Source organism: Mobula hypostoma, chromosome 9, assembly GCF_963921235.1.
Source record: "Mobula hypostoma chromosome 9, sMobHyp1.1, whole genome shotgun sequence".
Classification (NCBI taxonomy): Eukaryota; Metazoa; Chordata; class Chondrichthyes; order Myliobatiformes; family Myliobatidae; genus Mobula; species Mobula hypostoma.
Genome location: NC_086105.1, coordinates 112,774,663 through 113,063,020, shown reverse-complemented (window position 1 = coordinate 113,063,020; position 288,358 = coordinate 112,774,663). Strand labels below are relative to the sequence as shown.

Here is a 288,358-nt window from a genome sequence, read left to right as displayed (position 1 = left end):
AGGCAGACACAGTTTAGAACTCTTATTTTTTAAACACAGTGAATGTTGCTTTGCTTTGTGTGCAACCCAACATCAGCCTTGGCAACATTTTGGGTGGGACCCAACCTGGACCATCGCAATCTCGTGCAGAACTCAACTCAGCCCATGGCAACCTTATGCAGGACTCAACCTAGACAATGGAAAATCCAAGTGGCACACAATGCAGATCTTGGTAAATCTATCAGAACACGACACAACCCGGACCACGGCAGATCCATGCTCGACATGACGTGACCCCAGACCATGGCAAATCTGTGCTGGGCCAAACCCGGACCCTGCCAGCCTTTTCTTTTAAAGCTGCCACCCTCCTCTGTCAACAACTAAGATGTTGAAATAGCTTGACGACTGCTCACAGGAGGGAATTTGCACTCGAGCAGTAGACTCAGTCCTTTGCTACTGGGGCTGAATCCCTTTCTCCCATATAACAAGGTCAAATGTTAGCCATCTCAATACAGTCTCCATGTAACTGTCATTGCCAATAATCAAGTAACTAAAATAATTGTGCCCAGAACGTGTACACACACACACACACACACACACACACACACACACACACAAAAACACACACACTTACAACTCAACCATTCTTTTTTATTTTACTTGTGCACAATGTGAAGAGCATGGTCCCCTGTCACCCACACTGTTCTGAACTCTGAACAGAAAACTGCTATTTTATACAGTATTGGCTTATCAGTTATGGATATTGATCGTTTGGTAAATTGTATATATTTGAATTCCTACTTGCAAGATCAATCGCCATTCACAGCAGAGGTGATAAAAATCATTCAAAATTTCAAGCTGACAATTAAAGATATTTTCAAATTAGTAAAGCATTGTCCCTTTGTTGTTGGGTGCATTTCACATTCTTCCGCTAACCCAATCTCGTCTGTCTCCAGTACACTCTATTGTGTAAAGGGATGCTATGTTTTATAAAGACCGTTCTAAAGAACTCTATCAACAGAGGCCTAACTTGTCAGTCTTGAGTACAACTGCTACAATTACATCCCACCTATCTGTAGCAAGCAGAGATGTCTCCAGAGGTCTCGCTTGGCCACAACAGCAACAGGCTATTCTTGCTTGTACATTGTCTTTAACCCTTACCATGCATAATAGTTGGTAAGAGCATCAATGGTCTCAAGGAGAAGGTAGCAGAATGGAGTGAGAGGAATAAAAAATCAGCAATAATCGACTGACAGAGGCAACCTGATGGGCTTCTGCTCCTATGTCCTATGGTCTTGTGACTTATGTTTTTTTTTGACATTTGTTTGACATTTAGTTTTTTTCAATGGATTTCTTTATTGAGTAATAAGTAATTGCAAAACATCGGCAGAAAAATCCCCAGAATATATCTCAGTTTATTGCCAGAAGCAAGAGAAGAGATGACTCTGACTTTAGCAAAGGTCTTTTTTATTAATCTGCACTAGCAACAGGCAAAGTCCGGGTGGTCAGCAGAATTCCTGTCCTTTGTTCATTGAGGAAAATATGAATACACCAGGAAATTATAGGCAAGTGAGCTTTATTTCAGCAGCAGGGAAATGACTGTAAAGGATAGGAGTTAGAAAAACGTAACTAACAACTGCTAGGTAACTTTGTTTAGGGCAGATCCTTTCTTGAAAAGTTGATTAAGTTTATTCAGGAGTTGACAAAGATATCTTATGCAGGCAGGGCAGTAGATGATCTGTATACAGATATTTATAAGCTATTTGGAAAAGTCCTTCATGGTAGACTGACCCAGAAAGTTAATATATATCATATCAACAGTGATCCAATAGTTTGCATTCAGAATCCTTCAGGATCCTGATTCAGGACCCCAAATATCACTGACATACAGAGGGATTTTAGGTTCCAAATCAATAGCCTACTGAAAGTGGCCATAGAAGTAGACAGAGGAGCAAAATTAGGTCAATTGTCCCAACAAGTCTGCTACCACATTTCATCATGGCTAATCAATTCTTCCTTTCAATCCCATTTTAATGTATTTTCCCTGTAACCTTTCATGCCCTGACTAATCAAGGTTCTATCAACCTCTGTCTTAAATACACCCAATGACATGGCTTCCACTGCCACCAATGTCAACGAATTCCACAGATTTACCACCCTCTGGCTAATGATATTCCTCCTCATCTCTGTTCTAAGTAGTCATCCTTGTATTCTGAGGATGTTCCCTCTGATCCTAGACTCCCCAACTATAGGAAATATCCTCTCCACATCCACTTTATTCAGGCTTTCAAACTTTTGATAGGTTCCAATCAGATCCTCCTCCCCGCCGCCCCCCAGCAAGGCCACTCCTCCGCCTCTGCCTACCTGTTTGTCCTTTCGATAGATTGTGTATCCTTGGATATTAAGCTCCCAACTACAATGATCTTTCAGGCATGGCTCTGTGAGATCCACAAGGTCATACCTGCCAATTTCTAACTATGCTACAATATCATCTACTTTATTTTGTATACCACATGTATTCAAATATAACACCTTCAGTTCCATATTGTCACCTTTTTCCAGTGTTGTGCGTTTTACACTGCAACCCATTCCACTGACTGCAATCTTGCCCTATCATCTGCTGTCCTTCTTGACTCACTATACACTACCGCTGCTTGTACATCAACATCCCTATCCTCAGCCCTTTCACTCCAGTTCCCATTCTCCTACCAAATTAGTTTAAACCCTCTCCAACAGCTCTAGGAAACCTGCCTGCAGGGGTACTGGTTCCCCTCAGGATGAGGTGTAACCTGTCTCTTCTGTATGGGTCATAACTTCCCCAGAAGAGATCTCAGTGATTGATAAATCTGAAACCCTGTCATCTGCACCAATTCCTCAGCCACGCATTCATCTGCTAAATCATCCTATTCTTACCTTCACTGGTGTGTGGCACAGGCAGCAATCCAGAGGTTGTTACCCTAGCGGTCCTGTTTTTCAGCTGTCTACCTAACTGTCTAAATTCTGTCTTCAGGACAACCACTCTTTACCTTCCTATGTCATTGGCACCAATATGTACCAAGGCATCTGGCTGCCCATCTTCCCCCTTTAGAATGTCGTGGACACGAGTTGAGATGTCCCTGACCCTGGAATCTAGGAGGCAACATACCATCTGGGTCTCTTTATCATGTCCACAGACTCTCCTATTTACTCCTCTAACCAAGGAAACTCCTATCACCACTGCATTCACCCTCTGCCTTCTTGCTTTCCGAGCCACAGCGACAGACTGCCCCTGGTAGGTCAACCCTCCGCCACCAAACAGTATCCAAAATGGTACACTTGTTATTGAGGTGAAAGGTCACAGGGGTACTCCATACAGCTTCCTGCTTCCCTTCCCTGTCCTGACAGACATTCATTCATCTGCCTCCTGCAACCTTCCTGTAGCTCCTATTTATCATCTCCTCATTTTCCTTATGAGCCAAAGTTGCCACTCCAGTTCTTTAACACTTCCTCTGAAGAGCTGCAGCTTTGTGCACCTAGTACAGATGCGGTTTTCCAGGAGTCCGTAGTTCTCCCAGGATTCCCAAATCCCATACACAGAACAAAACACAGTCCCAGGAGCCATTCATGTTGCTCTATACACTAGCAGATGAAGAATGAGCAAGAAAAGCTTACCTGATACGTATATTGCCCAAGCCTGTTATCATTCAAGCTTCTGGAGCCAAAACCAGAAGTCTCCCCACTCTAACACTGTCCCACTCACACAATGGCCACTCTGCTTGCCCCCGGAACTCCGATTGGCTGCTCTTCAAGCTCTGAACAAATGGCTACAAAGCACTGATTTTTAAAATTCCTTCCTTGACCTAGGTGAAAACAACCACTTTGGGGCCAACTTTGGTTGGCTGCTTCTGTCACACTTCAGCCACAATGAAGCTGAAATAGGTGTATTATCATGAAATGCAATTTTGTGATTTGGTGTGAGGCTGACTGCTCTTTTAAAGTCCATAAAAAGCAGAATTTGTGGTTCCATTTCAATTGTAAAATCTAGCATTGCAAAACACTTAAGCCACTGTTCATTGGAAGCCTTTTCCACAATTGCCATATTCATGTAACAAATGAGACGTAACCATTTTTTTTCAGGGACACTATTGGTCAACATTGCCAGTTGGTGGTGTAGTGGCATTGGCGCCGGGCTTTGGAGCGAAGGCTTCCAAGTTCAAATCCAGCCGGCTCCCTTGTGCACTTTCCATCCGTGCTGGGTTGAGCATCGAGCTAGCAACTCAGCCTCATGAAAATAAGAAAGCCTGCTAAAAAAAAAAACCGTCATGACGGCATCCCGATGATTCCACTCAGAGTTAAGGGCTTTCTTCTTCATTGGTTAACATTGGTGTACTGGTGGCCATGTCATGCATAAAGAACATAAGTATATATGGTCGTTCAGCCCCCATGCCTCTTCAACTATTAGAAATGATTGTAGCTAATCTTTTCCCATAGTGTGACTTTCCTGCACTAGCATAATATTCCTTGACTTCTTAATATTGAAATATCTTCTTTGAGGATATTCAGCAATGAAGCCTCTGCATTCCTTTTGCTTTGTTTTGATATGGACCTAATTTGATTGAAATATTAACCTTTCTGCAAACTTAGCTTGGCAAGTTTCCTCACACTACAGAATTTCAAGCTATAGATACGGGAGATGACCCAAATTTTTTCAGACACTTACTGCACATATGGCGGCTTGAAACATGCCAGCTCTCTTCCATCAGAACATCCACTTCCTTACTAAAATAGCAGTTCTGCATAAGACTTTACCAAAGTACTCCATATTTGGAGCAATAGTTCACATAGAAAACAAGGTAACTGTTATATTTTTAATTTATATTACAGTACTAAGGTTAGCTTCCCAGCTATTACTGGGTATGCATTAATTCTGGCCTGACTTTTCCATAATGGAATAATTAGGCTTTATTCCAGAGAAACAGAAATATAAACACCAAAGTTTAATACTTACTGAAAAAATCCTTCTTGGCCAGACTGCGTACAACACTGAAAATCAAAAATATAAGATTTGTTGTCACATATTTTTCCTTGCATTCATTCATCTTTCTCAAACTATGTCCCACAAACACTGGCAACCTTATATTCCTTTTCAGGAAACAGGAGCATTAATACATGTTTATCTCACTGATAGTGGGAACACATGTATGTGGGGCGGTAAAGTAGGCATATGACATATTTCTCTTCTTCGGTCAGTGAATTGAGTATAAAAGTCGAGAAGTCATGTTACAGCTGTATCAGACTTTGATTAGGCCACATTTGGAGTATAGAGTGCAGTTCACATTGCTACATTTCAGGAGGACTTGGAGACTTTGTGAGGGTGCAGAAGAAGTTCACCAGCACGTTACTGATGAAAGTATGACCCAGGGTAGAAATTTCAAATACTAGAGGGCGTGGCTTTAAGGTGAAACAAAAGACTAACATGGCAAGTTTTTTTTCCCTCAGAGAGTAGTAGATGCCTGAAACATACTCTCAGGAAGTGGTGGAAGTGGATAGAGTAATTTAGACAGACACATAAACAGGCAGTGAATTACATTCAGGCAAAGATGCAGTGTAAATTAGCAACATGATTGCCACAGACATAATGGGTCAAAGGGCCTGTTCCTGAGCTATACTGATTTAACGCAACAATTATACCAGTGCCAAAGAAGAATAATGTGGGCTGCCTTAATGGCTATCGCCCGGTAGCACTCACATCGACAATAATGAAATGCTTTGAGAGGCTGATTATGACTAGACTGAACTCCTGCCTCAGCAAGGATCTGGATCCACTGCAGTTTGCCTATCATCACAATAGGTCAACGGCAGACGCAATCTCCATAGCTCTTCACACAGCTTTAGACCACCTAGACCCGGGGTCCCCAACCTTTTTTGCACTGCCGTCCAGTTTAATATCGACAATATTCTTGCGGACCCGCCGACTGGGGTGGGGGGAGGGGTTAATCGCGACCGGAATATAGCTGATAAGTCAACTGTAAGTCACTTATCAGTGGCTAATACACTCAATTTCGTTTCTAAAAGGGTTTATCTAATGAATTTTTTATTAAACACACAGCACATATTTTCCTCGGGTGAGTATTGTGATAAGTCAATTATAAGTCATAAGAGGGTTCCTTATATCCAGTCTATTCCGCAATTTAGTTTTCGTTGCATTCATTGCAGAAAACTCTGCTTCGCAGCGATATGATGTTGGAAATGGAAGCAACGTTTTCAGTGCTTTCGTGGCTATCTCAGGATATTCAGCCTTGACTTTGATCCAGAATGCCGGCAGAGATGTTATGTCAAACAAACTTTCCAGCCCGCCGTCATTTGCAAGCTCGAGGAGTTGATCTTCTTCCCGCGCTGACATGGATGATTCACCAGGGACATTCACAAATGGGTCACGGATCCATTCCTTTGCACGTCTTCGGTCATTTGCGGTTGGGAAATAACGCTCGAATTCTGTAGACAGCGAAGACAGGTGTTCGTGCACCAGCTGTGAGAAGAACAGTGCAGCCTCAGTCTCTCCCAAATTCCCAGCTAATGTTGGGAACATGTCAGATATGCCCCCTGTCCACTCGCCATCCCCACAGTTCCAGTTTGGCTGTGAAAGCAGACACTTTATCTGCCAACTTGAAGACAGTTGTCATTCTCCCCTGAAGTGACAAATTGAGTTCATTGAGCAGCTTGAAGATGTCACACAGATAAGCGAGTTTTGCTATCTACTCCTCGTCACTGAAGTGTACTGCCAGTGGTGACTTTTTTAAACATAGAACATAGAATAGTACAGCACAGTACAGGCCCTTCGGCCCACAATGTTGTGCTGACACTCAAACCCTGCCTCCCATATAAGCCCCCAACTTAAATTCCTCCATAAATCTGTCTAGTAGTCTCTTAAACTTCACTAGTGTATCTGCCTCCACCACTGACTCAGGCAGTGCATTCCACGCACCAACCACTCTGAGTAAAAAAACCTTCTTCTAATATCCCCCTTGAACATCCCACCCCTTACCTTAAAGCCATGTCCTCTTGTATTGAGCAGTGGTGTCCTGGGGAAGAGGCGCTGGCTATCCACTCTATCTATTCCTCTTATTATCTTGTACACCTCTATCATGTCTCCTCTCATCCTCCTTCTCTCCAAAGAGTAAAGCCCTAGCTCCCTTAATCTCTGATCATAATGCATACTCTCGAAACCAGGCAGCATCCTGGTAAATCTCCTCTGGACCCTTTCCAATGCTTCCACATCCTTCCTATAGTGAGGCGACCAGAACTGGACACAGTACTCCAAGTGTGGCCTAACCAGAGTTTTATAGAGCTGCATCATTACATCGCGACTCTTAAACTCTATCCCTCAACTTAGGAAAGCTAACACCCCATAAGCTTTCTTAACTACCCTATCCACCTGTGAGGCAACTTTCAGGGATCTGTAGACATGTACCCCAAGTCCCTCTGCTCCTCCACACTACCAAGTATCCTGCCATTTACTTTGTACTCTGCCTTGGAGTTTGTCCTTCCAAAGTGTACCACCTCACACTTCTCCAGGTTGAAATCCATCTGCCACTTCTCAGCCTACTTCTGCATCCTATCAATGTCTCTCTGCAATCTTTGACAATCCTCTACACTATCTACAACACCATCAACCTTTGTGTCATCTGCAAACTTGCCAACCCACCCTTCTACCCCAACATCCAGGTCGTTAATAAAAATCACGAAAAGTAGAGGTCCCAAAACAGATCCTTGTGGGACACCACTAGTCACAATCCTCCAATCTGAATGTACTCCCTCCACCATGACCCTCTGCCTTCTGCAGGCAAGCCAATTCTGAATCCACCTGGCTAAACTTCCCTGGATCCCATGCCTTCTGATTTTCTGAATAAGCCTACCGTGTGGAACCTTGTCAAATGCCTTACTAAAATCCATATAGATCACATCCACTGCACTACCCTCATCTATATGCCTGGTCACCTCCTCAAAGAACTCTATCAGGCTTGTTAGACACGATCTGCCCTTCACAAAGCCATGCTGACTGTCCCTGATCAGACCATGATTCTCTAAATGCCCATAGATCCTATCTCTAAGAATCTTTTCCAAGAGCTTTCCCACCACAGACGTAAAGCTCACTGGTCTATAATTACCTGGACTATTCCTACTACCTTTTTTGAACAAGGGGACAACATTCACCTCCCTCCAGTCTTCTGGTACCATTCCCGTGGACAATGAGGACATAAAGATCCTAGCCAGAGTCTCAGCAATCTCTTCCCCCGCCTCATGGAGTAGCCTGGGGAATATTCCGTCAGGCCCCAGGGACTTATCCTACTAATGTGTTTTAACAACTCCAACACCTCCTCTCCTTTAATATCAACATGCTCCAGAACATCAGCCTCACTCATATTGTCCTCACCATCATCAAGTTCCCTCTCATTGGTGAATACCGAAGAGAAGTATTCATTGAGGACCTCGCTCACTTCTGCAGCCTACAGGCACATCTTCCCACCTTTATCTCTAATCGGTCCTGCCTTCACTCCTGTCATCCTTTTTTTCTTTACATAATTGAAGAATGCCTTGGGGTTTTCCTTTACCCTACTTGCCAAGGCCTTCTCATGCCCCCTTCTTGCTCTTATCAGCCCCTTCTTAAGCTCCTTTCTTGCTTCCCTATATTCCTCAATAGACCCATCTGATCCTTGCTTCCTAAACCTCATGTATGCTGCCTTCTTCCACCTGACTAGATTTTCCACCTCACTTGTCACCCATGGTTCCTTCACCCTACCGTTCTTTATCTTCCTCACCGGGACAAATTTATCCCTAGCATTCTGCAAGAGATCTCTAAACATCGACCACATGTCCATAGTAAATTTCCCTGCAAAAACATCATCCCAATTCACACCCGCAAGTTCTAGCCTTATAGCCTCATAATTTGCCCTTCCCCAATTAAACATTTTCCTGTCCTCTCTGATTCTATCCTTTTCCATGATGATGCTAAAGGCCAGGGAGCGGTGGACACTGTCCCCCGGATGCTCACCCACTGAGAGATCTGTGACCTGACCCGGTTTATTACCTAGTACTACATCCTGTATGGCATTCCCCCTGGTCGGCCTGTCCACATACAGTGACAGGAATCTGTCCTGGACACACTTAACAAACTCTGCCCCATCTAAACCCTGGGAACTAATCAGGTACCAATCAATATTAGGGAAGTTAAAGTCACCCATGATAACAACCCTGTTATTTTTGCACCTTTCCAAAATCTGCCTCCCAATCTGCTCCTCTGTATCTCTGCTGCTACCAGGGGACCTATAGAATACCCCCAATTGAGTAACTGCTCCCTTCCTGTTCCTGACTTCCACCCATATTGACTCAAAAGAGGATCCTCCTACATTACCCACCCTTTCTGTAGCTGTAATAGTATCCCTGACCAGTAATGCCACCCCTCCTCCCCTTCCGCCCCCGCCCTCTATCCATTTTAAAGCACTGAAATCCAGGAATATTGAGAATCCATTCCTGCCCTGGTGCCAGCCATGTCTCTGTAATGGCCACTACATCATAATTCCATGTATGTATCCAAGCTCTCAGTTCATCACCTTTGTTCCTGATGCTTCTTGCATTGAGGTACACACATTTCAGCCCTTCTACCTTACTGTCTTTACTCCCTTTATTCTGCTTCTCTTTCCTCAAAGCCTCTCTGTATGTTAGATCTGGCTTTACTCCATGCACTTCTTTCACTGCTCTATCACTTTGGGTCCCATCCCCCTTGCAAATTAGTTTAAACCCTCCCAAACCATGCTAGCAAACCTACCCGCAAGGATATTCGAACAAATTTTTTCTTGAACAAATCTCTGTAGCTGCTCTCTTGTCTCAAAAACCCTGGCCAGGTTTCTCCCCCTTGATAGCCACCTGACTTCAGTGTGTAAGAGAAGGCGTTTGCGCTCTGCATCCATTTCCTCGCAAAGCTGCTCAAACAGACGTGAGTTATGGGCTTTTGCTTTGATGTGATTGATAACTTCAACAGCGCACTCAATACGCTGTTAAGATCAGGTGACATTTTTCGGCTAGCCAGCATTTCCCAGTGTGTGACACAGTGTGTAGACTGGCATTCAGGAGCAACCTCTTTGACTCGGGGAGTGAAACCAGACTCGTTAAGCCATTCCAACAGCTGTGCTTCGATGTCCTCTGCTATGTCATCGACTCTCCTTGAAACTGTGGTAGCTGAAAGAGAAACCTGTGCCATCGTTAGCTGCAGCTTCTCCCAACAGTTCACGGCACATGTCCTTGGCAGCAGGCAGAATCAATTCTTCGCCAGCAGTGGAAGACTCCTTAGCCTTAGCAATACGGCTAGCCACTCAGGACGATGCTCTCAGAGCAGCAGCATTTGTGGAGATGGTGGATCTCAGCACTTGTTTCTGTCCCGCTTGCTCACGTTTTTTCCGCTCAAAAAACTAACGGGTTTTTCTTTAAGTGCAGGGTGCTTGGACTCAAGGTTCTGAAGCAGTTTTCATTGCCTCATTAGACAGCTTGTCTCCACATATCACACAAAGGGGGCTTGGAGCGTGCGAGTCACCGGTCGCAATAAAGCCATATTTTATGCACGACTTGTATTTTCTGTTGTAGGAAGCTTTCTCTTTTTTTGCAGTCTCGGCCTCAGCTTTCTCTGCGTTATCATCATCGTTAGGCCTTTTATGTCCCCTACCGTATCTTCCAAAGAAACTCTCAAGCGATGTTTGTTTTTTACTCATCGAGTAGTTGCAGGTTAATGACCGACTGATGACCTCGCTTGCGTTCAAGTTCAACAGTGGGTGTGACAGGAATGAGGAAAGGTGCAGTTGACTCATATCATTTCCTTGCACATCCTTGGGGACCACTGATTTAAAGCATTCCAAATAAAAAGAAATAAAATAAACCTTTTAAACTGATATATGCAAATGAAACTGGCTATGTATATATAAGAATGGGTCACTTCAACAAATCAAAATAATAAGATGGTTCAGCTATTATGTAGCTATCTAATACCGAATACTATAAAAAGTCATTGTTTTCTGGGGGTGGCAGATGAAAATGGAATACACACTTATCAATTTAGCTCAAGGCTATACTGCTAATCTAAATGTAATATTGTGAATAAATCACAGAGCCATTTGAAATAAGACTTGTATTTTCCAGGTTCTGTCAACTAGAATCAATAAAATGTAACTTGTCACATGTTTTCTATATTCCAACACTGGGAGAGTCAAATAGTGTTTAGCATGACATTATTACAGGTCACACCATCAAAGTGTAGAGTTCAAGTCCACCATCTTTCGTAAGAAAGTTTGTACATCCTTCCCACATCCATGTGGGTTTCCTCTGCCCATTGGTTTCCTCCCCCAATCCAAAGATTTGTTAACCAGTTAGGAGGTTAATTGGTCATTGTATATTGTCCTGTGATTAGGCCAGGGTTAAATTAGTGGGTTGCTGCGCAGCACGGTTTGGTGGGCCAGAACAGCCTATTCCACGCTGTACCTCTAAATAAAATAATCAACAAAAATCTCCTAGTTGTAAAGCAGTTTCAGACATCCAAAAGTCATGAAACACAGAGCGAATACTTATTGTACTTGTTCATTAAATTCAATCCTCACATTGTATTTTTTAAAAGAAAGCTATCAATACCACATTGCAATGTAGGCATTAAAATATGAAATTTTACAATAAATCTGTATGTGATTCCATGTAGTGATGTTAAACGTATATTTAGGCATCCAGTGAATACAGGATTTCACTTCTGATTTCTTCTCTTGTAAGCACATTTCTAAAATTTAGTAGAAAGATGTGACATAGGATTGGAAGATGTTGAATCTTTGTGGGTTGAGTTAAGAAACTGCAAGGGTAAAAGGACGTTGATGGCAGTTATAGATCAGCCTCCCAACAGTGGCTGAGAGGTGGACCACAGGCTACAACAGAAAATAGAAAAAGCAAGTCAAAGGGACAATGTTCTGCTAGTCATGGGAGATTTTAACATGCAGGTCAACTGGGAAAATCAGGTTGATAATGGATCTCAAGAGAATGAGTTTGTTAGATGCTTAAGAGATAGCTTTTTAGAGAAGTTTGTCGTTAAGCCTAGTAGGGGATCAGCTATACTGAGTTGTGTGTTATGTAATGAACTGAAGGCGATTAGGGAGCTTAAGGTAAAAGAACCCTTAGGAGGCAGTGATCACAATATGATTGTGTTCAACTTGAAATTTGATAGAGAAAAAGTAAAGTCTGATGTAATAATATTTCAGTGGAGTAAGGAAAATTACAGCGGTATAAGAATGTGTTATTTCATTGGGCGCTGAGAAAGCTTTTGATAGAGTTGAATGGACATATTTATTTAACACCCTTGAGAAACTTAATTTTAGTTCGATATTTACATCTTGGAGTAAACTGATATATCTCACCCCTTTGGCTTCGGTATTTACTAATAATCAAAGATCCCCTCTTTTTCATCTATTCCGTGGTACTAGGCAGGGTTGTCCTCTTAGTCCACTACTATTTGATATTGCTTTGGAACCACTAGCTATTGCTATTCGTGACTCCCCTAATATATTTGGCATTACCCGTGGAAATGAGACTCATAAATTATCACTATATGCAGATGATTTACTATTATATATTTCTAACCCAGGAAAATCTATTCCGGCAGTATTAACTTTGCTTGCTCAGTTTAGTAGTTTTTCTGGTTATAAACTGAACCTAGGTAAGAGTGAACTTGTTCCATTAAATATGCAGGTGCCCATTTATAGAAATTCTCCATTTAGAGTGACTACTGACTATTTTACCTATTTAGAAGGTAAAATTACTAAGAGACATAAGGATCTATTCAATTTCAACCTTTTACCATTAATCAATCAGGTTAAACAACTGATTACTAAGTGGTCCCCGTTGTCTCTATCATTGATTGTCTGAATCAATGCTATTAAAATAATTATTTTACCTAAATTTTTGTATTTATTTCAAACAATACCAATTTTTATTCCTAAATCCTTTTTTGATACTATTGATTCTAAAATTTCCTCTTATATATGGCAAAACAAAAATCCCAGATTAAGTAAAAAATATTTACAGAAATCCAAGAAAGATGGTGGTTTGGCATTGCCTAATCTAAGATTTTATTATTGGGCAATTAATATTCGATATTTAATGTTTTGGACACAAGATTGGAATATAACTCCAAGCCCACATTGGGTAAACCTTGAAGGCCACTCTGTACAGAGGTTTTCCTTAGCTTCCATTTTAGGAATTTCACTTCCTTTTGTACTATCTGAATTGAATAAATAAATGTTTAACCCTCTAGTTAAACATACATTGCGAATATGGTTTCAATTTCGTAAATTTTTTGGTCTGAATGAATTTATGTTATCAAGTCCTATTATACAGTACCAAATTTCCTTTTTCACCCGCGGTTATGGACCAAGCCTTTTTGGTATAGAAAACAAAAGGTATAATATGTTTTTATGACTTATTTCTGGATAACTGTTTTATGGCTTTTGAGCAGTTATCTAAGAAATTTGATTTGCCATTATCCCATTTTTTTTAGATACTTACAAATAAGAAGTTTTTTGAATACTACTTTGCCTACCTTTCCGACTTCATATCCTACTGATATTATTGATAAAATTTTAGGTTTAAATCCTTTTCAGAAGGGATTAATAGCAATTATCCATGATATAATTACGAAATTACAGCCAGGTATATCTGATAAACTTAAAAATGAATGGGAAAGGGAACTTCAACTTTGTCTACCTATAGAGAAATGGGGTAAAAATTTTTCTATTAGTTAGTACTTCTTCTATATGTGCTAAACATACATTAATACAATTTAAAGTAGTGCATAGAGCCCATATGTCCAAAGATAAATTAGCCCATTTTTATTCCCATATCAACCCTATTTGTGACAGATGTCACTCTGAGGTGGCTTCTTTAACTCATATGTTTTGGTCCTGTCCTCTTTTGGAAAAATATTGGAAAGATATTTTTGATGTTATCTCAACAGTTCTATGTTTTGATTTACAACCTCATCCTATTACGGCAATTTTTGGATTGCCAATGGTAGAACGTAGATCTTTGTCTTCTTCAGCCTGTCGAATGATAGCATTTGTTACTTCAATGGCCAGAAGATCTATTTTATTGAACTGGAAGGAAACCAATCCTCCTACTACATTCCAATGGTTTTCTCAAACTATATTAAGTTTAATTTTAGAAAAAATTAGAAGTAATATTTTCGATCCTTCAGTTAAATTTGAAGAAACTTGGAAACCTTTCATGCAACATTTTCATATGATGTAATTTGACCTTTCCGAATCTTCTTTATTAACTTAAAATATACGAATAGAAGAGCGGAGTTGACAACATTACTGAATGTGTCTGGTTCAAGATATTGGTCTAGCCCTGTTTTGTTCTGTTTTTTTTGGGGGGTTTAGTATTCTGTTTTTTTCTTTTTCTTTTGGGCGTTTTGCTTTGTTTATATATATATATATATATATATTCTTTTTATTTCTTTTTTCTCTTTATGACTAATTTCATTATGAGTTTGGAAGTCTATTATACCTATGTTACTTAAAATTTTTTTGTATATGTTTTGTTAAGATTATTCCAATCTCTTTGTATCAACATTGTTACTGTGTTTATAATTTTGAAAATTAATCATAAGATTTAAAAAGGAAAGGAAAGAGAGGAGTTGGCCAAAGTAAATTGGAAGGAGCTGCTGGCAGGGATGTTGGCAGAGTAGCAATGGTGTGCGTTTCTAGGAGAAATGAGGAACCTGCAAGACATGTGTATTCCAAAAATGAAGATGTACTCAAATGGTAAAATAGTACAATTGTGGCTGACAAGGGAAGTCAAAGCTATTCTAAAAGCAAAAGAAAGGGCATACAACAAAGCAAAAATTAGTGGGAAGATAGAAGATTGGGAAGTTTTAAAAAAACCCACAGAGAGCAACTAAAAAAATCAAAGAAGGGAAAAGATGAAATATGAAAGCAAGCTAGTAAACAATATCAAAGTGGATAGTAAAAGTCTTTTCAAGTATGTTAAAAATAAAAGAGAAATGAGAGTGGATATAGGACTGCTAGAAAATGAAGCAGGAGAAATAATAACGGGAGACAAAGAGATGGCTGATGAACTGAATGAATATTTTGCATCAGTCTTCACTGTGGAAGACACTAGCAGTATGCCTGATGTTGTAGTGTGTGAAGGAAGAGAAGTGGGTGCAGTTACTATTACAGACATCCCACATCTCCCGGAAGTACCAGGAATCTCCAGCATATTGATGGCAGCTCCCTGACGCCCGGAAATTATATGCAATATCCCGGAAATTGATTTGTTTTGAGAGGGAGAGGGAGAGGGAGAGGGAGAGGGAGAGGGAGAGCGAGCATCCTGACTGGTCTCCCTTCATGCTAAGAGTGGTCCCCAACCACCGGGCTGCGAGGAGACGATATGATTTAGTGATATGAAATGATATGAGTCAGCTGCACCTTTCCTCATTCCCTGTCATGCACTGTTGAACTTGAATGCACGCAAGGTCATTACCCACGCATCACCCATGTCAGCGCAGGAAGAAGATCAACTCCCCGAGCTTGCAAATGACGGTGGGCTGAAAAGTATGTTTGACATAACATCTCTGCCGGCATTCTGGATCAAAGTCAAGGCTAAATATCCTGAGGTAGCCATGAAAGCACTGAAAACGTTGCTTCCATTTCCAACATATCTCTGTGAAGCGGGGTTTTCTGCAATGAATGCAACGAAAACAAAATTGCGGAATAGACTGGACATAAGGAACCCCTTTCGAATATTGCTGTCTCCCATCACCCCTTGATAGGACCGTCTTGTTGCAGGGAAACAAGCCCAGGGCTCCCACTGATTCAGCGATGTTGGTGTGTTGCAATGATTTCATATGTTCATATGAGGAAAATATGCGCTGTATGTTTAATATCCAAACGTTACTTAAAATGTTATGATGCTATTGACTTATAGTTGACTTATCACTATATTCTTGTGAGGAAAATATGCGCTGTGTGTTTAATATTAAATTCGTTAGATAAACCCTTTTAGAAATGAAATTGAGTGTATTAGCCACTCATAAGTGACTTATAGTTGACTTATCACCTATATTCCGGTTGTGATTAACACCACCACCCAACCCCCTCCCCGGTCGGCCGGTCCGCAAGAATATTGTCAATATTAAACGGTCTGCGGTGCAAAAAAGGTTGGGGACCCCTGCTAAGTAGACCTATCAGTTCTCTCTGTGGGCAGGCTTTACAGTCGACCTCAAAAATAATGACAGTGTTGCTCACTGCACTGTTTGCAACAGTGACTTTTCTATTGCCCATGGTGGATTAAAATGTAAAAGACATGTTGAGGTGAGTTTAACAGGTGTCATTCGTTCATTAGAATAGCTAAACTTATTTAAACTAGCTGGCCAGCTGCTAAGGAGCTACGCTATTGATGTCCTATGTGATGAGGCCAAACTCCCTGTAGACTTGCTTAAAGTTGTAATAGAATAAACATGATAATATAAGTACACATTTTAATGTCACATTTTCTGCATATACCCAACTTGGTTTACAGATTAGACAAAATCACTAAGCAAAGTACTTACATACACCCTTGGAGGTCGACCGGGGGGGGGGGGGATATGGGGCTGCAGGGGGTGAGGGTGCTACCTCCCTGAAATGGTGGTGCTACTTCCCTGAAAGGAGTTTTTGCAGGGTGGGATGTCTGCTATTACAAGAGAGGATAGCATGCCTACAACTTGCATTTGAGAAAATAATTTTTAAGACTACAGGAAAAGGGAATGAGAATATGAATGCAACTATGATTCCCTAGATAGCTCCAAGAAGCCTAAAAGCCAAAGCTACTCAATCTTTCTCACCCTCTGCATGCCACCTTGGTTGAACAGAGAAGCACCTTTAGTAATAGACTAAGACAACTGCACTGCTCCAAAGGTGTTATTTGAGGTCATTCCTATCCTTGGCTATTAGAGTCTATAATGAGTCAACCTATAACTGGGGAAGTGATGACCCCCTCCTGTTGGACTGTTATTAACCTCTGTTTACCAGAGCTCTGTTCAAGCTCTGTTTAACACACCCTGCTGTCGTGGACACCCTGTGCAACACTACCATCACTTCCTATCTGGACGGTGTGAATGTTCACCCCTTACTGTATAATATTATGGTAATTCTTGCACTACCTTCTTATCACTGTGAACTTGAAAATGTTGCAAATCCTGTAATCTTTGACTTGTAGATCTCGTACATCTTATTTTTAAGGTAACTTATTTTTATGCTTTCTTACTTGTCTTCTAATATTTTTATATCTGTGCACTTGTAATGCTACTGTGACACTGTAATTTCCTCTGGAATCAATAAAGTATCTATCTATCTATCTCTTGTTTGCTTTTGTGCTGCTTTGTCCAGCCATGTATGTCTTATTCTCTCCTTAGAATGCTTCTTCTTTGGGATGAACTGATCCCGTGAATTCCAAATTGCTCGCAGAAACTCCAGCCATTGCTGTTCGTTCATCATTCCTGATAATATCCTTTTCTAATCAACTTTGGCTGGATTGGCCCACGTGCCTTTGTAGTCATTACTTTTACTCAACTGTGATATCAATACTTTTGATTTTAGCTTCTTTTTCCTCAAACTGCAGGGTGAATTCTATCACATTATGACCACTACATCCTAAGGGTTCCTTTATCTTAGGCTCCCTAATAACTGGGAGCTTAAGCTCCATAATCAATCCCTGATTTTTGCACAACACCAAATCCAGAACTGGCTTTTCTTTAATTGGCTCGACCACAAGCTGTTCTAAAAATCCATCTCAGAGGTGCTCTACAAATATCTTCTGTTGATAACCAGCGCTAGCTGATTTTTCCATAATACCTACATAATGAAATCCCCCATAAATTGGCGTAACATTGCCCTTTTTGCACATATTTTCTATCTCTCATATAATTTGTACCACTCAAATAGCTACTATTTGGAGATGTGTGTGTAACTCCCATCAGTCTTTTTAACCCTCTGATTTCTGAACTATGCCCATGAGAATCCTACATCACTTCTTTCCCAGGATATGATTTCATTCTTTACCAGTGGAGCAACACCACCCTTTAGCCCACCTGGCTGTTCTTTCGATGGGATGTGTATCATGGATGTTAGCTAGCAGCTATGACCTTCTTTCAGCCACAACTCTGTGATGCCCACAATATCTTACCTGTCAAATTCCAGCTGTGCTGTAAGCTCATCTACTTTATTTTGTATACATCGGGCATTAAATATAACACCTTCAGTCCTGTAATCACCACCCTTCCTCACAATTTTATCTCCATATTGCCTGAAGTTAAACTCTTATTCTAAACTTGGTGTTTTATTATTTATTCTGGAGATTTCAGTAACATCCTCTGCATTCGCCAACCCTTTTACTTTACCAATATTGTTCCACTCTGTTGAACTGACTCCCTACCATTTCATTTACAGTCCTAACCACAGCCCTCTGTGACTGACAATGAAAATCTGCCTCATCAACAACGTTCAAATGTTGAGAATGGGAACGAAAGAAAAATCCACTATAACTGAAGTTAAAATAAAGTTGTTAAAATTATTAGCCTGGGACTGGAGAGAGTAAATGGAACCTGAAAACTCTGGCTTTCGATAAGTTCCGTACCATGAGAATACAAGAATCAGAATCAGGTTTAATATCATCAGCACTTGTTGTAAAATTTGTTAACTCAGCAGCAGCAGTACCATGCAATGGATGATAAATATAGAAATAAAATATAAATGAATTACAGTAAGTATACATAGGAATATTAAATAGTTAAACTTTAAAATAGAAATGCAAAAACAGAAATAATTTTTAAAAAGTGAGGTAGTGTTCATGTGTTCAATGTCTATTTAGAAATCAGATGGCAGAGGGGAAGAAGCTGTTCTTTGATCATAGAGTGTGTGCCTTCAGACTTCTGTACCTCCTTCCTGATGGTAACAATGAAAAGAGGTCATGTTCTGGATAATGGGGTCCTTTATAATGGACCCATATTTCTGAGGCATCGATCCATGTAGATGTCTTGAATATTACAGAGACTAATTTTACGACTTTCAGTAACTTCTTTTGATCTTGTGCAGTAGCCCCCACTCATACTAGATGGTGATGCAGCCTGGCAGACTCTCCGTGGTATATCTATAGAAGTATTCGAGTATTTTGGGTGACAAACCAAATCTCCTCAAGCTCCTAATAAAGTATAGCCTCTGTCTTGCCTTCTTTATAGCTGCATTGATATGTTGGGACCAGGTTAGATCCTCAGAGATATTGACACTCAGGAACTTGAAACTGCTCACTCTCTCTACTTCTTCTCCTCCAAGAGGATTGGTTCGTTTTGCCTTGTCTTACCCTTCCTGGTCCACAGTCAGTTCTCTGGTCTTACTGATGCTGAATGCAAGGTAGTTGCTGCGATACCACTCATCCAACTGGTATATCTCACTCCTGTATGCCTTCTCATCTCCATCTGAGATGCTGCCAACAGTGGTTGTATCATCAGCAAATTTATAGCTGACATTTGAACTATGCCAATAGCTCAAATTATCTATGTAGTAGAGATTGTCAATGCTCCAAACAGTTTTTAAAAAATTACCATTCTCTCTGTAATTTGTGAGGGTTTTTTTGGGCAAATTTACATGGTTTTAACTATATGACTGTATTGATAGCTTTCAAATTAATAAAGAAATGTGATTTGGTTTATTTGATAATATGCCAAGGACAGCATGTTCATTGGGTATATTTAAAGCAGTGGTTGATAGATTTTGATTAGTCAGGATATCAGAGATTACAGGGAGAAGACAAGAGAATGGGTTTAAGAAAGAACGTAACCATAAGACCATAAATCATAGGAGAAGAATTAGGCCATTTTCCTCATCAGGTTTGCTCAGCCATTCAATCATGGCAGATCTATTTTTTCCCCTCCTCAGCCCCAGTCGCTGGCCTTCTTCCTGTAACCTTTGATGCCATGTCCAATCAAGAACCTATCAAGTTCTGCTATAAACACACCCAACAACCTGGCCTCCACAGTTGCCTGTGGTAATAAATTCCACAAGTTCTCCACCCTATGGCTAAAGAAATTTCTCTGCATCTCTGTTTTAAATAGACGCTCCTCTATCCTGAGGCTGTGCTCTCTTGTCCTAAACTCCCTCACCATGGGAAACAACCTTTCCACATCTACCATGTCCAGGCCTTTCAACATTCGAAAAATTTCAATGGGGCACCTCTCATGCTTCTAAATTCCAGTGAGTGTAGAACCAGAACTATCAAACTTTCCTTGTATAATAGCCTTTCACTCCCAGAATCATCCTTGCGAACCTCCTTTGAACCCTCTCCAATGCCAGCACATCTTTTCTTAGATTAGGAGCCCAGAATTGTTCACAATACTCAAGGTGAGGCCTCACCAGTGCCTTATAAAGCCTCAGCATTACATCCCTGCTCATTTATTTTAGACCTCTTATAATGAATGCTAACATTGTATTTGCCTTCCTCACCACCGACTCAACCTGCAAGTTAACCTTTAAGTTGTTCTGCACAAGGACTCCCAATGTCCCTTTGCACCTCAGATTTTTGGATTTTCTTCTCATTTAGAAAATAGCCTGCCCATTTATTTCTTCTATCAAAGTGCATGACCATGCATTTTCCAACATTACATTTAACTTGCCACTTTCTTGTTCATTCTCCTAAGCTGTCTAGGTTCTTCTGCAGCCTACCTGTTTCAACACTACCTGCCCCTCCACCTTCGTATCATATCAGTAAGCTTGGCAACAAACCCATGTGTTCCACCATCTAAATAATTAACATACCCAACACCGACCCCTGCAGAACATCACGAGTCACTGGCAGCCAACCAGACAGGGTTCCTTCTGTTCCCACTCGCTGCCCCTACCAATCAGCTATTGCCAGTAACTTTCCTGTAATATCATGGGCTCTTAACTTGGTAGCAAGCCTCATGTATAGCACCCTGTCAAAGGCCTCCTGAAAATCCAAATATACAACATCCACTACATCTCCTTTATCTATCCTACTTGTAATCTCCTCAAACAATTCCAACAGGTTTATCAGGCAAGATTTTCCCTTAAGGAAACCATGCTCACTTTGTCCTATCTAGTCCTGTGTCACCAAGAACCCCATAAGCTCATCCTTAATAATTGACTCCAACATCTTCCCAACCACTGAGGTCAGGCTAACTAGTCAATGATTTCCTTTCTAAAGACTGGAGTGGCATTTGCAATTTTCTAGTCCTCTGGCCCCTTGCCAGAGTCCAATAATTTTTGAAAGATCATTTCTAAAGCCTCCACAATCTCTACTGCTACCTCTTCCAGAAACTTAGGGTGCAGTTCATCTGGACTGGATGACTTATGTACCCTTAGGTCTTTCAGATTTTTGAGTACGTTTTCCCTTGTAATAGTAACTGTATTTCCCTCATGCCCTTCAACATCTGGCACACTGCTAGTGTCTTCCATTGTGAAGACTGGTGCAAAGTACCCACTTAGTTCATCTGCTATCTTCTTGTCCCCGTTATTTTTTCTCTGGCCTCATTTACTAGCAGTCCTATATCCACTCTCATCTTCCTTTTATTTTTTACATACTTGAAAAAGCTTTTACTAACCATTTTGATATTGTTTGCTAGCTTGCTTGCATATTTCATCTTTTCCCTCCTAATGATTCTTTTAGTTGTTCTCTGTAGGTTCTAAAAGCTTCCTGATTCTCTGTCTTCCCACTATTTCTTGCTTTGCTGTATGCACTCTCTTTTGCTTTTACATGAGCTTTGACTTCTCTTGTCAGCCATGGTTGTACTATTTTGCCATTTGATTTTTTTTTTCATTTTGGGATTACATCTATCCTGCACCTTCCTCATTTTCCCCAGAAACTCACGCCATTGCTGCTCTGCTGTCATCCCTGCCAGCATCTCCTTCCAATTTACTTTGGCCAACTCCTCTCTCATACCACTGTAATTTCCCTTACTCCACTGAAATACTGCTACGTCAGACTTTACTTTCTCATTATCAAATTTCAAGTTGAACTCAATCATATTGTGGTTACTGTCTCCTAAGTGTTCTTTTGCCTTAAGCTCCCTAATCATCTCCAGTTTACTACATAATGTCCAATTCAGTATAGCTGGTTCCCTAGTGGGCTCGTCAACAAACTGCTCTAAAAAGCCATCCTGTAAGCATTCAACAAACTCACTCTCTTGAGATCCATTTCCAACCTGACTTTCCCAATCACCATGCATGTTGAAATCTCCTATGACTACCGTAACATTGCCTATTTGACATGCCTTTTCTATTTTGGTATCATCTTTGATATTGTTGACTAGCTTACCTTCATATATCATCTCCCCTTATGGCTTTTTTTTGAGTTATCTCCTGCTGGCTTTTAAAAGCTTCCCAATTCCCTAACTTTCTGCTAATTTTTTCTCTATTATATGCCTGCTCTTTTGTTTTTATTTCAGCTTTGACTTTCCTTGTCAGCTATAGTACCATTATCCTGTGTTCAGGGTACTTCTTCTTCAAGGTGTATCTATCCTTTGTCTTCTGAATTGCTCCCATAAACTCCGGCCACTGCTATCATCCCTGCTGGTCTCCCCTAGCAATCAACTTTGGCCAGCTCCTCTTTCATGCCTCAGTAATTCTCTTTGCTCCACTGTAATATTGATACATTTGACTTTAGCTGCTCCCTTTCAAGCTGCAGAGTGAATTCATTCATATTATGATCATCGTCTCATTAGGATTCCATACCTTAAGCTCTCTAATCAAATCTGGTTGATTATACAACAACTAATCCAGAATAGCTGATCCCCTTGTGGGCTCAACCACAAACTGCTCTAGAAAGCCATTGTGTGGGCATACTACAAGTTCTCTGTCCTGGGATCCAACACCAACTTGATTTTTCCAATCTACCTACATATTGAAATCCCCCGTGGCTTTCATAACATTGCCCTCTTTATAAGGCTTTTCTATCCCCCATTGTAACTTGTTGCCCACATCCTGGTTACTGAATGGAGGTTCAGCTCCCAACATAATCTTCTTTCAGCCATGACTGAGTGATTGGCAGCATCATACCTGTCAACGTCTAGCTGCACTACAAGATCATTTTCTTTATTCCGTATACAGCAAGCATTCAAATATGAAACCTTCAGTTCTGTATCCAGAAACCTTTTCCATTTTTGTCCCCCCCTTTACGCTGCAACTCATCCCAATGACTGTAATTTTGCCCTACATCTACCATTACTTCCTTGACCATCATACTACACAGTACCTCTGCTTGTAAACCAACAGCCCTATCGCTCCAGTTCCATTTCTCCTGCCAAATTAGTTCAAACTCTACCCAACAGCTCTAGCAAATCTGCCCCCAAGGAAATTGGTCCCCCTTGGGTTCAAATGTAACATGTCCCTTTTGAAAATGTTATACCTTCCCCAAAAGTGATCCCAATGATCCAGAAACCTAAAGCCCTGCCACCTGCCCCCCTGCACCAGCTTCTTAACCAGGCATTCATCTGTCACATCTTCTTTTCCTTACCCTCACTGGCACGTGGCAGCAATCCAAAGATTGCTACTGTGGAGGTCCTTGCTTATCAGCTTTCTACGAAGCCCCCTGAATTCTTTCTTCAGGATCTCCTTGCGTTTCCTACCTATGTTATTGGTGCCAATATGTAGCAAGACTTTTGGCTGCTCATGCCCCCCACCCCTTCAGAATGTTATAAACCTGATCGGAGGAATCCTTGATGCTGGCACCTGGGAGGTAACATAATTGGGAAGCATATCTGCAACCCTAAATTCTTTATGAATTTGTAAATTTTGTAAAATGTAATGACAAAATGGAACTTGTGTGATCCCAGAGTGCTTCGCTGGTGTGTGGCTTGTTTTGATGGAGGCTTACAAGGAGTGTCTGTGTGTGTTTTATCGAGGTGGGGGGAGGGATGCTTAGGCAACAGAGGAAAAGAGGACCCAACTGTCATGGGAGAAGAAGCCACTAAAGACAAATAGACTGATTGAGGAACAAATGTCTGGAACTAGAGATAGATGCAGATAACGTAACGGAACAGCCTCATTACATATCTCTGTAAAAGTATAAAATTGGTTTGTTTGAGCTATAAGGTTGAAGCTATTTTCCAGACGATAACGAGGAGGTAGCTTCCTTGCAAGTAAATAATAAAATGGACATATAATTTGACTTACTCTGAATTTGTTGTAGTTTGTTACTGGATATGAGAAGACCTTCCTGAATGGTGCAATGCAGAATCTGGATGTCACACTGAGATTTGCTTTTCTAAGTGCAATAGCAACTCAAGGAATTCTGAGTGCAGGGTTTGCCTGGGGGAAACTCTTTGCAAGTAGTAATTGTGGGAAAAAGTAAGTTTCTTTTGCTTCTGTAGATTTTTCTTCTTGGCAGTCAGACCTTGGGGTTGCCTTGCTTTCGTCCTGTACACTGTGATCAATGCTATGGTCTTGAGTGGAACTGTTTTTTCATCATGATGCTGATACATTCGGCATTATGATGGAAACAATGAATAGTAAAAGAGGTTAACACTTCAGGCCGACCTAGCATCTGAGATGCATGAACCAGGTGCACAAACATATTAGATGGTTCAGTTGTCAGGGACACTTGCACAGGTCAACCTTGCATTGGGGAAGCGTCAGATTTTTCTTAGGTAATACGAGAAAGGAAATTAGGAAACCATCCAGTAACGAAGGGGTGCGGAACTAAATACTGAAATTGATTAGACCCTACAGGACGATGTAGTAAAAACTGGTAGAATATTGGTAAATATAAATAGAACAAAATAAAGATCAAGTAAAAGTTGGGGCAGAGTGTGTCCTACCCTGATGCAGAAAAAGGAAAGTAACACTGTAGATCATACAAAGTTTTTAAAGCAGATAGAAAAGCTGCAGAACCAGCTTGCTGCAGAGAGTAATAATATGTGCTTTTGGATCTGAACGCTGTGAATGATTTGCTCAAAGATCTTCACCAATTTCTCTGCAAAGTTAGTGCTGGACAACTCCATTCTTCTTGTCATTGTGGATACGACTGCGATTCGCCCTGACCCATTACTCAAGACACTTTTACATTTACATCAATGGAAGTCTTGAAAGGAAATTCTAGCTAGAAGAGAAGTTCATGCATTGCTAAGGTACAAAGGACAAACTCACTCTGTACTCTGTAAAAGGACTCCCAAGCCCCTTTGCATCTCTACATTTTGAATTCTCTCCCCATCTAAATAATAGTCTGCCCATTTATTTCTTCCACTAAAGTGCATGACATTACACTTTCTTTCCAACATTGTATTTCATTTGCCACTTCTTTGCCCATCCCCTAAACTATCTAAGTCCCTCTGTAGGCTCTCCGTTTCCTCAACACTACCTACTCCTCCACCTATTTTTCTATCATCAGCAAATTTAGCCACAAATCCATTAATACCATAGTCCAAATCATTGCCATACTTTTTATGATGTATAAAAGCCAAACCCTGTGGAACTCCACTGGCAACTGGCAGCCAGCCAGAATAGGATCCCTTTATTCCCACTCTGTTTTCTGCCAATCAGCCAATGCTCCACCCACGCTAGTAACTTCCCTGTAATTCCATGGGCTCTTATCTTGTTAAGCAGCTTCATGCGTGGCATCCTGTCAAAGACCTTCTGAAAATTCAAGTACACCAGGTCTACTGCATCTCCTTTGTCTACCCTCCTTGTAATTTTCTCAAAGAATTGCAGTAGATTTGTCAGGCAGGATTTTCCTTTCAGGAAACCATGCTAGCTTTGACCTATCTTGTCATGTGCCTCCAGGTACTCCATAATTTCATCCCTAACAATTGATTCCACCAACTTCCCAATCACTGATGTCAGGCTAACAGGTCTATATTTTCCTTTCTGTTACCTCCCACCATTCTTTAATAGCGGAGTAACATTTGCAATTTTCCAGTCATCCGGTACAATGCCAGAATCTATTGATTCTTGAAAGATTATCGTTAATGCCCCTGCAATCTCTCCAACTACTTCCTTCAGAACCCAAGGGTGCATTCCACCATGTCCAGGAGATTTATCCACCCTCAGACCATTAAGTTTCTTGAGCACCTTCTCAGTCGTAATTTTCACTGCACAAACTTCACTTCACTGACACTCTTGAATGTCCGCTATACTGCAGATGTCTTCCACTGTGAAGACTGATGCAAAATATGCATTCAGTTCCTCTGCCATCTCTGTGTCTCTCATTACAATATCTCCAGTGTCATTTTCTATTGGTCCTATATCTACCCGCGATTTTCTTTTACCCTTTTTTTCTTTTTTATATACTTAACAAAGCTTTTGGTATCTTCTTTGATATTCGTCACCAGTTTCCTTCCATAATTCATCTTTTCCTTCTTAATAACCTTCTTAGGATCCTTCTGCAAGCTTTTAAAAGATTCCCAATCCTCTATCTTCCCACTAGCTTTGGCTTCCTTGTATGCCCTCTGTTTTGCTTTTACTTTGGCTCTGACTTCACTTGTCGGCCACTTGTCCTTCTTCTCGTTGAAAGTTTCGTCTTATTTGGAATATATCTGTCTTGCACTTCCCTCATTTTTTGCAGAATCTTCAGCCATTGCTGCTCTGCTGTCCTTCCTGCAAATGTCCCTTTCCAGTCAACTTCGGCCAGTTCACCTCTCCTGCTACTGTAATTTCCTTTATTCCACTGAAATACTGACATATTGTATTTTATTTTTCTCTTTCAAATTTCAATGTGAACTTGATCATATTGTGATCACTATTCCCTCAGGGTTCCTTAACCTTAAGCTCTCCTATCACCTCTGGATCATTCCACAACACCCAATCCAGCACAGCCCCTAGTGGGCTCAACAACAAGCTGTCCTAAAAAGCCATTCCTTAGACATTCAACAAATTCTCTCTTGAGATCCAGTACTGGCATGGTTTTCTCAATCCAGTTTCTTGTTAAGATCCCCAATGATTACCATGACACTGCCCTTCTGACATGCCTTTTCTATCTTCTGCTGTAATTTGTAGTTCACGTCCTGGCTGCTGTTTGGTGGCCTGTATACAACTGCCATTAGGGTCCTTTTACCCTTGCCATTTCTTAACTCAACCCATAGAGACTCTACACCTTCCCATCCTATATCATGCCTTTTGAATGATTTAATATTATTCATATACACAGGGCCACACCACCCCCTCTGCCTACTAACCTATCTTTCCGATACACCATATATCCTTAGATGTTCAGCTCCCAATGGCAGCCATCCTTTAGCCAAGTTTCAGAGATGGCCACAGAGTCATACTTGCTAATCTGTAGCTGAATTTCAAGATCATCCATTTATTTCTTATGCTGTGTGCATTCAAATATAAAATTTTCTGTCTAGTATTTGTTACTTTCTGTTTTAACTGCACCATGCCTCTATTGCCTTGTAACACATCCCACTGGCTGTGATTATGCCTCATTTTCTGCCTGTCCTTTCTATCATCTTTGTTGCAAGCTATCTTTGATTTATTTCTGTTTTCCCCTCCTTAGCCCTATCACTCGGATACACATCCCCCTGCCAAATTAGTTTGAACCCTCCCGAACAGTTCTATTAAACCTGCCTGCTAGGATATTGGACCCTTTTGGGTTCAGGTGTCACCTGTCCTTTTGGTACATGTCATACCTCCCCCAGAAGAGGCCCCAATAATCCAGGAACCCGAAGCCCTGCCTCCCTACACCAGTCTCTCAGCCACACATTAATACGCCTGATCATGCTGTTCTTGCGCTTGTTAGCACATGACACAGACAGCAATCCTGAGATCGCTATCCCAGAGGTCCTGCTTTTCTGCATTCTACCCAATTCCCTGAATTCTCTCTTCAGGATCTCCTCCCTTTTTCTACATATGTCATTGGTACCAATGTGTACCAAGACTTCTGGCTGTTCACCCTCTCCCTTCAGACTACTCTGCACCCGATCTGAAACATCCCGTACCCTGGCACCTGGGGGCAACGCACCATGCAGGTATAGTAGCATTACAAAACTGAATTGCTTTGGACTTTGTTTTATCCAAGAAAGGAGGCATGTGTGCCCTGATTGGATAAGAATGAGTATTTACATGCAGATGAACCTAAAGACATAACTCATTTTACGGATCATATTCAAGAGGCCACCAAAAAATTAAGAAAGTGGGAATTTCACAATAATAACACTCTGGGAAGAGGATGGTTGGCAACTATCTTACATTATTGGTTTCAAAATAATAGGTGTTCTTCTTTTGCAATTTTTGTATGGTGCAGCAGAACTAAGAAGGAGAGGATATTGAAAATGGATACTTGTTGGTCTGGACCAGGAAAGGGGGATTTTGTTTAACTGAAGTTCTGAGAATGTTACATTAAATGAATATTTAAAATATCCTTGATTGCTGTACTCATGCCTTAATGATTGTGTTTTGAAGATAACGGCGTCACGAAATGACAAGAAAGAGGGAATGTGGAAATATACCTGTAACCCTGAATTCTTCATAAACTTATAACTTTTGTAAAATGTAATGTGACAAAATGGAACCTGTGTGCTGATTTGTTGGTTTCTTTTGACAGAGGCTAACAAGGAGTCTGTGGGAGTGTTTTATCGATGTGTGTTTCATGGCAGTGAGATGCTTTGACAACAGAGGAAAACCAGACACATTTGTCATGGGGGAAGAAGCCTCTAAAGACAAATAGACTGAATGAAGAACAAAAGTCGGGAACTGGAGGTGGATGCAGATAATGGAGAATGTCATTATGGAATGGAACAACCTAATTACTTATCTCTGTAAAAGTATAAAAGTGATTTATTTGAGCTGTAACATTGAAGCTATTGTCCAGATGATAACGAGTAGAGGTAGCTTCCCTTGAAAGTAAATAATAAAATACACCAATAACTTGATCTAGTCTGATTTTGTTGTAGTTTCTTACTGTACATTGGAAGACCTAGCTAAATGGTACAGAACAATACCATCCAGGTGTCTGTCACATTCTATTCTCATGTCCACTCTTCTAACAATGGAATCCATGGAGCCATTGCACCTATCCCCGGGTGATGTCTCAGGTTATGATGAAGTAGATGTGGTGATACCCACAGCCATGATGGGACAAGTGCCAGGTTGCAAAACCACTTGTGCATTTCCACCCAGACCATCGATGTTATTATTGAGTTAAAATGGGCAGGTTTTGCAGATGCACCTGATTAGAGCAGACCTCCATTCTATATTGTGAGTGATTGGCTCAAAGATCTTCACCAATTTCTCTACAAAGTTGGTACTGGACAGCTCCGTTCTTCTTGTCATTGTGGATACGACTGCAGGTTGCCCTGACCAATTACTCAAGACACTTTTATATTTACATCAATGGAAGTCTTGTAAAGAAATTCTAGCTCGCTAAGTTGCTTCATACATAAAAATTTAGTTTTTTTTTGCAGAGGGGTAGAAACATTCCATGTCACTGCAGCTCCATTGGGAATGTGTGTGTTCATTTTTTTAATTTGACACAACATATACTGAGAAGTTAGCAACATCAGGAAATTTTTTCCGGACGATTCACTTTCCAATTGACTTTACAGCTTCTTTGCACCTGCGACCCTCTGGTGCAAAGAAGTTCATGCATTGCCAAGGTACAAAGGACAAACTCACTATGTACATAAATTAACTATTAATTACAAAATAAATAAGGGCAATTGTGAGACACAATATAAGATCTACGGAGCAGAATGTTAAGTCCATCTGGGTAGAGATTAAGAATAGCAAAGGGAAAAAAAATCACTGGTGGGTGTTGTCTGTAGGCCACCTAATAAAAATATTGCAGTGGCAGAGGTGATTAGCAAAGAAATAACTGAGGCTTGTAAGAACGGAGTGGCAGTTGTCATGGGGGATTTTAACTTCCACATAGATTGGGTGAATCAGGTTGGTCAAGGAAGTCTTGAGGAGGACTTCATAGAATGCATCTGCGTTGGCTTTCTTGAGCAGCATGTTAGTGAACCTACAAGAGAAAATACTATCTTAGATCTAGTCATGTGCAGCAAGACAGGTAAGATAATGATCTTGTAGTCAGGGATCCTCTCGGAAAGAGTGATCATAGTACGATTGAATTCTGCATACAGATGGAGGATGAAATAGTTAGATCTAAGACGAGTGTATTATGCTTGAACAAGGGAGACGACAATGGGATGAGGGAGGAGTTGGCTAATGTGGATTGGGAGCACAGGCTATTTGGTAGGACAGTTGAAGAACAGTGGAATACTTTCAAAGAGATTTTTCACAGTGCTCAACAAAAGTACATTCCAGTCAAAAGTAAGGACAGTAAGTGTGGGGAGAGCCAACCTTGGATAACTAAGGAAATAAAAGATTGTATCACATTAAAAGCTCATGTGTACAAAGTTGCAAAGAGAAGTGGGAGACTGGAGGATTGGAAAAATTTTAAAAAGCAACAAAGAACACGAAGGAAAGGGAAGATAGAGTATGAAGGTAAATTAGCACAAAATATAAAAACAGATAACAAAAGTTTTTATAAATATATAAAGTGGAAGAGGGTGGCTAAATTCAACGTAGGTCCCTTGGAAGATGAGAAGGTGAAATTGATATTTGGTGATAAGGAAATGGCTGAGGCATTGAACAACTATTTTGTGTTCACGGTGGAGAACGCGTTTAATATGCCAAAGAATGATGTTATGGATGAAATGGGAGGTGAGGACCTTGGTAAAATCACTGTCACTAAAGAGATAGTGATGAGCAAACTAGAGGGCCTGAAGATAGATAAGTCCCCTGGTCCTGATGGGATGCGTCCCAGGGTGCTGAAGGAATTGGCAGAAGTGATAGTGGACGCATTGGTAATTATTTACCAAAATTCTCTAGACTCTGGGCAGGTCCCGGCAGATTGGAAAACAGCAAATGTCACGCCACCTTTTAAAAAAGGATGTAGGCAAAAGACGGTCAACTATAAGCCAGTTAGCTTAACATCTGTAGTCGGGAAAATGCTTCAAGCTGTCATTAAGGAGGAAATAGCAAAACATTTAGGAAGGAGTAGAAACATAGAAAATAGGTGCAGGAGTAGGCCATTCGGCCCTTCAAGCCTGCACCGCCATTCGGCTGATCATCCAACTCAGAACCCTGTACCAGCCTTCCCTCCATAGCCCCTGACCCCTACCTAACTCCATATCTAACTCCCTCTTAAATATAGCCAATGAACTGGCCTCAACTGTTTCCTGTGGCAGAGAATTCCACAGATTCACCACTCTCTGTGTGAAGAAGTTTTTCCTAATCTCCGTCCTAAAAGGCTTCCCCTTTATCCTCAAACTGTGACCCCTCGTTCTGGACTTCCCCAACATCAGGAACAATCTTCCTGCATCTAGCCTGTCCAATCCCTTTAGGATTTTATATGTTTCAATAAGATCCCCCTTCAATCTTCTAAATTCCAGAGAGTATAACCCTAGTCAATCCAGTCTTTCATCGTATGAAAGTCCTGCCATCCCAGGAATCAATCTGGTGAACCTTCTTTGTACTTGCTCTATGGCAAGAATGTCTTTCCACAGATTAGGGGACCAAAACTGCACACAATACTCCAGGTGTGGTCTCACCAAGGCCTTGTACAACTGCAGTAGTACCTCCCTGCTCCTGTACTCGAATCCTCTTGCTATGAATGCCAGCATACCATTCGCCTTTTTCACCGCCTGCTGTACCTGCATGCCCACTTTCAATGACTGGTGTATAATGACACCCAGGTCTCGTTGCACCTCCCCTTTTCCTAATCGGCCACCATTCAGATAATTATCTGTTTTCCTGTTTTTGCCACCACAGTGGATAACCTTACATTTATCCACATTAAATTGCATCTGCCCTGAATTTGCCCACTCACCTAACCTATCCAAGTCACCCTGCATCCTCTTAGCATCTTCCTCACTGCTAACACTGCCGCCCAGCTTCGTGTCATCCGCAAACTTGGAGATGCTGCATTTAATTTCCTCATCTAAGTCATTAATATATATTGTAAACAACTGGGGTCCCAGCACTAAGCCTTGCGGTACCCCACTAGTCACTGCCTGCCATTCTGAAAAGGTCCCGTTTTTTCCCACTCTTTGCTTCCTGTCTGCCAACCAATTCTCTATCCACATCAATACCTTGCCCCCAATACCGTGTGCTTTATGTTTGCACATTAATCTCCTCTGTGGGACCTTGTCAAAAGCCTTTTGAAAATCCAAATATACCACATCCACTGGTTCTCCCCTATCCACTCTACTAGTTACATCCTCAAAAAATTCTAAGAGATTCGTCAGACAGGATTTTCCTTTCACAGATCCATGCTGACTTTGTCCGATGATTTCACCGCTTTCCAAATGTGATGTTATCACATCTTTGATAACTGACTCTAGCATTTTCCCCACCACCGATGTTAGGCTAACAGGTCTATAATTCCCCGGTTTCTCTCTCCCTCCTTTTTTAAAAGGCAGGGTTACATTAGCCACCCTCCAATCCTCAGGAACTAGTCCAGAATCTAAAGAGTTTTGAAAAATTATCACTAATGCATCCACTATTTCTTGGGCTACTTCCGTAAGCACTCTGGGATGCAGACCATCTGGCCATGGGGATTTATTGGCCTTTAATCCCTTCAATTTACCTAACACCACTTCCCTACTAACATGTATTTCCCTCAGTTCCTCCACCTCACTAGACCCTCTGTCCCCTACTATTTCCGGAAGATTATTTATGTCCTCCTTAGTGAAGACAGAACCAAAGTAGTTATTCAATTGGTCTGCCATGTCCTTGTTCCCCATAATCAATTCACCTGCTGTCTGTAGGGGACCTGCATTTGTCTGAACCAATCTTTTTCTTTTCACATATCTATAAAAGCTTTTACAGTCAGATTTTATGTTCCCTGCCAGTTTTCTCTCATAATCTTTTTTCCCTTTCCTAATTAAGTCCTTTGTCCTCCTCTGCTGGACTCTGAATTTCTCCCAGTCCTCAGATGAGCCGCTTTTTCTGGCTAATTTGTATGCTTCTTCTTTGGAATTGATACTATCCCTAATTTCTCTTGTCAGCCACGGGTGCACAACCTTCCCTGAGTTATTCTTTTGCCAAACTGGGATGAACAATTGTTGTAGTTCATCCATGCGATCTTTAAATGCTTGCCATTGCATATCCACCGTCAACCCTTTAAGTATCATTTGCCAGTCTATCTTAGCTAATTCACGTCTCATACCTTCAAAGTTACCCTTCTTTAAGTTCAGAACCTTTGTTTATGAATTAACTATGTCACTCTCCATCTTAGTGAAGAATTCCACCATATTATGGTCACTCTTACCCAAGGGGCCTCTCACAACAAGATTGCTAATTAACCCTTCCTCATTGCTCAATACCCAGTCTAGAATAGCCTGCTCTCTAGCTGGTTCCTCGACATGTTGGTTCAAAAAACCATCCCGCATACATTCCAAGAAATCCTCTTCCTCAGCACCCTTACCAATTTGCTTCACCCAATCTATATGTAGATTGAAGTCACCCATTATAACTGCTGTTCCTTTATTGCACGCATTTCTAATTTCCTTTTTAATGCCATCTCCAACCTCACTACTACTGTTAGGTGGCCTGTACACAATTCCCACGAGCGTTTTCTGCCCCTTAGTGTTATGCAGCTCTACCCATATCGATTCCACATCCTCCCAGCTAATGTCCTTGCTTTCTATTGCGTTAATCTCCTCTCTAACCAGCAATGCTTTCACAAATGGGGTGGTAGGTGAATGCACCCACTAGCCTCCGGATCCAACACATTATCCTCCGCAACTTCCGCTACCTTCAACAGGACCCCACCACTAAGCACATCTTTCCCTCTCCACCCCTCTCTGCCTTCCGCAGGGATCGGTCCCTCTGCGAATCCCTGGTCCACACGTCCCTCCCCACGGATCTCCCACCTGGCACTTATCCCTGTAAGCGCAAGTGCTACACCTGTCCCTACACCTCCTCTCTTGTCACCATTCAGGGCCGCAAACAGTACTTCCAAGTGAGGCAACACTTCACTTGTGAATCTGTTGGGGTCATCTATTGCATCCGGTGCTCCTGGTGCGGCTTCCTCTACATCAGTGAAACCCGACGCAGATTGGGGGACCGCTTCGTCGAGAACCTCCGCTCCGTCCGCCAAAACAGACAGGAGCTCCCAGTAGCCACCCACTTCAACTCTGCTTCCCATTCCCATTCAGATATGTCCATACATGGCCTCATTTACTGCCATGATGAGGCCAAACTCAGGTTGGAGGAGCAACACTTCGTATACAGTCTAGGTAGTCTCCAGCCCCTTGGTATGAACATAGAATTCTCCAACTTCTGGTAATTCCCTCCCCCTCCTTTCCCCTATCCCAGTTTCACTCTGCTCCCTCCCCCAGCTGCCTACTACCTCCCTCATGGTTCCGCCTCCTTCTACTACCCATTGTGTTTTCCCCTATTCCTTCTTCACCTTTCCTGCCTATCACCTCCCTGCCTCCCTTACCCCACCCCTTTATCTTTCCCCTTACTGGTTTTTCACCTGGAACCTACCAGCCTTCTCCTTCCCATCCTCCCCCCACCTTCTTTATAGGGCCTCTGCCCCTTTCCTCTACAGTCCTGACGAAGGGTTCTGGCCCGAAAGGTCGGTTCATCATTTCCATGGATGCTGCCTGACATGCTGAGTTCCTCCAGCGTGTTGTGAGTGTTGGTAGCTTACTCAGCTGTATCTATATATGGTTTGAATGATAATTAAAATTGTTTTGATTAGATAGAGAGTTAGAATGCTACTCCCACTGGAGGACCGTCATTGAAGATGACAAGGAGGAATTTTAAACTAGATGTGCAAGTTTATTTAAAGAGATGTAGGTGCCTGGAACAGACTGCTAGGCAGAATTGGTGGAGGCAGATATATCAGAATCAGAATCAGGTTTATTATCACCGGCATGTGACATGAAATTTGTTAACTTAGCAGCAGCAGTTCAATGCAATCCATAATCTAGCAGAGAGAAAAAAAATTAAAATAAATAAACAAGTAAATCAATTACATATATTAAATAGATTATTTTAAAATGTGCAAAAACAGAGATACTGCTTATTTAAAAAAAAGTGAGGTAGTGTCCAAAGCTTCAATGTCCACTTAGGAATTGGATGGCAGAGGGGAAGAAGCTATTCCTGAATCGCTGAGTGTGTGCCTTCAGGCTTCTGTATCTCGAACCTGATGGTAACAAGTGAGAAAAGGGCATGCCCTGTGTGCTGGAGGTCTTTAATAATGGACGCTGCCTTTCTGAGACACTGCTTCCTAAAGATGTCCAGGGCACTTTGTAGGGTAGTGCCCAAGATGGAGCTGACTAGATATTAGTAGTGATTAAGAGGCCGTTAGAAACATGAATATGCAGGGAATGGAAAGGTATGGATCATGTACAGGTAGGAGAGAATTAGCATACTTTAGAGCAGAGGTTATCTGTCGAAGGCCCTTTTCTTGTACTGTGTCATTCTATGTACTCTGATTTTGTGTATAAATATGATGTAATAGACATATTCTTAATGATAAAGCAAAGTGAAATAAAAAGCTGGGCAAATGAAAATAACACATTCCTTTGCTGGATGAATCAGCAGTAACTAAGAAGCTAAGAAAGGCCAGGGATGGGTTTACTTACAGAGAGGAGTCGGTGACTGAAACAGACTGCCAAGCAGGACTGTGCATTTAAGGGGCTGTTAGGCACACAAATATGCAGGGATGTAATGACGTGGATCACATACGGGCAGAAGAGAATGTGTTCAGCACAGACATGGTCAGCCAAAGAGCCTCTTCTTCTGCTATACCATTTTATGGACTCTGATTAAATGTACACATCACACACAATGAGCATATTCTTAATGATAAAGCAAAGTGATTAAAATGTTAAGCAAATGAAAATGTACATCTTCCTTGACTCAGAAAAGGAATGATTGTCAGCATTTTCCATTTTTTTCTTTTATTGCCAATGGTACAACAATGAATGTCAGAGATTGTCAATTTCATAGCCCTCTAAGAATAAGAGCAAACAGAGGATCACAAAGAATTTCAAAAGTGCTTTGCTCTCCATCACATCATAGCAGGTGTGAGGGTCACCAGCAAACTCAAGTTCAGGAATGCCAGAGACTTCAGCAATTCAAACAAAATTAAAGTTTTATTTCAAAAATTAACTAGAAAAACTAGCAAGAGATCAGGGAAACTATACCGAATCTTGACAAGCTGAAATCACTCACAATATACAGAAGAACTTGTTCTGTCTTTCTCATGACAAGGAACCGCAATGATGCAGCAAAGATGGGTCCGCTGAAATACACCCTGGGGCACATAGGAATTCAGGACCAATCTGACAACATTGGTGTGCAGAGAAGCAATAATTCCCAAAGGCAACAAACTACACGACAAGACATTGCAAATATCGTGCTAATTAATGCATCACAAATTGAATAAAAGCAATAAATACAAAGAGAGCTTAAAAATCTCCATGATCCCAAATGAGACACCTGCAACCCAGAGCTAGTCCAAAGCCAAACAATTAGAAATAAAAGGTAAACAATTCAAGGAACAATGCATACCGATGAGGTGATATTGACAAAGTACCGACATTTCTAAACGACCCCTGCTTGTGACAACAGGTGTCTACACGCGTCTCCAGTTACTTAAAACCAACTCTCGCGATATTTTCTGAATGATAAAAGTCGATAAAGTTCAATTTTGAAATTTCCACGTTTTTATTTCTCTCGTTCTCTCTCAGGAAAGCTTCTTCATGAAAGAATAGCTTGAACAGGGGTCTGGTCGAGACGAGTTCAAATGATAATTGAATTCTCTATATACCTCAGCTACCGCCACGCTTTGCCATAGAAAATCAAACACTATTAGCAGTGAGATAAAATTCCATCTAATTTCTTTCTTAAACATCTATTTTAACTCAGTGAACATCAGTACTCGATTCTCCTAGAGGAGTAATTGTCCTCTCCATGTCCACCTAGAAAGACCTATCAGCATTTTAATCACGACACCTTTCACTCTTCTAAACTTCCGCATGTGCAAACTAGTCTCTCCTGCCTTGCTTCTTAAGACATACCACCATGCTACTGCAGTTCTTATATTACAAATATCTAGATCAGAACAGAGTTCATTACTCCATGGGTGGCATCAGCTGCACCTTATCTAACATGCAGAACTTTCTAAATTTTAATTTAATTTCCCTAGTCGTGAACACTAACATGTGGATTAGATTCAGGTTGGTAGCCTAATACTTAGAGAATATCAGCAATTAATAAACTGATTGAATGAGAAATAATTTTTATGTTTACTGACAATCAGAAGGGTAGAAGGGAAGCAAGATGGAGTAAAGAAACAAAGACTTTACCAATGGGATCTATGCACATTAAATAAGTAGGGAAAAGTTGATCGATGAAACAAAACGTTGGGGAATAAGATATTGTTCAATTTGGCAATAAGAGTAGCTAAATAGTATTGCTGCTAAGCGAGATTTAGTTATCCTTGCAGGTGCGGTTGTATTTGGCTATTGATATCAGGGAATATGTTCTGCAGCATTGCAAAAGGAGATTTCGAAAATGAACGAACTCTCATTCATTCTCCAACTCCCTGCAGTTAGTCCCTTTTCCTCTTCCTCCCCGGGCACAACTTGACAAGTAAAATTTTAAGTAATTTAATTACGAGATAAAAGAAAAGCCCCATGAAAGCCACAATAATGGTGAACACATCCAGCAAGTAGTACTGATAGAATGGAAGATCATTACCCGCGGCTCTAAAATGAGCAGCCCCTCCGTGCCTTACTGTGTATTCAATCCAGAAAGCAGCCAGCTCCATTGGCTGCACTGGAACGTCCCGGTGTAAGGCAGATAATCGTTTCGTGTTCTCTGCATAGGAAGGGTTTTCGATGAATGTCTTCACTGCATGGAAAATATCATCGCTTTTCATGCGAGCCAAGTCTAACATAACCGCTGCTTCTCGGGTTTTGAGACGCAGAAGGTTATCATATTGATCAAAAAAATTGGAATACCGACCACGGGGACCCCATGGAAAATGGCCTCATAAAGCCCATTCTCCCCGCCGTGAGTGATGAACGCTCTTGTCTTCGGATGACTCAGCATGTCATTTTGAGGACGCCAGCTCAAGATTTTGGTGTTGTTTCCTAAATTCGGGGGTAGTGCTCCAGTATACCGCCAGATGACTCTCTGTGGGAGTCTGGCCAGTCCCGCCGCCACTTCACTCGCAACTTCTGGGGGAATGGTGCCTACTATACTTCCTAAGGAGAAGATCACCACACCATCCTCGCCAGAAATGTCCATAAGTCGCTGCAGATCAGCGGGGAGCGGTCGACACGGACGGCACTGGAAACCTGCGATGTAAACCAGGTTTGGCATGGTCGGCCGGGGATACTCAAAAATAAAGTCAACCTTCATTAAGACGATATCAACTTTTCGATAAAGTTCTTCCACGGTAATGTCATCATTGAGGTAAAGCTGACAGAGCCGATTGTAAGCTGGGTAAATGTAGAAGTTGTTTATGAATTTAGTTATTCCGTATATCAACACGTTCTTCAATCTGCCCAAAAGCGACATCCTGTCGATCAAACGTGAATTTACCATGGGCGCAAAGGAACGACGCGACTGGACGAAGTCAAAGTGGATGTCCCCGGATATCATCCACCTGCCAAAAAACACCAGCGAAGTGTTAAGTACATGGGACAGCATGGCACGGGCTGCATGGAAAGGGTCGGCCAAAATCACGTCAAACCCCCCAGCTTTCAGTCGATCCATCAAAGCGCGATCCTCGAACATTCCCTGAATGAACGGAAAAGTCACTTCAATATTGACGGAGGACGTTGCGATCATAGTTCGGGCAGCGGAGATGCTGGAGAGGAAACCATCTTCTTCCCCGTATAAGAATTTGAAGATAATATCATAAACTTTGTCTTCGGTAAGAGCCTCATGTGGCCGTTCCCCCGAAATACGGACAGTTTCCATGGTGAAATCTTTGTTCTTTGCCTCAATCCTTAGTGAAGTGTCGCCCCTCAGCACCGTCACCTCGTGCCCCCTCTGCACCAGTTCCAGGAGCAGGGATTTCATGATGATCCAGTGGCTCCAGTCTGTGGGCATGGCAAGGATCCTGGCAGCTTCTGGGCTGGGACTCCTTGCGGAAAAGAACATCAGAAAAAACAGCAGAAGCGTCTGAAAACCCGCTCGGCTTTTGTTTGACATTTTCGGCTGTGAATCTCAAACAGAAATGGTTGTTTTCTTGTGCTGAAACATGTACTGCAAATTCGAAGTGCCTTTCTTGATCAGTTATTCACGTTGGCTGCCAGTTAACACTGCACCCTGAGCCAGCAATCACATCACCTTTGTATTTACGTCCAGACGCGGTCTGAAAGGAAACTCTAGCCGAGTTGCATTGTTACGGCGTATTGTGCAGTTCAGGGGTATAGCCAATATTAATTTCACCGGCAACCAATCCTCAGACATGGATGTGGATTGTAGATTGAATTTGAAATGCAGCCCTGACCAATAATTTTCCTGCAGCCATAACCAGGGATTGATTGCAAACCAGACAATATTGATTAACATTCAATTTGGGTGTCTGGAGTGTGGGTGCGTAGAAGCAGGTTTGTGAAAGCTATATGTAATTCAAGGGAAGCACTGTAGGTACATTGTAAATATGGATTTCTCCTGCAGTTACTTTTGATCTCTGGCATATAAAGATGTCATGTAATATTGGGTCTGAATTCCTCTTCTTCCAAGTGTCTCAATATGAAATCTGCTGCTCGCTTTTATTGAATAAAACACCTCTATATCTACCAGCTTTATTGGCTCCATGGTGAAGTTACAACACTGGGTGGGGGTGGGGTGGGTCACTTGTCCGAGATTCGCTCGTGACCCATCGTTTGGCCTGAGATCTCAGCAGTCTGAGTGGGTGAGTGTTTTCAAAATTTGCATCGCACTTGATTCTGTTCAGTCGGTGACCACGGGAAGATGAAGTATGACAAACACGGTAGAGAGCTGAACTGATAGATATGAAAGTAGTGTGGTGTGTGTAAGTGCATGTGTGTTCATGTAGGAAACTAGATGTTGCTGTGTTAATTTGGTGAGACAGGGCTACTTATTGCGAAGGGTGGCTACTAACCGTTCGAGATGCGTATACACATTCAGGGAAATGCATGACAGCAGACTTGTTTGGAAGTGTGTTTGTGTGTCTTAAGAATAATCCTGTAACTCAGGGCCCCAGACAGTCCTTCCATGTGAGGCGACACTTCACCTGTGAGTCGGCTGGGCTGATATACTGCGTCCGGTGCTCCCGATGTGGCCTTCTATGTATTGGTGAGACCCGACGCAGACTGGGAGACCGTTTTGCTGAACACCCACGCTCTGTACACCAGAGAAAGCAGGATCTCCCAGTGGCCACACATTTTAATTCCACATCCCATTCCCATTCTGACATGTCTATCCACGGCCTCCTCTACTGTAAAGATGAAGCCACACTCAGGTTGGAGGAACAACACCTTATATTCTGTCTGGGTAGCCTCCAACCTGATGGCATGAACATTGACTTCTCTAACTTCCGCTAATGCCCCACCTCCCCCTCGTACCCCATTGTTATTTATTTATATACACACATTCTTTCTCTCACTCTCCTTTTGCTCCCTCAGTCCCTCTGACTATACCCCTTGCCCATCCTCTGGGTCCCCCCCGCCACACACCCTTTTCCTTCTCCCTGGGCCTCCTGTCCCATGATCCTCTCGTATCCCCTTTGCCAATCACCTGTCCAGCTCTTGGCTCCATCCCTCCCCCTCCTGTCTTCTCCTATCATTTCGGATCTCCCCCTCCCCCTCCCACTTTCAAATCTCTTACTAACTCTTCCTTCAATTAGTCCTGACGAAGGGTCTCGGCCTTAAACGTTGACTGTACCTCTTCCAAGAGATGCTGCCTGGCCTGCTGCGTTCACCAGCAACTTTGATGTGTGCACCTTGGTGCAACTGCTTTTAAATTCGAAGGAATTCAACAGGCACGATGATTTCAAGCGCATATAAATAGCAGACAGTAAAGTACGTAAACTGTAGTTTACGTTATGTTCTGTTTAATTTTCACCCATTATTTATCTTTTGTTTAGTGTGAAAATTTGCGTGAATATATTGGAGGGAGAGGTTATACCCAAATATATCTGTCGGGATGGCACCGATTGAGGTTAGGCGACATCACGTCGAGAACTATGACGACCCAAGCCAGCCGTTGTTCTTGATTACGACCATCCATAACCCTTCACCCCCAAGAATAAGAGCCTTTGGTCAAAGAAGTAGATCTCTCCCCCCCCCCCCGACTCCCTCTCCTTTTCCCTCTCCCTCCACTTCTCCCTCACCCTTCCTTCTCCCTCTCTCCCCCTCCCCCTCTCCCTCCCCCTCATCCCCTCCCCTCCCTCACCCCCTCTCCTCTCCCTCTCCCTCTCCCCTCCCTTTCCCTCGCCCTATCCCTCCCCCTCCCTCTCACTCTCCCGTCCCCTTCTCCCTCACCCCTCCCCTCTCCCTCTCCCTCCCCTCTCCCTCCTGCTCCTCCTCCCTCTCCCTCTCCTCCCACTCCCCCTCCCTCTCTCCCTCCCCTCCCGCTCACCCTCCCCTCCCTCCTTTTCTCCCTCCCCTTCTCCCTCCCCTCTTCTCCTCCCTCTCCCTCTCTGTCTCCCTCTCTCTTCCCCTCCCCTCCCTCTCCCCATCCCCTCCCTCTCCCCTTTCCTTCTCCCCCTCTGACTCCCTCTCCCTCTTCCTCTCTCCCTCTCCCTCCTCTCTCTCTCTCTCTTTCTCTCTCTCCCTTTCTCTCTTCCCTCTCTGTCTCGTGTCCTGGATTACAGTTAGCTTCTTCATGAAAGAATACTTTAAATATTTTCCAGTTTGTTCATTGGAATTTTATAATCATGATCCCTTGTTCACGATGCCCACCTCAGGGAGCAATTTTGTCTTCCACTCTCAAGTCCTTTCATCTTTTGCGGTCTTCACAGTTTCTGATTACACACGGCACAGGGTCAGCAACCCATTTCATTGGTTTAGAGAGGAATAGGTGCAAGGGAGTAAATTCAGTTCCAGGTTTGTTAACATCAGTAGTTGTTTTAAGTCTATTAAATTACCTTAAGATTTTTTCTCTTCTTGTTCTTTGATTCCTGACAGCATTGCTGTGAGTAATGTTCCATCAGATTGCACTTGGTAAGCCTGGCGCAGAAGTGGAGGGCGGGGGAGGTGGTGCGGCTTCGTCAAACCCATGGTAGATTGTGGGACTGCTTCGTCGAGAACTTTCTGTCTGTAGCAGGAGTCAGGATCTCCTTGTGGATACGTACCAGTTTCAAATCGACTTCCAATTCCCATACTGACATGTCTGTCCATGGCATAATCTACTGCTGCGATGAGGCCAAAGTTAGTCTGGGGGAGAAAACGCCTTTTGTTCCCTATGGATAGCTTCCAACCTGATGGCGTGGACACCAGTTTCTCTAACTTTAAGTAATTACTCCCCCTCTGCGCTTCTCTCATTTTGTACTCCCTATTCTTGTTACCTTCTCACTCATTTCCTTCCCTCACCTGAGCATCACCTCATTCTGGTTCCCCTCTTTCTTCCCTTTATTCCACGGCACACTGTCCTCTCTTCGTTGATTCCTTCTTCTTCAATCCTTTACCGCTACCCATCACCTCCTGACTTCTTGCTTCATCCCTAATCCCCAACCCACCCACCTTCTCCCTCGCTTGTTCTCACCTATTACCTGCCAAAGGTACCACTCGCCCTCTGTCGCTTTCTTATTCAGACCTCAGCATAGGCAGAGCGTAACATTTCCGCTTGTTTAATTTATTTATGTTTTATTCACTTTCCATCGCTCCATCTTTCTTAGGAAGAGTGATAAATACTGTTTTTTTCATGTCTTCTGGTGTTATTCCAGTCTCATAAATGTCATTGATTAAATCAATGAATGTGAATTACATAGGACCATAAGTTTAATGAGTCATATCACCAAGATACTTCTAAGAATTTTGATGACAAGAGCTAAATGTAAGGTACAACCTGAAACAGGCAAAGAACAATGTGGTTTTATGAAAGACAAAGGTACAAGAAACGCAATATTGATGTTAAGGATACTATCAGAACGAGCTATTCAAGTGCAAAAAGATTTGTTTGTTTGTTTTATCAACCTCACAATAGCATTTGATCACGTGAAGCACAATAAGTTATTTGAAATATGACAGAAAGCTCCAGATCTAGATTCTTTTCTTTCTTTCTTTTTAAATCTTTTTATTAATTTTTCAAAATTACAAACTCAATAACAAAGTTGGTACAAAGAGATTGGAAAAATGTTCATCAACATATATAAAATGAATTTTAAGTAACGTAGATATAAAAGACTTCCAAACTCATAATGAGATTAAACATTAAAAAAAGAAGTAAAAAGAAAAAAAATATATAAACGAAAAAAAACCCCAAAAGAAAAAAAAACCCCAAGAAAAAAAAACAGGGCTAGACCAACAGCTTATATCGGACTTGTTCAATAATGTCGTTAACTCCGTTCCTCTCATCATATAATTTAAAGTTAGAAAAAAGATTCGGAAAGGTCAGATTACATCATATGAAAATGTTGCATAAAAGGTTTCCAAGTTTCTTCAAATTTAACCGAAGGGTCAAAATATCACTTTTAATTTTTACTAAATTTAAACTTAATATGGTTTGAAAAAACCATCGGAATGTAGTTGGAGGATTAGTTTCCTTCCAGTTCAACAAAATAGATCTTCTCGCCAGTAAAGTAACAAAAGCTATCATTCGACAGGCTGAAGAAGACAAAGATCTATGTTCTACCATTGGCAATCCAAAGATTGCCGTAATAGGATGGGGTTTTAAATCAAAACATAGAACTGTTGAAATAATATCAAAAATGTCTTTCCAATATTTTTCCAAAAGAGGACAGGACCAAAACATATGAGTTAAAGAAGCCACTTCAGAGTGACAGCTATCACAAGTAGGGTTTATATGGGAATAAAAACGAGCTAGTTTATTTTTGGACATATGAGCTCTGTGTACTACTTTAAATTGTATTACAGTATGTTCAGCACATATAGAAGAAGTACTAACTAACTGAAAAATTTTATCCCACTTCTCTGTAGGTAGGGAAAGTTGAAGTTCCCTTTCCCATTCATTTCTAATTTTGTCAGATATATCTGGCTGTAATTCCATAATTATATCATAAATTATTGCTATTAATCCCTTCTGCAAAGGATTAAAGCCTAAAATTTTATCAAGAGTGCCAGAAGGATTGGAAGTCGGAAAGGTAGGCAACGTAATATTTTAAAAATTTCTTATTTGTAAGTATCTAAAAAAATGGGATCTAGGCAAATCAAATTTCTCAGATAACTGCTCAAAAGACATAAAGCAGTTATCCAAGAATAAATCACGAAAACATATTATGCCTTTCGTTTTCCACATCAGAAAGGCTTGGTCCATTACCGAAGGTTGGAAAAAAAAATTAGGTATAATAGGACTTGATAACGTAAATTCATTCAGGCCAAAAAATTTATGAAATTGAAACCATATTCGCAATGTATGTTTAACTATAGGGTTGAAAATTTGTTTATTCAATTTAGATAGTGCAAAAGGCAATGAAGTTCCTAAAATAGAGGCTAAAGAAAACCCTTGTACAGAATATCCTTCAAGGTTTACCCAATGTGGGCTTGGAGTTATATTCCAATCTTGTGTCTAAAATATTAAGTATCGGATATTAATTGCCCAGTAGTAAAATCTTAGGACAGGTAATGCCAAACCACCTTCTTTCTTAGATTTCTGTAAGTATTTTTTATTTAATCTGGGATTTCTATTTTGCCATATATAAGAATAAATTTTAGAGTCAATAATATCAAAAAAAGATTTCAGAATAAAAATCGGTATCGCTTGAAATAAATATGAAAATTTGGGTAAAATAATCATTTTAAAAGCATTAATATGGCCAATCAATGATAGAGACAAAGGGGACCATTTAGTAATCAGTTGTTTAACCTGATTAATTAATGATAAAAGGTTGAAATTGAATAGATCCTTATGTCTCTTAGTAGTTTTAACTCCCAAATAAGTAAAATAATCAGTAATCAATCTAAATGGAGAATTTCTATAAATAGGAACCTGCATATTTAATGGAAAGAGTTCACTCTTACTTAGGTTCAGTTTATAACCAGAAAAGCTACTCAACAGAGCAAGCAAAGTTAATACTGCCGAAATAGATTTTCCTGGGTTAGAGATATATAATAGTACATCATCTGCATATAGTGATAATTTATGAGTCTCATTTCCACGAGTAATACCAAATATATTAGGGGACTCACGAATGGCAATAGCTAGCGGTTCCAAGGCAGTATCAAATAGTAATGGACTAAGAGGGCAACCCTGCCTAGTACCACAGAATAAATGAAAGAAAGGGATCTTTGGTTGTTAGTAAATACCGAGGCCAAAGGGGTAAAATATATCAGTTTAATCAAGGAAATGAATATCAGACTAAAATTAAATTTCTCAAGGGTATTAAATAAATATACCCATTCAACTCTATCAAAAGCTTTTTCAGCATCCAATGAGACGACACATTCTGGAATTTTGGATGAAGCGTATAAACGATATTCATTAATCGCCTAATATTAAAAAAAGAGTAATGATTTTTAATAAATCCAGTTTGATCAGCAGAAATAATTTTGGGTAATACATTCTCCAATCTCGTTGCCAATATTTTAGAAAAAATCTTAGAATCAACATTCAACAGAGATATAGGCCTATAAGATGCACATTCAGTAGGATCCTTATCTTTTTTAAGAATTAGGGAAATAGAAGCTTGATAGAAAGATTGTGGTAATTTACTTATTGAAACTGCATCCCTAAAAACGCTACATAGCCAAGGAGTTAGTGTAGTTGAGAAAAATTTTAAAAATTCTACTGTAAATCCATCTGGACCAGGTGCTTTACCTGAATTCATTGAAAAAATAGCATTCTTTATTTCCTCTACAGTAATAGGTACATCTAGTTTTGAACGTTCATTAGATGATAATTTTGGAATATTCAATTTCTTTAAAAATTCATACATTATAGTGGAGTCATCAGGAAATTCTGATTGATAAAGAGAGGTATAAAATTCTTGAAAGGATTTATTAATCTCGTCATGGTCAACTGTCAAAGTGCCACCTTGTTTACGAATTTTAAGAATCTGTTGTTTAACCGAGGCCGATTTCAATTGATTAGCTAAAAGTTTCCCAGTTTTATCACCATGTATATAAAATTGACTCTTAGTTTTGATTAATTGACTTTCAATTGAAGATGATAATAAAAGGTTATGTTCCATTTGAAGTTCAACTCTCTGTTTATAAAGTTCTTGATTAGGAGCTATAGAATATTTCTTATCAACTTCTTTAATCTTGTCAACCAGTTTAAGTATTTCCTTATTAGTTTGCTTTTTTAGTCCAGCAGTGTATGAAATAATTTGTCCACGAATGTATGCTTTAAAAATATCCCAGAGGATCCCACTGGAAATATCATCCGTGGAATTCGTTGTAAAGAAAAACTTAATCTGTTTATCAATAAACCAGATCTAGATTCGAAAGACCTCCGCCGAATCAGAAATCTGTACTGGGAACAAACTGCCGCTGTAAGAATAGGTGGAGAAGTGAGTCAGTTTACAAAAATCAAGAGAGGCGTTAGACAAGGGTGTGTTTTCTCCCCGATTTATTTAACCCGTACAGCGAAACAATATTACAAAAATTAAGAGGCATCTTGGGAATCAAAGTTGGCGGTTAAACATCAATAATTTCAGATATGCAGATGACACTGTGTTAATTGTAAGTACGGAGGAAGAACTACAAAACTTAATTGATATAATTGTTGAAGAAAGTGCAAAAATGGGTCTATCTACCAATTGCAAAAAGACAGAATGTATAGTGATAGCCAAAAAGAAGGAGAATCCTATCTGCAGACTGAGAATAAATGGGGAAGATATAAAACAGGTTCAGAACTTTTGCTACTTAGGAAGCTGGGTGACATCAGATGGCAGGTGCGACATGGTCATCAAAAGAAGAATGGGGATGGCAAAAGACACCTTTAGAGAGAATGAAGAGTATGCTGACCAATACTAAACTAGACATGACAACCCACCTCAGAGTACTGAAATGTTACGTTCATCCAGTTATGTTATATGACTCAGAATGTTGGACAATATCTAGTAAAATGAGGAACGAATTGTAGCAGCAGAGATGTAGTTTTTGAGGAGGATGCAAAGAATATCATGGACGAAACAAATATCTAATGAGGATGTCATGAACAGAGAAAACACAAAAAGAGAACTAATGTATGAGATCATGAAAAGGCAACGTGACTTCATTGGACATGTGATTAGGAAAGAGGAGTTAGAATGCACAGTAATTATGGGAAAGATTGAAGGGAAGAAAGCAAGAGGAAGACAAAGACAAATGATGATGGAGACAGCAGCCAAAGAATTGGAAATGAATACCAATGAATTGATCAACCTGACCCGAAACATGAGTGTGTGGGCCATGGCAGTCAAAGCTCAGACTGGGCATGGCACCTGATGATGATGATGATTTATTCACTCCACAGTTCTTTATAAATTAGCAGTTTGGCCAATCGACCTTACACTTCAATTTCTTGGCACCTGCCGCTTTGGTTACTCTGAGTACATTGAAGTACAGTCTGCCTGAGTGGTATTCATGCCTCCAGCTGGTGCAACCATGTTCAGGCGTCGCTATTCGCCCGGTATGTGCGGAGACCGACGCCAAAACGTACGTTTGAACAGGGGTCTGGTCGAAACTAGTTCAAATCAGATTGAATTCTCTATATACCTCAGCTACAGCCACGCTGTGTCGTAGAAAATCAGTCACTATTGGCAGTGAGTTAAAATTCCACCTGTTCTCTTTCCTAAAACATTTATTTTAACTCAATGGCCAGCAGTACTCGATTGTCCTTGATGAGTACTCGCCCTTTCCATGTCCACTCAGAAAGACCTATCAGGATTTTGCATTTTAATCACGACGCATTTCACTCTTCTAAACTTCCGCATGTGCAAAGTAGTCTCTCCTGCCTTGCTTCTTAAGACACACCACCCATGCTACTGCAGTTCTTATATTACAAATATCTAGATCAGAACAGAGTTCATTACTCCATGGGCGGCATCTAACATGCAGAACCTTTCTAAATTTTAATTTAATTTCCCTAGTCGTGACACTAACATGTGGATTATATTCGGGCTGGTAGCCTAATACTTAGAGAATATCAGCAATTAATAAACTGATTGAATGAGAAATAATTTTCATGTTTACTGACAATCAGAAAGGTAGAAGGGAAGCAAGTTGGAGGGGAGAAACAAAAACTTTACCAGTAGGATCTATGCACATCAATTAAGTAGGGAAAAGTTGATCGATGAAACAAAAATTTGAGGAATAAGATATTCTTTAATATGGCGATAAGAATAGCGAAACAGTATTGCTGCTAAGTGCGATTTAGTTATCCTTGCAGGAGAGGTTGTATCTGGCTATTGATATCAGAGAAAATGTTGTGCGGCATTGCAAAAGGAGATTTCGAAAATGAACGAAATCTTATTCCTCCTGTAATTCGTTTCATTTAGTCCCTTTTCCTCTTCCTCCACAAGCACAATCTGACAAGTAGAGCTTTAAGCAATTTAAATACAAGATAAAGGAAAAGCCCCATGAAAACCACAATAATGGTAAACACATCCAGTAAGTGGTACTGATAGAATGGAAGATCATTACCCGAGGCTCTAAAATGAGCAGCCCCCCGGTGCCTTACTGTGTATTCAATCCAGAAAGCTGCCAACTCCATTGGCTGCACTGGAACGTCCCGGTGTAAGGCAGATAATCGTTTCATGTTCTCTGCATAGGAAGGGTTCTCAATGACTGTCTTCACTGCATGGAAAATATCATCACTTTTAATGTGAGCCAGATCTAACATGACCGCTGCTCCTCGGGTTTTGAGACGCAGAAGGTTATCATACTGATCCCCAAATATTGGAATACCGACCACGGGGACCCCATGGAAAATAGCCTCATAAAGTCCATTCTCCCCGCCGTGAGTGATGAACGCTCTTGTCTTCGGATGACTCAGCATGTCATTTTGAGGAAACCAGCTCAAGATTTTGGTGTTGTTTCCTAAATTCGGGGGTAGTGCTCCAGTATACCGCCAGATGACTCTCTGTGGGAGTCTGGCCAGTCCCGCCGCCACTTCACTCGCAACTTCTGGGGGAATGGTGCCTACTATACTTCCTAAGGAGAAGATCACCACGCCATCCTCGCCAGAAATGTCCATAAGTCGCTGCAGATCAGCGGGGAGCGGTCGACCCGGACGGCACTGGAAACCTCCGATGTAAACCAGGTTTGGCATGGTCGGCCGGGGATACTCAAAAACAAAGTCAACCTTCATTAAGACGATATCAACTTTTCGATAAAGTTCTTCCACGGTAATGTCATCATTGAGGTAAAGCTGACAGAGCCGATTGTAAGCGGGGTAAATGTAGAAGTTGCTTATGCATTTATTTATTCCGTATATCAACACGTTCTTCAATCTGCCCAAAAGCGACATCCTGTCGCTCAAACGTGAATTTATCATGGGCACAAAGGAAAGTGGCGACGGGGCGAAGTTAAAGTGGATGTCCCCGGATATCATCCACCTGCCAAAAAACACCAGCGAAGTGTTAAGTACATGGGACAGCATGGCACCGGCTGCATGGAAAGGGTCGGCCAAAATCACGTCAAACCCCCCAGCTTTCAGTCGATCCATCAAAGCGCGATCCTCGAACATTCCCTGAATGAACGGAAAAGTCACTTCAATATTGAGGGAGGACAATGCGATGAAGGTGCTGGCAGCGGAGATGCTGGAGAGGAAACCGTCTTCCACGTAGAAGAATTTGAAGATAATATCAGGAAATTTGTCTTCGGTAAGAGCCTCATGTGGCCGTTCCCCCGAAATACGGATAGTTTCCATGGTGAAATCTTTGTTCGTTGCCTCAATCCTTAGCGAAGTGTCGCCCCTCAGCACGGTCACATCGTGCCCCCTCTGCACCAGTTCCAGGAGCAGGGATTTCATGATGATCCAGTGGCTCCAGTCTGTGGGCATGGCAAGGATCCTGGCAGCCTCTGGGCTGGGACTCCTTGCGGAAAAAAACATCAGAAAAAACAGCAGAAGCGTCTGAAAACCCGCTCGGCTTTTGTTTGACATTTTCGGCTGTGAATGTCAAACAGAAATGGTTGTTTTCTTGTGCTGAAACATGTACTGCAAATTCAAAGTGCCTTTCTTGATCAGTTATTCACGCTGGCTGCCAGTTAACACTGCACCCTGAGCCAGCAATCACATCACTTTTGTATTTACGTCCAGACGCGGTCTGAAAGGAAACTCTAGCCGAGTTGCATTGTTACGGCGTATTGTGGAGTTAAGGGGTATAGCCAATATTAATTTCACCGGCAACCAATCCTCAGACACAGACGTGGATTGTAGATTGAATTTGAAATGCAGCCCTGACCAATTATTTTCCTGCAGCCATAGCCAGGAGTTGATTGCAAACCAGACAATATTGATTAACATTTAATTTGGGTGTCTGGAGTGTGGGTGCGAAGAAGTAGGTTTGTGAAAGCCAGATGTAATTCAAGGGAAGCACCTTAGATACATTGTAAATATGAACTTCTCCTTCAGTTACTTTTGATCTCCGGCATATAAAGATGTCATGTAATATTGGGTCTGAACTCCTCTTCTTTAAAGTGTCTCAATATGAAATCTGTTGCTCGCTTTTATTAAATAAAACACCTCTGTATCCACCAGCTTTATTGGCTCCATGGTGAAGTTACAACCCTGGGTGGGGTGGGGTGGGGTGGGGTGGGGTGGGGTGGGGGGGGGGGTTCGCTCGTCCGAGATTCGCTCGTGACCCATCGTTTGGCCTGAGATCTCAGCAGTCTGAGTGGGTGAGTGTTTTCAAAATTTGCATCGCACTTGATTCTGTTCAGGTCGGTGACCACGGGAAGATGAAGTATGACAAACACGGCAGAGAGCTGAACTGATAGATATGAAAGTAGTGTGCTGTGTGTAAGTGCATGTGTGTTCATGTAGGAAACTAGATGTTGCTGTGTAAATTTGGTGAGACGGGGGGCACTTGTTGTGAAGGGTGGTTACTAATTTGAACCTTCATTTTCTGAATTTAATCCCAGTTCAACAAATAGTTGTATGCTTTTTTTTTGTTTACTGAAATGCATGACCATACACTTTCCTATACTATATTCCATTTATCACTTCTTTGCCCATTCTCCAAATCTATCTAATCCCTTCTGCAGTTTCCCTGCTTCCTCAATACTGCCTGTCCCACTGTGTGTCTTTGTATGATTCACAAACTTAGTCACATATTATTGAAATCACTGACCCATAAAGTCAAAATAAGTTACCCAATACTGACTTCTGTAAAAAAAAAACCATCACCAGCAGCCAACCAGAAAATGCCCCCTTTATTTCCCGTTAAAGAAGCCATGTTGACTTTGGCCTGTTTTATCATATATCTCCAAGCACCCCAAAACCTCATCCTTCATAATGAACTCTAACATCTTACAAGCTGCTGAAGACAGACTAACTGGCCTGTAATTTACTCTTTTTCCATTCTCCCATCTTAAAGTGTGGGGTGACATTTGCAATTTTCAGTCCACCACACCAATTTCAGAATCTAATAATTCTTGAGTGATCACCATTTATGCCTCCATAATCTCTTCAGCGACCTATTTCAGGACCCTCCAACTGGTCCAGGTGACTTTTCAGCTGCCCAAGCATCTTCTCCTTAGTAATAGCAATTATACTCACTTCAACCCCCTGATATTTTTGAATTTCTGGCACACTGCTAATGTCTTTCACAGTGATGCAAAGTACTTATCACATTTGTCTGCCATTATTTTGCCCACCATTACTACCTCTGCAGCATTATTTTCCAGTGATCTGATATCCACTCTTGCCTCCCTCTTTTAAATTATCGGTTAACTTACCTGCATATTTTGTCCTTTCCCTCCTAAGATCTTTTCAGTTGCCTTCTGCTGGTTCTTAAAAGCTTTCCAATTCTCTAAATTACAACTAATTTTTGCTATTTTATATGTTTTCTCTTTTGCTCTTCTGCTGTCTTTGACTTCCCTTGTCATCCTCCCATTAGAATATTTATTTATCTTTATATTGGAGCTATCCTGCACCTTCCAAATTGCACCCAGAAACTCCACCCATTGTTGTTCTGCCACCATCATGTTAGTGTCCCCTTCCAATCAACTTTGGCCAGCTTCTCTCTCATGCCTCTATAATTCCCTTTATTCCACTGTAATACTGATATATCTAACTTTAGCTTCTCCCCCTCAAGTTGCAAGGTGAATTCGGTTATGGTATGATCACTGTCTCCTAAGGGTTCCTTTACCTTAATATCCCTAATCAAATCCAGTTCATTTCACAACACCCAATCCATAATAATCTTTCCCCTAGCGCGCTCAAGCACAAACTGCTCTAAAATGTCATCTCATAGGCATTCTACAATTTTCCTCTCTTGTGATCCAGTACCAATCTGATTTCCCCAATCTACCTGCATATTGAAATTTCCCCATTAGTATCGTAACATTGCCCTTTTGACATGCCTTATCAATCTCTTGTTATAATCTGTAACCCACATCCTGGCTACAGTTTGGAGGCCTGTATATGACTCCCATCAGGGTCAATTTACCTTTGCAGCTTCTTAACTCTACCCACAAGAACTCCATATCTTCTGATCCAATGTCACTTTTTAAGGGTTTTATGCTTATCTTTGGAAGTTAAACTTCCAGCTGTGATCTTCTTTCAGCCACAATTCAGTGATGCTCATGATTCATACCTGCCAATTTCTAACTGCACTGCAAGATTATTTACCTTCTTTTGTATGCTGTGTGCATTCAAATATCACACCTTCAGACCTATATGTAAGAAAATGAATGCAAGTAGCTGGAGTAAGTGTGAGCCATCCCAATAATGATTCCAAACCACTTCTCATAAATCTCATAGCTGATGTTCTGTGCTGTGACTACTTTTCCATATTCTTTAATTTCCTTTCAGTTCAGACATGCAAGATGTTGTATATTCTCAATGCCTGAACATCCCATGCCCTCCGTGATTCACACCTTCTCAGTAAATACGTTTCTTACTCTGTTGTACTCCTTAGCTCTTTATCCTCAGCCTTTATGCTGTGAAGCCTTCATGTGGTTTGATGAGTTTCGTTACGATTACCTGTTCCTTTAAACTCCAACAAGTATTGGCTTATCTTACCAATTTCTCTTACACTGGTTCCAAGGTAACTATAAATTTTCATTGGCACAAATAATGCAGCTGAGGTTACAATTAAAATTTCTTCAAGCTTTCTTAACTCAGACATTAATCTCCATGCATTAAAGGCCAATTATAATGTACTTTCTTTAGTATAATGTAATAGTATAACATATTATTAGGATAATTTGCTTACCATACAATATAATCGGCTTCCTTAACATGAATGTTTGTTTTGCTGTTCTTCCTGCCAAAATGAATAGTATCCTATTCCCTAACCTTATACTTGCATTTGTCAACTTTTCCTGGCTTATTTCATTTGCCTAGAGTCCATTGCAAACTTTTTGTTTCCCTCATCCATATTAGATTCTTCTAATCTTTTCATTGTCAGTAAACATGAATACAATCTGTAATCAAAGCAGACTGTTGATACCTGATATTCTGTCATTAACAGACTACCAACCTGGATATGATGCATGTATTGTTGTTCATTGCTAGGAGAAGTGAATACAAAAGCAGGAAGGTTATGCTTGTTAGATAAGGTATGGGGGAAGGTCACATATGGAGTAATGTCCACATTTCTGGTCTGCTTATTTGTAATGGAAGTATTTTAGTGACATAGACTGCTTGTCTCAAGAAAGGTTGAACAGGCTAGATGTTACATGTGCTGATGTTCAGAAGAATAAAAGTGTTCATGATTGAAATGTAAAGTTCTGAAAGGTCTCTCTTGGTGCAAGGCAGAAAGCATCTTTCCTCTTCTGTGAGAATGTAGCACTAGGGGCCATTCAGCAAAAATAAAGCTTTGCCCATGAAAGATAGAGATGAGTTGGAATCTTATCTCTCTGGGGATTATGACTCCTTGGAATTCTCTTCCTTAAAGCATGGTGGAATCAGAGGTGTATAGATTTTGGTAAGTTGATGAAATTTAACTGCAGTAGAAGAATCTGACTTACCATCAAATTTTCCATTCTCCTCTGTATATAAACTCTGTTCCTAATTGATATGTTTTCCTGCTGTTTACTATTCGTTAACCATTCTTCATGTATATTGGAACATTGCTCCAAGTCCACTCTTTGAACTAGCAAGTGAAAGAGTGGCATCATCGTAAAGCGGGAGCCATTTGAAAAGAACATGTCTTGTCGGGTGTGAGTCAATCTTTGCAATGATGCCTTGTTGACTCACTATTTCAATGTGGGAGCCATTTGAAAAGAACAAATCTCATTGGGAGTGACTTTTATTTGAGCCAATAAAAAGAAACAAAGTGCAAGCAGAGCAGCCATTGTGTGACTGGGTGTTAGAGTGGTCAGGATTTGACTCAGACTTAGGCTAGAACAAGCGTAGGCTAGAACAGGCGGAGGCTAGAAATTAAGCTTGAGAAGTTAGAGGTACAAGATAACAAGTGTAAGCAGGATGGTAGTTAAGGCAGTAGAATGCTGCTCCTATAAAATGTGGGACTGCAGGGAACTTAATGATCTCCCTGATGGCTACATTTGTGGTAAGTGCATCCAACTTCAGCTCCAGACTGACAAATTCAAGGATCTGGAGCTGGAGCAGGATGTACTCAGGACCACCTGGGATGCTGAAAACGTCATAAGTGAAACATTTACTAAGGAAGTCACTCCCAGAGTAGGTGGTGACCATTAGGAGATTTAAGGAGAGTAAGCAGTTAATGCAGGATTCCCCTGTGGCTATTACTCTCAGCAACAAGTATACTATTTTGGATACTGCAGGGGTGAGATGAACTATCAGGGCACAACAGCAGCTGGCAGGAGGACAGGAAGCAGAGCATCAGATCAGAAAGCAGGAATGGAGAAGAAGGGTCAGTAAAAATAGGCAGGAGCAAAGTAATAGATACGATAGGATAGATCATTTCAAGTGTGTGTATTTGAATGCTTGGAGTTTAGTGGGTAAAGGTGATGAACTTGGAGCACAGGTCTGTATATGGAACTATAATGTTGTGGCCATTACAGAGACTTGGTTTAAAGAGATACAGGAATGGTGCTTAGTGTCCCAGAGTTTCAATGTTTCAACGTTTTAGAAACATAGAAAACTGACAGAACAATACAGGCCCTTCGGCCCACAAAGCTGTGCCAAACATGTCCTTACCTGAGAAATTACCTATGGTTACCCATAGCCCTCAATTTTTCTGAGCTCCATATACCCGTCCAGGAGTCTCTTAAAAGACCCTATCGTATCCGCCTCCACCTCCATCGCCAGCAGCCCATCCCACGCACTCACCACTCTGTAAAAACTTTCCCCGACATCTCTTTTGTACCTATTTCCAAGCACATTAAAACTGTGCCCTCTCATACTAGCTATTTCAGCCCTGGGAAAAAGCCTCTGACTATCCACATGATCAATGCCTCTCATCATCTTATACACCTCTATCAGATCACCACTCATCCTCAGTTGCTCCAAGGAAAAAAGGCTGAGTTCACTGAACCTACTCTCATATGGCATACTCCCAAATCCAGACAACATCCTTGTAAATCTCCTCTGCACCTTTTCTATTGTTTCCACATCCTTCCTCTAGTGAGGCGACCAGAACTGAGCACAGTACTTCAAGTGGGGTCTGACCAGGGTCCTATATAGCTACAACATTACCTCTTGGCTCCTAAACTCAGTCCCCCGATTGATGAAGGCCAATGCCAATGCTCTGCATGCCTTCTTAACCATAGAGTCAACCTGCATGGCAGCTTTGAGTGTCCAATAGACTCGGACCCCAAGATCCCTCTGATCCTCCACACTGCCAAGAGTCTTGCCATTAATACTATATTCTGCCATCATATTTGACCTACCAAAATGAACTACCTCACACTTATCTGAGTTAACTCTGTCTGCAACTTCACAGCCCAGTTTTGCATCCTATCAATGTCCTGCTGTAACCTCTGATAGCCCTGACAGGTTTGTTTTAGAAATGATAGAGAGGAAGGTAAAGTGAGGGTGGGGGTGGGGAGTTGCACTGCTAATCAGGGACAATATCAGAGCTGCACTCAGAGGGGACATAATGGAGGGCTTGTCCACAGTCTCTATGGGTAGAACGCAAAAATAGGAAGGGTGCAATCACTGTGTTTAGATTTTACTGCAGATCCCACCCCCCGGCAATAGCCTCTGGGGCACAGATATGCAAGGAGATTAAGGAAAGGGTTGTTGTCATGGGAGACTTCAACTTCCCTAAAATAAACTGGGGCCTTCTTAGTACAAGAGATTTAGATGGGGCAGAATTTGTTAAGTGCATCCAGGAGGGTTTCTTAAACGAGCATGTAGATAGTCCAACAAGAGGAGAGGCTGTAGTGGATCTGGTGTTGGGTTATGAGCCTGGCCAGGTGACCAACCCTTCAGTGGATGAACATTGAGAGAACAGTGGCCACAACTCCCAGGTTTTAAGACAGCTATGGATAAGGATAATTATGGACCTTGTGGGAGAGTATTACATTGGAGCAGAGCAAATTACAAAAGCATTAGGCAGGAATTAGGGAGAGTTAATTGGGAACAGCTGTTTGTGGGCAAGTCCATATCTGTCATGTGCAGGTGTTTAAAGACCAACAGCACAGAGTACCAGACAGGTTTGTTCCAGTCAGATGGTAGGACAAAGAAAGCAAAGTAGGAGAACCTTGGATGTCAACAAAGTTAATGAATTTAGTTAAGAAGAAAATGGTGTCAGGTTTTGGTGGGACTCAAGCGCAGACCAATGAATACTTTTTCCACCAGGATTTATTAGGGAGCACAAAGGCAACAGTCTTTCAAAAGCAGAAGACAGGCACGAATCCAAAATGGCAGGCAGAGGTCTTAACCAGGAAAGGCAGTCAGGCGAGGGCAGACAATCCAGAGCGCACAGGCAAAATCAGGTCCAAGAATGGGCAAAATCCAAAACACAGAATCAGGCAAAATCGGTTGGCAGAAGTCGCAATGACAGTCTAGAATGACACAGGTCAGAACTGGGACGAACTGGCAGAGAATGCTAGTCAAGGCGGGGTTTAAGTGGACAGGGTAATGAGTGAAAATTAGAAACAGGTGGGTGCAAATGAGGAGACAAGCAGGTAATTGGAGGAAGTCCAAAAAGGAAAAGGGCTGGGCCAAAACCCACATGGCCAGGTGAAAGAAAACAGAAATTAAAGACTGTTGTGATCCAGAGCTACCAGCAGAGGCCCTTCGACCCAGTGTTCAGGCCGGATCCTTAACAAATGGAAAAGGATGTAAAACTTAGGAAGCTAGAATCAAACAAATCCCTTGAGGTTCTATAAAGAAGCCAGAAAGGAACTCAAGAAGGGAATCAGGAAAGCTCGGAGGGACCATGAAAAGTCCTTGGCAAGAGAATCACAAGGCATTCTATGCATACATTAAGAGCAAGAAGATAACTAGAGTGAGGGTAGGACCACTCAAGGATAGGGTGAGGAACATTTGCCTGAATGCTGCAGATGTAAGTGAAGTCCTTAATGAGTACTTAACATCACTACTTACCAAGCTGAAGGACAAGGTGTATAGGGAGATCAGTGCTGAGCATACTGATATCCTAGGGTATTTCATGGTAAAGGAAGAGGTAGTACTGGGTCTCTTAAAGAGCATTAAGGTGGATAAATGTCTAGGACCTGATGGAATATACTCCAGGTTACTGGGAGAGGCAAAAGAAGAAATTGCTTGAGCCTTGACAAATATCTTCATGTCCTCACTTGCCACAGGTGAGGTCCGGGAGGACTGGTGAGTAGCTAATGTTACTCCACTATTCAAGAAGGTAACCAGGGATAATCCTGGAAACTAGAGACTAGTGTGTCTTGCATCAGTAATAGGGAGTTAATTCTTAGAGATAATATTTATGAACATTTGGAAAACCATGGCTTAATTAGGGAGAGCCAGCATGGCTTTGTGCAGGGCAAGTTATGTTTTTTAACTTTATTGAGGTTTTTGATGAGGTGACAAGGGTGAATGATGAACGTAGAGCTATGAATGTTGTCTACGTGGATTTTAGTAAGGTACCTGACAAGGTGCCTCATGGGAGGCTCATCCGAAATATTCCATGGTGAATTGGCCATTTGGATTTAGAACAGGTTTGTCGTAGAAAACAGTGGGGAGTGGTTGAAGGGGCTTATCCTAGCTGGACGTTTGTGATTAGTGGTGTTCCACAGGGATCTCTACTGGGACCTCTGCTGTTTGTGATGTACTTCAGTGACCTGAGTGAAAATGGGTTGGTTAGTAAGTTTTCAGATGATACAAAGATGGTGGTATTGTATATAGCATAGAAGACTGGCAAAGAATACATTGGGATATAAGTCAGTTGCAGATATAGGCAGATAAATGGCAGATGGAGTTTAACCTGGCCAAATGTGAAGTGTTGCACCTTGGCAAAGGGACAGCCCTCTGCTAAGGACAAGACCCTTGGCACTGTTGATGAGCAGAGGGATCTTTGGGTCTAAGTTCATAGCTCCCCGAAAGTAGCTTGCAGGTTGACAGGGTGGTTAAGAAGTCACATGACATGCTTGTCTATGTTAGTTGAGGTATTGAGTTCAAAGGTCAGGGAGTTATGTTGCAGCTTGAAAAAACTCTAGTTAGGCCTCATGTGCCTCATTGCATACAGTTCTGGTCACCCCATTACTGAAAGGATGTCGAGGCTTTGGAGAGTGTGCAGAAGAGCTTTACCAGGATGTTGCCTGGATTAGAGGGCCTGTGCTGTAATGAGAAGCTGGACAAAATTAGGTTGTTTTCTCTGGAGTGGTGGAGGCTTAGGGGAGATCTGATAGAGGTTTATAAGATTATGAGAGGCATAGATGGAGTAGACAGACAGTATCTTTTTCCAAAGGTTGAAATGCCTAATTCCAGAGGGCAAGCATTTACAGTGAAAGGGAGTAATTTCAAATGTGAGGGGCAAGTTGTTTGACACAGAGTGGTGGATACCTGGAATACACTGCCTGAGGTGGTAGGAGAGGCAGAAGCATTAAAGGCTTTTAAGAGACGTTAAGATAGACACATGAATGTAATCTATATGGAAGGATATTGACATTGTGTAGGCAGAAGACATTAGTTTAGTTAGCCATTTGATTACTAATTTAATTGGTCTGGCACAATATTATGAGCTGAAGGGCCTGTTCCTGTGCTGTTCTATGTTCTAAGTCAATAAACCCTTAATTTATGTAATCTAACACATTTGAAAGTAAGGATAAAATTAAATTAGAGTAGATTAGGAGCTGGTGGTAGACCTGAGGAGAGCTAAGGTACCGGTGACCCCTGTTTCCATCCAGGGGGTCAGTGTGGACATGGTGGAGGATTACAAATACCTGGGGATACGAATTGACAATAAACTGGACTGGTCTAAGAACACTGAGGCTGTCTACAAGAAGGGTCAGAGCCGTCTCTATTTCCTGAGGAGACTGAGGTCCTTTAACATCTGCCGGACGATGCTGAGGATGTTCTATGAGTCCGTGGTGGCCAGTGCTATCATGTTTGCTGTTGTGTGCTGGGGCAGCAGGCTGAGGGTAGCAGACACCAACAGAATCAACAAACTCATTCGTAAGGCCAGTGATGTTGTGGAGATGGAACTGGACTCTCTGATGGTGATGTCTGAAAAGAGGATGTTAACTAAGTTGCATGCCATCTTGGTCAATGTCTCCCATCCACTACATAATGTACTGGGTGGGCACAGGAGTACATTCAGCCAGAGACTCATCCCACCGAGATGCAGCACTGAGCGTCATAGGAAGTCATTCCTGCCTGTGGCCATCAAACTTCACAACTCCTCCCTTGGAGGGTCAGACACTCTGAGCCGATAGGCTGGCCTTGGACTTATTTCATAATTTACTGGCATAATTTACATATTACTATTTAACTATTTATTACTATTTTTCTATTACTATTCTATTACTATATTATTTCCAAGACTATTACTATTTACTATTTACTAATAGTAGTATTACTATTACTATTTCTATTACTATTTATTATTTATGGTGCAACTGTAACGAAAACCAATTTCCCCCGGTATCAATAAAGTATGACTATGATTAGATTATGAGGACACAGTCCTCCTTTATTATCATTTAGTAATGCATGCATTAAGAAATGATACAATGTTCCTCCAGAATGATATCACAGAAATACAAGACAAACCAAGACTAAAAAAACTGACAAAACCACATAATTATAACATATAGTTACAACAGTGCAAAGCAATACCATAATTTGATAAGAACAGACCATGGGCATGGTAAAAAAAAGTCTCAAAGTCTCTCGAAAGTCCCATCATCTCACGCAGACATTAGAAGGAAGAGAAACTCTCTTCCTGCCATGAACCTCGAATGCCGCAAACTTGCCGATGCAGCATCCTGGAAGCACTTGACCACAGCCGACTCTTGAGTCTGACCGAAAACTTCGAGCCTCCAACCAGCCCTCCAACACCGAGCACCATCTCTGCCGAGCGCTTCAATCCTGGTCCCGGGAATAGGCAAAGCCGAGGATTTGGGGCCTTCCCCTCCAGAGATTCTCGATCGCACAGTAGCAACGGCAGTGAAGCAGGCATTTCAGAAGTTTCTCCAGATGTTCCTCCATGCTTCTCACATCTGTCTCCATCAAATCAGGATTGTGCACGGTACCTACTTAACAAATACAATATCATTTTGGAGTGGCCACGCGCGCTGTGTTGCACGGCCATCTTCTCCACTCCTCCGCGTACATATAGTACATTCTTGGGCACCTGTTCAACAACCCTATTTGTTCCATCCTCAGAAATGTCTTAAAATATTTGCCTTGAATACCTTCCCTTTTATAAAACCAGGCTGACTCAGCCTGATAATATAATATAATGATTTTCTGAATGCATGTTGTCCTTCTTCAGCAATCAGTACTAGAAACATACTGATATTTGAGTTCATAAAACTTACTCCCAGTTCCATATTTTTCTCTGACTTCTGCAAGGTCACTAATAATGCATTTCAGACATTGGAGCTTCTGGATTGTTAATATGAAGTCCAAATATCATGGTGCTATAATTGATTTAGTTTACCCAACACATTTTACTTACTGCTAATAATATAGTTCTTCCCTTATATTTCAAATTATGGCTCCTAATTTGTCTTCTGATGTGAAAACTTACAAAAAAGGTTTGACTTGTTTTTCACTTTGTTCCTTTTCCCCCATTGTTATCCTAATATTCAGTAATTTTTGCCGATTGATCTAAATCACTCTCTTCAAAGTTCAGAAGTTCAAAGTTCAAAGTAAATTTATTATCAAAGTACATATATGTCACCATATACAACCCAGAGATTCATTTTCTTGAGGGCATTCACAGTACATTCAAGAAAGACAATAAAGTTATTGAAGAACTGCACCTGACGGGACACCCATGTGCAAAGACAACAAACTGCGCAAATACACAATAAAATAAAGAAATAAAAGAAAACAAAGCGAAAAATAGACTTCATATTGCAATCAATGGATCCCAGACTTAGTTTGAATCTCTGTGACGTTGGAGCATTGTTCCATGCTCCTTGATACTTTCAATTGACTTTCAAGGACAATTAAGAATTTGAATGCTTAGCACTGTCTACTTTCCATTACACAGTGGCCAGCCAAACTCCTCATTCGCTTCACTCTGACCTTGGTCAGACTCCACTTGGAGTACTGTGTTCATTTTTGGTCACCTCACTACAGGAAGGATGTGGATACTATATAGAGAGTGAAGATGAGATTTACAAGGATATTGCCTGGATTGGCGGGCATACCTTATGAGAATAGATTGAGTGAACTTGGCCTTTTCTCCTTGGAGCGATGGAGGATGAAAGGTGACCTGATAGAGGTGTATAAGATGACGAGGGGCATTGATCGTGTGGATAGCCAGAGTCAGAGGCTTTTTCCCAAGGCTGAAATGGCTAGCACGAGGGAGCATAGTTTTAAGGTGCTTGGAAATAGTTACCAAGGGGATGTCAGGGGTAAGGTTTTCACGCAGAGAGTGGTGGATGTATGGAATGCACTACCGGCCTTGGTGGTGGAAGCGGATACAATAGAGTCTTTTAAGAGACTCTTAGATAGGTACATGGAGCTTAGAAAAATAGAGGGCTATGCACTAGGGAAATTCTAGACAGTCTCTAGGGTAGGTTACATGTTTGGCACAACACTGTGGGCCAAGGAGCCTGTGATGTGCTGTAAATTTGTACTGAAGACATTAAAATTTGTATAGACGTGCCATGGAACCATTCTGACTGGTTGCATCACAGTCTGGTAGGGAGGCTCCAGTACACAAAATCGCAAGAAGGGTTGTAGACTTCGTCAGGTCTCGGCCCGAATCGTCGACTGTACCTCTTCCTGGAGATGCTGCTTGGCCTGCTGCATTCACCAGCAACTTTAATGTGTGTTGCTTGAAATTCCAGCATCTGCAGATTTCCCCTTGTTTACTACCAGTTTCAGCTTACTGAAGACAAAGTCCATGACATTACCTTCAACTTTCTGTATGCTACATTAAATTAATAGTTAATTTAAACCTTTTGAATGTATCAGATTGTTTATATGATGATGATTATTATCTATTATTAGTTTTATGTAAATCTGCTTCACATATTTGATGAATAGTGAAGCCTGAGGTGTGGCTTAACTGGCAAAGTACACTGGTATCTCACTTACATCACAGCCTTATGGGCAGGAACTGCGAGTACTAATGAAATCAACATTAAACGGGGATATCCTAGCGTTAAATAAAAAGAGATACGTTACTGGCAGTGATGCTGTGTCATTAATCCCCTGTGCCTTCTGGGAATGAATGGGTGAACACTTGAGGAGCATTTAACAGCTTTGGGCCTGTACTCACTTGAATTTAGAAGAATGGGGGTTGGGGGTGCTCTCATTGAAACCTCCGGTATGTTGAAAGCACTAGATAGGGTGAACATGGAGAGGATGTTTCCTGTGGTGGTGGTCTCCAGAACTAGAGGGCATCAACCTCAAAACTGAGGGGCGACTGTTCAGAACGAAGGTAAGGAGGATTTTTTTTCAGCCGGAGAGTAGTGAATCTGTGGAATGCTGTGCTACAGACTGTGGTGGGGGCCAAGTCCATGGGTATATTTAAGGTGGAAATTGATTGTTTGCTGATCGGTCAGGGCATCAAAGGATATGGCCAGAGGCAGGTGTATGGGGTTGAGTGTGACCCTGGATCAGCCATAGTGGAATGGCGGAGCAGACTTGATGGGCTGAATGGCCTAATTCTGCTCCTGTGTCTTATGGTATCATATCTGCTCCTGTGTCAAAAACATGCATCCTGTTATGAAAAAGAAGCTCAGTCTGGGGGGAGCTGTGCAGTAAAACCGTGGAGGAGACAGCGGTTTCCATCTCATCCTGCAGAAAGTGATGACGGAGCACCAGAAGGAATTTGCTCTGGCTCAACACCTACAAATGTGCAGCCTGAACAAATGACTGTTAAAAACTATGTGGTGGGCGTAACTGGGGTGGAGATTATGTAATAGTGTTTGGATTGGAAGACGTTGAGCGCTACAATGAATTGACCCTTTGTTGGGAATCTCTGGTTAGAATAGCGGTGTATTTCTATTGGATCACATGCTGCGTAGCGTCCAGGTGCTCACATCTGACCCAGTTTTTCTTAAGAAGTTATCTTAAGAAAATATGGGGTTTGCTCAAACAAGGGCGGGATTATTAGGTAAAGAAAAGGAAGCAAAGAGTGGGAATAAACAGGACCTTTTTAGAATGGCAGGCAGTGACTAGTGGGGTGCCGCAAGGCTCAGTGCTGGGACCCCAGTTGCTTACATATATTAATGACTTGGATGAGGGAATTAAATGCAGCATCTCCAAGTTTGCGGATGACACGAAGCTGGGCGGCAGTGTTAGCTGTGAGGAGGATGCTAAGAGGATGCAGGGTGACTTGGATAGGTTGGGTGAGTGGGCAAATTCATGGCGGATGCAATTTAATGTGGATAAATGTGAAGTTATCCACTTTGGTGGCAAAAATAGGAAAACAGATTATTATCTGAATGGTGGCTGTTTAGGAAAAGGGGAGGTGCAACGAGACCTGGGTGTCATTATACACCAGTCATTGAAAGTGGGCATGCAGGTACAGCAGGCGGTGAAAAAGGTGAATGGTATGCTGGCATTTATAGCAAGAGGATTCGAGTACAGGAGCAGGGAGGTAGTACTGCAGTTGTACAAGGCCTTGGTGAGACCACACCTGGAATATTGTGTGCAGTTTTGGTCCCCTAATCTGAGGAAAGACATCCTTGCCATAGAGGGAGTACAAAGAAGGTTCACCAGATTGATTCCTGGGATGGCAGGACTTTCATATGAAGAAAGACTGGATGAACTCGGCTTGTACTCGTTGGAATTTAGAAGATTGAGGGGGGATCTGATTGAAACGTATAAAATCCTAAAGGGATTGGACAGGCTAGATGCAGGAAGATTGTTCCCGATGTTGGGGAAGTCCAGAACGAGGAGTCACAGTTTGAGGATAAGGGGGAAGCCTTTTAGGACTGAGATTAGGAAAAACTTCTTCACACAGAGAGTGGTGAATCTGTGGAATTCTCTGCCACAGGAAACAGTTGAGGCCAGTTCATTGGCTATATTTAAGAGGGAGTTAGATATGGCCCTTGTGGCTACGGGGATCAGTGGGTATGGAGGGAAGGCTGGTGCAGGGTTCTGAGTTGGATGATCAGCCATGATCATAATAAATGGCGGTGCAGGCTCGAAGGGCCGAATGGCCTACTCCTGCACCTATTTTCTATGTTTCTATGTTTCTATTAGGTAAATGTGTGGAATGGTAGGGACCTGCTCACAACTATTAATTTTGATTTCACAAAGCTCAGAATCGCTATTTCTAATGACAATTTAAGGAAAATCTTAAACCTGTTGAGAGAACTGGATTTGATCGAAAAGTTTTCAAAAATATTTGCATTATTGCCACGAAGAGAAAGCATTTCAGGATATATATTGCATATATTTCTCTGACATTAAATTGAACCTTTGAAAGCAGGATTACGACTCCTGAAGTGAATGGGAGAGGTTGACGATTGATCTGCATTTGTCTGTAAGAGAGAACAAAGTCTGGTGCACTGCGAAAGGGGAAGCCGATAATGAACTAACTTTTATTCTTACCGCAGCTCATTCGTTCATTTAGTCCCTTTTCCTCTTCCTCGCCAAGCACACTTTGACAAATAATGCTTTTAGCAATTTAAATGCAAGATAAAGGAAAAACCCCATGAGAACCACAATAATGGTGAACACATCCAGTAAGTGGTACTGATAGAATGGAAGATCATTACCCGCGGCTCTAAAATGAGCAGCCCCTCGGTGCCTTACTGTGTATTCAATCCAGAAAGCAGCCAGCTCCATTGGCTGCACTGGAACGTCCCGGTGTAAGGCAGATAATCGTTTCATGTTCTCTGCATAGGAAGGGTTTTCGATGACTGTCTTCACTGCATGAAAAATATAATCGCTTTTCATGTGAGCCAAGTCTAACATGACCGCTGCTTCTCGGGTTTTGAGACGCAGAAGGTTATCATATTGATCAAATAAAATTGGAATACCGACCACGGGGACTCCATGGAAAATGGCCTCATAAAGCCCATTCTCCCCGCCGTGAGTGATGAACGCTCTTGTCTTCGGATGACTCAGCAGGTCATTTTGAGGAAGCCAGCTCAAGATTTTGGTGTTGTTTCCTAATGTTGAGGGTAGTGCTCCAGTATACCGCCAGATCGCCCTCTGAGGGAGCTTGGCCAGTCCTGCCGCGAATTCACTCGCCACTTGTGGGGGAAGAGTACCCACCGCACTCCCCAAGGAGAAGACCACCACGCCATCCTCGCCAGAATTGTCCATGAATCGCTGCAGATCAGCAGGGAGCGCTCGACCCGGGCCGCACTGGATACCTCCGATGTAAACCAGGTTTGGCGTGGTCGGCCGGGGATACTCAAAAACAAAGTCAACCTTCATTAGGACGATATCCGCTTTTTGATAAAGTTCTTCCACCGTAATATCTCCATTGAGGTAAAGCTGACACAGTTGATTGTAAGCTGGGTAAATGTAGAAGTTGCTCAGGAATTTTGACATTCCATATATCAGCACATTCTTCAATCTGCCCAAAAGCGACATCCTGTCGCTTAAACGTGAATTTACCATGGGCACAAAAGAAAGTGGCGACGGGGCTAAGTTAAAGTGGATGTCCCCGGATATCATCCACCTGCCAAAAAACACCAACGGTGTGTTAAGTACATGGGACAGCATGGCACCGGCTGCATGGTAAGGGTCGGCCAAAATCACATTGAAACCTCCAGCTTTCAGTCGTTCCATGAGTGCGTGATCCTCGAACAAAGCCTGAATGGCCGGAATAGTTACTTCAACGTTGATGAAGAACAGGGCGTATAAACTGCGGACAGAGGAGATGCTGGAGAGGAAACCGTCTTCCACGTAGATGAAGTTGAAGATAATATCACGGATTTCGCTTTCACTGAGGGCTTTGCGTGCCTTGCCCGCGGGAATGCGGATAGTTTCGACAGCGAAATCTTCGGACGTTGCCTCAATCCTTAGTGAATTGTCGCTCCGGAGCACCGTCACCTCGTGCCCCCTCTCCACCAGCTGCAGCAGCAGGGATTTCATGATGATCCAGTGGCTCCAGTCCGTGGGGACGACAAGGATCCTGGCAGCTTCTGGGTTGGGATTCCTTGCGGAAAAGAACATCACGGAATACAGCAAAAATATCGGAAATGCCGCTCTGCTTTCGGTTGACATGGTCACTGAGTGGGACGGTGGCACCGTAGCACTGCTCCGTTTGCAGATGGCGCTCTGGAAGATGTCTTTGATGTTGAGATTTTCCTTGCACAAGTTCTCTAGCTATGTATGCGGCTGCTTGGCCCATCAGCTTTCTGAAGCAGCTCCTAGCACATTCAAACTGCGTGGTCACCCAGGCAAGATATACGATTATACTGACGACTATGTTACTTTGTCAATTATTTTAATATATCGTTACAATAACTTACTATTCATTGTATCAATGTACTTTTTTATGAGCACTTTCTGTTTCGGTGATATATGTCGGAGGATGTAACATCCTGTTAAATGTTTGCGTTGTATTTTAACTTTTTTGACGTCCAGATGACAGATTGCTCCGCTTACAATTCCCGCGCCTGGACCGACTGAAAGGCGTTTTCTTTTTCTCTCTGATGTTGTCTGACCTGCTAAGAGCTTCCGGCATTTTATGCTTCTGTTCCAGTTTTCAAACTATTGCATTGGCTTAGAAGAACAGTACAACTTTCAAAAATTATGACACACTGCTCGAATAATTGTAACATTTTGCTGTAATTACAGCCGAAAATGTTATTTTCACATAACGCATACACCACCAGCAATATCTGTAGCTGAACTGACTATAATGTATCAAATAATATATCCACTTTATTTTAAAAAATGTAACTGCGGGACAGAATGTCAGTGAAATGTGATATTGCAACCTGCATAGCCATATCACTCCAAACGGACATATGTCCACAGTTAGCAGAGTTTGACACATTTCCATTGGCGATCTTAGTTTTGTTAGAGGTTTTTGAAATAGAAAGGTTTTATCTGTTAATTATTCCAGTTGTCGACAGATCGCACAGTTAAAGAGGAACTTCTCACATGCGTAGTAAATTAGGAAAAGAGCTTTAAACAAACATTAATTAAACCTTGATGAAAGTAAAGGATAACAGGGATGCAGCCGGTGAACTACAGCTGGTTTATTAACATTTATGTGAAACTACTACGCAGATGTAGAAATTCAGTTTCTCGTTTCTTCCCGTTGTAATTTTATGAATTCCAAAGAGAAGCACTCTAGACTTCCGATGTTCATTGTAATTGGGTGCGTGAAACTTAGAATCTTTTTCATGGAAAGGGAAATAATAAAAATATTCTGATTTACAACAAGTCTGCTTGTCTTGACATTTCACAGCTACCCTGTGTGAAAAGACTACAGTGGAAAGAATCGACACACTGCTGCTGATAGGAATGCACAAGGTAAGGCAGATACCTCAAAGAGTTGCTAGGTTCATAGTAACAGATGACACGTAAGCCAATTTCTTCATTTTCTTCCGTTGCTAAATCAAAAATTACTTCTGGGCACACAATGGTAATTAATTCAGCTAATTAAGTGCCGTTAGTTAACATGATCAAGATAGACGATAAGAATCATGTGGGGGTCCTATGTATAGTTTGACTAAGAACAGCTGACCAACTAGTTAAAGAATTGTTCATTTACAGTATTATGTTTACTACCCTCCACTGTACAGTATATCTACACCTAAAGGACAAGGAACACTGCTTTGATGATAACAACTGAATATTTTGGACAGGGGACACAGGTGATTTGAAAAAGGGGTTAAATGAGCCATCTTTGTCAAACTGGAAAACCCACCCCTGAACCGAGGGGGTAGGGTACGACACCACCTATCAGCTACTTGCAACAAAGTCCTAACATCTCTGCCCCAGGGTCTCCACAACAGTTCACAACTCGATTCCTGAAAAGGTAAGCCTAATGATCCTCTCATTTCCTCTACGACTCTTAATGACCCTCACGTGATTGCTATATCTTTAAACAGCTCAGAGTTTATAAACCAGAAAACTACCCACCATGGATCAGAACTGAAGCCGCCTCTTGAATGAGTGGCAAATCATCTTCCGGACAACACAGAAAGTCCAGTTGCCTTGATTTACTAGTGCTTGATATACAATGACCTGGATGACTGTGAACCTTCAGAGACAGATCACAGATCTGAGTTACTACAGCTATGGAAAACTCAACCCTGTGACCAAATTGTTCCTTGGACAGGACACACAATGATGCGTCTCGAAGGAACTCTTGGGGCACAAAGTTTTTGCACTTGACTCTTGGTCCCTCTAGTCTCCCTGTCACCTGCAATACCCAGATTAATAATCAAATGCTGTCAGCAGTCTGACCACTGGGCACCCAGTGAATAGATTTCTCAGCAACGAAATCTTGCAACAAGATAGAAGGACAACACTCTGAGGTCCACAGGAAGTGTTCAGCAGGGAACAGTCTGCTCTGGAGCTTTATTATAAAGTGTTGCAGTGTTAGCATTGTGGGCCCTTGACATCGCCATGCAGCACATCGTGTTCCTTGCTTTCCCACTACTGTTCAAAGATGGTCATGTTCTGGTGTCAGTTACATCCCATCCCTGAAAGGATGGAGAGTTTACTTTGAAACATTGTTATAAAACGTCTACACTATTTAAAATCTGAAAGAAGTATCATTTCAGCACTTGCAACATTTTAAAGCATATGTTGGAGCAAGTATGCTTATATACAATATTTGAATCCAACTCTTATTTGGACAGATTAATATTTCTGAGCATTATGTGTTTGTTGGCAATTGTAGGTAATCTCCTGGTGGTAATGAGGTTTATTGCATCTATATATGCCTATAAAAATTAACTTGTCTTTAGCCAACCTCCTTTATCTCACGGCCTTTCTCTCTGCAGTGTGCATCCACTTTATGAAGGACGAGTACTTTGAAGAACCTGGCTGTAGGTTCCTCCTCAACATGGTCTTTCTGACCATGCATGCCAGCATCTTCATGTTGACTGCTATGAGGAATGGTACCTAGCAGTGGAGAAACTCCTCCTGACAACCTTTAGAAACAACATGGTTACAGGAGGGTCATGATTACTGTAGTTTGAGATCTATCATTATCATGTAGGAAGGTCCAGGGGAAAGGAAATCAGCCAGAGAATTCGACAGTGATGGGATAAAAGAAAACATATGTTCCACTCTACATTGCCACCACACACACACACAAAGGATCTATCTAACTCTGCTTTTAAATACCAGTATATTGACTTCAAGGAAAGTAACTGGATTCCAGTACATAAAGTTAGCCTGTACTTTCTGGATACTCCAGAGCAGAAATTTTGACAGCAACAAAGAAAGAATGCTCCCAAACAGAAGATCCTCTATTTGACTTTTGGTATTCCATACTTTTTTGGGTATGGAAATTGTTCATTCTGCATTTCAATGAATCCATAAACCTTTCTTCCAAAACCTTTGCCTTTATTAATTTGTTTGCTGCATCAGAAGCATCAACCCTGTCCTCTATGCTTACTGACAAACAATTACAAAGAATATCTGAAAACTAAAAGCCAAACCCCACAAAGTCTTCAAAAAAGATATACAACAGGAATTAATCCAAAGAATACAGTCTTCTGGGAATGAGCAGTGCACTGAGAAACCATTTCACAATTAAAAAGAGTTGCAGAGAAGGATAATAATATTTAATAAACAAGTATACAGATGTGGAGTTTATCTTTTAAATTATTTCATTTGTCTATCAACCATATTTTTCAGACCACAACCATTGGCAAATCTTTTATTCCCATTTGCACCTTTCCCAACGACACCCTTTTGTGCTCTTACTGTCCCATTGAGATCATTTGCACAGATGAAAGCTCTCAACCCAAAATGGCAAACAACAGGAATTCTGCAGATGCTGGAAATTCAAGCAACACACATCCAAGTTGCTGGTGAACCCAAAATGGCGACTGTTTATTTCTTCCACAGATGATACCCAACCTACTGTACTCCCCAACAGTTAATCACCTATTTACACAGATCATCTTGCTGTTTTGTATACTTAATAACATTAGGTTTTCAAGTTCTGATCCATTTATTAATCGCATGTACATCAAAATATACAGTGAAATGTTTGGATTAACAATCAACACAACCTAATGTTGTGCTGGGACAGTCCACAAGTGTCTCCACACATTCTGGACCAACATAGTATGCCTACATTGTTCAGCAGAACAACACAAGCAATAACAGTAGCAACAAAACAATTACAAAAAAACAAGCCCCTTTCTTCCCTCCCACCGACAGACCCACCTACTCACACAAACATACAGTCTTCCAGACCCAGGACAGACTGCCTCCAGTTTCCAGTGCACTCTTGAGCTCATGGACATCAGGCCTCAGAGACTTGCAGACTTATGGCTTCAGCCATCGGTTGTTGACTTTCGGATTCCTCGACTTTTCCATGGGTAGCTGCAGTCATCTGGTGTCACAAGTGGGCATTTCTTATGCGCATGTCCAAACTATAGTATTTCAAGCTATTCTCAACTGTAATGAGCATCACAGTTAATATGATTTGGTTTTGAATCAAACTCTGCAGACATTTTTCACCATCACCCAGTACCGACGTAAATCAGAAATCCTGTTTTTTTTGGTTTTTGTCCTTAGAGATGCAAAGCAGAGTCCAACTAAAATAATATAACGAACTCAGTGTGTTGTCTCAGAAAATGATCTCACTACCTTGACCAACAGGGAGACTCAAGGACTTGTGATTTACTACGAAAAGATCACAGACTAATTTTAAGCAAATACTCTTTTAATGAACTATCATTGTTTTCAATTTAGGTGAAAGTTTAAAATGGGAGAAGTATACAAGATGTGGCTGAATTGATGTCTCCCCTTTTACATTATTGTCAAAGTCAAAATTGCACATCCGTTTTTTTACATTTTCTTTCCACTTAATGGCCACTTAATTAGGTACACTTGTACACATGCTCATGAGTGTAAATTTCTGATCAGTCAATCATGGAGCAGTAACTCAAGGCATGAAGCATGCAGACATGGTTAAAAGGACCAGTTGTTCGACCAAACATCAGAATGGGGAAGACATATGGTCTAAGTGTCTTTGACCATGGAATGATTATTGTTGCCATACTGGGGAGGTTTAGTTATTTCAGAAAATTCTGACCCCTTGGGATTTTCATGCAGAGTTTACAGAGAATGGTGCAAAACAACTATAGTGAGCAGCAGTTCTGTGGGCAGAGAAACCTTGTTAATGAGGGAGGTCAGGGGAGAATGATCAGATTGGTCCAAGCTAACAGGAAGGCAGCGGTGAGTCAAATAACCATGTGTTATAACAATGGTGCACGGAGCATCGCTGAATGCACAATACATTGAACCTTGAAGTGGTTTCAATAGGTACATTTAATGTCATAGAAATGTATACAATATACATCCTGAAATTCTTTTCAGTGTGGGCCACAGTAGCAGATGACCACATTGGGTTCCACCCATCTACCTAATGAAGTGCCCACTGAATGTATATTAAATTCCTGAGTAATATTTGATGCTGAATCAATGTTGAGTTTTGTAGACAAGCAAGTAAACTGAAACATGGAAAACCTACAGCACAATACAGGCCCTTCGGCCCACAGAGTTGTGCCAAACATGTCCCTACCTTAGAAATTACTCGGCTTACCTATAGCCCTCTATTTTACTAAACTCCATGTAAAAGTCTCTTAAAAGACCCTATCGTATCTGCCTCCACCACCGTCGCCGGCAGCCCATTCCACGCACTCACCACTCTCTGAGTAAAAAACTTACCCCTGACATCTCCTATGTACCTACTCCCCAGCACCTTAAACCCGTGTCCTCTTGTGGCAACCATTTCAGCCCTGGGAAAAAGCCTTTGACTATCCACACAATCAATGCCTCTCATCATCTTATACACCTCTATCAGGTCACCTCTCATCCTCCGTCGCTCCAAGGAGAAAAGGCTGAGTTCACTCAACTTATTCTCATAATGCATGCTCCCCAATCCAGGCAACATCCTTGTAAATCTCCTCTGCACCCTTTCTATGGCTTCCACATCCTTCCTATAGTAAGGCGACCAGCACTGAGCACAGTACTCCAAGTGAGGTCTGACCAGGGTCCTATATAGCTGCAACATTACCTCTCGGCTCCTAAATTCAATTCCATGATTGATGAAGGCCAATACACCATACACCTTCTTAACCACAGTGTCAACCTGCGGAGCTGCTTTGAGTGTCCTATGGACTCGGACCCCAACATCCCTCTGATCCTCCACACGGCCAAGAGTCTTACCATTAATACTATATTCTGTCATCATATTTGACCTACCAAAATGAACCACACTTATCTGGGTTGAACTCCATCTGCTACTTCTCAGCCCAGTTTCGCATCCTATCAATGTCCCACTGTAATTTCTGACAGCCCTCCACACTATCCACAACACCTCCAACCTTTGTGTCATCAGCAAACTTACTAACCCATCCCTCCACTTCCTCATCCAGGTCGTTTATAAGAATCACGAAGAGTGAGGGTCCCAGAACAAATGCCTGAGGCACTCTACTGGTGACCGACCTCCATAGAACATAGAACATAGAATAATACAGCACAGTACAGGCCCTTCGGCCCACAATGTTGTGCCAACCCTCAAACCCTGCCTCCCATATAAGCCCCCACCTTAGATTCCTCCATATACCTGTCTAGTAGTCTCTTAAACCTCACTAGTGTATCTGCCTCCACCACTGACACAGGCAGTGCATTCCACGCACCAACCACTCTCTGAGTAAAGAACCTTCTTCTAATATCCCCCTTGAACTTCCCATCCCTTACCTTAAAGCCATGTCCTCTTGTATTGAGCAGTGGTGCCCTGGGGAACAGGCACTGGCTACCCACTCTATCTATTCCTCTTATTATCTTGTACACCTCTATCATGTCTCCTCGCATCCTCCTTCTCTCCAAAGAGTAAAGCCCTAGCTCCCTTAATCTCTGATCATAATGCATACTTTCTAAACCAGGCAGCATCCTGGTAAATCTTCTCTGTACCCTTTCCAATGCTTCCACATCCGTCCTATAGTGAGGTGACCAGAACTGGACACAATACTCCAAGTGAGGCCTAACCAGAGTTTTATAGAGCTGCATTATTACATCGCGACTCTTAAACTCTATCCCTCGATTTATGAAAGCTAACACCCCATAAGCTTTCTTAACTACCCTGTTTACCTGTGAGGCAACTTTCAGGGATCTGTGGACATGTACCCCGAGATCCCTCTGCTCCTCCACACTACCAAGTATCCTGCCATTTACTTTGTACTCTGCCTTGGAGTTTGTCCTTCCAAAGTGTACCACCTCACACTTCTCCAGGTTGAACTCCATCTGCCACTTCTCAGCCCACTTCTGCATCCTATCAATGTCTCTCTCTGCAATCTTTGACAATTCTCTACACTATCTACAACACCACCAGCCTTTGTGTCGTCTGCAAACTTGCCAACCCACCCTTCTACCCCCACATCCAGGTCGTTAATAAAAATCACAAAAAGTAGAGGTCCCAGAACAGATCCTTGTGGGACACCACTAGTCACAATCCTCCAATCCGAATGTACTCCCTCCACCACTACCCTCTGCCTTCTGCAGGCAAGCCAATTCTGAATCCACCTAGCCAAACTTCCCTGGATCCCATGCCTTCTAACTTTCTGAATAAGCCTACCGTGTGGAACCTTGTCAAATGCCATACTAAAATCCATATAGATCACATCCACTGCACTACCCTTATCTATATGCCTGGTCACCTCCTCAAAGAACTCTATCAGGCTTGTTAGACACGATCTGCCCTTCACAAAGCCATGCTGACTGTCCCTGATCAGACCATGATTCTCTAAATGCCTATAGATCCTATCTCTAAGAATCTTTTCCAACAGCTTTCCCACAACAGACGTAAGGCTCACTGGTCTATAATTACCCGGACTATCCCTACTACCTTTTTTGAACAAGGGAACAACATTCGCCTCCCTCCAATCCTCCGGTACCATTCCAGTGGACAACGAGGGCATAAAGATCCTAGCCAGAGGCTCAGCAATCTCTTCTCTCTTGAGACTGGGTAAAATACATTTACAGAAAGCTAAGAGAGATGGAGGTTTAGCATTACCTAACTTTAGATTTTATTATTGGGCTATTAATATTCGACATATGAAATTTTGGTTACTTGACCGGGACATACTATCTATTCCTAAATGGGTAGCATTGGAATTACAATCTGTTCAGGGTTATACACTTGGTTCTATTTTAGGTTCCTCTCTTCCTTTTGATTCGAAATGCCTTAAGCAGGTCTCTAACCCGATCGTTAAATATGCTTTGCGTATTTGGTTTCAATTCAGAAAATTTTTTGATCTTAATCAATTCGGGTTAGCGATTCCTATTTTAGGTAACATATTTTTTCCTCCCTCTTTTACGGATCGCGCTTTTCAAACTTGGAAGACTAAGGGTATTTTACAGTTTTTGGATTTATTTTTAGATGGTTCCCTTATGTCTTTTGAACAATTATCTAATAAATATAACTTATCAAGAATACATTTTTTTAGATATTTACAAGTTAGAAATTTCCTAAGTACTATACTTTCTTCCTTTCCAATGCTTCCTCCTATATATATTTTAGATTCGATAATTAACCTTAATCCATGTCAGAAAGGTGCATCGGCTATGATTTATAATATTATTATGAAACTTAGGAAAGCTCCATTTGATAAGATTAGGGTAGATTGGGAACAGGAATTGGGGCTTACCATTTCTGTGGATGATTGGGGGCAGATTTTACAATTAGTTAATACTTCCTCTATTTGTGCTAAACATTCCCTAATTCAATTTAAAGTGGTTCATAGAGCACATATGTCCAAAGATAAGTTAGCGCGTTTTTACTCGCATATTAATCCTTTCTGTGATAGATGTTCGGGGCAGATAGCCTCTTTAACTCATATGTTTTGGTCTTGCCCTACTTTGGAAACTTTTTGGAGAGATATTTTCAATATTATTTCTAAGGTATTAAATATAGATATCTCTCCTCACCCTATTACTGCTATCTTTGGACTACCTAAAATTTCTAGTAATCTTTCCCCTTCAGCCCGTAGAATGATTGCATTTCTTACTTTAATGGCGAAAAGATGTATTTTACAACATTGGAAAGAGCTTAATGCTCCAACTACCTTTTTTTGGTTTTCTCAGACGATTTTATGTTTGAATTTGGAGAAAATTAGAAGTAACCTTTATGATTCTTCATTTAAATTTGAACAGATTTGGGGACCTTTTATTCGATATTTTCATTTAATGTAATATTTACCCTTCTTGTTTTTTTTTCACTGTTTTAATGGAGGTCGGGATTGAGGACGTGATCTTAAGTTTAACTCTGTTTGGTTTCAAGTTAGCCCATTGCTTTGCTTTGCTTTTAGTTAGCTGCACGGTGGGTTTTTTTTTGGGGGTTTTTTTTTCTTTTTTTCCATTGATATATATAAAATCTAGTATACTATTATGTTATCTTGGTTTCTTATGCTTAAATTACATTGTTTGTAGTATTTTCTTTTTGGTATTGTTATCTTTTGGAATTTTATTATACTTTAACATTGTATTAATGTTTATATGGCTTACCTTTTTTGTATACTTACTCAATAAAAAGATTTAAAAAGAAAGAAAGAAAAGCAATCTCTTCTCTCGCCTCGTGGAGCAGCCTGGGGAATATTCCGTCAGGCCCCGGGGACTTATCTGTCCTAATGTATTTTAACAACTCCAACACCTCCTCTCCCTTAATATCAGCATGCTCCAGAACATCAACTTCACTCATATTGTCCTCACCATCATCAAGTTCCCTCTCATTGGTGAATACCGAAGAGAAGTATTCATTGAGGACCTCGCTCACTTCCACAGCCTCCAGGCACATCTTCCCACCTTTATCTCTAATTGGTCCTACCTTCACTCCTGTCATCCTTTTTTCCTTCACATATTTGAAGAATGCCTTGGGGTTTTCCTTTACCCTACTCACCAAGGCCTTCTCATGCCCCCTTCTTGCTCTTTTCAGCCCCTTCTTAAGCTCCTTTCTTGCTTCCCTGTATTCCTCAATAGACCCAGCTGATCCTTGCTTCCTAAACCTCATGTATGCTGCCTTTTTCTTCCTGACTAGATTTTCCACCTCACTTGTCACCCATGGTTCCTTCACCCTACCATTCTTTATCTTCCTCACCGGGACAAATTTATCCCTTACATCCTGCAAGAGATCTCTAAACATCGACCACATGTCCATAGTACATTTCCCTGCAAAAACATCATCCCAATTCACACCCACAAGTTCTAGCCTTATAGCCTCAAAATTTGCCTTTCCCCAATTAAAAATTTTCTTGTCCTCTTTAATTCTATCCTTTTCCATGATAATTATAAAGGCCAGGGAACAGTGGTCACTGTCCCCCAGATGCTCACCCACTGAGAGATCTGTGACCTGACCCGGTTCATTACCTAGTACTAGATCTAGTATGGCATTCCCCCTGGTCGGCCTGTCCACATACTGTGACAGGAATCCATCCTGGAAACACTTAACAAATTCTGCCCCATCTAAACCCTTGGAACTAATCAGGTGCCAATCAATTTTAGGGAAGTTAAAGTCACCCATGACAACAACCCTGTTATTTTTGCACCTTTCCACAATCTGCTTCCCAATCTGCTCCTCTGTATCTCTGCTGCTACCAGGGGGCCTATAGAATACCCCCAGTAGAGTAACTGCTCCCTTCCTGTTCCTGACTTCCACCCATATTGACTCAAAAGAGGATCCTGCTACATTACCCACCCTTTCTGTAGCTGTAATAGTATCCCTGACCAGTATTGCCACCCCCCTCCCCTTTTTCCGCCCTCTCTATCCCTTTTAAAGCACTGAGATCCAGGAATATTGAGAATCCATTCCTGCCCTGGTGCCAGCCATGTCTCTGTAATGGCCACTACATCATAATTCCATGTATGTATCCAAGCTCTCAGTTCATCACCTTTGTTCCTGGTGCTTCTTGCATTGAGGTACACACATTTCAGCCCTTCTGCCTTACTGTCTTTACACCGTTTATTCTGCTTCTCTTTCCTCAAAGCCTCTCTGTATGTTAGATCTGGCTTTACTCCATACACTTCTTTCACTGCTCTATCGCTCTGGGTCCCATCCCCCTTGCAAATTAGTTTAAACCCTCCCGAACCATGCTAGCAAACCTACCTGCAAGGATATTGCTCCCCCTCGAGTTCAGATGCAACCCATCCAATCTGTACAGGTCCCACCTTCCCCAGAAGAGATCTCAATGATCTAAAAATCTAAAACCCTGCTCCCTGCACCAACTCCTCAGCCACGCATTCAACTGCCATCTCCTCCAATTCTTACCATCTCTGTCACGTAGCACTGGCAGCAATCCTGAGAACGTCACCCTTGAGGTCCTGTTCTTCAGCCTTCTGCCTAATTCCCGAAACTCACACTTCAGGACCTCATCCCTCTTCCTGCCTATGTCGTTGGTCCCAACATGTATCACGACTTCTAGTTGCTTTCCCTCTCGTACCAGGACGTCGTGCACCCGGTCAGAGACATCCCAGACCCTGGCACCCGGGAGGCAACAAACCAGGTGGGTGTCCTTCTCACGTCCACAAAATCTCCTGTCTGCTTCCCTGACTATAGAGTCTCCAATGATGACAGCTCTCCTCTTCTCCGTCTCACCCTTCTGCACCACAGGGTCAGACTCAATGCCGGAGGCCCTGCCACCGTGGCTCAGACCTGGTCGGTCCATGCAGAATATGACCCGTCCACAACACTCTTTGCCCTCTGTGGGCAAGCCAGTTCTGGATCTACAAAGCAATGTCCCCTTGGATTCCATGCCTCCTTATTTTCTCAATAAGCCTTGCATGTGGTACCTTGTCAAATGCCTTGCTGAAATCCATATACACTACATCTACTGCTCTTCCTTCGTCAATGTGTTTAGTCACATCCTCAGAAAATGCAATCAGGCTTGTAAGGCATGACCTGCCCTTGACAAAGCCATGCTGACTATTCCTAATCATATTATACCTCTCCAAATGTTCATAAACCCTGCCTCTCAGGATCTTCTCCAACAACTTACCAACCACTGAAGTAAGACTCACTGGTCTATAATTTCCTGGGCTATCTCTACTCCCTTTCTTAAATAAAGGAACAACATCCGCAACCCTCCAAACCTCCGGAACCTCTCCCATCCCCATTGATGGTGCAAAGATCATCGCCAGAAGCTCAGCAATCTCCTCCCTCACCTCCCACAGTAGCCTGGGGTACATCTCATCTAGTCCCGGCGACTTATCCAACTTTATGCTTTCCAAAAGTTCCAGCACATCCTCTTTCTTAACATCTACATGCTCAAGCTTTTCATTCTGCTGCAAGTCATCACTACAATCACCAAGATCCTTTTCCATAGTGAATACTGAAGTAAAGTATTCATTAAGTACCTCTGCTATTTCCTCCAGTTCCATACATACTTTCCCACTGTCACACTTGGTAGGTCTTATTTTTTCACGTCTTATCCTCTTGCTCTTCAAATACTTGAAGATGCCTTTGGGTTTTCCTTAATCCTGCCCGCCAACACCTTCTCATGGCCCATTCTGACTCTCCGAATTTCCTTCTTAAGCTCCTTCCTATTAGCCTTATAATCTTCTAGATCTCTAACATTACCTAGCTCTCTGAACCTTTTGTAAGCTTTTCTTTTCTTCTTGACTAGATTTATTACAGCCTTTGTACACCACAGTTCCTGTACCCTACCATAACTTCCCTGTCTCATTGGAAAGTACCTATGCAGAACTCCACACAAATATCCCCTGAATAATTGCCACATTTCTAACGTACTTTTCCCTGAGAACATGTTTCCAATTTAAACCTCGTTTCCTGATAGCTTCATAATTCCCCTTACTCCAATTAAATGCTTTTCTAACTTGTCTAGTCCTATCTCTCTCCAATGCTATGGCAAGAGAGATAGAATTATGATCACCATCTCCAAAATGCTCTCCCACTGAGAGATCTGACACCTGACTAAGTTCATTTCCCAATACCAAATCAAGTACAGCCTCTCCTCTCATAGGCTTATCTACATATTGTGTCAAGAAACCTTCCTGAACACACCTAACAAACTCCACCCCATCTACACCCCCTGCTCTAGGGAGATTTGCTTGCTATTCAAACAATCACGAAAAATGCATCAGACCACCGTCATGACATATTTTAGCTACAAGGCATTAAATTAATACTGTTTTTGTGTACTGATCCTTTAAAAATATCAAAATATCTAAAAAATGAACGGACGTAATACTTAAGCTTTCGTCACATACTATCAATACTGAGTTAGCATATAAACCAATTCCTTAAAGTCAAACACAGACAAAATCAAGGCATCCTTCTTTTACCACCATGTGTCTGCTGCTCCAATTAATTACCCTCGAAGTCTCACTCATCCTTTTTTATATTTTCTAATATTTACATTTCTGAATAAAATATGATTTTAATCAGTTGTTGACTTTTGCAAGTAAACTGAAATTCACATATTTGTGGTACAGAAGATTAAGTGCCCTTTGTATTTACTTGAACACTATCTTTTGTCAGTTACCAACACTGTACTTGTTGACTCTTGCTATATTTCCCACCTATACCAGTATCTCATTGCTTCACTTACATAAACTCTTACCATAGAAACTGCAGCACAGAAACAGGCCTTTCGGCCCTTCTTGGCTGTGCCAAACCATTTTCTGCCTAGTCCCACTGACCTGCACACGGACCATATCCCTCCATACACCTCCCATCCATGTATCTGTCCAATTTATTCTTAAATGTTAAAAAGAACCCGCATTTACCACCTCGTCTGGCAGCTCATTCCATACTCCCACCACTCTCTGGTGTGAAGAAGCCCCCTCCTAATGTTCCCTTTAAACTTTTCCCCCCTCACCCTTAACCCATGTCCTCTGGTTTTTTTCTCCCCTTGCCTCAGTGGAAAAAGCCTGCTTGCATTCACTCTATCTATACCCTTCATAATTTTATATACCTCTATCAAATCTCCCCTCATTCTTCTACGCTCCAGGGAATAAAGTCCTAACCTATTCAACCTTTCTCTGTAACTGAGTTTCTCAAGTCCCGGCAACATCCTTGTAAACCTTCTCTGCACTCTTTCAACCTTATTTATATCCTTCCTGTAATTTGGTGACCAAAAACTGAACACAATACTCCAGATTCGGCCTCACCAATGCCTTATACAACCTCATCATAACATTCCAGCTCTTATACTCAATACTACAATTAATAAAGGCCAATGTACCAAAAGCTCTCTTTACAACCCTATCTACCTGTGACACCACTTTTAGGGAATTTTGTATCTGTATTCCCAGATCCCTCTGTTCCACTGCACTCCTCAGTGCCTTACCATTAACCCTGTATGTTCTACCTTGGTTTGTCCTTCCAACGTGCAATACCTCACACTTGTCTGTATTAAACTCCATCTGCCATTTTTCAGCCCATTTTTCCAGCTGGTCCAAGTCCCTCTGCAGGCTCTGAAAACCTTCCTCACTGTCTACTACACCTTCAATCTTTGTATCATCAGCAAATTTGCTGATTCAATTTACATTATCATCCAGATCATTGATATAGATGACAAATAACAATGGACCCAGCACTGATCCCTGTGGCACACCACTAGTCACAGGCCTCCACTCAGAGAAGCAATTCTGTACTACCACTCTTTGGCTTCTTCCATTGATCCAATGTCTAATCCAATTTACCACCTCTCCATGTATATCTAGTGACTGAATTTTCCTAACTAACCTCCCATGCGGGACCTTGTCAAAGGCCTTACTGAAGTCCATGTAGACAATATCCACTGCCTTCCCTTCATCCACTTTCCTGGTAACCTCCTCGAAAAACTCCAATAGATTGGTCAAACATGACCTACCATGCACAAAGCAATGTTGACTCTCCCTAATAAGTCCCTGTCTATCCAAATGCTTGTAGATTCTGTCTCTTAGTACTCCCTCCAACAACTTACCCACTACCGACGTTAAACTTACTGGCCTATAATTTCCCGGATTACTTTTCGATCCTTTTTTAAACAACCGAACAACATGAGCCACTCTCCAATCCTCTGGCACCTCACCTGTAGACAGCGACATTTTAAATATTTCTGCCAGGCCCCCTGCAATTTTATCAATTTCTTATTCATTTCTTTTTAATGGTTAGAATTCATTGTCCTGTCTTCCTCATCTGTAATTTTCAAAATCCCCAGTTGGTTTAGCTTCATCTGGCTAAAGACATTTTACAGATCACAACACAATTATTAATGCTGCTCTTATGAATGATCGTGTCCCCAGACCATCTCTCCTTTAACTCTCACTTTTCATCTATTAACATGTCCACTCTGTCTAATTGATTTGTCTCCATCTGAAGATCCCAGTCCTTGTCCAAGATAGTCCAACTTAGTATTATTGTCTGTATCTCATTCTGTCAATTAGAGGCTTGTGGAAACTTTTGGAACTTTCTCAAAATCACGTCTTCTTTTTTCTTTCTACTTAAATAATATTCTTGTGACTCTGCATTTAGTTGCTTCTCTAAAGACTGAAGACCCCCTTCCGGTAACATTAATTTTCTGTGATTGTGTACACTGAAGTCAGTAGAAATCAAAAGGAATGCTCTCCACCGGCTAGGGCTGTACTTCTGAAAATGGGAATATAGCTGTGATTGTTAGAGGTCAATCATGCAAGCTGAGGGCACCATCGCAGAAGTTCTACTGGGTTGTTCATTAGTCAAGCATGTTCAGCTCCTTCACCTTCCTTCCATCATATGGCAAAACTGAGGATATCTCCTGACACAAATTCCTTTTGCAGCATTGCAAAATGAAACTATTAAAATTTGAATGCAGTAAGACTGGATAATTTTCAGGCCTGAGTTGATGTCAAGAGTAGGAAATATTGTGAGGAGCAGACACAGATTAACAAGAGACTTGCCAGGTTAGCAAAAGACATCTTGCAAGAGTTTGTAACATAAACTACTCAAATCCTGGTATAACAGCCAAATCAGTTCTTAAATTCACCAAAGTTCAAATTCAAAGTAAACTCATCATCAGAGTACATGTTACCCTATACAACCCCGAGATTCATCTTCTTCCAGGCATACTCAATAAATCCATAATAGAAATAACCATGATAGAATCAATGAAAGACCACACCAAATTGGGCATTCAACCAGTGTGCAAAAGAAAACAAACTATGCAAATACAAAAGGAAAGAAATAATAATAATTAAGCAATCAATATCGAGAAAATGAGGCTGAGAGTCCTTGAATGTGAGTCCTTAAGTGTGGGAACATTTCACTGATGGGGTAAGTGAAGCTGAGTAATCTCCTTTGGTTCAAGAGCCTGATGGTTGAAGGGTAAATAACTGTTTCTGAACCTGGTGGTGTGAGTTCTTAGGTTCCTGTACCTTCTTCCTGATGGCAGCAGTGAGAACCGAGCATGAACTGGGTGGTAGGAGTCCGTGATAATGAATGCTGCTTTCCTGTGACAACAATTTGTGTAGATGTGCTCAATAGTGAGGAGGGCTTTACCCATGATGCACTATGCACTATTCTTTATATAGGATTTTCCATTCAAGGGCATTGGGTGTTTCCATACCAGGCTGTAATGCTGTTAGTAAAACTAGACCTCAACTATTATGCCCTGAGGCAACAGAGGTGCCACATGCAGCCCCCAGTAGAGCTTTTGTCTAACATTTTACTTTAGGAGTTTTTCCCCCTTGTGCTATCTGCAAATCTGATCACTATTTATAAGAGTTTGTCTTAGGCTCCTTCAGCCTATTATCACAGCTTTAGATTCTCATTCCATCATGTACTTGTTCTGTCTGTGTCACCTAATTATTGATATAATTAGGCCTAATGCTGGTCAAGACACTTAACTGGATTCATAAATAGCGATTCTCTGAATTACTAGATAATTACTGTTTAGAGTTCATGCATTAAAGTTAAAAGTTCACAAGAGTTATACTTAGAAATTTTGAATGTAATACACAGAATATTGCTGTGGTTCACTGGCGCCATCTGGCTACACAACAAAGAACAAATTCTCTCTCCTTGTCCAACAAAAGCTCTGTTGGGGGCTGCATAAATAGTGATCAGATTGGCAGAAAGGACAAGGGGAAAAAACTCCTAAAGTAAATCAACTTGTGTACCATTATGTGGAAAAGTACATTCTAATTCCACATATGTTAAAATGACAATAGCCTTCCAAATCTATATTTATTGATTTGCAATATTAAATTTGTCAGAACTTAGTTGTAAATAAAATTAATCAGATTTTTCAATTTGTTTACTTCATTCTGAGACATGCTTTATTCAGGTATGTTGACTTAAAAGCATTAAGATCAAGCAAAAAGTTCAAATCAGCACAGATATTTAAAGTTCAAATTTTATTGCATGTAACAAAAATGAACGTGGCTTTGAGTCCAACATCCTACTCAATTACTAGCCATCAAATTCACTCCATACCTCATTCAATACCATCAATAATAAAAAATACCCCAATTCACAGTTAAAACAAAAAATTTATACACTGTTCACGACAAAACTGATGCTAAAGGACTTTAGCAGCAACAATGAAAAAGTTAATACAGCAATAATTTTCCTCAGATTAATTACTAATTAATAAATATTCATCAAAACAATTCAATTTGCAAAAGTAAGCTTATTACAGAAAATAAAAAGGACAGATCTCTTACATAAAAGACAGATGTGTTTCAAGATAGGAGAAAAGCAGCTCTGAACCTTTTGACTATTACAGCGCTTTTACCTTCAGGAGTGTTATCTTCAATCTTTTAAAAAAATAATTCCAAAAAAGCCCACAAAAGTCAGTGTAGAACCTCTAACTCATGTAGGTAATTTCTGCAGTTACCAGACGACCTCGGTGTATATATAATATTATAACAAATGGCAAAAGAGCTACACAACTGCAGGTTATATAGGAAATGGCACTTATTGTTTTCAATATTACAAGAAGGGAAAAGTGAAATAAGGGCCGGGTAAAACTGCATCATCGAGTAATTATTAAGCTATGATTATTGCAGTAATATTTCTGTCACAATACAAATTTAGGAGACACATTAGAAAACTTGAGGGTTATTACACATTACACAGCCATTTTCCTTAATCCTGAATTATGAAAGCAAGATCTCCAGATCAGTACAGTGAGATATCGTATTTTGCAATGCTACTGTAATATATTGGACAACCAAAGGATTAAAAGTAGCTTTAAAATAATTATCTTCAATGGGCTTTCACCATGGCTACTTATGCATATCACACCACTCTGCCAGTCAGTTTCAGTAGTAAACAATCTACCAGCATAGATCCGAACTACGTGGTAAGGTATTGACTTCAGCAATTTAAATCGCACAAAAAAATGAACTGAATTGATTAAGTGATATAAAGAACCTGTTAGTGGAAATGAACGTCCTATTTCCTCAACTTAGCAATCTCTTACATTAAGTCCAGAATCAGCTTTTCCCTTCATTTCTCCTTACTGCTCCAACTATGCCATAATTTCACAGAAATAACCATATAAATATAGTCAGGCCACTACTACTCTGAGGGATAAAAAAGTAAGCCAGTTACTTCAAATTGTGGCACAATATTTACACGTTCAGATCTTGCTCCATTCTTCCCTGCTTATCATTTGCATGTCATTATAATTTACAATAACCAATACACAGCCGAAATTTTACAGCGTTGATAAGGGAAGAAAATGCCTAGTTGCAATTAATGGCAGCACTGCTAAGAGCTATTTTAGTGGGTCAACAGATCTTTCCCCAAACAAGTTATTTCTTCACATCAATGCAGGAATGAATAGAGAATGAATAGAGAGGAATATATCTCATGTCTTCCTATAGCACTTCAATAATGTTAATGGCAGAAAAATTACAGCTGAGGCACATGAATTCTCTGTTTTGGTTCCGGTGATCCACTTCATCATTAAAACTGGGACATCATATTATCATTGGGACAGAAGTATGTATATGCAAGAAATGCCCAAAAATACTGTATGTTCATGAAGCTTGCAAATGTCACAAAAGATACATATTCTATCCTCAGAGTAATCTAATTTTGTTGACAAGTGGAATTATTATCTAACCATATCAGTTTCAATTAATAAAATGTCAAGTTTAGATGCATCATGGAGAATACAGAAAGCAGTAAGAGTTAAGATTACTTATCTCTAGCCAGGTTTTACCACATCTAATTTATTTCTTTGACTCACCCCATTCCACTAAATACAATTTACAGGGAGGAACATAAGAAAATAAAACACGATTGTTTCTCTTACCCAAACATGGAGAATAATACCAGTGTTAAAATACAATAACTTCTGTATTATTATAATAAAAACATTAAATTTTGTGTCTCAATGTTTGAGGAGAAAGCACGTCCAAAATAAATTTCCACACAAGCCTTTTAAAAATAATTGAAGATTAGCAAGTAATAACATTGTGTGCTGAAAAATCAATTTTAAAAGCAAGTAATGGCAACATTGCCATAGTCAGATGAAAACATTCATCCAAAACAAAAAGTTCAATCAGCATGACATTTTTATTTTAAGAGAGCAATATTTAGCACCAACAACTGGGAAAATTATCTCCTCTCCTCTTCTATTACCACCAATTCAATTCTGACAATGCTTTCTTTTGTGCAAATTTTGGGTTTTGATAATAAATGTGAAAAATCTCTACAATGAAGGTTTGGAGATAATTATTCATTATAATTGACAAGTTGTGTTTGCACTGCATCAACTACATGAAAAAATGTCTGTTTTTTTTTAGATCTGGTCCATTGTTGTCCCATATGCAACAATAAATTAAAAAGAGAAATCGGATCAGGTCTCACAATGTACTCATTCCATATTCAAGAAAAATTACTGCTTAGATAAACCGATCTGATGTGTGTGACTGTTACAGTTCAGGTAACCTCAAACTTCTCCATAAATGCTGCCTGATCTGCTCCATATTTCCAGCATTACAAAATATTATCTGTACATATTTTTTCTATTTTGTTTCAGGAGCAAACTGACTTTTATTTCCTACAATTGTTGTGACAAGTTAGATTGCTTACTGGCTAAAATACACGTTCTCGGCATCTGGTGTCATGAAAGGCGCCACAGAATTATAGGTTTGGGCTAAATATTTTGTAATATTACACTAAAGGATTTCCAATTTTAAATATTTTGGAAGGCCAGTGTTATTTTGCCATGGGCTGGAGATAAACAAATTTAGAAAAAAAACGAAATTTGTCTGTCTTGAAATATGTTCTCCAATTTCTCTCCCATTCCTAACAGAATGATGGCTGTGTAAGTTGCATTTATTCCATATCCTCACCAAAATACTGTGTTCTGTAATGCATGCAATTCAAATGGAAACACATTATCTATTCTATAAAAAAACATATTAAAAGGGCATTTGCTTTTATGGTCTTGCTGCCTTTATATTTATCATGTAGTTAACTAGAATACTATGTCCAAATATTTCTTTGTAGTTGATTACTATTTAGTTGAAGAATTCCATAATAATTTCCCCTTCTCTGCTAAGTAAGTATACATGGAATTCTGTATATAACTGCTAATTTGAAGTACTGCAGTCATAGCTTACATTTAGGAGCACTGGATAATTAGTTTTCAATTTAAAGTGCAATGTTAAATGTTCAAATCATTTACATCATTGTGGATCCTGTAAATGGCTTGCCCAAATGGCTATGGTTGACCGAACAAAGTAGCATAATCCTAGATTTAACTTCAACTCCAGAACTAAAATCTTACTTTTTAAAAGTAAAGGCTGTTTCAATATTTGTATTAGGATTTAATAAATATTTCAGAAAAATAAGCTGCGAATTCTGCTAACTTTTGTTTTCTTGCAAAGCTTACTATAGAAAACTTTTTGCAAATCGCACCTTATTTTAAAATTTGCAAAGAAGTCATTCTGTGGTATTTATGATGCAATTGCATTCATATGGAAGAATAAATGGATGTATTTTATATTTTTGTAAGGAATTCTCTATCTCACTGCAGAATAAACAGAACAAAAATACTTGCGCATATGAAAACAATTACGCTGTTGATATTAGGGTATTTGCAACATGCAATATTCTAATTCTACAAAGAAATGCATGGACCTACATTTCTACACAACAAAGGTGGCAATATAATTGAAACTTTACAAAGAAATCCCAGCTCCTGGACTGAAGTTGCATAAAGTAGTGTTTAGTCTTACTAATCCCATAGATTTAGCATGTTTTCCTAAGGTAGTGGTAAAAGTAAAAGAATATTCTTTGCAGCACAATTTTTAAAATAGGGAAATCCATTTTCAGATCACTCATATATTTCTGAAGTAATAGATCAAATATTGAGTTTAAAGTTGACAGAAAAATTGTTATATCCTAACATTTAGTATCAATTTACATGTTTTATAAACTATGATGTTTCCTCAGATTTCTGAGTATTTGTATTCTTTTTGAACTTCATACTAGAGGAACTTACTGGTAATGTGCAATTCAGCATGCTTAATTTGGAAAATTAACTTGAGTACCCAGTGATTAACTTTATATTAAACAATTACCCGTTTCCCAAATTAAAAAGTTACCTAAAGGAAATTCATAAATTTGAAAAGAACATAGTAATCATTCACATGGCATTATTTTCTAGTGTTGCTAATTCAAGCCAAAAAAGAAAATTGTTCTATTTGTCTCCATAATTTACCAGAATTAGCAAGAAAAGAAACCTACTATGCCTACTACAAAGATTAAATTTAGTATGAGAAAATGTTGTTTCAACAGCTATAAAAAAAATTAAAAGTTAAAATATTTTTGTTTGGAAACCACATTAAATTATATAAATTAGGGCAAATTATAGATGTAATAGTTGCTTAAGCACTATATACTAATAAAGATAGAAGGAAACCTTTCTTAAGTCTAACGGTATGAGAAATAACATTGTTGACAAGCTCTCATAATTATATATCACTTTTACATTCAAAATAGGTTCTGAAATCTGTGCTGAAATATTGGCATCTGCATTTTTTTGTCCTATCAGTGGAAATTAAATCCTTATTCCAGGCTACCAAATGTAAGTGTACTGATGTTTTTTCCCCATACAGTTTGTCCAACTTTAGTACCCGAGACTTCAGTTTTGCTCCAGAAATACAGAAAACAAAACCAATATTTCAGACAAGGATATTGATTTCAATGCTGCTTTGATTAATGATTCCAGTTAGTTCTTCACTGTATAAAATCAATAAGTGTAATATGATTTTTAAGTCTAGCTGAATTTATGCCACACTTATTCAACTCATCAGTCTCACTAAATTAAAGACTGAATGTTGGAAAATGCAGAAATTTTGCTTACATCTAAATCATAAAGCAAACCAAAATTCTGCTTCTTCAAAATGAATCTTCAGAGCAAATGTGTAACATTTTCAGGAGAGGTCAAGGGGCACATAGGAATTGTAAACTTGATGTTGCTCAAAACTGTAACTATATACTACTGGTATTAAAACAGACAGGATATTGGGTCAGAGTTACCAAACACCTAAAAAGTTCACCTCCATGAGTGTTTGCAGCATTGAACATCAAATGAAACAAAAGGAATACTGGCTCTTCAAAATGGGCTGAAGAAAATAGCTTCTAAAAGTTATAGAAGCAATGAATGTTTTCAAAGTTCCAGATTTGTTTTTTAAAGTTTAAGGCAGTAAAACAGTCTAAATAATGCCCTTTCTTTCTTATTCAGATTTCCAAAAGGGTTCACAATATTAATTAAAAATAACTTTAATCCAACATCCAGAAACAAATAGAAAAACTACTTCAAAAACTGTTAAAATATGGATACAGTGTTGTGATAGTAAAACCTCAACACTTACATTTGTTCATTTATCTGCTTAACCTATTGGTAAATTCTTGTTAGTAAGCTGTCATCACAGTTAATCTTTCATGAGTGTCTGCTATTGTAAATTCTGAGCCAAGGACAAAATAGTGAGGTGCCAGAAGAATTACAAGAAAATTTAAAGACTAACCAGATGTAAAGCAAAAAAAAATAAATCTGGGAAACAATCAACTCTGCTACAAACGAAGTTTGTCAATTTTCCTTTGTTAGCTGTTTCAATGCTGGACTTTTCCGAACATTACTGGACCAATCCTTTGAGTAATGTAAGATATTTTCAGGTTTCATAAATTCAGCTCTCATTTTAAATTAATTTTGTAAAAGGTGATATTTTATGCACATTATGAAATTGAATTCAAAGTATAACATAGGATACCTTACCTCAAGCTATTTGTAAAACAAACATTCCAACATGACTACAATTTTAATTTTGAAGCCAAAACATGATTGCAGTATTAAAGGGTTCATCACATTAGAACAGATGTTCAGGTTTTCTTTGTAAATATATTAGTAAATATTCCTAAAAACAGTTATTCATTGTGGAGGATTACAATTCTTTTAACAAAATATAGATAAAAATAATCTGATTTGATTAAAACGCACCGTATAGTTACTGTCTGTGATGAGAGTTAATAAAAAAAATACTCAAGCTAGAAAAAGAACTATTTCTAGTTTAGCATCCAGTATTTTTAAACATCAGTTTCAGATTTTGGAAGAATGAAAAATTTCTGTTGGACCACATCTTTGAGACTCATGGCTGGGTAATTGGTTAAAGGAATAAGGAAAGAAGTGAAATGTGCAAGGATCTGTCTTTGTTTACTGTGCAAAGTTTTTGAAATAAAGTTTCAAGCATACAACTTAAAATGTATGATACAACTGAAACAGGTCCATTTTTCTGTTAAACAGATTCAGTTTCTTCTTCATTTGTGAGCTTCCTAGTTTCCTCTTTAAGAAATCTTACTGCCTTTCTGTTTTTGAGTGATCAGCGTCATTATATCATTTGTAAGTTAAAGCTATCATGTGAGTAAATTGTTAGTTCTCTGTTACATAGTGCGTTGCTCATCATGATGCTTGCAGAACTTCGTTTCTGTAGTGTTCCTATCAACTTCAAAAGCACTCACGTATTTCACTCAACTGCAAAGCCACATGTCTCTTCAACAGCTGTCAACAATTTCTCATAAAGCTTTTCATAAGACTCATAAGGGGGGATGTCTATACGATTAAAACTGAGGAGAGAAAGAAAAAATAAGTAAACACATAAATAAATAAGTAGGTCACATATGATTATAGCCATCACTGATCCATGACATACACTCAGTAGCTACTTTATTACATATCTCCACATCTAATCAGCCACATAATTAGATATTTGCATTAATGAGCAGGTGAACAGATGTACCCAATAAAGGGGCTACTGGCTGCAAATAAGGTAGGCAATCTGGATGTTGAAAGCAATGTTCTAATTTGTAATGACCAGTATGTGCAAAAAACTTGTGCTGTGCATTTTTTTGTCCAGTGATAACAACATGTGCACACTGAATTTTATTTATAAAGGTATTAATTTTAACAGCTAGCAAAACACTATCAATAAGAACTTTGATCTCCTCTAGGTTTGATTGTTTTCACTCTCTTTCATCTATACTCTCACAAACATATGTAGCAGACCTGTAGTGGGTAATGCAGGATTTTCTCGCTGGAGCTTTTGCACACCATCCATAAGTGACTTGCTTGCTAAATGATGCTTTGAAAATTCAAGTTTCCTAATACCACTCCACTTCTTCCCATTTGCAAATTTGCCAACAACTTTGCAACGCGACAATACACACAGTTAACACCATTTTCTATATTTTACATAAATATTTCTCATAGCTGCTCACTCCTGACTTAATGAGCTTTTGGTTAGCAGTTTCTACAGTTTCATTAAGCCATTCTGTTTTAAATGAACTTGCAGTGTTTTTGCGCTTCATGTTCTTTACTTCTTTGAAATTCAACATAGTGAATCATTCATTTTCTCAATAACAACAGTGTAAATAATCCACTTCTAGAATCTGCAGACAAATCATTGCAAACTCTATGTTGTCAACACTATCCACATCAGAAATTGGAACAGGAAATGTGATTATGTACATTCGTGTAATATACTTAACATGCCTACAAGGTACAAGGTGACAACCTTTTGTGCGCAGTTTAAATACCTTTGTGTGCTAGTAGCAAAAGATGAATGCGCACGCTCATGCGCACACCTTAGAGGGAACATTGGTTGAAAGGTAATTTAAATATGGCACACAGTGAATTCTATAGAAGTGTGGGGCTGGAGAGCTACTGCTAATTTGTTTTGTGAGACACAGTTTAAAAAAAACAAATCCATTGAATTAACATTCTAGAGCAGTGGTCCCCAACCACCGGGCAGCGGACTGGTACCAAAGCATGCCGCAAAGCATGCGCTACAGGGCCGCGACGAAACGATATGATTTGGCGATATGAGTCAGCTGCACCTTTCCTCATTCCCCGTCACGCCCACTGTTGAGCTTGAACGCACGCGAGGTCATTGCCCACGCATCATCCATGTCAGTGCAGGAAGAAGATCAACTCCTCGAGCTTGCAAATGATGGTGGACTGAAAAGTATATTTGATATAACATCTCTGCCGGCATTCTGGATCAAAGTCAAGGCTAAATATCCTGAGATAGCCATGAAAGCACTGAAAACGTTGCTTCCATTTCCAACACATCTCTGCAATGAATATAATGAAAACTAAATTGTGGAATAGACGGGATTTAAGGAACCCCCTTCGAGTATCGCTGTCTCCCATCACCCCTCGATGGCACCGTCTTGTTGCACGAAAACGAGCCCAGGGCTCCCACTGATTCAGCGATATTGGTGTGTTGCAAAGATTTTATATGTTCATATGGGGAAAATATGTGCTGTGTGTTTAATATCCAAACGTTACTTAAAATGTTATAGAACATAGAATAGTACAGCACAGTATAGGCCCTTCGGCCCACAATGTTGTGCCAACACTCAAACCCTGCCTCCCATATAAGCCCCCACCTTAAATTCCTCCATATACCTGTCTAGTAGTCTCTTAAACTTCACTAGTGTATCTGCCTCCACCATTGACTCAGGCAGTGCATTCCATGCACCAAACACTCTCTGAGTAAAAAAACCTTCCTCTAATATCCCCCTTGAACTTCCCACCCCTTACCTTAAAGCCATGTCCTCTTGTATTGAGCAGTGGTGCCCTGGGGAAGAGGCGCTGGCTATCCACTCTATTCCTCTTATTATCTTGTATACCTCGATCATGTCTCCTCTCATCCTCCTTCTCTCCAAAGAGTAAAGCCCTAGCTCCCTTAATCTCTGATCATAATGTATATTCTCTAAACCAGGCAGCATCCTGGTAAATCTCCTCTGTACCCTTTCCAATGCTTCCACATCCTTCCGATAGTGAGGCGAACAGAACTGGACACAGTACTCCAAGTGTGGCCTAACCAGAGTTTTATAGAGCTGCATCATTACATCGTGACTGTTAAACTCTATCCCTCAACTTATGAAAGCTAACACCCCATAAGCTTTCTTAACTACCCTATCCACCTGTGAGGCAAGTTTCAGGGATCTGTGGACATGTACCCCGAGATCCCTCTGCTCCTTCACACTACCAAGATTCCTGCCATTTATTTTGTACTCTGCCTTGGAGTTTGTCCTTCCAAAGTGTACCACCTCACATTTCTCCGGGTTGAACTCCATCTGCCACTTCTCAGCCCACTTCTGCATCCTATCAATGTCTCTCTACAATCTTTGACAATCCTCTGCACTATCTACAACACCATCAACCTTTCTGTCATCTGCAAACTTGCCAACCCACCCTTCTACCCCCACATCTAGGTTGTTAATAAAAATCACAAAAAGTAGAGGTCCCAGAACAGATCCTTGTGGGACACCACTAGTCACAATCCTCCAATCTGAATGTACTCCCTCCATCACGACCCTCTGCCTACTGCAGGCAAGCCAATTCTGAATCCACCTGGCCAAACTTCCCTGGATCCCATGCCTTCTGACTTTCTGAATAAGTCTACCGTGTGGAACCTTGTCAAATGCCTTACTAAAATCCATATAGATCACATCCACTGCACTACCCTCATCTATATGCCTGGTCACCTCCTCAAAGAACTCTATCAAGCTTGTTAGACATGATCTGCCCTTCATAAAGCCATGCTGACTGTCCCTGATCAGACCATGATTCTCTAAAAGCCCATAGATCCTATCTCCAAGAATCTTTTCCAAGAGCTTTCCCACCACAGACGTAAGGTTCACTGGTCTATAATTACCTGGACTACCCTATTACCTTTTTTGAACAAGGGGACAACATTCGCCTTCCTCCAATCCTCCGGTACCATTCCCATGGACAACGAGGACATAAAGATCCTAGCCAGAGGCTCAGCAATCGCTTCCCTCGCCTCGTGGAGCAGCCTGGGGAATATTCCGTCAGGCCCCGGGGACTTATCCGTCCTAATGTATTTTAACAACTCCAACACCTCCTCTCCCTTAATATCAACATGCTCCAGAACATCAACCTCACTCATATTGTCCTCACCATCAAGTTCCCTCTCATTGGTGAATACCGAAGAGTAGTATTCATTGAGGACCTCGCTCACTTCCACAGCCTCCAGGCACATCTTCCTACCTTTATCTCTAATTGGTCCTACCTTCACTCCTGTCACCCTTTTTTTCTTCACATAATTGAAGAATGCCTTGGGGTTTTCCTTTACCCTACTCGCCAAGGCCTTCTCATGCCCCCTTCTTGCTCTTCTCAGCCCCTTCTTAAGCTCCTTTCTTGCTTCCCTATATTCCTCAATAGATCCATCTGATCCTTGCTTCCTAAATCTCATGTATGCTGCCTTCTTCCACCTGACTAGATTTTCCACCTCACTTGTCACCTATGGTACCTTCACCCTACCATTCTTTATCTTTCTCACTGGGACAAATTTATCCCTAACATCCTGCAAGAAATCTCTAAAGATCGACCACATGTCCATAGTACATTTCCTTGCAAAAACATCATCCCAATTCACACCCGCAAGTTCTAGCCTTATAGCCTCATAATTTGCCCTTCCCCAATTAAAAATTTTCCTGTCCTCTCTGTTTCTGTCCTTTTCCATGATAATGCTAAAGGCCAGGGAACAGTGGTCACTGTCTCCCAGATGCTCACCCACTGAGAGATCTGTGACCTGACCCAGTTCATTACTTAGTACTAGATCTAGTATGGCATTCCCCCTGGTCGGCCTGTCCACATACTGTGACAGGAATCCGTCCTGGACACACTTAACAAACTCTGCCCCATCTAAACCCTTGGAACTAATCAGGTGCCAATCAATATTAGGGAAGTTAAAGTCACCCATGATAACAACCCTGTTATTTTTGCACCTTTCCAAAATCTGCCTCCCAATCTGCTCCTCTGTATCTCTGCTGCTACCAAGGGGCCTACAGAACACCCTCAATAGAGTAACTGCTCCCTTCCTGTTCCTGACTTCCACCCATACTGACTCAAAAGAGGATCCTGCTACATTACCTACCCTTTCAGTAGCTGTAATAGTATCCTTGACCAGTAATGCCACCCCTCCTCCCCTTTTTCCACCCTCTCTATCCCTTTTAAAGCACTGAAGTCCAGGAATATTGAGAATCCATTCCTGCCCTGGTGCCAGCCAAGTCTCTGTAATGGCCACTACATCATAATTCCATGTATGTATCCAAGCTCTCAGTTCATCACCTTTGTTCCTGATGCTTCTTGCATTGAGGTACACACACTTCAGCCCTTCTACCTTACTGTCTTTACACTGTTTATTCTGCTTCTCTTTCCTCAAAGCCTCTCTATATGTTAGATCTGGCTTTACTCCACGCACTTCTTTCACTGCTCTATCGCTCCGGGTCCCATCCCCCTTGCAAATTAGTTTAAACCTTCCTGAACCATGCTAGCAAACCTACCTGCAAGGATATTGCTCCCCCTCAAGTTCAGGCGCAACCCATCCAATCTGTACAGGTCCCACCTTCCCCAGAAGAGATCCCAATGATCCAAAAATCTAAAACCCTGCTCTCTGCACCAACTCCTCAGCCACGCATTCAACTGCCATCTCCTCCAATTCCTACCATCACTGTGACGTAGCACTGGCAGCAATCCTGAGAACGCCACCCTTGAGATCCTGTTCTTCAGCCTTCTGCCTAGTTCCCGAAACTCACACTTCAGGACCTCATCCCTCTTCCTGCCTATGTCATTGGTCCCTACAAGTATCATGACTTCTGGTTGCTTTCCCTCTCATACCAGGATGTCGTGCACCCAGTCAGAGACATCCCGGACCCTGGTACCTGGGAGGCAACAAACCATGCGGGTGTCCTTCTCACGTCCACAAAATCTCCTGTCTGCTCCCCTGACTATAGTCTCCAATGACGACAGCTCTCCACTTCTCCGTCCCACCCTTCTGCACCAGGTCAGACTCAGTGCCGGAGGCCCTGCCACTGTGGCTCACACCTAGTCGGTCATCCCCGCCAACAGTATCCAGGACGATAAACTTATTATTCAGGGGAATGGCTACAGGGGTGCTCTGCACTACCTGTCTGCTCACCTTCGCTTTCCCCCCTGACTGTCACCGAATGACCTGCTTCCGACAGCCTAGGTGTGACTACCTCCCTGTAGCTTTCATCTGTGACTGCCTCATTCTCCCTTATGAGTCGAAGGTCATCCAGCTGCTGCTCCAGATTCCTTACACGGTCTTTCAGATTGCCCAGCCGTATGCACTTCTGGCAGATGTGACTCTGCGGGAGAGGGGCGTTCCTCCAAGACTGCCACATCGCACAGGAGAGGCACATCACCGTCTCAGGAGGCATTGCAAAGACCAACTGCGAGCAAGTTTGTCCTCTGCCTCTTCGAGTCAAAGCCTCAAAGCTCCACTCTTTCAGTGGCCCACTCACTCACTGGCCGCTTTGCTTGAGTTATCCCTCTATTTATCTGTTTGAGCTTTTCAAAATGCTTGGTCACCTGACCTCAATTGCCCAATCAGCTGCTTTCTGCTGACCTATTCAAATCTTGATTGACTTGATTGCACAGACCAACTGCCAAAACTGCCAGAACCTCTCGAGTCAAAGCCTCAAAGCTCCACTCCTTCACTGGCCGCTTTCCACTGCCCGCTTCGCTTGAGCTATTCCTCTATTTACCTGTTTGAGCTTTTCAAAATGCTTGGTCACCTGACCTCGATTGCCCAATCAGCTGCTTTCTGCTGAGTCTGAGCTATTCAAATCTTGATTGTCTAATCAATGGCTTTCTGCCGATCTAGTCAAATCTTGATTGACTTGATTGCACAGACCAACAGCCAGAATCTCTTGAGTCAAAGCCTCAAAGCTCCACTCCTTCACTGGCCCACTCACTAACTGGCTGCTTTTTTTAATGATGCTATTGACTTAATAGTGACTTATAGAGTAATTGACTTATCACTATATTCATGCAAGGAAAATATGCGCTGTGTGTTTAATATTAAATTCGTTAGATAAACCCTTTTAGAAATGAAATTGAGTGTATTAGCCACTAAAAAGTGACTTATTTTTGACTGATCTTCTATATTCTGGTCGTGATTAACAACCCCCATCCCAAACAGAAACGCCAAAGACAATTTGTAGAAAAAAAATCAGAACGTACATGCATATGCAAGTCATGCATGTGCACACAGGTGCCCGCACAAGGCTTGATGGTAATTGTAGTCTTCTTGGGGTAAACACAACCTATTTGACTGCTACTCTTGTCCGCTGGCAACCCTACCACCCCTGGGTCGGCCGGTCCACAAGAATATTGTCAATATTAAACCGGTCCGTGGTGCAAAAAAGGTTGGGGACCACTGTTCTAGAGTAATTTGACAAAAATAATGCTATGAACTAAATTGGGAAAACAAGATTAACTAAGGCTAAGGCATATAGGTACCAGGTCAAACCAAGTACTTGGATGTTAAACAATTCATTAGACAGTAATATACACTTATCTGCATACAAGAGATGTCTACTAATTACAACCAAAAGGATCTTTGAAAAGGTTACCATTATGGATTTCCAATACATCCTATTACTAACATGTTGAGTATGTTGGTAAAGCAGGCAAGACACTTTATACAGTTAATCATGACTGATGGTTATAACTTGTAAGCTACCAACTTGAAGGTTACCAATGTAAGGCAATAATGCAAATACTTAACATTTTCTAAAAAATAAAACTCACCATGTATGTGCTTTGGGAAGGTTTTCTGTGTTGGCATCAATCAAATGGATGGTAAAAAGTCTTGGACCTGCAGCACCTGTAGAGCCTTACAAATACAAAATCTAGTTAAACCATACATCAGTAGCAAAACAGCTCTATTTTTTTAACTTCTAATATACTTCAATGGGATATGAAAAGTGATAAGAGATTGATTCATTTGAGAAATTTTCCATTCTGCATCTAGGGAAACGATCACTCTGAAGAGAAGCAAATATATAATATGCAAGCATTTTATGAATAACATAAAGATAATTTTATGTAATCACAAATATTATAAAAAGTTAATAAGGATAAGGAACATGGTAATGAGAACCAATGCAAACACAGATGCTGCAGAATATATTTTTGTCAAATAGCTATCAATAGTACAAAATGCCCAGTGCTAGACTGCATCTCTGCAGTCCTGCCACATCCATCGTTAAATTGAACAACTATATAACTAACAGCAGGTAGCAATTCCCATTCTCAAACAGCCTAGTGAGTGTGGAATATGAAGCTTAATTGCTTCCAACCAAATTCAACCAGAAATAGAGCCGGTGGACTAACTCAACAGTCTTCCTGAGGACCCTCCTTATAAATACTACTCTTTAGCCAAAGGGAGACACTTTGTGATAGCAAGAAATGCTCACACTGGGCACATAAAAAGCTATGCACCCCAAAGTAAAATCAGACATTCTGTGAATATTCAATAGGTGAGGCAGCAGCTGTGGAAAGGAGAAACGGAGATAACATTTCAAGTTGAATACTCTTCATCAGGAAACACTAGATATCAATCAAATATCTGTGATAAGGTGGGGAATAAAAGGCAGACTGAGAGATAGTGAGTGAGATCAGTTGAGAGAAAATATTTAAAATATTAAAAACAACTCATGTTGGAGGAGATGCAAATAGAAGGAAATGAATGAGGGCAGGCAAGAGAAAACAAAAACAATACTGGAATTGTGAATACAAAACATTATTGTTGCTGGAAACTAAGAGGGAATAACAGAAATATTGAACAAGCCAGGTAGCAAATGTGAAGAAAGAAAAATTGAATTAATTATCTTTATGTTTTTCTTGAAACAACATGTACGTAGTCCAATTAGGGATGGGACCATACTAAAACTTGTATTGGGAAGTGAGCCAAAGTGAACCAAATTTCTGTGGGGGGAGCAATTTTGGGAGCAGCGATCATAATTCTGTATGTATAAGTTAGTTATGGATAAGGATAAGGCTGGTCCTTCGGTGAAAGTACTAAATCTGGTGAAGGCTAATCACAACAGTACTAGTCAGGAACTGGAGAGAAGTAGATTGAGAGGCACACTTTCTGGGTAAATCTACATCTGACATATGGGACTCTTTCTGGAGGCCAGTTGGTTAGAGTTCAGGACCAACATGTTCTGTTGAGAATGAAAGATAAGATGCTAAGTTTTGGAAATCCTGGATGACAAGAGATATTATAGGTTTCATGAAAATGAAAAAGGAAGCATTTGTAAGATTTGAGGCTGAAAACAGGCAATGCCCTTGAGGAGTATAGAGGAAGCAGGAAAGACCTTAAAAAGGAATTTAGAAGGCTAAAAGGGCACATGAAATGTATGTGCCAAGTAGGACTAAAGAAAATCTTAAATCATTTTATATGTATATTAGGAGCAAGGCAGTGGCCAGGAAAGATAGGTCCACTCAAGGACAATGCAGGGGAGTTATGTGAACCGCCACAGAAAGAACACGAGGCATTTGAGTACATTACATCAGTATTCACCAAGAAGAAGTACATGGATATAAGATTAGGGAAAGTGTATTGGTATTCTAGGGCATGTTGATATTAATGAAATTCAGTGTACACATGTTGTTATCACTGGAAAAAAAAAATTGCATAACACAAGTTTTTTTTGCACACACTGGTCATTACAAATTAGAAGGATACTGATGGATGCAAGGGAGCTTTGACAAAGATTATAGCATCCTACTTAGCCACAGGCAAAGTCCCAAAGGACCATAGAATTGCCATTTTTTTCATTTAAGAAGAGCAACAAGAATGAAATCAAGAAATTATAGGCCAGAGAGTTTTACATCAGTGGCAGGAAAATTACTGGGTAAGATTCTAAGGGACAGGATTTACTTGCATTTAGAAAAGCATAGAATTATTTGGAAAAAGTCAGTATGTCTTTGTACGGTGAAGTTCTGTTTTACAAATTTGATCTGAACATGCTTTTTGAGGAAGTGATGAAGATGATAATGAGGGTAGTGGTTAGTGTCCAGAAGAACTTCAGTGAAGCATTTGACAAGATCCTATCCCTCATGATAGGCCGGTCCAGAAGATTAAGTTATATGGGATACGTGGTGAGCTGGTGAATTGTATACAAAGTTGACTTTGTCCTAGAACGCAGAGGGGTGTTTCTGGAGGTCTGTGACCAGCCATGTTTCACAGAGATCAGCAGTGGAACATCTGTTTTGGCTATATAAATGTTCTGGATGAAAACAAAGGTGGTCCACTTAGTGAGTTTGCAAATGACATGCTAATTGTCGATAGTGAGCAAGGTATAGAAGGATATTGATCAGTTGGAAATTTGGGTGGAGAAATAATAGATGGAGTTTATTTCAAGCAAGTGTGAGATGTGCATTTTGGAAAGTCAAATGTAAAAGGTCTCTTAGGAGAACTGACATACAGAGGGATACTGGGGTGCAAGCTCAGAGCTCCTTGGGAGTAGTAAGTGGTTAGGGTGGTAAAAAAGGCATATGGCAAACTTGCCTTTATGGATTGGGACACTACGTATAAAAGTCGAGAAGTCATGTGAGTATGGAATGAGTTCATGGTCAGTGCAGATATGGTAGGTTGAAGAACTTATTCCTGCACTGTACTGTTCTGTATTCTATAACATGGAGTTCTAAGAGATGCAATATGCATGGAAGATGAGATGTTACTTCTTCAGCTTATATTAGGCTTTGTTGGCATAGGGACAAACAAAGAGAGGTTAGAGTGGGAGAAGAGTGGAGAAATTAAGGGTCTACAAGTGTGACCTGAGCTTCTAGCCACTTGATATTTGTAACCAAGTCAGGCTAAGCCTGAGTATTAGCCAATGGTTGCTACACCTGGGCATAAATTACATTATTATGAGGGAACACATTCTAATTTTACAAAGACAGTTGGGTCTTGAACTCTGAGCTCCTACAGTGAAATCCTGTTCCGTCCAACAACTAAGCCCATCTTTGTGTAAGATACAATGCCCACCATTGGAGAGCTTTTTCCTTGATCCCCATTGACTTCAATTTTAGCAGGCCTCATTAACTTGATAGTAACATCAAATACTCACACCTTTGTAATTCAAATCTTTTCTGCAAATTTAGTACCAAGTAATCCCAAAAGGCTGCCACACTATAGATTAATGAACTGATTACTATTTTTGGATAAGTGGTATCTGAATGTACTGTAGATAAAATCTTGTATCACATTTCTGTGATTAAGAGGGGCATGAGAATAAATCTCACAATTTTTTACATCCTTTGTCATTTCTTACTTTCAACCAAACTGATTTAACTTTTCTGACCTAATATCTTTCCTCTCTACTGTTTTTAATAATTCTTTAATGTCAAGACTACCCTGCCTTGTTTTCTATTATGTGATGTTTCTGAAAATATGCAATATCCTGGAATATTTTATTCCTAGACTTGGTTACCTTGCAAGCATATCTCTGTAATTCACTCATCTTAGAAACGCAAATATGCCTTCAGATAAAGAGCCTTCATTTTAGCTTTTGCACCTTTACCCCTGTTTATTGGTTTATACCTATATTTATATGTGCCATCTTTACCCTGAGAACTTCTGGTTATCATTGTCTTGTGTGTTATCTTGAATTATGACTTGTTCTTTCCTATTAGCTTTCGAAATCTCTATTCATCAGAATCTGCTATCCCTGATTTAGCCTTAGTTATTCAATTTGCTAGCCCAATTGAAGATAAGCTTGTAGCAAAGAATTTCCTTTCTTTCTCCAGTACTGAGGCTGGTGTTGCATAAATTGGAACACATTTCTTTTACCTCTATCTTTGAACAACACGTTCAATTATCTTCCTTTTAATCCACGCCAATCTGCACATGATTTAGGCAGTAATCACCTTTGTAGGTTTGCAGTTTAACTTGGACCTCACTGCTCAGCAGACTTCCTTTGTCCTTTCTACATAAATGGTTTCCACATGGACTACTATAGTTGGACTTTTCTCTGTTACTCCAAATTCTTCTTCAGTTAGTAAAAACATCCTTCACCCTAGAACAAGGCAGGCAGCAGAGACTGTGGCTATCAAGAACATAATCTACCCCTAATCATATGGTTTCCTATTACCACCACATTCTTTTCACTTCTTCATCTTCAATAGCCTGCAGTATCATTGTGCCATAATCAGCTTGCAAGTCCTGGAGAGTATCTTAGTCAGCCATTTCTTTTCATGATTTTGTGGGTCATGATGTGTTACTAGTTTTACTGCTGAATGAGACAAATTCTAAGGAAGTGTGGAAAAATATTCTAATAATCTAGATCAGTGATGAATGCCGTTAATCTGCTGCTGACTGCTAGAACAAATAACGGTTTCATTTGATCTACAGTAATTTATTTTTGTTTTCCTGGCTTTATCTGGTTAGTAACTTTGTGTGTAGATGTACTGCACGTGAATTCCTCAAAAATGCCATCCTTATAGCTTAGAGGTTATAGTGAAGATGTATTATATCTAGCAATATAAAATCAACAAAATTTAGTAAAGTATGATTCATCTGACAGCCACCTTGTAATGCCTTGAATCCCTGCAGAGGTACCCTGGAAGAACCGGTTACAAACTGAAGCAGTCGAGCTCTTCTTTCCTCATCAAACATCTCCACTGTTTGCCAGAACCATTTCACAATGTTGCTGTCAGATGTACAATGCTTTAGACGTGTGTTAGCTTTCCAGTCCTTTATGTCAATCTTTCCCAACCCACCAATAATAAGCTGCAGGAATAAAAAAATCAGATGCAAAGAATCTATGAACATCGTCTACATTGTACTTGTGCATACATGTACTTGAATATGACAATAAACTTGACTTTGATTTTATACAAAGGTATATGTAAAATTGTTAACAAATCAAAAGCTAATAAAAATATCAGCTGTGTGTTTTACATAACTATTTCTAATTATGTAAATAAAATTAAAAAGCAAATGCTAGAAATCTAAAACAAAAAAAAAAGAGTATGTAAGAAATACTCAGAACATGAGAAAATAGGGCAGCAGTATACCAACAAGCCTGTCAAATGATCATGGCTGGTCTATGCTGACTCTTCTATGCTATTGCTCCAACCCACTCTGTTCCTCAATCTACCCACTTCCACATTAAACACATCTACTGATTCAGCTTCCACCAAGGCAGAGAATGCCAGAAGTTCACCACTCCCTGCAAGAAGAAAATTCTATATATCTCATTTCTAGATGACTGGCTCCTAATCGTGTAGTTATGTCTATTTCTTCAAGATTCTTTCACTAGTGAAAACATCCCAAATCTACCCTTTAAAGCCTTTTTGGCATTTTATAGAACAGCAGGTCAAGCAACATCTGTGGCAGGAGAAAGTTAATGATTCAGGTTCAGGATCCTTTGTTACAACTGCAAAAGGAAGAAATACAAGTTAGTTTTCAGTAACAGAAGGAAAAAAAGAACCTTCTCACCTATTGTAAACAAATTTTTCCCCCAGTTCTGGCAAAGAGTCCAAGACTCAAAACATTAATTGCTTTTCCTTTTACGGATGTTGCTTGACCTACTGAGTGTTTCCAGCGATTAAGCTTCAAATTACGTTAACCAGTAGCGGAACTTAAACATTGTCAGTGCCTTGTACATCTCCTTCATGGATGAATCTAAACAAATTTGTAATGTGTGATGTTAGGGATTATACTCTACATATAGCTGAAATTAACATTTTAAAGGATTGCCAAGAAACTGTCAAGCAGAAAGAAGTGAGGAAGAACTTTAAACTTCTGTAAGGCAGGTCCACAATATTCAGCTGTGCAAATTAGTTTAACAGATTAGTTTTCTTAGTTACTACGCCTCCGCTGCATCTGTTCCCAGGATGCAGCTTTCTGTTCCAGTACATCAGTGGTATCCTCCATCTTTAAAGAACGGAATTTCCTTCCCTCTACTATTGATGCTGTCCTCACCCGCATCTTCTCCATTTCCCAAACATCTGTGCTCACCCCACCTTCCTGCCACCGAACAGTGATAGAGTTCCTCTTGACCTAAGCTAACACCCAATCAGACTCCACATCAAACACATTATCCTCCGCAACATCTGCCATCTTCAAAGGGATCCTACCACTAAACATATCTTTACCTTCCCGCCCCCTCCGCTTTCCACATGGATCGCTCCCTCCACGATTCCCTCGTCCATTTGTCCCCAGGTGAGGCAGCACTTCACCTGCGAATCTGCTGGGTTCATCTATTGTGACCCATGCTCCTGGTGTGGCCTCCTCTACATTGTTGAGACCCGTCATAAATTGGGAAGCACCTCCGCTCCATCCGCCACAAGTGGGATTTCCCGGTGGCCTAACATTTCAATTCTGATTCCCATTCCTGTTCTGACATGTCGGTTCATAGCCTCCTCTTGTGCCAAAAGATGAGGCCATCCTCAGGATGGAGAGGAAACAACTTATATTCCGTCTGGGTACCCTCCAACCTGATGACATGAATGTTGATTTCTCCTTCTGGTAAACAAAGCTCCCCCCCCCCTTCCTCTATTCCCCACTCTAACCTTTTACCTATTCTCACCCACCTGCTACTTCCCTGGGTCCCCTCCTCCTTCCCTTTCTCCTATGGTCCAATCCCCTCCCCTATCAGGTTTTTTTTCCTCCAGCCTTTGACATTTCCCAGCTACCTGGCTTCAACTATCACCTTCCAGCTAGCCTCCTTTCCTTCTCCCCACCTAGCATCTTCCCCCTTCCTTCTCAGTCCTGAAAAAGGTTCTTGGCCCGAAACGTTAACTGTTTATTCTTTTCCGTAGATGCTGCTTGACCTGCTGATTTCCTCCAGCATTTTGTGTTTGTTGCTTAGAAATCAGAACCCTCCTGATGTCCAGAGATTTTGCCAGTTGATTGTATTCATTGTATCTGTACTTCAATGGTTTCCAGGCTTGTATCTTCTCAAATTGTACCAGAATATTCCAACCTCACACAAATTTACTGTATTTTCTGGCAGAAAAACCATGCAGATTTTACAAAGGAAATGGAGATTTCCTGATCTCTACAGCCTTAACCACGAATAGAAAATCCTGCACATTTCAGGCAGCAGGCTGATTGAGAAGGGAACTGGGAAGTGAGTTGGAAACAATCAGTTTAAATATTGAGTAAACTAAGTCACATTTTAACTAAATGTGAAAAGCTTGTTACCTCAATTTCTTTTTGATCAAAAGGTTTAAGGAGATGTTGTGGAATAAGCTCATTAAATCCCTTCTGTAGAGCCAGAAACTGCGCCTCAATTCCTCTCATAAACCTCCAGTTCACATAAAGCCTAAAACACAAGGTATGATGGACTAATGGGATAAAAATGATATAACAAATTCAAAAATAACATTCAAAATTTAAACTTGTAAAAATTCCAGATCAATTGAAACACTCCGGTCTGAAATTATAAAATATAAAAATATACAGCAAATTTTAATGCTATGAACTCTTATGTACTAATTAGAAAAAGCATTGTGAAGGATGACTAATGTGACGGTAGGACCGCTCAAGGATAAAGGGGGAATTTGCCTAGAGGCAGAGGAGGTTTGGGAATACTGGGGTACTGTTGTTGTAGGTCACAACAGGCCATAGACAGAGTTTGGCAGAGAAGTGACAGATGGAGTTCAATCCAGAAAAGTGTGAAGTGACAGACTTTGGAAGATTGATTGAACTTGAAAGCAGAGTACAAGGTCAAAGGCATGATTCTTAGCAGTGTGGTGGATGGAACAGAGGAACCTTGGGGTCGAGATCCACAGTTGTTTCAAAGTTGCTGTACAAGTTGATTGGGTGGTTAAGAAGGTGTATGGTGTGCTAACTTTCATTGCTAGTGGGACTGAGTTCAAGAGCACCAGGGCAATATTGCAGCTCTGTAAAACTCTGGTTATACCATACTTGGGAGTTTAGTGTTCAGTTCTGGTCAGAGCATTATATGAAAGATGTGGAAGCTTTACAGAAGGTGCAGATATTTACCAAGATGCTGTTTGAATTGGAGAACATGCTTAATGAGGAAAGGTTGCGCAAGTTTTCTCTTTGGAATGAAGGAGGATGAGAGGTGATTTTATAAAGACGTATAAGATCACAAGAGGCATAGATAGAGTAGACAGCCAGCACCTTTTAACCAGGGCAGTGAAGGCCAATACTGAGGATATCCCTTTAAGGTGAATGGAGGGAAGTTTAATGGAGATGTCGAAGGTAGATTTTTGTTTACACAAAATTGTGGGTGCCTGGAATGCACTGCCCAGGCTGGTGGTAGAGGCTTATATAAGAGAGACATTTAAAAGATTCTTAGATAGGCATATGGGTGCAAGAAAAATGGAGAAATTTGGGCTGCACAGGAGGGAAAGACTTACTGTTTTATATAGATCAGCAACACATTATGGGATGAAGGGCACATAACTGTGCTGTACTGCTCTATAACACTTAATACAACTTGTACACTTACCTTAAATGTTGGCTTTCCATGAACGTATTTTGCTTCTTATTACAATCAAGTTTTACAATTACTAAACTAGTAAAACTATATATGTACTGTAAATGTTGACCTGTGTTAGTCCAGCTGCATCTAAGACAAAAATTATTGTTTGATCACAGGCAAATAGTTTGAGTTGCAAATATTCCTTGATAATGTATCCTAGAACTGATAGCCAAGAAAGCTAATGTGCAAACAATAATTAGTATTGTTTGATAAAGGAAAACATTTTTCCAGAGAAAATATTACAAAATATATTATTTTAATAAGTGATTAAAAGGTCAGAATGTGCAGGCAGGAGCAGAGAGCATATGTCAAAATACTTTGCATTAAAGAGTTGTGGAAAAACGTTTAACTTCAGGCAGTATCATGAAATGAAATCTTTTACCTCACATATTCTCGCTTATTCTCTTCTGTTACAGGAACATTTCTGCCATTTGGTTTCAGCTCTTGTTGAATAATCCGACCAAAACAGTTATGTTCGACACAAAATGTATGATCAAGGACAGGTGTAATATCATTTTCACTGTTACAGAAAAAAAAACATAATTAAATCAGTTCACTGGATATTGTTCTGTTTATTATCTGAAATACAAAGTGCAGTTTTATACAAACATTTAAAACAGTAAATCAATTTATTTTTCATGTTCAAATGTTGTCATTCTACACACTATAGATAATTGACATATGTACCTTCTGTAACAACACAATTAACACTGCATATAAATCAGAGAACTTTACACAATATTTCATTAAAATAAATATTGAAAATCTGTAATCTAAATTATCATCTGTATTTCAAGAGCCATGAATATTGCTATGGTTTCAATAGTATAGCCTTTTAGTATATGATATTAGTCTAGCAGAAAAATTCAAGGGTTAATTCTATGGTAACGTAATTCTATTAGTTCAACTCACAGGATCCAAACCAGGCTTTTGTGCAATTCTGGGTCCACAGTTTCCAAGTCTGATAACTGGATAGGCTTTCCTAACAGCTGCTTGTAGAACGGCAATGTGAAACCACCATTAATGTAGTGTCCATGAAATACAGCCAGTCCCATTATCCGACCCACAAAATGGAAGTAGGACAAGTGCTCCTGTAGAAGAAACAGTCATTTGCTTCAGTAAAAAGTATAATACTGCCATCCTGTGGCTGATAAACAGCATCAGAAACAATTGTACAATCAATCTTCCCTAAATCATGCACATTTTTATGTCTCAAAATTATGTAATATTAACACAAAATAATATTACATCAAAAGCAGGGAGTACATTAATCTACTGCAGCCAAATAAAAAATATTCTTTATAGTGTAAAATATATTTACTTTGCAACTGTCACCAAGTAGGATCTTGTCTTGAATGGTAAAGTAAAACAAAGGTTTTCATTATTATGGAAATGAACCATTTCATTTACTTGACAGCATTACTAATGATAGTGACTTTGAATAGTGAATGAAGTTATATGTTATCTTTTGAGATACCAGAATTTCATTCACTATCGTGAGTAATACTGTATCTTCTGGCTTAACAGCTGATGCAAACTTCTTCTAAATTCTAGCTTCTACTTTTGACTTGGAATCCAGAAAGTTATAAGTTCAAGTCTTTCCACTACAAGAAGTCAACATAACGACAAGGTTCACTTTAGTTCAGACTTTATATTCAAAAATTGGGCAACAGTTACCATATTAAATAAAAGTACCAAGTCTAAGGACCGTTACTACCAGTAGCAACATAAGTCACTGTTTGTTGATAAGTCAAAATTTAAACGGCTATTGATGTACCAATGCAGGTCAATAATAAAGCTTTATTTGATAATATGAACATCCTTAGTTAGCCACTTTACGCGGCAAGTCAACATGAAATAAAATTATTGATTTCATTTCTAACTATATTTGACTACAGGCAGTGACAAAATAGGTTTTCTAAAAGAGGCCTCAGAATAAGAAAGTAACTATTAATAAGGACAGTATTAGATGAGAAACATGAATCTATTTCATCAGCAAGTTTTATTTATTGTTAAAGGTGTCTAAATGAATTTGCTCAAAACTCAGCTTGAAATATAGCAAAAGGAGAAGAAGCTTTGATTATCATATGTAGTGTACCTCAACTGAACTATGTACATTTACTTTATAACCCATTTGATACAGCAGGTGAAGAAGATTCTCTCCAATTTAGTTTAATCAATGCTGCAATATGTATGTGTACATCACAAATGTACTTGCCTTCATCCCAAAGAGAAAGATAAAAAATTAAGTTTACAGATTTGGACACCTTACAGCTGTACGGAAAGCTTGAACGTTGCACTTGCTGAATCATTAAAATCAAATAATAAAAAGTAATTGAACCGAATATACAAATTCATTGTCAAATTAAGTCAAATTTATACAATATTAATACTTTATAAATACTCTGTTAGAAACATGAAGCCGATCCTTAACCTCAGTAAGAAAAAGCAATTACATAAATTAATAAAATATCAAAACCAAGGATATTATAGTATGGAAGTGAAGAAATAAAAGCCAATATTTGCAGAAGATATGCATTTCTTTACTTGGAATTATATACCTCTTAAAATAAAAAGCTTATAGACTATAATTAAAGATAAATATCAAATATCCTTAACTGGGTGGTGGTTAAAATACTTGCATGGTTCCCCGCAGGAAGTATTTTAGAATTAAAAAATCTATGTCCAGAAACCAATAAGGTTAAAATAAATTACTATAAGCATTATTAGTCTACCTCTTCTAACATGCAAATTTAATTTCGCAATGAAGCAAGGTGGTCATAGATCAAGTAGCAACAACTCTTAATGCATATTGATATGTACAAAAATCTCTCACGGGATGGAGAGGGAGGAGAAGGAAGCTACTGGTGCAAAGACATGATTTTTTTCATAATAGGAACAGTGACAAAACAAATTCCTATTTAGTTATGATTATTCCAAATCTCACTATGACTTTGAATACTCACAGGGTTGACAGCAGAATCTGGATTGATCTGTAGTGTGTAGATATTATCAGTTGAATATTGAAACAACCCATAGTAAGGATTCAACATTTCATGACAGAGCAAATACAACCACTCCCTACAGAACAAGCAAATGCATTTGATTAATATTTATTAACAACCAGCACAATGAAGTGAACAAGTAGGGCACTTTTGTCTTTAGATTGGCCTTTCTGATTAATTTCAATGGCAGTTCTATTACTTTAATGTCAATTTCTGCATATCAGATTCACACCCAATTTATGAATTAAGGCTCATCTTCCTTTTAAATACCACCATTAACTTTGGTCAGTACTACCCACGGCCAGAATGATTCCTTTGTGGTTAACTAAGCAAGGAAAGCATTCTTTCAAAGGGCCTTAAAATATTAAACATGTAGTTGAGTGGAGTTCAAGGATGGCAGCAATAATCCAAGTTATTTGCCAAAGGGATGAGACCAGAATAATCACATGTAAAATGTTAAGACGACAGTGAAAGCAAACGTGATTGCTTAAGAGTCTGAGACACAAGAAATTACACTCAGTGGCCACTTTATTAAGGTACCTTCTGTACCTAATAAAGTGGCCACAGGAATGGAACCCAGTGTGATCTTCTGCTGCTGTAGCTCATTCACTTCAAGGTTCGTCATGTTGTGCACTCAGAGATGCTCTTTTGCACCCACCGTTATAAAGCATGGTTACATGAGGTACTGTCGCCTTCCTGACAGCTTAAACCAGTCTGGCCATTTTTCTCTGACCTCTCTCCTTTGCAAGGCATTTTCACCAACTGCCAGTCACTAGATTTTTTTTTGTTTTTCACACCATTCATTGTAAACTCTAGAGAATGCTGTGCATGAAAATCACAGAAGATCAGCAATCTCTGAAATACTTAATCACTCTGGCACCAACAGTCATTCCAGTGTCAGTCACTTAGATCACATTTCTTCCCCATTCTGATGTTTGGTCTTAACAACTGAACCTTTTGACCATGTCTGCATACTTATATACATTGAGTTGCCACCACATGATTGGCTGATTAGATATTTGCATTAACAAGCAGGTGCAGAGGTGTACACTAATAAAGCGGCCACTGAGTATATATTGGAAAAACTGTGTGTTAGAGAAATAGTGGATTCACTGGTAGAGAATTTCCAAAACTTCTTCAGCTAGCTAGAAGATAGTAAATATCCATGTCTACTTCAGTACAGAAAAAAAGTTCAGGACTGCCAGTTAGCCTAACACTACATGTAGGAAGTGTCACTGCAGTACTTAAGCAATTCATAACTTGATTATGTAGAGTTATAATGGTTTTGTGAAAAAGAAAGCAAATTTGGCAAAATTGAGCTTTTATGAGGATACAACTACTAAGTATGTAGGCTAACAAACAAAGATAGTAAAACTGGATTTTGGAAATATACCACATAAAAATCCAAGCTAATTACTAATTTTATATGCCATACTTCATCTTTAACTGTATCTGCTGGCTTAACAGCTGATGCAAACTTCTTCCAAATTCTGATTTCTACTTTTATTGACTTGGAATCCAGAAAGTTAAAAGTTCAAGTCTTTCCACCGCATGTAGTCAACATAATTGTACGAAGTTCACTTTAGTTCAGCTTTTATATTCAAAAATTGGGCAACAGTTATCATATTAAATAAAAATACACTCTAAAACATAATTAAAATTGTCAATCAAGTTAATCAACAGAAAAATTAAGGACAAACAAAACTTTCATGTTTTTCTCCAATTTACATTCATTTCAACTTTTAAAATGTACTTCAGCATGTGCTATTTAATAACTACTTGATCTGGTGCTTTACGGAAGTATTTTGCTGCCAAAGTGTTTGAATTGCAGCCACAGGCTTAGCTCAGTTTACCCAGGCTGCACCTTCTCTATGCATGCTCAGAAGTAATTAAGATCTTGCTAAAATATGGTTCACACTTCAAGAGCTTAATTTATATTGTTTTTATAACTGGATATTCTGGTATTGTTGCAATGAATTTTGATGGATGTATTGATTTTAACAACATGAATCAACTATACCGATACATTCTTACATGTTAAATGAATATCGTTAAAAGTTTGCCACTGAAAACAATGCAGTGTTGCAAATATATTCAATACTCCCTCAGAGTCGTGACTGACCTCCACTGTAAAAAATCTCACCTGGCTACTCCACCATAATCCAAGCCTTCTTCACTTCTAAATTTTACCATTAACCGCTTCTTCAGGTCCTTTGGTCTCATTTTCATCACCTGTCGGTATGATTCCTATATGATACAAACTGTAGGTGAACTTACTCGTAAAAAATGTAATTTACTCTAAAATAAAGTTTATCAAATGCAATGTAGAATTCTGTCACTAATGAGGAGCACTTGGAACTCTCACAATTCAAGGTTACCTCGAAGATTTCATCCCGAGAAACTTCAATACGGCAGTGCCCTGCTTGTGGTTGCTGCAAAGCAAGCTCGTGCCTTAGGACTTTCAACTTCTGTACAAGATCTCGTTCACATCGTGGGACAGACCATTCACCTTCTCCTTCTTCCACTGGTACCTCAGCTGGCACTGGCAATGTCTGATTGGATTCCTTCAGCTGGGTTGGATTGCTGAGAACATCAACCGTATTTATTAATGGTTTGAATAATGATAGCCAGAGATCAATGGTATGTAGGTTAGTGGCATTTATTTGGTGCATAAAAAGACAAGACATAGATGAATTAAGTGAGTTAAACTGTAAAAGGTGAAGTCATTCATCTTGAACTGATAAAGATTATTATAAAATTGCAAAAAAAAAAATTAGGTCCAATGCTAGTAAAATGAGATATCCACGCATGCAAACTACAAAAAAGTATTTGGATGCAAAAAAATCAAAACGGATGAAATGTTTTCCTTTATAACTAGAGTGCTGAAATAAAAAAAAGAATGTTGCATTTCAGTTATACAAAGACAAAGTAGCACCACATTTGGAATACTCTGCAGAGTAATGTCATCAGTACTTCAGAAAGAATTTATTGATTGCAAAGTAATGCAGTACAGTTTCATCAAAACTTTACCACTGATTAGATTATGAGTAGAATTCATATAAATTAAATTTATATTCCCAGAGAAAAACAGATAAATTTGATTTAGATTTTAAGGACATTGGAAGGAATTAATAGGGTAGTTTGAGGGAGTTCTTTCCTAAAGAACTGGGACAAAGATCACAAATCTAACATTGTGAATGGCAATGATGCTTCACTCCCAGATGAGCACAATGCCTTTTATGCAACACACATCAAAGTTGCTGGTGAACGCAGCAGGCCAGGCAGCATCTGTAGGAAGAGGTGCAGTCGACGTTTCAGGCCGAGACCCTTCGTCAGGACTAACTGAAGGAAGAGTGAGTAAGGGATTTGAAAGTTGAAGGGGGAGGGGGAGATCCAAAATGATAGGAGAAGACAGGAGGGGGAGGGATAGAGCCAAGAGCTGGACAGGTGATAGGCAAAAGGGGATACGAGAGGATCATGGGACAGGAGGTCCGGGAAGAAAGACTGGGGTGGGGGGGGGACCCAGAGGATGGGCAAGAGGTATATTCAGAGGGACAGAGGGAGAAAAAGGAGAGTGAGAGAAAGAATGTGTGTATAAAAATAAATAACGGATGGGGTACGAGGGGGAGGTGGGGCCTTAGCGGAAGTTAGAGAAGTCCATGTTCATGCCATCAGGTTGGAGGCTACCCAGATGGAATATAAGGTGTTGTTCCTCCAACCTGAGTGTGGCTTCATCTTTACAGTAGAGGAGGCCGTGGATAGACATGTCAGAATGGGAATGGGATGTGGAATTAAAATGTGTGGCCACTGGGAGATCCTGCTTTCTCTGGCGGACAGAGCGTAGATGTTCAGCAAAGCAGTCTCCCAGTCTGCATCGGGTCTCGCCAATATATAAAAGGCCACATTGGGAGCACCGGACGCAGTATATCACCCCAGTCGACTCACAGGTGAAGTGCTGCCTCACCTGGAAGGACTGTTTGGGGCCCTGAATGGTGGTAAGGGAGGAAGTGTAAGGGCATGTGTAGCACTTGTTCCGCTTACACGGATAAGTGCCACGGCCTCCTCTACTGTAAAGATGAAGCCACACTCAGGTTGGAGGAACAACACCTTATATTCCGTCTGGGTAGCCTCCAACCTGATGGCATGAACATCGACTTCTCTAACTTCCGCTCAGGCCCCACCTCCCCCTCGTACCCCACCTGTTACTTATTCTTATGCACACATTCTTTCTCTCACTCTCCTTTTTCTCCCTCTGTCCCTCTGAATATACCTCTTGCCCATCCTCTGGGTCCCCCCCCACCCCAGTCTTTCTTCCCGGACCTCCTGTCCCATGATCCTCTCGTATCCCCTTTTGCCTATCACCTGTCCAGCTCTTGGCTCTATCCCTCCCCCTCCTGTCTTCTCCTATCATTTTGGATCTCCCCCTCCCCCTCCAACTTTCAAATCCCTTACTCACTCTTCCTTCAGTTAGCCCTGATGAAGGGTCTCGGCCTGAAACGTCGACTGCACCTCTTCCCACAGATGCTGCCTGGCCTGCTGCGTTCACCAGCAACTTTGATGTGTGTTACAATGCCTTTATGCAAGCTTTGAGAGGAAGAATAAAACTACTGCTATAAAAATCCCTGCAGCATCCAGTGACCCTGTGATTTCTGTCTTGGAGATGTTGTCAGAATGACTTTGAAGAGGGAGAACACTCGCAAGGCAACAGGCCCCGATGCTGTACCTGGTAGTACTCTGAAAGCCTGTGCCAACAAACTGGCAAGTGTGTTCAAAGCCATTTTCAATCTCCCAATGCCATAGTCGGAAGTTCCTACCAGCTTCAAAAGGGCAACAGTCATACCCAAGAAGAGCAGGATGAGCTGACTGAACAACTGTTGTTCAGTAGCATTCACATCTATGGTGATGAAGTGCTTTGACAGGTTGGTTATGGCTAGAATCAACTCCTGCCTAAGCAAACCCACTGCAGTGTCTGCCTATCACCACAACAGATCTACAGTGGATGTGATCTCACTGGCTCTTCACGAGGCTTTGGATCACCTGGACAACACTAATACTTAGGTCAGGTTCCTGTTAACTGACTACAGTTCAGCGCTTAACATAATCATTCTTATAGCTCTGATCAAAAAGCTTCAAAACCTGGGTGTCTATACCACCCTCTGCAAATGAACCCTCAATTTCCTCAACGGAAAACCAAAGTCTGTGTGGATCAGAAATAACAACGCCACCTCGCTGATAATTAATACTGGTGCAGTCAAGGATGTGTGCTTAGCCCACTGCTCTACTCTCTCTATACCAATGACTGTGTGGTTAGCTCAAATGCCATATACTATTGTTGGCTGAATTTCAGATGGTGACGAGAAGACATACGGGAGACAGACCAGTAGGTTGAGTGATCACAGCAACAACCTTGCAGTCAACACCAGTAAGACCAAAGAATTGATTGTGGAATTTAGAAACGGTGAGACGAGGAATACACACCAGTTCTCATTGAGGAATCAGAAGTGGAAAGGGTGAGCAATTTCAAGTTTCTGGGTGTCAACATCCCAGTGGATCTATCTTGGGCCAAACATATCGAAGTTACAAAGAAGGCACGACAGCAGCTATATTTCATTAGAGGTTTGAGGAAATTTAGTATGTCACCAATGATACTCGCAAATTTCTATAGGTGTACGGTGAAGAGTATTCTAACTTGCTGCATCACCATCTGGTATGGTGGGGGTTGGGGAGGGTCACTGCACAGGATCGAAATAAGCTACAGAAAGTTGTAAACTCAGTCTGCTCCATCATGGGCTGTAGTTTCCCCAGCATCCAGGATATTATCAAGGAGCAATGTCTCAAAAACGTGGCATCTATTATTAAGGACCCCCATCACCCAGGACATGTCCTCTTCTCATTGCCACCATAAGGGAGGACATACAGGAGCCTGAAGGCACACACTCAATGATTCAAAAATAGTTTCTTCCCCTCTGCCATCAGGTATCTGAATGGACACTGAACCCATGAATACTACCTCACGACTATTTTTTCTCTTTTTGCACTATTTAGTGCACACATCCTTCTTACTGTAATTTAGAATTTTATTATTATGTACTGCTGCACCATAACAAATTTCACGACATGTGCCAGTGATATTAAACCTGATTCTGAGTCTGAAATCATGCAGAGTGAATCCATAAAGGGAAGAACAAGAAACATTTTTTCACAATAAATTCGGAAATTTCTCTAATGAAAAACAGTACATGAAATCTCAATTCATTTTAAATATGTAATTGACATACTTTTGGTAGTTGGGTGCATGAAGGGATATGAACCAAACGAGTAAGATAATAAAGGATATAGAGTTGGCATTTTACTAAGTGCAAAAGGGATTCATGGTATTGAACTGCCTGTATCTACTCCTAACTATGAATTACTTATAACAATAACAGGAATCTTTAGTCAATATTAACAGATTTTCATATGCTAAGCCCCTCCCCCAAAGCACTCTATTCATTATCAACTTCAACTAAACTGGTGAGTACTAGGAATTAGTAAAAACCTCCAAATATAGCAAAACAAAACTAAAGCAAACTATAAATGGAAATAAGCATGCTACCATAGTGTTACGGTGGGCTGAAGCAACCAAAGCCTAATGGTCAGTTGACAATCAATTCCAGGCTGACTTCCAAAGATTGGTCATTGCTTCTACCTCCTGACTTTGGGTTTCATCAGCAGTTACAGGTGAGAAAACTCAACAAATTGACAATGAGGTGCTGTATTATATCAACACGGTGATTTTAGCAGAAGATTTACTTGCAATTCAACAAAAGCAGCAAGCTGTTGTTCTAGTAGGATGGTGAGACAGGTGAAGTATTGCCACCAGGCACTTAACCCAGCAAGCCAGCCTAAGTGCTACACCTGCCATACATCTCATCCCTCAATTCCACTCAGGGCCCCAAACAGTCCTTTCAGGTGAGGCAACACCACCTGCGAATATGCTGGGGTTGACTATTGTGCCTGGTGCTCCTGATGCAGCCTCTTCTACATTAGTGAGACCCATTATAAACTGGGGGACTGCTTCATCGAGCACCTCCTCTCCATCCGCCACAAACGGGACTTCCCGGTGGCCGAGCATTTTAATTCCAATTCTCAGTCCTGTTCCAAAGTGTCGATCCATGGCCTCTACTTTTGTCAAGACGAGGCCACCCTCAGGGTGGAAGAGCAATACCTTATGTTCCATCTGGGTACCATCCAATCTGATGGTATGAATATCAATTTCTCCTTAGCGTTATTTCAGCTTCATTCTGCCTAAGAACCCGCATGATCCATTGTTTGACAAAACTGCCAGGCAGCTAAAAGCACTCTTATGGAGCAGTCATCTCTCTTCAGTGTTTGATACCATTGCCTAAAACTCATTAAGCATGACATGAATGACTTAATGACATATGCCAATGTCATCAATCTTGAATGTGAAAAGTTCAAGCTGGGTAACATGACTGAATCACAGTTCAAATGTCTTATTTTTATTTGCGGACTTCAGGCAACAGGTGATGCAGACATTTGTGAACGGCTCCTGGCCAGACTGGAGCAAGACCCTGATATGACGATATGCTACTAGACTACACACCGCCTTCACACACTGACTCCTCTCTGTCACAGGCAGCAGTACAGTCTGCATCAAGTCCAGCGCCTTCAGTATCTTTGTCAACAAGCAACTTGCTAATGGGAGAAACCTGCAGTGCTTAATGTCCTGCAGGATGTTGCGATTATAAAAAAAAATACATTTAAAAAAGACAATAGCAATAACGATATGAGTTCAACCCAGATAAGTGTGAGATGGTTCATTTTGGTAGGTCAAATATGATAACAGAATATAGTATTAATGGTAAGACTCTTGGCAGTGTGGGGGGTCAGAGGGATCTTGGGGTCTGAGTCCATAGGACACTCAAGGCTGTTGCGCAGGTCGACTCTGTGGTTAAGAAAGCATACGGTGCATTGGCCTTCATCAATCGTGAGATTGAGTCTTGAAAAATATTGGAAGGAAGTATTCCAAACTTTTTCTGTACTTTTCAAAGTAAATTTTAAACCTAACCCTTTGACTGCCTTATTCGATATTGTTGGAGGAAAAGATATTACCTTGGAGACACCTGATTTGCAAATTTTGGCTTTTATTTCTCTTAAAGCTAGGAGGGCATTGTTGCTTAAGTGAAAGGATGTTGTTCTGCCTACTCATGCTCAATGGTTAAGCGATGTTATGTCATGCTTAAATTTAGAGAAAATTCGTTGTTCAATTTCTGAATCTAGACAAGACTTTCTACCATTGTGGGGACCATTTTTGAATTATTTCCAAAATCTTTAATTTGTTATTATGTACAGATGTTGGCTAATAATATGTTTTATGAAAAGGATTTTTTCCTTTTTTCTTTCTTTATCAAACAGCTTTTCTTGGTAATGGGTTTAGATGTTTTTTGTACAATAAAGTTATTACTTTTCAATATTATGATTGCATTTTATTTACATGAATATGGGGTAATGAGACTATAAGTGTGACTTAAATATATTGTAATTGATATATAATATATATCCTCCTGTACTCTGTATTCTTTTATGTAAGAAATCAATAACAATATTGAAAAAGAAAAGAGTTTAGGAGCCAAGAGGTAATGTTGCAGCTGGTCAGACCCCACTTGGAGTACTGTGTTCAGCTCTGGTTGCCTCACTATAGGAAGGATGTGGAAACCATAGAAAGGGTGCAGAGGAGATTTACAAGGATGTTGCCTGGATTGGGGAGAACGCTTTATGAGAATAGGTTGAGTGAACTCAGCCTTTTTTCCTTGGAGCGACAGAGGATGAGAGGTGACCTGATAAGAGATATATAAGATGATGAGAGAGGCATTGATTGTGTGAATAGTCAGAGGCTTTTTTCCCAGGGCGGAAAAGGCTAGCATGAGAGGGCACAGTTTTAAGGTGCTTGGAAGTAGGTACAGAGGAGATATCAGGGGTAAATTTTTTTACAGAGAGAATGGCAAGTGTATGGAATGGGCTACCGGCGACGGTGGTGGAGGCAGATACGATAGGATTTTTTAAGAGACTCCTGGACAGGTATATGGAGCTCAGAAAAATAGTGGTTAACCCTAGGTAGTTTCTCAGGCAAGGACATGTTCGGCACAGCTTTGTGGGCTGAATGGCCTGTATTGTGCTGTAGGTTTTCTATGTTTCTATGAATCTACAAGCTGTCACTCCAGAATATTTGATCAGCCTGAAATACGATTCCAACCTGGTCGAAAAAAACAACATCAATGCAGTTTCTAATGGCCCACACATTATTACTCAGTAGGTCTCCAAGCGGCCAAATACAGCTTGCTGTAACTGTGGTGCGTTGCATTATGCAAGAAACTGCCAATACAAGAAACACATTTGCAATAAATGCCAATACTGTAGTCACAAAGAAGGCTTTTGCCATCCTTCACTGTCTTCTTGGCCAGTGAAACACAAAGGCAAGAAATTTCACAAGCAATTAAAATCTACAAAAGTTTAATGATCACATTCAAAGTTGACTTCGGTCCCAGAAGATGGTACATTTATCAACAATCAGGTACTCAAGCTACAACTTGATATCAACTCATTGGTCTGTCTGCAGTGCATGGGGTTGAACCTTTAGCTGATTGGGGAACTGCACTGCATGGTAAGGCTGAACTGTAACCAAACCAATGGTGTGTGGTTGCCTAACAACCAGCCAGATTTCAGTGTTCTTGGCATTGACAAGATGGATAAATCTGATCTCTGGAGCATCCCTCTAGAAGAAATCTGTAAGAAGACATTGGCCATTCAAATCATGTTAGTCAATGCCATACTACCATCAGTAAATGAGACCATACACCAAACTGTTGGCGGAATTCCACCTCCGTCAGACGCAAAGTCAGCCTACTATCCCAAAAGACCGGTACCGTAAGCAACCTTACCCATCATGGAATAAAAGCTAGATTGCTGTGATCAAAGCTGTCAACTTTTCACGTTGGACAGCTCCAGTAATAGTCATTATCAAGAAAGCCAACAGTACAGTGAGATTGTGTGTAGACTTCTCAACTGGTCTCAATGCAGCTCTGGAGACACCAGTACCCATTACCGGTCGCAGCAGATCTTTTAGCAAAATTGAACGGTAGACTCTACTTTGCAAAAATTAGATTTAGCTGAAGCCCACCTCCAGGTAGAAGTGGCAGAAAATTTCCAGGGTCCTCTTACTATTACAACACATAAGGGGTTGTTTTCCTTTCTCCATCTGCCTTTATTAAGGCAGCTCCTTCAATTTTCCAACAGCTTATGGATACCACACTAACTGCTTACCTCGATAACATCATTGTGATGGGCATAGATCACAGAACTATGCCAACGCCTGGATTGCATTTTGAACAAATTACAAAATTTTGGATTTGCAGAAAATGTAGTCTCCTGATGCCTTTAATCAAGTATCTGGCATTCATCATAGTTGAGCGCAGTTGTCGCCCAGATCCCGAAAACATCACTACTATCAGATGTCAGCACTTTATGATCATCTTTAGGCATCATCACTCATTTCTCCCAGCAATGCACTGGATGAGGGAGCTACTCAATGCCCCACAAGGGTGCACATGGAAATGCTCCAAACAATGCCAACAGGCTTTTCATCAGGTGTAGAATATGCTGTCGTCTGACTTTCTCTTGATATGTTTCAATCCAGAGTTGCCAACTGTCATCACAAGGGATACATCCAACTACTGGGTGGGAGCCATCATATCACATCTCTATCAACCCTCATGGTTCTGAGAAAGCTGTCATGCATACAGCCAGAACACTGACTACAGCAGAAAAGATTTAAGGACAAATCGAGAAGGAAGCTCTGCCGTGAAAAAAAATTCCACAAGATGCTTTACGGCACACAATTCACTCTCCTTACTGATTCACCGCTGCTGCTCTTCAAGTCTAAGTAAGGCATCCCAGTGTATACAGCGGTGGGCAATAATGTTATTAGCCTACAATTTTGAAATCAAGTACACATCAACCCACGAACTTGGTCAAACAGATGTCCACTCCACACTTATGAATCGGCAGGTTACTAAAAATGAAGATGCAGTTGTGACTGCGATCTCAACTGATTGCGAAGTCCATCAGGTTGTATCAGATTCTGTTGAAGGTCTTCTAGTCACAGGCAACAAGATCAGAGCAGAAATAGCTGCAGATCCTCTTTTTCAGCGTGTCTCCAGGTAGCTCGTTGACAAATGGCCAGTCAAAGTTGATGAAGATGTCATACCCCTCTATCGACTTTAGCCAACCAACTAGTGTACCTACCTTGTCTTGGTTGACGCCTATTCCAAATGGCTAGAAGTATTATCTGTGAAGTCACCAATGACAGAGGCTACCATTCAAAGTGGCTGAAGATCAATTCAGTTCACAACAGTCTGTTGCATTCTGCCAGAACAGCAGAATTATCCATATCTGCTCACCCATATCATCCACATCCAACGACCAAGCAGAAAGGTTTGTGGATATCTTCCAACGGTTGTTTCTAAAATCAAGAGAGGAAAGGAATCACCAAGGCTCTGAACATACTTCTGCTGACATATCAAATTACACCATATCCAGGCCTCAGAGGGTAGTCTCCAGCTAAAGTGCTTTAGGGAAGAAACCGAGCAGTGTCCAACACTTGAGATAGTGGTTAGTCAGGTGCATAAAGGCAGCCACACAGTCTTGGTTGATAGGTGAAGTCATTTGAGCCCAGAACTGCAGTGTGAGCCAGACTGCATCGCATTGGGAAAGACCCCTGGTTACCAGATCAGACAGTCATAGAAATAGGAAAATACTCTACGAAGTTGTCATAGATAGATATCACTGGCTTCACCACATCAACTAGTTGCAGCCACATGCTCCCGAAGGCTAACAAGTTTGTCCGGTATATTATTAAACAAAGAACTAAATCTTCATCTCCTCTTGGAAGGGTTCGACTTACCCTGACTGAACCAACCACCTGTGCCAGCACAACCATAAGCAGCATTGCAACAAGAAAGTAACAGCCTGCAACCACAAGGAAGGACTGTTTGCCAGCATAAGCTGGTTGTTCCAATCCACATCAAATGACAACACTTGCAGGCTGCCCTCGACATATCATTGGGTGTATTGGTTGTTAACATAAATGACTCATTTCACTGTATCTTCCAATGTACACTTGATAAATAAATGAAACTGAATCTGAATTAGTTCAAGTTGAATTAATTAGTCCTGCATCCTATACGTCCAAGCATTAATAAAATGTGACATCTGTTTTCCACACAAAGAATATGAAGACCAGTAAACCGTAGCAAGCTAAACATTCTAACAATAAATCTGTGTACCACAAGTAAGGAATGAAATTATGAATTTCCACCAAGGTATTGGGGTATCTGTCAAAGCAAGGGCAGAGAAGTTGGAAAACTTAAAAGGCTTTACCAACAATCTATTTTCACTTGCTATTAAAATCTATTCCAAAGAAGCCTAAATAAATCAAAAAGGTACAGTTTATACAGATATCCAAATGTTTGGTGTTTTGTAAGCACTCAAAATTTCCAGATACTATGCAGATAATAATCTTGCCCAGAGTTTTACTTTATCAGACAGTATGTTGAATTGGTATTCCTTTTAGTGATTTATCTGTCATTGCATAACTACTTATATCTTGAAGAGTTAGTGGTGAAGAAATTAGCCAAAGAAAAAGTTCTTCAATTCCATTTTTTCATGGTCATAAGAGTGCCTTTGCTGTCAATTTCCAAGTCAGAACCTTCAGGTTAAAGTGGTTAACTATCAGACTAGTTTATCTTTATAATTGTGGCTATTACCCCTAATAATAAATAAGACTTGGAGAGGAATGGAGTCTTGAGAAATAAGACATCCACAACTATGAAAATTATGCATAAAGAAGAGTTTCCAACTCATAATTCAGTTGAAAACTACTTTATTAGTAAACATAAATTTAGTAAGTTTGTTATTGCATAATTAAACTGCATTTGCTATCATCTTCCTTTTGTTGACTTTTTTGTAATTTTTTTGGTAATTTACTCTTCTCAGGGCTCCTACTCTCTTGCTTTATAACTTTATAACTTTCTTCGTTTGCATACTGCTGCGGCATCTTGAAAGGAAATAAACTAAAAGATGAAGCAAACTGCAATGAAGAGATGAAGGCATGCAAAATTTAAAAAAACATAATTGTTAATTCTTTGCTTTGAGAACTCTGTTCCAAAATGATCTTCTCTCAACTTTCAGACACGCACTATTGATGGATGATTCTCATACTGGAAGAGTCATGCCCTTCGGTACACCAAATCCATGCTGAACATCAGCCATCTTTTCCTCCATTGATCACATTCTATATTCTACTTATTGTCTACACACCAAGGACAATTTATAGTGCCAATTAACCAACCTACCATGAATTTTCAGAATATGGAAAGAAACTTCAGCAATAAACTCATGTTGTCACAAGGAAAATGTGCAAACTTCACACAAATAGAGCACAGAATCAGGACTGAACTCAGGTCTCTAAGGTGATGCAGCTGCTCTATTAGCTACACCACCGTGCCAAGCTATTGAAGTATTTAACTTTCCTATCCTAATATTTTACAGTACAATTACTTCATTAAGTCATATTCAGTGGTATCCTGTTAAGTGGTTTCCTGGTATGGACACACCAATGCCTTTGAATGGAAAATCTTAAAAGTTAGCAGATTTGGCCAGGTACAACACGGGTAAAGCCCTTCTAACCACTGTGCATATCTACATGAAATGCTGTTATAGGAAAGCAGCATCCATCATCAGATATCACCATCACCCAGGCCATGCTTTTTTCTGGCTGCTGCCATCAGGTAGAAGGAACAAGAGCCTCTGGATTCACACCACCAGCTTCAAGAGCAGTTACTACCCCTTAACTATCAGACTACCCCACAACACTCACTTGTCTATCCATTGAGATGTTCCCACAGCCAACGATCCCACATTAAGGAAGCTTTATCTTGTTATCTCATGGTCTCGTTATTTGTTTCTATTGATTTATATTTGCATTTGCACTTCCATCACCTCCCATGGAAAAAAAGCACCAATATAACAGGATGCACAGCTTTTGTGGTGTGGAGATTTCCTCAAGTGCTAATGTCCACAAGTGGTTCATGAAGCGATAGGGCTCTTACTATCAACTCTAACGCCTTCATAAAGATTATAGGCTTGCACTCAGATAACATGAAACTATAAATTTATCATCACTTCTGTCAGTGGCCATCATTTGGGAAGTGTTGCTGCTGATGCCAACCTAGTGAAATCTCAAGCATTAGAGGCTGACTTAGCCTTACTTCCACTTTCATGAAAACTGAAAAGAAATATATATATATTTAAAAAATCACCAGCTTCAAGTGAAGCTGCCAAGAGATGTGGTAGTACCTGTGTAATGGATCATAGGCCCTGGAAGAAATGTTTGTGGAACTGAACAACAACCTCATCATTTGCTTGTTCCTGAAACAAATCATATTTTACATCACTTATGGATAGGTCTAAGGGGTTGGGCAACCACATTAACTTGGTCATTGACTTAACTCCTTGCAACTTTTCCATGACGAGATGGAAGCTACCAAGCTCAAATGTGGCCATCTTCAAATAGAAAATCCAGTACTGCAAGCTCTAGTTCTTCAAATCAAAGAAACATATTTTTTTTCATGTAATTACAATGTTATTAACTTAACTGAAAATCAATATGACTATTCCCACAGTGAGTTGATCCACAAGTACTCTAAAATTTTGTGGAAACATTAGCATTGACAATAATGTTTTTAGATAATGTGATAAAGACAAGACAAGCTCATTTCAAGCATATTTTCCAAAGTTTAAGAGACCATAACAATCCAGTGGCACTGCATTTGACCATAGACATTGTTCTTTTTAGGAAGGCTATATGACATATAAAAGACAGTTACATAAAATCATGAAGATCACCACACAAACATACGAGAAAAAAAAATTGAAGTTGGGAACAGAGGCCACACACAATATTAGAACTTCTTTATATATTTATGTGCTACCATAACTGGTCTTTCTTAGGGCTTGTATTTTTATTTTAATAGGTGACAAGTCAAAACACCAACTTAAAAAAATATATTAACTTTTCGTAAACACAAAATAATCTGCAGATGCTGGGGTCAAAGCAACACTCACAACATGCTGGAGGAACTCAGCAGGTCAGGCAGTATCCGTGGAAATGATCAGTCTACATTTCCGGCCAGAACCCTTTGTCAGGACTGAAGAGGGAAGGGGCAGAGGCCCTAGGCCCTATATTAACTTTTCTCCACTAATAAATTTCTTTTTGATGATAAATGATAGCCATTCAAATTCTACATTTTGTTCTTGAAATGTACCATGTGAATTTCAAAACCCATCTAGAATACTCAAAAATTCCATTTGGTTATGGGAGATTGTGATCAGTGATGCACTGAAAACCAAGAAAGAGTGAAAATTAGGTTGAAAATGAAAAGTATGTGATTATGTAAAAGAAAATGTTCCAAAGTTATTCAGTCAGAGGAATTTCACTCCAAAGGTTGTGTTGCTTAGCAAATATTTTATGAATGGTTCCAGTATTTAATCAAGTAGGCAACACTATCTATTAAACAAAACTAATGAAATATTGTGACTGAAACGAATCAGTTCTGCCGCTAAACCAATTTCATGGGAGAATTGAAAGTAAGATTACTTCAACTTCCATGTTTGGATAAAGCAGCAATATGAAGCAGCATAAACTCTCCTGCATTAAAAGCATTAAAGTCAGTCTTTGTCACATTGTCTAACACCCCCATTCCACTTATATCAAGGTAGATTCCAAATCTCAGAATTACTTTATCATGTAACTTGTGCAAACAAGGCAAAGCACATTGCATCAACCCATGATCTGGGTATTACTTTGATCTAGCTGTGTTTAGAGACCAAAAGTTGATGCAGCTTAATGACCGAAAAGTTTTAATACTTAAAATGAACTTCCTTTACCAAACACTAAAGAAAACTGGAAATAAGCACCAAATTAAAATAAAATAAAATTTGAAAATAGGCTTATTTATTCCTAACAAAGATGAATAGTGACTTGAACAACTTACCTCATTATATGATGTAGTCTGGGGTCTGTAAACTGTGTAGTTCGATTGTTGTGATCTACAAAATATATTCTTCCTGACACTGTACTTCTGACTTCCCACCCTGAAGGCAAAGGACCAAGCTCATCATAGTTAAAATTTGTTAAATCTCTGCAAAAACAAATAAATCAAATTAGAATCAGTGGAATTATCTACACAGCAAAAATTTTTCTTTAGTTCTATTAGATTTTGTCAATAACCTTGGTATTCGAGGATCATGCCAAGTGCTGACTCCAGTCTGTGTATGCAGAAAATAAATTTGTCCCTGTACCGTTGTTCGCTGCTCTGAAAACAAGTACAGAATGATTTAGGATGAAATTTTAATCTCTTTTTATGGAAGCTGTTTCTCAATGAACGAATGCATCCTGCTCAGATACATAGTTCAAATGCACAAAACATGAATATTTCTTGCTACTCCATTTGTACAATTGTAATTAAAGTTACCTAATTTGCTGAAAGGGGAAGGTGAGTAGATAGTATTATACCTAACTAGCTGATTAAAATTGAGTGTGAAGTTGGTCTCTTTTCCTTTCTTAATATAGGTCTATATAGGAAACCGTGCATTATGATTAATTTCAAAATGAAACTTAAGGAACAAAGAAAGGTTGTTTGGTTTAAAATCATAACCAGAAACATCTGTACTCTTAAGTTGTGATTTACTCAAACTAGAAAACATGCACTATATGTAAAGGTGTATTGCAACTTGTGCATCTGCAACAATTAAAACATGTAATTAAGTTTCAAACAAATATGATGTGCAAAAAATGTTATAAACATAATTACTCTGTGCCAAAATTTCCTTTGCAGTTTTAAACTTGTCTCTTTGAATTAAGGCTACTTCCCCAATTTAATAGTTAAACAAAGTATTTCTTACAATTATATTGATACAAAATTTTAAGCACAGAAATGTCATTTTATTAATTTTATTGCTACTTTAAACAATGTATCATTAATGAAACCAACAACATATGTGGTATTTGAAGATTTTTTAAAGAATTAGCATGTTACAGTGAGTGAAAGGTTTCCAAGTGAGTCTATTCATTAACATGCTTCACCTATTGAGCATAAATGAAAGTACAAGGTAAGTTTCATACTTAAAAGTAATCTAGGTGGATTTAGCTTCATTAGCACTGATTTCTGCTTTTCGAGACATATTTTTACATTACAGCAAATATACAAAGACTGGTGGGAAATTGGGTTTTGGCAAAATGGGAAAAATTCCTGGTGATGTTTCTAAACTGAGATCCCATAGGAAATTCCAACTCTTACGCTCCCAAGTATTAAAAAAAGTTCAGACTCCAAGGGTAGTCAAAATGTCAGAGTACATATAAATGTTATCAATGGAGCATATTTAAAATAGTTGAATATTTGCCATAAATGTTTAATACAACTTCAGCAGCACAAAGGTGAGAAAGAGGGGAAGATAAAAATTGATCCTTGGGAAACACCCGTGATAACCATTTTGGAAGAAGAGTCATTGTTGCATTCCCTGGCTATGACTGAGCAATGATAAATGAGAATGGATTAGAACTATTTTGCTACTAAGTCAAAGGTGGAAAATGGGCTGGAGAAATTCAAGCAAATACTTCTGGACATAAAAAGAAAAAGTGGAACTACTGGTTGAATTGTCTGGTCCTCACACTTTCCTCAGGCATCGTCAATGCCTAGAATTCACTATCTAAGATTAACTGACATTGGTCTTTATTGGGCTATGGAGAGAAAAGAAATTGTAAATATTGGATGATTTGAAATCAGCCTAGAAAACTGGAATTATACACAATTACCTAATTGTGGAAAAGAGCAGCACAATATTTTGGGAATCATATTCAGTGAAGACTGTAAGTTCAATTTAGAAATACTGCTGTAACAAGACTGCCAATGGAATTGAGGTTAAAGAATGTGTTTGAATTACAAATCTAGAAGCCATGGGGCTTCATGAACCCTGAAATGGACTTGAGGAAGTGGGATGTGGACATGGTTACATAGGAAGTGCAAGGTGTAATCTCCTCCTTATCTTAAGATGAATATCATTTATGCAAATAAACTACAAACAGTGATTTTAACCAAGCACTCACCTCAGATAAATGTCTTTTAAGCAAAATTAAATAACTCAGTACAAAATAAATCTTTTGTCTGCTTGAAGTCCAAAAATAGAAACTATGCATTTTTCTTTAGGAATGAGAAAGAAAGATCAATCTGTACCACACTAACACATTTCTAAGGGACAATTAAATATTGACAATCACAGGGATAGCCATCTGGTACTTAGTATTATTTTCTATATACTACTTAAAAAGAATACAACTGAATCCACACTTTACCATATCCCTCTGGTAGTACAGGAGATTGATGGCTATGAGGCCGGCTCTGTGGCGTGTTCATTTGAACTCGGACACCAAAATTTCGGATTCGCTGTGTTTGCAGTCTCTGATCCTGGTTTTGAGTCTCTATCAATTGGCAAGTTCCTCCACCAGCAGCACCAGTCATGTCTGTAAACGGCACAGTGTCTTCCATTATACAGCTTAGTGGCCTTCCTGGTCCAGAATCCTCAAAAAGTGGTCTGAAATAAAATTATGTACTCTCATTAAAAGCTTAGCATTTAAAATACATCCTTTGCAATATAGTTTATCTTCAAAATGATGAGCATGGCACAATTGCTGACCTAATAAATTACCGTCGATTGCCATTAAGTTGCTTAGTTGCTGAAAGAGTTGAATTAGGAGAAAAAGTGACCAAATATATACTGAATCAATATTTGCATAAGATTCATTGGAGCCACTTTAGAATTTTATTCGGAAACCTTGTTGTAAATAGTTTTAACATAGGTGAACACTACAATAACAGAAGTTTAGTCTCAAAAACAATATTGAAGTTTAGTCACAGAAAAACTCAAAATTTAGTGGAAAGCTTTACTTATAAACAGTTCACGTTTAGAAGCATGTTCGGTAATATGCAAGAAATGCTTGCATAAATCTTACTTGTTGAAATACCAGCTAAAATATCAGTGAGCAAGAACTCTGCAAATAAATGCAGTCTTAATAATCATTGCATCCAATGATTATGAATTTCAACTCATAAATAGAAGTTTTTTTTTGTTGATATTATAAACCAGTATTGAGCTTTGAGAAAAGGACATAATACTAAGAGCAATGAGTATTTAATATCATATTAAATAGTAATAATATTCTCTGTTATTCCAATTATGTTTACAAAAGTTAATACAAAAATAACAAAACAAACCATGAACTCAATATATCAGGATCTTGTCTCATTTTTATTCAAATTAAACAGACTAAATGGAAATAAAGTTCGACTGGTGCTCATGGTCTGCCTGTTTTACCCTATATAATAACAATTGTATTGAGTTACAATATCTCATTTTTTAATAAGTAGTCAGTTTAAAATAATTTCTAAGCTTCCGTTTGGTTTTCTTTCTGAAGGTGCTGATTACTTTTTACTTTGTGCCAAATGAATAGTGGCATAAATGCCATAATAATTTACGGACCATTAAGAACAATTTGGCAGTTGAGTACCTGGAGCTCCAACTACAAGAGTCAAAGCACCAGGTTAACTATAAGAAATAAGGTAGATCAAATCACTAAACATAAAACCCACTATGAATGAATGTACATAGATATCTGACATATGTTTGTGTACGAAAATTAAAGGAACCATAGTTTTAGTTTCAAATCCAAGTAATCTCCATCCCCTAGCCAAAAGACGCAAGGCTTGACCATTTGTGACAAATTGCTTTAATATAACTATTAATTTGGTGTCCATTGTACCATAGTCTTCCAAGCCAAAATCCTTGTTGCACCACAGAAACCCAGGTATGCCGGAATCAGTAGTTAAAAACTTGCAGCATTTTGAGATCTCTATTCTGCTGAGTAATCAAAAATGAAAAAGAAGTGTTTTTCCTTTAGTCCACTGTTCAACTGTTCACTTTACATTTGCTGCAACATACAAAAAAAATACTATATAAAGACCTTATTGAATATTTCTCTGGATTACCATTAGATGTGATGCATCCAAATAAAAACTAATTTAGAATCTTTTCAAGCATTTTTCAGTTTGGTTACTTTATTTGAGAAATACTGAAAGTTGAACTTAGCTAGCTGTTTCAAAGAACTGTGTGTAAACAACTTATAGGCTGGGAACCTATAAATATTGAATATTGTATAAACCATGAATATTGTACCATTTACTGGAAAGGCATATTTTTCAAGTAGAAATGCTTTGAGCACACCATATGAAGTTTTAATATGATTAGCCTATGCTGGTCCAAATACATCTTGACATTCAAATTCTTAGTAAAATTTGTTCCAAACGGCAGTTCAAAGAAGGAGAGTCATTAACTCACCCCTCTGGAAGATCATTATCCAATATTCCTCTGCAATCGACAACAGGACCACCCATTCCTATTCGATCTCGAGTTTGTAAACTTACTGAAAACAAAATCACAAAACCCATGTTTATCCATGTTATTCGAAGTTATACAATTAGAAGTTTGCACATATTCTTAAAGCATCAAAATACATTGTATATCGCAAATAATATACTTTCACTGGGGATGTAATAAGGCTGTGATCTACTGAACACAATGATAGTCTATAAGACCATAACACCTTTAGATATATGAGCAGAATTCGGCCATTTGGCCCACTGAGTCTACTCCACCAGTTGATCATGTCTGATACATTTTTCTCTCAACATCGTTCTCCTGCCTTCTCCCCATAACCTTTTACCACTTGACATATCAAAAATCTACCAACCTCTGGCTTTAATACACCCAATGACTTGACCTCCACAGACACCTGCAGCAATAAATTACAGATTCACCATCCTCTCGCTAAACAAATTCCTCCTCATCTCTGTTCTAAATGGATGTCCCTCTATTCTGAAATTGTGCCCTCTGGTCCTAGATTCCCCACTATAGCAAACTTCCTCTCCACACCCAGTCTATCTAGGCCTTTTAACATTCAATATATTTCAATGAGATTCCCCCCCCCCCCCATTCTTCTAAATTGCAGTGAGTACAGACCCAGAGCCATCAAATACTCCTTATATAATAAGCATTTCATTTGAGGAATATTTTTGTGAACCTCCTTTGAACCCTCTCCAATGTCAGCACAACCTTTCCTGGATAAGGGACTCAAAACAGTAGTCCTTTGACAAAGACTTTTAGAGGGGTAATGAGGATTTTTATCACGTAGTTGTGGTTGGGATCTGGAACTCAATGCTTGGATGGCTGGTAATAACAGAAGTACCCACCACATTTAAAAAGCTGATGATAGCCATATCCTACTGCTGAAAAGAGGGCAATTATATTATGATTCCATGATAAAATGAGGCATAATCCTATACTCCATGAGTGGTGTTTTCCAGAGATTACTGCAGTATTAGCTTGGAGACCTCGACTGATTTTCCCCATTCTTCAACACATAACATTGAAGTTAATTCAGCCCTCCAACTACTATCCAAGTGGCAATCAATTAATTCAGTACAACTGGAATTGTTTTTGTAGCTAACATTACAATATATGCTGCCTCTGCTTATTATAAAATGATCAAACTTTAAGCATATTAGCATTTGCATTTACATTTAATTAAAAAAGTCAAAGTGGAACAGAAACTGGCACTCAACTGATTAAATTTTAATAATTATTCAACTAAGTTATTGCTTACTTCATTTACCTTCCACTGGTTTTCTCCTTCTGAATACCCCTCCTTCAAATAAAATCTATCAATTGCAGTTTTGAAATTTTTATTTAATCTCGCCTCAACATTTTTGAATGGGTAATGTTGCAGATCTTTGTTACCATGTGCTTCCCTTGTTCACACCTGCACAGCAACTCTAATTATAAAACATTTTCTCCTTTCTCTCTTTGCCCAAGAGAAACAAACTTCAAACACTTGTTGGGAAAAGAAAATAGGAGTAGCTTTGATGCATTGGTTTGATAGCAGAATGAATGTACAGCATGTAGCTCTCAGTAAACAGAAACTCTATTTTACGGAATTCACAGATTACTGCCAAAAAATTTGAGACAAGGAATAAAAATTTGCTCCTAAGGAACTTAAGTGTAAAAAAAATTGAATAAACTCAAAATAAGAAAGAAGCACATTTGCTCAGTTTTTGAAGGATTTGTGTTATGGAATGCAAACTCTCCGTAACATGACCATTGTATGGTAACAATTTGAAGATACTTCGAATTAAATCAATCAGGAAAAGATATGAACTGCATTTAGAACATAAGAACACAGAACATGGAACAGCACAACACAGGAACAGTCTCTTTGGCCCACAATGGCTGTGCAGAGTACGATGCCAAATGAAACTAATCTCTCTTGCCTACATGTGATCGCTATCCCTCCATTCGCTGTACATTCCTGTGCCTATCTAAAAGCCTCCTGAATGCTTTTATATATGCTGTATATTTTTTATAAATGTTTATCTCTGAAATAAAAGAAACATATTCTTTCTTATTCACCTATCAAATGCCTCACTGATTTTAAACATTTCATTCTGATCACTTAACCTTCAATATTAAAGCAAGACAAACCTACATAACCTGACTTAATTAGTTAACTCTTTGATTCCCCCTCATCTGTACTATTCAGAAGGCAGGATCAGAACATGGTAAATAAAACATGTCAAGCGTGTTAACTTTACCTATTTAGAATAAAGTTCAACACTGTAAATACTTATGACATAAAGATAACCAGTGACAAAGATACTGAAACACAAAGATGTTGTCCCTCTCAAGACTATCATGAAGTTCTCTGATGTAGGAAGAAATACAACGTGCACCACCAATAATAAAAGTGAGATGCTCAATATATAGGTCACCAACTAGGTATCACCACCTAATCTATAAAGGAACATTTAGTCTACAAATAATTTTTCAGTAAACATGGACCTGAACTTGAATATTTAATTAAGACCTTACCAACTATTTGTCCTCTTATGGTATCGCTGTCTGTGGGATTGAGTTTGCATAGATCCAATCGCTGATCTGGCAAAAAAGGATGTAATATTACCTGAACTGCTTAAACACGTCAAATGATAGAAGTATACCCTAAAAACATTATTCTTTATATAGGAAAAGTGGCTTTTTGTATATTTTTATAATATTCAGCCAAAAGTTTAAATCAAAATTATGAGACCAAGCCAATAAAGTGAAATCATGAAGCCAAGAAGCCCGTTATAGGCTTTTAAGCTCACTGGAATTCAACAAGGAAGATGGGTGCCGTGGTCAAATTACCAAAAATATTAGTGCAAAATTTCCAATTGATTAATGCCGTCTGACCAGCAGTGCAACACAGACTCCCCTTTTATACCTGCCACTGTCATGCCTGAAACTTCTATACCATAGAGACAGAGCTGCCAGTCCTGTCCTTTTCTCAACCATGTTTCCATGATCGCAACAATATCATAATCCCATGTGCAGATCCATGCTCCCAGTTCCTTGTATTATAATGTATATGTAGTTAAGCCTACAAGCCCTCTCATGTTTTCTTACCTCTCTGCCTACTCTACCCACTAGACCTTTCTGTTTTGCTTTCTATATATGATTCTAACACCTAACTGCTACACTATGATTCTGAGTCCCAGTCCCTGCCTCAACAGTGTGGTCAAATTGGTCAAACAACATTGGTGCTGATTGTGTAGTAATTTTACCTAATTTTCTCAGGCAGACAAATGCTCTATCTTCAAACTGAGGGCAATGATGAATTTCATTATCAACATTTGAATTATGATGTGTACTAAGTTTGCAGCCAACACAAAGACTGATGGACTGTGAACAGTGAAATGTTAGATGAAATTTAATCCAGACAAGATTGAGATGTTGCACTTTGGGAGGTCAAATGTAAGAAGAATGTATACAATTCATGGCAGGACCCTTAACAACATGAATGCAGAGATCTTTGGGTCCAAGTCCACAGCTCACTGAAAGTGGCCATGTAGTAGACAGGGAGGTAAAGAAGACACATAAAATGCTAGCCTTCATTAGTTGGGGCACTGAGTATAAGAATAAGAAAGTCATGTTGCAGTTATATAAAAACCTAGTTAGGCCGAACTTGGAGCATTGTGTTCCATTCTGGTTGCCTCATTATATGAAGAATGTGAAGACATTGAAGAGAATGCAGAGAAGGTTAACCAGGATGCTGCCTGGATTAGTTGCTATGGACTATAAGGAGAGGTTGGACAAACCTGGGTCATTTTCTCTGAAGAATTGGAGGCTGAGGGGAGACCTGACATAAGTTTATAAAATTATGAGAGACATAGATAGGGTAGACAGTTAAAACCTCTAGAAAAGTCAAATACTAGTGGACGTATATTTAAGGTGACATGGGAAAAACTTTAAAGGACATGTACAGGGCATTTTTATTTTTATTTTTATTTTTATTTTGCATAGAGTGGTAGGTGCCTGGAATGTGCTACCAGGGGCAATAGTGGAAGCAGATACAATAATGGCATTTAAGACGGTTTTAAATACACATGAATATGCAGGGAATAGAAAGATATGGATTGTATGCAGACAGAAGAGATTAAGTTTAATTTGGCATCATGTTTAGCACAAACATAACTGGCCAGAGGACAAGAATGTACTGCTGAGGTTTTGATAGGCATTAGCCAAGCCATATTTGGAATATCATGTTTTTGCTGGCCCTGCAGAGGAACCAGAAAGGATTATCCAGGAATGAAACTCGTAACATATGAGGAGGGTTTGATATCTCTGGGTCTGTATCGATGGATTCAGAAGGCTGGGGTGGGGGGAGAGGGGAAGGTGGAATTTCACTGAAACCTACCGGATACCAAAAGGCCAAGACAGAGTGGACCCGGAGAGGATACTTCCATTAGTAGAAGAATCTAGAAACCAAGTGTAGAGCCTAAGAATAAATGGACACCCCTTTAAAATTGAGTTAAGGAGGAACTGGTTCAACAAGAGTGTGGTAAATCTGTGGAGCTCGTTGCTGCAAAGGGCTGGAGGCCAAGTCTTTGGGTACATTTAAGGCACAGATTGATAGGTTCTTGATTGGCAAGGAGATTAAGCATTAAAATGAGAAGGCCAGATAATGAAGTTGAAAAAAATCCACATGATTGAATGGCGGAGCAGTCTTGATGGGCCAAATGGCCAAATTCTACTCCTATAATGTATGGTCTTATGATCTTATGACCTAAGAGCCTGTTCCTGTTCTGTACTATTCTATGTTTTTCTTCACTGAGAGGTGAATCCTGAGGTGTGAGACATTGTCCACAGGATAAAGAATTTCTAGATTTTCCTCATGAAACTTTATTTTCAAAAGGCAATGTTATACAGTGAGGACATACCAGTAAAGGACCTCTGTCTGTGAAAGTGTAAAGCTCAATCTGCTGCATCCTTCTATGAAGGAGTCGATGATGACTTGGAGCTTGACTACTGAATAAGTGTAAAATGAAGCACAGTCTGATTGCTGCTTCATGATTTCTGAAGTTCGATTGACTTTGCTCCTGGACTGAGGGTGACGAAGATTGAAACAGTTTGTAATGAGTCAGCATGCTCCGGAACCACCTTTGCTATCACGGAAAGCATCAGGACTGGATGGTATCCCTGGCTATGTCCTTAGATCCTGTGCAGATCAGCTGGCAAGAATATTTTCAGACATTTTTTTTACTCTCACCACTTCCATCTGTAGTTCGCACCTGTTTTATGAAAAACACTATCATCCTGATATCCAAGAAAAACAAGATTACGTGCCTAAACAACCAACCCCAATAGATCTGACATACATTATAATAAAATGCTTCAAGAGGTTGGTCATAGAATACGTTAACCTGGGAGACATCTCCCTCTGCAGGGGATCCTTGAACTTCCTGACCAACAGACTACCATCAGCAAGGACAGGCAGCAATTCCTCTGCCACAATCATTCTAAGCACTAGTACACTACAAGGTTGCATCTACAGCCGTCTGCTCTAATCCTTGTACACTAATAATTGCTTTAACTGTATCGGCAAGTTTGCAAATGACACCATAGTGGGGTCTATCTCAAATAATAATGATTTGGAGTACAAAGAGATAGAGAGCTTAGTAACATGGTGTCAAGACAACAACCTTTCCCTCAATGTCAGCCAAACAAAAGAACTGGTCATTGAATTCAGAAAGAAGTGCACATGTTCCTGTCTACCTCAACACTGTTGAGGTTAAGAGAGTTGACAGCTTCAGGTTCTTCAGAGTGAACATCACCATTAGCCAGTCCCTGTTCAACCATGTAGGCGTCATGGCCGAGAAAGCTCACCAATGCTTCTATTTACTCAGGAGTCTAAAAAAAATTTTGGCATGTACCAATCGACCCTGACCAATTTTTACTGATGCACCACATAAACTCTCCTACCTGGATTTTTAATAACTTGGTATGACAGCTGCTCTGTATGTGACCAAAAGAAACTGCAAAGTTGGGAGCACAGCTCAGCAAACTTGGAATCCAACCTCCCCTCTATGGACTTGTCTATACTTCTCACTGCCTCAATAAAGCAGCCAGCATAATCAAAGATCCCACCCACCCCAGACATTCTCTCTTTTTGCCTCTCAAAATCCTGAAACCCAGGCTCAAGAGCAGCTTCTATCCCACTGCTATCAGACTCTTAAATGGACCTCTGGTACAATAAGATGGACTCCTTGCCTCATAATCTACCCTGTTATTATGTTGCACCTTATTGTTTACCTGCACTGCACTTTCTCTGTGGCTTCTATGCTTTATTCTGCATTGTTATCTGATCTGAATGAACAGTATGCAAGAAAAGCTTTTCACTGTATCTCAGAACAAGTGACAATAATAAACTAATTCCAGCTCCAAAAATTCCAATTCCAAATGTTGAAGATTATCCTGGAAATTCTGTCCGTTAGTTCCACTGCAGTGAAATATCTTTTAGGGGGATAATAAATCTTGCTTGGCATGAGTTTGTACGGAAATTGAATACATTATGGGCCCATTGTTTAGGTTCCTAGCTTGTATGCAATTGTGATGCACATTTAAATTGGAGATGAGTTTCTGTGTGGCGCCAAGTTGGAGGGGAATGCTCCACAATCCTTTCTGAATGACAGAATCAAGGGGTTCATTGAAGTCACAAAAGGCCTTCGTTAGTGGTCAGTTCTGCTGTCTGCATTTCTCCTGGAGCTGTTGTATGTTGAAAATTATATCTGTTGCTTTCTGGATGGATGCAATCCAGGGAGCAGCACTCTAGCTCTTAGGACGAGATGGTTGAGGGAGGACCATGATGATAATTTTTGATGTGACAGTCAACAAAAGGACTTTTCCACTGTATTAATACTACAATGGATTTGCTGTTTAACCCAGAAGTCCAAATATATCTTTCAGGCAAAAGCATGAAGCAACAAAAGTGGTCTTGCCAATGTAACGCATACAACATGCTGGAGGAACTCAGCAGGTCAGGCAGCATCTATGGAAAGGATAACACAAAATAATCTGCAGATGCTGTTGTCAAAGGAACACTCACAGTGCGCTGGAGGAACTCAGCAGGTCAGTCAGCATCAGTTGAAAAGATTAGTCGACGTTTCAGGCCAAAACCCTTCGTCAGAACTGAAGGAAGAACTTTGGGGAGGGTTTGAAGAATGCTGGTAGTTGAAAAAAACAGTAATTTTAAAGACAAAGGGGAGGGGGGAGGGGAAGCAGGGAGGTGATTGGCAGGAGAACAATGCGCAGTAGTAGAAGGAGGCGGAACTATGAGGGAGGTGATGTGAAATAGGGATAGAGGAAGGGAGGGGGAGGGAATTACCGGAAGCTGGAGAATTCTATGTTCATATGAAGGGGCTGGAGACTACCTAGACGGTATTTGAGGTGTTGCTCCTCCAACCTGAGTTTAGCCTCATCATGGCAGTAGAGGAGGCCATGTATGGATATATCTGAATGGGAGTGGGAAGCAGAGTTGAAGTGGGTGGCTACCGGGAGATCCTGTCTATTGTGACGGACGGAGTGGAGGTGCTCGACAAAGCAGTCCCCCAATCTGCGTCGGGTTTCACCGATGTAGAGGAGGCCCCACCGGTTGCAATAGATGACCCCAACAGATTCGCAAGTGCAGTGTTGCCTCATCTGGAAGGACTGTTTGGGGCCCTGAATGGTGGCAAGAGAGGAGGTGTAGGGACAGGTGTAGCACTTACGCTTACAGGGACATAATGCGCTGGAGGAACTCAGCAGGTCAGTCAGCATGACATACATTGATACATTGATACCTTCGATACATTGACGACTACATTGGTGCTGCTTCCTGCACCCATGCTGAGCTCGTCAATTTCATCAACTTTACTGCAAACTTCCACCCAGCCCTCAAATTCACTTGGTCTAACTCTGACACTTCTCTCCCCTTTCTCGATGTCTTGGTCTCCATCTCTGGAGACAGACTGTCCACTGACATTTTCTACAAGCCCACTGACTCTCATAACTACCTCGACTATACCTCCTCCCACCCCGCCACATGCAAAAATGCCATTTCCTATTCCCAGTTCCTCCATCTCCGCCACCTCTGCTCCCATGATGAGGCTTTCCGTTCCAGGACATCTCAAATGTCCTCTTTCTTTAAGGATCGTGGTTTCCCTTCTACGGTGATCAATGATGCCCTCACCCACATCTCCTCCATTTCCCGCACTTCAGCCCTCACTCCATCCTCCTGCCACCACAACAGGGACAGAGTTCCCCTCGTCCTCACCTACCACCCCACCAGCCTCCGGATCCAGCACATTATCCTCCGCAACTTCCGCCACCTTCAACAGGACCCCACCACTAAGCACATCTTTCCTTCTCCACCCCTCTCTGCTTTCCTCAGGGATCGATCCCTCCGCGACTCACTTAACCGCACTTCCATCCCCACGGATCTCCCACCCGGCACTTATCCCTGTAAGCGTAAGTGCCACACCTGTCCCTACACCTCCTCTCTTGCTACCATTCAGGGCCCCAAACAGTCCTTCCAGGTTAGGCAACACTGCACTTGCGAATCTGTTGGGGTCATCTATTGCATCCGGTGCTCCCGGTGCGGCCTCCTCTACATCGGTGAAACCCAATGCAGATTGGGGGACCGCTTCGTTGAGCACCTCCACTCCGTCTGCCACAACAGACAGGATCTCCCGGTAGCCACCCACTTCAACTCTGCTTCCCATTCCCATTCAGGTATGTCCATACATGGCCTCCTCTACTGCCATGATGAAGCTAAACTCAGGTTGGAGGAGCAACACCTCATATACTGTCTAGGTAGTCTCCAGCCCCTTGGTATGAACATAGAATTCTCCAACTTCCGGTAATTCCCTCCCCCCTCCCTATTTCACATCACCTCCCTCATAGTTCCGCCTCCTTCTAATACTGTGCATTGTTCTCCTGCCAATCACCTCCCTGCTTCCCCTCCCCCACCCCTTTGTCTTTCAAATTACTGTTTTTTTCAACTACCAACATTCTTCAAACCCTCCCCAAAGTTCTTCCTTCAGTCCTGACAAAGGGTTTCGGCCCAAAACGTCGACTAATCTTTTCAACTGATGCTGACTGACCCACTGAGTTCCTCCAGCGCATTGTGAGTGTATCTACTGAAAGGAACAAACAGTTGTTATTTCAGGTTGAGACCCTTCATCAGGACTGTGTTTATATGGTCTTGTCAATGGCACCCATACCCCAAAAACCAATACCTTGTCTTAAGTTTTAAAAAGCTGTTAAAATTTTACTTCAGAATGTTAAGCATGTAATTGAGGGTGACACTTCAGTGCAATTTGCAAGTACACATGTTGTAAACATCATCTATTAGGTAATAATGGTTTTGAGGTAGATGGAAAATTTTTCCTGGAATATTTTGAAGGAGAAATGGTGTTCTAATTCCTTTCCATTGTTTAACTCTTAAACAACACCACAAAAAAATTATTAACATTACTGTTTAACAGTGTTAGCTGTTGACAGATTTGTTGCCATTTTTCTCCACATCACAATAGTGATTAGCCTTTAAAAATTGCTTGGGACTGTCTGAACACAATGTTCTGAACGCAGTATATAAACTTCTCTTTCTCTCCCAAAGGAATTTCATCGCAACATGAATCACAATCACAAAACTGGCAGGAAGAGTAAACAAGCATTCCAATGAAATTTTTTGAATACTGATAAAAATTGGTGAGGAGATGCACCCTCTTCTCCATTGGAATATTTTGCAATCACGAAGTCCCTAAACTAACCCAGGATACAATGATATTTTTTGTCACAAGTATCTGATTACTCTGCATGCTGCAAAATTTTGAAAAGTGAATAGAAAGTTGCTGTCAGCACACAGCTTATTTTGGCATGGCAAATAATGACATTTTGTGCTAGCAACTACATATTCTTCAGTGAAATATGAATCAAATGATGAGGGTATACCAAGACAATCAAAGATTTATCCACTGTAGTAGCTTTCGTCCACCATCACAACTGAATAACAATTTTTCCTTAAATATCTGCTTAAAAATAAATCAAGAAATAGACTACATACAGCCAGTATCCTTTAATCTACTGATGGCATTTGATAGCAGCCGAACACAACCCAGGAAGCCAGCTCCCTGTTTTTTATGTATTTTCTTGTGATTCCATATGCTTATCGTAATTGAGTCTGCTTTTCCAATGTACCTGAAAGATAAGAAGTTATCAGTATTAAAACAAAATAGCACCACAGACACAGATACAAGAACCAAATCTCCATTTGTATAACTGACTAACATTTTACATTTTCTCTGTTGCTGTGGAAGCAGCTGACACTAATTTGGTAATAGGACAGGGATAGAGATAAAATATATGAACTAAGGGGTAAAAATAAACAGCCACAAAGTCATACAGCATGGCAACAGGCCTTTCAGCCCAACTTCCAACTATTTCTAGTAGCTCATTCCAAATACACGACACCTTTTGCGTCAAGAGGCTGCCCCTGATATCCTTTTTAAATGTTTTGCCTGTGATTTTAATAGGCGTGCCTTAGTCTTTCTGAAGAACAAAAGATCAGATTAGGGAAATGCCAAACAGACCAAACTGGACTGGAGTACAAGAAAAAACACACAAGTAGCAGAAACTCAAGCTTGCACTGCTACTCAATACGAGGGGTGATTGAGAAGTCCGTGGACTAAGGTAGAAGGAGACATTCAATATGTGGGTTTATTGATAAGTTCATGGCCTAAGGTAGAAGGAGATGAGTTATTAACTTCAAACTTTCTGCATCATCACTCAAAGAGTTCAACTGGACATGCATGTAACGAGAGCATCTTGGACCTCCAGGTGGTCCACAGCAGGGGTGATTGCTAAGTTCATGGTCTAAGGTAGAACAAGATGAGTTATACAGCTCTTCTTACATGCACGTGCAGTTCAACTCTTTGAGATGAACTTTGTGATGTGGGAAAACTATCTTTAGAAATCTGTTATGTCAAGTCCACTCAGAATCTGCTATGCCTTGATGAGATCACTTCTTCATAAATCCAGTAAGATTACTCAAGACTCAATCTCTCTTCATGCAAAAACCTTCTCGTTGCAAAATCAATTTTGTGAATTAAATTTCAGAACCTCCAAAGGAAGTATGTTCTTAAACTAAGGGAATCAAAATACTACATGTTATTCCAAACATGGTCTTGCCAACGACTCCAGTAAGACTTTGTTCCTTTGATACTTTAAATTCCTTGCAGTAAAAGCCAAGACAACATCTGTCTTATTTGTCATTTATACATGCTTATTTTCCCACAAAACAAAACCCTAAAATTTCTTAGTAACCAAGTGATTCACTTTATTAGTAAGAATGAATGGCATAAAGCCCTCATAGCTGCAAGAAAAAAGGAATGCAGAGTGTAAGAGCACACATTTAAGGCAAAATTTGCAGATGATATGAAAATAGGTGGAGGGATAGTTAGTGCTGAGGAAGCAATGCGATTGCAGCAGGACTTAGACAAATTGGAAGAATGGGTATAAAAATGGTAGATGGAATACAATGTTGGGAAATGTATGACAATGGATTTTGGTAAAAGGAACAATAATACAGATAATTATCTAAATGGGGAGAAAGTTCAAGCATCAGAGGTGCAAAGGGACATAGAAGTCCTCGTGCAAGACTCCCAGAAGATTAATTTACAGGTTGAGTCTGTGGTAAAGAAGGCAAATGCAATGTTGGGATTCTATTTCAAGGAGAATAGAATATAAAAGCAAGAAGATAATGCTGATTCTTTATAAGATATTTGTCAGGCCGCACTTGGAGTACTGTCAGCCATTCTGGGGCCCCATCACTCAAAACGGATGTGTTGTCATTGGATAAAGTCCAGAAGAGGTTCACGAGGATGATTCCAGGAATGAAGGGGTTAACATATGAGGAGCAATTGGCAATTTTGCGCCTGTACTCACTGGAATTTAGAAGAATGTAGGGTGGGGAGGGGGGAATTGAAACCTACTGAATATTGAAAGGACTAGATGAAGTGGATGTGGAGAGGGCATTTCCTATGGTGGAGGTATCCAGAACGAGACAGCACAGCCCCAAAATTGAGCAGCGATCTTTCAGAACAGAGGTAAGGAGGGATTTTCTTAGCTAGAGAGTAGTGAATGTGTGGAATCTGAATGGAAGAAGATGAATCTCAGGGAGAAGGCACCTAATCTATCACTCAGGGATCCATAAAGCAATTATATTGTGTACTTTGGAAAATATTCCATTAAAATTAAAGATAGTCAAAATATGAATAGAAAATATATTGACTACACATAACCTACATCTTCATCCCTACATCAAGGTCTGTCATTGTCCAAATATATTAATACTATCGTCACTGTATTTTATTGTGCAAATCATTATTTTACATGGATGAAGAAGAATTACTTCTAATTCAAATGTGCATTCTTTTTTATTTCTGTATGTAACCTGAAATATTTGTTATAATATTGTCACTGAATTGCCTACTGCAACAAGTATCTTGAACTCATTCCTGATTGATACATTCAATACAGACTAATGCCTGTGGAACCTTTGGTGACAAGTTCCAAACTATACATACCCCGTTTCTCTCCAACAGTCGCCTGCATAAATGCCATTAGATTTAGATTCAATTTTATTGTCATTGTGCCAATTACAGATACAAAGCCAATGAAATGCAGTTAGCATCTGACCAGAAATGCAAAGAATAGTGTTATTTACAAAATAACTGCGAATAAAAAGTAAGTGCTACAGCACACAAATATAAAAGTACTGAGACAGTACAATATGGGTGCAATACTACTTAGTGCTGTGATGTGAGGTTCAGCAGGGTCACAGCCTCAGGGAAGAAGCTCTTCCTGTGCCTGCTGGTGCAGGAGCGAAGGCTCCTGTATCGCCTACCAGATGTGAGGAGAGTAAAAAGTTCATGGTTAGGGTGAGATGCATCCTTGATAATACTTTTCGCCCTGCCCAGGCAGCGTTTATGGTAGATGTTCTCAATGGTGGGCAGTTGGGTGCTGATAATCTGCTGGGCCGTTTTCACCACACGCTGGAGTGCTTTGCGGTCCAATATGGGACAATTGCCATACCACACTGAGATGCAGTTGGTGAGTATGCTCTCAATGGTGCAGCGGTAAAAGTCCATCAGTATCCTGGGACAGAGGTGAGCTTTCTTGATGCTCTGCAGGAAATAAAGGCACTGTTGCGCTTTTTTGACCAGGATGTAGGAGTTCCGGGACGAAGTGAGATCCTCGGAAACGTGGACACCAAGGAATTTACAGATTGATACACGCTCCACTCCAGCTCCATTGATGTAGATGAGGACGTGAGTGTGGCTCCTAGCATGCCTGAAGTCCACAATGATCCCCTTGGTCTTCTGAGTGTTAAGGGCCAGGTTGTTGTCGGCACACCACGTGGCCAGGTGCTGGACCTCGTCCCTGTAGACTGTCTCGTCATCCCCTCTGATCAGGCCAACCACCGTGGTGTCATCTGCGAACTTGATTATGGAGTTAGAACCATGTACAGGAATGCAGTCACAGGTGAAAAGGGAGTACAGAAGAAGGCTCAGCACACAGCCTTGAGGCACGCCGGTGTTCAAGGTAACAGTGGAGGAGGAGAGGTTGTCTAACTTAACTGATTGGGGTCTGTTAGTCAGAAAGTCCAAGGTCCAATTGCAGAGGGATGAGCTGATACCAAGCTGGCGAAGTCTGGCAATCAGCAAACTAAAGTCAATGAACAGCATTCTGACGTAAGAGTTGGGGCTGTCCAGGTGGGTCAGGGCAGAGTGAAGTGCCATGGAGATGGCATCCTCTGTTGACCTGTTGGTGCGATAGGCAAATTGATGGGGGTCCAGGGTAGTGGGCAGACGGGATTTTCAGAGAACCAGTCTCTCAAAGCACTTTACAATGATGGGGGTGAGTGCAACTGGGCAGAAGTTATTCAGGCCTGTGGCAGTGGAATGCTTCGGCACTGGCACAATGGTGGCAATCTTGAAGATGGTGGGAGAGAGCTCATCCTCATCCACAATACTCTGAAGTATACTGGCAGTTAACTAAGCCACATCTTCTGGGTTGTCGGCTCTCAAGAATTTCAAATAATTACTATTGATGAAAGTTTCTGAATGAGAAATACCTAAAATAAATACCTAATACCTAAAAAGATTAAACATAAGAACAGAAACGGAATCATCTAAGAACATTAAACTGAACAAAAAGGTATAAATGACTGAACCTAATAGCTTTGGCTCCTCACAACATTTCCTATCATGAAGACATAATTTGGACATGTTTTCAGGCAGTTTTCCTGATGCAAATACTGGGAGAATGTCACAACTTCAAGCTTCTTGTGTGGACTCCAACGTCTGAATGTAATTAATTAAAGTATTACAAATAGGTGCCAGAACATTCAGGACTTCCAAGTTCAATGCATATTTGCAGAAGTCCCAAATGCGCAGATACAAATCACTATTTCTTGTACATTGTCGACCTACAGAATTAAATATCACTAATTCAGAAGCCCTTTAAGGGATAACAAATTAGCATCAAATAATACAATGTACCTCAAAATGGTAGCTCATATTCAACTATACTCACAAGTCATAGTGTTGGTTCCATTTTGGATCAAGCGTGTTTTTCACTGTATCTGTTGAGTGACATTGCCCGGAGCCATCCACAATAATTTTGGCAAAGGGGTCAGGTAATCCTGTACAAGGCAAATATACTAAAAATAAACTATAACATAAATATTTTTCCATTTCAGATTTTAAAATTGATTAAACATTTTAAGAAACTAAAAACTTAACTTCTGACAAAAATCCATGAAAGATGAATCCTACATTGACAGAAAATACATAGAATTTAAACTTACAGATCAATAACTCGAATAAGAAAATTTAAGTTCCATCTCTTATAGACTTACTGGGTAATCTAAAAGAGCTGCTTCAAATGTCTAAAGGTTTTGAAAGTGTGTACAGGGAGAATACTTTCTTGTTTAGGATGTACATAATTGTAGGCCATAATATACATAATTTGGCAAGAAATCCATAAGGGAATTCAGAAGAAATTTCATCTACCTAAGTAGTAGCAGGACAGAATATCTCTTCTAAAGTGGTTGAAGCTAACAGTTAAGATGCATTAGAGTGAAAGCTAGAGAAGCACATGTGATAGAAGGGAATAATGCTAATAGATTTTGATGAGGAAACAAAGGAAGATGCATAAATGGACCATGACTATATTCTACTACCATCTGCCCAACGTTATCATACACTGGAGCTAATGCTTCACTGCAATCTTTTATGTGCACTCTGCTCCAAGAATGCATTAATTTCACTTTGGATTCTTCTTAAATAGTTCTTAACTGCCAACGATGACTTGCTTTCAGATCACTTTCATCAGGTCTGAAATGGTTGAGAAGCCCTAAAGGGAATTAAAGACTCTGGGCCAATGGTGCATGATAAAGCAGGTGAGTGGATTGCATGGGGCTTATCCTGTTCTTTTTGCTGTTTAACTGTGGTGACAATCTGCAGCTCTTTAATATAGCTGTAGAATTTTGAACTTTTGCAATGTTATTATTATCCAGAGGACGTTTGACAATTCTTAAGACTACAAGACATAGAAGTAGAATTAGGCCATTTGGCCCATCGAATCTACTCCACCATTTCATCATGGTTGATCATTTCCCTCTCAACTTCATTCTCCTGCCTTCTCCCCATAACTGTTTACATTCTGACTGATCAAAAACCTATTAACCTGTGCCTTAAATGCACCCAGTGACCTGGCCTCCACAACTGCCTGTGGCAAAGAATTCTACAGATTCACCACCCTCCTGCTAAAGAAATTTCTCTAAATGGACATCCCTTTAATTCTGAGGCTATGGCCTCTGAATCTGGACTCCCCCATCAAAGAAAACATCCTCTGCATACCCACTCTATCTAGTCCTTTCAACATTCACTAGGTTTTATTTTATTGAGACCCCCCCCTCCCAATTTTTCTAAATTCCAGCAAGTACAGGCCTTCAATCGCTGCTCATATGATAACCCTTTCAATCATTGAATCATTCTTGTGAACCTCCGTTGAACCTTCTCCAATGTCTTCAATGTCAGCATATCCCTTCTTAAATAAGGGGCCCAAACTGCTCACAATACTCCAAGTGAGGCCTCAGCAATGCCTTATGCAGCCTCAGCATTACATTCTTTTATATTCTAGTCCTCTTGAAATGAACGCTAACATTGCAGTCACCTTCCTCACCACCGATTCAATGCGCAAATTAAACATTAGGGAATCCTGCACAAAGCCTCCCAAATCCCTTTGCACCTTGGATTTTTTTTTTAATTTTTTGCCCAATTAGAAAATAGTCTATGGCTTTTATTCCTTCTAGCAAAGTGTAAAAACTAAACATTTTGCAACACTGTACTGTATTCCATCCCCCACCTCTTTTCCCATTCTCCTAATCTGTCTAAGTCCTTTTGAAGTCTCTCTCCTTCCTCAGCACTTAAGCTCCACCTAGACCCTCCACCTATCTTCATATCATCCACAAACTTGGCCACAAAACCATCAAATTCATCATCCAAATCGCCGACATACAATGTAAAAAGAGGCAGTCCCAACACAGACCCCGTGTGGAACACCACTAGTTACCAGCAGCCAATCCAAAAAGGACCCCTTTACTCCCACTCTTTGCCTCCTGCCAATCCGTCAATGCTCTATCCATGCTAGTATCTTTCCTGTAATACCCTGGGCTCTTGTCTTGTTTAGCAGCCCCATGTGTGGCACCTTGTCAAATGACTTCTGAAATTCCAAGTACACAACGCCCACCGATTATCCTTTGTCTATCCTGCTTGTTATTGCTTCAAAGAATTCCAACAGATTTGTCAGGCAAGACTTTCCCTTAAGAAAACCATGCTGACTTTGGCCTATTTTGTTATATGCCTCCAAGTACCCCAAAACCACGTCCTTAACAATCGACTCCAATATCTTCCCAACCACTGAGGTCAGGCTAAATGGCCTATACCGATCGTGAAGTGTGGTGTGACATTTGCAATTTTCCCATCCTCTGGAACCATGCCAGAATCTATTGATTCTTAAAAGATCATTACTAATGCCTCCACAATCAATTCAGCTACCTCTTTTAGAACCCTGGAGTGTAGTCCATCAAGTCCAGGTGACTTATCTACCTTCAGACCTTTCAGTTTCCCAAGCACCATCCCCCTAGTAATATCAACTGCACTCATTTCTGACCTTTGTCACTTCTGAACTTCCAGCATACTATTAGCGTCTTCCACGGTAAAGAAAAGTACTCATTCAGTTCATCCCCCATTTCCTTGTCCCCTGTTACTATCTCTCCAGCGTCATTTTCTAGCAGTCCAATAGCAACTCTTGTCTCTCTTTTACTTCTTATATATCTGCAAAATCTTTTGGTATCATTTTGTGTATTAGTGGCCAGCTTACCTTCATATTTCATCTTTTTACACTTTATGGCTTTTTAACTGCCTTCTTAAAAATATCCCAATCCTCTAACTTCCCACTAATTTTTGCTCTATTATATGCTTTCTCTTTTGCTTTTATGTTGGCTTAACTTCCCTTGAATATTTCCTCTTCTTTGGGATGTATCAATCCTGCACCTTCCAAATTGCTCCCAGAAAGTCGAAGCAAGCAGCTGAGAAGGAGTGAAGAAATCGGGCAGAAAAAATCGTTTTTTTTTAAACACGGCTCGGGGAGAAGGGTCTGCACTGCGCAGGCGCGTGACATAGCGCGCCAAGGTTTAAAAAGAAAAATTTTCAACAGTTCTTATTTCAGTCGAAGCAAGCAGCTGAGAAGGAGTGAAGAAATCGGGTAGAAAAAGTCGTTTTTTTTTAAACACTGCTCGGGGAGAAGGGTCTGCACTGCGCAGGCGCGTGACGTAGCATGCAAAGGTTTAAAAAGCAGACCACCATATACAGCGGCCATCGTCGGAGTGGTCTGAGTCAGAGTGGGACGGCTTTGGCTCAAACAGGCTTCGGCGAGAACAGGCAGAGGCCAGGGTAGGTTCCGGTAAGTTTTTTGTTCAGATTGTTTAGTGCAGTGAGAATGCCAGGCAGGATGTTGGAATGCTCCTCTTGCGGGATGTGGGAAGTCAGGGAGCCCTCCGGTGTCCCTGACAACGACACCTGCAAGTGCATCCAGCTGCAGCTCCTGACAAACCGCGTTAGGGAACTGGAGCAGGAGCTGGATGACCTGCGGAACATTCGGGAGAATGAGGAGATTATAGATCGTAGCTACAGGGAGGTAGTTACGCCAAAGGAGCAGAGGACAGAAAATTGGGTCACTGTCGGGCGAGGGAAGAGGAAAGGGCAGGCAGAGCAGGGTTCCCCTGTGGCCATTCCTCTCAACAACAAGTATACCGCATTGGATACTGTTGGAGGGGATGACTTACCTGGAACTAGCTGCAGTAGCCGGATCTCTGGCACTGAGTCTGGCTCTGCAGTGCAGAAGGGAGGGGGGAAAAGAGGAGAGCGGTAGTGATAGGGGACTCGATAGTTAGAGGTGCAGATAGAAGGTTCTGTGGTCGTGACAGGGAATCCAGGATGGTTTGTTGCCTCCCAGGTGCCAGGGTCAAGGATGTCTCTGATCGATTGCATGACATTCTGAAGTGGGAGGGTGACCAGCCAGATGTCGTGGTGCACATCGGTACCAATGACATAGCAAGGAAGAGTGAAGAGGTCCTGGACATCGAGTATAGAGAGCTTGGTAGGAAGTTGAAAAGCAGGACCTCAAGGGTGGTAATCTCAGGATTGCTACCTGTACTAGGTGCCAGTGAGGGTAGGAATAGGATGCTCTGGAGGAGGAACAAGTGGCTGAGGAACTGGTGTAGGGGGCAGGGTTTCAGATTTCAGGATCATTGGGACCTCTTCTGGGGCAGGTGGGACCTGTACAAGAGAGACAGGTTACACTTGAACCACAGGGGGACCAATATCCTTTCAGGGAGGTTTGTTAGTGCTATTGGGGAGGCTTTAAACTAGATTTGCAGGGGAATGGGAACCAGAGTGCCAGAGCTGACAGTGTGACTGGGGTGAAAATAAATGATGTTGAAAGTTTAAGCAAATCCGCTGATAGAAAGGTTGTGAGTGGTGGTAAAAATCTTCTGAGGTGTATATATTTCAATGCTAGGAGTATTGCGGGGAAGGCGGATGAGTTGAGGGCGTGGATTGACACGTGGAATTATGATGTTGTAGCAATTAGTGAAACTTGGCTACAGGAGGGGCAGGACTGGCAGCTTAATATTCCAGGGTTCCGCTGTTTCAGATGTGATCGAGGTAGAGGAATGAAAGGTGGGGGAGTGGCATTGCTTGTTAGGGAAAATATTACAGCAGTGCTCAGGCAGGACAGATTAGCGGGCTTGTCTACTGAGTCCTTATGGGTGGAGCTGAGAAACAGGAAAGGTATGGCCACATTAGCGGGATTGTAATACAGACCACCCAATAGTCAACGAGACTTGGAAGAGCAAATCTGCAGAGAGATAGCAGGCAACTGCAGGAAACATAAAGTTGTGGTGGTAGGGGATTTTAATTTTCCATACATTGATTGGGACTCCCATACTGTTAGGGGTCTAGATGGTTTAGAGTTTGTAAAATGTGTTCAGGAAAGTTTTCTAAATCAATATATAGAGGGACCAACTAGAGGGGATGCAATATTGGATCTCCTGTTAGGTAACGAATTAGGGCAAGTGACAGAAGTCTGTGTAGGGGAGCACTTTGGTTCCAGTGATCATAACACCATTAGTTTCAATTTGATCATGGACAAGGATAGATCTGGTCCTAGGGTTGAGGTTCTGAACTGGAAGAAGGCCAAATTTGAAGAAATGAGAAAGGATCTAAAAAGCGTGGATTGGGACAGGTTGTTCTCTGGCAAAGATGTGATTGGTAGGTGGGAAGCCTTCAAAGGGGAAATTTTGAGAGTGCAGAGTTTGTATGTTCCTGTCAGGATTAAAGGCAAATTGAATAGGAATAAGGAACCTTGGTTTTCAAGGGATATTGCAACTCTGATAAAGAAGAAGAGGGAGTTGTATGAAATATATAGGAAACAGGGGGTAAATCAGGTGCTTGAGGAGTATAAGAAGTGCAAGAAATCAGGAGGGCTAAAAGAAGACATGAGGTTGCCTTGGCAGTCAAAGTGAAGGATAATCCAAAGAGCTTTTACAAGTATATTAAGAGCAAAAGGAGTGTAAGGGATAAAATTGGTCCTCTTGAAGATCAGAGTGGTCGGCTTTGTGCAGAACCAAAGGAAATGGGGGAGATCTTAAATCGGTTTTTTGCGTCTGTATTCACTAAGGAAGCTGGCATGAAATCTATGGAATTGAAGGAATCAAGTAGTGAGACCATGGAAACTGTACAGATTGAAAAGGAGGAGGTGCTTGCTGTCTTGAGGAAAATTAAAGTGGATAAATCCCCGGGACCTGACAGAGTGTTCCCTCGGACCTTGAAGGAGACTAGTGTTGAAATTGCGGGGGCCCTGGCAGAAATATTTAAAATTTCGCTGTCTACGGGTGAAGTGCCGGAGGATTGGAGAGTGGCTCATGTTGTTCCGTTGTTTAAAAAAGGATCGAAAAGTAATCCGGGAAATTATAGGCCGGTGAGTTTAACGTCAGTAGTAGGTAAGTTATTGGAGGGAGTACTAAGAGACAGAATCTACAAGCATTTGGATAGACAGGGGCTTATTAGGGAGAGTCAACATGGCTTTGTGCGTGGTAGGTCATGTTTGACCAATCTGTTGGGAGTTTTTCGAGGAGGTTACCAGGAAAGTGGATGAAGGGAAGGCAGTGGATATTGTCTAGGTGGACTTCAGTAAGGCCTTTGACAAGGTCCCGCATGGGAGGTTAGTTAGGAAAATTCAGTCGCTAGGTATACATGGAGAGGTGGTAAATTGGATTAGACATTGGCTCGATGGAAGAAGCCAGAGAGTGGTGGTAGAGAATTGCTTCTCTGAGTGGAGGCCTGTGACTAGTGGTGTGCCACAGGGATCAGTGCTGGGTCCATTGTTATTTGTCATCTATATCAATGATCTAGATGATAATGTGGTAAATTGGATCAGCAAGTTTGCTGATGATACAAAGATTGGAGGTGTAGTAGACAGTGAGGAAGGTTTTCAGTGACTGCAGAGGGACTTGGACCAGCTGGAAAAATGGGCTGAAAAATGGCAGATGGAGTTTAATACTGACAAGTGTGAGGTATTGCAAGTTGGAAGAACAAACCAAAGTAGAACATACAGCGTTAATGGTAAGGCACTGAGGAGTGCAGTGGAACAGAGGGATCTGGGAATACAGATACAAAATTCCCTAAAAGTGGTGTCACAGGTAGATAGGGTCGTAAAGAGAGCTTTTGATACATCGGCCTTTATTAATCGAAGTATTGAGTATAAGAGCTGGAATGTTATGATGAGGTTGTATAAGGCATTGGTGAGGCCGAATCTGGAGTATTGTGTTCCAGTTTTTGGTCACCAAATTACAGGAAGGATATAAATAAGGTTGAAAGAGTGCAGAGAAGGTTTACAAGGATGTTGCCGGGACTTGAGAAACTCAGTTACAGAGAAAGGTTGAATAAGTTAGGACTTTATTCCCTGGAGCGTAGAAGAATGAGGGGAGATTTGATAGAGGTATATAAAATTATGATGGGTGTAGATAGAGTGAATGCAAGCAGGCTTTTTCCACTGAGGCAAGGGGAGAAAAAAACCAGAGGACATGGGTTAAGGGTGGGGGGGGGGGAAAAGTTTAAAGGAAACATTAGGGGGGACTTCTTCACACAGAGAGTGGTGGGAGTATGGAATGAGCTGCCAGACGAGGTGGTAAATGCGGGTTCTTTTTTAACATTTAAGAATAAATTGGACAGATACATGGATGGGAGGTGTATGGAGGGATATGGTCCGTGTGCAGGTCAGTGGGACTAGGCAGAAAATGGTTCGGCACAGCCAAGAAGGGCCAAAGGGCCTGTTTCTGTGCTGTAGTTTCTATGGTTCTATGGTTAAAGTCCAGTAATTGCTTCACTGCCATCATCCCTGCTAGTGTCCCCTTCCAATCAACTTTGGCCAACTCCTCTCTCATGCCTCTGTGATTCCCTTTACCCCAGTTCAGTACTGATAGATCCAACTTTAGCTTCTCCCTCTCAAACGGCAGGGTGAATTCAATCATATTAAGATTACTGTTTCCTAAAGGTTCCATTACCTTAAGCCCCCTAATCATATCTGGTTCATTACACAACACCAAAATAGAATTGCTGAAAGTGGGCTCAACCACAAGCTGCTCCAAAAAGCTATCTCGGGGGTATTCCACAAATTCTCTCTCTCTTGAGATCCAACTGTCATGGTCCGGTCCGTAAAGTCCGCATTCCAGTTCACAGTCCGGTCCGTCGACCCTTGCTCCAGGTTTTCCTGTCTACCCTGTTTCTGTTCCTGTTGAGCACTAATTGAGGCAGCTGATTCTCGTTGGGGCTGGCTGCATAAATACCTCCAGAGACCAGGGTGTGGCTGCTGGATTGTTCTTGTCCTTACTCCTTGTATCCCTTCCCTTGCTTTCTGTTTCCTCGCCTGAAGCCCTGCCTTGTCTTGCCAGTAACTCTCGCCTCGCCTGTAGTCTTGTCTTGGAACCACCCTGTACCTAGCTCCTTTCCTGTCCTTTGCCTCCCCCGGGTAAGTCAGGCCCTCTTGCCGTTACCCTGTGGTTGGTTCTGTCCCTTCCTGTCCCTTGCCTCCATTGGGTAAGCCAGGCCGTATTGCCGTTACCCTGCGGTTGGTTCTGTCCCTTCCTGTCCCTTGTCTCCGTCGGGTAAGCCAGGCCGGCTTGCCGTTACCCTATGGTTGGTTCTGACCCTTCCTGTCTCTTGCCTTTGTCGGGTGGAGATCTGCGCCCTGCCCAGGAGGAGCTTCAAGACCCCAAGCCTCAAGTCTCTAGCCAAGCCTCGCCTCTGGTCTCCAGCCTTGCCTCACCTCAAGCCTCAAGCCTTGCCTCTCCCCAAGCCTGAAGACTCCAGCCTCGTCCTGCCTGCCAGCCAAGTCACGTCCCTGCCTAGTTCTGGGGTCCGAGCCAGAGGCAAGACCCAGGTTCTGGGTCCTTGTCCAGTCTCTGGCTCGGAGTCCAAGCCCGGGCTCCTAGCTTTCTTGTCCAGTCCTGTTCCGGGTTCCCGGTTTTCATGTCCATGTCCTAGCCCTCACCCTGTATCCTAGTCCTGTCCCTAGTACTTCAGTGTCTGTGTCTTGCACTTGGGCCTGTTCCCAGCCACCACCTTATGACACCAGCATCAAATTGATTTTCTCAATCCATCTGCATATTGAAAACCCTATGATTAACCCCACTGTCTATTTAATATGCTTTTTCAATCTCCTGCTGTGATTTGTAAACCACGTCACGGCTACTGTTCAGAGCCCAGGAAAAGGCTTCCATCAGTGCCTTCTTACCCTTGCAGTTTTTTTAGCTCTACCCATAAGGATTCTGTCTTTTGATCCCATATCAGCTCTTTCCAAGGATTTGACTTCATTTTTTACTAACAGAGGCACCCCAGCCCCTCTACATACCTGCCAGCCCAGCCCTTTTGATAGATTATGTATCCTTCGATATTAAGCTCCCAACTACAATCATCTTCCAGCCATGGCTCTGTGATACTCACAAGATCAAACCTGCAAATCTTTAACTGTGCTACAAGATCATCTACAGTACCTTATTTCACTTATTGTGTGCATTCAAATATAACACCTTCAGTCCTGTATTTGTCACCCTTTTCAATTTTGTCCCTCTTTTACAATGCAACTCATCCAAATGACCACAATTTTGCCCAATCATCAGCTGTCCTTCCTGATAGTCTCACTCTATGCTACATCTGCTTGTAAAGTGACATCCCTATCCTCCGCCCAATCACTCCGTTTCCCATCACCCTGCCAAATTAGTTTAAACCCCTCCCTGAGTTAAAAGAGCTCCAGCAAAACTGCCGGCAAGAATATTGGCTCCCCCCACCCCTCCTTGGGTTCAGGTGTAGTCCATCCCTTTTGTACAGGTCTACTTACCGCAGAAAAGATCCCAATGATTTTCACCTTTCACCTGCATGTTTCTGAGCCATGCATTCGTCTGCCAAATCATCCTATTCTTGCTCTCACTGGCATATGGCACAGGCAGCAATCCAGTGATCGCTACCCTTGAGGTCCTGCTTTTCAGCTTTCTACCTAGCTCTCTAAATTCTCTCTTCGGACTGCCTCTCATTTTCTTCCTATGTCATCGGCACCAATACGTACCAAGACATCTGGCTGCTCCCCCTCCCTTTTTAGAATGTTGTGGATATGATCCGAGATGTCCCCAATTCCGGCACCTGGGAGGCAACATACTACCTAGGTCTCTCTATTGCGTCCACAAACTCTCCAATCTACTCCCCTAATGATGGAACCTCCTACCAGCACTGCATTCCTTCTCTGCCCCCTTCCCTTTTGAGCCACAGCTCCAGACCCAGTGCCAGACACCATGTCGCTGCAGCTAGGCTCTGGTAGGTCGTTTCCACTCCCCCACCCCAACAGTATCCAAAACGGTATACTTGTTATTGAGGGGAACGGCCACAGAGGTACTCAGTACTGGCTGCCTATTTCCCTTCTCTCTCTTGACAGTCACCCATTCAGCAGCCTTGTATAACCGCTCTGTAGCTCCTATCTATCATCACCCCAGTTTCCCTTATGGGCTGAGAATCATCAAGATGCAGCTCCAGTTCTTTAACACTTTCTCTGAGGAGCTGCAGCTCGGTGCAACTGATACAGATGTAGTTATCTGGGAGTCTGGAGGTCTCCCAACATTCCCACATCCCACACACAGAACAAAACACAATACCTGGAGCCATTCTTACTACCCTAACTATACACTAACAGATGATGAATGAGTATGGAAAACCTGATACTTTTGTTACCCAAGCCTGTTGAGCCAAAGCCAAAAGTCTCCCCACTCTGACATTGTCACACTCATGCAACAGCAGCTCTACTTGCCCTGCCTTATTTTTGTTTCACCTTGCTACTGAATCTTGAACTCAGACTGGTGGCTGTTCAAGCTCTGAAAAAGTAGCTATGAAGCACTGATTGTTAAAGCTTCCTTAACCTGGGTGAAGAAGAAGAAGAAAGCCCTTAACTCCGAGTGGAGTCATGGGGACGCCGTCATAATGGCGTTTTTTTTAGCAGGCTTTCTTATTTTTACGAGGCCGAGTTGCTAGCTCGACGCTCAACCCAGCACGGATGGAAAGCGTGCAAGGGAGGCGGATGGATTCGAACTTCGTTCCGAAGTCCAGCACTGATGCCACTATGCCACCAGCCGGCCCCTTAACGTGGGTGAACACACCTTTACTTTTCACCTTTGAACTACAAATAGACGGTATTTCAAGCGCTGAAAAAAAAGGGCTATGAGGCACTGATTTTTAAAGCTCCTTCCTTGACCTAGGTGAGACAACCACTTTGAGGCCACCTTTGGCTGGCTGCTACTGTCACTCATCAGCCACAGTTATAGCTGAGATAGGTATACCTGACATCATCATAAAATGCAATTTTATGATTTGGTGTGAGGCTCACTGCTCTTTTAAAGTCACTTGAATTGGTAAAGAGCAGAATTTGGGGTTCCATTTGAACTGTTAAATCTAACAACACAAAACAATTAAGCAACTGTTCATTGGAAGCCTTTTCCATGATTGCCATATCATGTAACATATGAGAGGTAACTGTAATTTTTTCAGGGTCACTAGTACTGGTGGCCACATCCTGCACAATGAACATAAGTATATATGATCATTCAGCCTTCATGCCTCTTCAACAATTAGAAATGATTGTGCCTAATCTTTTCCCATAGTGCAACTTTGCTGCACTAACATAATATTCCTCGATTTCTTAATATTCAAGTATCTTCTTTGAGGATATTCAGCGATGGAGTTTTGTTTTGATATGGACCTAATTTGATTGAAATATTAACCTTTCTGCAAAAATTAGCTTGGCAAGTTTCCTCACACAACAGAATTTCAACCTATAGATACGGGAGATGACCTAAATTTTTTCAGACACTTACTGCATGTATGGCGGCCTGAAACATGCCAGCCCTCTTCCATCAGAACATCCACTTCCTTATTAAATAGCAGATCTTCATAAGACTTTACCAAAGTACTCCATATTTGAAGCAATAGTTCACATAGAAACAAAGGTAACTGTTGCAATTTTAACTTATAAGGTTAGTTTCCCAACTATTACTGGGTACGCAGTAATTCTGGACCCACTTTTCCTTAATGGAATAATTAAGCTTTATTCCTCAGAAACCACAATATAGACACAATATAGTTTAATACTTACTGAAAAAATCCTTCTTGGCCAGACTTTTTGCACACAACACTGAAAAAAAAATAGAAGATTTGTTGGCATAATTTTTTCCTTTGCACTCACTCATCTTTCTCAAACTATGTCCCACAAACACCAGCAACCTTATATCCCTTTTCAGGACACAGGAGCATTAACGTATAACAGTTAATACACTATCTCACTGATACTGGCAACACATGTATGTGGGGCGGTAAAGTAGGCATATGACATATTTCTCTTCTTCGGTCAGTGAATTGAGTGTAAAAGTTGAGAAGTCATGTTACAGCTGTATCAGACTTTGATTAGGCCACATTTGGAGTATAGAGTGCAGTTCACATTGCTACATTTCAGGAGGACTTGGAGACTTTGTGAGGGTGCAGAAGAAGTTCACCAGCACAACGCTGATGAAAGTATGACTTTTCCCCAGGGTAGAAATTTCAAATACTAGAGGGCATAGCTTTAAGGTGAAAGAAAAGACTAACGTGGCAAGTTTTTTTTTCCTCAGAGAGTGGTAGGTGCTTGGAACGTGCTGTCAGGAAATGGTGCAAGTGGACAGAGTAATTTAGACAGACACATAAACAGGCAGTGAATTACCATATAACATGTTCAGACAAAGATGTGGTTTAAATTAGCAACATGGTTGGCACAGACATAGTGGGCTTGAGCTATATTGATTTATTGCTGTAATAAATAGCAAATGGCTACTATGAACAATTTTTGAATTAAAAGCAATTTAATTTTGTACTTACAGAAAGCATTAACATGGTTCCTCAAGAGATTATAAGCAAAAGTGCAAGTACTGAAAACAGGACTCAATTTTGTCATGTCAGTTTTAATTACCATATAAATATGAGGCAGAGAATGGCAATGAGAAGCCCAGTCTCTGGTGGGATGTGACCAGTAGTGGTCGCTAGAGGTTCATACTGGTGCCTCTGCTTTTCACCATAAGTATAATAATAGCTTCATAAAAGAAAGAGAACTCTACATTTAAGATTACATGTCACTAAGTTCTGGGCTTGGGGCATTTTTATTTAACTTTAATACATAAAAAGCTATTCACTGATCTCTTCTGGTGCAGCACAATTGTAGTGACCAGTGTTTGACTTGCTGGAACTGCACTTCTGTATTTCACCTCTTGGTGTCACTAAATAACAACATTTAAAGCACTCCAAATAAAAAGAAATAAAATGCACAAACCTTTTAAACTGATATATGCAAATTAAAGTGGCTATGTATATATAAGAATGGGTCACTTCAACAAATCAAAATAATAAGATGGTTCAGCTATTATGTAGCTATCTAATACTGAATACTATAAAAAGTCATTTTCTGGGGGTGGCAGATGAAAATGGAATGCACATTTATCAATTTAGCTCAAGGCTATACTGCTAATCTAAATGTAATATTGTGAATAAATCACAGAGCCATTTGAAATCAGACTTGCATTTTCCAGGTTCTGTCAACTAGAATCAATAAAATGTAACTTAGGAATGTGTCGTGTGTTTTCTATATTCCAACACTGGGAGAGCCAAATAATGTTTAGCATGACATTATTACAGCTCACGCCATCAAAATATGGAGTTCAAGTCCACTATCTTATGTAAGAAAGTTTGGTACATCCTTCCCACATCCATGTGGGTTTCCTCTGCCCATTGGTTTCCTCCCCCAATCCAAAGATTGGTTAACCGGTTAGAAGGTTAATTGGTTATTGTATATTGTCCTGTGATTAGGCCAGGGTTAAATTAGTGGGTTGCTGCGCAGCACGGTTTGGTGGGCCAGAACAGCCTGTTCCACGCTGTACCTCTAAATAAAATAATCAACAAAAATCTCCTAGTTGTAAAGCAGTTTCAGACATCCAAGAGTCATGAAACACGGAGCGAATACTTATTGTACTTGTTCACTAAATTCAATCCTCACATTGTATTTTTTAAAAGAAAGCTATCATTACCACATTGCAATGTAGGCATTAAAACATGAAATTTTACAATAAATCTGTATGTGATTCCATGTAGTGATGTTAAACATTTATTTAGACATCCAATGAATGCCGTCCTGACGAAGGGTCTCGGCCCGAAACATCAACTGTACCTCTTCCTGTAGATGCTGCCTGGCACCAGCATTTTTTGTGTGTGTTGACAGGATTTCACTTGATTTCTTCTCTTGCAAAGACATTTCTAAAATTTAGAATCTTTTACATATATAAGAGAAATAACTTGTATTTACTGAGCACCTTTTACAGGATATCCCAAATGCTTCACAACTATTACAATGTTGTGACTTGTTTTTCTGTGGGAACAAAGACAACAAATTTGGACATAGAGCCAGTATGATTATGATCTGTTTTAATGTTGACTTAAAGCTTAAAATTGGCCTCAGGAACTTTTGATTACTTCCACCTCTCTTAAAATATCATCTGAGACAATGCCTCAGCTAAAAAGTACTCTATCTTCTGAAAGGCAGTACCTCCCTTAGTGTTGGACAAGCTCTAATGCACCAGAGTGTCAGTTTGAACAGTGCTCAATTCTCTGAAGTGGTACTAACTCAGATATTACAGCACTATTAATGCAATTGAATGGTCACTTCAACACAGTGGTTACTAATCAAAGACATTCAGTGAAAATTTTAAAAACTTGCAGATGCTATAAATCAGGAAAAAACACTGAAAATTCTGGAAATACTCAGCAGGTCAAGTTGCACCTGTGAGAGAAAAAGTACAGCTAAAATGTCAGTCAAGAAGAATCTTTTGTTACAGAAACCCCTTCTCAACCTGAAATACTAGCTGTTTTTCTTTCTACTGTTGCAGCCTGGCCTACTGAGTACTTCCAGCTTTTCTTCCTGTATTAAATCGAAAGGATTTAGCATGCAATTGTGATGAATGGATTATGTCTGATTATATCATAAATCAAGTAAGAAAACAAACTAACTTCGTATACAGGTGGCCCCCGTCTTCCAAACGTTCGCTTTATGACACCTCGCTGTTACGAAAGACCTACATTAGTTACCTGTTTTCAATAACAGAAGGTGTTTTCACTGTTACAAAAAAAGGTAGCGCGCGCCCGAACAGCCAAGCTGCTCTCCCGGAACTGCATTCTAGCTGCCATTGCTTAAACACGTGCTTTATCTCCATTTGTTTTGTGCATCCGTTAGCAAGGTGAGTTCTAAGGTATCGGAAAAGCCTAAAAGAGCTCGTAAGGGTGTTACACTTAGCGTAAAACTAGACATAGTTAAGCGTTTCGATCGTGGTGAATGAAGTACGGACACTGTCCGCGCGTTGAACTTGCCTGCGTCCAGTATTCGCACTATTTATACGCAGAGAGAAAGAATTTTGAAAGCTGCCGATGTTACTGTTGGTCCTGCTTGAGGCAAGTGGTCTCTCTCAGTCAGCATCAGTAATGGATAAAATGGAAAGTCTGTTGCTTGAGTGGATTGATGGATGTACAAAGCGTGGTGTTCCGTTAAGCTTTCTTATACTTAAGGAGAAATCAGTCAGTCTTTTTAATACGCTGAAACAGAAAGCACTGGACGATGGTGATGAAAGTGTTGCGAAAGTGGAATTTAAAGGTAGTCATGGGTGGTTTGATTGGCTTCTGAGGCAAGGGCAGCTTCATAGTTTAACGTTTACTGGAGAGAGTGCTTCGGCTGATACTGAAACTGCCGAAAAGTTCCTAGCAGAACTGAAGAAAATAATTACAGAAAGTGGTTACAGGTGTCCCCCGCTTTTTGAAAGTTTGCTTTACGAAACCTCACTGTTACGAAAGACCTACATTAGTACCCTGTTTTCGCTTTCAGAAGGTGTTTTCACTGTTACGAAAAAAAAATCAGCGCACGCCCTGAGCAGCTGCTCTCCCCGGATTCGGAACTGCATTCTCGCCGGCATTGTTTAAACACGTCTCTGTCAGCAGCCGTTTGCAAGATGAGTTCTATGGTATCGGAAAAGCCTAAGAGAGCTTGTAAGGGTGTTACACTTAGCATAAAACTAGACATAATTAAGCGTTTCGATCATGGTGAACGAAGCAAGGACAAAGTGAGTTTGGCTTGTGGAAGCTGACGAAGATGATGTTGAAGAGGTTTTGACATCCCATGACCAAGAACTGATAGATGAAGAGCTGATGCAATTGGAAGAGGAAAGGATAACAATCGAAACCGAATGCAATAGCGAACTGAACGTGAAGCAACTGCATGGGATTTTCGCTGCAATGATAAAGTACGACTTTAATTTTGAAAGGGTACGTAGGTTTAGGGGATATTTGCAAGATGGTTTGAGTCCTTACAAAGAACTGTGTGATAGAAAAATGCGCGAGGCTCAGCAGTCAAGCAAGCCACAGCAGACGACAAACCTTGACCTTCGACATCGAGGCGGGCAGAGATAGAAGATGACCTGCCTACCCTAATGGAAACAGATGATGATGAGATGACACCCCAGTGTCCCACCACCCCAACCCCCGGGCCACGGACAGATACCAATTCGCGGAGAATGCAGCAGTAGCCGGGAGGCACACAGTACATCTTTAAGAAAAAAGCCAAAATAAACATGCTAATTAATTAGGTGCCGCCCGACATGTAATTGTCGGCCCAGATCAGAGATGACGCAATTGGAAATCGGCACTGATCTGGGCTGACAATTACATACCGGGCGGCACCTAATTAATTAGCATGTTTATTTTGGCTTTTTTCTTAAAGATGTGCTGAGTGCCTCCTGGCTACCGCTGCACCCCTGCATGCTTCGCGGCAATGTATCGCTCGGCGGCCTGGAGGGTGGGGGCCACTACACCACCCAACCTGCAACGACTCAGTCTAACACACCATCATCAGTGTGCTCAGCGCTGTCCCGATTCCAGTAAGTGATACTACACTGTACATACATTATTTCTACTTTATATAGGCTGTGTATTTTTACGTGTTATTTGGTATGATTTGGCAGCTTCATAGCTTAAAGGTTACTGGAGAGCGCTTGCGCCATGTTTTTGCCAACAGCGCTTGCGTGAGATTTTCTGCCGACAGCACTTGCGTGAGATTTTCGGTACGGAGAACAGTGCAGTAATGATTGTGGAGAAGTATTTCTACTTTATATAGGCTGTGTATTTATCATATCATTCCTGCTTTTACTATAAGTTACTGTTGTTTTAGGTTTTATGTGTTATTTGGCATGATTTGGTAGGTTATTTCTGGGTCTGCGAACGCTCACAAAATTTTCCCATATAAACAAATGGTACTTGCTTCATCGCTTTATGACATTTCGGCTTACGAACCGTTTCATAGGAACGCTCTACTTTCGGATGGCGGGGGAAACCTGTATTCGTATAAGTGTTTAACTGTGATGAAACTGCAATTTATTGGAGTCTTCCAGATTCCGGTAAGTGAAACTACAATGTACATACATTATTTCTACTTTATATAGGCTGTGTATTTTTATGTGTTATTTGGTATGATTTGGCAGCTTCATAGCTTAAAGGTTACTGGAGATAGTGTTTCCGCCAAGAGCGCTTGCGCTGTGTTTCTGCCGAGAGTGCTGCCGTGAGATTTTCGCTGTGCTAGACAGTGCTGCAGAAAGGTATTTCTACTTTATATAGGCTGTGTATTGATTATATCATTCCTGCTTTTACTATATGTTACTGTTATTTTAGGTTTTATGTGTTATTTGGCATGATTTTGTAGGTTATTTTTTGGGTCTGGGAACGCTCAAGAATTTTTCCCATATTAATAAATAGCAATTGCTTATTCACTTTACGACACTCCGGCTTACGAACCGTTTCATAGGAACGCTCTACCTTCAGATAGCGGGGGAAACCTGTATCATGCTGGAATTACACAAAGCATTAATACTGTATCACAAAATAATATAACCAGATTTAAGGAAACAATATTTGCTGGTGAAATTGAAGACTCGGCGCTCTCGGGTTTTATTGAGCAGGGTAATTAAACAATACAAATAAACACAAAAGGTTCTTCAAATACTGGAACTTCAGAGCAGCACACACAAAATGCTGCAGGAACTCAGCAGGTCAGGCAGCATCCATAGAGGAATAAACATCTAAGGCCGAGATCCTTCACCAGGACAAGGTACAAAATAAAACCAAATTCTGTTTAGCCGTCATCTAATTCTGTCTTGGATGAGACCTAGGAGCTGCACGTCTTACTCCTTTGCAGAGATAAATGAGTGAGCTTAATGAATGTGAACCCAGGGCAGCACAGACACAAGTAACTTTGAGCAAGAAAAAGATTTAGAAAAAAAAATGTTAAAACAGTAGTGAGTTAAGACATACATGGATACTAGGTATCTGTGCATCTGTGTTGAGTGTAATTTATTGAGGTCTGAACATTAATCTACTTGGTCCATGACCCAAGGCATTTCAATTGAGACAAGAGAAATGGAAAACTGAAGAAAATTTACATACAAATCTCTGACACTTAGAAGACATTTATAGCAGATTCTCAGTGAAGATTTTCACACTAGACACAGAAAGACCACTTATCTCAATACCATTTTAAATAAGCTTGTCCGTAGGAAGGACAGAAAGGCATGGAAAACTCAGCAAATCAGAAGTGATGGGTGAACGATACAGAAAAGCTTAAAAAATGCATTAAAATACAGAGAGATTCTGATCTGTAATTGATTTGGGGTGGAAAGTTTGACTGGTTTAGTGTTAAATTTATTACAATTCTCATAGTTTTCTAGCACAGATATCACAGGTACCCCACTGAAAACACCCATCCAAGCAGCACGTTGCTATGCTAGGAACCTGGTGCAAAATCCTGCCTTCCCCATATAGTGCAAGGAATCTGATGTGAGTCACCACCTTCCACTTGCGCTCCCACAACAATGAGCTCCTGGTCTTGTGCTCTTGAACAGCTGTTGACCATTTCCACCAATGTCAGCCAGTGCAAGTACAGTCCTTGGTCCTGCAGCTCTGCACTGCTCATTCTTGTTTGCATTACACCAGCCCTCATAAGCAGTTGCTGTACATCGCCTCGATGGCTGATTCCAAACCAAGCAGTGAGCTGGTAAATTCAAGGTAGGAGAACCAGTAATGGTAAGGGTTGACATCAGTCACCCAGCACAGTAGTGTGAAGGGTGCAGTTTTGTATGAGGTTCCTAACAAGGCAGCATGCAGCAATAGTGAAAGCAGTAGTGCATGCAAAGTTCCCGATAGGGCAATGTGAAGGAGTGGATGACCCCTTGTGGTTCCAATTCCACTTGTGCTCTCATTCTTTCATAAACATTCAGAACACCAAACAAGGTCCCTGTGTATTTTCGCAAATCCAAGTCGAAACACTGATCAAATATTTCACATGCTAGACCATGCAATGATGCTTACAATTGGAACCAACCCATTTTCAGTCATTTTGCTACAGATCATGGAAGATTGCTTGGAAACCAGCAAGGTACATAATTATTTTTAAAGGAATTTTTTTATTACTTGGAAGGATGCTGGAAATTGGATTCAAATAGAAATTGGGTCAAGATCAAGATTCAACATTCATTTATCACATGAACACTGAAACATAGTGAAATTAATCTTTTGTGTTAACAACCAAACACAACCTAAAGATTTCTCCAAGAAGCCTAAGATACTCACTGATGATTCACAAATCATCATAAAATTAAAGACAAACAACAGGAATTCTGCAGATGCTGGAAATTCAAGCAACATACATCAAAGTTGCTGGTGAACGCAGCAGGCCAAGCAGCATCTATAGGAAGAGGCGCAGTCGACGTTTCAGGCCGAGACCCTTCGTCAGGACTGGTCTCAGCCTGAAACGTTGACTGCGCCTCTTCCTATAGATGCTGCTTGGCCTGCTGCGTTCACCAGCAACTTTGATGTATGTTGATAAAATTAAAGAGTTCATGTCTGCTTGTAGAAGCATCTGAAACAAACATTCAGGTATGGGTTCATGTGTGGCAGATGTTTCTTTTGACACTTAAATAAGTGTAAACATCATCATCATCATAAATATTAACTGATTTACATTTGATATTCCATCATCACGAAGAACCATTCCATCAACATTTTAAAACATATCATTAACTGGACCCATCATATAAATTCTTGATTTTGTCTGAAACAGTTCCATGAAAAGAACCAACCCCATATGTCAATATCAAGAACAGAAAATGGAATATTGTTTTTTTTTTCCAGGCTCAACTGTGTTAGGTAGTGGAATGCTCCAAAAATCAGTTCCTGGCATTTTATCTTAATAACCTGAAAGAGGGGCCAAAGCATGGGCATTGAAGTTTGTTGATACTGTAATAACCGGGAGGGTATATTGCAAGGAGAATTTCGCTCTACAACAGGATATCTATAGGTTGAGTGAACGGGTGAAAGCAAATGAAGTTTAATGTGGACAAGTATAAGATTATGCATTTGGGTACGAGGAACCTAAAGGCAGATTAAAGGCAGAAAAACTGGAGGCAAATGCACATTGGTTTTTATAATTGAGCTGAAGCTGAAATATACAGAAGTATTGTTAGAATTGTGTATGGTACTGGTGAGGCCACACCTCAAATTTTGACAGGCTCCTCTATTTAAATTTGCAAGGCAGCTGGAAATATAAAGTAACACCTGTCCTTGCCGATGAAAGCCACAATGGATAAAATTAATGCCATTAAAAATGCGATGGCAAGATAATGTTACTCAATTTATTGCAAAACTTGACCTGATTTTACGGAAACTTGATCACGCAGCACCATTGAGTCCAAAGGTAATATCTATAATCTCCTTTCTATATCTTGAGTATTGAAATTAGATGCAATGCCCGTGTTATATTTTTAATTAACACTAATAAAATAAAGTTCACTTTGTTTGAATTTAGATATAGGTTAGGACTGCTACTGAATGCAAAAATACTATAAATGTATGATAAATATCATACCATATTTGTATAATCCTCAAAATAAAGTAACACACAATTCAGTAAAACATAAATTGTTTATTTTAATACTTTTAAACACTTGGGAGTATAACAGAGAGGATAAGTGCCAGTAATAAACTAAGACCATGGCTGAAATTACTCTTAACATATACATAAGATTCAATTGGATGCTGTCTGGATTGGAGTGCATTAGTTGTTAGGTGAGGCTGGTTAAACATGAATTATTTTGTCTGTAACATTGAAGGCAGAAGGGTAATCTAACATAAAATGGAGAGGCTCAGATAGGGTAGACAGAGTCTCTTTCCCTAAGTGGAAATATCAAATATTAATTTGTCAAATATCAATATTGAACATTGTCCAGTCCAAAACTTGCATCCTAAATATATTCTGTATGAGGAAGTATCCACTTGCACGTTTTAATAAGAACTACAACTGATTATTCATTTGCAGGTTGCATTTTAACTGAAATTATTACACATCATTAACATATTGCTGAATATTATCTTCAGCATCTATAGAACATTGACTTTAACTTAAAGAAATAAGTACAAGTTATCCCCAGAGCGCAATTATGATCTGAGCAAACATACCACAGCTCAAATAAACAAAGATGCAATAAGCAACAGGTTTATTTTTGAATCAGTTAGACCAGGGGTCCCCAACCTTTTTTGCACTGTGGACCGGTTTCATATTGACAATATTCTTGTGGACCGGCCGACTGGAGGGGGGTGGGGTAGGGTTGCCAACGGACAAGAGTAGCAGTCAAATACGTTGTGTTTACCCCGAGAAAGACTACAATGACCATATTATATGATATTATCATTTAAAGAAAAATTGGATAGGTATATGGACAGGAAAGGAATGGAGGGTTATGGGCTGAATACAGGTCGGTGGGACTAGGTGAGAGTAGCGTTCGGCACGGACTAGAAGGGCAGAGATGGCCTGTTTCCGTGCTGTAATTGTTATATCAGTCACTTATAAGTCAATAGCATCATAACATTTTAAGTAACGTTTGGATATTAAACACACAGCGCATATTTTCCCCGTATGAACATATAAAATCATTGCAACGCACCAATATCGCTAAATCAGTGGGAGCCCTGGGCTGAATACTTGTTTCCCTGCAACAAGACGGTCCCATCGAGGGGTGGTGGGAGACAGCGATACTCGAAAGGGGTTCCTTATGTCCAGTCTATTCTGCAATTTAGTTTTCGTTGCATTCATTGCAGAGATATGTTGGAAATGGAAGCAACGTTTTCAGTGCTTCCGTGGCTATCTCCGGATATTTAGCCTTGACTTTGATCCAGAATGCCGGCAAAGCTGTTATGTCAAACATACTTTTCAGCCCACCATCATTTGCAAGCTCGAGGAGTTGATCTCCTTCCCACGCTGATATGGATGACGCGTGGGTAATGAGCTCGCGTGTGTTCAAGCTTAACAGTGGGCATGACAGGGAATGAGGAAAGGTGCAGCTGACTCATATCGCCAAATCATATTGTTTCCTCGCGGCCCGGTAGCACATGCTTTGCGGCCTGGTACCGGTCCACTGCCCGGTGGTTGGGGACCGCTGAGTTAGACTGTTACCCCAGTCATGCTTCAAATCTGCAATGTTTATTTTGTTCTATTCTTCAGATTTAAACTGAAAAGATTATGCATCAAAATCCTTATAAACAAAATAATAAAAAGTATAAAGCACTTCCCCACCAGTTCAGGTGATCATTAAAATAATTCCAGTGCAGAACCATACAGTGAACATTCCACAACTGATAAAAGAGGTTATTTTGAAAGTGAAGGTCAGTCTCGTGGGTAAAATAAGCTATTCATGACATGAGAATGTAGACAACAGAAACCAGGATGAAGTAGGGAGGTTGCAGAGAATAGGTACTGCAGGGAAGCAGCAAACACAGTTGTAAGGATGCTTTCAGTCCTGATGTCTCAGAGGAATAAATCAGGAGCAGAACCAGGTTTATTATCACTGACATACATCATGGAATTTGTTGTTTTGTAGCAGTAGTACTGTGTAAGGCAAAAATTACTAGGTTACAAAAATAAATAAATAGTACAAAAAATAAATAACCAGGTAGTGAATGCAACCAGTCAGAATTAGTTGTAAAACAAAAAAATCAAGACATTACGTCTCTCTAAATTAATCCTGGAGAGATGAAAATTTGTAATGAAGGTCACTAAGAATTACAAGCACACAACTAACTTGTTTTGTTCTGCTCCTGTGAATCAAGGTGGAACCCAAATCAGAAGAAATATTCAGGATGAAGATGACTGATGGTTAATTCGACTTTGTGGAGATTAAAGCACAGCGAGGCTCAAAACAGACCTGTATAGATGATTTTTCTATTAAATGTGAAGCATGTATGTGACTAGGATTTTGAGGACATTAAATAGCCTTTGTCCACATTTTGCTCATTGCTACTACTGAAGCTTGGGTCAACATTAGTTCGCATGTTATAGCTGAAGATTTCAGAGGAGCTTGTTGATTTTCAGAATAGGTCTTTTACAGTATAAAGATGACATAATTAAACAGTAATGCAGAGTTAGTGGCATATGTATTTCTCAAGGTTGCTTATATTGTAACTTTAAATTGTAAAAACAGTAAGTTAAAGTAGTCCTTTATTCCTATCTGAACCAAGATCATAGTCATAAGAGTCACAGAGCTGTTATTCTATCTTGTCCCATCAACCCTCAGCTGGACCATAGCCCTCTATATCCCTCCCATCCAGTACCCATCCAAATCTCCCTTAAATGTTGCAATCAAACCTGCATCCACACTTACGCTGACAGTTCATTCCACACTCGTATCATCCTCTGAGTGAAGAATTTCCCCCCAGGTTTCCCCAGATATTTCAACTTTCACACTTAACCTATGACCACAAGTTTTCGGCTCACCTAATCTCAGTGGAAAACTCCTGCTTGCATTTGCCCTATCTATACGCCTCATAATTTTGTACACTTATATCAAATTTTTCCTCATTCTCCTATGCTCCAGGGAATAAAGACATAACCAATTAATATTTTCCCTGTACTCTTTTCAATCTTGTATCTTTCCTATAGCTAAGTGACCAGAACTGCACTCTAAATTCAGCCTCACCTGGTCCAGATCCTGCTGCTAGCTTTGATAGCCTTCCTTGTTGTCCCCTATGCCCCAAATCTTGGTTTCCTCCTTCCTCAGCTCCAATTTAACCCTGCTCCACTCCACATCCCCCCTATCCTGGAGCAGCACTAGCAAACCTTCCAGCAAGGATATTGATCCCCCTCAAGTTTGGTGCACACTGCCCTATTTGTACAGGCCTCACGTTCCCTGGAAGAGAAGCCAATGACCAAAAATCTGAAACCCTCCCTCCTGCACTATCTCCTTAGCCACTTGCTAAACTGTATTATGTTCATATTTCTAGCCTCACTAGCATGGGTAGCAGGTCTGAGATCACTACCCTACAGGTCGTGCCCTTTAACTTATTAGCTAACACCTAAGCAGGACTTCATCACCCTTCCTGCCCGTTACTGGACCTCGACTTTTAGCTGCTGACCCTCCCCCTAAGAATGCTATGCACTCAATAATGATTTCCATGATAATATACCCAGAAGGCAACATACCATCTAGGAATCTAGTTCTCATCCACAGAACCTCCTATTTGTTCCCCTAATCAATTAGTTCCTCTCACTACTGCTCGCCTCTTCTCCTCCCACTTTCTTTCTGAGCCACAGAGCCAGATTCAGTGCCAGTGACCTGACTGCTGTGGTTTTCCTCTGCAAGATCATCTCCCTAATGGTATCAAAAACAATATACTTGTTATTGAGGGGAATGGCCACATGTGTACTCTGCACTGGCTGCCTATCCCCTTTCCCTCTCCTGACTCTGATCCAACACCTGACTGAGTGTTGTTTTGATCATGCTTTAACAAATGATTTGCGGTTTTTTAATGCCTCTATTTAAATATCCAAAGGTCACAGATTTCCCTTGAAGCTTGGCTTGGTTTGGCTTTGCTCTTGTTCAGTCTGAACAATTCTAAACCGAATGTATTTGATGTGCCTAGTGCAAGTAACTTGTTAACAATAAAGACAAGAAAATCTGCAGTTGCTGGAAATCCAAGCAACGCACACAAAATGCTGGAGTATCTCAGCAGGCCAGACAGCATCTATGGAAAAGAGTAAACAGTCAACATAAACAGTGAACAGGAGTCCTGATGAAGGGTCTTGGCCCGAAACTTCAACTGTTCACTCCTTTCCATAGATGATGCCTTGCCTGCTGAGTTCCTTCAGCATTTTGTCTGTGTTGTTTATTAACAATAAATGCCTCTACAGTTTCTTGCATTTTCTACTCTGCCATCTCCCTTGAAAGGAGTTGGTTAAGCACAACCAATATTAACAATTCACTTAAGTAATATCAAAAAGTATGAGGTGTGTCCCATGCAAATTATATATATATATATATATAGTAGTAGTAGGCAAAACTGGAAAAGTTTTGGTGTCGTTTCTACTGTAGTACTTGTACTCTAATTGTATCCAAGGAAATTAAGCAGGAATGGAAGAGAATCACCTGTAAGAATGAAAGAGACTGCCTTTTCTTTAAATAATACCAAATTAACTTTAAATTCAACTTATCTAGCTATATATTTTGATTTTGAAGTTGAATTTGATTTTAATGCAGTCAAATCTATTAGACACTAACATTTTATGTACCTATAAAATAGAGAAAGCAAGAAATAATGAAAAGGACAGACAGACTGTTGATTTTGTTGTTCTGCTCTGATTGTAATCATGTGGAATTTCAAAACCAAACAACACTCATTAGAAAACAACAGAAAAGGCCAAGGTAGGAAGTGATGTTCTTTGAGAATAATGGGATTCCTAGTCTCCTCCCACCTACTCTTAGTTGAACAAGGCATGAATGGGTGAAGGACTAAAGGCGGGGGGAATACAGGAATTGGCTAGATTGCTCGAAGAGAATTTGGGATGGAAGTAGCAAAGAACAGCCATTAAAAGAATAATTTATGGATAAGTAGGATTCCGTGCAAAGATTTGATCTAAGAAATTTGAAAAAGCAATACTAAAGGCATAAAGCATGAGCTGTGAAGCTTAAATGAAGCAATATATATTAGGGGCTCTTCAGTCTACATTACCATAGCATTTCACCCAATCTCCCACCGAAAAAAATACACAATGGAAGCACAAGACAGGAAAATAAAAGGAAAAAGAGATGGGGTGAAGAGAATGAACAAGAGAGAATACAAGTCAGAGAAATTAAGAAAGGAATACACCACATTAGAGATGGACAAAATGATCACTAAATTCTCCAACTTCCAAAGACAATGAAATCACATCATTTTAATAAACAATGCTTCGAATGACTATAAATCACAATAGTACGTGGAAAGACTATCAAGTTCAAGTTTATTGTCATGCAACCATACACATGGATACAACTAAACAAAACATTGTTTCTCTGGGGCCAAGGTGCAAAATGCAGTAAATACAGTATAATCATACAGCACATATAGTTACAATCCAGCACATATGGTCATAAAATAATATTAGCACAAGTCCCTAAGTGGCATATGCAAAATTAAAGAAGCACCTGAATACTGTCAGTTCACAGAGGTGGTCTAATCATTTCCCTCCACTTACCTCAAAGAATTTTTGTCAAATACATTGATTTATCTTTCATTTTACACCAAATTTGCCCATCTCTATCAATACTATTCCTTGTGTTTGTGCTTTAGCTAAAAAGGAAAGGAAGTGGATTAGAATGAAAGGGTCAAAAGGTACATATATATGGAGGAAGGAAAAGAACAAATGTAACTCTACAGAACATTGGTTAACTGTCACTTGATTATTGAATACAGTTCAAGAACCAATAGCAGTAGAGAGTGTAGCTGAGATTAACAAGGATGTTGCCTGGAATGGAGGGCTTTTGTTACAGAGAGTTTGGATAGGGCTGGATTCATTCTCAGGAGTGTAGAAGACTGAGATGTGACAAAATATATTTATAAAATTATGATGGGCATGGACATGAAGAAAGAAATTTTCTTTTTCTTAGGAGTTGAGAACTAAAACCACAGGTTTAAGGTGAGAGGGGAGATATTGAAAGAAGATCTAAAAAGCAGATTTTTCCATACAGTGGGGGAGGGAACATCAACTCAGACCATGAGAGGCCTGCGCTGGGCATTTTCATGCCTTACAAGGCGCAGATTGGAAGTCTGTGTGGGGCGCCACTCCTCACACAGACACTAGAGCAATGTGTGATTAAGTGCCTTGCTCAAGGACACAAACACGCTGCCACAGCTGAGGCTCGAACTAGCGACCTTCAGATCACTAGACAAACGCCTTAACCACTTGGCCACGTGCCCAACACATACAGAGATCAGTGGTTATCTAGAATGGCAGATGAGATAGTAAAGGCAGATACCATTACAATCTTCAAAAAGTTTGGGCATAGACAGAGATACGAGTCCTATGCTGGTAAATGGTATTAGTGGAAATAGGCATCAAGGTCAGCATGGACCAGATATGCTGAGAAGGCCTAGTTTTGTGCAGTGTGATTCTATAATCTGCAGTGGAGAGAACAAATAAAAGCAGGAAAACAAATGAATATCAGAATGGGGAAGGTACCAAAACAGGTACATGAAAAATTCATCTCTTGAAGAGAATAAACTTCTCTTGGTACTAGAACGTACAATTGGTACTAGAACGTACAATCATCACAGCGATATTTGATTCTGCACTTCACACTCCCTGGATTACAAATATTAAATATTAAAGATATTAAAAATAGTTTAAATGAGTAAATATTAAAATTTTAAATTATAAATCATAAATAGAAAATAGAAAAATAGGAAGTAAGGTAGTGCAAAAAAAAAGAGAGGCCGGTCCAGATATTTGGAGGGTATGGCCCAGATCTGGGTCAGGATCCGTTCAGCAGTCTTATCACAGTTAGAAAGAAGCTGTTCCCAAATCTGACCGTACGAGTCTTCAAGCTCCTGAACCTTCTCCCGGAGGGAAGAGGGACGAAAAGTCTGTTGGCTGGGTAGGTCATGTCCTTGATTATCCTGGCAGCACTGCTCCGACAGCGTGCGGTGAAATGTGAGTCCACGGATGGAAGATTGGTTTGTGTGATGTGCTGGGCTGTGTTCACGATCTTCTGCAGCTTCTTTCGGTCTTGGACAGGACAACTTCCATACCAGGTTGTGATGCACCCGAGAAGAATGCTTTCTACTGTGCATCTATAAAAATTAGTGAGGGTTTTAGGGGACAGGCCAAATTTCTTTAGTTTTCTCAGGAAGTAAAGGCGCTGGGGGGCCTTCTTGGCAGTGAACTCTGCTTAGTTGGACCAAGTCAGGTCATTTGTGATATTGACCTCGAGGAACTTAAAGCTTTTGACCTGTTTCACTTGCGCACCACCAATGTAAATTGGGTCGTGCGGTCCGCTACTCCTTCTGAAGTCAACAACCGATTCCTTCGTCTTGCTGACATTGAGGGATAGGCTATTGTCTTCGCACCATGCCACCAAGTTCTTAATTTCCTCTCTGTACTCAAACTCATCATTACCTGAGATACGGCCTACAATTGTTGCGTCATCAGCAAACTTATATATGAGTTTGATGGAAACTTGGCTACACAATCATGGGTGTACAGTGAGTACAGCAGGGGGCTGAGTACACAGCCTTGTGGGGCACCGGTGCTCAGAGTGACTGTAGAGGAGAGCTTGTCCCCTATTTTCACAGCCTGGGTCCTGTCTGTGAGGAAGTTGAAGATCCAGCTGTAGATCTGGGTGCTAAGGCCCAGGTTCCGGAGCTTAGGAATCAAATTATTTGGAACAATGGTATTAAAGGCAGAGCTGTAGTCAATGAAAAGGAGCCTTACGTATGCGTCTTTATTCTCCAGGTGTTCTAAGGAGGAATGTAGGGCCAGAGAGATGGCATCTACCGTTGACCTGTTGCTCCGGTAGGCAAATTGCAAAGCGTCGAGGTTGACTGGTAGGCTGTGGTTGATGTGTGCCAAAACCAATCTCTCGAAGCACTTCATAGCAATTGATGTCAGAGCCACAGGTCGATAGTCATTCAGGCATGCCACCTTGCTCTTCTTCGGCACTGGGATTGTCGTTGCCTTCTTAAAACACGAGGGGATCTTAGACTGAAGCAAGGAGCAGTAGAAGATGTCAGCAAACTCCCCAGCTAGCTCCCTTGCACAGGCCCAGAGAACCCGTCCTGGGACGCCATCTGGGCCCGTCGCCTTCCTTGGATTTATCTTCAGGAAGGCCCTTCCAACGTCCTTCTTTGTGACGATGAATCTCGATGCCACCAGGTCCGGTTCATCTGGAGGGAGCGGGACGCTCCTCTTCTGTTCGAATCTTGCGTAGAATACGTTAAGTTCATCAGGAAGAGAACCGCCACAGTTATTGATATTCCCAACCTTTTCTTTGCGCCCAGTGATCTCACTTAGACCCTGTCGTAGTCTACTGGCATCCCTTTGGTTAGCCTGGGCTTCCAACTTGGCTCAATATTGCCTGTTGGTGCCCTTAATGGCTTTCCGGAGTTCACGCCTGGATTCCGTGTAGCGACTGGTATCCCCAGACCTAAAAGCCACAGCTCTAGCCTTTAAAAGGGACTTGACCTCATAATTCGTCCAAGGTTTCCAGTTAGGGAATACCCAGATCGTCTTGCGAGACACACAGTCCTCCGTGCATTTCCAAATAAAGTCTGTGATAGCTGAGGCATACTCATTGAGGTTAGCTGCCGAATCCTTGAATACTAACCAGTCCACTGATTCAAAGCAGTCACGGAGGACCTCATCCGTATCCTCCGTCCAACGCAACACTACTTTTGACACCGTGACCTCCCGCTTCAGTTTCTGTTTGTAAGCCGGGAGGAGGAGTACGGCCTGATGGTCCAATTTTCCGAAGTGAGGTCGTGGGACGGAACGGTAGGCATCCTTGACTGCTGTGTAGCAGTGGTCAAGTATATTCAGGCCTCTAGTGGGGCAGGAAACATGTTGGTATAACTTTGGCAGTGCCTTTCTGAGGTTGGCCTGGTTAAGGTCCCCGGCTGTGATGAGCAAAGCCTCTGGATACCTGGTCTCAAGTTCACTGACGTTGGCATACAGTATGTTCAGAGCACACTCCACGTCGCCTGGGGGGAATGCAGACCACTGTCAGTATGACCGAGGTGAATTTCCGTGGCAGATAGTAGGGACGACACTTCGCCAACAGGTGTTCCAGGTCCGGGCCGCAGGAGCTTGTCAGTGCCACTGTGTCCGAGCACCACGCAGTGTTGATCAGTAGGCAGACACCACCTCCCCTCATCTTGCCCGAAGACGCCGTGCGGTCCATCCGATGGATCAAAAATCCCTCTGGTCGGATGGCATAGCTGGGGGTGGCAGGGGAGAGCCAGGTCTCGGTGAAACAGAATACACAGCAGTTCTGCATCTCCCTGCAGTAGGTGAGTCTCCCTTTAAGATCATCCACCTTGTTCTCTATGGCTTGCACATTAGCTACTAAGATGGTCCCAGCTCTTTTCCCACACTTCCTCGGTAAGTAGTGCATCTCTCCAGGTCTCCATCGATGCAGTGTGTTGTTGTCAGCTCTTTGATGTTGGCGGGTTGCGTCATCGTGCACTCCGGGTCAGGCCAAGTAACGGGGGAGGCTCCACTGCCACTTCCAGCTGCCGGGGGCCTGGGCTGTTGATTGGGTCGGGCCCCGAAGCCAACACTTAAGCCCGGATGGCTGGGCTCCTTGCTGAAACAAGCCCTTAAGCCGAGTCACAGTTGTGGAGGCCTCACTTCCGGCAGCTATGGACGGCCACCAAAAGGGCTTTACAGTGGTCGCTCCGGGGAAGTGTCTGGGGCACCTTGAGGTCTCCGCCGTCACTTCTGTGTGGTCGTCTGCTCTGGAGAGGTGCTGATTGGAATGGGCCATGTCTCCAAGCACTCCAGCACGGTAGCAGACCGCAGGTCTCTGGGAACGTGGTGCGCCTCGTTGGTCGGGTCCAGGTGCAGTCTGGAGTTTAAGAAGCAGTTCTGGCGCGGTGGTCTCCAGCTCGGTCAGTAGCTTCGCCAGGGTATTGTTGATCTTTATCTTGCTAAATTGGAGGTTTAGAAGGGTTTCTCGGGTATAGGATAGCGGAGAGGGCAGTTTGTTCAGGAGAGCATGCGCAAAGTCGCCAGTTACCAGCACCATCTTTAACGGATTTTAAACATGTGGGAAACCATGTCTTATAAAAAAAGAATCTAGTGCTTTCCCAGCGTATATGACGAATAAACTCTTCTTGGACTTCCAGCCGGGTACATGTATCGATTTTAACCAACATTTCGATGTCAAACTCTGCCACCTTCATCAGGGATGATGCCTGGGCGTGTTTAGTCCTTTGGTATTTATATCCCCGAGGTCTGCCCCACCTGATTGGTTAGTCCTTGTCCAATCAGGTTTCTGCTCTCCCACCTTGTTTACAATCAAACTCCAATTCTTAGAAAGACCTTTATTGTTAAAATTCTTTTCCTCTAGCTTTATTTCAATGGCTTCCTTTACTAGGTGGTCCCACATGCCATTGGTGTGGCACAGTATATTTGTGTCAAGGTCAATCCTACAGGGAATCCTGTAAATGACAGCTGACCTGAGTCTCTTTGACCCATATAAACTGTGATTTGAACTTCCTTATGAGTTTGTGGATGGTATTAATCCAGTATTTCTTCTGGATTCTGGCGATTGTTCCAGAAACTGTGAAAATATAGGGAAGACAGACGGTGGCGATGGATGGATTCCTCCTCACTGTTAGGGTTCCTGGAAGTTTTGTTGGCCCTTTTAAGACACCATGTCGGAGGCTACCGCCCGGTTTGCATCATATTAGAATGTCCAGAAACCTGTCTTCCTTATATTTCCATGTTTTCTGGAAGGATCGCCAGGACCCTAGATCCTCAATTTTGTATGGAAGCTCAAATTAGAGCTTATGAGGGTCAAAGATGACCTGGCACTCAGGTTGGCTGGCGTTTATGGAATTCCTTGCGAACGTAGAGCAGCATATATTGGCCAGACAGGACACACGGTGGAAACCCGCTTCAAGGGGGCACAGGAAGTGTATCCGTTTGGGCTACCCAGAGAAATTGGCGGTAGCAAACATTGTATTCGCAATATCCATAGGATTGACTTTGACGGTACAAAACTACTGGGCCACACCAATGACTTTTGGGACTGCGTGGTAAAGGAAGTCATTGAAATAAAACTAGAGGAAAAGAATTTTAACAGTCGAAGGTCTCGCTCTAAGTAAGAACTGAAATTCAATCGAAAACAAGATGAGAGAGCGGAAACCTGACTGGATGAGGACTAATCAATCAGGAGGGATGGACTGTGGGGGTATCAATACCTCCAGACTACACGTGCTCAGGCATCATTCCCTGATGAAGGTGGCAGAAATTGTCATCAGAACATCTGTTGTAAGCGATATCTGTACCCAGCTGGAAGCCTGAGAAGAGTTTATTCGCGTCTTATAACTTCATATGCATCATATTTTTTCCCCAAGTTGATATTAATATTCTAAAAATAGAACAGAAACAAAATTTTTTCCCTACCAAAATCTCAAAATTTCTCCTTATTTTTATAGTGAACCCACTAGCTAGGAAAATTAAAATTCATCCACATATCAGGAAAATATATATATCACTTGCTGCCATATGAAAATAACCATATTATTAACAGTCCTGTCATTCTGAAGAACCTCCCAATTCAAACTTGGATAAAGAAATATTTTAAAAACATACTTCCACGGAAAAACTAAAACATTCTTTCCATTATATACTGTTCTTGACAGTGGTTGGAATTCTGGGAAGGTTGAATCCATATTTGAAAAATCAAACTGCCTGAGACTGATAATTAACTTTGATTTTTATAAGCTTTTAAGATGTGTATATAATACAGATGACAGAAGGTGAAATAGACAAGTCAAGATAGATAAGTCAGAAAGGATGCTTATATTTTGCAACAAAGTTGATATTTATTTTATTGATAGATCATCATTAACTGGCGCAAGGCGGCGATGAAGATGATATGCCTATATATCTGGGCATTCCAGGACAAATCAGAAATATCAACATATACTGATCTATTGTGTTTCTTGGTTTTGTGGCTACCTGCAAGAAGATGAATCTCAAGGCTGTATATGGTATACATACTCTGATAATAAATGCTATGTGAACTTTTTAAAAAATGACACACACTTGCATATTCCTATCGCAAAATATATATTAATCAAACTGCATTAATAAATATTGATAATGTGCTGACAAAAGGTATTAGGACATTATTAGCTTAATTAGTTCAGCACAACATTATGTTTCAAAAGGCCTGCTCCTGCGCTGTACTATTCTTAATCAATCATGAGACAGACCTTCTAAAACAAAGCAGAGAACCTAAAGTTCAGAACCCGCATTACAATTTAAGATTAGTGTGAAAGTACAAGTCCCTCTGTACTCACTTCGATTTATACACTGTCAACCTATACATTGCATTGTATGTTATTTTACCAATCACCGAAAAAATGCACCTGTATCCCTATTTTTGTGAAATCCTGAACATTCAGATCTTTAAAACAATATTAAGTTAAAACTTATTAATTTTAATAGACAACGTCAAAACAAAAAAAATAACTACACCTGCCTAGAATCAAGATGTGTGGTTTGAAAGGGAACTTGTAGCTGAATGGTGTCTCAACCTTCTATATCCCACAAATAAATAGAAGTCAAATCACAAACAAGAGCTTTTTTTCCCATAGATGCTGCCTGGCCTGCTGAGCTCCTCCAGCAATTTTTGTGTTTTGAGTACACAGAAGTCATAGCTTATGCGGTGCTTCCAAAGAAACCTTTCAAGTTGCTGTAATCTTGTAGTAGACTGATACTGAGAGGGAATATTTAAATGATGACGTACAGGGTTGCGCTTTCCTGGACTCTGTCAAGCCTCGTGACTGTGGTTGGAATTGCACAAGAAAATGAAAAATATTCTACTACGCTCTAGATTTATTCAGATTCAGGTTCATTTATTTATCACTCATACATTGAATTAAAAACCAACACATCTTAAGGATGTTCCGGGGCAGCCCACAAGAGTCACTACTCATTTCAGCGTCAACAGCATGCTGACAATGTTCAGCTGAACAATACAATCAACAACAACAAAACATGGACAGCAAAACAAGCCCTTTTCCTCCCTTCCAGCTACCCACCCACCAATGCTCCCTCTAATTTATAATGAGCAGTGTACGCAAAAAATTTTGTGCTATGCAATTTTTTGCCCAGTGACAACAGCATGTGCACACTGAATTTTTAAGTGGAAGCAAACCTGAAGTTATTCTAAGGATAATAAACTACCAAGTCCAGTTGTTCATTGCTTAAAATAAATAATACTAATCAATGAGTCTTATTTTTCATATACTATATGACAGCATGTAATAATATCAATCACATATTATTAGTTATTTCAGCTGGTCAAACAAAACTTATAAAATTACATAGCTAGTTACAAAATACCCAGATAGGTATTTTATTTGGAAATCATTGCATACAGCACAGATTTTGTTAGCTTAATTATGCAAGAGACATAAAGTTGAACAAGGTAATTAACATATTTAAGTTGCTTGGTTATTTTTGTCTCCCTCCTGTCTTTGTCAATTACCCACTCTTCATAAACTGTCAAGATTAATACAACCTCCTTCCAAGAGATGACATTGAATTCTCTTCAGCGTATCCAAATAACACACACTTAAACAGTTTGTTTTTGATTTGATTTATTAGGCTAAAACCTCTTTCACAGGCAGCGCTAGATGCAAGAAAGGTCCATCAACTTTGCAGGGTCACAAAACTCTTCATTTTGAAGTACAAATGTCACCATTTCAGAAAAGCTGGTAATCAGTTTGGATTTAATTTTTTCTTATATAGCAAATTTGAAGTAATTGATTACGACTGTATTTTCAACAAGAAAATCAGAATAGTTTCCACACAAGGCATTGACTTGGTCTTTGCCAAAATTGAAGTCATAATCTGAAAGCACAGAAAAATCACAAGCTATCCATTCTTGTACCTCATCCTCAGGAAACCTCGCTTTTAAGTAAACACAGAGAAAGCTTGTAATCTTTAGTATCCCACACTTAGTGCCTGCAAAAGAGGTCTAGTGTGGGATATCCTGCTTCAGTCATACTGCGACACCACTGACTTTGCCCAACATCACTGATGACTGCCTATCCATCAGATGTGAAGTTGACCATTTTATGGCGGTCAAATTTGTTCTTTTCATAAAACTCTTTGATCGTTAATATAATGGAAGAAGCATCAAACGCCTTTAGCTGAACTATTCCACCAAAAGAAGTTTTATACACAGTACAGATTTTAGGTCTGAACTTGAAGTACAGAATGAGACATTGTTGACAGATATATCTGAAGATTCATCCACTGCTAAAGTGCGAAAATCTGCTGATGCTACTTCTTTACCAGGGAATTATAGACCGGTTAGCCTAACGTCGGTGGTGGGGAAACTGCTGGAGTCAGTTATCAAAGATGTGATAACAGCACACTTGGAAAGCGGTGAAATCATCGGACAAAGTCAGCATGGATTTGTGAAAGGAAAATCATGTCTGACGAATCTCATAGAATTTTTTGAGGATGTAACTAGTAGAGTGGATAGGGGAGAACCAGTGGATGTGGTATATTTGGATTTTCAAAAGGCTTTTGACAAGGTCCCACACAGGAGATTAGTGTGCAAACTTAAAGCACACGGTATTGGGGGTAAGGTATTGGTGTGGGTGGAGAATTCGTTAGCAGACAGGAAGCAAAGAGTGGGACCTTTTCAGAATGGCAGGCGGTGACTAGTGGGGTACCGCAAGGCTCAGTGCTGGGACCCCAGTTGTTTACAATATATATTAATGACTTGGATGAGGGAATTAAATGCAGCATCTCCAAGTTTGCGGATGACACGAAGCTGGGTGGCAGTGTTAGCTGTGAGGAGGATGCTAAGAGGATGCAGAGTGACTTGGATAGGTTGGGTGAGTGGGCAAATTCATGGCAGATGCAATTTAATGTGGATAAATGTGAAGTTATCCACTTTGGTAGCAAAAATAGGAAAACAGATTATTAACCGAATGGTGGCCGATTAGGAAAAGGGGAGGTGCAACGAGACCTGGGTGTCATTATACACCAGTCATTGAAAGTGGGCATGCAGGTACAGCAGGCGGTGAAAAAGGCAAATGGTATGCTGGCATTTATAGCGAGAGGATTCGAGTACAGGAGCAGGGAGGTACTACTGCAGTTGTACAGGGCCTTGGTGAGACCACACCTGGAGTATTGTGTGCAGTTTTGGTCCCCTAATCTGACGAAAGACATCCTTGCCATAGAGGGAGTACAAAGAAGGTTCATCAGATTGATTCCTGGGATGGCAGGACTTTCATATGAAGAAAGACTGGATGAACTGGGCTTGTACTCGTTGGAATTTAGAAGATTGAGGGGGGATCTGATTGAAACGTATAAAATTCTAAAGGGATTGGACAGGCTAGATGCAGGAAGATTGTTCCCGATGTTGGGGAAGTCCAGAACAAGGGGTCACAGTTTGAGGATAAAGGGGAAGCCTTTTAGGACCGAGATTAGGAAAAACTTCTTCACACAGAGAGTGGTGAATCTGTGGAATTCTCTGCCACAGGAAACAGTTGAGGCCAGTTCATTGGCTATATTTAAGAGGGAGTTAGATATGGCCCTTGTGGCTACGGGGATCAGGGGGTATGGAGGGAAGGCTGGGGCGGGGTTCTGAGTTGGATGATCAGCCATGATCATAATAAATGGCGGTGCAGGCTCGAAGGGCCGAATGGCCTACTCCTGCACCTATTTTCTATGTTTCTTCAAACGTGTCTTTTTGAACAATACTGTTGATAATGCCAAGTAATTCAAACGCACAATTTTTGCTTCTCCAGCTGTCCAGGATTTCCAAATGTTCATTAATTGTTGAATTGAATGTACAGAGGTATTCATTTTAACAGCTAGCAAAACACTGTCTTTATCAATTTTTTAATTAATTTTTTAAAAAAGTACAAAGAGGAGAATTACTTCAAATATCTATATCGATAACAATACATAAAAAAGGTAAAATAAACATTATCAAGATCATACATAGTATTAATCTAATAATATATAATAAAAAATAAGGTAATCAATTCTCTTATTTCATAAAAAGAAAAAAAGATAAAGAAACTTTTATAATTTTTATATATTATACTAAAAAAAACCACTATTCTTTATAAACAAAAACAAAAGGTAAAACAAAGAAAAAGAAAGGGAAAAAAGGGGACTGGGCAGCCCATACTGAGAGTAAAAGCAAGAAGAAAGAGAAACTTTCTGATCAAATCCAAAGTTTCGAGAAAGTAACTGGAAGAGCAATAAATCAAGCCATATGAAAATATTGAATAAAAGGTCGCCAGGTTTCTTCAAATTCAAAGGATGTATCAAATGTCCAATTTCTTATTTTCTCTAAACTTAGACAGGACATAATGGAGGAAAGCCAATAAAAAACAGTAGGTGGATTAGGATCCTTCCATTTAAGCAAAATGGCGCCAATAAAATTGTAAAAGCTGTCATCCGTTGAACGGAAACAGGAATATACCCTGCTTCCATTGGAATGATCCCAAAAATTGCTGTAAATAAGTTCGGTTGTAGGTCCAAATTCAAGACTTCTGATAAAGTTTTAAAGAGATCTTTCCAAAAATTATCTATCTTGATAAAAGATCAAAACATATGAGTTAAAGTAGCCACCTCAATATTATATCTGTCACAAATAGGATTAACATTGGGAAAAATATGGGCTAATTTATCCTTTGACATGTGTGCCTGATGTACTACCTTGAACTGTATCAAGGAGTGATGGGCACAATTAGATGAAATAGTTACCAAATAAATAATTTTATCCTACTGATTATCTGAAAGTGACTCTCGAAATTCCAATTCCCACGCACCTTTAATTTTATCGTTAGATACCTTTTGCAAATTCAATAACCATTTATAAATTATAGCTATCAGTCCTTTTTGAAATGGTTTAACCTGAAAAAGAGTATCTATCATATTGGGTGGATAAGCAGAGGGAAAATTTGGAAGTAAACTACATAAAAAATTCCAAATTTGTAAGTATCTAAAAAAGTGTGCATTAGGTAAGTCATATTCGTCCACTAACTGAGTGAAAGACATTAAACAATCCCCCATAAGCAAATCTAAAAAAGTTATTATTCCTTTGGTTTTTCAAATGGGCTGCCGGCAACTTTGATGGAGGCGGATACGATAGGGTATTTTAAGAGGCTTTTGGATAGGTACATGGAGCTTAGAAAAATAGAGGGCTATGGTAACCCTAGTAATTTCTAAGGTAGAGACATGTTCGGCACAACTTTGTGGGCCAAAGGGCCTGTATTGTGCTGTAGATTTTCTATGTTTCTATGTAAGAACAGTTTAAATAAGCAAGTTCTAAAATCTGCAGATCGGGACTACAGAGCGTCGTGGGAGCTGAATCCTGAAGGAAGGCAGTTTTTTTAAAAACTTCGAGTGCAAGAAGGACGAGACTGCGCAGGCACGTGACGTCAACAGGACAGCGCAGAGAGTTTAAAAAGGAAGGTTGCTACCAACAGCTATCTTTTGGATCGGGACTACAGAGCATCGTGGGAGCTGAATTCTGAAGGAAGGCAGTTTTTTTAAAAACTTCTTCGAGTGCAAGAAGGACGAGACTGTGCAGGCACGTGACGTCAACAGGACAGTGCGGAGAGTTTTAAAAGGAAGGTTGCTACCAACGGCTGTCTTTTGGATCAGGACTACAGAGCGTCGTGGGAGCTGAATTCTGAAGGAAGGAAGTTTTTTAAAAAACTTCTTCGAGTGCAAGGACGAGACTGCGCAGGCGCGAGACGTCAACAGGACAGCGCAGAGTTTAAAAAGGAGACCACCCTATACAGCGGGCAGCAGAGTGAGCGGTAGCAGAGTGTAGGGCTTTGGCTTCAACGGGCTTCGGCGGTAAATGGGAAGAGGCGAGAGCGAAGCACCAACTCTTTTTTTCTCCCCGCCGCCCCCCCCCGCCCCCGGAATCGGCCCGGACAGACAGGAACAGCAGGGCTCTCACAGCTAACAGTACAAGCTAACGTTTAAAAAAGTTCATCTGTTTGGCGAGGGAAGTGGGTGAGTAGACTTATTTTTGCTGTTTCATTCCTGTAGAGTTAGATAGCATGCCTGCAGGGTTAGTGCTTTGTTCAGGGTGTCAGATGTGGGAATCCTGGGAGACCTCCAGCCTCCCTGATGGCCACATCTGCACCAGGTGCACCGAGATGCAGCTCCTCGGAGACCGTATTAGGGATCTGCAGCTGCAGCTTGATGACCTACTGCTTATCAGGGAAAGTGAAGAGGTGATAAGACAAGAGCTACAGGAGGTAGTCATCCCTAGGCTACAGGGGTCAGAAAACTGGGTCACTGTCAAGAGAGGGAAGGGAAATGCCCGGATAGTGGAGAGCACACCTGTGGCTGTCCCCCTCAGCAACAAATATCTTGTTCTGGATGCTGTTGAGGGGGATGACCTAACAGCCCACGGTGACTGGGTCTCTGGCACTGAGCCTGGCGCTGTTGTGAAGGAGAGAAGGAGGAAGAAGAGGAATGCGGTAGTCATAGGGGATTCTATAGTCAGGGGAACAGACAGGAGATTCTGTGAGCCTGACAGAGATACCCGCATGGTGTGTTGCCTCCCAGGAGCCAGGGTACGGGATGTCTCGGATTGGGTCCTGAATATTCTGAAGGGGGAGGGTGAGTAGCCAGTTGTCTTGGTACATGTTAGTACCAATGACATAGATAGGACAAAGGAGCAGGTCCTGAAGAGAGATTTCCAGGAGTTAGGAAGGAAGCTGAGAAGCAGGACCTCCAGGGTAGTAATCTCGGGATTGCTACCTGTGCCACGTGCCAGCGAGGGCAAGAATAGTAGGATCAGGCAGATGAATGCGTGGCTGACAGACTGGTGCAGGGCGCAGGGCTTCAGATTCTTGGATAATTGGGATCTCTTCTGGGGGAACTATGACCTGTTCAAAAAGGACAGGTTACACCTAAACCCGAAGGGGACCAATATCCTGGCGGGAAAGTTTAATAGAGCTGTTAGGGAGGGTTTAAACTAATTTGGCAGGGGGATGGGAACCGGAATGACAGAGCAGAGGAAGGAGAAAACAGAAATAAATCTAAGATAGTGAGCAGTAAAGATGTCAGGAAAGACAGACAGGTGATGGGGCAAATTTGTAGCCATTTGCAGTGCAATAAAGTTGCAGTGAAATCAAAGCGAAAAGTACCAAATACTGGTCCTAAGGTGTTATACTTAAATGCAAGTAGCATAAGGAATAAGGTGGATGATCTTGTCGTACAGCTACAGATTGGCAGGTATGATATTGTGGCCATCACTGAGACGTGGCTAAAGGATGCATGTCTCTGGGAGCTGAACGTCCAAGGACACAGGGTGTATTGGAAGGACAGGAAGGTAGGCAGAGGAGGAGGCGTGGCTTTATTGGTAAGAAATGATATTAAATCATTAGAAAGAGGTGATAGAGGATCGGAAGGTGCAGAATCTTTATGGGTTGAGCTAAGAAATCGCAGGGGTAAAAGGACCCTGATGGCAGTTATTTATAGGCCTCCAAACAGCTGCAGTGATGTGGACTACAAATTACAACAGGAAATAGAAAAGGTTTATCAGAAGGGCAGCGTTATGATAATTGTGGGGGATTTTAACATGCGAGTGGATTGGGAAAATCAGGTCGGCACTGGATCTCAAGAGAGAGAATTTGTAGAATGTCTGCGAGATGGGTTTTTAGAACAGCTTGTTGTTGAGCCCACTAGGGGATCGGATGTACTGGATTGGGTATTGTGTAATGAACCGGAGGTGATTAGAGAGAGTGAGGTGAAGGAACTCTGAGGAGGCAGTGATCTTAACATGATTGAGTTCACTGTGAAATTTGAAAAAGAGAAGCCGAAATCTGAGGTGTCAGTATTTCAGTGGAGTAAAGCAAATTACAGTGGCATGAGACAGGAACCGGCCAAAGTTGACTGGAAAGGGGCACTGGCAGGAAAGACGGCAGAGCAGCAGTGGCTGGAGTTTATGCGAGAAGTGAGGAAGGTGCAAAACAGGTATATTCCAAAAAAGAAATTTTTGAATGGAAAAAGGATGCAACCGTGGTTGACAAGAAAAGTCAAAGCCAAAGCAAAGGAGAGGGCATACAAGGAAGCAAAAATTAGTGGGAAGACAGAGGATTGGGAAGTTTTTAAAAGCTTACAAAAGGAAACTAAGAAGGTCATTAAGAGGGAAAAGATGAACTATGAAAGGAAGCTAGCAAATAATATCAAAGAGGATACTAAAAGCTTTTCCAAGTATATAAAGAGTAAAAGACAGGTGACAGTAGATATAGGACCGATAGAAAATGATGCTGGAGAAATTGTAATGGGAGATAAGGAGATGGCAGAGGAACTGAACAAGTATTTTGTATCAGTCTTCACTGAGGAAGACATCAGCAGTATACCGGACACTCAAGGGTGGCAGGGAAGAGAAGTGTACGCAGTCACAATTACGACAGAGAAAGTACTCAGGAAACTGAATAGTCTAAAGGTAGATAAATCTCCCGGACCAGATGTAATGCACCCGCGTGTTCTGAAGGAAGTAGCTGTGGAGATTGCGGAGGCATTAGCGATGAAGGGGTCAAGGAAGCGAAAAGGAAATTATAGACCTATTAGCTTGACATCGGTGGTTGGGAAGTTGTTGGAGTCGATTGTCAAGGATGAGGTTACAGAGTACCTGGAGGCATATGACAAGATAGGCAGAACTCAGCATGGATTCCTTAGAGGAAAATCCTGCCTGACAAACCTATTACAATTTTTTGAGGTAGATGCAGTGGATGTTGTATATTTGGATTTTCAGAAGGCCTTTGACAAGGTGCTACACATGAGGCTACTTAACAAGATAAGAGCCCATGGAATTACGGGAAAGTTACATACGTGGATAGAGCGTTGGCTGATTGGCAGGAAACAGAGAGTGGGAATAAAGGGATCCTATTCTGGTTGGCTGCCAGCTACCAGTGGTGTTCCACAGGGGTCCGTGTTGGGGCTGCTTCTTTTTACATTGTACATCAACGATTTGGATTATGGAATAGGTGGCTTTGTGGCTAAGTTTGCTGATGATACAAAGATAAGTGGAGGGGCTGGTAGTGCTGAGGAAACAGAAAGTCTGCAGAGAGACTTGGATAGATTGGAAGAATGGGCAAAGAAGTGGCAAATGAAATACAATGTTGGAAAGTATATGGTTATGCACTTTGGCAGAAGAAATAAACAGGCAGACTATTATTTAAATGGGGAAAGGATTCAAAGTTCTGAGATGCAACGGGACTTGTGAGTCCTCGTACAGGATACCCTTAAGGTTAACCTCCAGGTTGAGTCAGTAGTGAAGAAGGCGAATACAATGTTGGCATTCATTTCTAGAGGAATAGGGTATAGGAGCAGGGATGTGATGTTGTCTGTCTGTCTGTCTGTGTGTCTTGTTTTACGGCAGTTGGCATCCAGCTTAATGGTGCATTACTGCCACCTTCTGCTCCGGAATGTGCACGAGACATATAATCTAAATCCCTTCACCCAATCTCACGTGCGCGTACACACACACACACACACACACACACACACACACACACACACACCTATACTTTACCCTCCCAGCTTTGACCATCTTAGTACCCTATTCCTGTTTATCCGTCAATCCTATAAAAAACCCCTGTACCCCTTAAGAACGCTAAAAATACCCGGACCTGTGCTCTCTCATCCATGCCCAGCAACCCTTTTAATGTGAATTCCTGCACTCCCAACTCCCTTAGTTTAATTCTCATCATCTCTCTCTGTATCCCACACTTCCTGCAACACAGAACTACATGTTCTACTGACTCCTCTTCCTGACATTCCTCACACAATCCTGTCTGGTGTTTCCCTATCATTTTCAATGTTTTGTTTAATGCACAATGCCCCAGCCTTAACCCAGTCCACACAGTTTCCTCTCTTCTGTTTCCACTACCTACCCTCGTACCTGCAACACTTTTTTGTTTTTGATATAAATGCCTCCCTCTCCCCTCCCTGTCCCATCTTTCTTGCCACATTTGGTTGACTTTTTCCCAGATTACAGACTTAACCTCTGCTTTACTGATACTAACGTGCATTTCTACATTCTCTTTCTTTAATGCCCTCTTTGCCAACTCATCCACCCTCTCATTCCCCTTCACCCCTACATGTGCTGGAACCCACAGAAATTTTACCTGACCTCCCTGATTTGCAATTCTTGTAACTAACTGAAGGACTTCATAAAGTACATCTTGCCAACTGTTTGTGTGAAAAGGCCTTAAACTTGCTAGAACTGAGGATGAATCTGAACATATCAATCCTTTGACTTGTCTGGCTTTCTGCACCCATTGCAACGCAACCAACACTGCCAGCATCTCCACTGTAAACACCCCTAACTTATTAGATGTTCTTCTGCTGATTCCAATTTCTTTTGCTGGTATAACCACCCCAAACCCTGTCACTCCTATTTCAGGTTCCATAGCACCATCCGTATAAATGTGAGTATAATCACTATACTTTTCCATCACATGGCAGTTAAATGCATTTACCAAATCTGTTTTATATCTTCCTTTCCTTTTTACCTCTAACAAGTGCCATTCTATGTCAGGCCATACAAGCTTCCATGGAGCTACAACCGGATAAACTACTGAAGGACTTATCCTTAGAGCAAACACTCCACATTCTTTCGTGATATCATTCCCTACCCGACCAAAGGTATCCCTCTGAAACCTCCCATTTTCCCAGCACTCCTGCACACTCCTTTAGCAGGGTGAGAATCATTGTGCCCCTGCAAGTTAGCCCAGTAGTTTGCCATCAGTTGCATCCTTCTTAGTTCCAAAGGCATTATTCCCATTTCTACCTGTAGGGCTGACACTGGTGACGTTTTAAAAGCCCCACTGCACACACTCAAGGCCTGAGTCTGAATCACATCCAGTTTCCTTATAAGAGACCTAGCTGCTGATCCATATGCTATATTTCCATAGTCCAACACAGATCTCACTAAAGCCACATATATTCTCTTCAACGCTGAACAACTTGCTCCCCATTCTCTACCAGTCAAACATCTCATCACATTTATTACTTTTTTACATTTCTCCTCAACTTTCCTGATATGGTCTGCCCATGTTAATCGTGAATCAAATATAACTCCCAGAAACTTAAATGATGCAACCCTTTCTAATTCAACCCCATACATCCTTAACTTCTTCCCTACCTCAACTCTTTTCCTGGTAAAAAATACAGTTTGAGTTTTTTCTACTGAAAATCTACATCCCCAATCATAACCCCACTCCACCACTTCATCAATTGCTTCTTGTGGTTTCCTGATTATATGGTCCATGTTCCTGCCTCTTTTCCACAAGGCCCCATCATCCGCAAACAGTGACCTACCTATATCCACTGGTACCTTTGTGAAGACATCATTGATCATAATGATGAAAAGAAACGGGCTAATCACACTACCTTGAGGTGTGCCATTTTCCACTATGTACTGTTTTGATAATTCTGATCCAATCCAAACTTGAATTTTTCTACCAAACAAAAAATCTTTGATCCAATTAAAGACTCTCCCACCAACCCCCATCTTGTGCAGTTTAATTAATAATCCTTCCTTCCACATCATATCATAGGCTTTTTCAATGTCAAAGAACACTGCCACTACTGACTCTTTATTTGCCTGAGCCTTCCTTATTTCAGTCTCTAACCTTATCACTGAGTCCATGGAATTCCTTCCCTTTCTAAAACCACTCTGACAACTTGCCAGCATTCCCCTTTTCTCAAGCTCATACGACAACCTTTCTGTTATCATCCTTTCCATTATCTTACATATACTTGATGTTAATGCAATTGGTCTGTAGCTAGTGGGTTTTGACGGATCCTTGCCAGGCTTCCTTACTGGAATTACTACTGCTTCTTTCCATGCACTTGGTAATCTTCCCTCCTCCCACACTCTGTTATAAAAATGCAGCAACTTCAAGAGCGCTCCTTCTCCTAGACTTTTTTAACATCACAGAGCATATCAGACCTTTCCCTGGGGAGGCTGGTCTCGATCTCTTTATTGCTCTCACCATTTCTGCTAATGTAAATGGATCATCAATTATATCAGCCGTTCCTTCCCTCCTGTCTAACACACCTGGGTGTTGGCTCATTATTCTTTCCCTTCTCCTTCTCCCTTCTTCAGACAAATTTTCTGAACTGTGTATCAGTACAAATGACTTGGCCATGATCTCAGCCTTATCTCTACTGGAGACTGCAGCTTCCTCCTCAGATATCATTACTGGATATTCCCATTCCCTTCTATCTCCTCCCATCCTCTTAGTCATTCCCCATATCTCTCCCACAGGTGTTGTTCTTCCTATTTTGTTCCAAAAACTCCTCCAACTTGCCCTTTTAGCTTGATGTATAGTTCTTCTCACCACTGCCTGTGCTTTCTTATATTGAACCAAATGCTGCATATTATGGGCTCTTTTAAATAGCCTGAATGCTCTATTTCTGTTTTTTATAGCCTGACAACATTCCTCTGTCCACCATGGTACCAGTTTCCTATTCATCCTATTTTTACTCCTGGGTATAGATCCTTCTGCTGCCATGATAATTGCTGAAGTCACCTGACTATTTAATTCATCTACATTTCCAGAAATATCAATCTTTATCAATGCTTCTTCACTCAACTTCTGGAACTTACCCCAATCAGCTTTTCCAAACACCCACTTTGGGATTCCGCCACCTGATCTTACTTCAACTCTTTCACCCACTGAACATAAAACTGGATAGTGATCACTGCCTACTGTTGAAGCAGTCCAAACTCCCCAGTTACTAATGCCAGCCAAGGTATTAGACACTAACGTAATATCTAACACTGACTCAGTTCCTGTTGTTATGTCTATCCTTGTGCCGCTACCATCATTCATACACACCAAATCCCTTTCTTCCATCAAATCTTCAATTACCTTTCCATTTGGATCTGTAATCTGATCCCCCCCATATTGTGCTATGAGCATTGAAATCTGCACACCACACTGCTTTATGTCTGTTTTGTCCTTGTATCTTTAATAGGCTGTCCAAATCAAACCTTTTACATGGATTGTAGTAGTTAATTATAACCACTCCCTCCCCTCTCTCCCACACTTCCACCACTATGTATTCCTGATCATCTCCTTTTTCCAGTACCCTATATGGTATACCTTGCTTGATTAACATAGCACAACCCCCTCCTCCCCCTAGATTTCTATCCTTCTTTATCATTGTATACCCATATACTGTAAAGTCTAAAGTTGGTTTCAACCAAGTTTCCTGAATACACACTACATCCGGTTTTACAACCATTTCTTTAATAAAGTGCTTGAATTCCTGGCTATTGGCCAGTAAGCTCCTTGCATTCCATTGTAAAAGAATCACCATAATTAGTATTAACCAACACATGACACTTCCTGGCTTGACTGATTAGTGAGGTTCTTCCTCACTTCCTCCCATGTCAGTCCTACTAACCCTAAATGGTTTACTGCTGCTTTTACCACCAGCTGAATTTTGTCACTTTTTGACTTTACCTCAGCTGTACTATTAATCAATCCTGCAATGAATGTTACTAGAGCCTTTTTGTCTACATAAATCCTGTCATTTGTTCTTTGTTGCATCTCTCGTATCCCTATTGCTCCCTGTTCATTAGGAGCATTATTCTGCTCTCTTGACATTCTTACAGCTTCCGCATAAGTGATCTTTCTCTTCACTCTTATTCTCCCGTCTCATAACCTCACACCCACTATATGCCACATTATAAGCTCCTCCACAATTGCAGCATTTTGGTTGAACTCCTGTTCCGTACTTTCCATATTCATGATCACCCCCAGATCTAGCACATCTCCTCTGCCTTTTACAGTTTTTAGGTATGTGTCCAAACCTTTGACAATTATAGCACCTCAGTGGCTTTGGCACATACACCCTTACTGGGTAACTCATGAAACTCAGGAACACCTTCCTTGGCACTCTTACTTCTTCAAATTCAATCAATACTGATTCACTTTCCTTTTTCACTCCCTCCTTTGTTGTTTTCAGTCTTTGAGCATTACTTTCCCTCCTTTGATATTCCTCTTTAACTCCTCCATATTTATACTCATTGGTACCCCCGTGATCACTCCATTACAACCACTATTTTGTGCTCCCACCCTCCCAGTGTATTCCACCTTGCATTTTCCTATCTCTTTTAGCTTGAGTGCTTTCTCAAGTTGTTCCTCATTCGCACATCTTACCAATAAGTTGCCATCATTAAGGACTTTTGCAAATACTATTTCCCCTATCTTATTTGCCAGAGTTGTTGTTAGCACAAATGGGTTAATTTTCTTCATATGTCCCTGGGCCTTCTCATTAAACCTAATTATGACAACACCTCCTCTCTGAACTTGTTCATCTTCCTCACTTTCAGAGCTTTCTCCACTGTCATTTCTTATTCTTTTATTCCCTTTGTCTTGGTTTTTATTCATCCGTCCCCTCACTATCTCCTCATTCCCTTTATTTCTCCCTTCACAATAATCCATCTCTCCTCAGCTGCCTACCTCTGATCCCAAGTCCCTATCCCGCTCCTCCTCCACTTTCTTTCCCTCAACCCCCACTCTCATCTTGTCCGCCATTACCGGACCCACACGACCCCCTCCCAGCAATTTCCGTACCTTCCCCACTCTCTTTCCCTCAACAGGTTCCAAACCACATTCACACATCAAGCAAAACACAGCCAGCCTGCCAGCCTCCCAGCCCTCCTAGCCCTCCGGCTCCCGTCTCGCTCGCCAAATTTTTACAATGGAATGCAAGGAGCTTACTGGCCAATAGCCAGGAATTCAAGCACTTTATTAAAGAAGTGGTTGTAAAACCGGATGTAGTGTGTATTCAGGAAACTTGGCTGAAACCAACCTTAGACTTTAGGCTATGGGTATACAATGATAAGGAAAGATAGAAATCTAGGGGGAGGAGGGGGTTGTGCTATGTTAATCAAGCAAGGTATACCATATAGGGTACTGGAAAAAGGAGATGATCAGGAATACATAGTGGTGGAAGTGTGGGAGAGAGGGGAGGGAGTGGTTATAATTAACTACTACAATCCATGTAAAAGGTTTGATTTGGACAGCCTATTAAAGATACAAGGACAAAACAGACATAAAGCAGTGTGGTGTGCAGATTTCAATGCTCATAGCACAATATGGGGGCATCAGATTACAGATCCAAATGGAAAGGTAATTGAAAATTTGATGGAAGAAAGGGATTTGATGTGTATGAATGATGATGTTGAGGCTCTATAAGGTGCTGGTGAGACCTCACTTGGAGTACTGTGGGCAGTTTTGGGCTCCTTATTTAAGAAAGGATGTGCTGACGTTGGAGAGGGTACAGAGAAGATTCACTAGAATGATTCCGGGAATGAGAGGGCTAATATATGAGGAACGTTTGTCCACTCTTGAACTGTATTCCTTGGAGTTTAGAAGAATGAGGGGAGACCTCATAGAAACATTCCGAATGTTGAAAGGCATGGACAGAGTGGATGTGGCAAAGTTGTTTCCCATGATGGGGGAGTCTAGTACGAGAGGGTATAACTTAAGGATTGAAGGGTACCCATTCAGAACAGAAATGCGAAGAAATTTTTTTAGTCAGAGGGTGGTGAATCTATGGAATTTGTTGCCAAGTCATTGGGTGTATTGAAGGCAGAGGTTGATAGGTATCTGAGTAGCCAGGACATCAAAGGTTATGGTGAGAAGGCGGAGGAATGGGTCTGAATGGGAGAATAGATCAGCTCATGATAAAATGGCGGAGCAGACTCGATGGGCTGAATGGCCGACTTCTGCTCCTTTGTCTTATAGTCTCAAATCATCGCAAACTCCACGATGTCAACACTGTCGCATTAGAAACTGGAAACGGAAATGTGATCGCATATGATCGTGAAATACACCTAACGAGCCAACAAGGTAGAGGGTGACAACCTTTTGTGTGCAGTTTAAAATCCTTTGTACACACGCACACCTTAGAAGGAACATTGCCACCACCTATTCACACACACACAGATACACCTCCAACCACAAGGCTAGTCACCTCGGAGTCTCCAACCTATAGAACCTGGCCCAGACTCTTAGACAATGGCCTCTGACTTCTGAATATGTTGAACCTGGGGCTTCATTGGGATTTGTGGAAATTGACCTTCCATATCAACCACAGGGCTTGCCAATCACGGGAATTTGAATTCCAGATGTCAAACTCCAGGATCAAACCTGGGAGGTCACCAGCCCTTGTGCCTCCTGCCTACACAGATTTCTGATCCTAGAATTCATTGACCTGGAGGACTCACCAATCTAAGAGTGACCAGGCCTCATCCATAGGGATTGCTGGTCTACATCTCAATGCCTCGACATCCATTTTTGCCTTATGGATGCTGGAAAGACTTTGCAAAGTCAGGTGGTATGTCAATTGTTGGAGCTCTGGCCTGCTTATTGCCACAGTATTCATTCAACTAATTAAATTAAGTTTCTGAGTAGTTCTGGGCAGAGGAATGTTGATAGTGTATAATTCAATGGTAGCAATGCTGCTAAACTCGAAATGAAGTCAGTCAGATTATTTTTGGTGATGGTTATTGACTCATGGTACAAATATAACTTGCCCAGAAGCTGTTATTGCCCAGGTCTTGCAGCAGACAAGCATCATTGAAATAAGCAGCATAGGATCATCAGCAAACATCTGAACTTAGGTCCTTCTGTTCAAGTGAAGGCTTTTGATGAAAAAGCTGAAGGTATTTGGGCTAAGAAACACCTGCACTGGTAACCTGAGAGTGGAACATTCTTCCCATGTGCAAGGTATGATTTCTGTTAGAGCAGAGCTTTTGCTAATTTCAATTTTATTTCTTAGTACCACAGTGACTTAAAATTGCTTTTATAACAGGACAGTCAATCCTATTTCATCTCCAGAATTTAGCTCCTTTGTTCATGCTCTAACCAAGTCCAGAGCTGAGTACTGCTTGCTAAATCCAAAGGAGCTCCAAGGAGAGGAGATTATAAATGAAGAAGTTTTAAATATTAGTGACACTGACAGCATCTTTTATCATTGTGCTGATGATTGAACCAGCAATTGGATAGATACAAAATTTTCATAAAAAGGACAGCAAAGATGCATACATCTATATGCTTTTTATCGACTACAGCTTGGCATTCAATACCAGCATCCCCTCAAAACTAATCAATAAGCTTCAAGACCTTAGCCTCAATACGTCCTTGTGCAATCGGATCCTCGATTTCCTCAATTGCAGAAACCATCATCTCCTCCACAATTTCCATCAGCACAGGTGCACCACAAGTCTGTGTGCATAGCCCCCTGCTCTAACACAGCTTCAATGCCATATTAAAGTTTGCTGACGACACCATTGTTGTTGGCCAAATCAGCATATAGTAAGAGGGAGAGTGAAAATCAACAACCTCTAGCCCAAGCACAAACGAGAGAAAATATGAAGCTGCTGGAAATCCTGAGTTCCTACAGCATTGTGTGTGTGTAACCTCTAGCCCACTGTCAGTAAGAGCTAACTACTGACTTTAGGAGGAGGAAACCGGAGTTCCTCATCGGGGATCAAAGGTGGAGAGGGTCAGCAACTTTAAATTCCTCAGTGTTATCATTTCAGAGGACCTACCCTGGTCCCAGCACATTAGTGAAATTACAAAGAAGGTATGGCAGCCCCTCTACTTCCTTAAAAGTTTGGGTAGATTTGGCATGACATCTAATACTTTGACAAATTTCTATAGATGTGTGGTGGAAAGTATATTGACTGGTTGTATCACGGCCTGGTATGGAAACACCAATGCCCTTGGAAAATCCTACAAAAAGTACTGAATACGGCCCAGTCCATCACAGGTAAAGTCCTCCCCTCCAGTGAGCAAATCTACATGGAGCACTGTTGCAGGAATGCAGCATCCATGATCAGGGACTCCTAACATCCAGGCCATGCTTTCTCCTTGCTGCTGCCATCAGAAAGGAGGTACCAGAGCCTTAGGACTTCACTACCAGGTTCAGGAAAAGTTATTACCTCTCAACCAGTGAGGATAACTTCATTCACTTGCCCTATCACTGAACTGTTCCCAAAGCCTATTTCATAGACTTTCAATTTCATAGACTTTCAAGGATTCTTAATCTCATGTTCTCCATATTGATTACCTTTTTTATTCTTTTGTATTTGCACAGTTTATTGTCTTTTGCACATTGGTTGTTTGTCTGCCCTGCTAGGTGCGGTCTTTCACTGATTCTATTTATAGTTCTTGGATTTACTGAGTATACATGAAACAAAATAAGCTGACATATATGTACTTTAATAATATTTACTTTGAACTTTGAACACTTGAATAATTATCTACTTTGGCTGCATGGATCCCAATCCTCATAGCTTTTACTTTATCAAGTAGGTTCAAGCTCTTCTTAGATATATCCTGCAGAAGTGGTTGAATTCTGAATTTTCTCATGATAAGGATTCTAAAAAGAGAATAAAATGGTTCACCCTGTTTGCCATCTGAAGAATCTGGCAAACACATCAGACTGTTTCTTTTTCCCCCATCATGTGCTAGCATTACCAATCATTTGGAAAATGGGATGAAGGTAACATGAATCTTTTCCTGCTTTGGTTATTTAATCATCTGCTAGCTTTCATGACAGAATGTAGCAGCAGCAGATTTCTGATATGCTCAGTTGAAATCATTTAGTTTACCTTAACTTTTATTTTGAAACTATAGCACCTGCTTTCAGACTCCTGAGCCAGGGAAATATTCACCTTGTATATACTCTTTAAGAATTTTGCATGTTTTACTGAGGCCTCCTCTCTTCCTTATGTCTACTCAGTCTTACCTCATTACTGCGCTGCTGCAATAACACTTATAACTTTAATTAATATTTACAGAAAATAAAACTGCATGTAATACTCTAGGAAAGACGAGATATCCTTACTGTTGTGTTCAAATCCTCTTGCAATATTGGCCAACATACAAGTTACTTTCCTAACTTAATTTAATTCCTACTTTAAAAGATATTTGGACAGGTAAATGGATAAAAAAGGTTGAAGAATGTGAGAAATGCAAGCAAATGGGACTAGCTCAGATAGATGAACTGGTCAGCATGAATGAGCTTGTTTCCATGCTGTTTTACCCTAATTGACTTGTAAATTTGCAGGTTAGCTCTCAATGATTTGATACATGTCTCACTGAATCTCTGTTTGGAAAAAAGACTTGACATCTTTGTTTTTTCTTAAATGGATTACAAGGTATTTCATTTGTGCATGCTGTACTCAGTCTGACACATTGTTGCCCACTCATTTAACTTGTCAATAACCTTTCGATGCTTTTTGTATCACAACTACTGACATCTATAAACAATTCAAACCATTGTTTTCCATTTTCTGCTTTCATTCCTTTATCCAGGAATGAAAGGGTTATCATACGAGGAACGTCTGATGGCTCTGGATCTGTACTCACTAGAATTCAGAAGGATGGCGGGGGGGGGGGGGTGAGAAATCTCATTGAAAGGCCTAGAGAGAGTAGATGCGAAAAGGATGTTTCCCATGGTGGGAGAGTCTAAGACCAGAGGGCACAGCCTCAGGATAGAGGGGTGCCCTTTCAAAACAGATGCAGAGAAACTTCTTTAGCTAAAGGGTGGTGGATTTGTGGAATTTGTTGCCATATGCAGCTGTGGAGGCCAGGTCATTGGGTGTATTTAAGGCAGACATTGATAGGTTCTTGATTGGACATGGCATCAAAGGTTACGTGAAGAAAGCCAGGAACTGGGCTTGAGGAGGAGATAGAAAAAAGGATCCGCCATAATTGAATGGCGCAACAGACTCGATGGGCCAGATGGCCTTATTCTGCTCCTATGTCTTATGGTCTTATTTCACCTAGATTTTAATTCTATACCATGAACTGTCAAACCCTTTCCAACTATTGTATAGATTTCAACCCTTATAACATCTTCTCTCTTTGTTCTTTTTGTTTGTCCTTCTTAAATGTAAAATATTCTAGAATATTTAGTTCCCAGCTATGTTTCTGTAATGGTAATCAGACACACCAATTTAGGGCTCTTTGTGCTGTCAAATCAACTGCCATGTTTAGTTCTGGTTTAAGATGGTGCTGGTGAAGCACAGCGACTTCTTGTCTGTGGCAAACAAAACAAAGAAAACTACTAATTCATTAATCACACTTTTTCTGGTAAACAATCACCACAATCAATAGCCTGTAACTTCCCTTTCGGAACTGAGATTTTGAATTGCCTGTATGACCTGGCATTTTTGCAGTGTTAAGTCTCAAAGGTTGTGACGTAGCATGGCACGTATAGGCCGAATTGAGGCAGCGGAACCTGAGGAATGAAGTCAATATTTGCCCATTGCTAGAATGGATGTGGAGGCGATTCAATGTTGTAGAACCAAGGCAAAGCGAATGGAAGTGAGGCAGAGTTGAGGCGGTGGGGCCCAAGAGTAAGGAAAGGCCTGAGGTTTGATCGATTTAAACTTTGGGCCTAATTGGAAAGGTGGATAGAAGCCAAACTGAGGCCTGAGCCCTAGAGCACAGCAAAGCGACAAGGCCTGGATCCAAGAGCAAAGAATGACCTAAGGTTTGGACAGTTTAAGCATGGGGCCAGATTGAATGACCCAAGGTTTGGACAGTTTAAGCACGGGGCCAGGTTGAAAAGGTCAGAATGTTGAGGCCAGAGGTGTGGGACGATCCAGTTCAGCTGGCTGCTCTGCGAAGTTTACTCGTCTCTGCGGTGAACTGAGGCTGTGGCCTGCAACTACTGAATCATCTGCAGTGATGACTGGTCAAACAGCTGTGGGCTCATGAACTTCAGTTGTTTCCTAGCTTTTGTTGATTGCACGATTTTTTTCCTGCACATTTGATGGTCTTTTTTAAATTATTCTACTGGGTTTCTTTGTTTTGAGGCTGCTTGTAAGGAGGCGAATCTCAAGGTTGAATATAGCATTCATACTTCTATAATTCGGGCAGGTAGGCTTGTCAGCCTTGGACGGCAGCCTGCCTAGGAGAAGGAAAACCCTGATTTTAAATCTCTGCTGTTTTGTGGCCATACCCACCCAAGGGAAAGGCTTCCAGAGTAAATGCCAAGGAAAAAAATCTGTTGTTTACAACTTTGCAGAGGTTGCCAAAGTGACGACACTGGTCCCAAGCTGTATTGGTGCTTGCCTTTCCCTTGGATTACATCAGCGACATGGAGAGGGGGAAACCCGCTACAGGGGCAGCAGCTGGTTCTTTGGGTCTTCCTGCCCAGGCTTGCGCCCTGGAGAGGACACAGACCACCAGAGGCGTAAACCCATGATCCCTTGGGATGAATGGCTAACTACTACTTTTATAATAAATGTACTGTGAACTTTTTTTTTAATATGCTGACCCTATTTGTTCCTTAACTGTGTTTCTGATGTCACATTTTGCTTATGAAGTTGCTAGCTTCCACTTCCAGTTTTGTTTTCTTCCACATTAATCCAGTTTTAATGCTCCATGAAGTGCACTAAGATAACCCCATTCTGCCACATATCAGATGTGGGCCTCCTGAGGTCTCACCAGCCCCACAGTCTCCTCCATCAAATCAGAAATCTAAAACCCTCCCAATTGTACTCTCCTTTCAATCTCACATTGATTTGCTTTATCCTATTTCTATTCTTGTTACTACAGGCATGGAGAGATAACCCTGAAGTTACTAATTTGAGGTCCTACTTTTAAACTTATTTCTTAGCTCCCTAAAATATGCTTGCAGGATCTCATCCCTCTGCTTTTTGTAAAAAATACACCTCTACTGGCAAGAAGTTTGATAAATGCAGTAACAATATCCTCACTCTTCTTTCTTTCACTCAAATTAACGCAAAGTAATGAAGAAGTATACAGAACAGTATTATACAGGTTGAGCACCCCTTATCTGAAGTGCCAAAATCCAAAAACCTCTGAAATCTTGCTGACATGACATCACAAATGGAAAATTCTACAAGGTGCTAGGAAGGTTCCCAGGCAATGCGTACCACAGACAGTTCTGAGATGTGACCTCACATATGTAATGAGCAAAAGTTAATACACAGAAAAACACTGCATAAAGCAAAAAATGCACATCTCAATCATAAATTGAAAAAGTGGGCTCACTAGCTCAGAGTAAACACATATCACTAAACAATATGCTGATCATGAAAAAGGTTTATCGCGACAAACTGAAAATTGAAGGTAATTGTGAATACTCAACATGCTGGCTGCAGAAATTTTTAAAAAGTCATGGTACTAAAATGTTAAAGATTTGTGGTGATAAAGCGTCTCCTGATTATGAAGCAGCAAAGAAATATATTGATGAGCTTGCCAAGATGATTCCTGATGAAAATCTAACACGCTGAATGGCTGCATTAGTACATACGTGGGATAAACTAGTGTAAGACAAGGACTGCTGAGTCGTAGCACATAAATTCAGAGTCGGAAATGGTGATGCTAAAGAGCCACTGACTTCCCACTTGGGCAGCCAAGGTAGTGATAAGGAGAGCTTACCTTTCTAATGGCTCAACATACACATTGTTTCATGCACAGAATTATTAAAAGTATTACATAAAACTATTTTCAGGGTATATGTACAAGGTAATATATGTACAAGGATTTTGTGTATAGACTTGGGCTCCGTTCCCAAGGTATCTTATTATATAGATGCAAATATTCCAATATCTAAATAAAGATTAGTGAAAGAATTTTATTTGGATAAAACAGTCAGTTTGTTAGATACAGAAGTAGGGAAACGTGTGCTATTTTCCAATTGATAATGTGTAAAAACAAATATGAAAACTGGTTAGGTTTAGATAAATCAATCCCCTCATTAAAACTCCCTAGGGAATTAAATGATTGAACACAATTAGAAGATCTTGCGATGTTTGTACCAAGAACGTTATACAATAGTACAGCGTTCCTGGTACAAATTGGCAAATAAATTAGAAAATAAACTGTTTACTGTTTTTATACCACCATTAAACTTCATGAAAAGCACATTTTGCAAAAGACAGAATCCTTTTAGTCAGTATATGAAGGGACCAATTTAAGATGACTCAAAAGCTGACTTTATTCAATGTATTCTTGTTTGTCCTTGGTAAAATGAAATAATATTTTTGTTAACCACATCAATATTGCACTTGTATAAATTCATTCAGCAATCTGGAAAGAAAAACTGATAATTTAAAATCAGTCCAAGGGAATACAACCTCTATCTTTCTAAGAGTAAACATTCTAATTGTCAGATTGTATTTACTTATAAAGAAAACAGCTAATCAGCTCAAAATGTATATGGGAGTAATATGAACAAACCCTCACACTTCACATTATAAAATTCTGTCCAGAAGTAAAGATAGATTCCAGCCTTCCTAATTTGGACAATAATTGTGAAAAATATACTCTGCGTTGTCTTGATGAATAGGGCCACCTGCAGTTGGGGTGGCCAGGCAGGCAGAGTTTAAGAGCCAAAATTTGAACAAACCTAAAAAAATTTCAGGGGATCATTATTGTACAGGAACGTGGAACTTGCTACAACCTGCATCTCTTGAAACAATTATCCAGATGGAAAAGAAAAATAATAATTTGGCTTTACGTTGTAGCCTTCATGAATTTCATGTCCCAGAGCAGTTTCCTGCTCATGAGATGCTGGTGAAGTGCACTGAAATTTAGGTGATAAAGCTCTATATTTGCATATTTCCACAAATTGCAATAAAATGAGCTGATAATCTATTTTAGTGATGTTGATTGACAGACAATATTGCTCAAGAATCTTCTTGCCCATTTTTCTTTAAAAGATCATGGGATAGCAGTTTAATATGTCTTGCATTTCAGAGATCAGTCAGTAGCAAAGTTCAAAGTAAATTTTATTATAAGAGTACAAATGTCACCACATACAACCCTGAGGTTCATTTTCCTGTGGCCATACTCAGCAAACCTATAAAATAGTTGGCTGCAATTGAATTGCATACTCAATTGGAGCAAACCAACTATAAACTTCATATTATCAAGGAATAATTATAGTACCATTTCATCTCTAGGCATCCTAACCTATTTATTTATAATATAAATATTATTTATATATAATATAAATAAACTGATGTTAAGAGAATGCTGCAATCAATTTGCACACAGCAAAGTCAAAAATCTGTGAGATGAATAATTAATTGAAAACATTTAGATTCAGGGTTCCCAACTTTTTTTTAAATGCCGTGGACCAACGCCTTTAAACACGGAGTCCATGGATCCTTGGTTGGGAACCCCTGATTCTAGAGAGATATGGAGCCTTAATTTAAGTAGTTAGCCAAAAGGCTTTTAATTAATTGTCCAATGAAGCCTCAACTGAAATAGAGCTTGAACTTCTGACCTCAAAATTAACTAAGACTGTTAATGATGGAAGCAATTTTATACTACAGCTAGCTAAGCACACACTAAACTCTTTTGGAAAATACCAGCGGTATACTAGGAATAAAGTAATTTGATTCAAGTTTTTAAAAGACATACACACCAAATTCATCTGATAATTCAGAAATCAAATTTTAAAATATGAATATTGGATTGTTAATATAAAACAGTGATAAAAGTCAGCAAGAAAATTTATCACCTTTATCTAAACACAACATACTGAGGACTCCCTGCAACTCATTTCAAAGTGTTCCTGATAATTACGAGAAAAGGTCTTTGCTGATATAAAGTACTAAGTCCAAAATACAAGTCTGTTTGAGAGGTTTGGCTACAAATAAGAGGACAAGAACAGCAGTGGGGAAAAATTGGATACCAGAAGACCTGACATGAATTTCAGAAAAAAAGACGCACTACAGGAATAGATTTATTTAAATGAGAGTATTTCTAGTTGTAACTTTAACAAAAACTGTAGATTCTTACGTTTGGATTTGAATCTCATTTAAAAACAGCATCACTGAACAGCAGCCAACTGAAGCTAAAAAGAAAAGGAGCAAAAGAAAGGCAAAGACCAGAGAAACACCTTCCTATCTATGTCTAGAATAGGAGGAAATGCGAATATAGCCGTGGGAGATAAATGAAATGTGGTCTAGGCCTACTTCATCCACATAGAAAGGGAACCTGTGGTTCAGGAGGAAGGCATCTCAAATGCACCTGGCTGGAAATTCTCCTTAGACCAAAGACACAGGAAGATGATCCAGTTAAATCCTTATAGGAAGCACCTTCAAGGAATCTGTAGGTGTCTGCAGGCTTGTAATGGATTTTGTCACAAGCCTACATTCTGAGATGAAGAAATTGGGATCAGATTCTGTGATGGTACCACAGTGGAAATTAGCAGCAAAACTAAAATATTTTAGGCATTGGTTCAGGAAGTGACAACAATGCAGATGTTAATGCCTTGTAAAAAGTGTTATGGGAGGGGACTCCAAGTAGCACTGATGCAATGACTCTTTCTATGTATAAGACAGAGTCAGGTGCAACTTTGGCTTCCATCACTTCCCACAACTACACCTTTGAGAATGCAAAATGAGTTGCTCAATGTGGGAATGTTGGTTACTAGCGCTTTCAAAATAGCACCTGCTGCATTTACACTTAAGAAAGCAAAGAAAACCCAAAATAAATCAGAAACAAAGAGGATGCTATTTGATAGGTTCAAACACACTACTTTAAATAATGCCCTCCTTCTCCCAAATTATTTAAAGATTTAGACTCAGTGTCTAACAAGTGCCGATTTGTATTATCTTCCACATTTAATACAGCTTCCTAGCACGAAAGTAATCTCACTTTGTCAACTGGAGAGAACTCAAATACAATCAGTTTTGGAAAAGCTAATTTCAAAAGTGTGTGAGGCAGTGTCAGGATGTTATATCCATTTTGAGAACCTACTTATCAAGTTAGATTGGAATATTATCTAACAATAGAAATAAATAAATGTAGAGGAAACCATTCACATTATTTAATAAGTTGAGTAAGAACAAAAACTGATAAAAGTTAATCCAAATAATTTGTACCTTGCAAATGAGTTAATAGCTTTACTAAGTTATGAATAGAAAGCATAATTAGCAAAAAGGACTCCAACTAATGGATTTGATGGCTGCATTACAGAATTCCAAAAGTGATGACTTAGGGATGGTAGAGACAAGCTGTAATCTTTCAGTGTTCCCTAAATTCTATGCCAGTTTCACTGGATTGAGAAAAAGTGTCGCTATTATTCAGGAAAAGAAGCAGAGAGAAAAGGAACTACAGACCCTTTAGCATAATACCATTTGTCAGGATTACTAAAATGTATTATAAATCAGAGCACACAAAGGATAATGATTAAACAGAATCTACAAAGTTTTATCAGGCAGAAATAGTGCTTAACAAATGAGTTCTTTAAGTAACTAGCACACAAGACAAAGCAAAGCCAATGAATGCAGTGTATTTGGATATCCTAATCATTTGATAAGGATGCTTCATTTATATTAATATGAAAATAGGGCTTGATTTGAACACATTACTTAGAAAACAGAAAAGTAAAACCAAAAAATTACTTTCACTTGAAATAGAATGGAACAAATCAGGACTGATACTCAGATCTATTTCTACAAAAAAAGTAGAATGAATGTACAGAGCTCATATTGTAAGATAGCTAAAGTTGCGAACAGAACACGAGTGCATCAGGAGTTTGGCTCTGATGAGTGGGTGGGTTGAAGACTTGCCTATTTCTGGACTAAACTGAGACTAGAAACTTCAAATCTTAATCATCTATGTTTCCGGCCAATTTCTCCCACCCATGCAAATTTGACTCGCTTTGACATTATTTTTTGGCCTCTCAGCACCTTTTTCCCCTCCGAACACCTTACAAAATAGCTATTCAAGATAGTATTTCAGAGATTTCAGTTTCCAAAACCTATAAATCCAAAGCCATTAAATTTAATAGAATATGTACAATTTAACTCATCTGGTCACAATTCTTGTTTTAGTCATCCATTTAACTGATACAAATTCGTCTCTTCCCACTTCTGGAAAAAAAACTTCCAAAATATTCCCTCATCTCAGTTTCCAATGCCAATATATTAAAGAGCAACTGCCAAGAGAATGCAGACCAAGAAATTTCACTTCCATTTCATCTAATTCTACTTTTCAAGAAGGAAAAAAGTGGAAAGAGAAAATGAACTATAAACCAGCTGGCCTGACATTGGCATTAATAGGAAATGCTATACATTAGGGACCTGCGGAGGAAAGAAAATCAACACAAAGTATAAACATGATTCAGAAAAGTTAATATGAATATTTAAGGATAAATAATGTTTGATTCATTTGTTAGGCACTTTGAATGCGTACTGGTTGAAGCATAATTGAAATTTCAAAATACAGGGTGACACACGAGAGGTTCTTACACAAAATCAGGGCTCTTCGAAATGACAATAAAAACACCTTAAAGATGCGTTAATGAAAATACAACACATTGTTTTTGTCACATTGTAACTTTCGGATTTACTGACTGGATTTAAGACATGGTTTATGGGACATGAATTAAAACAATAGGACAATATATAACAAGATAAATCAATATATAATATATATCAAGCGACAACTGGGAGTTCCCAGAAAAACTATGCTCGCTTTGACTGTCAAAAATGAGGCAACCTTCACAAACTCCCACAGCCTCAATAACCTTGTGATTTCAGACTCAGAGGCCAACGTTGAAAGCATCCTTCAAGATGGTGAATCCATGGAAAACATCTGACCCAGATGGGTTACGTACACTAAAGATCTGTGCTGATTAACTGCCGAATCAAAGGTAAAGATAAATCAACATATAATAGGAGGGATATTGAAAACCTGTCTGAGTGGTACCAGAACACCAACATCTCTCTTAATGTCAGCAAGACCAAGGAGTTGATTATTTAAGTCAGGAGGAAACCAGTGATCCATGAGTCAGTCTTCATCAGGGGATCAGAGGTGGAGAGGGTCAGCAACTTTAAATTCCTCAGTGTTGTCATTTCAGAGAATGTACCCTGGGCTCAGCACCCAAGTGTAATTACAAAGAAAGCACTGCAGTGGCTCCAATTCCCTAGAAGTTTTTGAAGATTCAGCATAATATTTAAAACTCTGACAAACTTCTATAGCAACACACACAAAATACTGGAGGAACTCAGTAGGCCAGGCAGCATCTAAGGAAAAGCGTAATAAGTCGACTTTTCGGGCTGAGACCCTTTATCAGGGCTGGAGGGAAAAAGATGAGAAGTCAGGGTAAGAAGGTGAGGGAGGGAGAAATACAAGGTCATGGTCAAAGAGTTGGAGGGCAGCAGAGATCACAGTGGGGGAGCAGTGAGGGATTGACCGAGCCCTCGAAGGGAAAATTTAAATTTCTTCATGGTAGGCATCCCTGGAAGAGACTTTGCAGTGTATTAGTCTAATCCCAACCAAATTTCTGTAGTTATGTGGTGGAGAATATATTGTCTGGTTGCATCACAGCCTGGTATGGAACAGCAGTGCCCTTGTATGAAAAAATCCTACAAAAAGTAACACACATAAATGCTGGAGAAACTCAGATCAAGCAGTAATTATGGAAATTAACAGATAGTCGACTACTTGAGATCCTCCTTCAGGGCTGAGAAAGGGGGAAGGGGGAGGTTCCAGTGACGTCATCGTCCAGAATGGCAGCTTAAATCAACAGCTCCTCCGGAAAAACGCATATTTTGTCCCATTAATCCATCAAATATAAGATCTTTCGAAAATATCTGAACTGATAAGGGGGGCAAGAATGGGGAGATTGCTTGACCAGGAGGAAAGATCACGACAGAAAAATATCAGGATTTATAATGTTCCCGAAGGAATAGAGGGATTGTCGATGATGGACTTTGTAGACAAGCTGCTGCAGGAGGTGCTGGAGATTCCTCAGACTACAGAGATTGAAATTGAAAGGGCACATCGTTCGCTTGTCCAGCAGCCTCCCCGGAGACATAGAAGGTAAACCGCGCTCCATAGTGCTTAAATTCCTTCCATTCAAGAGCAAGGCAGAGATTCTACAAAGAGCCTGGGATAAGAAGAAGGTGTTTTGGAACGGGAAGTTAATAAACTTCAATCATGATTACCCCCCCCCCACCCAGTGGTCCTACAGAAACAGAAGGAATATTCCAAAGTGAAACAAATACTAAAGCAAGAAGAGATTAAATTCCAAACCCCGTACCCTGCTAAACTGAGGGTATCTTACCAAGAAGGGATGTGACTGTACCAGACGGTGGAGGAGGCAACTACAGACATGAACACCAGAGGCCTGTCCATTAGCATGGTCAAACCAAGGGAAAGTCTGGCTGAGCAGTTGTCCCAAGCTGCTTGGAAAATAGTAAAAGAACCTAGAAAGCAGGGGACAGGAACAGGACGAGAGAAGGATTTTAGGAAGAGATTGTCAGTTCTCTGAGGGCAGCCCTCACCTCCTCCAGAAGAGCCATAAGGTTTGGCTAACTTTAAAAGTGCTGGTAAACTAAACGGAAGCAAAAATAGACAGTGATATACCTATCTCAAGAAATACGTGTTATAATGTGGATTTTATATTACTCAATTTTTTAAAAATTCATTTATTCATTCCTTTTTCCCCCACCTAAATGAGAATATATGCATGGGAGGAATACACAGGGAAATCATTTCTATGTAATGGACATAGTTTTTTTTTAACTTACTTTTACAGGTACTGCAGCGGGGGCCCTCAACCCACAGGTAGGAGGGGCTATCCCCCACAGGTAGTCTTTTCTTCTAGCCCAACCCAGAGTCATCTAGAGACCCCAGCCTTGGAACCACACCTTCGTTACTTTTTTTTATTATTCACTTTTCTTGGTTCTTATTTGTTCAGGAAGCAAATCAATTAAGTTATATTCTGCAAATTTCAATGATCTACTACCAGAGAGTAAGACCATATATTTTGGGTATATTCCTCATGATAAATATAAATATTTAATGAATGTACTGCTGGTGGCTGGTAAAAAGACCCTTACCAGGAAATGGTTATCTCAGGAGAGCCCAACTTTAAATGTATGGATGGAAATTACAATGGACATTTACAAAATGGAGAAGATAAAATAACAACATCTGTTGATCAGAAGTTAGAACAATTTTATTCATACTGGAAAAAATGGTTTAACTACATAACACCTCATAGGCCTGATTTTATTCTCACAATCAATATGTTGTAAAAAAAAATCACTCCCTACTCTGCACATACTTCTTTCGATTGTTTTCTTTCCTCTTCTTTCTATAAGTGTATACCTCAGATAAATATTATGTGGAGATTTGTGACAAATATGATATATATATATCTGAAATACATCTTATGGAAATGTTTGTTCGGTGATGAAACTCAATAAAAAATAATTACAAAAAAAAAGAGAAATGGGTAAGATGCCAGAACACAAAGGTGGGGGGGGGGGAGAAGGAAGCTAGCAGGAAGGTGATAGCTGAAGCCAGGTGGGTGGGAAAAGTCAAGGATGCAGAAGGAGGAAGCAGATAGTAGAGGGGAGTGGACCCAGGAGAAAGGGAAGGAGGGCACCCAGGGGTAAGTAATAAGAAAGTGAGAAGAGGTAAAAGGTCAGAGTGGAGACTAGAGAATGGGGTGTGGAGGAATTTGTTTACTGGAAGGGATTTAAAACTAAATAAACAAATAAACTGATATTCACAGGATCAGGTTGGAAGCTACCCAGATGGAATACAAGGTGTTGCTCCTCCACACTGAGGTTAGCCTCACAAGAGGAGTCCATGGCAGACACATTAGAATCTGAATTGGAATTAAAATGTTTGATCACTGGGAAGTCCCACTTGTGGTGGATGGTGCCGAAGTGGCCAAAGTAGTCCCCCAATTTACGACGGGTCTAACCAATGTAGAGGAGGCCACATCTGGAACATTGGACATAATAGACGATCCCAAAAGATTCACGGGTCCAGTGACGGCTCACCTGGAAAGACTACTTGGCACCCTGAATTGAGGTGAGGGAGGTGGTGTATGGACAGGTGTAGCACTTAGGCTCTTTGCTGAGATTAGTGGGGAGGGACGAATGGACAAGGGAATCATGGAGGGAGTGATCCCTGTCGAAAGTGCGAGGGGGGAGGAGGTAAAGATACAGTATGTTTAATGGTAGGCTCCCTTTGAAGATGGCAGAAGTTGTGGAGAATAATGTGTTCTATGTGGAGGCTGATGGGATGATAAGGACAAGTAGAACTCTATTGCTGTTAAGGCAACGGGAATATGGGGTGAGCACAGATGTACAAGAAATGAAGGGGATGTGGGTGACAGCAGCATCAATAGGAAAGGGAGGGAAACTCCATTCTCCTGAAGAAGGTGAGACAAAGTTAAGATGGCACTACACAGCAACTCCTTTGCTTGCATCTTCGGAAACAACTCATTTCTATCTTTGATATCTTTTTTTCCCTTTTCAGGGTTTGGGGTTTCTTATGAAGACCCTGATCTGGAGATACACTCTGACTTTGGTTCATGGGACCCACTCTCAGGACCTCACAACCAGTTGCTTTTTGATATGCCAAGGACACAGCCTGGAAGACAAGTGTGCCTTCAGAGTTCCGTAATTTTGTGATTCTAGGTGTTGAATGGACCTTTGGAACCTATTGTGAATGGGGCCAAAAACAAAAAGACATTTAGAATGGGACTAAGAGTACCTGACAAAATGGAAATATCTGATGCAGTGTGAAGCTGTAGTATAGCAGCAGACAGCTGCCAAATGTATTTATTTTAAGACAATATAGTAAGAATCCAGTAATCTAGAGTGCACACATTGTTTTAAAAACTTTAATTTGTCTATGTGAGACAGCAAAAGGCATTTAATAACTTTTGCGGTGGCAAATTAAAAAACTGAAAATTCCAGTTCTGAAGGGCACCAACTTGAAACTTGTTTCTCTGCACACATGCTACTTGATCTTTCAACACTGTTAACCCGTTTTCATTCAAAATGAAATAAAGGAAATCAACATTACACTCACTTTCCTAGGGCGATGACAAAGTCACCATAAGATTGCTTCCTCATACTTGAATGATTTCAGAAAGATTTAGAATATAATGGTATCAAAATTGAAAATATTAAAATATGAATGGTGGTTAACAGCAAGGAAATACTAAAATTAACAACGAATTTAAGTTGGTATATTTTTGTAAACAAAATGCTTAAACTTGAATAGAGAATGCAAATATTAAGAAGTCAGAAGCCTAGGAATCAGATTCACTGAAAGCAACACCTTCAGTCTTACAAAATTGCAAACATGGCAACAGGAAACAGTATTTTTCACCTGGCATGGAGATAAAAACAAAAGGTGAAATGTGTCAATAAATCTACAAAAATGCAAAAAGTAATATAATAAAAAAAATCAACTGTAACAGGGCAAGCAACACACAAAGTTGCTGGTGAACGCAGCAGGCCAGGCAGCATCTCTAGGAAGAGGTACAGTTGATGTTCAAGGCCGAGACCCTTCGTCAGGACTAACTGAAGGAAGAGCTAGTAAGAGATTTGAAAGAGGGAGGGGAGGGGGAGATCCAAAATGATAGGAGAAGACAGGAGGGGGAGGGATGGAGCCAAGAGCTGGACAGGTGATTGGCAAAAGGGATATGAGAGGATCATGGGACAGGAGGCCCAGGGAGAAGGAAAAGGGGGAGGGGGAGATAAAAAACCCAGAGGATGGGCAAGGGGTATAGTCAGAGGGACAGAGGGAGAAAAAGGAGAGAGAGAAAGAATGTGTGTATACAAATAAATAACGGATGGGGTACGAGGGGGAGGTGGGGCATTAGCGGGAGTTTGAGAAGTCAATGTTCATGCCATTAGGTTGGAGGCTACCTAGACGGAATATAAGGTGTTGTTCCTCCAACCTGAGTGTGGCTATATCTTTACAGTAGAGGCGGCCATGGACAAACATATCAGGATGGGAATGGGATGTGGAATTAAAATATGTGGCCACTGGGAGATTCTGCTTTCTCTGGCAGACAGAACATAGGTGTTCAGCAAAACGATCTCCCAGTCTGCGTGGGGTCTCGCCAATATATAGAAGGCCACATCGGGAGCACCGGATGCAGTATATCACCCCAGCCGACTCACAGGTGAAGTGTCGCCTCACCTGGAAGGACTGTCTGGGGCCCTGAATGGTGGTAAGGGAGGAAGTGTAAGGGCATGTGTAGCACTTGTCCCGCTTACAAGGATAAGTGCCAGGAGGGAGATTGGTGGGGAGGGATGGGGGTACAAATGGACAAGGGAGTCACATAGGGAGCGATCTCTGCGGAAAGCAGAGAGATGGGGCGGGGGGGGAGGGAAAGATGTGCTTAGCGGTGGGATCCTGTTTGAGGTGGCAGAAGTTACTGAGAATATGTTGGACCCGGAGGCTGGCAGGGTGGTAGGTGAGGACCAGGGGAACCCTATTCCTAGTGGGGTGGCAGGAGGATGGAGTGAGAGCAGATGTGCGTGAAATGGGGAAGATGCGTTTGAGAGCAAAGTTCATCAGCAACTTTGATGTGTGTTGCTTGAATTTCCAGCATCTGCAGAATTCCTCGTGTAACAGTGTAATGCAGCTATCTAAATCTTAGTTTCAAAAAGCTTAAGATAAGGGAAAGCAAGAGCCCAAGAGACTGAAAGTTTAGCTGGGCATAAAGGTTACAAAAGTGAAGGCATGGAGCAATTTGTTTTATTTAGCCTCCAACTTAATGATCCACAACCTACCTATTTAACCATGGTCTAATTACAGGACAATTTACAACTACCAATTAACCTACTAACTAGTATGCCGAAGTGGCGCGACCCACAGTCATAAGCGCGCGCGAATGACAGCACACGTTCGCGGTCAGAAGCGGCGGCTGGGTTCTGGTCCGAGGGGCGACCAAGCGAACTGCTGGGGTGTTGTGGGGGACATTCTGTGGGAATATTGACCAATGGCCTGTATAAGTCCAGAACGATATGCGTACACGGTTCCTTGCAAACTCTGATAGGATGGCAGGGAGGGAGACTGATGGTGACAGTAATAGCACGGAGTTTGAGTGGGAAGAGGTGGGGAGAGGGACTAAGAACAGCAAGGTGAAGGGTCGGAAGAGAAAGAAAGGAGGTGGGTCTAGTGTAGGTGGATCAGGAAGTGAGGGAAGAGAAGTTGAGGAGAAGGGCCCAAGGGCAAAATTGCTAAATGTAGTGGTAAGATTTGAGGGGGAAGGGGGAGTAAAGAAAATCAATCCACTTAAGCTAACAAAAATCAAAGGGCAAGTAGGGGAAGTGAACCATGCGAGAATTTTAGGAGATGGAAACCTGCTGATAGGATGTAAAACCGGAGAGCAGATGGAGAAGGCAATGAAGGTGACTAATGTTGGGAAAGTCAAAGTGTCCAGAGTTGCAAGAGTTGGAGCACACAGGGTCAATGGTTGCAAGGGGGTGATCTCCGGAGTTCCCCTCAGTGTTAATATGAAGGAGCTAGTGGAGAACTTGAGAGTGAGGAATAGTTCAGTGAAGAGTGTGAAAAGAATGACAAGGGGAGCAGAAAAAAGGGAGATTGAAACCATTCTGGTAGAATTTGAGGATAAGGTGCCTCCAAAGGAGTTATATTTTGGATTTCTAAGATACAGTGTAAGAGAATATATATCAAAACCTATGAGGTGTTTCAATTGCCAGGAGTTTGGGCATGCGGCCAAAGTGCGCAAAGGAAAAAGAAGATGTGCAAGGTGTGGTGGGGAACGTGAATATACGGAAAATGTGGAGATGGAGTGAGACTAAAGTGCTGTAATTGTGGAGGTAACCACAGTGTAGCGTACTGGGGATGTGAAGTGTTGAAAAAAGAGGTGGAGGTGCAGCAGATAAGGGTGAAGGAAAAATGCTCTCATGCTGAGGCAGCCAATTTTGGCAGGGCAGAAGAAAATGAATGAGGGAGGATGTAGCAAAGAGCAAGTGGCAGCTAAAGAAAAGCAAGATAAGAAGAATGCATGGATAGAGAAGAAGAAATTGGTGACCCTTATAGCAGGAGTGGTAAACACAACTTATGAGATCAAATCTAAAACTGAAAGGATTCAGATTATCGTGAAAGTTGCAGAGCACCATTTGGATATGACAGGATTAAAATGGGAAGTAAACGATGAACTCAGGGTATAGTCAAGTCAAGAGACAGTATGTGTGGGTTGATATTACTAATAATTTTACTTCTTCAATGGAATGAAAGAAGCCTAATTGCTAATGCACAAGATTTCAGGCAGTTTACAGCTAGTAGGAGAGAAAGGCCGGATATTGTGTGTATCCAGGAGACCTGGTTAAAACCTATTTTGGATTTTGTTTTATATGGTTACGTGGCAGTAAGGCGAGACAGGAGAGGGGGGAGGAGGATGTGCAACTTATGTAAAGCAAGGTGTTCCTTATAGAATATTAGGTATAGGAAGTGAACAAGAGTGTATGGCAGTAAAAGTATGGGCTGAAAGGAAAGAGTTGGTGATTGTGAATTATTATAATCCATGCAAAAGACCTAGAGTTAAACAAGCTTGAGGAGATAGAAGGGCAGAATAGTAGTAACATTGTTTGGTGCGGTGATTTTAATGGACATAATGTATTATGGGGGAGTGACAGAACAGACATCAATGGTCAGGTAATAGAGGAGTTGCTAGATGAGAAGTATTTAGTGTGATGGCAGTAGTACTAGAATTGATGTTAATACACGTAAAGAGTCTGTGCTTGATCTTACATTAGTATCAAACTCCATTGCATCAGTGTGTGATTGGTTAGTGTACCAAGAAGGAACTGTAGGGAGTGATCATTACCCAATCTGGTGCAAGATAAATATGTCTGTCTCATTGGTCACAGAGAAAACAGGTGGGAAATGGATCCTTGAGAAAGCCAATTGGGAGAAATTTCTGGAAAAAAGTGATAGATATCTAAGTCAGGTCAGTGATGGAATGGACATAGAAACACTTGACAGCATATTAAGGTATAATATCAGCTGCATTAGAATCCATTCCTAAGAGTAAAGAAAGAATAAAGAAGAGTAATACCATGGTGGGATGATAATTGTAAGGAAGCACTGAGAAATAGAAATAAGGCATTTAAACTGATTAAAAGAACTCATAACTTTCAACATATATGATTCAGTACAAACAAGCATAGACAGTAGTAAGAAGGACAATAAGATGCTAAAAGGATGCACTGGAGAAAGTACTGTGATTCAATCGGAAACAACTCAAGTAGGAGAGGTGTGGGGGATGATAAAAAGGATGGGAGGGGACAGGAGAGAGTGGAGGTACCCAGTTCTGGTTGATGGAAATGTGACTGCAGTAACAAATAAGGAAAAGGCAGAGTTGTTGGCAAACACTTTTGTTATGGTACATAGTTCCAATAATTTGTCTAAGAGAAGAGGTAGAGAGAGAACAAAAGCTGAAAATATGGAGGCTTTATGTAGGAAAACTAACCTTGATGGTGTGCAAGATGTCCCTTTCAGCATGGGAGAATTAAGAAAGGCACTAGATAAAACAGAAAAGTCTGCACCAGGTAAAGATGAAATATGTTATAGTATGATAAAACACTTGAGTCTGGAGAAACTACTGCTTCTGTATAACAAAGTCTGGGATGAAGGGAGAATACCAGGGAGCTGGAAAGTGGCAATAATTATTCCAATAAAGAAACTTGGAAAAGATGTCAGCAGGCCAGGAAACTACAGGCCAATTGCCTTGACGTCACATGTATGTAAACTTATGGAACGTATGATAAATGAGAGGTTAGTGTACTTCTTGGAAAGTAGAGGTATGGTGGCTACGTATCAAAGCGGGTTCAAGAAAGGAAGGAATACTATGGATCCAGTGTAGTGTCTAGAGGATGAAATAAGAAAAGCTCAAGTAAATAAAGAGACAGTGGTTGCAGTTTTTTTTGATGTTGAGAAAGCTTATGATATGTTATGGAAAGAGGGGATCCTAATCAAGCTACATTTAATGAGAATCGGAGTGGGGGGGGCGATGTTCTAAACAGGAGAACTACTCAGATGAAGATAGGATCAAAGCTATCAAGCCAGTATGTTGTAGAAAACGGAACGCCTCAGGGGAGTGCAGTGGGTCCATCTTTATTCTCCATTTTGATAAATGATATATTCATAAATATTCCAACAGAAGTGGGGAGGTCATTGTTTGCAGATGACAGAGCTTTGTGGATAAGAAGGAGAAATATTGAACATATAGTTACAAAAATGCAAGATGGAATTAATCAAGTTGAAGAGTGGGGGACAAAGTTGGGTGTTAAATTTTCAGTGGAGAAGACAAAAGCCATGTTCGTTACAAGAAAAAAGCTCAGGGGACTTAATTTGAATCTGTATGGAAGTAACCTGGAGAGAGTTGAAAGTTTTCGGTTTTTGGGAGTGCATTTTGACTTAAGATTAACATGGAGAGAACATGTTAGATATGTAGTTACTAAATGTAAAAATGTGATAAATGTCATGAGGTCTTGCTGGATTGGAATGGGGTGCTGATTTTGCATCACTTAAGTATATTTATGTAGCATTAATAAGATCAAGATTAGACTATGGAAGTACTGTATACGGGTCAGCAGCAAAATCTGTGCTAGCAGAACTGGATATCGTGCAAGCTTGGGCTCTAAGGGTGTGCCTGGGAGCAGTTAGAACTTCCCCAGTGTGTGCACTCCAAGTTGAAGCAAATGAAATGCCATTGAGGCTTCAGCGTAAACAGCTGGAGGCCAATTACTGGATTAACCTAAGGGGGTATGGTGATAGCCATCCCACAAAAAGGGTGTTGCAGACATGCTGGGCGAAGGAGAGGACACAAAAAGAAAATTTTGGCTGGACAGGAGAACAAACAGCAAAAGATATGGGTGTATACGATAAAGAGTTTTGTCCAAGTGTGGTGTGGCCTGTCAGACCTTTCTGGGTATTAGAAAATCCCTCTGTAGATTTGGAATTGCTCAAGATTAAACACAGTAATAAGAGGGCTGATATACTCAGTGAATATCATAGTTATAGGAAATGTAAATATAAAGACATACAGATTTTTACGTATGGATCAAAGGATCCAGAAACAGGTGCAACAGGGTCTGCAATTGTTGTGCCAAGTTATCAAGTGGAAATTAGCAAGAGAACACATGATTGCTTGAGTGTATATGCAGTTGAAATGTTTGCCACATTGTTAGCACTAGAATGGAGTGAGCAGGTTGATTGTAATAATATTGTGATATCTAACGATTCTGTATTGGCCCTTGCAAGCATTAAGGTGGGTACAGCTAGAGGTCACCAGCTTTATGAAATCCTGTTTGCAAATTCAAGACTGGCTAGACAAGACAAAAATATCACATTCATGTGGGTTCCAGCAAATTCGGGTATTATGGGAAATGAGACAGCAGGTAAGCTGGCAAAAGCAGCAGTCAAAAAAGGATCTGTAGAGGTCAATATTAAACTATCAGAATCAGAGGGGAAGAGCATAGTGTGGAGAAGGATAAATCAACAGTGGCAGCAGCATTGGGATAGAGCAATAAAAGGAAGACATTTACATTCAATTCGGAACAGTAGATATGGGAAGAAGTAGGGAAGTAAAGCAGAAGGAGCAAGTAATAAGACTGAGAATTGGGCACAGCAACCTTAATGGTACTCTGGCCATCATAAATGAACATCCAACAGGTTTTTGCGATCTCCGGTCTCGGCCTGAAACGTTGACTGTACCTCTTCCTAGAGATGCTGCCTGGCCTGCTGCGTTCACCAGCAACTTTTATGTGTGTTGCTTGAAATTCCAGCATCTGCAGATTTCCTCATTTGCAAAATATAGGAATATGGTTTATTATCACCGACATGTTATGAAATTTGTTTTGCTGCAGCAGTGCAATGCAAAAGATAAGTTACAATAAGAAATTTAAGGAATAAATAAGTAAAATATTGAGGTAGTGTTCATAGTCTGTCGAGAAATCTGATGGCAGAGGGGAAGAAGCTGTTCCTAAAAGCTGAGTGTCTATCTTCTAGCTCATCTACCTCCTCCCTAATGTTAATTGTGAGAAAGGGTATGTTTTGGCAGTGAGGGTTCTTAATAATGCATGCTGCTTTCTTGAGGCATCAACTTTTGAAAATTTCCTCAATGGTGGGGAGGCTACTTCCCATGATGGAACTCTATGAGCTTACAATCCTCTGCAGCTTTTTACCAATCCTGTGCATTGCAGCCTATATACCAGACGGAATGCTATCCACAGTAATCTGCAGAAATTTATTAGTCTTTGGTGACATACCAAACATCTTCAAACTCCTAAAGAAATAATGTCATTGACGTACTTTCTTTATAATTATGTCCATATGTTGGACTCATCAACACCCAGGAACCCATCCTTTCCACTTCTGACCCCTAGCTGAACGCTGGTGCGTGTTCTCCTGACTTCCCCTTCCTGAAGTCCACAATCATCCCCTGGTGTTACTAACAGTAAGTGAAAGGTTGTTGTTGCAACACCACTCAACCAGCTTATTTACCTCACTCCTGTAAGCCTCCTCACCACCATCTGAGATTGTCAACTGTTGTGTCATCAGCAAGTGTTCTAGCCACACAGTCATAAGTGCAGAGAAAGTAAAGCAGCAGCCAAAGTACGCATCCTTGAGGAACACCTGTACTGATTTTGTCAGCAAGATGTTACTTCCAATCTGTTCTGACTGGTCTCCCGATGAGAAGGCAAGGACCAGTTACAGAAGTCCAGTTTTTGAAGGTGTTGATCAGTACTGAGGGGATAATAGTGCTGAACACTTAGCTGCAATCAACAAACATAGGTATTGCTGTTGTTCAGGTAATCCCATGGTCAGGTGGAGAGCCAGTGAGATTGCATTTGCTATAGACCTTTTGCTGTTGTAGGTAAACTGCAGTGGGTACATGTCCTTGCTCAGGCTGGAGTTAATTCAAGCCATAACCAACCTCTCAAAGTACTTCATCACAGTAGATGTGAGTGCTACTGGGTGATAAGTCATTGAGGCAGCTCAGATTTTCCTTGGGCACCAGCATGACTGATGCCTTTTTGAAGAAGATGAAAACCTTTGACTGCAGCAATGAGAGACTGAAGGTTCCGTTGAACACTCCAGCCAGTTGGTTAACACAGATTTTCAGTATCCCGCCAGGTACACGAAGAGAGCCTTCTGTAGGTTGTACCTGGATTTCTTGCAGAGTTCCATATCCACTATGGTCCAGTACACTAATTCAAAACAGTCCTGTAAGCACTCCTCTGCCTCCCTTGACCATTCTATACACATAATAGAGGGAGAATGGGATGAAAAAGAAATCAAAGGATCGTCATGAAAATGGCTAGGAGTTTAGATAGAGGTGGACATTTAGTGTGTACAAAAGTGCAGTGAATTCAGAAGAGACAACAAGTGAAGAACAAAGAAACACAATAGAGAATTCAAAGTAAACCTTTTACCTGATGTGGGATAAGAACATGAAACTCAAAGTAGATGGTATTGAGAACTCTTAAAGAAGGAATGTAAAGAGAATAGAGAATTATGTTTTTAGATTTAGAGCAGGGGTTCCCAACCTTTTTATGCCACTGACCGCTACCATTAACCAAGGGGTCTGTAGACCCCATGGTGGGAACTGCCCTTCTGGATGAAGGATGGAAATAATGTTAAGCAGATCATAAAACTGTGACATAGATCGTATGGACTAAATAATCGATGTACTTAGCGGAGAGACAGACCAAATTAGAAAGGAAGGATCACACAAGGTCATACAGGATACAGTAAAATGCTGATACATTATGCAACTATTTGGAAATCCTAGTATAACATCTGATTCATAGGTGATGAATCCCTGAAATTCAACAGGTCCCCAGATCCAGCACATCCTTTAAACTGAACAGGTTCACTATTAAGACTGCTTAACATTTTTTAAAAAATGAATCACCAGTATTTGGGGTATTACTACTAACAGTATACATTAGTCTGGAAGATCTGCCAGTCTTGTACAAAAGTTGAGGGTGTCTGATTAAGGGAGACAAGATGCTTGAAGAAAAACATACCCGAAGAGCAGACAGGAAAGAACACCATTATTAAACTAGTTACCATAGAAAGATGCTAGATAGAAAGCAAAAAGGTCACCAAGAAAAACATCAGCAAATTGAGACAAAAGGAATAAACACAAGAAATACTGCAACATTGGGCATTAAACTTAAAATCACAATTAAATCCAATCCTGTTCTCAGAGGTAGCTGTTTGCACAAAAACTAAGATGCATGAAGCCAACTTCTGCCTCACTTCAGGTTAAACTGATGCAGTAACAATGGTGCCACTGTGGCCTTTATAGTTCAATACCTGCATATAGAAAGCTATATTACATCTTTTCTTTAAAATTTAGACGGCCAAATAGGCCTGGTAGCAGAAAGAGCAGTATACCAACACTCTTTATGGAATTAATAATGAGCTACAACCTTAAATGTACCAATGAATATCATCACATTGCAATTTAAGATAAGGAGCTTTGAAAATTAATCAGCTTGGATCTTGGTAGATGGCTCAGATTTATACAGAATCAAGTGATCAGGACAAATAACTAATTATTAATTTAACTCCAAGCACGACATGTAACTACAACTATAGAAATTGATTCCACTGCAATCTAAACGTCAGCACAAAAATGATCATGTGCTGATTTAAAGCAGATAAAAAGGTTCCAATTTTAAATTTTCAATTTTACAAAATGAAGCTAGTAATTTTCTGCAACCTTAACCTATTAAGTTTGTCATTGACTGAGGAATACAGAATAGACTAAAAGAGGAGAACTTGAAATATCAAAACAAAAGCTCTAATCAAAATTCAACTCAATTTTACAAGCAATTCGGAACTGAGACCGTAAAACTTAGTATTTTGCTATTTGGAGAAAAGCTGGAAATTTGGATATTTTACAACTTACATGAAATCTCAATTAAGAATACCATTGAGCAGTTCGAATTACTCTCGTTTTTCTGTTTCTATTTCCAATTATAAACTTTGAAATCTATAGAGGAAATAAATAATGGTTTTGGAAATCATGAAATATGGTCAAAAAGCACATTTCTAAAGGGGAAAATGACAACACCTATCAACAATATGCAGGAAAATTAAAGGAACAGGTACACAAATTAGTAAACTCAAAGGAATGGTACTCTCCATTTTCACTGAATTCTAAAATTATCCCATGGAGCTAGTTCTAGCACTTAGTAAAATGGTAGTTGCTCCACACCCCAAACGTATTTACCCACCATCTGCCATATCCCTTAATCCCTTTCCCAACTAAGAAAAATCTCAGTCTTAAAGGTTCAATTGTCATAATATCGACAGGTCCTAGTATTTTCAAAGACGATTTCCCAAAGGAAACACTTGCCATGCAATAATTATACCGGGGATTAGTATAATTATACTTGGAATTGTGCTACTATAATTTTCTCCCTTGAAAATGTAAAGTGCCTTATTCATATTTTATATCAATTCGTTAACACTATCTTTGCGGATCAAGACTCAAATTGTTTCTCTGAATGGAGCAGATTAATAACATAATTGTATCCTTGAAAGGGAGCAGTAACTTTTTAGTCATTCCTGTGATCTAAAACATGATCTTAGGTCTAGAAAGGCAGTATTTATTGTGCATGTAGCACTTCAGTATATTTACACAAGAGCATAATCAGACAACTTGAGCTAAAGAGAAGGCATTAACCAAAAACTCCAATGAATTAAGCTTTAAGGAACATCTTAAAGACTTTGGAAGAAATAGATTTAGGGAAAGGATTCCAAAATTTAGCACCCAGATAGATGAAAATATGTCATATAATAAATACTGTACAGGTATACAAGATGTCAAATTAACAGGAATTTTGAGGATTATAGGGCCAATAGAAACTAGTGAATTAGTGAAAAGCAAAGCTACAGATAGAAAAATAAAAACTACAAATGCTGGAAATATGAAATAAAAACAAAATTCTACAAGAGCTCAATAAGTCAGCAATATCTATAGAGGGAAATAAGAGATAATGTTTCAGGATTGAGGCTCTTCATCAGAACCAGGCCACAGGAAGACTGAACACAAAATAATAATTTAAAAGTTGAGATATTAATAGGAGCAGGAGCCATAGTAGGATTTCCCAAAGTTTATGTGGACCATCTACAGCTGAATGTGGGACATAATCTTTCAAACCAAATAGAGTTCAGTAGTCTAGAAGGGGAAAAGAGGTTGGTTTTGGGCATGGCTCTGTCGAGAAGGGTGACAGAGTCAGAATTGGATGCTGATAACTTACATGTGGAACACAAGTTTATAATGCTAAGCTAAGTTAGCTTAACAAGGTAATTCACCATAATAAGATAAATTATGTTACCAAGGAGAAAAATGCAGATAATAAAGGAGGGCCAGATAATTTTGAGCTGTTTTGGGCTCCATATCTCAGAGTATACCAACATTGGAGAGAGTCCAAAAGAGGTGGTTCACAAGAATGATCCCAGGAATGAAAGGGTTAAAATGAGGACCATTTGACAGCTCTGGTCCTGCACTTGCTGGAGTATAGAGGAATGAGGGGGAGGGAGTTGATCTTATTGAAACCTACCAAATATTGAAAGGCCTAGACAGAATGAACATGAAAGGAGAGTCTAGGGTCAGAGGGCACAGCCTCAGAATATGAGGATTTGAAACACAGATGAGCAGGAATTTCTTTAGCCAGAGGGTAGTGAATCTGTGGAATTCATTCCTCTAGATGGCTGTGGAAACCAAGTTATTCAGTATATTGAAAGAAGAGGTTGATACCTTGATAACAAAGGTTACAGAGAGAAGGCAGGAGAATGGTGTTGAGGAGGAAAATAAACCAGCCATGACTGAATGACAGAGTACTCCATAGGTTAATAACCCAACTCTACTCCAATGTCATATGGGCCAGTTACAGATCTAAAAGCAGAATTAATATTACTGGCATATATCATGAAATGTTGTTCTGTGGCAGCAGTATATTTCAATACATAATAAAAAACTAAATTACAATACATACATAAAAATACTTACCACTTAACATCCTGACCTACTGAATATTTCCAGCATTTTCTGATTTTACCTTAGATTATTTACAAGTTTTTAAAAAGCAATGAAACTGAGGAGTTTGATTGGGATAGAGTTGACAGAGCAGGAAGTAGACAAAATGAGATAAGTGAGATAATAGAGAACATGCGGATATTAGAGAAACACACGTTGTGACCAAGGCAAGAATATCTGAGTAGCTTTGGCTTAAGGAAAGGAGGTTATAGCAAGTACAACCAAGTACAACTTAAATTTTTATGACAAAGCCCCTAACATGCAAACAGACACCAATCATCATCTTTGAACTGTAGAATGATCCTGGGGTACTGAACAGTTCTGGCAATGGCAAGGAAGCTCCAATGCTGTTGGATAACCATTCAGGGCCCCAAACAGTCCTTCCAGGTGAGGCAACACTTCACCTGTGAGTCGACTGGGGTGATATACTGCGTCCGGTGCTCCCGATGTGGCCTTTTATATATTGGCGAGACCCGACGCAGACTGGGAGACCGCTTTGCTGAACATCTACGCTCTGTCCGCCAGAGAAAGCAGGATCTCCCAGTGGCCACACATTTTAATTCCACATCCCATTCCCATTCTGACATGTCTATCCACGGCCTCCTCTACTGTAAAGATGAAGCCACACTCAGGTTGGAGGAACAACACCTTATATTCCGTCTGGGTAGCCTCCAACCTGATGGCATGAACATCGACTTCTCTAACTTCCGCTAAGGCCCCACCTCCCCCTCGTACCCCATCTGTTACTCATTTTTATGCACACATTCTTTCTCTCACTCTCATTTTTCTCCCTCTGTCCCTCTGAATATACCTCTTGCCCATCCTCTGGGTCCCCCCCCTTGTCTTTCTTCCCGGACCTCCTGTCCCATGATCCTCTCGTATCCCCCTTTTGCCTATCACCTGTCCAGCTCTTGGCTCTATCCCTCCCCCTCCTGCCTTATCCTATCATTTTGGATCTCCCCCTCCCCCTCCAACTTTCAAATCCCTTACTCACTCTTCCTTCAGTTAGTCCTGACGAAGGGTCTCAGCCTGAAACGTCAACTGCACCTCTTCCTACAGATGCTGCTTGGCCAGCTGCATTCACCAGCAACTTTGATGTGTGCTGTTGGATATTTTTTTTGGCTTGGTAAGATAAATTGGTGATGTGAGGTGAGGGCCTCCGTCAGTCAGAGATGACCATGGATATTGCATCCTAGCTGTCTAAATATGCAAGCCTGGGCAGTATAATATGGAAAGTAAGTTCCCTCTCCATACATCTCATGAACCCAGAGGAATGGCAGAGACCAACACAGTTTGGTACCAGCAGCATTGCAGGAGTTACCAGTCAGCATTGAAGTCAATGTAGGACCGTCTTAGGGACTCCAGCTCCAGATAGATTGAGGTAAAACTAAAAATAGCTTTATTTTAATCCACCTTGCAGAGCCAAATCATACCAACCACTGTTGGATCCTTCTAGACATTCTACTTTTTCATGACGTAGTATTATACAATCCTATCAATCATAAATGTAACACCCTACACACTGTGTAACAGTTTATTAAATCAGTTAGCAGACAGCATTGACAAAGTTGTTAAAATCAATAATTTTCAAAAATTCGAAGTTTTTCACTGACTAAATTAAGCAAATACTTATGGATAATATTCAGACAGTTATTCAAAGAATGATCTCAAGCAGCAGGTACCAGGAGCAGGCTCCAGAAAATCCATTTTTAATGAGTGGTGTAAGGAGGGTGGGGTACTATACATAGGATTGAGTACAAAAGATACAAAACCAAGGATATTCAAGAACTGAATAGGAATAAGGCCATATAGATGAAAATGAAATGGCAATCCTGTGAAATTACAATACAAGGCTACATATGTTAATCACTAGTTGTCAACGAGAAAATTAAGCACTAAAGGCTGATTTATACTTGTGCGTACGGGCTACGCTGTAGGCTTGATTTATACTTTTGCATAGCCCTATGCCGTAGCGAGCATGCGTAATTGTGTCTGCATCGCTCTCCAATTCACCACCAAAACGCTAGTTGGCGGTAGGGTTTCTACGCCACTGTATTGCGTTTCTTCATGAGAGACATGGACAAGGAAATGAATTTCAAATATTTTTCGATGTCGGCAGGTAGATTTGACAATTTGGTTCATCGTCTCCAACCATTTATTTCGCATCAGTGTATAGACATGGCAGAGAAAAGCAACCGGAAATGCGTAGGAGGAAATGCGATGCTACCAAGCGGACCAATCACAGTTGTTGCAGTCTGCGTCGCTGCAACACATGAATTACATTTTTGGGGAGGTGCACGTCACCCTACGGCATAGGGCACACAGTACCTACGGTGTACATTTGACGCACAAGTATAAATCAGCCTTTACTAGTGAGCCATGACTTCAGCAGAGCTCAGTAGATGAGACTGAAAGACAAGCAAAAATATTCGTAGTGTTTTTTTTAAAATCAAGAGGTGTCATGCACCATTTTGACTTTATGGGTTTCCAACCTCTATCTGTGGTATCAAGAAACAGCTAAACATACATCAGAAACTGCAATAGCTATAGACCCTGACCACTTCATGGCTTTACTGCTGAAGATTGTAGCTTCAGTACCAGCCACAATTCTGCTCGAACTTCTTCCAGAACATCTACAAACTCCCCAAAGCCCACCCATCATCTAAAAGCACAAGGAATGAGGCTTAATGGGATATTCCTAATATCTGTACACAAGTACAACTCCAACAATGTGCATGACTTACACAACATGATCATAGCTTTTAAGACCAAACAATGCACCTTCACAATGTTATCTAACCACCTTTAGCACCATTTTAATTCACAGAACAGTACAGAGGAACAGGAACTTCCGCCTGTGATGTCTGTGCCAAACTTGATGCAAAAATTAAACAAATTCTTTTGGGGAAGCTGCCCCCGGCTTTTTAAAAACATTTTTGCTTCTATTCACAACTCCTGCAACTATGAAGCAGTACTGAACAATCAGCAGCAATAGTTGGATGGTGAGCTAGCAGGTGTCAGAATTTTAATGCCATGGAACTGTTTTGAAGCGATCTCTCCCCATCACACCAACTCAGTGACAAATAGCTTACCAATGACTTTCCAATCCAGTCTACTGTCCATATACGTGTCAACGGTCAACAACTCACCAGATACCTGATGAGATTAAGCTACAACAGTAATCAAGTAAATAAAAATGATTCTTGTTCATTTGGCTCCACAGGCAGGCACTTCATCACTAACAGTATGAAATATAATATAGCTACAATCTCCCTTCAAGGTCACTTTGCTATCTTTCAAAGCCTTTGAGGATGCAATGAAGATTAATAAGGCGAGTACAGTGGATGTTATCTACATGGACTTCAGTGAAGAATCTAACATGGTCCAGAAGATTAAATCACAAGATCCATGGTGAATTGGCATGTTGCATTCAAAATTGGCTTGATCATAGAAGGGTAGCATTGGAGGGGAGTTATTCTGACTAGCGGCCTGTGACCAATGGTATTCCATATGATAATGTAAATATCCTGATTAGTAAGTTTGCAGATGACATGAAAATTGGTGGAGTTGTAGATGGTCAGGCAGGTTGTCAAATGATACAGATAGAGATCAGTTGGAAATTTGAGAACAGAGAAAATGGCAGGACCCTTAGAAGTACAGATATAAAAGAGAAATTTTGAAATGCAGTCTATGGCTCACTGAAAATGGTGACACAATTGGATAGGGGTGTAAATACAATATTTTACCCTTAACAGCATGCTTGTCCTTAATGGTCAGGATATGGAGTATAAAACTTGGAAAGTCATGTTACAAAATGTTGGTTAAGCCACTTTTGGAACATTGCATCCATTTCTGATCATTTCCATGATAGAAAAGATGTGAAAGCTTTGGAGAGAGTGCAGAAAAAGCTCATTAGGATGTTGCCTAGATTGGACAATATTAGCTACAAACCTATTGAACACCTCTTTGGCTGGAGCACAGAAGGCTAAGGAACACCTGGAAAGTAGGCAAAATTATGAGGCATAGATAAGATAGCCAAGATGGTCCGTCACCTTCCCAGGACGGAAATGTCAAATACTCAAGGGTATGAGAAAGTGGAAATGGGGTGGGGGGGGAGGAGTAGACAGAGTACAAATGAGGTTTACCATGAATTACAAACTAAATAGTGCAAAAAAAATAAGGTTGTGTTTATGGACTGTTCATAAATTTTATGGAGGGAAAGATGATGTTTCTTAAATTTTGAGTGGGGGACATTGGTAACCAGCACCTCCTCCCTGATTGATAGTAATAAGAGGGCATGTACCAGATAGTTAGAACCCATAACAATAATGTGGCCTTCTTGAAGTACCACCTAATGAAGATGTTCATAATGGTGGCAAGGATTGTGCTACGTTGGAATTGGCCCAATTTGTAACCCTTAGCAGTCTCTTGTGATTCTGTGCATTTCAGCCTTCATAACAGGCTAGAATACTACTAGTCAGAATGCTCTGCGGTACATTTTTGTATAAATTTGCAGGAGTCTTTGGTGACGTAGTAAATTTCCTCAAACACCTAACAAAGTAGAACCACTGGCATGCCTTTTTCGTGATTGCATATGTTGGGCCAAAAACAGATCCTCTGAGACATTAATACCCCAGGAACTTAAAGCTTAAGGAGGGAGTGAATTCAAAAGAGATGTGCGAGAAAAGTTGTGTTTTTAACAGTGGAAGGTGCCTGGAATGCATTGCCAGGTTTGGTGGTAGAGACAGATACAGCAGAAGTGTTTAACACACTTTTAGATTGGCACATGAATATGTAGAATGGAGGAATATGGTAGATGCCCAATTAGCTCAGCAAAACATCATGTATTCTGTCCTATGTGTTGATCGTGAGCTCAGAATTATCCACCTCAATAGATGTTGTGTTTCATTACCCAAAAGTAAAATCCTGAAATTTTCATCCTGAAACTGACATGAATATCACCATAAACACATGGGTTAAAGAAGAAAGATCTACAATCTCCAACAGGTTCAGGACAATTAGGAAGGGGTCACATTTTGAAAACACACAAAAAATAATTAATGTACAAAATGATAGTCATTACATTTGCAAGCTATTTCTGTCAAAATCTAGAAAACTTAAGAACAGTTCAAAATTATTAACAGTAACATGGGGGGCACAAAATTGAAAGATCCATTTCAAATTAATTAATACTTGAATGGTTTAATTTAACCTTTGCTAAGTAGCTTTTGAAGGGCAATGTATCACACACTTTACTTGGAATACAAGATTTTTCTAACTCAGCCCAAATTATTTTGTTAGTATCATGAAGCTTGATAAAAGATGATAAACAAATATTACAATGTTTGATCTTGTTGAAAGTCAATCCATTTAATTTTCAGTTATTTAAATTAAAATGTGAAATTCTACAGGAAAAATTCTACGTTTGTAAAAATACTGTTGTCATAACACTCAGATTTTTGCCAACCTGAACAGTACACATGAAACAATGTCAAAAACCTTAACAAAATTGTAATATCTCACATAATACATACAATGTTAACTTCTAAATGTTTGGATATGTGACCAAGTTACAAAATAATTCAAGGAACTAAAAAAAAATATTCCAGACAATTTGCACAAGACTTTTGACAAAAGATAATAAGCACAAACAAGGAAGAGTCTATTTTCATAAGTAGCAATCCAGTAACAGGTACAGACTCACTGACCATATTTACTGTACTAGTTAGTCTATAGTCTGTTAGACTGCAAAAAGATGGCGAACTTTGTAATGCTACCAACTATATAAAAAAAATCAGCCACCATAAAACCCCAAGATACAGGAGCAGAATTAGGATACTCAGCCCATTGAGTCTGCTCCTCCATTCCATATTGACTGATTTATTATCTCTCTCAACCCCATTCTCCTGCCTTTTTCCTGTAACCTTTGATGCGCTAATATAGAACCTATTAACCTCCGCTTTAAATATACTCAAATGACTTGAACTCCATAAACATTCATGGCAATAATTTACACGAATTTAACTCCTCCTCATCTCTGTTACAAAAGGGACATCCCTCTATTCTGAGTCTGTGCTCTCTGGTCCGAGATTCTTCCATTGCACAAGACATTCTCTCGACATCCACTAAGCCTTTCAATAAGATCTCCTCTCATTCTTCTAAACTCCAGTGAGTGCAGGCCAAGAGCCATCAAGGCATCCTCAAACATTAACCCCTTAATCCCTGGAATAATTCTTTTGAACCTCTGCTGAACCTTCTCCAATGTCAGCACAGATTTTCTTTGTTAAGGGGCCCAAAACCATTCACAATCCTCCAAGTGTGGTCTACCCAACCCCTTATAATAAAAGGCATCCGTTAGTCTTGCGAGACCATGGATCTGTGCCTGGAAAGTCTTCACTCTCCAGGGCACAGGCCTGGGCAAGGTTGTATGGAAGACCAGCAGATGCCCATGCTGCAAGTCTCCCCTCTCCACCACACCAATGTTGTCCAAGGGAAGGGCATTAGGACCCATACAGCTTGGCACCAGTGTCATCGCAGAGCAATGTGTGATTAAGTGCCTTGCTCAAGGACACAACAAGTTCCCTCAGCTGGGGCTCGAACTCACGACCTTCAGGTCGCTAGTCCAATGCCTTAACCACTTGGCCACGTGCCCACAACACCTTATAAAGCCTCAACAGTCTACGCCTCGATTCTTTCTACCAAAGTGCATGCCTAGACTTCCCTACACCTTCCATCTACCACTTTTTTATCCATTCTCCCAAACTGTCTAAATCCTTCTGCAGAGTCCCTATTTCCTCAACACTACCTGCCCCTGCACCCGAGTATCACCTGCAGACCCGGCCAAAAAGCCATCAACTCCATCCAAGTTATTGATGCAACATAAAAATTCAGTCCCAACACCAACTCCTCTGGAACACAACTAGTCATCAGTTGCCAACCAGAATAGGCCTCTTTATTCCCACTCTTTGCCTTCTGCCAGTCAGCCAATCTTCTATCCATGCCAGTAGCTTTTTTGTAATACTATGGACTCTTGTTAAGCAGCCTCCTATGCAGCACAACATCTAATGACTTTGTCTTTTCTGCTTGATTTTCCCCCTCAATGCATTCCAACAGATTTATCAGGCAAGATTGTGGCCAAACTTCACAACTCCTCCCTTGGAGGGTCAGACACCCTGAGCCTGGACTTATTTCATAATTTACTGGCATAATTTACATATTACTATTTAACTACTTATTATTACTTATTACTGTTTTCTATTACTATTCTATTATTATTTATTATTTCTATGACTATTTACTAATAGTAATATTACTATTACTATTTCTATTACTATTATTTATGGTGCAACTGTAATGAAAACCAATTTCCCCCAGGATCAATGAAGTATGACTATGACTAAGAAAACCATGCTGACTTTGGCCTACTTTATCATCCGCCTCCAAATATCCTGAAACGTCACCCTTAACAATGAAGTCCAATATCTTCTCAACCTCTGAAGTCAGGCTAACTGGCCTTTAATTTCCCTTTCTTCTGCCTTCCTCCCTTCTTAAAGAGAGTGGAGTGACATCTGCAGTTTTCCAGTCCTCTGGAACCATTCCAGAACCTAGGTGATTCTTGAAAGATCACTACTAATGCCTCCACAATCTCTTCAGCTACATCATTTCAGAACCCTTGGATGTAATCAATATGGTCCAGGTACCTATCTACCTTCAGACCTTTTAGCTTCCCAAGTACCTTCTCCTTAGTAGTAGCAACTACACTCACTTCTGCTCCTTGACAATCTTGAATTTCTGCCATACTGTTAGTATTTTCCATAGTGAACAATCATGCAAATTACTTATTCAGTTTGTCCGCCATTTCTTTGTCCCCAATTACTTCGCCAGCATTATTTTCCAATGGTCGGATATTCACTCATGCCTCTTTTACTCTTTAATCCATATATCTGGAAAAAACACTTCTTGTATCCTCTTATTACAAGGTAGCTTCCCTTCGTATTTTATCTTTTCTCTCCTTATGATGTTCTAGTTGCCTTCTGTTGATTATTAAAAGCTTCCCAATCCTCTAACTTCCAACTAATTTTCCTACATTATATGCCCACTCTTTTCCTTTTATTCAGTCTGACTTCCCCTGACAGCTGTAGCTGCTTCACACTCCCTTTAGAATTACTTCATCTTTGGGATGTATCTATACTGCACCTTCCAAATTGGCTCCAGAAACCCCAGCCATTGCTGTTCTGCCCTCATCCCTGATAGTGTCTTCTCTCTCTCTCTCTCATGCCTCTAATTCTCTTTACTACACCCAAATCTGACTTTAGCATCTTCTCAAATTACAGGGTGAATTCTATCACATTATGATCACTGCTTCATTACAATTTCTTTACGTTAAGCTCCCTAATCAAATCTAGGTCAGTACACAACACTGAATCTAGACTTGCCTTTCCCTAGTGGGCTCAACTACAAGCTGCTCTAAAAAGCCATATTGTAAGTATTCTACACATTCCCTCTTGGGATCCAGCACGCACCCAATTTTCCCAATCTACTTGCATATTGAAATCTCCCATGACTATCCTAACATTGCCCTTTTTACATGCCTTTTCTATCTCCTGTTACAATTTACTGTATATCCCACATCCTGTTCAGAAGCCTGTGGATAACTCCCATCGTCTTTTTACCCTTGCAGTTTCTTAACTCTACCCACAAGAATTCTACATCTTTGATCCAATGTCACCTCTTTTGAAGGATTTCATTTAATTTTTTTTTAAACCAACACAGCCATTCCTCCTCCTCTGCCTGTCCTTTCAATACAAGGCGTATCTTTGGATGTTAAGCTCCCAACTATAATCTTCTTTCAGCCATAACTGATACCCAGAACATCATACCTCCTAATCTCTGTGCTGCAAGATCAATTACCTTATTCTGTATACAGCATGTATTCACCTTCAGTCCTGTATTCATCACCCTTTGATTTTACCCTCGTGTTATATTTCAACTAATCCCACTGACTGCACATTTTTCCCATTCATTTGCTTGTCCTTCCTTAGTCTCACTACATAATACATCGAATCGTCCCATCACTCCAGTTCCCATTCCCCTGCTTAATAAGTTTAAACACTCGCCAATGGCTCTAGTAAACACATCCACAAGGATATAGGGACCCCTTAGAACATTTCCACCACGGGAAAACTAATCCATGTAACATCTAATTCAATCACAATGAACTTATTTTCCTGTATCATTAGAATTTGTGCTGCATTCAGCACACACAAACAGAAACAATGAATTTAATTTGACAGCAATGAAATTGCCAAATTTAAAGTTATTTGGTCCGATAGATAGATATTATGCTCCAAGTCTCATTCTCCTGTTAATCATTACACTTGCAAGGTAAAAAATTTCCCCAATCACAATACACTTTGTATGTAATTATGATAATCCTCCAGTGACATGGCCATTGCTCCATCAATGGCTGACTTTGTATCAGGAAACGGGCAGCACGCATGCGCGAGGAGCTCCAATGCTGGGCGGAGGGAGAAGCCGTCGCCAGCCGCCAAGCACCGCCGCCTCGAACCGGGGCGACTAACTGGCACTAAGCAAACAGAAACATGGGGGAGGGGGGTAAAACCGGTTTAGAAATACAGTTCTCTTTCCCGAATTCCATCTTTTGGATCCTACCAACCCACTTTTCGTCAGTGAATTCCCAAAGAATGAAAATTATCTCAGGAATTTTATTCAACTGAACTTCTTTTACCTGTCAGGCGGATTTTAATGCTTGACCCGTTCCGTCGAGCTCCGGGATTCGACATTACTTATAAAAATGCCCCTTTTTCACAGCGGGTTGGTTCTTTTCCGCACGCTATAGTTAAAAATATAAATATATTTCTTTAAGAAAAATAAGGAAGAAAGTCATCTATTAAAGCGGGGTGAACACGTCGGGACTAACAACACTCGCAGCGTTTGCACGAGATACAAATCACGGCTGCTGCAGCGCGCGCCCCCCCGACAAAGAGCCTCTCTGCGCCGTGACATCACGGCCCCGTACGTGCGCGGCCCCGCGGCGGAGCGAGCTTCGTTCATCTCCAGCGGCCACCCGAGTGTTGCTGGGCGGTTTAAAAACCCGAGGTCCTCATGCATTTGGACTGGCGTTCAATGTTTCTAGTGTTTCTTTCTGTAATCCCGCATTATCCTATAGTTATAAAGATACGTTTTGGGGAATTTGGTGGAAACCACAAAGTAAACTGAACGATCAACGCTATCACTTTACAACTACAGTTAACACTGGTTGCAATACGTCTCCTCTGGACAAGCAGACGAGGGGTTGCCATACAAGTGACGTAAACAACCATGACAAAGGATGTCAATATCTCCAGTGAGGCAATTGGAGATTTCATCTCACGACAATCCAGTGTCCTACTGATGGACTATAAAGAGGCAAGGAAATTTTGTATTTATACACATTTCAAACTTGGATCAGAAAATAGATTTACAGATGATATCAAAGTACAATTTTCATAATACAATCTTCATATCTGCAAACTTGGCAACAAAGCCATATATTCCATCTAATTCATTGATATATAACATAAAAAGAAACGGTTCTGACACCAACCCCTGCAGACCACCACTAGTCACTAGCAGCCAACCAGAAAAGATCCTTTTATGTCCACTGGCTGCCTCTCATCAGCCAAGGTTCCAATCATACCTGTAAATTTTCTGTAACGCCATGGGCTCTTAACTTGGTTAGCAGCCTCATGTGTGGCACCTTGTCAAAGCAGTTCTGAAAATCCAAACATACAACATCCACTACATTCCCATTATCTTTTCTACATGTAATCTCCTCAAAGAATTCCAATGGGTTCGTCAGGCAAGATTTTCCCTGAAGGAAACCATGCAGAGCAGACTTTGTCCTGCCTGTCCTATGTCACCAAGTACTCCATCCTTAACAATTGACTCCAACATTTTCCCAACCAATGACGTCAGGCTATCTGGTCTATAACTTGCTTTCTGCTGCCTCCCTCCTTTCTTGAAGAGTGGAGCAACATTTGCAATTTTCCAGTACTCTGGCACCATGCCAGAGTCCAATGATTTTTGGAAGATCATTACTAATGCCTCCACAATCTCTACCACTACCACTTTCAGAATCCTAGGCCGCAGTTCATCTGGCCTGAGTAACGTGGGTACACTTAGGTCTTGGTCTTTCAGGACCTTCTCCTTTGTAACTGCACTCACTTCTCCCTCGTGCTCTTCAACATCTGGCACACTACTAGTGTCTTCTACAGTGAAGGCCGATGGAAAATACTCAGTTCATCTGCCAACTACTTGGCCCCCCCATATTGTTGCGCTGTCCTCATTTTCTAGCAGACCTATATCCACCTTTTTTTTAAAAACACACTTGAAGCAGCCTTTTAATATCCACTGATTGTTTACCAACTTTCTTTCATATTTCGTCTTTTCCTTGCTAATGATTCTTTTAGTTGCTCTGTAGGGTTTTAAAAGCTTTCCAATCCCATGTCTTCCCACTAATTTTTGCTTTGTTGTATGCCCCCTCTTTTGCTTTAACATCAACTTTGACTTCCCTTGTCAGCCACAATTCTATTATTTTGCCATTTGAGTCCTTCATTTTTGGAGTACATCTAACCTGCACCTTTCTCATTTCTCCTAGAAACCCACGCTATTGCAGTTCTGCTGTCATCCCTGCCAGCATCTCCTGTAACTCCTCTCATACCATTGTAACTTCCCTTACTCCACTGAAATACTGCTACATCAGACTTTACCTCCTCCCCATCAAATTTCAAGTTGAACTCAATCATATTGTGATCACTCCCTCCTAAGGGTTCTTTAACCTTAAACTCCCCAATCACCTCCGATTTATTACATAATACCCAATCCAGTACAGGTGACCCTAGTAGGCTCAACGACAAACCGCTCTAAAAAGCCACCTCAGACATTCAACAAATTCACTCTTGGGATACATTTCCAACCTAGTTTTCCCCAATCAATATGCATGTTGAAATCTCCCATGACTATCAAAACATTGTTCTTTTTATACACCTGTTCTATTTCCTGTTGTGTTCCTATGGTCCATATCTTAGCTGCCGCTGGGAGGCTGGTTTATAACTGCCATCAGGGGTCCTTTCTCCCTTACAGTTTCTTCACTTAACCCACAAGGATTCAACATTATCTGATCCTGTGTCACATTTTTCTACTGATTTGATGCCATTTTTCACCAGCAGAGCCACACTACTCCCTCTGCTGACCTTCCTATCTTTCTGATGCAACATGTAACCTTGGACCTTCAGCTCCCAACTACAACCATCCTTCAGCCACAATTCAGTGATGGCCACATCATACCCAACTATTTGACAGTCCCATGGGAAGATAGCTTGGAGGAGGCCTTTGAAAGGAAGCTCTCCAAGTACGCAGGACTGGTCAGCAACTGTCAGCAGGCTGGATGGAGAGCGAGGTGTCTCCCAGTGGAGGTTGGTTGTAGGGGATTCATAGCCCGTTCTTTAGTGAGGGCCTTCAGCATTTTGGGCATCGAGGGAGAGAGGAGAGCCATCCGCAGTACCACCGATGCAGCAGAGAGGGCCTCAAGATGGCTGTGGCTCAAAAGAGGGGAGCCATGGAGTCATAAGTAGCTAGCCATCTGGACACAAGCTGGGGTCTGATCAGCCCCGGCTGGGTCACCTGGAGGAGGTTGTATGATGTTGAAAGACCCGAAACACCCGATGATGATTCCAGGAACATCACTGAAGATGTGTCCAGATGCATCAATAGATGTATGTACACAGTGTAAAAGTGCAACAAGATTATCCACCTTATTTCTTATACTTTGTGCATTGAGATACAACACTGAGTACTGTATTTGCTGTCTTTTTTGATTCTGCATCCCAAATACACTGATACTCACCCTGCTGGCTGTAATTGTGTCCTATCATCTGCCTGCCCGTCCTGTCAGTTTCACTACATGCTATCTTTTTTTAAACCATCCATCCTATCCTGAGTCTCTTCACTCTGGTTTCCATTCCTCCCCCCCGCCCCACCAGATTAGTTTAAACCCTCCCCAACAGCTCTAACAAACCTACCCATGAGAATATTGGTTCCCCTTGGGTTCTGGTGCAACCCGGCACTTTTGAACAGATCATACCTCCCCCAGAAGAGACCCCAGTGATCCAATAACCTGAAGCCTTGTCCCCTGCACCAGTTTCTCAGCCACACATCAATTTATCAAATCATCCTGTTTCTTCCCTAACTGGTGCGTGGCACACGTAGCAATCCAGAAATTACTACCCAGGAGATTCTGCTTCTCAGCTTTCTCCCTAGCTCTCCAAACTCTTTTCAGGACCTCTTGGCTTTTCCCTTCTATGTCAATGGTACCAATATGTACCAAGACGCCTGGTTGCTCTCCCTCCTCCAGATTGCTGTGGATGCAATCCGAGACATCCCTGACAGTGACACATGGGAGGCAATATACCATCCGGATGTCCTGTTCACATCCATAGAATCTCCTGTCTGCTCCTCTCACTATTGAGTCCGCCATCAATACCGCTCCCCTCTTCTCATGAAGGGAAAATCTGCAGATGTTGGAAATCCAAGCAACACAAACAAAATGCTGGAAGAACTCGACAGGCCAGACAGCATCTATGGAAAAAAGCACAGTCGGTGTTTTGGGCCGAAACCTTTCAGCAGCACTGGAGAGTAAAAGTTGGAGTAGATTTGAAAGGCGGGGTGAGGGGAGAGAGAAACACCAGGTGACGGGTGAAACTTGGAGGGGGAGGGATGAAGCAAGAGCTAGAAAGTTGATTAGTGAGAGAGACAAAAGGCCATGGAAGAAAGAAAAAAAACATGGAGAGGAGAACCAGAGGGACGTGGTAACGAGAGGGAAAAGGGGATGGGAAATGCTGGTGGGGGGAGGAGAGAGAAAGAAAGCATTTCTAGAAGTTAGAAAAGTCAATGTTCATGCCATCAGGTTGGAGGCTATCCAAACAGAATATAAGCTATTATTCCTCCATCCTAAGTGCGGCCTCATCACGACAGTGGAGGAGGCCATGGATGGACATATCAGAATGGGAATGGGAAGTGGAATTAAAATGGGTGACCACTGGGAGATCCCACTTGCTCTGGCAGAAAAAGACCCAATGGCATGAACTCTTCCCCCCCCCCATTCACCATTTCCCATCCCCTTTTCCCCCTCTCATGTTATCTCCTTGTCCACCCATCACATCCCTCTGGTGCTCCTCTTCTCCCTTTTCTTTCTTCCATGGCCTTCTGTCTCTTTCACCAATCAACTTCCTAGTGCCTTGCTTCATCCCTCCCCCTTCAAGTTTCACCTATCATCTGGCATTTCTCTGCCCTCCCCCCACCACCCAATCTTTCAAATCTACTCCCCAGCTTTTTTTCCTCCAGTCCTGTTGAAGGGTCTCAGCCCAAAAAACATCGACTGCTTTCCCCCCCCCCATAGATGCTGCCTAGCTTGTTGAGTTCCTCCAGCATTTTGTGTGTTGTTCACTCTTTCCCTTCTGCACCACAGGTCTATGCTCAATGTCAGTAACCTGGTCTCTCTGGCATTCCCCTGGAAGGTCATCCTCTACAACAGTATCCAAAGTTTACAAAGACACTACATGCTGCACTGAGTATTTCCCACATTTTCTGTTTTAGCCTTAGGACATCAGTACAAGGTACATGCTGGGTAGTGCCCTTGTCTCAAGTATCAGTGTTTTACCAACCATCCCTAGACCAAATTAATGGTCATTAATAATTCACGATTCCTCAGCAAATGAAGCCAAGTTTAGTTTAGTGATCCTGGGTTTAGTGATGAATAATATTGTAACAGGTGACAGGCCAAAGTCATCTCCAACAAAAGCCAAATCACCTGATCTTGACAGCCAATATCATTACCATTGCTAACCCCACTACCCTATAAGGTCACTTGACAGATTTACAGTTATGTAGCAAAAAAAAAGGCCCTGATATGTTGCCGAGCAATATGTTTATCCAAGTTAATCCAACTGGTCTATCTATAACTCTAAACCATTGCTTTCCATGTACCTATGCAGGTATTTTAAATGCAATGTTGTAACTGTACCTGCCTCTGCCATCTACTTCATTTCTTGTCATTCAAGCATACAAATGTATACAGGTAAACGAAACATCATTTCCCCGGGGCCCAGCTGCAAAACAGTATATACAGTATAGTCACACAGCACATATGTTCATAAAATATTGGCACCAGTCCGAGTGGCATGACATGAAGATTAGCAGGTTGACCTCAAGTGTTAGGTTTATGTAAGGCACTATTTCTGCCACTATTGTAATAAAACAAGCAGTCTTGTAAATATGTAAAGCAGCAACAAAACATGAAATGACCAGTGCAGGATGAGAATGGAACTAAGTTGGGGGCTGGGGTGGGGTGGAGAGGGGGTCAAGGTCAGCAGAGCATTCAGGCATGGTGTACATGTGTGCTGAGTGGCAGCAAGGTAATAAGTCTCACAGATTAGAGGAAAAAGCTGCTACCCATTTGACAGTTCTGATTTTTATGCTGTGGTACCTTCTGCCTGAAGGCAGATTAAAGAGACTGTGGGAAGGATGGAAGGCCTCTTTGACAACGCTGAAGGTACTGTGTATGCAGTGCTTCTGATACACAGGATGTCCTGAATTTTGGGTGGGGGTGTCGAGAAGAGACACCGATAACTTTCTCATCACTCCTCACTACCTTCTATTCACCCACCACCTTGGAGAAAATTTTCCCTTCAGATTCCTTTAAAGCTTTCTTCTTTCACCTTAATGCAATGCCCTTCAGATTTAGATGACACTAACTTGAGAAAACTGAGCAGTTCAACCATCTAAGACACACTACCAGAAGTGCAGTGAAATACTGTTCTTTCAACAGCGCCACACCAAGGTTGTGCGCTTAGCCCATTGCTTTGCTCCCTCTACACACGATTTTGCCTAGGCACAGCTCGAACACCATCTCTAAAATTCACCAATGACACCACTACTGCTGGGGAACAAAAAAACTGGAGATAACAAGGCAGAAGCAGGGGCAAAACAGATCTGCAAGGGTTGTGAGTTCAGGCAGCTCTATCATGGGCACGAGCCTCCCTAGCATTGAGTTATCTTTAAAAGGTGGAGCCTCACAAAAGCAGCATCCATCTTTAAGGACCATCACCACCCAGGACATGCTCCATTCTCATTCTCGTTACTAGCAACAGGGAGCAGCAGCCTGAAGAACCAAAGTCGTTTCTTTTTAAATAAAGGAATGGCTTCTTTCCCCCTGCCATCAGATTTCTGAACAGTTAACTACCTCACAATTCCTCTTTTGTACTATTTTATTGTAACCAAGTATCTTTTTGTTGTGCCCTACACTTCTGCCACAAAACCAATTTCACAACATATATCAGTGATAGTAAACTTTATTCTTATTAGGAAGGAGTACAACAGAAGTCAAGCAGTTTACCACCATTAAGGAAAAGTCTGCTTAATTGGCACCCTCATCCACCACATGAATAAATTTACTCATCGCATATCTTTTCAATTCACGAAAACTGTAGTATACATAAACCACAAAATGCATCAAGATTATTTGCCTAGACTAATCCAATGGAACCTCCAAAACCTGTAGACTTTTCCACCACTGCATCAGGATCCCTTCAAATCACATGTCATTGGGTAAATCCTGGAACTGTCAGCCCAACAGCATTGGGGAATATCCTCTTCAAGACTTCCTGCTATCAATGGCCAATAAACACTGCTCTTTGCCAGTATTAATAAAATCCTGAAAATAACTAGTAAGCATAGTTGTAAATCTACAAAACATGCCAACCAATCTAGGGACAAAATACCTTAGGCAGATTTGTGAAGGACAGATATTGTGCATTTTTGGTTGTTGGCTCAGTGATAAATATTGACCAGGATATGGGAAAAGGCAGTGATTGAATAGTTCCAAGGGATTTTTTCTTTTTAATATAAACATCTAAATAGAAGGATAGACAGGAGCTCAGTATGATGTCTCATCCATAAAGCATGCCTAAAAAAAAATTGATACCAAGAAAGCATATGGTGCAAATTCACCAAGTCCCAGCAGATAATGAGCATTCATTATTGTATATATTATACATGAGCAGAGCTACACTATTAGGCCCATTGAATCTGCTCTGCCATTTGACTTATTTTCCCTCTCAACCTTATTCCCTGCCTTCCCCCTGTAATCTTTGACACCCTTACTAATCAAGAACCTGTCAACTTTCACTTTGAATATACCCAATGAATTGACTTCCTCAGCCATCTGAAAATGAATTCCACAGGTTCACCACTCTTGCTAAAGGAATTCCTCCTCACCTCTGCTCTGAAGTGATGTCCTTGTATTAAGGCTGTGCCCTCTGGTCCTAGACTCCCATTATAGCAACCATCCTCTCCAGGCCTTCCAATATTCAATAGGTTTCAATAAGATCCCTCTCGTTCTTCTAAGCTCCAGTGAGTACAGGCTCAGGGCAATCTAATGCTTATATATCAACACTTTCGTTACTAGGATTGTACTTGTAAACCTTCCCTGGACCTTTTCCAATTTCAGCCCAACCTTTCTTAAAGATGACACCCAAGACTGCTATTACTTCAAATGTGATCTGACCAATCCTTATAAAGTCTTAGCATTTTGCCCTTGCTCTTATTTTCTAGACCTCTCAATGCATGCCGACACTGCATTTGCCTTCCTTACTACTAACTCAACCTGCAAGTTAACGTTCAGGGAATCCTGCATCAGGACTTCCAAGTCCCTTTGCACCTCCAACTTCTGAATTTGCTCTTAGAAAATGACCTACACCTTTATTTCTTCTACCAAGATACATAATCATGCACTTCCCCACACCATATTCCATCTACCCCTTCTTTGCACATTCTCCCAATGGTTCCTCAACTGCTCCTTGCTTCAACTGAACCTGCCTCTCCACCCTAATTGTATTGTCAGTAAACTTGGCCACAAAGCCATTAATTCTGTCATCCAGATCCTCAACATATTATGTGAAAAGTAGTGGTCTCAACATCAGTCCCTGCTGAACACCACTAGTCACCAGCAACCAACCAAAGACCCCCTTTATTTCCACTCTGCCTTCTGCCAGTCAGCCAATATTCTATCCATGCTACAAACAAGAGAAGGTCTGCAGATGATAGAAATCCGAGCAACACACAAAATGCTGGAGGAACTCAGCAGGTCAGGCAGCATCTATGGAGAAAAAGTACAATCAACATTTTGGGCTGAAACCCAAGTATGTTCATGCCATCAGGTTGGAGGCACACCACCTTGTATTCCGTTTGGGTAGCTTCCAACCTGCTGACATGAACAAAGATTTCCCAAACTTCTAGTAATGCCTCCAACCCCGCCCCCTTTTCACCATTTCCCATTCGCTTGTACCTCTCTCATGTTACCCCCTGCCCACCCTCACCTTCCTCTGGTGCTCCTCCCCTCTTCTTCTTTCTTCCATTGCCTTCTTTTTCACCAATCAACTTCCTAGCTCTTTGCTTCATCCCTTCCCCTGCAAATTTCACCTATTGCCTGGACTTTCTCTCTCCCATCCCCCACCTTACAAATCTACTCATTTTTCCCCTCCAGTCCTGCCAAAGGGTTTCAGCCCAAAACATTGACTGTACTTTTCCCATAGCAGGTCAGGCAGCATCTAAGTTCCCCAGCATTTTGTGTGTGTTCTATCCATGCTAGTTTCCTTTTCGTAATACCATTGGCTCCCACCTTTTTTAGCTGCATCATCTGGAGCACCTGGTCAAAGGCCTTTTGAAAATCCAAATAAACATCATCCACCGACTTTCCTTTGTCTATCCTGCCTGTTATTTCCTCAAAGTTCTAACTGATTGGTCTGGCAAGATTCCCCTTAAGGAAACTATGCTGATTTTATTTTATCATGTACCTTCAAGTACTCCAAACCTCATCTTTTAAAATGGACTCCAACATGTTTCCAACCAGTGAGGTTAGGCTAACTGGCCTAAAATTTCCTTTCTTCTGCCTTCCTCCCTTCTTAAAGAGTGGAATGACATTTACAATTTTCTATTCCTCAGGAAACATTAAAAAAATCTAGCAATTCATTACTAATGCCTCCACAATATCTTCAGTTACCTTTTTCAAAGGCCTGGAGTGTAGTCTGTCTGGTCCAGGTGACTTGTTTACTTTTAAAGATCAGCTTCCCAAGCAAATTCTTTTAGTTATAGTGACTACACTCACTTCTGTCCAGTGACTTTCAAATTTCTGGTACGCTGCTGTCTTCCAGTGAAGACTGATGCAAAATACTTCAGTTCATCATCTTCATTCTACATTAGTACCCCATGCAGTGTTATTTTCCAGTGATCTGATTCCTTTACCTTAAGCTCTTAATCAAATCTAGTTCATCGCACAACACCTAATCCAGAATTGCCTTTTCTCCAGTGGGCTCAACCACAAGCTGCACTGAAAAACCATCTCATAGGCATTCTATAAATTCCTTCTATTGGGATCCAGTACCCACCAGATTTTCCCTAGTCTACCTGCATATTGAAATACCCCCATACCTATTATAGAAAAATCATGTAAAAAGCTGATGCTCTCTTGTAATTTGTACCCTACATTCTGACTACTATTCAGAAGCTGTGTAATATTCCTTTCAGGATCATTTAATCCTTGCTGTTTATTAACTCTACCCACAAGAATACTTCATCTTCTAATCCTGTTACTTCTTTCTAAACATTTGATTCCATTTTTGAACCAACAGAGCCATCTCAAACTCTGATCACCTCCCTGTCTTTTTGATAGGATGTGGATCCTTTGATAAGCTCCCACATGTGATCTTCTTCCTACCAGGATTCAGCTGTGCCCACATTATACCTGCCAATTTCTAGCAGCAATACAAGCTCATCTACCTTATTTTGTATACTGTTTGCATTCAAATACACTCCATCCTGTACTCACCACCCTTCAGTTTTGCCTTCATGTTGCCTGAAGTTAATTCTTATCCCTTCTAAAAACTTCATTGTATTCTTCTCTCTAGAGGTTAACATCCCCTGCACCCTTCTTCCATTTTACTTTATGCACACTTTTCCAAGCTGTTGAACCCACTCCCAATTTAAAATCTTAGTTATGGGATTTGCTAGGAAGCAGTCCCATCAGAACACTCCCTCATTCCCCAGTACTAGCCCCACAAATTCAAACCCACTTCTCCCACACAATTCTTTGAGCCACACATTTAAACTGATCTTATTAACCCTATCCCAATTTGTAGGAGGTGCAGGTAACAATCAAGAAATAACCTTTAGAACTGCATTTCAATTACTTCCTCAGCTGCAGCTACTTGTTCTTCCTACATAGTTGGTACCCACATGGACAATAACTCCATCTTTCCCTTCCCACTCAAATTCCTTATGTCAAATAACATATCCCAGCCCTAGAAGCCAATCTTCAAGACACTTGATCTTTGCAACACAGAATTGTCTATTCCCCAGCTCCCCCCCCCCCCACAAACTATACTATCCCAATTGCAGCTGATCTCTTTTCTCCCAACTCTCGAATGGCTCCCTCAACCACAGTTCTGTTGCTCATCCTTCCTACAGCTCAGGAAGAATCTCAGATCTTTTGGGCAAACTTAAGGGTTGAGGCTTCCCCAGCTCAACCTCCGATTCCCTTACTTGCCTCACTTGCAGTTACACTCTTGTCCCTGACCACAGACTGAATTTGTAGTTAATAGTAGTAACAGGTTTGCATAGGCTAAAGCTCTGAAAGTGAAATACTGAAGCCTATATCCAAGACCAAGTTCAAACTACTCAGCTATTTGACAGTAGTTAAGTTGTGGTGTGGATCAAACTTACCTAATAAATCATGAGCATATGTTTTGTTTTACAAGCAAAGGTGGTATACTTACCTTATGCCCCATCCACCAAAGAAATTAAGCAGGGACTGCATGTTTGAGTTGGAAACGTGGTTAAGTATTCATAAAATTAAAGATCCTGAATTCATCTTGAGCACAAAGTACTCATAAGTGAAAAATATTTAGAAAATTATCAAGGTAGTCATGAGAATGAAAGGCCAAGAGAAAAGGATTTGGGTCACATCAGGAGAGTTTCAGTTGTTGTTCAGTGACCTCTGCTGGACAATTGCATAGACAACAATTCACAGTAGCTCACTATCATTTGGGGCCTCCAGTAACCAAAATGATCCAAGGTATATTGTCGGATTGTCACAATACATTGTGCCACAGAACGGCAACTTAGAACACTGAAGATGTTGGAAGCCATAAATAATGACAATGGCACTCAGTTCAGGCAGCATCTGTAAAGAAATGGATAATGTCATAGGATGCAGGCCAACTCTAATCTGATGCAAGGTGATCATCATACAGCTTACTGTTTCTGCCTCCACAGATTCTGCCTGAAGTGATTTACTGTGTTGCTCCCCCCCACCCCCCAAATTCTGCCATTACTTACAGAAAACACTCATTTATCTTTATCTACCGTTAAGTAAAGAGAAACCCATGAAGCCCGCCAAGTTAAAACTTAATTGCACAGTAGACAGTCAAGTTTAGGGCACTATGTTAGCCTAGTTGTTAGTGTGACACCATTACCGCCTGGGATATCGGAGTTCAACTCAAGCAGCCTCTAAAAGAACATTTCTTGCCATAAGCACAGGGGTTTCCTTTGGGCGGAGAGATTTCCTCCACTGTCCATGACATGCCAGTTAGCAGGTTAATTGGTCAAATTGTTCAGTGATTAGGCTGGGGTTAAGTAGGCAAGTGGCTGTGTAGTGCAGCAGTTGGATCAGAAGGGCCTGTGCCATGCTTTCTCTAAAATAGAAGCCACCTTAAGATGTGCATAAATATTTAGAAAGCAAGGCCCAAACAGGTTCTCTTCCAAAAAGCTTGCACGAGGTACTTAGTAAAGAAGCTTGCATGGCTGTTTTAGCATCGTGCTTCTATCCATATTTTTAGCCACTACAGATTCCAAGTGCAGGCTATGAAAGCAAATCTAGCTCACTGTTAGAGTTGATGCTTGACCAGAGTAACTACGACAAAAGTTCCAATCAGCTACAAGTGGCACATAGCATCCTGCCCTAAATGAATGTGGAAACAGTTTTGAATCCCACTGGGGAACCTAAATTGCACATTTCCTGACATTCAGAATGCCACCACTTAACCAGATTGTAAAATAGAAAATGCTGGAAACACATGTCAGGCAGCATCTGTGGAAGTAACAGATACTGCCTAAAATAAGTTTCCAGTGTGAAAACTACAGTTTCTTTTCACTTCCTCCCACCTCAAGTTCAAAGAGTTAATTGTTGGAAGCTGTTGACTAGAAGTTTTGGAAAGGACGATTGTTCTGCAGAGGAGTATGGACATTCATGGCAGCTTCACCTCCGGATATGCTGGACTCTGGAGTGAAGAGAACATGGGTCAACATTTTGCAATGCATGCTTCAGCTTGGCTTTCCAGCATGAGGAAGTTAAATGAAGGCAAGATACATTGTTAGCAGTGACCAGCTCCAACAACAAAAAGCTGCACTGCATTTGTTGTGTCCATAAAAGCTGTACAAATTTAATATGACCTATTACCCACCTCCGACAGCACTGTTATTTTCATTAGAAAGGATCAGTGCTTACTGAATGGTACTTGCACAATACCCTGCTCACTGTCAAAACACAATGAGCACAGGTGCTGCAAAAATAAATGACCAGGAAGTGCTGGAAATACACAGCCAGCTGGGATGCAGAGAAAAACAGCTAATATTTCAGTACAGTGATCTTAATTCAAGGACAAAGCCAAATGTTAACTACTTCAAAGTGTTGTTGCTTATAGCAAGAAAGTCAGGGTAGTGCGACATAGAAACAGGCTCTGCACTTGATTGTATCAAACATCAGGTCCATTTACACTAATGCAACTTGCTGGTAATAATTCACATCCCCCTGCTCATTGTCTAGTCATCTCCATTTGTCACTGCTGCTGCTCCACAACCTCCTCTGGCAACTCATTCCAGATACTAACTATCATGTGGAAAAGATCAGATCTTTCAAATCTCTGCCCTCAATTAAAGCAATTTTTTTGGAGCCCTCCCCCACCCTAAGATCTAGCAAAGATGTATTCAGTTTCTAAGTGGATCTATCCCCACCCATCATCCAGATTATCCTTTACTTACCATCTTTTACCCTTCCCTACCACTACTTTATATGGGCCATCTCCATTTTACTCTTTGTCCAGACGGAGTCAAAACCCAAGCTGTCAAATGTCCATCTATCCCTCCACAGATGCTACCTGACCTGCTAAGTTCCTCCAGCAGCTTATTTTTGCTGGAGATTCCAGCAACTGCAGTCTCATCATCAAACAGGGACAATTACCCAAAGGGATATGCTAGTATTTTCTGCCAATGATACCCACATCCTGAAAGAATTAATACAATCACATTTTACAAACCAGAGTATAAATATCTTCCAAATTTAAAGACTCTACTCAAAGGTTTAAAAAAAATAAATTAAAGAAAACAGTTTTTGGTTGGTTCCCCAGGACTACCTGCAATTTATATCAAATTTTACTCAGCAGATTGTTACTTGTTGCTCACTGGCTCTTGGACACCCAAGTTACTTGCTACACACTGCTAAATTAATCCAATGAGTGCCAAGATTTGAAACATGCAAAATAGGAGACTGATAAATTCAGCCCAGAACCTCATTTGACATATTTGTTAAAGGTTTACCATTCTACATAGATACTCAAAAAATCCACAAGTTCAAACCAGGCTTTGCAAAATATATTTATTGCTGAAAATAAATACTTTAATCACAAATTATAGCACCAATTGTCCTGCGCACTTCAAAAGTGAAATTCATCTTTCAGAGCAGCATTGACTTCATATGTCATTGTTACTTCTGGTTCCAAGTTTGTAACTCTTGCTCCTAAAGAAAAAGTATTGAAATGGAACTTAAAATTTTAATTCTTCAAAATTGTAGACTACCAATAATAATCAGAAAAAAATGCAGTTCCCAGTCCTCCCCAAAAAAGAAAAATTGATCACTTACAGCCATCTCATTACTCTGGCACCATGTGTAAAGTATGTTTTCTGTGGTTTTCCCATTTCTTAAGCAGCATGTCCTTTTGGCAATGTTGTTTTGTACAAAAAGAACAAATTTCCCCTTGTTTGGGTAAAAGCAAGATTGATGGGCATGTACGAGGGAACATATCACAGGATTGCCCCACGAGTCTGTATGGACTTGTTTGAACAGCCTCCCTCTATGCTACAAAATATGAAGGCAATTGTTCCCAAGAACTAAGTTGCAAGATTTAAGACAATATTGTTAACCTTAAATCTGTTTTTTCTTCCTTCAAGTCATGGAGTGAATATCTAAGTAGCTTCCCAACAGCAGTTAAATGAAACAAATGTAAGAACGGGCTTTGTCTCCTTTCCAGCCCCCCATCCCCCAACTGGCTTATTAGCTTCAGCAGCCTGCATTGATCTAGTCTAGGAAAAGGCACAACCAGTTTTTTTTTGGTGAAAGGACAAAATTAATTCTCCCCTTTTGGCAAGCATACCAAAACGCAGGCATTCAATCTTGTTGTCAGTTGAAATACAAACGTTTGTACAAATCAAAAAGAGTCTGCAATTCACAGCATCGAATCAGTGCAAGTTTGAAAAGGAAAAGCATTTGGGAGCAACAAACAAATAGGTCACCATGCAAATACTTACCTCATCACAGAAATACTTCTCAATTAGCTTTAATGATGTTTGGTACACCGTGTTATTTGAATGACATTGAAGAGCTTCAATTTTCTCCAAGCCATCAAACTCCTCTATTATTAAACACAATTTATCTGTTTCACCCAACTGCTCAGCAGCCTGTTGTGCACAAAAAAAATACAATTAATGGCACTTTATCCACATCTAGTATTTAAGATGCAGCTAACAGCATGTCTGTTCTTCAGACTAGATTCTCTTCCGTTTGGGCTGATTTACTGAAAAGTTTGAAAATGTTCAATACAAATCTGCCATGACAGAAGAACAATGGTAGCAGTAATTTTAGAAAATAGTTTTTATTCTCCATATTTTCTAAATGAATTATGATGAGTCTCAGGATGCAAATCTGACATTGCCAATTCAAATGCAAGTTTCAACACAATCCCCAATACATAAAGAATCCCAGAAATATTGAATGGACAAAGACATGTGGTGTCTGTGTGGCTGATTATACTTGGCATTGATCAGCCCACTTAACTGAAGTTCCCTTCAGATTTGTTGGAGGGTCAATTAAGTTGGCTGCATTGCCTTGGACAGTAGTGTCAAACTTAAATTATTGGTATTGCACTCAACCAAGTAATGAAGAGTACCCATCATATTTCCCATTTGTGATGGAATGCTAAAAGATCTTTGTCAGGATAGCCACTGCTACAAGCTTGACCTGCTTTTGTACTTTTTTTTAAAAAAAAATACAAATGGTTAAAGAAAAAGCAGCTTTCCACATCTTCTCCTGCCACCTTCAAAAGACACTTGTGTAATTCAAGACATTACTTCTCTTTATATCTGTAGACTAAACAATCATTTCAGTCTCAAGACTCATCTCTCCTCACTTCAGTCTGTTTAAGTTATGAAAACTTGTACAGAGGTTTCGGCATGGAGACTGGCCCTCAACTACTTAGCATATTAATTACTAATACAAGGTCATGTGCATTTGGAAATAAAGTGTTAAAGTGATGGAAATCTGAAATAGTGATCAAAATACTCAGAGGTTATTATTTCAGTTCAAAGATCTGGGGAAGGAAACACTGTCTGACCTGTTGAGTATTTCCAATTGTTTTTTTAAATTCCAAATTGTCAGTACTGGCAGCTTGATTTGAGGAGGAAAAAAAATTAGATTTAAGTTCACCAAGTGCCAGTAAAGTACAAGTAGGACAAAGGAAATATAATTGGTACAAAGAGACCAGTATTATCATGAGGACAACTTTTCGATTTCCTCCAGTTCCTACATTAATGGGGACAAGCAGACCAGAAAATAACACAAAACCTTCAAATCAAGGTCCATGTTTAAATGCAAGTTCACCTCTCCAAATGCTGTTGTGCAGTATATTCAATCTTCATATCACGGCATCATGGCTTTGTGCACCCTCGTGCCTGTCATTAATGCACATCAAGAGTTTCTTAGCAGAATGCTGACATGTATGCAATGTTTTCTTTAATGGAAATGCCTCAACATAACCCCTTAGTTACTACCGTCTCAGAATCTGCCTTTGTATGTGCCATTGACATTTAACCCATAGGCATCAAATTTTGCTAGCACCTCAATCAGCTGACACAAGAGTACTGCAGATGCTGGAAATCTAGAGCAATACACAGTGTGCTGGAGGAGCTCAGCAGGTCAGGCAGCAGCTATGGATGGGAGTAACAGTCGACATTTTGGGCACAGACCCTTCATCGGGACTAGAAAAGAAGGGGGAAGATGTCAGCATACGAAGGTGGGGGGTGGGGAGGAAATACAAGGTGACAGGTAATAGATCAAACCAGGAGAGCTCAAGGGGTTGAAGTAAAGAGTAAGGAAATGATTAGTGGGAGAGATAAAAGGGTTGGAGAAGAGCAAATCTGATAGGGGAGGACAGAAGACAATACAAGAAAGGGAAAGGGGAGGAGCACCAGGAGGTGATGGGCAGTCAAGAGGTGGTGAGGAATGGTGAAGGGGGCAATTAGTAGGAGCTCAAGGAATCAATGTTCATGCCTTCAGGATAGAGGCTACCCAGATGGAATACAAGGTGTTTGCTCCTCCAACCCAAGTGTGGCCTCGTCCCGACAGTAGAGCGTGGCCTCACTGACATGTCCGAATGGGAATGGAAAGTGGAATCGAAATGGATGGGCAAGGGGAAATTCTACTTTTTGTGGGAGACAGAGCAAAGGTGCTCAAAGTGGTCTCCCAATCTATAATCGGCTTTCTCCGATATACAGGAGGCCAAAGCAGGAGCACTGGATACGGTAGACTCCTTCAGTCTCGCAGGTGAGGTGTCACCTCATCTGGAAGAACTGTTTGGGGTTCTAATGATACTGAGGGATTAGGTGTAGATGCAGGTGTGGCACTTTTTCTGCTTGCAAGAGTAAGTACCAGGAGGGAGATTAGTGGAGAGTATGAGTGGACAAGGGAGTCATGTCGGGACTGGTCCCCACAGAAAGTGAAGTATGAGGTTTGGGAAGGGAAAGATGTGCTTGGTGTAGGATTCTGTTGGAGACGGCAGAAGTTATGGAAAGTTATATGCTGGGTGCAGATGCTTGTGGGCTGGTAGGTGAAGAAAAGAAGAACCCTATCCCTGGTGTGGTGGCAGGAGGATGGGGTGAGGGCAGATGTATGCAAAATTGGAGATGTGGGTGAGGGCAGCATTGACTGCGATGGAAGGGAAGCCCTTTCTTTGAAGGACGTCTGTTGTTCAGGAATGAGAAACCTCATCCTGAGATCAAATGCAGCAGAGATGGAGGAACTGAGAAAAGGGCATGGCTTTTTTTTAAAAATATATACACACAAGTTATAAGGTAGGAAGGGGTATAGTCAATACAGCTGTGAAAGTCAGTGAGTTTATAAAAGACATCAGTAGATACTGTATCCAGAGATGGAGACAGACCAAGAAAGGAGAGGGGTGCCAGGTACAGACCAAGTAACTGAGGGCAGGGTGGAAACTGGAGGCAAAGTTGATGAAACTGACAAGTTCAGCAAAGGTGTAGGAAGCAGCCACAGTGCAGTCATCAATGTGATGTAGGAAGAGTTGGGTAGTGATGATAGTGTAGGCTTGGAACATGGACTGTTCCACATAGCTGACAAAAAAAGGGCAGGCATACCTGGGACCCATGTGAGTGCCCCTGGCTACACTTCAAGCTGGTGTAGGCTTAGAACCTCAATCAGCTAACTTGTTAATTAAACCAAATCTCTTGATTTCAAAATGAATTTCACAAGTCTCTACATTTTTAACTACTGCAAATACCAAATTATTTGAATACTAGACTTTATTCCTTAATTACTAATCTTTATTCCTTGATAGCATTCAGAAGGCCAATTGTGTTTCAAATTTTACCCATCAAAATTAGGCTTACTTCCCATGGATGCCAAGTTTACTCATCCCTTGTTGTTTGTTTTTTTTTATATAAAATAAAAAATGACAAAAAACATTTGTCAGAGATGTCCATAATGCAGTATTCATTCCACCATTGCCAAGATCACAGCCAAAGCTTCTGATATTCACATTCATTCAGCAATTCAAGATGTTTTCTACAAGAGGGAGGCAAAGCATCTACCAGATGTACTACAATATCCTCCATTTATACATAGTCTATGGAACATTGTCGCATCGCTCTCCTTGACTTGTATATTGTTAGATACTTTTCTCCCAAAGGACAAAGTCCTCATTTTAGTCAACCATGAGCTTTTGCCTTAAAAAAAAAAGTAAATATGGTTACAACTTCTTAATCTTTCAAAAGAAACTCAGGTTTGCTTACAAGGAAGATATTTGCCAGAGCATCCAGGATCACAAGAATAATTCTGGTATCTTTAGCAGTCAGGAGATTAATGAGAGGTTGTAGCACTCCACACTGCACCAGGTGAACAACCTGTTCAACTGTACCACCATTGGTGTAATTAGTAACAGCCCAAACAGCTTCCTTCTGAGCTTTAAAGTCACCCTGTAAAACAAGTTTTAAAGGATGTTAGAGCAAATGAATGGTTTATTCATGTGCATTCCTTCCGCTGCTTTGGTTAAAACTAAAAGGCATTTTGCACATTAGAGTTCCAAAAGCAAGGCTTTTCTGCCTGCACTTGCTTCTTATGAAAAGGGATGCTTTACATTTACGTTGTCTGCAAAGGGCAATCTTACTGGAGAAGTCAAAGCCTGGAGTCAAGCAGTCGGCATAACTTGATAGACACCTAGAAGTCTGAACAAGCCCACCCACAAAACTCCTCTGCATTCATATCTGTCAAGGATTTTTTTTTAAAAAAAAGCATTTAAAAAATATAAATAGCTGGTCATTGCTCCAGACATACAAAACAAATTAAAATAAAATAGAGAAACAAAAGCGAAGCATCAAATAACTTTTTTTAAAAAAGGCAGTTACTCCCCCCACCATCACCACCCTCATTTGCAAAGTTCCCATTTTTCCAGATGAGTACCATTTTCAAAAAAATCTCAGCCCACCCAGGGCAACATAATCTGCTCGAATGACAGTTGTATCACCACACAACTTCCAACGGCACTAATTTATTATAGCCAGCAAAGCTCGTGTTTGTTTTTAAGTGATAATAAGTTAATAAGTTGACAACTGCTTGATGACATGTTTAATCAGTAAATCCTATCTAAATCAAGTGTGGTGCAAACACCTTAATTGTCAATGCCACTAAGCACAATCACAATTTTTTGGACATTGAAGCTACATGCAGTAGGTAGACATTTTCATGTAACTCAATCCCTTATGTCTCATTAAATACTGAAGTACCTACCTTTTCCATAACTTCAATAAGAGGAGATACAACTCCACAGGTAATCAATTGTTGAATTTGCATTGTTGGTCCTGCAGCAATATTGGAAATAGCCCAAGCAGCTTCTTTTTGTATGCAGGCCTTGGAATGCTTCAAGAGCTTTGGGAGAATAGAAAGAACGCCAGCTTCAAGGGCAGCGTCTGTTTGGCTGTCAGTTCCACTCACGATGTTGCCAATAGCACGGAGGGCTGGAGTCTGAAATAAATGTCACATGTAAAAATCTCATTAAATTCAAAATTAAATGCCCAGTAACTTAACACAAAACTGGTCCATAATTGACATTTGATTTGACATTTACAAGAGAGCTTCTGGACATGTAGCTGGTTGCTGCATCACACTGAAAAGACAAGCTCAGTTTGTATGCTAGACTACCCCAATGTTTAAATCATAATAATGACCAGCTGCAGGTAATGCAGAAGCTAATCTTCATTCTAAAAGTAGTTGAAGGAAAAAATCATGACAAGTGGCAGTCACACACCTAATGTACTGTTTTAGATCTCCCCACTCCATTCTCCATGGCAGTCAAGGAGGTTCAGTCAATAATTAGGAGACTATAGGAGCTGGTCATAAATGGCTGTTTTCCCTCTTTTTGCAACTAGGTATTGTTATAATTTAGAGGACAAAAAGGCAGAGAAGTTCATTGAATGGGCAAGTACTCTTTCTCAAAATCATCTTAAGATTGCCTTGATCCATCAGCAAGATGCTGACATCCTGACTGATGAATTGAAATTAACAAATCTGGCAACAATACAGCATTGAGCAAAGTCATTTGTTTGCCAGCCGGTTTAGCAGCATTCACACCGAGCTTCAAGGCATGTGGTTCCGGGTTCAAATCCAGCTGGCTCTTTGCAAACTTTCCACCTGTGTTGGGTTGAGTGTCGAGCTAGCATTTCTGCTTCAAAAGACAGACAAATGCTAAAGAGATGGCAAGGTTACCACCCGATGCGCCACAAAACACAAAGGATCTATTACCATAAAGTTAACAAATTTCACAACATATGCCAGTGATATTAAATCTGATTCTGAACAAGATTACTTGTTAAATATTCATTTCCAGGCCAGGCAACTTCAAGTGCCATTTATAGATTCCTTTCAACGTTAGTAACAAAGCAAGTTATTTTCTTTGAATAAGTTTCCACAAGTTACAAACATTCAATGAGACACTGGAGCCCTGTCAGATTACTCACCAGCACAGCCAGATCAGCACCAGACATCAATTGAACAAGTCTTGGCAAAATGCCCGTCTGAACCACCAATTCAATACGATCATCAGGGCCATCAGTGAGGTAGGACATTGCCCAACACACATCAGACAGAAGGGCAACGTCACGATGATGAAGCAACTGAACAAGTGTGGGAAGAATTTGTTGAACTGTTGCAAAGGGTGGATGTGGATTTTTGTTGCGACACAGGTTTGACAAAGTCCATGTGATATTACGCAAGTATCCAATCTAAAATTCAATTAAGTTAAAATGAAGTCAATACTGAAATAGGGATAGCTATTTTCTTGAAAGATTAGTAATTAAACCAGTATACAAACTGGAATTAAGCTTTCAAACTTAATATTCCAATAGTCCATCCAAAAATAATTACCATTGTTAAATTAACAAATCATTGAAAAAGACCTACAACTAGAAATTAATGACAATATATTTACGACATTTTCTCCACTCAGTAACAGGATTAAAAAAGCTTATTTAACTCCTTAAATTCAATATTACAGTATTTCACAGTAATAATTTTAGCAATTGACGCGAAGTGACACAAAAGTTTTGGAGCTAGATTTTAAGCTTCCCAAAAAAAAATGGAATGAATAGAGGGAGAATAATGGATCTTAGACTTTGAAAGCAGGAGGCTGAATATGAATGACTGAAATCAAAGTTTGCTATGAAGTCAAAATAAAACCCAGATATTTCAGAGGAAGATACGAGAAAGGTGGAAGTCATGTGGTAATATGAAAGGATTAAAATTTTAAAATTGGAGCCATATTCAGAACAGTAGCCCTTGTAAGTCAGTGATCATAAAGACCAAGACATTAATGTTGAATCTCACATGCAGCTTTCCTTACAAAAAGACTTATTTTAATAGCATCTCTCAATTTTGGTTAGCCAAAGCACTTATTAACCACTGTTGTAAGAAACATGGCTATATGTACACAGAAAATGAAAACAAATAACAACACAAAGATAGTTATTAGTTTATTTTAGTGATGGTGGTCGAGAAGTTTTTGCAAATCAAACATCTCCCCCAGAATTTAATTTCTGGAACTCCTCTTCAAAGATCAGCAAAATCAGAGCTGGATGGATCACAATGAACAAATGGATAAAAGGTCAGAGCTGCCATAAATGGCAGAGGACTTTGGAAAAGCCGAGTGGTCTAATAAGGCCCCAATTTAAATGTTCTGTTAATCTGCTTTATTTTGAGGGAATGACAACAGTTGTCCCAAAAATAACACTTCTGTTACTCTTAAGTGGCATGTGCCAAGAGTCATTTCCAAAGTTATTTGAAGTGAAAGTGAACTCAACACATGGCAATGTAGCACAACCTCAAGGTGCATTTAAAATTGTTGAGATAATTTCAATCTGCAACATCATGACCTGTTAAAGATTAATCACATGTTCAAATTCAAAGATGTGCTACAATTCCCCATCTCTCTCCTCCCCCCCCACCCCCACTTTCTACCTGTAGAAGTCCCCACCACTCATCACCTCAGCAAAGCTTTTAGCTTTGTGTGGGAGGCTTTGGGAGAGGGGAAAGTGAGGTGGGAGGGGGTGAAAAAAAAAAGGAACAATGAGCCTTGCATTACCAGAGGAACATACTCCTGGCTGTTACTCAATCCAAAAATCATGTGGAAAGACAAAATTTCATTAGTTGTAAATCTAAGTTCTGAATAGCAGCCCAAACAGTATGCCAAGCAATTCAAAGAACTACAGTACATAATGATCTGCACTTACAGAAATGTCAGGTTTTACCAATCCTAGTAGTGAGGGGACAGCAGAACCTTTGATTACTGCATCACGATAAAGAGTACCATCACCTGGAAGGTATTTAAAATGTTAGCTCCTTCATTTCTATATCCCAATCTTGTTAGGATCTTACAGGTTTGGGGGTGGGGGGGGTGGGTGGAAATCACTTTATACCTGCAATATTACCCAAAGCCCAGACAGCCTGCTCACTGATGTGCATGTGTGGAGAATCAAGGAGACGTACAAATGCTGGAATAGCACCTCCATCCACCACTGCTTTTGTCTGGATTGATGTACCAGATGCAATGTTAGTCAGTGCCCAAGCAGACTCAAACTGCAGTGCTGAATAATCATCTCGACCAAGGAACTCAACGAACTTGCCAATTAGCCCTGCTTCAATTATCTCATCCAGTGGAGGTTTCCATGCTCGGGACAGAACTTTCCTGTTGAGAGAAAGTGTTGCAGAAAATCTCATTTAACCTATAGCTTTTCTATTACTCAAGATGAAAAGTGAATGAACTAAACTCAATTGGGATTACATTTTGTCTGCTTAATTTCTGCATCAGGACTATAGGATGAAGACTGAAATGCTACAAGTCACTGTGTGATAGAGACTAGAAGTCAAGACAGTGTCAGTACAAAATAATTATATGTTTATGTTTGCTTATTTTCTAAATGCAAGATCCTTTGGGAAATTTGGACACTTCAGCACAAGGCAAGATACAGAATCTGCCAGAGCAGCTATTTATCTTCAAATAGTTATGAAACTTTCATGGACTTTACAATTTTAGGTTGCTTTGAGCCAGACAGATGGAGATCCAAAGGCGAGGACAAGGGCCAACAACAAATTTCAAAGAAGTCATTCAACTCTTTTGCTGATCGTCCTCTGGATTTGGATTGCCCGAGATGTACTTTGGAAATGGAATTTGGGCAAATTGATTAACATATGGCTGAAAATTTCTCCCTGGACCCTGGTAGATGGGGAAGAGAGGGGAAAAACATTCCTGCCTTAAGATACCAAGCTTGTACCTAGCTCTGTACGCAGCTTGCAGTTGTTGCAGTGGTTCTTGACTGTTCATTCCCACCACAATTTCTTCTGTTGTGATATTGTGGTCCTAAAAATAAAAAAAATAAAATTGCTTTGAGTTTAAATTTAAGAACTGGCCACATTAAAACAGGTAACGTTCAAATAACACAAGTTCTCTACTTAAAATTTTTGTATCTTTCACAGAATAATGTTTTCCATTTGATTTTTTTTTAGTAAATGCAGTGGATCATAAATCTATATCTACAGTGGTAGGTCAAAAACTAATTTTGCCCTTGTACCAAAACAAGACTCCAGAATGACACTTGAAGGTACATGATATAGATTGGACCAACTTGTATAGCAAGGACTTGGAAATTCACTGGAGTCTTACCACCTGGCAAGAGATCAGGCATGCGCTTTCAAATGTTGAAAGAAAGCCAACACAAAATTAAGTTAATAGCAAAAGTTGAAACTACAAATTTGCTCAGTAACACAAGGTAATAGTCAAAGAGAATAATATACATACACTAACTCCCTCAAGTTTTTGCAATGAATAAGGATCTTCATCTTGAAAGCTGCCAATGTTGCGTCGCTTCAAGATTTGTTCGTCTTTTTTGGCTTTTCGTAATTCAATGCAATATTCAATCCTCTGTCTCCTCAGTTCCTGATTTTGTAGGTGGGGCGAGGAAAGAAAAAAGATCAAAAGAATAAAGAAACTGACAATTCATGCACTTACTTGACCATGCCTGCAACCCTTAACAATTGAAGCCAACTTCCATCAGTTGAAGGTGATATTAGTGGCAGCTTAAATTTAATGAAACAAATATTATGTGACTAAATTCATTCATCAGGCAGGGGAACCTGAAATCCCATGCCACCAGGTTCAAGTACAGCCATTTCCCTTTCACCAGATTTTGAACAAGCCAGCAAAACCTCATTACTCTAGTTTAAGCAACATTATGACCACTTCGATCACTTTGCATTAAAAGAGATTTGTTTTTCTTTTGAAGGCAAGAGACTAGCTAGAGTTCAATATTTGCAATCTGCTGGAGGTAGTGAGTCAAGCAGTACATGAATTAAAGAAATAATCAATGTATCAGGTTGAATCCCTGCATCAGGACAGTAGTGGCGAGATGGTTCATGAAGAGAGAAGGGGAATGGCAAGAAAGGATTCCAAGGAGATTGGGGGACTGGGAGGAATGCAGAATAACAGGCAAGTGTTGGGTAGGGGAGATGAGCAGGGATGGAATTAGGAGATAGTAGGTGACAGATAGATGGAGGCAAACAGAGGAAAGGAAAAACAGCAGGTGGAGCTAGGTGGAGGGAGAGGATGCGAAGAAAGGGAACAACTGCTGTTGGGGATGGGGATGGGGGGGCAATAAGCAGGAATACAATGAGAATGAGGTTCATTGGAGATGTCAGGGAGCATGGGGTGGGGATACTGAAGTGGGTGGATGAAGCCAGGAGAGAAGGATAATGATGCATGAAAAAGGACTGGAAAAGGGTAGGTAGGAAGGGGGACAAAAATGGGAACACCAATAGATTGGGGGGAAAGATAGGTGAAAATATCTGTGGTTTAGCTAAAATTGGAAATCTTATTCATCTCATTGTATTGTAGACTACCCAGAGAGCATAAAAAAGTGTTTCTCCAATTTACATTGGGCTTTATCTCAAGAGTGGAGAAAGCTACAGATGGACAGCTCAGAGTGGGAATGGGAAGGTGAGTTGAAATAGTCTGCAACTGGAGGCTCAGGATGCCCCTTACTGACTGTTCTGCAAAACAATCACACTTGGTTCCCCAAAAATGGGAGAGACATAGTGAGCACCAAGTGCAAGTTGGAGGAAATGCACATGAACCTTTGGCACACCTAGAAGGGCTGTTCTGATCCCTGAATGATAGTGAGGAAGGAGGTGCAAGGGAAAGTAAGAGGGAAGAGGGACATCTCAGGCTTAAGGGACGGATGAACAGACTAGGGAGTGGTCCAAGTGGAAGGCAGAAAGGGATGGAGGGGAGGATGTCACTGGTGATGGGATCACATTGCAATCAGCAGAAATGACAAGATGAGCTGATTGCAGAAGCGCCTTAGGTGAGAACTAGGGGAACCCTATCTCTGTTCTGTCTGCGAGGACATGGGATGAGAATAGAAGAACAAGAAAGGAAGAGAGATTGAACTCTCCCAAAAGCAGAAGGGAAGCTGTGCTTCACCTTTGTTCAAATTGTGTTCTTTTAACAGGTGTACAATTTATGTTTGACTTGATTTTCTAGTGAATAATGCCTATGATGTCAAGTGTGTCTGTGGTGTTGTTGCAACTCTGGTTTCATTGCACCTGTGCAAATGATAATAAACTCAACTTCAACACAGAATTTTTAAGCAGTGGAACAAAACATTCAGTCCAAATATTGCATTTACTTTACTTTATAGAACAGAGCAGTGCCGTATAGGAACATGCCCTTCAGTCCACAATGTTGTACTGAACCAATTAAACTAGTAATCAAATGGCCAACTAAACTAATCTCTTCTGCCTACACAAAGTCCATAGCCTGCCATTTTCCACATTCATGAGCCCATCTAAACACCTCTTAAAAGTCTCCAATATTTCTGCCTCTACCACTATAGTCAGTGCATTCTAGGCAACCATCACTCAAAAACTCATCCCTTACATCTTTGAATTTACCTCCTTTCACGTTAAATGCATGTGTTCTGGTATTGGACATTTCAACCTTTGGAAAAGATACAGTCTGTCTACTCTATGTCTCTCAATCTTATAAACATCTATCAAATTTCACCTCAGCCTTTGTCACTCCAGAGAAAACAAGCCAAGTTTGTCCAACCTCTCACTGTATCACATTTCATCTAATCCAGGCATGCTGTTTAAACCCCTTCTGCACCCTCTCCAAAGTTTCCAGATGCAGCCTAACTAGAGTTTCATAGATCTCCTTTAAGGGAAGACCCTTAGCAGTGTACTGTCTTTGTATTTGACCTACAAAGGTGCAACACCTCACATTTGACTGGGTTTCATCTTTCATTTCTCCACCCATATCTACAACTGATCTATTTCCCTTTGCATTCTTTGCCAGTCTTCTATGCTATACACAACACCAATCTTTGCATCTCCTGCAAACTTACTAACCAAGCCATCTACATTTTCCATTCAGGTCATTTATATACATCACAAACAGGAAAGGCCCCAGTAAAGATCCTGCAGAACACCACTAATAGACTTCCAGCTAGAACAAGTCCCTTCAACCACTGCAAAGTCTTCTCCGGGCAGGCCAGTTCTGAAACCAAATGGCTAATTCACCATGGATCCCATGTATCTTAATCTTCTGGATTAACATCCCATTGAGGGACCTTTTCAAACACTTTAAAATCCATGTAAACATGCACAGCTCTCTACCTTCATCAAAAAAGTTATTAAGACCCAACTTGCCCTGCACAAAGCCATGCTAGCTCTCCTTCAAGAGGCCATGGTTTCCCAAAGTTCATAAACCCTATCATGATAAATTTTCTATAGCAACTTCCCTACCACTGACATGAGACTATAGTTTATACCGTCTACAGTTTCCAGGATTATCCCTGGCTCCCTTCTTGAATAATGGAACATTAGCTACTCGCCAGTTCTCTGGGACCTCACGTGGCTAAAGAGGACACAAAGATATTGGTCAGGGCCCTAACAATCTCGTCTCCCTTACTAATCTGTGATATATCCCATCAGGCCCAGGGGACTTATCCACCCTAATGTTCTTTAAGAGACCCAACACTACCTCCTTTACCTCAAAATGCCTTAGCATATCAATATGCTTAGCACCAATCTCCCCATGTGCCTAATCTTCTCCTTGGTAAATACTGATGCAGCTATTCATTAATGATCTCACCAACATCTTCCATATCCAAGCAAATGTACCACCGCTAATGTTCAATCTTCCTTCTTAAATGTGTCGTTTTGTAAATGGCAAACAGAATAATGGATCAGGTACAATGCTATTATTTTTAAAGTTATAATGAATCATGCTTCATGTATCCATTTAACAAGAAAAAGCATAAATTATGAAATGAAAGATTTTGGGAAAGGTAATTGATGAACAAGGCAATTTTGAAAGAAATAATAGATCAGCAGAAGGGAAATTCAGTTGTAGAAACAAATTTAGATGTGGTAATGCAGATGTGGTTTCTGTTGTGGATAACGCTCATAAGATGGATATAACATTAATGGACACTAGATAAGGAAATTAAAGTACAAAGCAAATGACATGTATTCTGGAGATTTGGGTCATCAGAAGCAGAACAAGAAAAAGCAAGATGCAACAGGATAACAATGTTTTAAGGAGAAAACTACTAGGGGATTGATCAGAAGAAATTGCAACTTGGACCGATGCTGCCATTAAAGTACACATCAAGATTATGGTTACTAATGACTTTGTGCACCACAAGTTATGCTTCTATTACTAATTTCTGTACCCCTCTAACACAAGGGTCTCAACTTTCTCCAGCTCTGCACCCAATAAAAAAGTCATAGAACATTGCACTATCACCCCCACCTGCTGTCTGTCTTTTCACCAAAATTTGAAGATGTTCAAATGCTATCCATCTTTGAAGGCACCAAAATATTTTGGAGTAGAAGTTAAAATTCCAGGGAGAGAGTTTGAAGACCCAAACCACCAAGCACAATTTTCAGTTGTTGCATCTTGTTGAGTGTGTCAACTGGACAAAAGGTATTCTACAGGCGAGAGCAGCTTAATCTAGTAATACTATGTGAATGCAAGTGATGCCAAGTAGAGAAATGAAAAGCAGTTCCATCAATAGAAGAATGCAAAAAAAAGTTACCTTAACGCTTTTGCCAAAATTCTTGAATCTTCTCATTCTTTCATTCTCTATTTTGCAGCTGGTTGACATCTTGGCAGTCTGAGTTTTTAAATGAAAGACATTTTGATTTCAGTGACAAAGATTCCAACAATGAGCACAAACTTGAAAACCAAAGTTACATCTTTGATTAGAACACTCATGTTAATGCAATTTGAACCCTTTGGAACAGAGGTAGGGAACCATATGACACTATAGTGTTAATTGAACTCAGAATCTGACATCAAAAAGGTGATACATTTTAAAAGCTTCCACAACTTAACTACATCTCAGGCATTTACTTTCCCTTTAATGGTTTAATGGCCAACAGATGGTCGTTTCATATTAGAAGAACAGCATCCAATTGAAATGAAAAAAAAAATCTGAATTTGAATGACTGGGGGTAGGGATATGATAATGAGCAAAAATAGTCAAGAGCATGCATACATTTGATGGAATTCTCCATCTAATACTTCAAAAAATATTAATTATGGAATTAGCTAGTCACATGCAGCAATTTAATGTGTACAATTTTGCAGTTACCCAAAACATGCATTTGATTGAATCATTATTCAATTAGTACAACATTTTTCCCTGTACATTCAGATATCCAACTACAAATGTTTGTATTTAATAGGAAGCAAGTTACTACAGTACATTGGTACAAGCAAGAGAAACAATGTTTTGTTCTTCATTAGGCAAGTTGCTGGAGTAGATCCTGAGTGGCAGGATTTATGAGCATTTGGAGAGACACACGATCCGATTATGGATAATCAGCATGACTGTCAAGGGCAGGTTGTTCCATACGAGACTGACTGAATTCTTTTGAGGATGTAACAAAACACATTGATGAAGGTAGAGCAGGGCATGTAGTACATGGATTATTATTAAGGCATTCCACAAGGTTCCCTATGCAAGGCTCATTCAGGAAGTAAGGAGGCATGGTATCCAAGGAGACCTTCCTTTGTGGATCCAGAATTGGCTTGCCCACAGAACAGTGATTGTAGATGGTTAGTATTCTGCATGGAGGTCAGTGACCAGTGGTGTTCTGCAGGAATCTGTTCTGGGATCCCTCCTCTGTGATTTTTATAAATGACCTGGATGAAGTAGTAGAAGGGTGGGTTAGTAAGTTTGCTGAAGTTCCCCCCACCCCCCAAACACAGAATGGTGGGCACATGGAGGTCACTGCCAGCGCCAGTGGTAGAGGTAGACACAACAGGGTCTTTTTAAAGACTAAAATAGGTACACAGGAACTTAGAAAAATAGAGGGCTATATACTAGGGTAATTCTAGGCATTTTCTAGAGTAGGTTACATGGTTGGCAAAACATTGTGGGCCAAAGGGCCTGTAATGTGCTGTAAGTTTGTATGTTCTAAAAGTCAGAGCATGTTATGTTTAGGGCTGGCGCTCTTCACAGAATGTAGTTGGTTTGCTAAAGTCCACATATGTCAAGTGGGCTTTATGTAAAACCATTAAAACCCATTTTAATTCTTTGATGGCACTTGCCCTCTTTCCTTTAACTATTGCATAACCTACAGCTTACTTCATATTTATATTCTTGATCTTCACAATCATGGCATTTTGATGAGAGTTGAGGCGTTAAGTGTGAATTACTGGAATACAAGGATTTTGAGCTCTTAGAACTTAGACTATATTAAGAGTGGCTGAAGGAGATACAATGGTGGATAGAAAGTCAAAACCCAGGGACTTGAAAGTAATTGCAAAACAGTTCTCCAGAGCACTGCAGAGGTAGTAGAAGCATTCAATCTTGGAAAAATTACACTTTTTTTTGAAAAAGAGAATCATTATGCCCCCCCCCCACCCACAAAAAAAACCTCCTGTGGAACTCACAAGATATCACTCAACAAGCATTTCCCAAACTGCAGTTGCTGAAAGGAAGAAAAATCTTGTTCATCACCATCTCGGTGAAATGAAGTTTAGTAATGGGCGTTTTAGCAACAGAATCCCAAATGTCCAAGTTGGCGAACTATGCAAACTCCGATTCAGCGTTAATCAACAAACACTGACCAGATTCCTACCGCATTAGAAAGATTCGTATACACATGGTTTAGTGGTAAAATATACACGAACAGTCCATTGCATTAAATCAATTTCGAAAATGTTTAATAAATCCATTCTCTCGTCATGGTTTTTTTTACCCATCATTGTCCCTAATTAACCCATCTAAACGTATAATGGCTGCGTAATATCTGATTAGGTGTCTACTCAAATTAAAGTTATCCATACAACTTTGATAGTATTTATCCATTTGCAGCCTGGATACCTCAACAATAAAACCAATGACATCGAATGAAACGCTATTATTAACTACTTCGCCAATGAACTTCAACTATTTTTAAAAATAGTTCTTTCTTATACCGAGTTACCACGAATTAACCAATAATCAGAGTTTAAACCATAGTCTACAAAATTGCCTTTATATTTAATTCACATTAAAACCTATTTGCAATTGTTTTATCACCACTTCAATTAGATTACAGAATTGTAATTACAGTACTGTATACCAAAAGTTATAATAACTACTACCACAAAAGTCTTAGTGCCAAGGTAAATTGTGTTAATAAAGGCAGTTTAAATTTAAGAGGAATCATCTCCGGAATATGGTAAGTCAATTTGATATCGGACAGTTTACCAAGAAACGTATACAACCAATTTCGTTACCGGAAATGGCAATGTTCATTCTTTGTTAAAAATCAAGCCACCCCCCACCCCCAAAAGGCAGAATTAAATCAAAAATAAATGCTTGTAAACTTAAAAAGATAATTACGTTCAAGTCTATTATCGAACAAAGCTGTTAACCAAACGCTTAAGTCCAATTCGACAATTATAAGAACATATTATGTCAGAAATAGTATTGAATTAATAAAAGCAGAATTAAACCATCAGAAAAAAAATCTCCTTTCACAAAAAGTAGCTTGTAATGTCGAGAGATTTATAACATGTCGATTGTTTTAAAAAAAAGCAATATCATAAGAACTTACTATACACATGTTAACAATTTGATTTGTCGATAAAAATAACTATTTAAGGGTATTGTTTCCAAACATTCGCCAGCTGATATTTACATGGCTATAGAATGTTTTTCTTTCAAGGCGATGAAGAACAGACATTTATCAATGATACAAACAGGCACATTAACAATTTTTCAAAGTCCGATAATTTTCTCACCGCTTTATTACTTTAACTAATATTATCACGAACCCAAGCAGCTATTCTTCTTCCTCGACGTTTTAAATTTCCCGGGTTCTATGCATATTATTGTCATTCTGCACCGATTGGACCGTCGCAATAAGCTCCGCCCAGATTGCGCGAAATTCTCGGATCAGTGGTAACGTAGAACTGACCAGCTGACTAAATGCGAGTGTTGGTTAATGTGGGTATTGCTTTCATTATTATTATACTTTTCTGTTCACTTAAGCTACTTGCATATATATAGTTTGTTTATAAGAGGTCTGTATTATTAAGTAAGCTGTTAAATCGGATATTCTTTAAAAATTTACATGAGTTGTTGGTTTCGTTCTGCAAAGAAGAAAACAGAAGCATTAAAAAATTAAAGGGAGCAGATATATTTCGATAAGTCTAAGCAAAGCAGAGTGAAAGCCCTGCAATAGTCCACAGGGGATGGTGTTCAATTTCGACAGTTGCAAACGCTCAAGTGAATGTTAAAGATCCCACTTCGCAATTTCAAACAAAAGCAGGATAAAATATCAAACGATAATTCTGGCAATTATCATATTGTTGCTTGTGGGAAAGTTCTGAAGGCAAAATAGCTGTTTTGTTCTTTTATTAAAAACTGTTCCTTTCGAAAGCATTTATTAGGTGTAAATCACTGTAGGGTGATCTGTGCGCTTGAAAGGCACTATATAAACGCACATGAAATTTTTATTTTATAATTAATGTGCTTTTAATATCTGATCCAGGGGTCACTTCATGTATCTGACAAGAAGGCAAAAGATAAATTTCTGCTTCCCTTCCTTGTATCATACCAGCAATTGAAAACTTGTGAATCCTGTGAAACTTGGGGAAGACCCAGAAATGGAATTTTAGCCTGTAGGATTACCTCCTCACTATGATAAATTTTATTCACTTGTATAATGTCTGATCTTGTGGCATTTGATCATATGAACCGAAGGACACAACTGTCTCCTGGACCAGCATCTGAAATAAACTACTAATTAAGTTGCCCTCAATTCAGTTTGGAGGTGACTGGCATAATAATTACACAAATAAATTGAGCTGGAAAAGTAATCCATGCTTATAAAGATGGTATAATTAAATATTCAATAGAATAGAGGCAGAAAATAAAAACATTCAAGAGAGGCTTACTTATATAGAAATTTCTTGTTTATTATTTGCCTCAAATTCTTGCATGTTTCCTTCATTTTAACAGAATTTGCATCAGGAAAATATAAAAAAATTCTTTGAAGCTAATCAAAAAAAAACTCATGCATTTAAACCAATAATCTTACTATTGCCAATAATGTCACTGATGCCTCCAGTAATCATGAGGTGCACTGGGATGTATATTTTCTCTTGTTCATAGCTGGAAGTAAGTTTGTAGTAGTTTAATGAGAACCCTCCCAAATGAGTGATTGTAAATTGTAGAGAGAAAACTTTAAAGATGCTGTCAATGGACAATTCATACCAATATAAAAATTACATATAAATTCCAGGAATAGGGTTATAGTGCATCTGTTACTAATGTGAATTCCTTTAGAATTTTGTTGTGTAAGTCATTTATTTTTTATGTTTTGAAGGGATAATTTAAATTAAAAGAAGGCAAGTAGCTAATCTAACTTGGGTGACCCACTTATTCAAATGGATGTCCTGTTAAATGGTATATTGTCAATGTTTCCTTCCTTTGATTGATTAACTCTCTGCATTGGAAGAAGCAACCATTTCTTAGAGTGTAACACTGCAATGCAATTCTAGTATAATGACACCTATGGACTCTGTTATCATTGTTTCATACATCGAGGCTACAAGGCATTAAAACATTAAGAAATGCTTTTAATTATTATCAGAATTAGGTTTAATGTTACTGACAGATATTCTGAAAATTGTTGTTTTATGGCACCAGTACATTGCAATACATAATGACAAAATAAAACTATAAATTACAATAAGAAATATACAAAAATAATTTAAGTAAGTAGTTCAAAAGACAGCAAAAATATCGTGAGGTAGTGTTCATGGGTTCATTGTCCGTTCAGAAAACTGAAAGTAGAGGGGAAGAAGCTGTCCCTGAAATGTTGAGTGTGCGTGTTTAGGTTCTTGTACCTCCTACAATGAGAAGGTTGCATGTCTTGGGTGATGGGGGTCTTTGATGATGGATGCCACTTTCTTGAGGCATGAAGATGTCCTCGATGCTGGGGAGGCTGATTCCTGTGATGGAGCTGGCTGTGTTTACAATTTTCTGCAGCTTTTTCTGGCCCTGTACAGTGGTACCTCTACACCAGACAGTGATAAAAACCAGTTAGAATGCTCTCCACGGTACATCTGTAGAAATTATCTTTTGAATGGTGCAGATTAGAATCTATTAATGCATCAGGAAAGTCAAAATCTTCTGCATTGTATAACTTTAAATATTTTGCTGTTTCAGTATCAATCTCTGTAAGAGGTTCCACTTTGATGAAGAATATCATACTCAGTGCTAGCTGACTAGATTTATTTATACACATTAACATCATTAATTAGAACTGAATGGATTCAAACACAAGTGGCTGATGTTACTAAAAATACGAATGAAATGTAATTCAGATGCAGTCTAATGGCTCTCCCAGGACTTATCGGTCTTGCCTTGTGAAGGTTTGCTAAAGAAGTAATGCATCTGTCTGGGAGATCCAAGTGCTGAAAGATAGCTATGAAACTGACAGCAGGAAATGTACAACTAAGATTAAACTTCATAAAATAAACCATTACAGAAAAATATATAAGTGAAGCTAGGAATAGTAATGCTGACAAAATAGAACACCTTAATTGTATTTGTACATTAGCAACATTGAACTCTCCTCAGTTGAACAAAATATAAATAGAACGTCATAATAGAATTCATCCTGCATTTGAAACTGCTGCTATGCGAACACCATCAGCTGTCCAATTTCTGTCAAATCCTGTCAAAATAAAACTTTGTTTCCATGACTGCATTCTCACAAATTGTCATGGATTTGCAATACTCTGTAGTACAATCTGCTTGAACTGTTTGTTGAAATGCGCTTGAACTTAAGTCAGAATAGCAGCCAATAATAAGGTGATAATATTTTCTTTGGAAGATGTCATTGGTATCTCAAATAGTACTTTTAAGGTTTAAAGATGATAACTACTGGTACCTGAATATACATTCATAATACCTTTGGCATCATAGATTACTCACTTATAAATGAATGAATTTTTTTATATATCTGTGGCAAGTAACAACTTGAGGTCCAATGGCGGTATGCAAAAAATTGTAACAGTAGCCAAAACTCTATCAGCCAGGACACCTGATCTGGAAAACCATCATCTCAGGTTATCCATAAGGTCCACAGGGACCAAGTAATTGTTGTGTCTCCACGCCCCAATTCCAACGTCTCAAAATGATCAAAGATAAAAAACACGAACTCGAGTAGGCTGAGCTGTATGATTGTGGCTGAACCTCTCTTCTACAGCTTCCGTAAGATATAGGAGCAGAATAAAGCCATTTACCTATCGAGTCTGCTCTGCCATTTCATCATGGCTGACTTATTATCCCTCTCAACCCCAATCTCCTGTCTTCTCTTTGTAACCTTTGACACCCTTACTAATCGAGAACCTGTCAACCTCCACTTTAAATATATCCATTTACTTGGCCACCACCCTCTGGCTGCAGAAATTCTGTTCTAAAAGGACATCCTTCTATTCTGATCCTGTGCCCTCTGGTCCTAGATTCCCCCACCATAGGAAACAGCCTCTCCATGTCCCCTCTATCTAGGCCTTTCAATATTTGATTGGTTTCAATGACATAAACTCCAGTGAGTACAGGCCCAGAGCCATCAAACGCTCCTCATATGTTTTGAATCAGAATCAGGTTTAATATCACTGACATGTGTCATTAAATTTGTTGCTTTGTTGCATTATTACTTTGCAATACATAATAATAAAAACTAATCATAATACGAAGTGTATATAAAAAATTAAGTTCAAGTAGTGCAAAAAGAGAGGGGAAAAAGTACTGACGTAGTGTTGATGGGTTCATTGTCCATTCAGAAATCTGATGGTGATGAGTGAGTGTCTTCAGGCTCCTGTACCTCCTCTTTGATGGCAGCAATGAGAAGAGGGCATGTCCTGAGTGATGGGGGTCCTAAACGATGGATGCCACCTTTTTGAGGCATTTCAGAGTTGACAAACCTCTGCAGCTTTTTCTGATCCTGAGCAGTGACCCCTCCATACCAGATGGTGAGGCAACTAGTTAGAATGCTCTCCATGGTATATCTGTAAAAATTTGTGAATGTCTTTGGTGACAAACCAATTCTCCACAAATTCCTAATGAAATATAGCCACTGCTCTGCCTTCTTTGTAATTGCATCAATATGTTTCACCCAGGTTCGATCTTCAGAGATAATAACATCCAGAAACTTGAAACCAACTTCCCTTTCCTGAAGTCCAGAATCTTTCCGGTGAACCTCCTCTGGACCCTCTCCAATGCCAGCACATTCCTTCTCAGATAAGAGGCCCAAAACTGTTCACAATGCTTTGTGAAATCTTACATTACACACTTGCTTTTATATTCTAGTCCTCTTGAAATTAATGCCTTCCTTACCAGCTACTCACCCTGCAAGTTAACCTGCAGGATGTCCTGCATGACTATTCTCAAATCCCTTTGCCCTTCTGATTTCTGAATTTGCTTCCTGTTTAGAAAATAGTCTACATTTTTATACTTTCTTCCAAATACATGACCATACACTTCTCTACACTGTATTCTATCTGCCACTTCTTTGCCCATTCTCCTAATCTAAGTCCTTCTGCAGACTTCCTAGTTTCTCAACACTACCTGCTTCTCCAACTATCTTTGTATTGTCTACAATCTCTACCACAAAACCATCAATTCCGTTATTCAAATCATTGACACATAACATGAAAAAGAGGGCTACAACACTATCCCCAGTGGAACACCACTAGTCATCGGCTGTCAACCAGAAAAGGCCACTTTATTTCCACCCTTTGTCTCCTGCCAGTCAGCCAAACTTCTATCCATGCCAGTATTTTTCCTGTAATATTAAGGGCTCCAATCTTGTTTTGCGGCCTCATGTGCTGCACTTTGTCAAAGCCCTTTAGAAAAGGCTTTCAACCCTACCTATATATATTCTGTTTGCAGCAGTGTCCAAGAATGTGTCTGTCTCAGTGTTCAATATCGACTGATCATTTGTTGCTGTTTGGCCAGAAGCTCCCAATGATTCATCACTTTGTGAAGAAATTTCTCATCTGGTAAGACATATTTCACAATTCAGAGCTATCACATGAAAGCACAGTTGTAAGCACCAATAATTGCTTGGTAAAAGTTCAAGGTGGAGGTTTATGAGTAGTTCAGCAAAAAACCTCATAACATGTGCCATTATGAATTCACAAAAGGTGACAAGGAATTATACATTTCAATGAGTTCACCTCTCATTCTCCTTGGCCCATTGTGTACAATTTCTCAGCTCTACAATTATCTCATGCTGTCATAAAAGGAGTTGGCAGAGACATCGTTCACATATACTGCTACTGTCACTAGTTCCACCTCCAGGCCAGGTTTGTAGTATAAAATACATCGATAAGAAAGAAGTGACGAAAGTGACTAAAATAGAAACAGAAACATAGAAAACCTACAGCACAATACAGGCCCTCCGGCCCACAAAGCTGTGCCGAACATGTCCTTAACTTAGAAATTACCTGGGATTACCCATAGCCCTCTATTTTTCTAAACTCCATGTACCTATCCAGGAGTCTCTTAAAAGACCCTGTTTATCTGCCTCCACCACCACTGCTGACAGACCATTCCACACACTCACCACTCTGTGTAAAAAAAACTTACACCTGACATCTCCTCTGTACTTACTTCCAAGCACCTTAAAACTGTGCCCCCTCGTGCTAGCCATTTCAGCCCTGGGACTAAGCCTCTGACTATCCACATGATCAATGCTTCTCATTGTCTTATACACCTCTATCAGGTCGCCTCTCATCATCCGTCGCTCCAAGGAGAAAAGGCCAAGTTCACTCAGCCTATTCTCATAAGGCATGCTCCCAAATACAGACAACATCCTTGTAAATCTCCTCTGCACCCTTTCTATGGTTTCCACATCGTTCCTGTAGTGAGGTGACCAGAACTGAGCACAGTACTCCAAGTGGGGTCTGACCAGGGTCCTATATAGCTGTGACATTACCTCTCGGCTCTTAAACTCAATCCCATGGTTGATGAAGGCCAATACACTGTATGCCTTCTTAACCACACAGTCAACCTGCACAGCAGCTTTGAGTATCCTATGGACATGGACTGCAAGATCCCTCTGATCCTCCACACTGCCAAGAGTCTTACCATTAATACTATATTCTGTCATCACATTTGACCTACCAAAATGAACCATTTCACACTTATCTGGGTTGAACTCCATCTGCCTGATATGTCTGATGGAACTCTCAATGTGGTTACAAACCTGGGGAACAAATTTAATCATTGGTAAGTGAGCCAGCATTTAGTCATTAGTAAAACAAAAACAACCGCAGACATACATATTTTGTCTTTAAATGATTCACTGCATTCAGCAATGCAGCAACAGGTATTGGGCAAAATATGTAAATTGCCTGAATCCATGAAATCCAGCAGGATCAGCCACTTCATAAGCAGATGCTTTGAATTGCTAAAAAAAAATAGTGCAACTTTAGGGTTGTGGTCAATGTTCCAAAGTAGGAAACATGACAACTTGTCTAAACATAAACCCATAGATGTCAAACAGATAATTGCTGATGGTTTTCTATAAGCATTGAATTGAGAGCACTCTCTACCCAAAGATACTTTTCAGGGTACACTATCTCAGTGACACTGTTCTCCCTAGCCATGAACATGCTCACTAAGTCTGCTGAACCAGAGTGCCGTGGGCCCAGAATGAATTCCGCTGAACAGCAACCACCTATCAGGGCATTCATGGATGACCTCACAGTCACCACAGAATCAGTCCCAGGCTGCCGGAGGATTCTACAAGGGCTCGAAAAGCTGGTGGAGTGGGCCTGGATGCATTTCAAACCTGCTAAATCAAGATCGATGGTGCTGAGGAAAGGGAAGGTGGAGAACAAGTTCCGGTTCAGCATCGCAGGCACAGCCATCCCAACCATCACAGAAAAGCCAGTCAAGAGCTTAGGCAAAGTTTTTGACAGCTCTTTAAGGGACATAACATCCATTCAGGCAACCTGCACCGAGTTGGATGGCTGGCTGAAATCTGTGGACAAGTCTGGCCTACCTGGGAAGTTTAAAGCCTGGGTGTATCAGCATGGCATTCTTCCCAGAATCCTGTGGTCCCTCCTCATCTATGCAGTTCCGATCTCGACAGTTGAAACCTTAGAGAGGAGGGTTAGCAACCACCTCAGGAGATGGCTGGGGCTGCCAAAGAGCCTGAGCAGCATCGCACTCTATGGACACCACAACAAACTGCAACTGCCCTTCAAATCCTTGGAGGAAGAATTCAAGGTAACAAGAGCCAGGGAAGTGCTACAGTATAGGGACTCAAGTGACCCGAAGGTGGCTAGAGCAGGGATCCAAGTAAGTACTGGCAGGAAGTGGAGGGCAGAGGAAGCTGTTCAGGAGGCAGAGGCGAGGCTGTATCACAGGAGGCTGGTGGGAGTGGTCACACGAGGCCGAGCTGGGCTAGGATCCTTTCCAACTCCCCAAATGGACACCAGAGGAAAGGAAAAGAATCGTCTAGTTCAGGAGGAGGTGAGAGCCTGCAAGGCAGTGGGAATGAAGCAACAGGGAGCTTGGACAAGATGGGAGAATGCAGTTGAGAGGAAAGTGACCTGGGCTGATCTTTGGAAAGCCGAACCACACCGCATCCAATTTCTCATCCAGGCAGTGTTCGATGTGCTTCCAAGCCCATCAAACCTGCACACATGGGGCAAGGCAGAGTCATCTGCGTGCCCACTGTGCTCCAAGCGAGGAACCCTGGAGCACATCCTCAGCGGCTGCACTAGGACACTTGGTGAGGGACGGTACAGGTGGAGGCATGATCAGGTCCTGAAGACCATCGCTGAAGCCGTCAGCGCAGGAGTTGAGTGGGCGAAGCGGTCCCGACCCTCCAAGCAGACCATTGCCTTTGTCGGAGCTGGGGAGCAGCCAATACCTGCCAAAAGAACATCTGCAGGCATCCTGACCTCTGCAAGGGACTGGCAGCTGTTGGTGGACCTCGAAGGGCAGCTGAAGTTCCCCAAACATATCGCAGCCACCACCCTGCGACCAGACATTGTCCTAGTGTCTGAGTCTACTAAGCAAGTGGTGCTGCTGGAGCTGACAGTCCCATGGGAAGATAGCTCGGAGGAGGCCTTTGAAAGGAAGCTCTCCAAGTACGCAGGACTGGTCAGCAACTGTCAGCAGGCTGGATGGAGAGCGAGGTGTCTCCCAGTGGAGGTTGGTTGTAGGGGATTCGTAGCCCGTTCTTTAGTTAGAGCCTTCAGCATTTTGGGCATCGAGGGAGAGAGGAAGAGGAGAGCCATCCGCAGTACCACCGATGCGGCAGAGAGGACCTCAAGATGGCTGTGGCTCAAAAGAGGGGAGCCATGGAGTCATAAGTAGCTAGCCACCTGGACACAAGCTGGGGTCTGATCAGCCCCGGCTGGGTCACCTGGAGGAGGTTGTATGATGTTGAAAGACCCGAAACACCCGATGATTCCAGGAACATCACTGAAGATGTGTCCAGAAGCATCAATAGATGTATGTACACAGCTTGTCGATAACTGCAGTTTGTTGAATGGGATGAAGTGTGTCTATTTTAACGCAAGAAGTATCAGGAGCCAGCGTGATCAACTTAGAGCATCGGCTAATACATGGAACTACAACATTATGACCATTACAGAGACTTGGCTGTCACAAGAGCAGGAACGTGTACTGGATATTTTAGGATTTAGGTGTTTTGAAAGGGACTGGGAGGGAGGTAAAAGTGGTGGAGGATGTCCTGGAGAGATTGTCCACTGAGTCAGAGTAGACGAAGTCAAAAACATGAAGAGAGCAATCACTATTGGGAGTGTTCTATAGGCCCCATACCACCCTGCCCCCCCCCATAGCAACAGGGGTATGATTGGAGCAGATTAGGAGACAGACAAATGTTGGAAAGGTGCAAAATGGGTTGTTGTGATTGGTGACTTCAACTTCCCAAATATTGACTGGCACCTCCTCAGTGCAAACCGTTTAGGTAGGGCAGAATTTGTTAGCTGTATTCAGGGAGGATTCTTGACACAACATGTAGAGATGCCATACTGGATTTGACACTAGGCAATGAACCAGGTCCATTGACGGATCCCTTAGTGGGTGAGCATTTCGGAATCAGTTACAACCTGACCTTTACATTGGCTTTTAGAGGGATACAAGCACGTGGTATAGTAAAGTATTTAATTGAGGGACGGCGAATTATGACTCTATTGGGCAGGAACTTGGAAGTGTGAATTGGGAACAGATATATGGAGGGAAATGCACAATGGAAATGTGGATGCTGTAGAGGGAGCACTTGCATGGAGTTCTGGTTTCTCCCACGGAGGCAGGGAAAGGATAGCAAGGTGGAACATCTAGTCAAGAAGAAGAAAGAAGTTTATTAAGGTTTATGGAGCAAGGATCAGACAGCGCTCTAAAGAGTTACAAGGTAGGCAGGAGTGGGGTGGAACAGTCGTGTAATGCTTTGCAGTGCTAGCAATCTGGGTTCAATTCCTGTAGAGAGTTTTCACCTTCTTCCCGTGACCGCATGGGGTTTGTCCAGGTGCTCCAGTTTCCTTCCATATTCCAAAGATATACAGGTTAGTAGGTTAATTGGTGGCTTGGGTATGAGCAGGTGGCATGCGCTTGTTGGATGGGAAGAGCCTGTTATTTTGCTGTATCACTAAAGAAAAAAATAAATAGAATTATTAAAATGGACTTGGGAGAGCTAGAGGGGGGAGGGCAGTTGAGAAGTCAAGTAGGATTAAGGAAGATGCCATGGCATTCTATATGGGCATAAGGAACAGTAGGATGACTAGACTGAGGGATCAGGGATAAAAGAAGAAACATGCCTAGAGTTGGAGAAGGTAGAAGAGGTCCTTAATTAATACTTTGCTTCTGTATTCACCAGTGAGAGGGACCTTGATGATGAATGAAAGTACAGTGTGAAACAGTCTGATAATCTGGAACATGTTGACATTAAGAAGGAGGATATGCTGGAACTTTTGGAAAACATTAGGATAGATAATCGATGTGCCAGATGGGATAAACCCCAGTTTACTAGGGGATGTGAGGGAAGAGATTGCTGCACTTTTGGTGATGAACTTTGCATTTTCACTTGCCACAGAAGTATTACCAGAAGTTTGGAGGGTAGCAAGTGTTATTCCTTTGTTCAAGAAAGGGAGTGGAGATAACCCTGGAAATTATAAAACGGTTAGTCCTACTTCAATGGTGGGCAAGTTATTGGAGAAGATTCTTCGAGACAGAATTTACGAGCATTTGGAGAAGCATAGTCTAATTAGGAATAGTCAGCACGACTTTGTGAATTTAATCACGAGCCTGACTGAATTATTTGAGGAAGTAACGAAACAGATAGTTGAAGGTAGAGCAGTGGATGTCATGTATATAGAGTTTGGTGCGGCAATTGACAAATTTCTCCTTGGCTGACTCATTCATGGGAACCAGGGAAACTTGGCTGTATGGATTCACAATTAGCCTGCCCATAGAAGGCTCAAGGTGGTCGTAGATGGAGCGTATTCTGCCTGGATGTCAATGTAATTTAGGATTCTATTCTGGGACCCCTGCTCTTTGGGATTTTTATAAATGACTCGGATGTGGACATGAAAAGATGGGTTAGTAAGTTTGCACATGATATGAAGAATGGTGATGTTGTGGATCATGTAGAAGGTTGTTGTAGATCACAATAGGACACTGATAGAATGCAGATCAGGCTGAGAAGTGGCAAATGGAGTTCAATCCAAAAAGTGTGGAGTGGTACACTTTGGATGGTCTAACCTGAAGGCAGAATCTGGATTTAATGACAGGATCTTTAGCAGTGTGGAGAAACAGAGGGATCTTAATATCCATGTTCATAGATTGCTCAAAGTTTTTGCCAGGATGATGGGGTGGTTAAGAAGGCACATACTGTGTTGGCCTTCATTAGGCAGGGATTGAATTCAAGAGCTGAGAGGCAATGTTGCAGATCTATAAAACTGCAGTTAAATCACACTTGGAAAATTTGTATTCAGTTCTGTTCATTATAGAAAGATGTGGAAGCTTTATAGTGGGTACAGAAGAGATCTACCAGGATGCTGCCTGGATTAGAAAGCATGTCTTGTGAGGATAGGTTGAGCAAGCTGGGGCTTTTCTCTAGGAGTGAAGGAGGATGAGTGGTGACTTGATAGAGGTGCACAAGATGATAAGATAGATAGATCGGGTGGACAGCCAGAGACTTTTTCTTTCCAAGGATGGAAGTGGCTAACACAAGGAGACATAATTTTTAGGTAATTGGAGAAAAGAATAGGGGGATGTCAGAGGTAAGTTTTCTTTTTGCACAGAGTGCTAGGTACGTAGACCACACTGCCAGGGGTAGTGGTAGAGGGAGGTTCATTAAACAAACTTATGAGTCTGTTAGAAAGGCAGAGGATGAAGGAAAAATGGAGGGCTATATAGAAGGGAAGGGTTGGATTGATTTTTATAGCAGGTTATAAGGTCAGCACAATATTGTGGGTCGAAGGGCCTCTTTTGTGCTGTACTGTTCTGTGTTCATATTGAGTATCTGTTTAAGAGTATTCACAAAAGTCCAACAATAATTATGTCATTAACTTGGCTGAACTACTAATCACACTGAAGAATTCCTCACAGACAGCAGGCCAAGAAACAAAAAGAACATTTTAATTAACTTTTTACACATTTTTCAGAGACCAAAACAAAATTCACACAATTGCACAAAATTAAGATAAAAGCTGACATTTCATGAAGAAATTCTTCTAAAAATAAAAAGATCATAAAAATCCATTAGATTTTGAAGTACTTACAGGAGGTAATTACAATCTCCTCATAGAAAATTACTGCTTTAAGAACAAGTTGGGTTGTTAAGCAATAATTATGGCTCATTATGCAATTAGAAGCTTTAACAAAGAGTGATATTTTCAGTGTTTTTATAGCAAGGATAATTTGTAAGTACTTGAGATTATCATCAGGTTACTGGTCTTTGAAGATTGTACTGGAAAGGGTTGCACAGTAGTATGCCTTTGCTTGGGCAAGAAGTCACTGACAGCATCTTCTGGATTTCCATGTTTGGCTACATATCATCATCATCATCATCATCAGTCATGTCACACAACGAAGGCGATCGAGGTCTTGACCACGACTGGCCTTGGCAAAGAACATAGCTACATATGCATATTCCGAAAGTCCAAATTACCGTTATGACTGTAAATGGTAGCAATTTTGCTGTCATTACAACATCAAGATCGACACCACAAACCTGATAACTAGCTTTACTAATACAGTCTGCAGGATAAATATTAGCTCGGACACCATGGGGACCATTTAACTCTTCTTCAAATGGTGTGATAAGATCTTTATTTTCACATGCAGGGCAGTGAGGGCTTTAGTTCACTATTCCTCTGATAACCAACTTCCTTTGGTCCAGCATTCTCTCAATGCTGATTTAAGTGTTCATCTAATTAATATCTAAAAAAATGGATTCTACGGCAATATTCCTTTATAAAACTGTGCGACTGAAGATCAGTTTCAACCATTACTGAGCTAACTGTGCAATTCAGTTGGGCACTTTCAGGCACAGGACATCCTGTGGACACCAGCACAATTTAAGTGCTAGATAGATAGATACTTTATTGATCCCAAAGGAAATTACAGTGCACAGATACGAGGGGTGATTGATAAGTTCATGGCCTGAGGTAGAAGGAATCGATTTTAGAAAACCTAGCACATTTATTTTTCCTACATTTACACACAGTACAGTGGTCGTGGAGCATACTGATTCCTTCTTTGCAGAGGTCGGTGTCTTGAACCTCCAGAAATAGTCCACAGCAGGGGTGATTGATAAGTTTGTGGCCTAGAGTAGAAGGAGATGAGTTATTAACTTCAAACTTTCTGTATTTTCACTCAAAGAGTTGAACTGCACGTGCATTTAATGAGAGCGGTATAACTCATCTCCTTCTACTGTAGGCTACGAATTTATTAATCACCCCTGCTGTGGACCACTTCTACAAAGAAGGGATCCGTATGCTCCACGACCGCTGGACTAAGTATGTACATGTCGGAGGGGACTATGTCGAAAAATAAATGTGCTAAGTTTTCTAAAATTGATTCCTTCTACCTTAGGCCATGAACTTATCAATCACCTCTCGTATACAAATATTAGAAGAGAAGTAAGAAAGAATTTTTTAAAAAGTTACTCAAGCAGTCCAACAGGAGTGGTCACAACTTCTCCGGCTCTAGTTTGACTCATTTTAGATCGAGGGTAAAAATTACCTCATATAGCGCTCTTTGGAGCAGTGCAGTTGTCAGTCTATTACTAAATGTGTTCCTCTATTCAGCCAAGGTTGCATGCAGAGGGTGAGAAACATTGTCCAGAATTGCCAGGATTTTCCAGAGGGTCCTTTTTTCTGCCACAGCCTCCAGTGTGTCTAGTTTGAGTCCTATAACAGAGCCAGACTTTTTAATCAGTTTATTGAACCTCTTGACATCACCTGTGTTGATGCCATTGCCCCAGCACACCACCACATAGAAGATTGTACTGGCAACAACAGACTGGTAGAACATGTGAAGGAGAGGCCTTGCACATACTCCAAAGCACCTCAGTCTCCTCAGGAAGTACAGTGATATAGTTTCCTGTGCAACTTGGAGATACTCAGCAGATCAGGAAGCATCTGTGGTGAGAGAAAAGCAAAAGTGGATAAACAAATTTGTTTTCAGTTGCCAAGGCTGAGGAAAAAAAGCTGAGTGTCTGTGATAAGGTGAAGAACAACATGTCTAGATGTTATTTATCACCATATGCATTCAGTGGCCATTTTATTAGGTACCCACTGTACCTAATAAAGTGGCCACTGAGTGTATGTTTGTGGTCTTTTGATGCTGTAGCCCATCCAATTCAAGGATCATATGTGCATTCAGTGATGCTCTTCTGCACACCACTGTTGTACTTGTAATTATTTGAATTACTGTCACCTTCCTGTCAGCTTGAACCAGTCTGACCCCTCTCATGAACAAAAATTTTTCACCCAGAGAACTGCTGCTCTCAGGATCCTTTTTTTCCCCTCCATTCTCTGTAAACTCTAGAGATTGTTGTGCATGAAATTCCCGGGAGATCAGCTGTTTCTGAGATACTCAAACAGCTCCTTCTGGCACCAACAATTGTTACATGGTCAAAGTCACTTTGATCACATTACTTCCCCATTCTGATGTTTGGTCTGAACAAGAACTAAACTTCCTGATCGTATCTGCTTGCTTTTATATATTGAGTTGCTGCCACATGATTGGCTGATTCAATATTTTCATCGACCAGCAGGTGTACAGATGTACCTAATAAATTGGCCACTCAGTATAGTTAACTATAGCTGATTTTTTTTGCTTTTCAGTATTCTATGAAACTATTTTACAGTCTTGGCCATAAATCTGGAGGAAGCTGTCAAGTGAAACAGAAGAGTTTTGCCTCAGGTGTAAATCAGGAAGAATAACATGGTTTATCTTTCCAACAGAAGCTTTGATGCAGGCCTTGGGAAAAGAGAAATTATTTATACTATCTGTCTGCCCATGCTCCAATGCATGCATTGTGTTAAAGGAAAGAATTAAGCATGCAGAAAATTTTGGGCAGAAAACAAAATGCATAGTTAGCACTTGGCCTCAGACTTGGAATGTGCTAAATAGCCAAACACTGAGGCAGGCAGGGACTATATTGATGTAAAGCCAAAAACATACACTACATGTGTGCTGTGCTAACAAGGCATGTCTTTCTTGAAATAGCTTGCAGCTTTGAGGTTAGTTGATGATTATTGTGATTTAAACATGCCTGCAGATGCTAAAACTACCTTGCAGGTTAAGCACCTGAGAACTGGGTTTAAACTAATTTGGTGGTGGCGGGGGGGGGGGGAAGGGTTGGGGGTCTAGTGTGAAGGGACTCAGGATTAGACGATGGTAAAAAAGCAAAGATAGCATGTAGTCAGACTGTCAGGAAGGGCAGGCAGATGATAAGACGTAATTATAGCTAGCAGGGTGAGTATCTGTGCATTAGGGATGCAGAATCAAAAAGGGTAGCAAATACAGTACTCAAGGTGTTATATCTCAGTGCATGAAGTATAAGAAATAAAGTGGATGACCTTGTCGGACTTTTACAGATTGTCGGGTATGATGTTGTGGCCATCACAGAAACGTGGCTGAAGGATGGTTGTAGTTGGGAGCTCTATGTTGTATCAGAGAGATAAGAGGGTCAGCAGAGGGCAAACTGTGGCTCTGCTGGTAAAGAATGGCATCAAATCAGTGGAAAGATGTTGAATCCTTGTAGGTTGAGTTAAGAAGCTGCAAGGTAAAACGACCCTGATGGTGGTTACAACAACAAATAGAAAAGGCGTGTCAAAAGGACAATGTTATGTTAGTCATGGGAGGTTTCAACATGCAGAAAATCAGGCTGGAAATGGATCTCAAGAGAGTGAGTTTGTTGATACCTATGAGATATTTTTTTCGAGCAGTTTGTCTACTAAGGGATCAGCTTTACTGGTTGGGTGTTATGTAATGAACCAGAGGTGATTAGGGAGCTTAAGGTTAAAGGACCCTCAGGAGACAGTGATCACAATATGATTGTACAACTTGAAATTTGATAGGGAGAAAGTAAAATTTAATGTAGCAGTATTTCAGTGGAATAAAGGAAATTAGAGAGGTATAAGAGAGGAGTTACCAAGGTAAATTGGAAGGAGATGCTGGCAGGGATGACAGCAGAGCAGCAATAACATACATAAAAGTTGCTGGTGAACGCAGCAGGCCAGGCAGCATCTCTAGGAAGAGGTACAGTCGACGTACAGTTGAGACGATCATGGGACAGGAGGCCTAGGGAGAAAGAAAGAAAAGGGTGGGGGGAGGCCATGGATATGTCTGTCCACGGCCTCCCCTACTGTCAAGATGAAGCCACACTCAGGTTGGAGGAACCACACCTTATGTTCCATCTGGGTAGCCTCCAACCTGATGGCATGAACATTGACTTCTCAAACTTCTGCTAATGACCCTCCTCCCCCAACACCCGTACCCCATCTCTTATTTATTTATTTATATACACACATTCTTTTACTCTCTCTCTCCTTTTTCTCCCTCTGTCCCCCTCACTATACCCCTTGCCCATCCTCTGGGCTTCCCTCCCCCCCCTTTTCCTTCTCCCTAGGCCTCCTGTCCCATAATCCTCTCATATCCCTTTTGCCAATCAACTGTCCAGCTCTTGGCTCCATCCCTCCCCCTCCTGTCTTCTCCCATCATTTCGGATCTCCCCCTCCCCCTCCCACTTTCAAATCTCTTACTAGCTCTTCTTTCGTTAGTCCTGACGAAGGGTCTCAGCCCGAAACGTCGACTGTACCACTTCCTAGAAATGCTGCCTGGCCTGCTGCGTTCATCAGCAACTTTTATGTGTGTTGCTTGAAATTCCAGCATCTGCAGATTTCCTCGTGTGTGACAGCAGCAATAATGTAGGTTTCTGGGAAAAAATGAGGAAGGTGCAGGATAGATGTATTCCAAAAATGAAGAAACACTCAAATTGCAAAGTAGTACAACCATGGCTGACAAGGGAAGTCAAAACTCATGTAAAATCAAAATAAAGAACCCTAGTAGTTAAAGGAGAGAATTTCATAGAGCAGGACCAAAATAACTGCAGGCATGGCCACCTATGGTGGAGTGATGGAAACGAGGGATATGTCAGAAGTCAGAATTGAACAGCAGCAAAAGCACAGTAAGGGTTTATTTTTATTGTGTTGCCTGTTCACACTTGTCAGCCAGAAACAAATATATTATTCATGTCAGAGAAATATACTGTCGCCATACAAACTGATTAGGCATAGATGAAATGGGAAATGTTCAGGCTGACTACCTTGTCCAGAGATATAAATTAATTGAATCATATTCCATGCTTCACAGTGTTTTGCTCTAAAAAATAAAATTAAAAAATAGTCAAGAATCTCCAGTGACATGTTCCTGATCATACCATGTCTTGAATGGACAATATTGAGAGATTACGTAAAATGAAGTAGCATCTTTTCACATGCTCGACAAAAATTGTAGTCCAGTTGCCAGAGAACTGAATTGAATGATAGGAAAGCCACATGGTTTTCTTAAGATGGAATATCTCCCTCATTTAGTTTCAGAGGAGTTAAAAAGTAACAGTATCAGTCAGGTAAATAAGTGGTCATGAGCACACAACAGAAAGAAAATGAAGAAAAGCAGAGTGGGTGACAAATATGGTTTGAGCCTTTTAGGTTGGCTCAGGGGAGTTTGCACCTTCACTCTGTGATCATGTGGATTTCAACTGGGTGCTTCCATTTCTTCACACATCTGAAAAATGTGTTGGTAGGTTAATTACCACTTCGTATAGGCAAGTGACAAAACAATCAGAGGGAAATAATCTCCTGAACTGGACTTGTTATATCTAAAGGGGACTGACTGAATTATTCTATTGTGAAACACCATAAAGCTGAAGAGGCAAATTGACTCCTGGATTGTTATATGTGACAAGTAATTAGCTGAGGTTGCCAACCTTGACAGTGTGATTTTGTCACTTATACTAAACCCTTTAACCAACCTGGCTATAGCCTCCGATCTAAGGTTATCTGACTTGTCCTTCCTCATGAGTAACCAGCGCTCCAAACATTTAGAAGGTGGGCAGCCTATTCCTAAACTCACCTGCCATCTGCTTTTTTTTTGTAATTACAAACGTTTGTAATAAAGAAAACTGATCAAAATGAACAAACATACACAATCTAATGAACGCGTCCATAATATTTTTCCTCAGGTTGCTCGCAGTTTTCCAAAGATTAATCTTGAATTTTAGTAAATGCCAGGACATTTGAAGGTATGAGACGTGAATTAGCTAAGATAGACTGGCAAATGACACTTAAAGGATTGACGGTGGATATGCAATGGCAAGCATTTAAAGGTTGCATGGATGAACTACAACAATTGTTCATCCCAGTTTGGCAAAAGAATAAATCAAGGAAGGTAGTGCACCCGTGGCTGACGAGAGAAATTAGGGATAGTATCAATTCCAAAGAAGTAGCATACAAATTAGCCAGAGAAAGTGGCTCACCTGAGGACTGGGAGAAATTCAGAGTTCAGCAGAGGAGGACAAAGGGCTTAATTAGGAAGGGGAAAAAAGATTATGAGAGAAAACTGGCGGGGAACATAAAAACAGACTGTAAAAGCTTTTATAGATATGTAAAAAGGAAAAGACTGGTAAAGACAAATGTAGGTCCCCTGCAGACAGAAACAGGTGAATTGATTATGGGGAGCAAGGACATGGCAGACCAATTGAATAATTACTTTGGTTCTGTCTTCACTAAGGAGGACATAAATAATCTTCCAGAAATAGTAAGGGACAGAGGGTCCAGTGAGATGGAGGAACTGAGTGAAATACATGTTAGTAGGGAAGTGGTGTTAGGTAAATTGAAGGGATTGAAGGCAGATAAATCCCCAGGGCCAGATGGTCTGCATCCTAGAGTGCTTAAGGAAGTAGCCCAAGAAATAGTGGATGCATTAGTGATAATTTTTCAAAACTCGTTAGATTCTGGACTAGTTCCTGAGGATTGGAGGGTGGCTAATGTAACCCCACTTTTTAAAAAAGGAGGGAGAGAGAAACCGGGGAATTATAGACCGGTTAGCCTAACGTCGGTGGTGGGGAAACTGCTGGAGTCAGTTATCAAAGATGTGATAACAGCACATTTGGAAAGCGGTGAAATGATCGGACAAAGTCAGCATGGATTTGTGAAAGGAAAATCATGTCTGACGAATCTCATAGAATTTTTTGAGGATGTAACTAGTAGAGTGGATAGGGGAGAACCAGTGGATGTGGTATATTTGGATTTTCAAAAGGCTTTTGACAAGGTCCCACACAGGAGATTAGTGGGCAAACTTAAAGCACACGGTATTGGGGGTAAGGTATTGGTGTGGGTGGAGAATTGGTTAGCAGACAGGAAGCAAAGAGTGGGAATAAACGGGACCTTTTCAGAATGGCAGGCGGTGACTAGTGGGGTACCGCAAGGCTCAGTGCTGGGACCCCAGTTGTTTACAATATATATTAATGACTTGGATGAGGGAATTAAATGCAGCATCTTCAAGTTTGCGGATGACACGAAGCTGGGTGGCAGTGTTAGCCGTGAGGAGGATGCTAAGAGGATGCAGGGTGACTTGGATAGGTTGGATGAGTGGGCAAACTCATGGCAGATGCAATTTAATGTGGATAAATGTGAAGTTATCCACTTTGGTGGCAAAAATAGGAAAACAGATTATTATCTGAATGGTGGCCGATTAGGAAAAGGGGAGGTGCAACGAGACCTGGGTGTCATTATACACCAGTCATTGAAAGTGGGCATGCAGGTACAGCAGGCGGTGAAAAAGGCGAATGGTATGCTGGCATTTATAGCGAGAGGATTCGAGTACAGGAGCAGGGAGGTACTACTGCAGTTGTACAAGGCCTTGGTGAGACCACACCTGGAGTATTGTGTGCAGTTTTGGTCCCCTAATCTGAGGAAAGACATCTTTGCCATAGAGGGAGTACAAAGAAGGTTCACCAGATTGATTCTTGGGATGGCAGGACTTTCATATGAAGAAAGACTGGATGAACTGGGTTTGCACTCGTTGGAATTTAGAAGATTGAGGGGGGATCTGATTGAAACGTATAAGATCCTAAAGGGATTGGACAGGCTAGATGCAGGAAGATTGTTCCCGATGTTGGGGAAGTCCAGAACGAGGGGTCACAGTTTGAGGATAGAGGGGAAGCCTTTTAGGACCGAGATTAGGAAAAACTTCTTCACACAGAGAGTGGTGAATCTGTGGAATTCTCAGCCACAGCAAACTGTTGAGGCCAGTTCATTGGCTATGTTTAAGAGGGAGTTAGATATGGCCCTTGTGGCTACAGGGGTCAGGGGGTATGGAGGGAAGGCTGGGGCGGGGTTCTGAGTTGGATGATCAGCCATGATCATAATAAATGGCGGTGCAGGCTCGAAGGGCCGAATGGTCTACCCCTGCACCTATTTTCTATGTTTCTATGACATTCTAGAATGTGGCAAGTTTCTAATCAAGTGAGATAACCATACAGTACTTGTAATGATTTTTATTCAGGAAAAAATCAGAGCTTTTATCATAAAATTGTTTAAATATTAAGATAAAGAGATTACTGTTGTCGGTTCCGAGGTCCAAATTTAATCCATTGAACCAAGCAGTCTTAATTGCCAAACAAAATGTCTTGCATTCTAATGCTTGCTTGCAATAGACAGAAGATGGAATAGGTTAGACATATTTGGGGCAATTTCCACTGGCTTGGAATTAATGCTGTCCTTTCCCTTTCAGCCACTGATTTTATGTAATTTTGCTTTATAGATGCAACCACCTTGCTGTCCTGATGAATTAATTCTTTGCCTGAAACTACTTGCTTCACATGTTTCTGTTCCTTTTCTCCAGCCTCTTGGTTTTGCTTAGCTTTATCTGGTTGGTCCAGATGAATAGACAGGTTGAAAAGTCAAAGATCTTTCTCCAGTGTTGAAGAAGTACATGGCTAACCTTTTACTGCAATATCATTTTCCTGCATCATCTCCATATCTCTCAATTCATAAATATCCTTTCATATCCAAATTTTGATTGCTCGATGTCTTGATTATATGAGACTATTCATGAATTCAGTGTTTGTGATTTAATGTTAATGACTAAAAATATTTTACTTGACTGGGTCTCTGAAGTAATTTGAATTGTTAATCTGATCCTAACACACTGAGAATACTGTGCACCAGTTTCCTTGGTTGACTTTACTTTTTGTGTTCCCTAAAGAATCAGTCCTGGCTCAGCTGATAACCAGTCTTATCTCTGATCTTAACTGAATAGGCTGACAAACCTGAATAGTAGAGGGCATGCTGAATTACTCCATCAAGTAACATGTTAAAAACCAAAGCTCAGTCTGTCTTGGTACATGGACGTAAAATATTCAATGCCACAACAGACATCCCACCCTGCAAAAACTCATTTCAGGGAGGTAGCACCATCAATTTGCGGGAGAGTTGGGATGTCTGCAATAGAGTAGCTCCTTAGCAGCTGGCCAGCTAGTTTAAATAACGTTAGCTATGCTAATGAACGAATGACCCCTGTTAAACTCACCTCAACATGTCTCTTACAGTCTTAACCCACCATGGGCAATAGAAAAGTCACTGTTGCAAACAGTGCAGCGAGCAACACTGTCATTATTTTGACCCCTATTAGGCAGGGGTACACTTTAGTGTAGTCTGGGGTGACGTACATTTTAATTTTTTTTGGAACACTCTGCAATGGCGCGCTCTCGCTCGCGCTCTCTCTCTCTCCTGGTCGCTCGCGTGCTCTCATGCGCTCTCAAGCTCTTGCTTTCTCTCTCACTCGCTCTCTCTCCCTCTCTCGCTTGCTTTTGCTCTCACACGCGCGCTCTCGCTTGCTTGCTCGCTTGCTCTCTCACACGCGCGCTCTCTCTTGCTTTTCTCTCGATCGCTCTCAGAAAAATTGATTTTTGCGATATTGTGTATAATTCGTGGGGAGGCACTGCAGGGAGCCACTATTAATATGCGGGAGACTCCTGGAAGTCCTGGGAGAGGTGGGATGTCTGCCACAATATTGAAGAATATTGGAGTTACCTTTTAAGATTTTCTTGACTGCCTTATCAACTTCTATTGCTAAATCCAGAGTAATAAGAATCTATTAAATTCAATCTACAATCTTGTTCAAAATTAAAAGTACAGGGTTATTCCTGGCATTGTGATTTACACTTATCCCTCAATGAACACAGCTGAAAGCATATTACCTGATTATTATCACATTACTATTAGTAGGTGTGTGTTGGATATAAATTAGCTAGTGTTTCCAACATTTGAAAGTGATTATGTTTCAAAGTTATCTAACTAGCTACAAAGTTCTTTGTGATAGCTTAAGTTTCCCTTGACTATGCATGTCAAATTGTAATTTTCTGAATTTAATGCAAAGGATTTCCTATTGTAATTCTTCAATGTCTATCATTTTTGACTTCACATCACTGGTAACATTCAGATCATCATTGACATGTAGTGGCAAATCAATTAGTAGGGAAATCAAAATTTCCCTCAGAGCAGGGCCATGTCGGTCACCTTAATTACACCCAACAATGAAAGAGAAGGCCAATTCCCTCCCTGAAGAGGGAAATTCCAGCTTCTTTACTTTTTCAACAGAATTAAAGTTACTCACACTGGTGACATAGTCATGGTGTCCGTTTACTCAACACACTCTCCAAGCTCTGGGGTATCTTTCCTAAAATTTAGCCTAACTTTGCTTTTGTTTGCCATTCTACTGTCCATAAAACCAAAAAATCTTTTAAGGTTTTCTTGACTGCCTTATCAATTTCTGCTGCCAAATTCAGAGTAATAAGAATCTATTAGAGTCATTCTACAATCTTATTCAAAATTAAAAGAACAAAGTAAACTTGTTATCAAAGCGCATATATGTTGGCATATACTACCTTGAGATTCATTTTCTTACAGGCATTTATAGGAAAAAATACAACAGAATTTTATGAAAAACCATACATGAACAGACAAAAAGCGACATACACCAGTGTGAAAAAGACAAACTATGCTAATGAAATAATACTGAGAACTTGCATTGTAAAGAGTCCTTGAAAGTGAGTCTGTAGCTTGTAGAATCAGTTCAGAATAGTGGAGAATGAAGCTATCCACACTGGTTCAGGATGCTGATAGTCGTAGGGTAGTACAGTACCTGGGACCTAAGGCTGTGTACATCCTGCCCAAAGATAGTAGCAAGAAGAGACGTGGTCTGGATGGTGTGAGTCTTTGATGATGGATGCTGTGCTCCATGTAAACATACTCAATGGTGTGGAGGACTTTGTCTGTGATGAACTGGGCTGCATCCATCCCATTCTGTAGCCTTTTTCATTCCTGGGCATTGGTGTTTCCATGCCAGGCCATAATAGAACAAGTTACAATATTCTCCACTGTGCTTCTGCCGAAGTTTGTCAATGATTTTGGTGACATATCAAATTTAAACCAACTTATAAGAAATTAGAGGCACTGTCATAGCTTCTTTGTGATTACACTTATCTGTAGGGCCAAGGAAAGATCCTCTGATATATTGACGCCAAGAAATTTACGACTAACCCCCTCCTCACCTCTGTTCCTCTAATCAGGATTGGCTCATGGGCCGCTGGTAATCAGCTCTTTGGTTTTGCTGACATTGAGTGAGAGACAGTTGTCAGTGTCAACCAGATTTTAAATCTCCCTTCTCCATACCGATTTGTCACCATCCCTGATTCTGCCAATGACATTGGTGTTGTCAGCAAGCTTAAATATGGCATTGGAGCTGTTCTTAGCCACATAATCATCAGTCTAAAATGAATGCAGTGAGGGGCTAATCACACAGCCCCACGGTACACCTGTGCTAATGGGGGGCGTGGAGGAGATATTGCCAATCTGTATCAGCTGGGGTCTGCTGGTAAGGAAATCAATGACTCAGTTGCACAGTCATCACGAGACAGTGTGGAATAGCTTTGATTCAAATTTGACAATTGCACAAAATGTAGTCTCACTATGCAAGACGAAAGCTGTGTTGAGGCACAGGCAGATCATGGAGCTGTTATGGTGCTAAAACCTGTTAGAATGCTTTAAGAATGTCATTTTAAACAAATGCAGAATCCCCGAATCATTTATCCATGAGAGAGGAACAAATGCTGCTGTCTGCAACCCCTCCTTGTACACTAGGCATTCTCATGGGCAAGTAATAATTTAATAAAAGAAGCAAACAACTTCAGAGGTCATTAGCTCAACTCATGTTGGTGGGGAATGGGCAGAATGGGAAGAGATTAATTGACAGGGTGTTTCTTGGGAATTCTGTGGTGTGGCTGATGTCCTTGTAAGGAATGGCAACAGACCAATGGACAAGTCTGGTTAATGCTTAATATAATTTTAGTCTTGCAGTGTGTCACATGAGTGTTTTAATTCCGGCATCAAGTTCACGTATGTATTGCAGCTATTTCTTAAAGCCCAAGAGGTCTGTTTATTTTTTGTACGTGCTTGATTGGAAGAAGAATCTTTGAAATGATAGACCACTTTCATGCGTGGAGTTGTTTAAAAAATTACTGTGCATGTTTTAATAAATATATAAATATATACACAGGACATTGTCTTTTATATTTATTTTTGGATCACACATTTTAAATTAACAATTTTTCCCACAGCATTAAACTAGCAATACTTTGCTTGTATAGCAGTATGTTTATTATTTTTCTCGCCGTATGGGGTAAACTAGGATGCAGTTCCAGGTCGCAAATGAATCTGGGATTTTTTGGAAGAACAATTTTCATACACATTGTATTTCTAGTAAGATCCAAATGCAGTATTTTGATTTTTTTTAAGATGATTAAACAGATTGCTCTATTTTTATAGTGGTTTATAAACCAGCTGATACAGATTGGGATATGAGTTATCATTTTAACAAGCAATGAGAACTTTTAAAGATGTTCATTTCTTTAGTTTCCTCATGGATCTTGATAAGATCATAAGGTCTAAGAGCAGAATTAGGATATTCGGACCATCGAGTCTGCTCTGCCATTCCATCGTGGATGATTTATTATTCCTCTCATCCCCATTCTCCCTCCTTATCCCTGTAACCTTTGACATCCTTACTTTGAACTTATCAGACTCTACTTTAAATATATCCAATGACTGGGCCTCCACAGCTATCCGTGGCAATAAATCCTACAGATTCACCACCCTCTGGCTAAAGCAATTTCTCCTCAATTCTGTTCTGAAGGGATGTCCTTGTATTCTGACATTGTGCCCTCTGGTCCTAGACTCCTCAACTATAGGAGACATCCTCCCCACGTCCACTCTATCTAAACCTTTCAATATTCAATAGATTCCACCCTCCCTCCCCCCCCCATTCTTCTAAACTCCAGCGAGTAC

At 40.7% G+C, this 288,358-nt stretch overlaps 4 protein-coding genes, 1 long non-coding RNA gene and 1 pseudogene across 8 annotated transcripts; 1 reads left to right on the top strand and 5 right to left on the bottom strand.

The window, feature by feature from the left end:
• Nucleotides 1-37,605: 37,605 nt before the first annotated feature.
• On the bottom strand, nucleotides 37,606-39,218 carry LOC134351364 (UDP-glucuronosyltransferase 2C1-like; annotated as a pseudogene).
• A 9,414-nt stretch (nucleotides 39,219-48,632) lies between these two features.
• Nucleotides 48,633-50,243, bottom strand: LOC134351363 (UDP-glucuronosyltransferase 2C1-like). The gene has a single exon (XM_063057441.1). It carries the CDS (start codon nucleotides 50,241-50,243, stop codon nucleotides 48,633-48,635), a length of 1,611 nt encoding a protein of 536 aa, XP_062913511.1.
• A 15,171-nt stretch (nucleotides 50,244-65,414) lies between these two features.
• LOC134351362 (UDP-glucuronosyltransferase 2C1-like) lies at nucleotides 65,415-67,025 on the bottom strand. The gene has a single exon (XM_063057440.1). The coding sequence runs from the start codon at nucleotides 67,023-67,025 to the stop codon at nucleotides 65,415-65,417; it is 1,611 nt and encodes a 536-aa protein (XP_062913510.1).
• Nucleotides 67,026-84,345: 17,320 nt separating this feature from the next.
• smurf1 (SMAD specific E3 ubiquitin protein ligase 1) lies at nucleotides 84,346-231,625 on the bottom strand. 4 transcript variants are annotated; one of them, XM_063058935.1, is made up of 19 exons: nucleotides 231,409-231,625; nucleotides 156,714-156,752; nucleotides 144,990-145,098; nucleotides 140,458-140,591; nucleotides 132,909-132,974; nucleotides 130,323-130,407; nucleotides 128,284-128,522; nucleotides 126,163-126,247; nucleotides 125,927-126,073; nucleotides 124,230-124,301; nucleotides 112,193-112,397; nucleotides 111,958-112,061; nucleotides 109,776-109,890; nucleotides 107,722-107,900; nucleotides 107,192-107,329; nucleotides 105,501-105,621; nucleotides 102,878-103,079; nucleotides 98,090-98,174; nucleotides 84,346-91,065 (listed from the first exon to the last, which is right to left on the bottom strand). In XM_063058935.1, exons 1-19 carry the CDS (start codon nucleotides 231,461-231,463, stop codon nucleotides 90,966-90,968), a joined length of 2,280 nt encoding a protein of 759 aa, XP_062915005.1. In that variant the 5' UTR covers nucleotides 231,464-231,625; the 3' UTR covers nucleotides 84,346-90,965. The 4 variants fall into 4 exon arrangements, with proteins under 4 accessions (XP_062915005.1, XP_062915007.1, XP_062915008.1 ...); XM_063058937.1 differs by having other exon boundaries at nucleotides 98,090-98,165; XM_063058938.1 differs by lacking the exon at nucleotides 124,230-124,301.
• On the top strand, nucleotides 194,295-209,590 carry LOC134351361 (uncharacterized). The gene is made up of 3 exons (XR_010019135.1): nucleotides 194,295-194,527; nucleotides 205,345-205,457; nucleotides 209,087-209,590. It is a non-coding gene; the product is annotated as an uncharacterized LOC134351361 (long non-coding RNA).
• Nucleotides 231,626-245,475: 13,850 nt separating the features above from the next.
• LOC134351360 (importin subunit alpha-5-like) lies at nucleotides 245,476-260,048 on the bottom strand. The gene is given in 10 exon segments (XM_063057439.1): nucleotides 245,476-245,565; nucleotides 246,354-246,503; nucleotides 250,128-250,310; nucleotides 251,122-251,355; nucleotides 252,348-252,611; nucleotides 254,115-254,197; nucleotides 254,301-254,569; nucleotides 255,156-255,222; nucleotides 255,646-255,817; nucleotides 259,980-260,048. Coding segments are annotated over 10 exon segments (1,524 nt in total). The 3' UTR covers nucleotides 245,476-245,532.
• Nucleotides 260,049-288,358: the final 28,310 nt, after the last annotated feature.

Coding starts and splice junctions, on each gene's coding strand:
- LOC134351362 (XM_063057440.1), bottom strand. CDS start 67,025: ATGTCAACCGAAAGCAGAGCGGCATTTCCGATATTTTTGCTGTATTCC.
- smurf1 (XM_063058935.1), bottom strand. CDS start 231,463: ATGTCGAATCCCGGAGCTCGACGGAACGGGTCAAGCATTAAAATCCGC. Junction 132,975..140,457: donor TAGATTAAAGGATACTGGCT/GTATGTAGTCTA, acceptor CTTTTTTGCCAG/ATCAGCGATTGGATCTATGC. Junction 126,248..128,283: donor TGTACTACCAGAGGGATATG/GTAAAGTGTGGA, acceptor ACTTGTTTTCAG/AGCAGCGAACAACGGTACAG.
- LOC134351363 (XM_063057441.1), bottom strand. CDS start 50,243: ATGTCAAACAAAAGCCGAGCGGGTTTTCAGACGCTTCTGCTGTTTTTT.